This window comes from Saimiri boliviensis, chromosome 12, assembly GCF_048565385.1.
Source record: "Saimiri boliviensis isolate mSaiBol1 chromosome 12, mSaiBol1.pri, whole genome shotgun sequence".
NCBI classification, from domain to species: domain Eukaryota; kingdom Metazoa; phylum Chordata; class Mammalia; order Primates; family Cebidae; genus Saimiri; species Saimiri boliviensis.
In genome coordinates, this window is record NC_133460.1 from 31,156,940 (window position 1) to 31,400,732 (window position 243,793).

The window sequence follows — 243,793 nt, forward strand, 5'->3', positions numbered from 1 at the left end:
TGAATTGGTTTCTGGGTTTCTATTCTGTTCCATTGGGCTACGTGTCTGTTTTTAATCGCAGTGCCATGCTGTTCTGGTTACGACAGGTGTAGAGGGTAATTTGAAATTAGATAATGTAATTCCCCCAGGTTTGTTTTTGCTCAGGTTAGCTTTGGATTTTTCTGAGTCTTTTGTAGTTGCCTATATATTTTAGGATTCATTTTTTAATTTCTATTTCTGTGAAGAATGTCATTGATTTTGGCAAAATTGTGGAGGCTCCACATTCGTGGTCTGAGATCAGACCTGAAGGAATTCTTTAGATTAATGGACAGAGACTCACTTCTTCACTTACTTTCCCACAAATGAAGTCTGTCTCTCTGCGCTAAGCTGCCTGAAGCTGGGAGAGGAGTGATACAAGCACCCCTGTGGCCATGACCCCTGGGACAGCACTAGGTCTGTCCAGATGGCACTAGGAGTTGCAGTCCTTGTGACCTAGACAGCCTTTCAGGTTGATTAAAGACCCCAGACTATTTTATCCCATGGCAGCCAGGCTTTCACCACACAAGTTCCAACCACGGGGATGAATAATTCCCCTATGGTTGGGGCTAGTCTAAATGTTTTTTCTGTGAGTGGGCTTTGGGTGGATTCAGCTTTGTTTTGCTTTCTGCTATGACGAGGCAGCACTGAGTTCAGGCAAAGTCCCACAGCTGCTGTGCTCTCCCTTCCCCAAGCATGTAGCCTCTCTCCTTGCCACAGGTTCACGGTGGTGGCATCAGCAATTCAAGACTGTCTTTTCTATGCTGTTCAGTGCCTCTTTCACTGACACTGATATGACATTAAAACCACATCATATGAACATTTAAATAATTTTCAGTTCTTATGGAGGTGCTTTTTTATTTAGATACTTGCTAAAGGTGTTATTCCTGTGGGGAGCACAACTGGCAGAGACTTCTATTTGTGACTGCCTACATCCTGAATCACAGTCTTATCTGGAGTAACAGGCAAACGTAAAAACAAACAAACAAACAAACAAAACCCTCTTTCCACTGCCTGAGGATCTTCATCTTCATACCCTTCATATGCTTCTATGTCATCAAGAGGTGTTCCTTCAGATTTTCCTAAGTGTCACTCACAAAGCCATTCTCACTGCCTAGTGGATGCTGTCAGAGCCTGTGCTGGAAATGCCTCCCTGGCTCACCCTACCAACCAGCTCCAAGACCCTTCTCTTTACAGCAGTCATAAGGCCAGACTGAAAGAAAGACCCATGAAGCTCCTGTTTCAGTGTCATGTTGCTGTCTATGAGCAACTCCATGATTCAGCAAGATTTCTTGCATTCTCATAGATAACTTGGGGCCCCCCAAGTGCTGCTGTGGTTGCATTAATGCCCCGGGAACCTCCTGAGTGTGGTGAGCATGGGGTGATGCCCCAGCAATGTTTCTCAGACTGCCTGAGGGGAACACTGGAACTTCTGACTCATCAGCCCAGTGATGCAGCACTCCTAATGGGAAGAGGACAGGGGCACAGGGAAGTGTGGCTATTCTGTATCTCAAGGTTTCTATAAAACAGATCTTCAGAGAAAAGCAGGAGAACACCAGCAAACGCAAATACACAACGTATGGCTCAGGGTGAAGCTCTACTTCACAATGCAGAGGCCCCAGACCTGTCAATGGGCAAACAATTATTTCAAAGGCCAGATATGCGCTCCTCACAAAGAGACTACAACTTGCAGACAGCTTGTAAAAGCCGTAAGGAAATTGACTGTACTATTATGTTTCTCGTTGTACACTGGTAAGATATTTGCCAAAAACATCCACCAGAAAAATTCTTTTCCATTTATGAGATTATTACAGTGGCAATTTACCAAGACCTACCAAAGAATAGGGAAAAATATGAACTGTTCTAAAGCTGGGGAGAAAGAGTATGTGGTATTTATTCCCATTCTTATTACCTGCATAATGTAACATTTAAAAGTATTTCTCAAAGTGTTTCTGTTTATGGGAGAAAATAAAGTATTCAAAAATGGTTAGAAAGTTTACAAAAAACATACAAACTCACATATGGTCAACTGTCATTTTCTCATAGAGCCTGCATAAGTGCTTATTGCACACAGCCACATTGCTCCCAAACTTGATGACAAGAAGAATGGCTCCCAAGACAATCCTCCTCCAGTTGGTTGGACAAATGTTGATATCAGCACACTCTACAAGTCTTTTTATGTAAACCTGCAAAACAGAGCACCGGCCTTTGATTTCGCTCAGTTTAAGTGCTGTGATAAGAACTCTTATGAAAAACCAGAATACTTCTGGTTTTGACCAGAAAGTAGATGCCTTTTATTCTTATGTTCTACAGAGACTTTGTTTCATCAGGTTAAGTAAGGAGCCATATCACAATCATAGCACAAATATTTCTGCTACCTACTCTGCCCATCAGGGGTAGATTAACACATGCAAGGACCAATGAACGGAGGGCAGTAGCTCTCAATCACAACATACATGAGAATTGCCTGGGGATACACCCTGGGACTCAGCTTAGACCTACAATGGCATGCATTCCTGCCCATGAACCAGATGGTCTTGTTACTGCTCTTCATTCCAAGCCCTCCACATGCCCTGGATGTTTGCGCACTGCATGTGCATGTGTGCACTGAAGTGTGCGGGGAGAAATCGGAAATCCCTCCTGCTGCCTTTAATAGCAATTGTTCTGTAATGAGAAATGCAAGGCAACATTTAAGCCATAATGATGATTCAACTCAAATGTGTGTATTTGCTTTCATAATTTTCTCTTAAAGTTCTGAGATAATTTCAGAGACCTACTTTCATTTAAAATCAGGAACATACTACCCTGTTTACAAGATCAATTTCTTTCTTTTTTTTTTTTTTTGGAAATAGAGTTCTGCTCTGTTGCCTAGGCTGAAGTACACTGGCTTGATCTCTGGTCACTGCACTCTGCCTCCTGAGTTCAAGTAAAGTAATTCTCCTGCCTCAGTCTCCCAAGTGGCTGGGACTACAGGGACATGCCCCCATGCATGACTGATTTTTTTATTTTTAGTAGAGACAGGGTTTAACCACATTGGCCAGGCCACTCTACAAGACCAATTTCTAAGGATGCTTTATAAATAGAAAATATCTTACCAAACTTACGATTACTAAGTCAGCATTTAGCTTTTTGGCATTGCACAGGGTACGCATAAATTTGAAAATCATTTTGTGTGCAGGATCAAACATAAAATATTCTTCTGGAAGCTCTCCTCGCTGAAAGAAGAAAGGATGCAATGTAATTATCCATTGAAGAGAAAACCTGAAGTGCCCTTAAGACAGCAGTGTTCACATTTGTGCCCTTGTATCATTTACAATCATTTTGATTGGTGAGATGTCTTTCAGTTTTTACAATATAAACAGTGGGATCTTAAAATACCATAATGATTTAATACTCATCAACATTCACTTAAAAATCATATGAGCTAAAGCTCAGAAAATTTTTGTTCTTTTTCACTCTTTGCCCCACATAATTCTATCCAAATGTAAGCTACTCTTAGGCTTTAATGTCTTACTGATGTTATGTCATTCTCTGCAATAAACTTTGAGAAAATACAGTTTCCTGTAACCATGAGGCTCTAAGCCTATGCTGTTAAATACAATAGTCACTAGCCACATGTGGCTGCTATGTACTTGAGGAAGTACATTTTAAAATTTTTATAACATGTAGGTTGATTTAAACTCAAATTATTTTTAACTCTCTTCATAAAACTCACGCTTCTGTGTTAAAAGTATTTACATGTACTCACATTGCTTGATGCTACTAATAACTGTCTTTTAAAAGATACATTTTCTGTTATTTTGATAGTAGATTTACTCATACTAGTTCACTAACTAAACAGACCTGCAGATCAGTTCTTATTCTAATACATTCTTTTCACAACACCTAAGACGACTAAATGCAACGCGAAATGGGGAGGATTTAAAGACGGCTTTGACATCAGCATGAAACAAATACAAGTTTGTGATGAAAATACAACCTCAATAAAAGTGCCACTTACGTTAAGTGGAAATATACGTTCATCAAATATTTCCAGAGTTCTATTTCCATCTCTATAAAATAAGAATGTGCATTACTTCAAAAACTTAATATCTTAGTATCATACCTATTTAGTATAATAATGCCTCCTATGTGCTTTGGTGTTTACTTCACCAAAGCAAACAGTTTTTACAAATTCTTCTCCTGGATCCTGCCCTGCAGAATGTTTCCCGACCTCTTCTTCCTCAGCACATCACGTCCTGTACTGTGAAGTCTTTTTCACAATAACCAGTCAGAACTGCTTATAGGTATTGACCCTCCCTAACAGGCAATGGCAATAAACCAAACATATTTTCTCTCTTCTTAACCACACATTGAAACACAAGAATGTTTTACAAAGCAGTAGTGGTGAGCAATAAGGTCTTTAGGACTTTAGTAAATGTACACGTGATTCCAATTTCCTAGCTTCCTTTCTTTTTAGTCCTCTATAGTATACTTTCATGATGAATTTATTTTCTGTTGTTTGAATTAAAAACTCATCTGCCCTTTTATTTTAAAAGAGGCTAGTCTCTGATTAACTTTAAATTTTGTAAAACTAATGCATTGTGGCTATGTGATAAACCAGTGGTTCTCCAAATGTGCTCTGTGGACCTCTGGAGATCCTGAAGACCCTTTCTGAGAAGGCCTAAGAGGTCAACACTGTTTTGTTTTGTTTTTCTTTGTTTTATTTTGTTTGTTTGTTTTTGTTTTTCTGAGATGGAGTTTCACTCTTATTGCCCAGGCTGGAGTGCAATGGTGGGATCTTGGCTCACTGGAACCTCCGTCTCCCAGGTTCAGGTGATTCTCCTACCTCAGCCTCCCAAGTAGCTGGGATTATGGGGCCATACCACCACGCTAACTTTTGTATGTTTAGTAGAATGGGGTTTCACAATGCTGGCAAGGCTGGTCTTGAACTCCTGACTTCAGGTGATCCATCTGCTTGGCCTCTCAAAGTGTGGGGATTACAGGCCTGAGCCACAATCTCTCCTAGACACTGTTCTAATAATCAAACTAATTCAACCTCAGAAAGTTGATACAAAATTTTTTTAAATTAAGAAAGTAATACAAAGACACTGACTACTTTTTCATAGACACTTGCCATAACTGTATAAAAGCAAAAGTGGATAAAACTGCTGGTTTCTCAGTCTAAATCAAGGCAGTGGTACCAATTACACTGGTAGTAATTCTGTTGTTTATTGTCCCTTACAGTTAAAAAGTAGTCTAAAGTACTTAAGAATGTCTTTGTTGAGGTGGTAAAAATTAATGGTGTTACTAAATCTTGACATGTCTCTTTCATATTCTGAATCAGTAGAAAGCTAAGAAGAAGCGCTTCCGCTGACTGCAGTACGGTTGTGTTTAAAAAAAATTCATGATTTAATTGTGAGTGGAACAATCACTTTTTTCACAGAAAATCGTTTTCATTTAAAAGTACTACTGTGCCAGTGCAATGGTTCACACCTCTAGAATCCAAACCCTTTGGGAGACCAGCAGGCAGATCACTTGAGCTCCTTCAGAAGTTCGAGTAGCCTGGGAAGCATGGTGAAACTCTGTCTCTATCAAAAATACACAAAAATTAGCCAGATGTGGTGCCACATCTCTGTGGGCCCAGCTACACAGGAGTCTGAGGTGAGAGAATTGCTTGAGCTGAGATCATGCCAATGTACTACAGCCAAGTGACAGAGTGAGACTCAGTCTAAAAAAAAAAGGACAACTATCATTCTCAAAAATAAATGAACTGAGGTTGTCACTTCGAGGAAAATAAGCATGTGTTCCCAATCATAAATTAAGCTTTCCTGAGGACTTTGAAAATCCCGCTCCTTCTACTGTAGGCTTGACAGCTTTTCAACACTTAGAGACTTTTAAAATAATATTGGTGGTTAAACATAATTTTTGACACAATAAAACATAAACCAATATATTCCAAATAACTAATGCATGATAGTATAAATGCAAGTATGGGGAGAAAGATTCATTTACCATGCAAGACAGATTAGTTAGTACTGACCAAATAAATTTATTAATATGTATAATACCACTGCAACTAATTTCAAAAAGTAGCACTTGTCAAGTTTTCACTTATTATTAAATATCCACACCTGTCTCAAAGCTTTAAAAATGCACCTTTTACCAACTGCATATTCGCATGAGATTAGGTCATGTCATTGCTTCCCTTTTTTGACCACAGGCATGCACTATCATGCCCAGCTATTTTTTGTATTTTTAGTACAGATGGGTTACACCATGGTGGTCAGGCTGGTCTCAACCTTCTGACCTCAAATGAATCTGCCCGCCTTGGCCTCCCCAAAGTGCTGGGATTGCAGGTGCCTCCCACCACACCTGGCCATCTTATTGCTTCTTAAAGCAAATTTCAAAGAAAGACCTAGACAATCCAGCTGTTTTCTATTAAGTGAGACAATTCGAGGTTTTCAATAATATAAATACATGACACACTTTTTACTCAACTGTTTGTTGTAGAAAATCTATTTTCTCATTTAAAATTTTATGTTAACAATATTGTTCTCAGGGAGTATTTTCTGTTGTCACAACCTGGGTCATGGGTTACCACTGACATCTACTTGGTACAGGCCACCAGTGCTGCTAAACTTTCTGCAATGCACAGGACAGGACAGTCCTCATGACAAAGCATTATCAAGATATCAACAGTAGTAAGGCTGTGAAATCTAAAATAAAAATAGATTTTGAAAAAAAATCTCAATTTTATAGTTCTATGACAGTAAATATCAATATCATCAATATAAATACATGCTCTCTGAGATTCCCAATCATTTAAGAATTAAAAGTGTTAAGGACCAAAGAAAATACAAATAATTTGCTTGGATATTTTAGCAGACCCAATACAGCTCACGATGTCTAGAGCTGTTATCTAAAGAGCTTGATAGCTTGCAAAGTAATTAGCCAGAATAACGACAGTTTTTTAAAAAGCTCACCTTTTCTTGATAATATAATATATCTCCAAGGTCACACTGTAGAAGGAAAAACATTCACAATAATAGATGTTATCATTTGTTAGGTCTGAGGACATTTTTTTAAAAGGGTGTGGTGAAAACTCTCCTAGCGGCTCTGAAATTAAAACCTTCTAGTTCAGAACAGTACCATAAGGGCACTTTCTTGTTTTCATTTCTTGGCTTTTAGCAAAAATATGAGAACAAAAATGCAAGGCAATACAATACACTAGTAGAAAACGTGTTTCTGTAGATGATTATAATACATAAATAATAACATTTTTCTGTTATATGTTCTTCTACCCACAAAACCTTTCATCACATGCAATTTATTTTATGTATTTATTTACTGTGTGACCCAGAGTCTTGCTCTGTAGCCCAGAGCAACCTTTGCTCACAACAACCTCCACCTGCCGAGTTCAAGCAATTCTCATACTTCAGCCTCCCAAGTAGCTGAGACTACAGTTTGGTGCCACTATGCCTGGCTAATTTTTGTACTTTTAGTAGGGATGGGGTTTTGCCATGACGGTCAGGTTGATCTCAAACTCCCGGCCTCAAGTGATCTGCCTGCCTCAGCCTCCCAAAGCGCTGGGATTACAGCTTGAGCCGCCACAGCCTGACTCATGCAATTTATATCTATGCATACATATGTTTAAATTTCAGCCACACAGTAGTGGTTTTTTTTTTTAAGATGTTAGGCCCTGCATTTTAGTTTAGTTCACTGTCTCCTACCCACCCATTTTTAAAATTATTTCCCAAAAAATGCATAACATAATGAAAGTGCTTTATAACAAATAAAATTATTTGAAAATGCTTTTGCATAATTAATAGAAAATATATTAGTAAACATAAGCTCACATGTCATCAATGATAGGTACAGCAATCCTAAAATAATCAGTGCTAACAAGGTAGTGTAGCAGGACACAGGGTAATATCAATGGCAGGTATCTTCAGTTAGTTTAACTGAAATATTTATGAACAGATACAACTCTTGAGATATATGTAACTGCATTCCTAAGTTACCCACTGATGCTGTGTATCAGAAAACAAGAGGTTCTCTTACGTAAGTTACGTGCTTCCATTTGCCCTCAGCATCTACAATGAGGTTCAAAATAACTGAGGAAAGGCAAATCTCAATTTTAGTAACAGCACTTTTTAAAAAGCCTGTAACATTAGCACTTCAGATAGATATGTCTATAGTGCTTCAAGTACTTTTCATCTCTGAAATAATTTTAAAATCACAGAATTTGAAGTTATATGCTGGAAAGTACCAATGATCTTACAAGACATTTAATCCAACACTCATTTTACAGGTCAGGGAAACAAATCTTAAAACTGACTTGCCCAAGGTCCCAACAAACAGGAGCAGTTTCTTGCCCTAAATTCAAATTAGGCAGTGGCTCTAAATTTTGCTGCACATTAAAATCACCTGAGAAGCTTTAATAACTGCCTCATTTTCAATACGTAGCATTGGATATAATTTTGGCCATCAGGGTTGTTGGTAAAAGTTTCCCAGGTGATTTCAATGTGCAGCAAAATTTGAAATGATTGAGTTGGGGTGAAAATCAGAATCTTCTCGGCTGCTTTTCTTTACATAAAGATGCTATGTTTTCCTAAAAGACTTCTGAGCGCCTGGAGATAGAGGGAAAGTGGAGATTGGAGGATACATGTATTTGCAGACATATATTTTGAAGACAAACTTTGCAAAAGTGATCCCAATGAGTTCCACCTATCCCACTGATAACAAAGCACTACTAACTAGTGATGAATATTTTTCAAAATCTTTTCCTGAAGCCAATTTGCCCTATTAATTTGCTCAATAAACCTCTATTTCACCAAGAGTGAATACACCAAATGATCATTTCTCAAACCTGCTGATGGCAAATTAAAACTTACTTTACTTTTGAAAGTAGACTTCTAAAAATTAGAAGAATGAAAAAAAAAAAGCATGAAATTTGTTTGAACAAGACTATCTTCAAACCTACTTTGGAATTCTACGCTAACACATAAAAATCATTTGAATTCAAAAGCAGCCAGGGACTTTAGCCAAAGTAGTTTGTTTTTATGCTCAAAGATTTAAGAGACAGTCAGGTGTGGTGGTTCATGCCTATAATCCCAGCACTTTTGGAGGCAGAGGTGGGCAGATCACCTGAGGTTGAGAGTTCGAGATCAGCCTGACTAACACGGAGAAACCTCAACTTTCCAAAAAAAGAACAAAAACAAAAAACAAAAAAAAACAAAATCCGCTGAATGTAGTGGTGCATGACTGTAATCTTAGCTACTTGGGAGGCTGAGGCAGAATTGCTTGAACCTGGGAGGTGGAGGTTGTGGTGAGTCTAGATGGTGCCACTGCACTCAAGTCTGGGCAATAAGACAAGAGAAAAGCTCCGTCTCAAAAAAAAAAAAAAAAGAAAAAGAAAAAGAAAAAAGATCGAAGAAACTTGGCTGACCACAGACATTTAGTGATTACTCAATAGGTCCCAGAGCTCAGCACCTAAGACATAATTTGATTCTAATTTTTGCTGAAACACAATTTCATCTCAACTATTGTTATAAGGGAAGGAGGAAAGTGATATTATTATGAGTGTAAACCTGCCATTTTTAATTAAAGTAAAAGTTACTGACAATTGAATTAGCTAAAAAGGCTAGCGCATTCAAAACAAAATTGTTTATAAGCCAACTAGTTATATTTCTAGAATGAAAAGTAAACTTAAATATAAGGACATTAATATTCTAAGTTAGCACTTTCCAAACTCTGCTCTAAAAATCAACACTCATAACCAAGGAGATGATAATAATGATCACTGGGCAGCCCCTCTGGTGGTGGTGTTGGTGATTATTCCTTTTAAAAGATAAACTTCATCTCAGAGTGCTCTCCAAGTGCATCTTTGTGGCCCATGAGGTGCTCATGTACAATGGGAGAAATTCAAATGCTGACAGACTGTGGTGCCAGAGGAGAAAAAGCTGTTCCTTCTTCTAAGACCAATGTCCAAAGTAGTACAAATTGACTTACGCCTGCAATGCATTGAGAAGCTAATTTTTCACACACAAAAAAACAACATTAAATACAGGGAACCTATCCTTCTTGCTGCATTCAACATTCTCTTAAGGCATAAAGGCATCAAATAAATAGCAACACTTTTTCTGAAATTGTTTATTTGCTAAGAGGTTTTTCCTTCCACTATGATGTAGATGAAAAGAGAAACCGATACTTAATATTGAGAATCTGGTATCAACATATAATTGAATCCAATTTCTTAAACTGATTGAAGAGAACAAACAAATGGCTGAAATAATTTTAATCTGTCCCTTGGCAGTATAGTCATACTCACGATTTTAGTGTCATTTTAAAATGAGGGCAGCTGGCTGTGCTGTCATCAAGAAAAATTGTTGAGCATGAGCTCCATTTCAACATATAAAGATCTGTATATATCTAAAGAGGAAGGGAAGGATAAGGTAAACTTATCAAAGTGTGTGGTTTTTTTTTTTTCTCAGTTAAAATGTCAAATGACAAAGCACTAAGATATTTCTTACACTCCATGAACTGCCTGAGTGTGATATCATGTGCACTGTATAGAAAAACCAATGGAGGCTCTTAACTTCCAGAGATGAAATTGAGATATGGGTTAGAAAATGCTGCTCTTAATATGCTACCTGTCATCAAACCTATGAAGGATTTTATGAATTCTCTTTATATATAATGACAAAAGTTTAAAATACAATTTCATTGTTTTTTATAGCATGATATAAAGCAGCTGAGAATTTCTATTAATTTATTACAATAAAATATAATGTATTAAATAATACTGGTACAGGAAAAATTTATTGCAATGAATATAAGACTAATGTATTTACAAACTTACTAATCCTACATGTATTATTTCAGACAATATTGTGACAAAACAGGTGTTTCACATTCAGAGGTTCTGTGTGCCAGGGTTGCTAGGCCACCACCAAGTGAGGAAGCCGTAGGTTTCTCTAGTCCTGTTTTCTTATGTGGAGGATAAAAAGATTATCACTTAAATATTCTCTGACACCCTGAAAACAGATAGAACTTTAAAAATTTAACTTTCACTTGATACTTAAATAAGAGAAACTCTCAAGAGAATACTTGCCGTTCATTTCAAAAGTTCATTAATTTCATTCTATAAATCATCTGACCTGCACCTAGGCATTCTCCTGCTATACCCTTGCTCTCTGCCTAGAAGACTGTTTTTCTCTCTCCTTGTTTCAGCAAGCTTGATTCCATCTACGTTCTTGGATCTTTTTGCCAGCAGCCACACACAAAAAAAAGTTTGGTTTTTGTTTTTTTGTACACTAATTAATCAAATTCACCACTGGTTACAAGATACTAATTCTTGCCAAGTATTTCCCTCATGAGAAAGTATGCCTCTCCATAAGAGTAAGGGAGGGCTCTTACTCTTTCTACCTCCAGCTGCTGAGCACAGAATTTTGAGTAAATCAAAAACTTTGACAAGTATTTAATAAATTAGTTATAATTTGGAAAATAAGTCTTACTACATTTAATTACATCAAAAACACTCCTAACGGTTTACTATTTATAGGTATTATTTAAGGAAGTCAACAAAAAAGAAACAAATCATTTAACTGCAGTCAGCATGAATGAAGAGTGAAATTTTATGATCTTTAACAAGAAATTGAAGGGGTTACATAGTAGGTTAATAACAAAAACTAGAAAATAATTATACCTAGTAACTTAGTAAGTCAAAACCAAAGGCTTACCATCAAAGGTCCATTTAGAGGTCTTTCAATTCCTTGGTTAGGTCTATTCCTACATATTTTATTTTATTTTTGCAACTATTATAAAAGGGGCTGAGTTCTCAGTTTGATTCTCAACATTTACAGTTAGGGTACAACGGAGTTACTGATTTGTGTACACTAATTTTGTCTCCTGAAACTTTGCTAAATTCATTTATCAGTTTCTTGGAGCTTTCTGGTGGAGTCCTTGGGGTTTTCTAAGTATAAAATCATGTCATCAGCAAACAGTGACAGTCTGACTTCCTATGTACTGATCTGGATGCCCTTTATTTCTTTCTCTTGTGTGACTGCTCTGGCTAGGTCTTCCAGTACTACGCTGAATACAAGCAGTGAGACTGGGGCATCCTTGCCTTGTTCCAGTTCTCAAGGGGAATGCTTTCAACTTTTCCCTCTTCAGTATTATGTTGGCTGTGAGATTGTCATAGATGGTTTTTATTACATTGAGGTATGACCTCTGTATGCCAATTTTGCTGAGGGTTTTCATCATAAAAGGATGCTGGATTTTGTCAAATGCTTTTTCTGTGTCTATTGAGATGATCATGTGATTTTTGTTTCGAATTCTGTTTATGTGGTATATCTCATTTATTGACCTGTGTATGTTCAACCGTCTCTGGATCCCTGGTATGAAACCCATTTCATCATGGCGGATTATCTTTTTGATATGCTGTTGGGAACCACAAAACATTGCTGAATGAAATGATGGACACTAACAAAAGGAAAGACATCTCCTGCTCATGAATGGGTGGTATGAATAGTGTAAAAATGATCATATTGCCCAGAGCAATCTACAAATTCAATGAAATTTTCATCAAAATACCACATCCTTCTTCACAAAACTAGAAAAAAACAATACTAAAACTGATATGGGACCAAACAAGACTCCATATAGCAAAATCAAAATTAAGCAAAAACAACAAATCTTGAGGCATCAATCACATTCCCTAATTTCAAACTCTACTAGAAAGCCATAGTTACCAAAATGGCATGAAACTGGTATAAACAGAGGCACATACACCAATGGAACAGAAGAAAGAACCCAGAAATAAGCCCGAATATCTATAGCCAAATGATCTTCAACAAAGCCAACTAAAATATAAAGTGAAGAAAGCAAACCCTATTCAACAAATGATGCTAGGAGAATTGGCAAGCCATATGCAGGAGAATGAAACTGGATCCTCAACTATCACCATACACAAAAATCAACTCAAGATGGATCAAGCACATAAATCTATGCCTGAAACCATAAAAATTCTAGATGATAACCTTGGAAAAACCCTTCTAAACACCGGCTTAGGCAAAGACTTCATGACCAAGAATCCAAAAGCAAATGCAACAGAAACAAACAGGTAAGACTTAACTGAAGAGCTTCTGCACAGGGAAAGGAACAATCAGCAGAGTAAACAGACAACCCACAGAGTGGGAGAAAGTCTTCACACTCTATATATCTGACAAAGGGCTATTACCCAGAATCTACAAGGAACTCAAACAAATTACAATTCACAAATTTCAATTACAAAACTACGGAACCAGCCCAAATGCCCATCAGTCAATGAGGGGATAAAAAATTGTGATATATGTGTATATATTTTATATATATTATATATATATGTTGGAATACCACTCAGTTACAATAAGTAATAAATTAATGGCATTCCCAGGAACCTCAATGGAATTGGAGACTATTATTCTAAGTGAAGTAACTCACACATGGAAAACTAAACATTGTGTATTCTCATTCATATAAGCTACGAGGATGCAAAGGCATAAGAATGATACAACGACCTCTGGGGACTCAGGGGAAAGTGTGGGAAAGGGTGAGGGATAAAAGACTACAAATCAGTTTTAGTGGATACTGATCAGATGATGGGCGCACCAAAATCTCACAAATCATCACTAAAGAACTTACTCATGTAACCAAATACCACCGGTTCAAAACCTACGGAAATAAAAAATAGATAAACTACAGCAATCCTCTCAGCAAACATAAACAAAATAGAATAAAAACTAAAGTTTATGTTTTTCTCTCTCCTTTTCAGCAGGACAAATTTCAGGGATGTTTTTAAACTATTAATAACTTTTTTCCTTTTTCTGAGAAAAGGTCTGACTTTGTCGCCCAGGCTGGAGGGCAGTGGTGCAATGATGGTTAACTGCAGCCTCAAACTCCTGAGCTCAAGCAATCCTCTGCCTCAGCTACCTGAGTAGGCAAAACTAAAGGCATATGCCATCATGCCTGGCTAATTTGTTATTTCACCATTTTGTAGAGATGAGGTCTTGCTATTTTGACCAGGCTAAAAGTAAACATATCTTAATTAACTTAAATATTTCTAACACTGTGAACATTCATAAAAACAGCTCCATCTATGTTGTGAAATAATGGGATAATATGACAGTGTATAAGGTTTGAATGAAAATATCAAACAAAGCCTTAGAAGACAACTGTAACATGCTTATTATAGATACATCACAAAAAATTGTCTGGGTTAATATCATTAATGATATTGAAATTAAACTTTGATTTACACTTTAATTTAGGTCCTAAATTTGGATTAAATAGAACAGATTGATCACAAATCTATTTCCTCTCCCTCTAGACATCTCATTAGTCACAAAATAAAGGTGACACACATCACCAGGAGAGAAGGCTGAAAAGAGATAATTTTTAATGAATGATGAGACATAAAAAGTAGATAAGGAGTGGTAAATAACACAGAAGCACAACTATGATGACTAAAGAAAGTGACTGGAGGCTGAGCAAGGAGGTTCACACCTATAATCCTACCACTTGGGAGGCCAAGGAGTTCAAGATCAGCCTGGCCAAGATGGTGAAACCCCATCTCTACTAGAAATACAAAAATCAGCTGGCTGTGATGGCAGGTGCCTGCAATCCCAAGTACTCAGGAGGCTGAGGCAGAGAATTGCCTGTACCCAGGAGGCGGAGGTTGCAGTGAGCTGAGATCTCACCATTGCCCTCCAGCCCAGGTGACAAACCAAGACTCTGTCTCAAATAAAATAAAAATAAAATAAAAGAGAGAAAGTGACTGAAACAGAAGCGAGCAGTTTGTCTTACAGAACTAAAGGTGGGCTGTGACCTTAGAGGCAAATAGCACTTTGAAAAGTAGTGCAAAATGTAAAACAAAGCCACCAAGGTCAGTTGAAAATCTGTGGTTAGAGACTCACATCCATCTGTTCTCCCATCTGATCAGAAACTTAGATGTGTGTTCCCTGGATATACCAAACCTGAGAATTTCTGGCTCCCAACTACATAGATTAAACCTGAGATATAAAGAAAACTATACACCAAAAATAGAACTCCAACTTTCTTCCCGAACTCTGCTTTTGGAAAGCAAGTACCCAGGCAGAAACTTGGGAGAACATTCTCAAGAAACTAAACTGTCTCGAATAAAGATCCCCAGATAATACACTGAGGTCTCCCAAATGAAAAGCTAGTTGCTTCCACAACCTGACACTGAGTGTCATCAGTTAACAGAGTCCTGCTTCCAAATCAACCAAGCCAGCCAGGGACCACCACACATTGGAGAAAAGCCTCCAACAAGAGAGACTGAAACAACACACACAAAATTCATGGGACCGGTCAAAATCAGGAGCAAAACTTTTTTAAAATGTTAAAACACTCTAAAAAATATATAAAATTCAATAGATATAGTAGAGAATAAACTCATAGCATATCCCAGATGTAGAATAAAAAGACAAACTGAAAAAAATTGAAGGGAAAAAATTGGAAACCAAAGCAGGTCTACTGGTCTAAGCAGCCTAGCGCCTGAGTAACATGACTATCAGAAAAAAAGAACAAAGAAAATAAAAAACATTCTCAAAAAGAGAGAGTCTGCAGACTTAGTAGCCTCAGTAAAATGAAAAGATCCCCCACCAAGCTGTTATTATGAAATTTCAGAATCTCAGAGACAGAAAACTCTGAAAAAGCTTCCAAAAATACATAAAACGCAGTTATAAATAACGTGTCACACAATGGCAATAGATTCAAGAACAACCCTGTTAGATTTAACCTAGAAGTTTACTCTGTATCAAGGAAGAAGAATTTTAAGACTGGTCAGATCTCTAAACATCTCTGCCCAGGAAAGTGTGCTTAAGTACAACTAGAGAGGATAACAGGACAGAAGGAAGCACAGAATCTAGGACTCAGGCGATCCCACACAAGGCAGCAGTTATGTGAGATCCCAAAAGACTTTAAAGAGATAGCACAGATAGACTAAGACATCAAGCATATCTAGGGAAAGCCTCTCTATACTGAACTAGGATGACAAAAGGCCAAAAAAAAAAGGCTGCCCACCACTCGAAAAAACAAAGAGGAACAGATACGTTTTAGCAGATGGAAACTATCTTTGAAAGGCATGTGATAAATGCTACAACACTTCGTGGGGGGATCAGCTGTTAGAAAACAGGCAAATGAATATAGTCAGAAAATTCGCTTCATGCTAAAAAATAAAGGATGTGAAATGTAAATTACATGTAAAATATAATTTAACAATAATTATTATTTTTCAATAAAGTGACAGACCATCCAGAGGCTACTTATTGCATTTGGCTGGATAAACCAACATAGGCTAGGGAAAAAAAGATGATCCAGAAGAAGTGCAGAAGTGCTCAGATTTCAGAACTGTTTCAGAGAAAGGATGAAGGAGTATGTAATGAGGAGACACAGTGAAAACATATAGCTCAGCAGTGAATAGTATTTGGATAGTCATAATCATGTCAATATTACTGATTGGATTAAAAAGTGTGCTACAATTGAAAGAAACAGAGGGAGAAAAATAAGGTCATGTTTAGCAAGGAAGATATGTTTTCACCTGCTGTGACAGAGGGTCAATAGACCACACTGACAATTAACTTGGCTCTTCTATTTTTGTTATTTCACTAAAAATAAGATTAAATATTTAAAGCAGATCTTTATACCACAACCAACTATTGAAATTTAACCTGAGTGTCAGCAATCCTTAAAAGGTGGGCACACTAAGCTGAAGAATTTTTTGGATAAATTTGATAGAAAAGTAGAAGAGATTCAGAAAATCCATGAAACGAGGTCCATCCTATCACCACTGGGTCCCCATTATAATGTAAAGGAAACAAGAGAGACATAGTTTTATATCAAACTATCAATTTCTCAACTTTTTGACTATTTACTTACATAGTTTGTACCGCTGTTTTCTCCTATATCCTGTGCTAAGAATGAAAGAAAACAAACGGTCACTTCTGACACAAATAATATAAAATAAAAGTAGTTGTTAACATCTTACTGACTACTCCTATGTACAATCAGAGAAAATTCCATTTAAAAAACTTAATTTCAACAATTTATAATTTAAACTCTCTGGCATGATAAATCTCATAAAGTAAAAATGTAAAAACTTAGATTTCTTTTTTTACCTAGTTTACTTTCTGTTTTTATTACATACAAAGGAAATAATACTCATGTACAAAAGGGCAAAAAAATTAGGCCAGACGAAAAATTTAGCTAATTAAAAAATTTAATCATTGCATATATAAGCCATGATCCATTAGTATTCTCCGATTTTGCATTCACACATAGCTTAATTACCGGACTCTACAAGCTAACAGCTCTAAGAACTACTTCCTGGCCAGGCACCCATCTCCAGATGCACCAGAATCCCTGTAAGCCTCTCCAACCACAATCAGTGGCCATCTACTAATATGTTGCTACAAACAAAACAAACAAAAACAGGGTCTTTACACAACTGAAAAGTAACCTATCTTAAATTTAATCTTTTGTTTGTTTGTTCTTTTTTATTTTTTGATATGGAGGAGTCTCGCTCTGTCACCCAGGCTGGAGTGCAATGATGTGACCTTGGCTTCCTGCAACCTCCACCTTCAGGGTTCAAATAATTCTCCTGCCTCAGCCTCTGAGTAACAGGGATTAGAGGCGCACCCCACCATGCCCAGCTAGTTTTTGTTTTTGTAGAGATGGGGTTTCAGCATTTTGGTCAGGCTGGTCTCGAACTCCTGACTTCATGATCCATCCACTTCCACCTCCCAAAGTGCTGGGATTACAGGCACGAGCCACCACACCCGGCCAAATTTAAAACTTAAATTAAGTAGGGAAACCTATTTTGGACATGGTGTCTGCAGCAAAAAAAAAAAAAAAAAAAAAAAAAAAAAACAAGTCAGAATAATAAAAGCTCCAAGAGGGACTTGGGCCATGCTTTAATGCTGGAAGGGCCTTGTAGGCAAACATCCCTATCACTGAAGTGTGACGGACATGGAATCGCTTTTCTCTTTTCAGCTTTCATGCTCTCCAGGTGAGAGAAGCCCATGTCTCTGGAAGGAACTGGGAAATACACCTCTGATATGGTTTGGATATGTCTCCTTCTCCAAATCTCATGTTAAAATGGGACCCTTAATGCTAAGGACAGGGCCTAGTGAGAAGTGTTTGGGTAATAGTGGAGCATTGCTTATGAATGGCCTGGTGCCATTCCCATGATAAGAAGCAAATTCTCATTTTGGCATTAAACCAATATGAGTTTTTCTTTTTCATTTGCAGAAAAGTGATTTATTTAGAGAGAAAGAGAGATAGAGAGAGAGAAACAGAGAAGAGAAAAAGCTTTCCCAAGAGAGAGTGTGTGGAAGCAGGACTCCAGAGGGGAAATCCAGGAGGGGAAAGAGACCTCCCACTGTGTCAGATAATATGAGTTTTTCTAAATACTTTTTACAATACATCTGATCAAACAAGATTTTTCACTCTTTTTCTTGGCAGAAAAAACAATGTTGTCTCACTATCTGTTTGGGATTTCTTTGCTTCAGAAGGGTTGGACTCTAATGCCATATCTATACAGAGAGAAAAGAAAAAATATGTAATCACTTATAACAATTTATCAACTCATTTATTTGACAAGGAAGCCATTTCACTACCTCTACTTTTATTCTTTTCCATTGGGAAGAGGGACAAAGAATTAAACATAAAGATAAATCGAAGACTCCTCCATTACATAACAAATCGTGTTGATAAAAAGATGGGAAAATGTATAAACAAAAAGTTGACATGTTTTCACTAACATGATAACAACTAAAGGAAAGTATATCACATGTTAAAATGACACAAGTGAATAAGTGAAAATTTTAAAAATTTAAACCAATATGAGTTTTGCTAAACACTTTCTATTATATACCTCATCAATCAAGAGTTTTCACTCTTTTACTTTGTGAAAAAAAACAATGTTGTCTCACCATCTGCTTGAGATTTCTTTGCTTCTGGATGATCAGAAGGGTCGGACTCCAAAGCCCTATCTATACAGAGAAAAGAAAAAAGATGTCATCATTATAACAATTTATCAACTCATTTATTCTACAAGGAGGCCATTTCACTACCTCTACTTTTATTCTTATCCATCGAAATGAATGTATAGACATAAGACAAGGCCAGACTAGGTGGCGCATGCCTGTACTCCCAGCTACTCAGGAGGATGAGATAAGAAAATCCCTGGAACCCAAGTCAGGAATTTAGGCCAGCATGAGTAACATAGTGAGATTCTTTTTTATTTTAAAAAAAAAAAGAAAGAGGTAAATGTTTCCTTTGAATTGTGTAAAATCAACTTTGCATAAAATAAACAAAGATAGCAATACATTTTAAAAGATAGGCCTATTTTACAGACAAAATATAAGATGTATTCTGGAGTTTAAAATTTTTTTAAAAAGTAGCTGGGCACGGTGGTTCACACCTGTAATCCCAGCACTTTGGAAGGCTGAGGTGGGCGGATCACCTGAGGTCAGGGGTTCGAGACCAGCCTGACCAATATGGTGAAACCCCATCTTTAAAAAAAAAATTTAAAAAGTAAATTCAGCATATTTGTTGCTTCCATGTCATTCTGAAGACACAGAAAGTTTTGTTGAGCAGCTGTCTTGGATAGTCATGTGAGATGTCTGTCTTCATTTCTTCATTAGGAATACATACGGAGAACATACACAAGCCTTCTTTGTATTGGAAGGGGTCAAAAGAGACATACATAAACTGTATTGTAATCCTAAAGAATAGCAATAAAGAGCCTTTTTTGTTCTCTAATCCAACACCACCTATCTATTAACTGTTGTGTAAGATCACTCACAGGCTTTCTTTACACCAGCAACCAGAGTATAAGTTTACACAAGTACTTACACATTTTGTGTATAAAGATATAATCAATTCACATATTTGTTTATTCAAAATTCTTAAACATCTTGAAAAATGAGTATAGTATTCCAAGTTACAAAGTCACATTCATCATGAGTTTTAATTATTCTACCTCTGAAAAAAACTAAGAGCCCAAACAATGTTGGTTTGTTTTGTTTTGTTTTACTTTAAGTTCGGAGATACATGTGCAGAACATACAGCTTTGTTACATACGTATACATGTGCCCTGGTGGTTTGCTGCACCTATAAATGCATCATCGAGGTTTTTAAACCCCACATGCGTTAGATATTTGTTTTCCGTCCCCTTACACCCCACCCCACAATGAACCCCCCAGTGTGTGATGTTCCCCTCCCTGTGTCCATGTGTTCTCATTGTTCAACTACCACTTATGACAGAGAACATGTGGGGTTTGATTTTTGTTCCTGTGTTAGTTTGCTGAGAACGATGGCTTCCATCTTCTTACACTTTACTTTCTTATCTTTGAACAAGATGCTATTGTCAGGTGGGGGAAGGACAAAGGGGGAGCCATGGCAGCAAACACTCTCCCCAGTTTTAACCTTCAATCTTTATGTCACAGGTTAAAAGTCTACATTGACATTCCATGTCTTTTGAAAGGTTGACCACGAACCATCCGTAACTTGCTTTTAAAACAAGGAGGTAAATAAAGTCTGTTAAGTCACCAGAATAAATCTAGAGACATTTTGTGTTAAAGTAAGAATTTTAAAGTCATCAGAGCCTCATAGGTAAACTCCTTTGGGGGAAAACAAACACCCATTTTTCTGCAGCCCTGGCCATGACATTTCATACCTTTCACAATTACTTTAAGCACCCTCCCATTTTCTTTCCTTTTGTTTCAAATTACAGAGAGAAAAAAATAAGCACCTATCAAGGTGACTTAAAGCAACCCATTAACAATATCCTATCATCTCTCCCACAGCAACCTTCATTCTGATTTCAAAGAAGAAATCCCCAAATATTTCAGTATGAATTGTCCTGAGATTTAGCTACTTTAACGAAGGAAATAATTAGGCACTTACCTGGTTCCTTCACTTAGGTACCATCTGGATAGGTACAAAAAAAGAATGAGATGGGTACTGGAAAGTTGGGGTATTTGAGTTTTGATTGAAAAAAGGAAGAGAATATTCCAAAAAAGCCTCAACAAAATCCCACAGAATAATAAACAGAGCTACAGACAAGAGACATAAATAAATGGTCCCAGGCCAGCCTGAGAGAATGAGATGAGGGAGCAAGAACTGGGTGTTTGGGAAGGGAGGAGAAAAGAAATTGACTGGACTCCATGGAGAAAGACTAAGCGGTGGAAAAAGGAACGAAAAGCAGAGCCAGGCTTTGTTTCTGACCAGCCCTGGAAAAGCTGGCTACAGGCAAAAAGGAGCCTGAGGTAGGGGATGACACCCAGGGGACCCTGAAGACACCAGCAGCCAGAGGGGTGGTCAGGGCAGATGGCACCGTCACCTCCTTACCTTCAGGTATCTCCCCATCACAGATGTCATGCACAGGACGGTCCTCACCAGCTTCAACAGTCAACTCGGCAGGTTCTATGGCAGCAGCCGTGGGCGCTGGCGCTGTGGTGTCCTCAGCTGCTGTGGTGTCCTCAGCTGCTGTTGTGCCCTCAGCTGCTGTCGGGTCCTCAGCTGCTGCGGTGTCCTCAGCTGCTGCGGTGTCCTCAGCTGCTGCTTCACAGATTTTAGACTCAGGAGGACACCCTGGCCCCTCATCCTGGTCCGACTCTTGGCAGACCTTGGGGCACACACAGCAGCTCAGTATGTTCCCCATGGGGCGCCTCTACTCCTGTCTGCTGCCACCTGTGCCTCGGCTCACAGTGCTGGCCAGGCACTCCTGCTGCCCTAGGCCCAGGCTATGCCGCACTTTCAGAGATGGTCTTGCCGGCGGCTCACCTGGCCACACCACAGCCCGGCCCCAGCCGGGGCTCGGGCCTAGGCCCGCACCCTGCCGCCTCTCCTGAGTTGACTTGTCTGGGAGGGTCAAAAACAGATGGCTAATTTAATAGGTTGGAAACCCAACAAGCGCTGAGAGATAAAACAACTGCCTGAAGAGAGCACAAAAGGAGCTGCTCCTCCTTCTGCAGTCACTACAGACTGAAGCCCACTAGCCCAGGTGGAAGCCCAGGCACGTGACTCACAATGCCCCGCCCCACACCTCACAATGCCCCATCCTGGCTGCCACCCCTCCCCCACTGCCCGGGCTGCCCCACCCTGTGACTTATGATGCCACTGCTCTCCTGACTCCTTCTTCAGTGCCAGTGGAACTAAGGTTTTTATTCATCACCCACCAGTTTCCTGAGCTTTTTAGTCCTAAAAACAGGGCGGTTCATTACTGGAAGCCATCTTCCTCTAGGAGTTCTATACAAAGTGGCAGTTAGCAGAGTGGGTCCCATTAGCAACCAAGCTGAACTTTTATTTGTTGATTCAATGTAGATAAACCTGAAATATTCCTCTCCTGTCTTCCAATGAGTGGTGGTTTTTGTCTACAACTTGACCACAGCAATCCCTGGGGCCCTAGCTCTACTCTCACTGAAGAGTTACGGCTGTGTGTCTTGAATGACACCTTGGAACCCATCCTGCCTCCACCTCCTTCTCCATAAAATAGAAACCTAACTTGTCCCCCCAAGCTCTAAAGGGCTGAAACATACCAACTTCCTTTTCTCCCATTTCTTCCTTTGATGGCAGGGACTTTCAGATTTTCTCTCTTTTACTAACAAAGCACTAAGCATGACTTTGTTATACAAAATCAAGAGCCGTAAAGTGGGTTACCACAGTCCTAACTCAATAAAAATGAATACTGAACACCTAGCAAGCAGTATGTGCCTGATAGTGCTCCAAGTGGGCTATGCTCATTTAGCCCTCAGAAACAGTCTCACCAGTTTTAGAGAAGACATTAAGATGGAGAAGGTAAGTTATCTCCCCAAGGTCACATGACTACCCAGGCTGGGGCCATTATTTGATCTCAGGTACTATGAATTCCCCAATTCCTCAAGCGTGATTATCAGAAAGTGCATTATTCCATATTCACACTGCTATAAAGAAATACCTGAGGTTGGGTAATTTATAAAGGAAAGAAGTTTAATAGACTCACTTTCCACATGGTTGTGGAGGCCTAAGGAAACTTACAATCATAGCAGAAGGGAAAGCAGTTACTTCTAATATGGTGGCAGGCCAAAGAGTGTGAGCATGTGAAGGAGCAACTGTCAAACACATATAAAGCCATCAGATCTCATGAGAACTCACTCACTGTCACAAGAACAGCATGGGGAAAACTGCCCCCATGATCCAATTATCTCCCACTGGGTTCCTCCCACAACATATGAGGATTATGAGAATTACAATTCAAGATGAGATTTGGGTGGCGACATGACCAAACCGTATCAGAAAGAACAGGTAGAAGTCAAGCTTGGAAGGGAAGTGACATTATAGACTGGCATTTTTTTTTATATTTTTTACTTCTTTTTTCTTTTTTTTTTTTTTGAGACGGAGTTTCGCTCTTGTTACCCAGGCTGGAGTGCAATGGCGCGATCTTGGCTCACTGCAACCTCCACCTCCTGGGTTCAGGCAATTCTCCTGCCTCAGCCTCCTGAGTAGCTGGGATTACAGGCACGCGCCACCATGCCCGGCTAATTTTTTGTATTTTTAGTAGAGGCGGGGTTTCACCGTATTGACCAGGATGGTCTCCATCTCTTGACCTCGTGATCTACCCACCTCGGCCTCCCAAAGTACTGGGATTACAGGCTTGAGCCACCGTGCCCGGCCCTATATTTTTTAATGTGAATTTTTAAATGCCTCCTGTTCATTCAGCATTGATGAAGTCCCTTCTACATGCCAGATACTGTATGTGTGAAACAGTCCCAATCTCAATGAGGGTAGGCAGATACACAAAGGCTTAAGAAGTTCAGTTTTGTGAGACCACATTACTGAACAGTGTATGAACCTGAGATACAAACCCACCTCTATTTGGCCCCAAATTTGATGCTGTGGTAGTTTTAATTTTATTCTGAAAATTTGAGTCATTGAACCATACAAAGGTGAGGAGTCTCTGTCAGATGTGTGTGTAGTGGTCTGTATAATAAGGAAGGACTGAAGGAAGCAACAAGACCAATTAAGAGACTATCTAAAGGAAGACTGATGCTAAAGGCAGGGGCAGTGACAAAAGTGGAGGAAAAAATGTGATTATTGGGGAGACAGAACAGGAAGTACTTGGTCATGAGATGTGAAAGCAGGGAAGTAGAGGGAAAAACAGGGCTGCTCGGGCTCTGCTGGGGAAGACTGGGTACAGAGTTGTACCTTTCTCCTGTCAGAGAATGTAGGAAGAGAAATTGCTAAAGAAGAAAAAACAGTTTTTTATGCTAGTGTCACATTAAAATGGAACTCTCTGGTCAAAGTTGAATATAAATCACTGTAGGCTAAGTCCATTTGTGACATCCAAACACATGTTTTCAAAAATAGCACTAATACTAAATCCAACCATTAAGAGTAACTGGGGAAATTTCCTAAAATTTACATGCTAAGAATATCACCATTTTTTATTTATTACTTTCATGAAGTAACTCTGAATCTATGGTTATAGCAAATGAGGAATCTTACATAAAATAAAGCTAAAATTTTAAATTTAAAATTCTATTATCCTCAGAGAATAGAGAATACAACTGAAGCCACAGGTATGGAAGTGATTGCCTTGAGAAGTTGTGTATAGTAAGGAGAATTGGAAAGAAAGAAGACCTGGAGAATAGAGTGATTTACACGGCATTAAGTAAAGCTTGCAAAAGTGAGCACTCAGAGTCAAGAGACCTTCTTAGGAATCAGGAATGACTGCTCCTGTGAGTCATTAGAAAGGAGATGATGTCTGATTTCATTTCTATAACAGCAGCACCTAGCACAGTGCCTGGTCAATAGCTACTCAGTAAGTAATATCCCAATGCACAGAGTCAAATTTTGCTAGGAGGGCATGAAAGCTACAAATCAGCTATGGCAACTTAGTGATTGGGCTTGTGCATGTGTGAGAGTGAGCTACAGGTCAGGCAGTGGGTAAAGCAGTGAACTGGAGGTGAGAAAACAATGACACAAACTAAGGGCTTCTCTTCCCAAGTATTTGGCTGAGAAGAGAGATGTAGCAGTAGTTAAATGGAGATATGTGCTACAGAAAGCCTTTTATTTCAAGATTCAACAAAAGCATGAATATACTTCTATGTTAAAGGGGAAGAGTCAACAGAGAAAACACATTTTTGAGGTTAAACAAGAAGAAAGAATGAATGTGCTAGAGCCCCCAAAAGGCACAGATGCATGCAATCTGGATCAGGAAGAGATTAGCTTTGGAGTTCTACAAAAGCAAGAAGGGAAAAAGGACCATGTAACTCCAGAGATATTTCTGGTAGAGGAAAGGTTTAGGAAGAGATCTTTTGATGACCTTTATATTAACAGACTTTTCAAAAAACAAAAACAAAAACAAAAGAAAGACTTGATACGCTAACAGCTTCCCTAAAAGTGGGTAACTTGAAATGCAATTTGAGCAAAAATCAGAGTTCAATTATAAATAAGGATATCCACAAAGTGAAAGATGAGCTTAATTTTTCCCACAAAGAGTTAAGAGAAATAACAACAACTTTAGGGAAAGAGGAAAAAATAATTAAGAAGAAAATTATATGCAATTGTAAAATGTATGAATATTTACAAACTCTAACATAAGTAATTACAAAAAGAACCAGAAGAATCATTATTATAGGAAGCAAAGGGTCATTTCAAAAACATGGGAGGGATGATTCCTCTTTAATTTAATTCCATTGAAAATATTTCAGTGAAGTTTGAGGACAAAAATAGGCATATGCTGAAATGCAGGAAACCACAGTGGAAGGAAAAAGAATTCAAGAAAGCTCAGTTTCAGTAACCAATGTCAAGTACAATTTTCAGGACCTAGTGGCTACAATCTGCATTAATAGTGTCTGAAAACCTAGAAAGGTCATTAGATCTCATTTTGGATAATTCTTGTAGACTTGAGATGATGTCTATTTAAAGGTACAAAATAGTTCCTGCACTCAACAACAGACACAATCAAAAAGATATCCATGACTTTAAAAATGGAAGAATTTTGAACTTTCTAAACAGGAAATTACTGGAAGCACTGTTATAAAAACAGATTTTAAAACATTTTGATTTAATGCAATACTGAAGTAAATTAAGAAAAACTCCTATCTGCCCATGACATTGGCAAGTTTGAGAGAGCAAAGAGAAACAAATTAGATTAGTGTGATTTGAATTAATAGGGAGTTTGATTCTGTGAAATGAGCTCAGACCTTGTTTACTTACGACTCCAGAGTAAACCAAGTAATTAATACATCTATTCATTCAATACCCATTTAATACCTGAGCCCTTAGCAAACATGCTGCACACTGTGTGTAAGTGCTGGGATATTGCTTGAACTAACCAAAGGTTCTTAGTCTTGTGAAATTTCTCCTCCACTAAGGGAGTTAACAGACTGTGTTGCCCGTCACCCCTGCCTGCATTATGTAGGATGACTATTGACCTCCAGCTATCGGATCTTCACTCCAGACTACTGTAATGAAAATGAGGGAGAAAAGAAGGAGGAAGGTTTTTTAGAAGGTACTCATAGCACACTGCTTACAAATTATTGGCTTAAAATTTAGTGACATGGCCATACCTAACTGCAGGGGAGGTTCAAAAGACAGAATCCTATAGCTAGGGTAATAAATACAGAAGAAACAATTGAATATGGAAAGGAAATAGCATGCTATTTCACAATTGCTAAAGAAAGATTAGAAAAGTTTAAGCTTAAAGCACGAATAATCGTAACGAAATTTTACAACCCTCTGCAAGCATATATGAAAAACACACAAAAAGTTTGCAATGATCTTTTCTTTTTTGTTATTTTTTTTTTTCAGATGGAGATTCACTCTATCGCCCATGCTGAAGTGCAATAGCACTATGTTGGCTCACTGAAACCTCCATCTCCTGGTTTCAAGTGATTCTACTGCCTCAACATCCCCAGTAGCTGGGATTACAAGTATATGCCACCACACCCAGCTAGTTTTAGTATTTTTAGTAGAGACAGGGTTCCACCATGTTGGTCGGACAGGTCTTGAACTCTTGACCTCGAGTGATCCACCTGCCTCAGACTCACAAAATTCTGGGATTACAGGCGTGAGCCACCGCGCGCAGCCTGCAATGATTTTTTCTTAAGCTAAGAGAATGGGAAAAATGAAAAAAATTAAATTATAAAATGAAACTTTGGTTTAGAGGTAAGAAATATTTTATGACAGCCAAGAGATCAGGGTTGTACTGTATATTATGTGAATATGTAGCATAACCTGACATTTTGTAAAAGTTGTTTTTCATGAGAATTTTTTTCAGGTAACTTACAAGGTTCCATCAGAAGTGAATAATAATCTTCCATATTCTTGAGAAATCTTAATGGCATCATCTACAGTCTTCCATTGTTCAGTTTAGGTAAACCTGGAAATCATGTTTGGGTATTGTCTCATCCAACATCTGTTACCCCTTCCCCATCATAAGTCAGGAAGATCTTGGATATTTTTGATCTAGCAATTAGTTCATCATGAATCCTGGAGTTCTTTGCTATTCCGGTCATTGGTCCTCCTTTGCTTCCTGTAAGCATAACGAATTCACCACCATTAACTCCTAAACCATATGTAATTTGTATATCTGATTTTACTTTATGAGCAAAAGTTCTATGTATATCCTGTAATTCTTGCCAAGTATAAAACTTATTTTCAGTAGAGACTGTATTTCTGCACTCATGCATCTATGTAACTTTCACTGTTATTGCTGGTTGGGCTTTCCAGGGGTCATCATAACCTCCTGGGTTCTCTGGAAGAGGTATATATTTTTCAGGATGACACTGTAATATTTTGATAGCTAAAATTCTTTATCTATCTAAATCGATTGATAGTTCCTAACGTCTTGAGTAACAAGGCTGGTACTTTCTATTTTTCTTAATTTTGTGAGTTAATGTGACCAATGCCTGAGGTTGGGTAACCAGGCCAGTGCCAGACTCTGACAGGACATTTTTCCTAATACGTTTTTCTATTGCTTTCTATGGATCACTGGGTGTTAATATGGGTTCTGGAATTGCAATTTTAAAAACTGTTTTGTGAATGACTAGCAACATAGTTGCCAGAACATTTAATACATTTCTCTATTGCTTTCTGTGGGTCACTGGATGTTAACATGGGTTCTGGAATTGCAATTTTAAAAACTGTTTTGTGAATGACTAGCAAATAGCAATTTACTCTAATTTTCAAATATAATTTGCAAGTGAAATATGTAGGACTCCAATAAGGCACAATCACCTAGATCCTAAGTATGATGCCCTTGGAAGAGGCAAATAGTGACTTGAGCAAGTGCACTCATGTCTGCTCACACCAGTCACTTTTGAACTGCTCAATGGCAGGCAGGGGGAATGACCTCTGGTTGGCAGATGTCCACTCAGTCTGACCCTGGATTAGACATATAGTTACCGTCTGTCAGGCCATCCATGTGTTGTTGGACTATTCTTTGGAGATATAGTCATCAGTGACTGTTAAAGTACCTGAGTCATTAGGTGCCTGTAGGCAATGCCTACTGATATAAGTTAGGTACAAGCTGCCTAGTTGTGCTGACACTGACTAAAGCTGTGAGGTTTCACAGTAACATGGCAGCCAATTATATATACTCAGATTTGCCATTTGTCAAGAGGTATTCATTCACACTATCAATTAGGCAATTATCATTCTTTACAAAGGCAGGAATAAAAAGGAAATAAAAAACCACAGTGATGGCTCAAGAGACCAGTGTACCTCCAGAAGAATCCAGTGGGTCCAGAAGGCCTTTGGATGCTGGTCAGATGCTCCTTTGGGGCAGAGATCATAGCAGCAGCCACCAGGTCTGGAGAAGTCCTTACAGTTCTCATGGACAAAGCTTCTGAAGACATCTTAGACAAGATCTTGTCTCTGCTGGTTTTATGATCCTCTGCAGATGGGTCCATTCTATTGTTCTCAGCCACCTTTCACTTCCTATCAGTTCACTTCAGGTCTCTCATGATCTCAGGCAGCAATAATTGTTATCACCTCAACCCATTCATATGTGTTTATCTCTTTGGGGATGAGGGGACAACTTCCCTGTAGACTTAATTCTACTGGAGATGAGTGACTCCATTTTAAGATATGAGGATCACAAATTATTACTACATATCATCAGGGCAGAGAACAGCTACCACCTGGGGCTGAAAGCAGATAACTCCATTTATTCTGGAAACATTCTGTCTTGATTATGGTGCCGGTCACTGTGAGGGACTTCCCTTTCTCCACCTGTTTTTTACAGAGTTTGAGTCTGGACTGCTAACATTCTACTGATTTCCAGGTGAAGGGACTGACTACACCATCCCAGCCTGTCAGAGCACTTGCCCCAGTACTTCCACTTTAAGAGTTTTCCACCTTATCCAGAACTACGGTCCATTAATCCCCCCATTTTCTCTCTCAGGAGAATGAACAACACATCTCACGTAGATACTCACACACCTCTTCCCTCAAATACCAAACATAAAAATCCAATCTGTCTCTTTCCACCTACGCAATTTTAACAGTCACTTTCTAATAATTGCCTTAAGCTCCCTGACTTGCTGCTCGTCCTTTCTCTGGCAAAATCTCATCCTTGGATGAGCCCCACTTTGTGTTGGCTCAGTGACACCACTCAGCTGAACCAGAAAAAATATCAAAAAACGGTCACAGGTATCATCACAAATTCAAATTTCTTACACAACAAATTGGCCCTAAATTTTCCAAAAATCAATAAAAGGTTTGTGTCTCCAACGATATCATTTTTTCTATGTTCTTCTAACTTTTTGACCAATCTTTTCTATGTTCTTCCTTTATTCAACTTCTCTCTTCTGATATCTTGCCAATCAGTTAAGGAGAAAAGATATCCCATTAGGTAATAGCCGATCATCTTCCCATCACCTAAGAAAATAATATGCACAAAATGCACCCACCTCATCTTTCTCTCCCTCATCATGTCAGAAAAATCATCCCTCCTTTTCTCACAAGGAAAATCTGAGATAAAAGATTTAGATGGCCTGTAATTCTGGCAATTGGGGAGGCCAATGCAGGCAGATTATTTGAGCCCAGGACTTGGAAACAAGCCTAAGCAACTGAGGGAAACCCCACTTCTAAAACAAATACAGATAAATAATTAGGTGAGCATGGTGGTGTGGTGGCACATGCCAGCTACTGAGGATGGGGAGCACTGAGGTGGGATGATCACCTGAGCCTGGAAGGTTGAGACTGCAGTGAGCCGTGATCATACCACTGCAGAGGCAGGGCAATGGATATTTTTAAAAGGGTCTTCTCTGTGAAAAAAAAAAAAAAAAATCAGATCAACAGGTGGCCATGATGCTGAAGATGGCTCCAGTGCAGTGCACTCAGTTCCCCCTTAAACAAACCAAAACTTGACTCAGTGTAAATAAAAGGAAACTTAAGCTTAGCCAGTCAGAAACCATCAACTAACATCTACCTATAGACTTTCCACTGTAAGGATCCAAATGAGACCACTGCTGCACCAGATCAAGCATTTTCTTTTTCTTCTACATTCACAATGTAAGTCTTCCCCCACCCTCCCGAACCCTTTCTGTTGGTGCTCTGAGCTGCTTGTAGCCTGGGGCTGCCTGGTTTTAAATTTCTGAATGCTCAAATATACCTCCTAATGTTTCAGAGTGCCTAATTATACCTTTTAACAGCTCTTGTAGTTACATCATTCTTTCTAGATCCTCAAGTTCTATCTATCTCCTTCAGTGGACTGATTCTTCAGTATGTTAACATGTTCTCCTCTACCATCGTAAAGACTCTCCTAATATGGGCAGTTTCTTATAAAACTACACATACTCTTACTATGTGATTCGGCAGTTGCACTCCCTAGGTCTTTATTCAAATGACCAGAAAGCTGATGTCCACACAAAAACCTGAACACAGATGTTTATAGCAGTTTCTAAAATAGCTACCAAAACGTAGGAAGAACTAAGTTGTCCTTCAGTAGCTTAACTGATAAGTAACACTGTGGTATATTTAGAAAATGAAATATTAATCACTTCTAAAAAGAAATGAGCTATTGAGCCATCAGAAGACACTGAGGAACGTTAAATGCACATTACTAACTGAAAGAAGCCAATCTGGAAAGCTATCTGCTCTATGATTCCAAGAACATAACGTTCAGAAAAATGCAAACCTATGGAGACTGAAAAGATTAGTGGTTTGCAGTGGTTAGGAAAAGAGAGGATAAATAAGTAGAGCACAAGGTACTTACCATAGTGAAAATATACTGCAGGATATCGTAACAGCTATGATGATACATTCATTATACAGATACTCGTTACACATTTCTCCAAACCCTCAGAATGTGCATCACCAAGGGTATCACTCTGGGTGGTGATGACATGTCAGTATAAGTTCATGACTATAACAAATATTCTACTCTGGTAGAGGAGGTTGTTAGTGGAGTGACCCAAGAGTGCACAGGAATTGAGGGCACATGGAAACTTTGGGCTCTGTACTCCATTTTGCTGTACATTTGAAACTACTCTTTAAAAAAACGTCTATCACATAGCCCTTTTCAGGTCTCCAACTGGTCTGAGCCAGTTCTATTAAAGCTCAAAAAACACTGGTTAATAAGCTAGATCTGACCCAACTGGCAAGAAAAGGCAGGAAAGACCCAGGCCAAGAGAGTACATTCCACAGGCATATACAAGGAAACTGGAGGAAGCTTGGAGGCCCTTTAGCCTGTTCCTGAGCCCCCAGATGCAGGCACAGATGCCCGGAGCACCAATGTGAATCTGCCAACATCCAAGGCCACATGAACACAAATGTGCAGAATCTCCTCTGCAATCGGTAGCTAAGGATGTTAGGCCATGATAGGACTAGGATGGGAGATGAACTGAGAATAGACTCTGTGGGCTTTTGTTGCCTCTTCCCAGCCCCAAGCATTTCACTCTCTGCTCTTGCCACAGGCAGCAGGGAGGCTTCCTGTGAACATCATCCCCACAGCCTACAGTTGCGTCATTCTCAGCCTCTTACACCCTCCTATGGCAGTGTCGGTCAGGACATCCAACCCTGAAAACTCAAGGGACCACACATGGCCAACATCACGTAGGGGTGAACAGACCCCCTCCTCTGATCTGCAGACAAATGCATCCTACCTTCTGGCCCTCTGCCAGCAACTGGAGGCTCTGGAAATTTCCAGACACACAACAGTCTTCTGAACTGCAGGCTGCTGCCCCATCCTATGGCAGAGTAGACCTTTTCTCCACTAGACTTGGCCTGTTATCCAGTCGAATGAAATGTCTTTTTAACAAAGAAACAGGACACAGAAACTAGTGTTCTTGGGCCCTCACCCCATCACACGGTTTGTAGGTACACACCAGTCCCGAGTAAATACCACCGAACTGAGGCCTCAGGCCCTAGAGTGTGCACATCGGCTCTGCTTTCAGAAAACATCAAGATACTGTTGGAAAGTCTGCAGACTTTATGCAGAAAAACAAAAATGAAAATAAAACAAGTGATGAACACACACACACACACACACACACACACACACACACACCATAGTGACTAACGGGATCTCCCTCCAGAGAGGGGAGCAGAAAACATACCAGGGGTCTTTCACAGCTACTTCCTTGAGACCCTTTTCAGACTGTGCTCTCTAGACCTGTCTCAGCCCAAGCACCACCACCATGATATGCAGGAACTAGATTCTTTACCTGAAATTCAACATCAAGAAACAATCTCTTCTACTTAAAACTCATAGGAATAGCCTGAATCAACGTCCTCACTGGCAGGGGTGAAGCTGGGGAGTTTCTTAAAAACTGAGGCCTCTGCCTACCACCAAGAGAACCTGGAAGTTTCCATCTATGCCATGAAGTTCAAATCACTCGCCACTGCCCCAGTGTATGGCAGCGTATGGCAGATTAGACCATCTCTCCACCTCATGCCATTAAAAGGACACAAGTGGTCTTTATATGCCTCCCAATAAGAAAACACCACCACCTGGGAAGAAGTTTTGCTGAAAAATAAAAGTCAAATTTAAATCCTATTCAACTGCTACATGTTTCATCCATTAGGTAAATACAACCATGTGGCTATTTAAATTCATCTTAATTAAGATTAAATAAAATTTAAAACTTAGTTCTCCTATCTCACTAGCCACATTTAAAGTACCCAGTAGCCACAAGTAGCCACAACCCACACCTCGGATATACATTCCAGTCATCACAGAATTTCTATCAGTAATGCTCCGTACACACTCACAGGAAATACAGGAGGGCCTGAGACACTGCAGAGGGATGCAAAGCAATCCACAAAATCCAGAACATGAGAAACTCTACAGACCAACGACTTGGTTTCTTAAATAAAATGTAATAATAAAAAAAAAAGAAATGGGAAGGAAGATTGTTGACTAAGAATTTTTAAAGACAGACAGAAAACCTGTAATGAAAATCAGGTAAAAGTAAACTACGATGCTTATGGAAGCATGAAAGAGCAAACCAGGAAGAAAAGAAAAGACTCACCACAAGAGGCTGGACCACACCTCCTTCCACAGGGAGGAAGAGGACCCTGGCTGGTGTCACAATCAAGCAGCAAAGCTTGATTTCCCAGCCTGAGTGCTGAGTACAGGGGTATTCACCTTCTGGCAACCCATTAAGTTAAACAATTGTTTTTACGTGGTGGTTTTCTATATCTGTATTAACTTTCACCATTAAAAAATGGTTAAATGAAATCTCATAAAGAGCATTCAGTGTTACCTGGAAAATTACAATAGGCAGGATGAGAGCAATTGGGCCTCTGTGAGAAGTGACACCTAAGCCAAACTGAATTGACAAAAAAGAAGGCAGCCTTTGGAAGATCAGAACATTCCAGAAGAGAATATAGAGAAAACGGGTGAACACAATGGCTCACTCCTGTAATCCCTGAACTCTTGGGTGGGCAAGGCAGGAAGATCACTCTATCCTAAAGTTTGAGACTAGCTCAACATGGTGAAACATTGTCTCTACAAAAAATGCAAAGAGCAGCCAGGCCTGGTGGCTCGTGCCTATAGTCCCAGCTACTCTGATGGCTGAGGTGGGAAGATCCCTTGAGCCCAGGGGGTTGAGGCTGCATTGGGCCGTACACTCGTGCCACTGCACTCTAGCCTGGAATGTAGAGCAAGACCATGTCTCAAAAAAGAGAGAAAGAGAAAAGGCCTAAGAGGAGGGTAAGCTGTGTGGCGTTTGGGTACTGAATGAATTCCAGTGTGACTACAAAGTGGTGAGCTGCATGAAGAACATTTACAGGTATCACACATTTCTGGATTATTACAAATAGCAGAAACTATAAATGTTAACTCAGGGATGCTACGTATATCCTAGTGATAAGACACAAAATACATCAGATGTATAAAAATTTATGTGTGATGCTTCAAAATAAAGATTGGCACTACTGTTCACACTGGAAGCTGAACCTGTCCTCCGTGGGCTGTGCAATGGACTAACTAAACTCAGAATGTGTTATTGCTTAGAATGCATCAAGTGCCCACCACAGTATCTGGGAGGATGACCTGTCAGCCTATAAAAATAAGAAATCAACAACAGGTATGGAATATTGACATCAGATAATTTTATTCTAGAACAACTCTCTAATAAATCAAACCTATTACCCAGCCTTACCTCCTCTAAATCCCAGTCACGGGGCACCTCCACAAGAAATCTGAAGCAGTCCAAAGAGTCAGCCTTGTGCTTACACGCTCTGTCAGGCTGGCTGACATGAAACAAACCTCCAAGCTCTTCTCAGGTATCATAATCTTCTTCATTATCTTCTGTCGCTAAAGAGAACACCGCGGCAGAAAAGTGAGAACAAAACCTACAGCCCTAGAGGACTCATTGTTTTCATCCAGTTAGGCCACGATTCTTCCAACTCAGAAACCAAGGGCCTCTGTCTGTGGTGGGTATGGCAATGGCCACATATGAGTCAGGCACTGAGAGGGCAGGTCAGCTACAGGTAAAGAGAGGCCAGGAAGCTATTGCTCTACATGTGTGGGGGCTCCTGCACTCCTGCATGGCAGCAGCTAAGCAGTTGAGGAGGACTTAGAATATTAGGGGTCAAGGAGGGAAGGGACATTTAAAAGCAGAGCTTTCGATTCTTAAAGAAGAGCTCTAAAGGATGTTAAGCCTCTCATCACTGAGAGTAGCTAGACAAAAGCTGAACGAAAATCAGTACACAACAACCCTCCCAATTCAGTGTGCCGAGCCCAACTGTCTCACCATGTGGCCTTGATCTCATCATGCAGTAACCAGGGAACACAATGCAAAGTTCACCACTCTATGTTTATTTTGGCATTAATTCTACCACAAAGAACATATAGGTATGCTTAACAAAGCGTAAAATCAGAGGACAAGGGCAAAAGGGAGAACCGAATGTGTTATACAGGGTTCTCATTCTCAGAAAGGAACAAATAAATACTTTTATGGGCAGAAATATTTTTCTGGCACTAAATTCTACAAAACGTTTCTCATGAATGACTTTTCAAAAGGGGACATGACATGATGCGATGGACATGATTTGCATCAAGTTTTACAGCAACCCCAGAAGTGTACTTCACAAGACCAATATGTGGTCTTCGTAAGCTGATGATTAAAGACATCTGCCAAATAGGAAATGTGACGGCCAGCAACGATGGATGTCAACAATACCGGCCCAATATTCCAACCAATTCCCTATCTCCTTTTTAGAAAATAATCAGAGAAACTGAAACATTTCCAGCTCTGAACCAGAATTCTTTACTTGTCCCATAAATAAGATTTTGGAGGTTTGGAGCTGCTTGTTGCTGCCTCAGAAAGGCCACAGCACCTTTCTGGAAAGGTCTTCCTTCCACTTGAGGGCACCTGAAATGATGAATGCCAACCTCCAGTTAGACTTGTTTATGTGTCTCCCCTCCCCTGAGATCCATCCACAATGCAGCATTTCAACAGTTACCAAAATCTCAAAATCAACAGACCCCCAAATGTAGACATTCCTTTGGGTACCATTTTGAGAGTCAAGTTCATAGCAGCAACCAACTCAATTTAAGCTTACCTGAGGCTTCTGTGGGATCATTCTTCTCTTCCTTGCAATCTTCTTCTTTGAGTAAATCTTCTACATCACTGGTCTCACCAATTAAGTTTCTTCACCCCAGTTTCTGACCACTGCCCACTTCAGAAGGCTCAGAAACCTTTTTCCTAAGAGGGTCCTCATTTTCCACGTCCTCTTCCTCTGCACTGAGTGCAGAGTTTTCTTCAGATTCATCTTCAGATGCAAATGCCTCGTCAACTGTGCAATGCCCAGAAATGAAGAGGTGAGGGCTGCTTTCTTCATCGACAAAGACTTCTCCAGATTTACAGGGTCACTCCGGGGATTAGCTGGTGACAGCTCTGCTTTACTACCTTCTCCAGCAGTCTTTGATCCTGAAATGCCCTTCTCTCCTGCAGTGCAGTCCTCTTCCTCACTGCTTTCTCCAGTTTTTTTTTTTGTTTTTTTTTTTTTTTTGAGACGGAGTTTCGCTCTTGTTACCCAGGCTGGAGTGCAATGGCACGATCTCGGCTCACCGCAACCTCCGCCTTCCGGGTTCAGGCAATTCTCCTGCCTCAGCCTCCTGAGTAGCTGGGATTACAGGCACGTGCCACCATGCCCAGCTAATTTTTTTGTATTTTTAGTAGAGACGGGGTTTCACCATGTTGACCAGGATGGTCTCGATCTCTCGACCTCGTGATCCACCCGCCTCGGCCTCCCAAAGTGCTGGGATTACAGGCTTGAGCCACCGCGCCCGGCCTTGCTTTCTCCAGTTTATTCCACTTCCCCTTCTGCTGAGCTCCCCTCAAGCTCATCGTCACAGTCAGCAAATGCTGGCAAATCTACTTCACTGCCTTCTTCCAACTCAAGTTTCCCTCATCTGATGCCCTTAGCAGTCATATACTGATCAGTCACCTCAGCATTTTCCTCCTCTTCTGCTTCCTCATCACTAGAGACAGTTTCCAATCTGTCATCTTCAGAAATTTCATCTTCTTCATCATCACTATCTCCAGATCCATCTTCATCTACAAAAGTGGCTTTCTGACGTATTTCATCAGTTTCAAGTCCATTTGTTTTTCTTCCTTTGGCATCAACAGCCTATATTATACCAAGGAAATGTAAAAGAATTCAATTTTCAGGTTCATCCGCAAATATAGAAATGACAATATAGTCAATGAAAATACAAAGAAATAGAAAATGTCGAAGAATTGTTTAGGATGACATAGCAGAGGTAAAACATGATCTGATAAACATTGGAAGAGTAAATAAGTAAACTCAGGCATGGTTCCCTAATACCACACTTCAAAAAAAATACAGAGAAAATAAATGAATAACATTTTAAAAAGATTAATCTAATTTTAGAAAACAGTTGCTCAAAAAGGAAGTTAGTGTTTTGTAGATCTTTTGGAAACCTCATCAGTTTCTAAGCTAAAAACACATGATCCTTAAGAGAAATGGCTAATTCCAGGCCCAAAGTAGAAAGAAGATAAAATGAGCCTGAATCCTCTTGTTCTGTCAGAAAGTAAGACATGCTCAAAGACTAACAGAGACAGTTGAAAGGACATAGGAGACAGGCTGAAGGCTCCTGCAGCCGAATCTGGGACAGCATAGGCATCAGAAAGAATAATGACAGTGATAGAAAATAACCCGGGGAATAAAACAGCAGTGCATTAGTCACCAGTGACACTGAAATAAAGGGGAGAAGTGAAAGTTCTTTGTTAAAAATGCCAGCTAACAAATGTAGGAGGACTGACGGAGGAAGAACTTCCATTTTAAGTCGCCAGTGCCATAACTGATAACAAAGAATCATCAGGAGGCTAAAATCACAGGATGAAACACAACTGCATCAAGCTGTTTAACATAGCACAATACATAAAATTATAAAAACGTAAACTAGGAACAACTAAAAATCATACTATAAGAGATGGGTAAGTTAGAATACAGCAATAATAGGTGAGGCTAAGCCAAGGATTTTGGGAGGCCAACGCAGGAGGATTCCTTGGGCCCAGGAGTTCTAGACCAGCCTGGGCCACGTAGTGATACCTCATCTATAGAAAATCGTTAAAAAAATTTAGCCAGGAGTGATTGAAAGGACACAGGAGACAGGCTGAAAGCTCCCACACTCCTGCAGTCCCAGCTACTTGGGGGGCTGAAGAGAGAGAATCACTTGAGCCTGGGAGTTCAATGCTGCGGTGAGCCAAGATCATGCCACTGCACGCCAGCCTGGGAGACAAAGTGAGACCTTGTCTCAAAAACAAACAAAAAAAATACACCAATAATAACAAAATAATGACGACATAAAGACAGTATAGAAAAAGAAAATGCTCAGAATATAGAAATAAAATTTTGTATTTAAACTGTAACTATATTAGAAGGCAGTATTCTTGTAGACAAGGATGACTAGAAGGATATGCAAAAATGAAAACAAAACAACTCATAACACTCATTATAAAAGGGTGATCTTTCAGTGAACACTTCGTATCTGTCAGGCACTATGCCAGGTAGTTTATGCACACTGTAACAAATTACATAATAGATAATCTCAAAATTTTCAGACACATTTTACTGGGAGTCATAAATCAATACAACAAAACCAATGTTTTGCAAACATCCACTATGTATAAAGGCACACAAATTTCCAAACCAGACTGAAAAAGAATTCATATAAGCCACACATCAGCGGAAACCTACCCACAGGAGATAGTACAACATAATCTAAATAAAACTTTCAGAGTCAAGACATGTGGCTTCTGGACAGCCACAAACTCCCTGGCTCTGCTCTAGTGTTTTGGCCACCAAAAGAAAGCCAAGTGGCCTCAAGTCCCTTAAAAAACAAAAAGCAACCTACGGAAAATGGCATGGTTTCTGAGGAATATTTGAGGTCTGTTGAAAAATGTATCCTGTATTTTACTTCAAGTAAATACTTTCTTGTAATGTCAGGTAAGTGAAGAGCCCTCAGACACATGCTGAGGGCAGGCACCGTGCTTTAACTCTGTTTGGCACTGACCCTTTGGAAATTGTCATTCCATATACTAATGCCCAACAGCAGTGGCTGTGGCAGTTTTCTGACTCTTGGCAAATTGCTTTTGCAGGTTTTTCAGGACAAATTTTGTGTCATTATCCTGCTGATAAACTACTACAATTTTATTCACAGTGCTCTCTTATCTTTCCACAAACCTGCGTTAAATCGCCCTTGCCTTTTGCTTCTTTAGCCTTTACTGATGGTTCCTCTTCTGGGGTTGCAGCCGGATCGGTCAACAAACAGCCATTTTCCTTCCAGACAAAAGAACATTCGGCACAGCGTGTGGAGTTACTGGCAGTCCAGCATGTTTTAGAAAATTGGGATACGCCCTTAAATATCTATTCTGACAGTCAGTATGTGGTTAATTTGATACAAAATTTAGAAACTGCTCCTCTTTCCTTTTCAGACTCCTCTCCAATAATTCATCTCCTCCTTCCCTTGCAGCAAGCGGTGCGAAAACGTTTTCATCCTTTCTTTATAGGACATATCAGGGCTCACTCTACCCTGCCTGCCCCCCTGACTGAGGGTAATTCGTTTGCTGATCAACTTACTCAATATGCTTTCCCTGTTTTATCTCCTATCCAACAGGCCGAGACCTCTCATGCGCTGCATCACCGAAGTGCGTGCAGCCTTCGTTTGCAATTTAAGATAACCAGAGAGCAGGCTCAACAAATTGTTAAAACCTGTACGGCTTGTTTGCCTCACCTGCCTGTTACCCAACATCACGGGGTTAATCCTCGGGGCTTGCAGGTGGGCCATATTTATCAAATGGATGTCACTCATTTTGCACCCTTTGGTAAATTACAATATGTACATGTTACCATTGACACCTATTCTCATTTTGTTGTGGCCTCTGCTCATACAGGTGAAGCTGTGAAGGATGTTATTTCTCACTGTTTACAAGTTTTCTCTATTATAGGACCCCCCCCCCCCAAGATTTTAAAGACTGATAATGGCCCCGCCTATACCAGCAAAGGTTTGGCTAACTTTTGTTCTCAGTTTCAGATTTGTCATCGCACCGGCATTCCCTTTAATCCTCAGGGTAAAGGCATTGTGGAACGCTCCCATGCTTTCCTCAAAACTTTACTACACAAACTCAAACATGGTAGTACCCTTCACCTTATTCGTAAGATGCCCCACAACTGGTTGCGTCATGCCTTATATGTCCTAAATTTCTTAACTTTGGATGCTAATGGATTCTCCACCGCCGACCGTTTCTGGCACCCTCAGGATAAGGCCACAGCAGAGGTCTTGTGGAAAGATCCTTTAGCTAACCAATGGCATGGACCAGATCCAGTCCTCATCTGGGGATGAGGACATGTTTGTGTTTTTCCCAGGTCTGCTGCCTCGCCAATTTGGGTGCCTGAACAACTCGTCAAGCATGGACCAGATGCCTCGCTATCTCTATCTCTGTCTTTATTATTTTTCCAAGCGCACTCCCTCTTCCAGGTATTGAGACCCACTTGCAGGTCGAGAGACCCCCGGCAGACGTGCCTACCCATCCCAGACGGTCCCCAACACGAGGGGAAATGAGAGTCGTTTTCAGTCAGCAGGGACGACACCTGAGACCTTTGCAGTTCTCTTGTCTGCCTCTGAGGGTGAAATGAGGGTGGTCCCTGTCATCATGAGCCATGTCTGAAAGAATTATTCACATTTCCTACGAGAATGGACGTGTGAATTAGCGAAAGGTGTGTCTTCCTTTGGAGCATGGACGGGTTCAAAGCTCACCTGATCCCACTAAGTATTTGGCTGAACACTACCAGTTGTGTGTGAGGCCTGTGTTTGTGTGTTTTTTGTGTCACTGTGTGTGTGTGTCTGTGTTTCTGTATCCATTCATGAGCAGCAAATCTTTCTTCCTCTGGTAGCATGTTACTCAGAAGGATGGATAAAGCCCAGCACTCCTGAAAACGCAATCCATGTATGTTTGAAGAAATTTTTCTTGATGATGAGTGAGCGTGTGGTAATTGAAACCAGCTCATTTCCCATTGACCACTGAGGCCAGATCTCTCAGGTTAGAAGCAAAGTGAGAAATTGAACCAGGCACATTCTCCTTAGAGACAAGGGGCCAAATACTGGGCCGATGGAATCTAATGTCTTTTCATGTTGACATCAATCCAGTCAAGCTCTCGTTAAGCCATTGAAGTGTCACATGGGGCATGGGGGAGGCAGTGCACCTTGTGGAATTAGAGGTCCGAAGATTTGGATTTGATTTCCAGCCCTCTGCCAGTCAGTCTGCCAGGCACTTTCAAGTGACAAGCCTTAGGCGAGTCCCTTTCTGTCTCTGTTTTCCGGTTTCTTCACAGGGATTTATGTGGGCCTTAAGGCCCACTGGGAAAAGATCCCTCTTCCAGCTCAGTGCCTGGTTTCTTAATTTTACTTGTCAATCTGGACTTGGATATACCTATGGTTTAGGATTGACTCTATTACCTCTCCTAGAAATTAACACACAAAATTGACAGTTGATTGACAAGATGAGAAGCAGTTTTCCAGAATTCAAATAGAACTTAATCCTTTCTTACTAAAAGAAGGCTCAACTAAAGGGGACACAGATCACTCCTTTAGACTTCATGAGCTATGGCACTTAGAGACACCTTTTTGAAAATACACAGCTAAAACTGTCCGAGCTTTGAATGGTAGACAAGTTTTTCAGAATACACACCTAAAACGGTCCCCGTGTAAAGCGCTTAAAGCGGGGAACTTTTTGCCTGTGTATTTTGAAAAAGTTGTGTTCTCTTCAAAGAAAAAGCTACTTTTGCTGTGACTTTGGGTCCGAGGGGAAATGGGAGTCCTTTTCAGTCAGCAGGGACGACACCTGAGTCCTTTGCAGTCCTCCTGTCTGCCTCTGAGGGTGAAATGAGAGTGGTCCCTGTCATCATGAGCCATGTCAGAAAGAATTATGCAAATTTCCTATGAGAATGGATGTGTGAATTAGCGAAAGGTGTGTCTTCCTTTGGAGCATGGACAGGTTCAAAGCCCACCTCATACCATTAAGTATTTGGCTGAACACTACCAGTTGTGTGTGAGGCCTGTGTTTTTGTGTTTTTTGTGTCACTGTGTGTGTGTGTGTGTGTGTGTGTGTGTGTGTGGGTGTGTGTCTGCGTTTCTCCCCATTCCTGAGCAGCAAGTCTTTCTTCCTGTGGTAGCATGTTACTCAGAACCGTGGATAAACCCCAGCACTCCTGAAAGCACAATGCATTTTAGTTTAAAGAAATTTTTCTTGAAGATGTGTGAGAGGGTGGTGATTGAAACCAACTCATTTCCCATTGACCACTGAGGCAAGATCTCTCAAGTTAGAAACAAAGTGAGAATTTGAACCAGACACATTCTCCTTAGAGACAAGGGGTCAAAAACTGGGCCAATGGAATCTAATGTCTTTTCATGTTGACTTCAATCCATTCAAGCTGTCGTTAAGCAATTGAAGTGTGACATTGGGCCTGGGGGAAGCAGTGCACCATGTGTAATTAGAGGTCCAACAATTTGGATTTGATTTCCAGCCCTCTGCCAGTCAGTCAGCCACGCACTTTCAAGTGACAAACCTTAGGCGAGTCTGTTTCTGTCTCTAATTCCCGATTTCTTCACAGGGATTTATGTGGGCCTTAAGGCCCACTAGGAAAAAGTCCCTCGTCCCGCTCACTGCCTGGTTAATTGATTTGATTTGTCAATCTGGACTTGAATACACCTATGGTTTTGGATTGACCTCTCCTAGAAATTAACACACAAAATTGACAGTTGATTGAGAGGCTGAGAAGCAGTTTTCCAGGATTCAAATATAACTTAATCCTTTCTTACTAAAAGAATGCTCAACTAACGGGGATTCAGATCACTCATTTTGACTTCATCAGCTTTGGCACTTAGAGACAACTTTGAAAATACACAGCTAAAACTATCCGTGCTTTGAATGCTAGACAAGTTTTTCAGACTACACAGCCAAAACAGTCCCCGCTTTATAGCACTTAAAGCGGGGACCGTTTTAGCTGTGTATTTTGAAAAAGTTGTGTGCTCTTCAAAGAGAAAGCTACTTTTGCTGTGACTTTGGGTTCGAGGGGAAATGGGAGTCCTCTTCAGTCAGCAGGGACGACACCTGAGTCCTTTGCAGTTTAGGGTCGGTGTTGGGGTTTTGGGGTTGGGGTCAAGTGTCAAGGGTCAGGGCTAAAGAGTAGGATGAGGGATTGGGGTAGTGTTAGTGTTTAGGGTTAGAGGTTAAGGCGGGTGAGGGTGAGGATAATAAGCAGATTACTAAAAGGAATTCTGCTTCACTTCAATAACAACCTTCTCCAACTCATTTTGTCTCGACAAACTTATTTTTCCAAGAATTCCAGGCTTCTTAAAGCACCCAGGGACTTTTCACACCTCAAATCTGTGAAATTCTGTCTTCTTCCGCCATATGCATAGCTCAAACATACAAGGAGAGGCAAAGCCAGACGCCTTCCTGAAGGGACCCGAGAAATTTTTCCTTTCTCTCTCTCTGCAACGAAATGAATTCTCTGGATCATCAGTGCTAACCCTCAAAAGCCAAACCCGGGCTCGGCGCGGTGGCTCAAGCCTGTAATCCCAGCCCTTTGGGAGGCCAAGTTGGGTGGATCACGAGGTCAAGAGATCGAGACCATCCTGGTCAACATGGTGAAACCCCGTCTCTACTAAAATTACAAAAGATTAGCTGGGCATGGTGGCGCATGCCTGTAGTCCCAGCTACTAGGGAGGCGGAGGCAGAATTCTTGAACCCAGGAGGCGGAGGTTCCGGTGAGCCGAGATCGCGCCATTGCTCTCCAGCCTGGGTAACAAGATTGAAACTCCATCTCAAAAAAAAAAAAAAAAAGCCAAACCCATTTGTGAGATCTCCTTTAAAACTACTGTAGACCCAAGTGTTTATATTTATATGACATTAATTTAGTATTTATTTTAATATAAGGGAGAGCACTTAAATCTGTCTATGCCACATGTGCCTCTGGCTCATTGCCCAGTTAATTGTCGCTTCAGGCTAAACTTTGGTTTCTGTCTCTAATTTTTGTCCAAAAGAATATAACTGATCTCAAAACATCTGCTATTATTTTAGGGACTTGTGCTGCCACCTCCATTCCTCCCTCTTTTCTTGCAGTCTGTGTGGAAGTTCTTTAATGTGAACATTTTGACCACCTTCACGCTCCCATGTCCACTGTGAGCACATTCAGACTTACCCAGCCAAGGCTGTCATCTTAGGCCAGGGATTTTTTAGGGATCTTTATTTTGCTGTGATACGGTTGGCACTCCTTTGACTCATTGTATTAGCCTAGAGGTCTTTTCATTTTAGGAGCCCAAGAGGGCAGAAAAAAGAAGCAGGTGAGCAATTAAACCTTCTGAGTTGCGAGAGAGTCCCGTTGTGTTAAGCAACATTACAGAACATCGTATGTAGTAATCTAGCAGATGAGCCACGTGGCTGCTGAGCACACATGCCCACTTGCTGCTGTGAGCTCAGACTCCCTCATCATCAGTCTTTTCTATCTCTGGAGGGAATTATAAGGGCCACTTACTAACCTGTAAGTCAGAGAGAGTTAAAGGTGTTTCCCCAAAACACTGAGGACGGAACGAAAGGTGAGGAGTGTTAGCCACAGCTCAGACGTGCAGGAAAGTCTCTCAGTGTGGGTTGTTGGAGAAATGCAGGTCTTTTTTCTTTTGGAAGTCTCTCTAGAATGGGGTCAAGGACTCTGCCCATTCTAGGATGAATAATTGGTATATTAGACACCCTCGGATATTCATCCCAAGCCTTCATTTAGGGATCTTAATGAGTTTGTTCAGCCATCACAATCTCAAATGCTAAGTAGGACATTGGAATCTCTCCACAGTCCAAACTGGCACTGTCTTTTAACGTTGAGTCTCTCATTATTCTCACCTGACATACCTTATGTATCCCACATGCATGCTAATAACACATCGTGCTCACTGTTACCTTTGCAACAAGACTTGAACTTTACTTAGCCTGGAGGAGTGCACTTCACATGTCCAGACCCAGTTCTGACTCATTCTTCAGCCCTGCATCAGTCAGTGGGGGCTGGTTAAACCACGGTGACAAACAACCTCCAAGTTTCAGTGGCTCAAAAATCTTCTTCCTCACTTATTTGAATCTCATCATGGGACAGGTGAGTGGTCGCTCTGTGCTGTGTCGTCCTAACACAGGAATCGAGGCTGAAGGAGGTACCATCAGTAAGATCCCCATTGCTCTAGAAAAGACAAAAAGCATGCTGGATAGAACTGTTTCTTGGAGATTTCTCCTGAAGAAGTCACATATTATGTCTTCTAACCTCCAATGGCAAAAAAAAAAAAAAAAAAAAGTCATGTGGCCATGCAAACATTTAAGTAGGTGGGATGGAACAGTCAGAATGCGTTGATTAAAAAATGAACTGAAAATATGTGGAGAACAGTGCCAATGACTATCGTGAATGCCAGCATGCATTCCTGACAACCCAGTGCTGCTACTCTTCTCACTTCTTCTGTCTTGCAAAGTGTTAGAACTTCTTACCTGAAGCCATACCACTCAGAGGGACTGCAGAATACATAATGACATCTCCTTTAGGATGTCCTTAGAGAATTCAAGGAAAGTAAGTTAAATAATCAAAAAGTGCTTTTGGGTACAGCTGTTTGGCACTAGAAGGTAAAATTAGAGATAGATTGTAGTGATAATAATAGGGTTAGAATTGGGGTCTGGGTCTGGGTCAGGGTCAGGGCTGGAAGAATGGTTAGAGGTGGGGTCATGGTCAGGGTCAAGATAAAAGTCAGGGTCAAAGTTAGGGTCAGAATTATAGACCAGGGTATGGATCAGGGTTTAGGGTCAGGGTCAAAGTCTAGGGATGAGGTTAGGATTAGAAGCAGAGCTTTGTTCTCCTCAGGACCCACCAGAGGGGAGGCCATGTCTTTGGAGCACCTGGTAGCTTGTCCACAGTGAAGACCAAAGTTTTGTTCTCCTCAAGTCTGGCCTGGGGAGATGTGGCTGCAGGCCACGTGAGGAAGGTGAGGCAAAAGCTTCCTGTCTGCTCCCTGTGTGCAGAGAAAGGAACTCTGACACTGGCTTTACTTCCACACATTATATTCTACAAATCTTGTTTTCAGAAGCATCCCTTGCTTGAGGCTTTGGCTGCTCATCATTGTAGCGTGTCCTAACATATTGTAAGATTTGGGTTTGTTTTGGGGGTGAGGTCTTCATATAGAGAAAGGAGAAATGCTTAGAGCCACCATCAGGACAGCTGGGATGAAAGCTGGGGATGGGCAGGTGCCTTTCAAGTCACCCCAATCCTGAGGCTGGAGAAAACATGCCCACCCTCTGTAAACACTTTTATTCATGTTTTAATTACTCATTTTTCTTATAGCATTAAAGTAGTCAAAACAGGCATATTAAATAATAAAATGTAGGCATATGAAAACTTGCAACATTATTTAAATGTCAATATATTATTTGTACCTCAACATTTTTATTTTGTTGAGAAAGTCTAAGGTTAATTGGCAGTATAGTTTTAATATTAGATAGAATAATGTGTGTTTTACAAACATTAACAACCTACATTACATGTATGAACCCCAAAAATCTGAGACAGGTCTCAGATTTCTTAGGGAGTTAATTTTGCCAAGTTTGAGGATCCCCGCCCCTGTGATGTATCCTCATGAGGTCCTGACAACATGTGCCCCAGGTGGTAGGAGCACAGCTTGGTTTTATATATTTCAGGGAGACATGAGACTTCAATTATTATGTGTAAGATGTACATTGGTTCAGTCCAGAAAGGTGAGACAACTTGAAGAGAAGGCCAGACAGGGGCCTTCCAGATCATAGGTAGATAACGATGAATGGTTTCATTCTTTTGAGTTGCTGATTACCCTTTCCAAATGAGGCATTCAGATATGCATTTATGTTGGTGAGCGGATGGGTGACTTTGGATAGAACGGGAGGCAGGTTTGCCCTAAGCAGTCCCCAGCTTGACTTTTCCCTTTAGCGTAGTGATTTTGGTTCCCCAAGATTTATTTTCTTTTCACAAGGTCAAACATGTTTTCCTATGACCATTAATTATTCATTGTGTATTTTATTACACAAATAAGGCAGAGATTTTTTAAAAAGTATCAACTTCATGACTAGCTAAATAGACAGAATTACATAGAAGTTCAACTAAATTTGGAAACATTCCAGAGTTTGAGTTTCCAATAATTCTTTGTGATTATTTTAAATGTAAAGTATTTTTTCCCTATAAAACATAGAAACATCTAAAATCACCCATAAGGTGTCCTGCCAATTTTGTTTCTCTAGTTTCCTCATTTTCTGCAAAGCTCTATTGAGGAAATTGACTTTAAATATCCTTTTAAACTTTTCTGTTTTAGGAAGTGTTGCGGTGAGACATTGAATTATCATGGTCACAAGTTCGGTTCACATTCTTTTTTTCTTTAAATGTTTTTTCCCAGTGGCCAATATTTGATTCTGGTGTATTATGGCTAAAAGGTAGACACTGGAAAAAACAGACAAGAAATATTTGGAAAAGTGATCCAGTCACAATGAGTCAATCAGCCATTGGAACATATTTTTACAAAGTCACTCTTGTTAAAATATCTATGAATCGAAATAGAATCTGTAAGGTTATTATTTTTTTTTCCTGGTCTAAGGTGAACAGCATTTTAGAGGATGAACCCAGGACACATCCACAGCACAAGAAAAAAAATGTGAAAATATATATGTAAAGCCCATATTCAAGGAGTGAGGCGTTAGCTCCACCTTCTTGATGGCTGAGTGTCTACATTAAGTATTTGGAATTATTTTGCAAAGGAGATTTCTATTCAACTCCATTTGCTTATTCACTTATACATACAAATGGAGACACATAGCTAATTACTTGAAGCTTTAGTTAGTATTAAACACTGCAGCAGTATGTTGAACAGTTCATTCCTGTGTTGGCCAGCGGTAGCTCTTTTTATTGGCTCCAATTTTCCTTTGACATATTTCAATTTTTTTTTTAGTACTTACTTTCTGATACTTCAAGATTATCCTGGCTCATATATTTACTGTCCCAGTTCTAGTATCAGACATTTCTTAAATGAGCCTGATTCCTTTCAGAACAGTAGGAAAACTTGTATCTGGCTGCTGAGTGAGCACATTGTGTCTAGTCTCTCATTAGCAATGCTAGGAAGTATGTGTGTGTATGTCACCTACCTATACACACCTAGTTAGGAAGGTTTCGATGTGGAACTGTATGTATCTGTATTAAACTAAACACAAGTTTATGTTGATGTCTTCACCTCTGATCTACTATCACATGAATCTATCCTTCTCCCCTTGCTAATTTATAACCTCCCACTTCAACAGTGAGGGACCTGGTTCCTACCATCTGTGACTTATATAACTCATTGTTTGATTCCAGATACAGATACTGTAGTTTTACAGTTGTTCACCATTACCCTGTTGGAAAGAACTATAAAATGGAATCCAATGATGAAGTATAGTTTATTTTCCTTCAGCCTACAGATTCTGTTCATTGTTAAAGAGACTTAGGTCAGTACCGTTTTCGCTACACCTTCAGAGAGTTGTTTCCCACATTTGCGTCTTAGTCCATTTTTTGCTTCTGTAACACAATACCTGAGGCAGGGTAATTTGTTTTTTGTTTTTTGTTTTTTGTTTTTGAGACGGAGTTTCGCTCTCATTACCCAGGCTGGAGTACAATGGAGTGATCTTGGCTCACTGCAACCTCCGCCTCCTGGGTTCAGGCAATTCTCCTGCCTCAGCCTCCTGAGTAGCTGGGATTACAGGCACGTGCCACCATGCCCAGCTGATTTTTTGTATTTTTAGTAGAGATGGGGTTTCACCATGTTGACCGGGATGGTCTCGATCTCTTGACCTCGTGATCCACCCGCCTCGGCCGCCCAAAGTGCTGGGATTACAGGCTTGAGCCACCGCGCCTGGCCTTCATTTATTTTTTGAGACAGAGTCTCACACTGTCATCCAGGCTGGAGTGTAGTGGTGCAGTCTTGGCTCACTGCAACCTCTGCCTATCAGGTTCCAGTGATTCTCCTGCCTCAGCCTCCAGAGTGGCTGGCATTACAGGCATGAGCACTGGGTAAATTTTGTATTTTAGTAGAGATTGGGTTTCACCATGTTGGCCAGGCTGGTCGCCACCTTTTAACCTCAGGTAATCTGCCTATATCAGTCTCCTAAAGTGCTGGGATTACAGGCATGAGCCACTGTACCTGTCCTATTTATTTTTATTTTTATTTTTTGTGGTGGATTCTGGCTCTGTTGCCCGGGCTGCAGTACAGTGATTCCATCCTGGCTCACTGCCTGCAACCTCTGCCTCCCTGGTTCAAGTGATTCTCCTGCCTTAGCCTACCGGGTAGCTAGGACTACAAGCACCCTACCACACCTAGCTAATTCTTGTATTTTTAGTAGAGACAGGGTTTCACCATGTTGTCCAGGCTGGTCTTGAGCTCCTGAGCTTAGGCAATCTGCCCACCTCAGCCTCCCAAAATGTAGGGATTACATGTGTGAGCCACGCTACTCGTCCCGCAAATGCATGTAATACACCTACCCTACCAAGCGTTGGATGTTAGCCCGGCCGACTTCAGGTTGAGAACAAATCGAACAGTACTAAAAGGAGAACAAAACCCACTCACCCTTCCCCACCTTGGATCATGACTTTGACATTTCAGGGGTCCAGCCTTCGTGAATGTTTGTAGAAATAGATAATAAACTTGGATAAATGTACCACCTGTAAGTGTACAATTCAGTGGCTTTTGGTAGCTTCACAATATTGTGCAACAATCACTACCATCTGTTTCTATACTTTCTCATCATCCCAAACAGAAATGCTGTCCTCGTGAAGCAATAGTTTACCTACTTTTAAATTTTTATTTACTTATTTATTTATTATGAGACCGAGTCTTTCTCTGTCTCCCAGGCTAGAGTACAATGGTGCAATCTCGGCTCACTGCTACTTCCACCTCTCAGGTTCTAAGCAATTCTCCTGCCACAGCCTCCGGAGTTGAGATTACAGGTGCATGCCACCACACCCAGCTAATTTTTGTATTTTTTGTAGAGATCGGGTTTCACCGTGTTGGTCATGCTGGTCTTGAACTCCTGACCTCGTCGCGATCCAGCCACCTCAGCCTCCCAAAGTGCTGGGATTACAGGCATAAGCCAAAATTTTTTATTTTTTAAGAGATGAGGTCCTGCTCTGTTACCCAGGCTGGAGTGCAGTGGCATAACTATAGCTCACTGCAGCCTCAATCTCCTGGGCTCAAGTGATCCCTCCTGCCTCAGCCTCCCAAGTAGATGGGACTACAGGTGCACACAATTTCATGTGGCTAATTTTTATCTTTTCTATAGAGACAGAGTGTCACTATGTTCCCAGGCTGATCTCAAACTCCTGGGTTCCAGCGATCCTCCCACCTCAGGCTTCTGAAGTACTGGGATTAAGGGCATGAGCCACTGCGCCTGGCCCTCATGCAATTTATTGAACACTATGCTAACAGTGAAAGACAGATTGTATCGGTACTGGAAGCACAGTGTCTACTGAATGTGATCATTTTTGTGCCATTGTAAAGTCAAAAAGCTGTGTGACCATCTGCACTTGCAACTACTGGTAGGCTTAACCACTTGGATTTTAGATCCAGAAACATCCAGACACCTCCTGCTGGGTGGGAGAAGGCTGTAGGGGTCAGAACTCTTAGCTGCTAGCGAGAGAAGCCCACTCGGGCTGAGTTTAAAAAGTGAGGTCGGGCACTGTGGTTTATGCCTGTAATCCCAGCACTTTGGGAGGTCGAGGTGGGTGGATCACCTGAGGTCAGGAGTTTGAAACCAGCCTGACCAACATGATGAAACCCTATCTTACTAAAAATACAAAACTTAGCCCGACATGGTGGCACGTGTCTCTAGTCCCAGCTACTTGGGAGGCTGAGGCAGGAAAATTGCTTGAACATGGGAGGTAGAGTTTGCAATGAGCCGAGATCATGCCATTGCACTCCAACCTGGGTGACAGAGCAAAACTCCATCTCTAGAAAAAAAACAAAAGAAAGAAAAGAAAATGAATTTGTGGACAGCTGAGAAAAATCGAGGAGACACAGAGACTAAAGATGACAGGCAGCCAGCTGGACAGCCACAGCCTCCTCAAGCCCAAACATGCAGAGGCTGGCCTAGGGGGGGTGACACAGAAATGGCCGGGCATGGTGGCTTATGCCTGTAATTCCAGCGTTTTAGAAGATCTAGGAGAGCAGATCACTTGAGACCAGGAGTTCAAGACCAGCCTGACCAATATGGTGAAACCGTTTCCACTAAAAACACAAAATTAGCCAGGCATGGTTGCAGGTGCCTGTAACTCCAGCTACTTGGGAGGTTGAGGCAGGAGAACTGCTTGAGCCTGGGAGGTGGAGGTTGCAGTGAGCTGAGATCACACCATTGGACTACAGTCTGATCAACACAGTGGCTCTTTCTCAAAAAAAAAAAAAGAAAGAAAGAAAAAAGAAAGAAAAAGAAAAAAAAAAGACACATAGAGACAATTTCTATTCAGAATTGTGAGTGAGTGTTTCTCCTTTTGGGGGCAATGTCAGGGGATTTCCAGGATCTGGGAGTGGGCACTGAGCATGTGGCTGAGAATCCTGGACAGCTGCAGCATCCAGATGTACTTAGCAGAGGAATCCAGGATGTGCCTGACTGGGGTATCGAAAAAGCTGTCAATTCCAGCTGGCTGTGGATGTTGATGCTATACATCTTGTCTATGAATTCTCCCATCAGAAGCTCTATCTAGTTAGAAAGGCAAAGAAGAAAAAAAATCATGCTCCCATTCCCCAAAGGAAAGGGCAAGGAGGCGGGAAGGTGGAAGGGAACTTCCTGGTGCTGCAGCCTGAATCTCCACTTGTGCTGCTGTCTTCCCCACTAGACTCTGGACTTCCAGAAGGGGCTGGAGATGGGCACAATGCCAGACCCTCCCTTCTCTCCAGAAGTGTTCCGCAACCCTGACATTCACAGTAATTGCTTCTTTCTGTTCATCTTTTTTTTGAGGCAGGTTCTTGCTCAGTCACCCAGGCTGGAGTGCAGTGGTGTGATCATGGCTCACTGCAGCCTTGACCTCTTAGGCACAAGTGATTGTCTCCCCTCAGCCTCCTGAGTAGCCAGGACTATAGGCGTGCACCACCATTCCTGGGTAATTTTTAAAAAACTTTTTTTTTTTTTTCCTGTAGAGACAGGGTCTTACTATGTTGCTAGGCTGGTCCCAAACTCCTGAGCACAAGCGATCCTCCCTTCTCGGCCTCCCAAAGTGTTTGGCGTTACAGGTGTGAGCCACCACACCTGGCGTCTTTGTGTTTCTTTAGAGTAGAGCCGTCCTAGTATGCATCTCTAGCCCATAACTGTTCCCCAGCATTGTTATGTCTTTTAAGCCTCTTTCAATCTCCCAAGCTGGTTGGCTGGGTGAGTCCTCACACCTGTAATCCTGATGTGATAGGATCATTTAAGTTCAGAGGTTTGAAACCAACCTGGACAACACAGGGAGACTTCTGTCTCTACAAAACCTAATTTTCTTCTTTTTTTTTTTAACCCTACCCAGGCTGCAGTGCAGTGGTGTGATCTCACCTCACTGCAACCTTCGCCTCCTGGGTTCAAGTCATTCTTCTGTTTCATCCTCCCAAGTAGCTGAGATTACAGGCACATGGGACCATGCCCAGCTAATTTTTGTACTTTTAATAGAGCTGGGGTTTCACCATGTTGGCTTGGCTGTCCTCAAACTCCTGACCTCAGGTGATCTGCCCACCTCAGTCTCTCAAAGTGCAAAGATTGGGATCACAGGTGTGAACAACCGTGCTTGGCCAAAAACTAAAATTTTAAAAAAGACAAAATTGACAAGTTTCTCCTCTATTCCTTTTCCTTTTTTGTTTTGTTTTTTTTGTTGTTGTTGTTGTTTTGTTTGTTTTTTGAGACAGAGTCTTGCTCTGCCACCCTGGCCAGAGTGCAATGGCACAATCTCAGCTCACTGCAACCTCCGACTCCCAGGTTCAAGTGATTCTCTTGCTTCAGCCTCCTGAATAGCTGGAATTACAGGCATGGTGCTACCACACCTGGCTAATTTTGGTATTTTTGGTAGAGATGGGGTTTCTCCATGTTGTCTGGCTGGTCTCAAACTCCTGACCTTGTGATCTGCCCACCTCGGCCTCCCAATGTGCTGGGATTACAGGCGTGAGCCTCCTTGCCTGGCCTTATCTCTTTTCTTTTCTATGGATTTTGGAAGACTCCACACTGTTGGGCCTGCAGCATTTCTCAAAGTTTCCCTGGTGCAGGTGAACCCATTCTCTGTCTTTTGTATTTGTGGCGTATTTGCGGCTGGATTTATGCTCACCCCATTAGATTAGAGTTTGTTCGTCTTGGCAAGATTCAGTGGGTGATGTGATTGATCTCTTATTGGTGATGAATACTATCCTATTGTCTCTCTTATTTTGTAATTTTTTAAATGAGTTTTTTAGAAATAGGGGTCTCATTTTGTCACCCAGTCTGGAGTGCAGTGACTCTACCATAGCTCCCTGAAGCCTCAAATTTCTGGGCTCAAGTGATCTGCACACTGCAGCCTCCTAAGTAGCTGAGACCACACACCACCACACCCAACTTTTTTTCTTTTTTGAGATGAAGTCTTGCTCTGTCGCCCAGGCTGGAGTACAGTGGCATGATCTCAGCCCATTGCAAACTCCGCCTCCCAGGTTAATGCAATTCTCCTGCCTCAGCACTCTGAGTAGGTGGAATTATAGGCAACCGCCACCACACCCAGCTAATATTCATATTTTTAGTAGAGATGGGCTTTCACCATGTAGGTCAGGCTAGTCTGGAACTCCTGACCTCAAGTGATCTGCCTGCCACAGCCTCCCCAAGTGCTAGGATTACAGATGTGTGCCATCGCACTGTACCTGGCCAATGCCCAGCATTTGCTTTTTTTAGACTGAGTGTTGTTTTGTCACCCAGGCTGGAGTGCAGTGGCGCAATCTCGGCTCACTGTAATCTCCGCCTCCTGGGTTGAAGCGATTCTGTTGCCTCAGCCTCCTGAGTAGCTAGAATTACAAGCACCCACCACGAGACCCAGCTAATTTTTGTGTTTTTAGTAGAGACGGGGTTTTGCCATATTGGCCAGGGTGGTCTTGAACTGATCTAGTGATCCACCCACCTCAACCTCCCAAAGTGCTGGGATTCAAGGCTTGAGCCACCACGCCTGGTACCTAATTCCTATTCACTGGTCATGGATGGGAGCTATGGAACCTTTCCCCAGAATACATGCTGACCCCATCAGAACTTCAGGATTCGGTCTCCTAAGAGATGTTCCTCTGTGTTTGCTACACACCCAAATAATCCATCTCAGTCCACTGTCAGACAACTTCCAGGAATGACAGTGGCTGTAGTCTAGCTGAAGAAACACTGAAGTAGGAGTCAGCAGACCCCAGGACTCTTTTGACTCAGCCGCTAACAACTTAATGTGGCCTTGGGAAAAAAAAAAAAAAAGTTGGAGCAACCACGCCTGTAATACCAGCATCTTGGGAGGTCGATGTGGGAGGATTGCTTGAGCCCAGGAGTTTGAGAGCAGCCTGGGCAACATAGCAAGACCCCATATCTACAAAAAATTTCAAACATTTTTCCAGGTGTCGCAGTGTCCCCCTGTAGTCCCAGCTACTCAGGAGGCTAAAGTGGGAGGGTCACTTGAGTCCCAGAGGTCAAGACTGCAGTGAGCTAAGGTCATGCCACTACACTCAAGCTTGGGCTTCAAAATGAGACACTGTCTCAGGAAAAAAAAGCTGGAGCTTTTGTTTCACATTTGTAAAAGGTAAATGATATTATCTCCTTCATGGAGTTACTGTGAGGATGGAAATACAATTATTTTTCTTTCCTCTCCTTTTAGAAATACAATGAGATAGGCATAGTGGCCAGGTGAGGTGGCTCATGCCTGTAATCCCAGCACTTTGGGAGGCTGAGGTGGGTGGATCACCTGAGGTCAGGAGTTCAAGACCAGTCTGGCCAACATGGTGAAACCCTGACTCCACTAAAACTACAAAAATTAGCCCAGTGTGGTGGCATGTGCCTACAATCTCAGCTACTCGGGAAGCTGAGGCAGGAGAATTGCTTGAACCTGGGAGGTGGAGGTTGTAGTGAGCCGAGATCATCCCACTGCACTCCAGCCTAAGAGACAGAGCAAGACTCCATCTCCAAAAACAAAAACCAAAACCCGGTGTGGTGGCTCATCCCTGTAATCTCAGCACTTTGGGAGGCCGAGTTGAATGGATCACCTGAGGTCAGGAGTTCAAGACCAGCCTGACCAACATGCAGAAACCCCACCTCTACTAAAAATACAAAATTAGACAAGCATGATGGCATGTGTCTGTAATCGCAGCTACTTGGGAGGCTGAGGCAGAAGAATTGCTTCAACTTGGGAAGCAGAGGTTGCAGTGAGCTGAGATTGCACTCCAGCATGGACAACGAGAAGTAAACTCTGTCTCAAAGAAAATAATAATAATTAGATAGGTATAGGCCCTGCGCGTCAGTGGGATTCGAAACCCTGCGCCTCGGGCGGGGGAGACACTTGGAGAGAAAAGCTGAGTCCCAGGCTTCGGGACCTCGGGAGACCGAAACCTGTCCCGCGGGTTATTGGGCCAGGTGGCGGAAGCAGCGCCCGGAGGCCTCCCGCCAGGGTCCCGGAAACAAAGGCCAAGTGTTTGCTCTGTGGCTGAAGGAACAATGGCGTCGCGGATCTGTCCCCGCGGGGGGGTGGGTGGCGGGGGGCGGGGGTGCGCTCCTCCCCAGCGCATTTCCTGGTTCTCTGGCCAAGCCCTCTGAACTCCGAAGTAGACCCTTGTTGGGGGGGGCCAGGGGACAGCACGAGGTCTCCGTGGGGTGTCTGCCAGGCCTGTGTGCCATGTCCCGAGCAGCTGTGCTGTCAGTTACTTAAACCTGTGTGTGTGCACTTTCTGGTTGCCAGGCCCCCAGCAGCATGCAGATAACCGAAACGGTTCCGTAAATGGCCTGTGAGGGAGGGGCAGCCGCGCGGAGTCGCCTGCTGGAGGCCGCACAGCCGGGAGGTGCCGCCGGGGTGGGGTTGGGTGTGGCTGCTGCGTGCCAAGGGTGGCGGCCAGGCCGAGGGCACCTCCATTCTGGAAGCTGCGGCCCGTCACAGTGCAGTCCACAGGTTCCAGACAGGGCTGTGGGGGCAGTGTGAGGGCGGGAAGGCTCCCGGGGGTCAAAGGAAGAGAAGGTGCCTCTTCTGGGGACCCCAGGGTGAGCTTTCCAGGCAGAGGGAAGCCCGGGGCCGGTTGTCATGGGGATATCTGAGTCTCTAGCTGGAGTTACTTGGGGCAGGGAGGTCGGAAACGGAGGCCAACCGGTGTGAGCCTCCGCCTGCTGAGAACCGCGGGGAGAGGCTGCAGTCCTGTGACCCTGACCTTCCACCGCAGGGCAATTGCAGGAGCCTCCTCCCTGGTCTCTGCTGTCACTCACAGCCGCGCCAGCCGCCCCTGCGCCCCAGCAGAAGCCGGGCTCTTACAGCGCATCCCGCTCTGCCCCAGCGCTCGCCTCTCCAGGCACCGTCTAGGCTCTGGGCCCCTGCACTGCCCGTTCTGTTCTGCATTCCCTCCACCTTTTCTGCCCTGTGAGGCAGACCTCTGCTGTCTTCACTGCTTTATTTCCCCAGACTCAGCCAGCATCGAAGGCGTGCCATGTCCTAGGACCCTTGCAGCTGGCATGCAGGGAGGAGTGTGAGGCTCCCTGTCCCTCCTCAGACTCTCAGAATTCAGAAAAGCCACGCTTTTTTGTCCTTGCCCTGCTGGGCCAAAGACGGCCTGCCTTCGTTATTCTCTGGGGTAGACACCCTGCGCTTTTGTTGTGCACCTGCTGAGTGGAACAGGGAGCTGCCCTGGGCCCTGCCCTCTGTAGCTGACTCCGGCTTCCCTGGCCACCCTGAGCCCAGCAGGGCCCCGGGAGCCCTAGTGCTATGTGACACCTTCCGCAAGTGTGGAATTGACAAGAATGTGCTTTTCGTCCCTGAGTTACCGTGTGGCTGGCATGTGCCCTGGCACGAGGGTCAGTGGCGGGCAGGGGCGAGCAGGAAGGCACCTCCGCTGTGCCCCTGCTTTTGCCTTTTCCTGACTTCTCTGGCCAGCTCTTAGGTTGAAATAAGTCCTGCCTGTTTTAACAGATGTTTATTAAACATCTGCGCTGGCCAGGCTCTGAGCAGCCTCCAGGGTCTCTGTCCTAAACACTATAGACTGCTGGTGCTGGCGGGTGGAGGCGGGGAGATTAAGTTCAGTGTCCCACAGGTGACTGCATAATTCCACATGGGGCAATGGGGAGAAAGAGCAGACCTTCCCTTTTATTTTTATTTATTTATTTATTTATTTTCTTTTAATAAATTGAGACAGAGTCTCGCCCTGTTGCCAGGCTGGAGTGTAGTGGCACGATCCCGGCTCACTTCAACTTCCATTTTCCGGTTTCAAGCAATTTTTCTGCCTCAGCCTCCCAAGTAGCTGGATTACAGGCACACACCACCACGCACGGCTAAACAGACCCTTCCTTTTGTGAGAGGGACGCCGGGGGGGTCAGCCGGGAGGAGAGATGAAACTGAGCAGAAGTGAGAGTCACTTTGGTGCCCGGCACGTTGTCTCACACCTGTAATCTCGGCACTTTGGGAGGCTGAGGCTGGGGGGTCACTCTAGCCTGGGAGTTTGTGACTGGCCTGGTCAGCATCAGACCCCTGTCTCTACTTTTAAAAATAAAAATAAGATATTTCGGGCAGAGAGAAGTACCTGTGCAAAGGCCCAGAGGTGAGTGTTTGCCCGGTTTTTTCTTTTTCTTTTTTTTTTTTTTTTTGAGACGGAGTTTTGCTCTTGTTACCCAGGCTGGAGTGCAATGGCAGGGTCTCCGCTCACTGTAACCTCCACCTCCTGGGTTCAGGCAATTCTCCTGCCTCAGCCTGCTGAGTAGCTGGGATTACAGGCACGCACCACTATGCCCAGCTGAGTTTTTTGTATTTTTAGTAGAGACGGGGTTTCACCATGTTGACCAGGATGGTCTCAATCTCTTGACCTCGTGATCCACCCGCCTCAGCCTCCCAAAGTGCTGGGATTACAGGCTTGAGCCACCGTGCCCGGCCTTGCCCGGTTTTTCAAGGAGCAGAGGGAGGGTGTGAGGGGGAGAGGGCCTGGAGAGTTCCCGCTCATCTGAGGGTGATGGGAAAGGAGTGTCACTTGGGCCTCCCACGTGCTGTGAGAAAAGCTCTTCCTTGTTGGTGGGAGGCCTCGAGGCCAAGGCGGGTGTGGGGGCCCCATGGCCCAGCTGGTTGGAGAACCTCACAGCTCCCAGGCCCTTCTCCCCATCCAGCCTCCCTGTCCTTTGCTGTCCTGTCGCTGGTGAACACCCTGTATAACCGAGGATTTGACTGTGGGGATGACTCCATCCGGTACCCCTATCGTCCAGACACCATCACCCTTGGGCTCTGGCTGGGGTCACCACCACGGCCACCGTCATCCTTGTAAGGCAGGAGGGGTTCAGAGGGACAGGTAGGGGGCAGGATGGGGTACAGCCTAACCCTGGGTTCCTGATGGGGGTGGCCTGGAGGTCTATGGGGGTCTGGGGGACACAGCCTTGCCCCGAGTGGTACTTGTGGGTAATAGGAACCCCGTTTTGTGTTTTGAGATGGAGTTTTGCTCTTGTTGCCCAGTCTGGAGTGCAATGGCAGGATCTCCGCTCACTGTAACCTCCGCCTCCTGGGTTCAAGTGATTCCCTTGCCTCAGTCTCCCCAGTAGCTGGGACTACAGGCGTGCTAATTTTTGTATTTTTAGTAGAGACAGGTTTCACCATGTTGGTCAGGTTGGTCTTGAACGCCCGACCTCAGGTGATACTCCCGCCTCAGCCTCCCACAGTGCTGGGCTGGCAGGTGTGAGCCACCGAGCCCAGCTAGGGCACCTTTAGAGTCCCCAGCTCTGCAGCAGCCTTGGGGAGGCCCGTGGGGAGGACTGAGGCCCACTAAGGGCCCATGGGCTGACCAGGACCCCCTCTGGTCACCACGGCTGCCCCCCACACAGGTCTCGGCGGGAGAAGCCTACATGGTGCCCACAGACCGGCTCTATTCCTGCTCTGACTTCAATAATTACATGGCTGTCGTGTACAAGGTGCTGGGGACCTTCCTCTTCGGGGCGGCTGTGAGCCAGTCTCTGACGTACCTGGCCAAGTACATGATCGGCCACCTGCACCCCAACTTCCTGGCCATCTGTGACCCCGAGTGGAGCTGGGTCAACTGCTCGGTCTACGTGCAGCTGGAGAGCGTGTGCAGGGGAAACGCTGCTGGCGTCACTGAGGCCAGGTGAGTGTGGACGAGCAGCCTTCACTCTGGGGACAGTGGGAATTGAAGAAGCCGCAGAAGCCAGATGATTAGGAGCCAGCAGGCAGGGGGTCAGGCAGGAGTGGGGCCTCAGGGCTCCAGGTGCCCCGCAGACAGCAGGAGGCCGCGGGGAGCCTGCTGTCTCCCTTGAGTCTCAGCCCTGCCCTCTTCTGCGCTGTCATCTCCTTCTTCTTTTTTTTTTAAAGATGGGGTTTCACCATGGTGGCCAGGCTGGTCTTGAATTCCTGACCACAGGTGATCCACCCACCTTGGCCTCCCAAAGTGCTAGGATTACAGGCGTAGGCCACCGCGCCCAGCCATGCGCTGTCTTCTTACCATTTCTACTGATAGGTCCTTAAATGTTTCAACTCATCGTTGTCCTTTTTAAAAAAATCAAAATATTGACTGACAAGCCTAGGGTCATGTCAGACCAAAATAAATAAATAAACAAATAAATAAATAAATAAATAAATCAAAATAAAATTTGTATAAGATAAGTCACCATTTCTTCCATTTTAATGTGTACAGTTCATTTTTAGTACATTCACAATGCTGTACAGGCATCTCCTCTACCTAATTCCAGAATCTTTTCATCTCATCAGAAGGAAACCCCGCAGCATAGGTAACATGGCAAAACCCCGTCTCTATGACAAATCAAAAAATTAGGCCGAGCTAGGTGGCTCATGCCTATAATCCCCGCACTTTGGGAGGCTGAGGCGGGCAGATTACCTGAGGTTGGGAGTTCGAGACCAGCCTGGCGAACATGGAGAAATCCTGTCTCTACTAAAAATACAAAATTAGCCAGGCATGGTGGCACACACTTGTAATCCCAGCGAATACCACACCATGAGCAAGAGAACCCTGCAGTGCTCTAGTTGCCATCACGGGAGTGTTGCCAGGACGCTATGGGCAAGAGGGTCTTGCAGTGCCCCAGCGGCCAGCAGGGGGCGTGACCCCACTACACCAAGAGTAAGAGTGCCCAGCAGCACAGGCACCACACTGTGAGCAAGAGGATGTAGCACTGCCCTGTTTGCCAGCAGCGGGCATATTGCCACTACACTGAGCAAGAGGGCCCTGCAGGGCTCCAGCTGCCAGCAGGTGATGCCGGTCACCACACTGTCAGAGGGCCCTGCAGCGGACCTAGCCAGAAGCGGGCGTGGGCACAGCATCGTGAGCAAGAGGGCCCTGCAGTGCAGGCCCCCAGTAGGGGCCCCCACACCCACCTTTCAGATTCTTGAGGCTCCTCCACCGGTGTGCATCCTGTCACACCACCTGCGTGCATTGAGTCACAGCGGTCTGCAGAGTTGCGTTCTCCTCCTTACAGAACTGGGGGGCATTGTGAGGGTGGAACTGCGTCCTCCTCAGCACACACCTTGGGGCGGGGTTCTTACTGCAAGAGGGGCTTGCGGTGGCCCCAGCTGCCATCAGGGGGGTGCAGACACAGGACCATGAGCAAGAGGGCCCCCACCGCCTGGCCACCAGCAAGGGGCGCCCGAGCATGCCTTTTCAGTGGGCATCAGGGCGCCGGCGTGCATCGCGTCAGGGCAATCTGCGGAGCTGCGTTCTCCACGGCACAGACGTAGCGGGCACAGCCTCGGTTTGGGACAACTCTGGGCCGTGTTCACGGTGAGTAAAATCCTCCCTGTTTGCATTCCTGACTGCTGAGGGTCAGAGACTAGTACGAAGAGCTCTGTGTGGGAAACTGGACACGAAAAGCCCCTCTGAACCCTCCGCACCTGGGTTCTCCCGCCCAAGGCCAGGCGGCTGCGGTGTGAGGTGCACCCAGCAGCCTCAGAAGACAAATGGAGCGTTCCCGAGGCAGAGATGGCCTCTGAAATACGGATACAATAACCCCAGTGCTCAGGTAGGAAACACCTAATGCTAATGCAAGGCCTCAGTCCAAACATGTTACTATAAAATCCGCACTAGTCATGCGGCCCTGCCAGTACCGCAGTTTCAATACTCAACACGGACATATCAGTGCAAACGTAGAAACTAACGTATGGTTAGGGTTTAGGGTGAGGATTAGGGCTAGCGGATAGGGTTAGAGTTCGGGGTTACCAGTTAGGGGTTAGGATACAGGGGTTAGAAAAATTTTAGGCCAAATAAATTTAAACAGTTTGAGCACAGGAATGATTCACGAATCATGCCTGAAGCAGGAGAATGGAAAAAAGGGCTTGGGGTTTCGAGCTTTTAGTGGAGGCAGCTGAGTGAGGTTTCTCGTTGGCTCCAGCTGGGCGACCGCCGGTTGTGGGGATGGTTCCCTCAGCGTCCCTAATCATACAGCCAGCTGGCAGCTGGGCTTTTTGTTATTGACTGGTTGGTTGGTTAATGTTTTTAAGTCAGTTTAAATGACTCCAAGTTTGGTTTCCATTTGCTTAGGCAAGACCTCAGGCTAACGGCTTCTTCCTTCTTTGCTTTAATGTATCAGAACCATAATTCATTTTCATTTTACTTTACTGACATTAACAAAAGTAAGTTTTTTGTTGTTGTTGTTGTTGTTATTGAGAAAGTCGGTTTTCTTGGCAACCTACTTCTGTTGGTGCATAAAATAATGTTTGTTAATCATTAGCATCTTAGATTAGATGAAATGTGTTAACTCTATTAAGCTTTGTTATTAAACCATAACAGGAGTTCAGTTGCTTTTTTTTTCCTCCTAGGCTGTAACCATTTAAAACACAGTGATGCATCTCCTAACGATGTGGATACTTTCTGAGAAATGTGTCCTTAGTGATTTCATCTTTGTGCACACACCATCGAGCGTCCTTATAAAACCTGGATGGTGTAAGTGATATAGTATAGCTTCTGGCTTTCAGGCTACATACCATACCTGTATAGCTCATCTCTGTACTGAATGCTGTAGTCAAATGTCACACCATGGTGATTGTGGATTGTGATCCCTAAATATCTGAGTCAGGTCTCAGTCAAGTAGAAAGCTTATTTCGCCAAGGTTATGGACATACCCATGACACAGCCTCAGGAGGTCCTGACAACATGGGCCCAAGGTGGTCAGGGTAGAGCTTGCTTTTATATATTTTAGAGAGACATGAGACACCAATCAATATGTGCAAGATGTAAAGTCATTCGGTTCAGTGAGGTGGAACAACTGGAGGTAGGAAGGCGGGATGGGGGGTGGTTCTAGGTCAGAAGTAGATAAAACAAAAGTTGCATTCTTTTGAATTTTTTGATCAGCCTTCCACTGAATACAATTTAGTCTGGTTCAGTGAATGTGCATTTTTACACATACAGTAGGGCAGAGGAATGGTGTGATCTTGGCCCAGCACACCCACCTCCTCCCTGGTTTAAGCGATTGTCTTGCCGCATCCTCCTCAGTAGCTGGGATTACAGGCATGCACCACCAAGCCTGGGTAATTTTTTTATTTTTAGTAGAGATGGGGTTTCTCCGTGTTTGTCAGGCGGGTCTCGAGCTCCCTACCTCAGATTATCCACCTGCTTTGGCCCCTCACAGTGTTGGGATTATAGGCATGAGCCACCGTGCCTGGTCAGGAAGCTTATTTTGATTCTGATATTGTCAACTGTATTTCAGGTATAACTTATTTTCCTTGGAGCGTTAAATACTGCATTGGTATTGTATTACAGAAATAAAACACAGATCCCTTTTTATCACCTTCATTGCTAGTGATATTGACAACTAAATTTAGATGCATTCCAGAGTCTGGGCTTCCAGTAATTCTTAGCAATCCTCTAAAGGTAAATTACTTTTTCTCACGAGACACAGTGACATCTAAAGTCGCATTGATTGTCCTGCCACTTTTGTTTCTCTAGTTTCATCGATTACTTCAAAGCATCTTTGGGGGGATAACTTTGACTAACCCTTTAAACTTTTCAGTATTAGAAAGCATCATCATGAAACATTGAATAATTGTGGTCACAAATTCCCTTTACAGTCTTTCTTTGAATATTTTGTCCAGTGGCAAATATTTGCTTTTGTTGTATTGTAGCTAAAAGGAATTCTGGGAAACAAAACAAAGAGAAGCATTCATTATAATAAGTGATTCAGTCACAATCAATTGCTATTTTAATTTTTTTTAAAACGTCCTGCTGTAAATTGAAATAGTGTCCAGGCCGGGTGCGGTGGCTCAAGCCTGTAATCCCAGCACTTTGGGAGGCCGAGGCGGGTGGATCACAAGGTCAAGAGATCAAGATCATCCTGGTCAACATGGTAAAACCCCGTCTCTACTAAAAATACAAAAATTAGCTGGGCGTGGTGGCGCGTGCCTGTAATCCCAGCTACTCAGGAGGCTGAGGCAGGAGAATTGCCTGAGCCCAGGAGGCGGAGGTTGCGGTGAGCCGAGATCGTGCCATTGCACTCCAGCCTGGGTAACAAGAGCGAAACTCCATCTCAAAAAAAAAAAAAAAAAAGGAAAAGAAATAGTGTCCAAAATCTGAATTCTTTCCTTGGTTCTAAGGTGACCAGATTTCCTAGAGAGTGAACCACACCACCAGAAAAAAGATATAAATATGTTTACATGGATGTGTTATTTTAACATAAATCTTGTAAAATAGGCATTTCATTGAAATTATATATGTTTGCATAAATTACTTTGCAGCATCATGAATGCCCTTGTTTTGAAAAGTAGGAGTAGTTAGTGTCAATTACTACTTATTATTAGTACAAATAATTAAGGAGATATTTTAAAAAATTACAATTTTTAAATAAAGGCTTTATTTTAAATTAGTTTTAGAATCACACCGAAATTGGGAGGAAAATGCAGATTTCCTGTGTGGACCCGAACTAGTTTCCCCTCGTATAAACATATCAACATGTATGAGATATTTTGTTAACAATATATATATATTTTTTTGAGATGGAGTCTTTCTTGCTCTGTAACCCATGTTGGAGTGCAATGGCACGATACTGGCTCATTGCACCCTCTACCTCCAATGTTTAAGCGATTCTCCTGCTTCAGCCTCCCAAGCAGCTGGGATTACAGGTGCCCACCAGCACGCGTGGCTAATTTTTTGTATTTTTAGTAGAGACGGGTTTCGCCATGTTGGCCAGGCTGGTCTGGAACTCTGACCTCAGAATATTTACCCATGTAAGCCTTCGAAAGATGTGGGATGACAGGCATGAGCCACCATGTCCAGCCTACTATCAGTATATTTGCTTCGGTTAGGTATCTGTTCAGATATTTACCCAGTTTTAAAATCACATATGTGTTTTGTAATTATCTTCTCGCATCTCTCTTTTCTTTTTGTTCTCTGCATACAGTTTTGCACAGTAGAATACTTAGTTTTATGAAGTCCGTTATCAATATTTTCATGAATTGGCATTTGATGTTTTGTGTTACAAGTCAACACCAAACTCAACGTCATATAGATTTTCTTTTAGATTTTTTTATAGTTTTGCATTTAAAATTACAGTCTCTGGACTATTTTGAGTAGGTTTTTGTTTTTCTTAATTTGTGTATATATTCTTTTGATTCTACATGGCTTCCAAAGTCTTCCATCACCGTCTTTGGGAAGGAATGGCTACAGTGGGCTTCATTTTGGTTTGAATTTCTAAAATTATTACATTGAGTAAACTCAATATTGAATTTTATAGGTATTTCAGGACAGCCAGGCGGGGGTGCACGTCTGCTGAGAAACTGAGCAAGAGTATCTGTGCTGAGCTCTGGTGCCACCAGAGGGCGCACGAACCCACCCCTGACCAACTTCCCTCTGAGGTGCCCGAAGACTTCCTCGGGGCAGCACGACGGTGGTGTCAACTAAGTCTTGTTCATTGGTGAGTAAAAGGCTTCCTTTCCACGGCCCTGAGTGCAGAGAAGAGAGTCTTTAGAGTACTCAGCAAAGGAAGAAATTCATCTAGAAAAATGAAATCCCCAAATCCCATCATTACGACTACATCCTGATATCATTGTCAATATCCAGACACAGTGGCTGCTAAGATCTGTTCTCACAGTGGCCTCTAATATAATAATCACACCGTGCCCTAACATTACTATGATATCCAGACCGTACCCTAACACCAACATAATATCCACACCAATATAATATTCTAACGTTAATCTGATATCCACACTGTTGCTTCTAATGCTAATGTAATACTATCCATATGGTTCCCTGATGTTAATGTAATATCTGCACTGTTCTCCAACACCAATATAATATGTACACCATGCCCTAACACTAATATCCACACTGTGCAGTAAAACTAATGTGTCCACACAGCAGCCTCTAATACTAATAAGTATAATAATATCTACTAAGTGGAGTTGGTTGACATTGAGGCTTTTATAAGGGTTCACAGCTTTGGATGAAGAGTAGCCTCTATAGTGGATTTTGGTGACGTCTCTGCTTTTCTGGCATAGTATTGATATGGTTGTTTTAAAAAGTAATTTACTTTTTAATAATGTCATACTTCTAGGAAACTTCCAGTAGCAGTGCAAAATATAACCTGTTTCTTTTCTTAGAGTCCCCACCAGTTATTGCTGTACCAGATTTGCAACATCCCACAAAATACTCCGGTACATTTTATCCAAAGTGTGGAAACTCTCCTAGGTTACCACCACATAACCCCTAGATCAAGAAATCAGCATGGTTCCTACATGATAATTCAGTTCACAAACTCATTTAACTTTTACCTCTTGCCCCGCTTGGGAGTATAATATGTTTTTTCATTCTGATCCAGTTTTCCTGACACTGTTTCCAAGACTTTCCTGCATATTTATGATCTTGACACATTTAAAGAGCATACAAGTTTTTGTTTGAACACCTGTTTTCAGGTCTTTGAGGCATATAGCTAGGAATGGAATCACTGAGTCATACGGTAAATCTACTTGCAACCGTTTGAAGAAACTTCAAATTAGTTCCCAGGGCTCATCCCTCACTTCTATCACATTCACGGAGAAGGCTTCCCTGATTACCTTATCCGCCACCACCACCGCACCACTGCTCATGCTAGTGCGCCTTACACCCACATCTGATTTTGCTTTCCTTTCCTTTCCTTTCATTTCTTTCTTCTTTCCTTTCCTTTCCTTTCTCTGGTGTTTTATTTTATAAGAACACCTTATTTTATAAGGACACTAATCTCATCGGGCCAGGGCCCAACCCTATGACTTCATTTAACTTGACTGACTTCCTTAGAGACCCCATCTCTAAATACAGACACACTGTGGGGTTAGGACTTGGACATATGAATTTGTGGGAGATACCAACATTCTATCTGTAGCACATGAAAACTTTTCAGAAATGTTAAATCTTGGGATTTACCATGAAACTACTGTGTCAGAAACCCTAGGATTTGGTCTCAAATATCTCTTTCAATCAGGCTTTTCGGTGTGTCTGAGTTTGAGACCCAATAAGAGTCAATACAGGAAGTGGATGGAGGGGAGATGAAAGAAGTAGATTGTCAGCAGAACGTGGAGAACTTTGAGGCTCAAGAATGCAAAGGCTGCTCTTAGTCAGTGGGACACCTAGAAGGAGAGGAGCTAAATCATTTCTTTTGCCGTCTGTTTGTGGAAGGAAGGGGAGGAAAGAAAGGAGGAGAGAAGGAAAAAAGGATGGAATTAAGAGAAAGGGAAGAAAGGAGAAAGGGAGGGAGGGAATAAGAAAGGGACAGAAGAAGGCCTTTTGGAAAACAGTTTCCCATTTCCGGTGTTTACATTCTAAATACAGTAACGGAGAAATGGATAAATATGATATATATTATGAAAATCTATAGCTCATTCCAGGGTCAAGCCAGCAAAGGAGAAAGGGGAATCAGGGTAACTTGTAGATCTGTGCAACCTCCCACTGACAAAAATGTGGACGCTCAGATAGGAAGCTGATGTGAGGCACACATTCAGTTTTATTTATTTGTGCTGATGTTAACAGGAGGCCATCTAAGTGACTGTGTTTACTAAGATAGAGATATAGTTAAGGGAGCAGTCAGTTCTGAAACTACCTTCAGAAGGTGATTACTGAATCTTGTGGATTCTCTGCGAGTTTGAGGAAGGGCACACAGTGAGAGAGGATAAATAAGGTCACAGAGAAAGCGACTGTTTCAAGGAAAGCAAAGACCCAGAATGAGGGTGAAGATGAGGGCAGGGTAAATCGCAAGGACATTGAAAATTTTTTGCCAGTTAGCACCTCAAAAGGCATCCCGGTCTGAGCTCTGCAGAAGGGACGTGTTTGCAACTCATTGTGAGTCCTCTGGGTGAATCACTGACTGTGCCTATGAACAGGACCAACTGGCCAAAACTGTGAATTGTGATGACCACCACTATTGTTAGGCTGAACCCTTGTTAAACAGGATAGTGGTTTTCAGTACCAGCTAAAAGAATTTTAAAATGTTGACCATTTATATTATTTAAGTAATGTGCTACCATTTATAGTCATTTATATGACCCTAAAGGGGTTTCTGTAACATTAAATTGATCGCTCTCTAGTGCAGTCCAGAATCACCTGTAGGGCTTGTTGGGCCACAGATTGCTGGTTTCCACTCAGAGTTTCTTATTCAGTAGGTCTGGGTGGGTTCTGAGAATTTGCATTTCTAATAAGTTCTCAGACACAACTGATGCTGCTGGTTCGGGAACCACAATATGAGAACTATGGTTAAGCCTCACGCCACAGCATTCCTATAGCAAGAGCCACCTTTGCTAATTCAGGGTAACTTGTTGGCTGCAAACTGTAACCATAGGCAACTTCTTTAGCAATATAAACCTCTAGATAAAAGAAACACTCGACAATCATAGTAGAAACATATATGGTCAATGAAATATCTTTTTTCCAAATGGGAACATGTGTCTTACAGCCTCAAAAGAATATTTTCACCTAGACTGCACTAAAGTAACAAGATAAATCTGAAACTAAAACTTGAAACGGCCTTTATGAACAGAAACACTTTGACACCTCAGGTAAAGGGCTACATATTTCCCTCTATATTTTCATATCTTAGCTTTAAGATGAAATGACATTGTCATTTTATTTATAATAGGAGAACCTACGAATAGGAGAACTTAAATAACATTGTCATTTGACTTAAAATAGGACAACCTAGAGACTTGATTCCCGCTTATTAGTGCAAACCAAAGGGGTTATTTCCAAATATTTTCAGTTTAGTTTTTGTTCATGTGTAATATAAATTATTTAAAAGCCAGGTTTCGGGGAAAGCTGCCATAAATGTGTTTAATAGTTGCTGCCTCAGCATCCATTTTCAGACCTGACCTAAGTTGTCTGAAGCCCAGTCTCACTGTATCCCCTCCGATCTGGGTAACCCTCCCCCTCCCTGAGTGGTCGTGATGTGGCCCATTTGTTCTTCATCCCGCTGAGTCAGAACCCACCCATCACACAGCTGCTGGTCATGATAAAACCTAATGGTCGACACCAGAGCCCTGTAAATAAGCCCAGCTCCACGTGTTCTCTTAAATCAGCAAAGCCACACCCTCACGGGAAAGCCCGAGAAGAAAGCTTCAGGCCCTCCCTCTGCTCTCTGGTTCCTCACGGCCTTCAGACTGCCCCTCGGGCTCCAGACGCTCCCCGACCTTCTCCAGGATGTGTAAGTTAGAGATTTCTTCTGTTCCTGTGTTTTGGTGTTGCCTCCTCCTTGTGCCTTACCTGACTGACACCCCAGAGCCTGCCTTTCCTCCTGGCCAGGGCTCTCCTGGAGATGGGCTGGCTTCTGGCCTCCTTTAAAGAGAGACCTCAACCAAATTAGAGAGAAACCTAAATAAATAAATCACAACAGAAAGCTTGGTTTTTTACTTAAAATCCTTACTTATTTATTTATTTATTTATTTATTTTTTTGAGACGGAGTTTCGCTCTTGTTACCCAGGCTGGAGTGCAATGGCGCGATCTCAGCTCACCGCAACCTCTGCCTCCTGGGCTCAGGCAATTCTCCTGCCTCAGCCTCCTGAGTAGCTGGGATTACAGGCATGCACCACCACGCCCAGCTAGTTTTTTTGTATTTTTAGTAGAGACGGGGTTTCACCATGTTGACCAGGATGGTCTTGATCTTTCGACCTCGTGATCCACCCGCCTCGGCCTCCCAAAGTACTGGGATTACAGGCTTGAGCCACCGTGCCCGGCAAAATCCGTATTTATAACCTAAAATGTGTTTATGCTAGATTTAGAACACACTAGGCCTGTTCTAGCTCTAAATTGCACTGCTATCTTGTAGTATGCAGTTATTCCTCATTTTATTTTCCACTTGAAGTCATTGTATTTCCTCAGTTTATAAACACCTTGAATTCTTTAGCTGAAAAGACAGGGTAACTTGATAGGGCATCCCCCTTAGGAACCATAACCCCCAATGCAGAACAAATTAAATGTGCAAAACTGTGAGCACCATGTCCTATGTTATTAAAGATAGAATATAATGCTGAAAGGCAAGAAAGTCTTTATGAAGAAGTTTAAAGGAGTAGAAGAATGGACAGATGAACTGGAAATGGAAAGATCAGTTTTCCTTTCCTTTAGGAGTAAGCCCCTTTGGAAACTAGCTGGTAAATGTCACAGTCCCTTTAGATGGCAAGGTTGGTGAATACTAAGAAAACACTAGGGTACAAGTGTTCATCACGCAAAGCACACCTGTAATATTTCATCTGGTCTCTCAGTGACCCTAGAAGAAACAAGAGATGTTTTCAGATGAGATTGGTCTTCAGGGTGAAATTAGGAGACTGGTAAGACTCACAGAGAGAGTCAGTGGTGGAACGGAGTTCAGATCCACATTCTTCCAACTGCAAGCACAGGGCATTTTCCACTAATCAGTGCACTAACCCAAGAAATCTAATTTTTCCAAACATTTAAAATGATGCTATGGCCATCTGAGTAAAACCACTTTTGGCCTATACTTCTGATTCCTCATTACCAGCCTACCATTGTTTATCTGATATGGGCAGCAGAATTAAGATGTAATAAAGTCTAACAGAACCCCTCATTATCTATGTAGATACAGTAGTAACAGAGATGGTGATATCGTTTGAATGTTTGGGCCCTTCAAGTCTCATGTTGAATTGTGATCCCCAGTGTTGGAGGTAGGGCCTGCTGGGAGGGAGGTGTTGGCTCATCGGGCAGATCCTTCATGAATGGCTTGGTGCCCTCCTCACAGTAATGGCTGAATTCCTGCTCTCTTCACTCACTGAGATCTGGTTGTTAAAGTGTGATACTGCCCCTGTCTCTCTCTTGCTTCCTCTCTCACTATGTTAGGTGCCAGCTCCCCTTTGCCTTCTGCCATGGTTGTAAGCTCCCTGAGGTCTCACAAGAAGCAGATGCTGGTGCCATGCTTCTTGGACAGTCTGCGCAACCATAAGTCTAATCACCCTCATTTCCCTATAAATTACCCAGCCTCAGGTATCCCTTTATTACAGCAATGCAAATTGGACTAATACAGATGAAGAGATAAAGTATTAATTTAGAAGATGTTTATATACATATATACATAAATATATAGATATATACATATACATATGCATATATATGTATATATGTATATATGTGTAACATTCTCACTGAGACTGGGAGGTGTTAGAGACACATAATTGAAAACGAAATCTCCCCCCAACCAAGAAAACTTCTCCACGAAGGTAGAAGAGAAAGAAATACTATTATTACACTTTAATTTCCGGGGTACATGTGCAGAACGTGCATTTTTGTTACATAGGTATCCACACGTCTTGGTGCTTTGCTGCATCTGATCCTCCCATCAGCTACACTAGGTATTTCTCGTGTTATCCCTTCCCAATCCCCCCACCCCTGCCTGTTCCTCCCCACCCCTCCCCCACCACCCACAAGCCCCAGTGTGGGATGTTCCCCTCCCTGTGTCCATGTGGTCTCATTGTTCACCATCCACTTATATTTTAGAAAAAAATATTATGTTTTAAGTTCTGCAATACATGTGGAGATCATGTAGGCTTGTTCAATAGGTATACACATGCCATGGTGGTTGTTACTTCATCCATTGCCCCGTCATCTACATTAGGTATTTCTCCTAATGCTATCCCTCCCCAATTCGCCCACACCCTGCTATTCCTCCCCTAGCCCCTCAGCCCCTGGGCCCCAGTGTGTGATGTTCCCCCACCTGTGTCTGTGTGTTCTCATTATTCAACACCCACTTATGAGTGAGAACATGCAATGTCGGGTTTTCTGTTCTTGTGTCAGTTTGCTGAGAATGATGGTTTTCAGCTTCATCCATGTTCCAGCAAAGGACATGAAGTTATGTTTTATGGCTGCACAGTATTCCATGGTGTATATGTGACATATTTTCCTTGTCCAGTCTATCTATGATTGGCATTTGGGTTAGTTCAAAGTCTTTGCTATGGTAAACAGTGCCACAATAAACATACGTGTACACGTGTCTTTATAATTGAAAGTGTTATAATCCTTTGGGTACATATCTAATAATGGGATTCCTGGGTCCAACAATATTTCTATTTCTAGATCCTGAAGGAATCACCACACTGTCTTCCACAATGGTTGAACAATTTACACTCTCAACAGCAGTGTAAAAGCATTCCTGTTTCTCCACATAGTCTCCAGCATCTGTTGTCTCCAGATTTTTTAATGATTGCCATTCTAATTGGCATGAGATGGTACCTCAAAGTGGTTTTGATATGCATTTCTCTAGTTATCAATGATGATGAGCTTTTTTTTCATGTTTGTTGGCTGCATGAATGTCTTCTTTTGAAAAGTGTCTCTTCATCTCTGTCACAAAATTTTTTGCCCATTCTTTCGGTTACCAGTTCACTCTAATGCTGATTTCTTTTGCTGTGCAGAAGTTCTTAAGTTTAGATCTCATTTGTCTGTTTTGGCTTCTGTTGCCATTGCTTTTGCTGTTTTAGTCATGAAGTCCTTGCCTATGCTTATGTCCAGAACGGTACTGCCTATGTTTTTTACGGTGTTAGGTCTTATATTTAAATCTTGAATCCATCCGGAGTTGATTTTTATATAAGGTGGAAGGAAGGGATCCAGTTTCAGCTTTCTGCATGTGGCTAGCCAGTTTTCCGACACCATTTGTTACCTAGGGTATCCTTTCCCCATGGCTTGTTTTTGTCAGGTTTGTCAAAGATCAGACAGTTGTAGCTGTGTGGTGTTACTTTCAAGGCCTCTGTTCTGTCCCGTTGGTCTACATATCTGTTTTGGTACCAGTACCACGGTGTTTTTATTACTGTGGCCTTGTAGTACAGTTTGAAGTCAGGTAGTATGATGTCTCCATAATTGTGTGCTTAGGATTGTCTTGGCTATGTAGGTTCTCTTTTGGTTCCATATAAAGCTTAAGGTGTTTATTTCCCAATTCTGTGAAGAAAGTCATTGGTAGCTTATGGGGATAGCATTGAATATGTAAATTATTTTGGGCAGTATGGTCATTTTCACAATATCGATTCCTCCTGACCATGAGCATGAAATGTTTTTATATCTGTTTCTGTCCTCTCTTATTTTCTTAAGCAGTGGTTTGTCCTTCTTTTTGAAGAGGTCCTTCACATGTTTTGTTAGTCGTATTTCTAGGTATTTTATTCTCTTTGTAGCAACTGTGAATGGGAGGTAACTCATGATTTGGCTCTCTGTGTGTCTGTTGCTGATGTACAGGAATGCTCATAATTTTTGCACATTGATTTTGTATCCTGAGACTTTGCTGAAGTTGCTTATCAACTTAAGGAGATTTGGGCTGAGACAATGGGGTCTTTTAAATATACAATCATGTCATCTGCAAATAGAGACAATTTGACTTCCTCTTTTTCTAATTGAATAACCTTTATTTCTTTTAGCATGAAACCAGTGTGAGATGCACTTCTCAGGAAATCAGCTCAGCAGTTGCAAAGACAGAAAAAAAAACAACAACAACAACTCTCACCTTTTTATATAAAAAGCAGATACAACCTTTAACATACAAATTCTCAAGGTAAGCAATAACTTGTCCTCACGGGGACTTTACAGTCCCATTTGTCACACACCTTTCATTTTAAACATTCTTAGCAATTGGGGTAACCGTCTCTGTTAGACAATTGGCTTTTCCAAAGAAAAAATAAACTTCTTATGTCTTTATAAAAGGAGGTTGTCTTGCAACTTGGAGTAAGATACCTGCGGAACTTACCCTTCCAGCCTCCTACTGAACCTGAGAAATGGAGGTGTTATCTTCCTTGATAATTTTCAAAGTGATGATTCCCAGGCTTTCAGAACAGCATCCTTGGGTCTTAAAACTAATGAGACTAAGTTATCTTTTAAGAATATTTACATACATTTCAAAATGACAAAGATGTACAAGCTTTCTAAAATAAATGCCCTAAGCAAAAGGTGCTTCTTTTCTTATTTTTAACATGGAGAATATATGAGTCAGTTAGTAATTATAGGCTTCCTAACAAAATACTACAGATTGGGTAAGTTAAACAACAGATATTTATTTCCTCACTGTTCTTGAGGTTGAAAGTCTAAGACGAAGGTGCCAGTGGGGTTGGCTTTTGGTGAGACTGCTCTTCCTATCTTGGAGACAGTTACCTTTTCACTCCCTCCCATGTGGCCTTTTCCCCATGCACAGGGAGAGAGATCTCTTGTGTCTCTTTCTCCTCTTAGAAGAACACCAGTCTTATCATACTGAAGCCCAATCCTTGTCATCTCATCTAATCTTAATTAACTCTTTTTTTTTTTTTTTTTTGAGACGGAGTTTCACTCTTGTTACCCAGGCTGGAGTGCAATGGCGCGATCTCGGCTCACCGCAACCTCCGCCTCCTGGGTTCAGGCAATTCTCCTGCCTCAGCCTCCTGAGTAGCTGGGACTACAGGCACGCGCCACCATGCCCAGCTAATTTTTTTTTTGTATTTTTAGTAGAGATGGGGTTTCACCACATTGACCAGGATGGTCTCGATCTCTCGACCTCGTGATCCACCTGCCTCGGCCTCCCAAAGTGCTGGGATTACAGGCTTGAGCCACCGCGCCCGGCCTAATTAACTCTTTAAAGGCCCTCTCTTCCAATAAAGTCACACTGGAGGGTAGGACTTCCACATGCAAATTTAGTGTGAGGCACAATTCAGTCCTTTACATAGAGTCGAGCTTCTTATTTTTAGTTGGCCTTTGTCCTTATGGGAATAACAAGCCAGACTGAGTCCTTCTCATCATGGGGCATGTATTGGAAGAAGAGATGATGAAAAGCAAGTACATTTATCACTTGCAAGTAATAATCAAGGAAAGAAACAGTGATGAGTGAAGGCCCTTGGCTCAAGGATGAGAAGATACCTGTGAGCTCCTGGTTAGCCAGGTAGTAAATCAAGCATTCCTGATGATTTGAAAAGAATGGAGCTAGAAAAACCAATTCATGGAAGCAGAATCATCTAGACAGTCAGTGATATAACTAAGTCGTATGTACTATTTAGGCCATCGATCGATAATTTATCAACATTCCACTTACATATTAGCTCATTTGTTTATGCACTCAACATTTAATCACCCCTAGATTCATTGTACACATCAGTATGGCTGAAAACTACCCAGATAATTTTTTCCTTCCTGCAATCACTTACTACCACTGTAGATTTTATGAAACTATTAATCAGGTTTGAACTTAGATTTCAATTTCAAGCTGTTGTCATTTTGATTTTACACAAAGAATTATGAGGTGACATGTCAGAATTCTCTTCCTACCAGTACAGTTCACAAAACCCATGAAACATTTATATGGCTTGAAGCATCATATGTGCTCAGTTTATGGTGAGAAAACAGTTTTCTGCATTTCTTCCCAGTTTTAAAAAAACAACCATCAACTAATTGAAAAAGCATAACTCACTCAAAATAACTGAAAGATGGTCTAAATAAATTTACAAGATTATGTAGTCTGATAACATCCACAGATAGATAGTAAACTTACATCGAAGGAGTTTGGGATGAGTCTTCACTCATGAAGTACTGAGTTTCAGAACTCAGTACTTCCCTCTTCTCAATGTATGGCCATTCTATTGGTAGGGTGGATTTTCATCACTGGAAGCAGATGTTACACTGCTCCTCCCCTCAGGCAATCTGGCTTAGAGGAAGGCAAGCGAAGGCCAGATGAGACTGAGCCTGCACCCAGCTCCCCATGCCCATCCAACCCTCTGATTCTCTACCCTGTGCATCTTGAAGTCAAGTTAGGTATGTTTTAATGACTGCGTCATAGTTTAAAGAGATGAAAGCGATGATGATTCATTGTGCATTTGTTAAACCAAGTTTCAGACATGATTAACGTGGGCCCTGGACACCAAGCATGGGTGAATTATTTTAGTCTCAGGAAGACAGGTTTTGTAATGTATTTTGTATTAGGCAGAATGAGAAAGTAGAGAGATTGGAGAGTCCTAGATAAGCTGATAGAGAATGGGCAGGACCCCACTGGCACCTTCTCACCCTTCTCCTGACCAGCAGACTGCTAGTTAATCCCGGCTTTGGTCTCACCTAGCTTCCTACATGGTTCATCAGTAGCAGTGGGGCACAATTCATTATCTGCTGAAACACAAAGAAAATGCTGATGCATTTCACATTTATTTCCTCAAGTCAATTGAACTTTCCCCTAAAATAAGGTAACATTATTAATTACTTTAAATCTTGTCTTTGCCACATATTATGTGTAACATTGAGTAAGCAATTTAACTTTTCTACATCTCATTCCCTCATCTGTAAAATGAGGTTGACAATAGTGTCCCCTGAGGGTGGTTGGTGAGAATATTAAATAAATCAATATATGTAAACCTCTTAGAACCATGCCTAGTGCATAACAAATACTTCATAGAAAGATTCTTTGTTATTTTATTTTATTTTCCACAAGTTATTGGGGTGCAGGTGGTATTTGGTTACATGAGTAAATTCTTTAGTAATGTGTGAGATCCTAGTGCACCCATCGCCTGAGCAGTATACACAGCATTGTATTTGTTGCTTTTGTCCCTTGTGCCTCCCCCCTCCACCAAGTCATCGAAGTCCACTGTGTCATTCTTAAGCCTTTGTGTACTCATAGCTTAGTTCCCGCATATCAGTGAGAACATACAATATTTGATTTTCCATTCTCGAGTCGCTTCACTTAGAATAAGTCACCAATCTCGTCTAGGTTATGGCAAATGCTGCTAATTTATTCCTTTTTTGGCTGAGTAGTATTCCATCATGTATATGTATGCCAGTTTCTTTATCCACTCATTTATTGATGGGTATTTGGGTTGGTCCCATGATTTTGCAGTTGTGAATTGTGTTGCTATAAACATGCATGTGCAAGTATCTTTTCTCAAATAATGACTTTTTTTCTGAGTAGATATCCAGTAGTGGTATTGCTTGATCAAATGGTAATTCTACTTTTAGTACTTTAAGGAACTCCGCCCTGTTTTCTGTAGTGGCCGTACTAGTTTATACTTCTTCCAGCAGTGTAGAAGTGTTCCCTAATTGCCACAACCATGCCAACATCTACTGTTGTTGTTGTTGTTGTTTTTACATTCTTTGATTATGGCCATTCTTGCAGGAGTAAGGTGGTATTGCATTGTTGTTTTGATTTACATTTCCCACATCATTAGTGATGTTGAGCATTTATTAAATTGTTTGCTAGCCATTTGTATGTCTTCTTTGGAGAATTGTCTATTCATGTCTTAGCCCACTTTTGGATGGGGTTGATTGATTTTTTCTTACTGATTTGTTTGAGTTTGTTGTAGATTCTGGATATGAGTCCTTTGTCAGAAGAATATATTGTGAACATTTTCTCTCACTCTGTGAGTTAACTGTTTATTCTGCTGACTGTTATTTTTGCCATGCAAAAGCTCTTTAGTTATCTCTCAGTTATTTATCTTTGTTTATATTGCAATTGCTTTTGGGTTTTTAGTCATAAAATCTTTGCCTAAGCCAATGCCTAAAAGGGTTCTTCCAGTGTTATCTTCTGGAATTTTTATAGTTTCAGGTTTTAGGTTTAAGTCTTTAATCTGTCCTGAGTTGATTTTTGTATAAGGTGAGAGATGAGGATTCAGCTTTATTCTACATGTGGCTGGCCAGTTATCTCAGCACCATTTGTTGAAAAGGGTGTCCTTTCTCCACTTGATGTTTTTGCTTGCTTTACTGAAGATCAGTTGGCTGTAAGTATTTGGGTTTATTTCTGGATTTTCTATTCTGTTCCCATTGATCTATGTGCCTGTTTTTATACCAGTACCATGCTGTTTTGGTGACCATGGCCTTATAGTTTGAAATCAGGAAGTGTGATGCCTCCAGATTTGTTCCTTTTACTTAGTCGTGCTTTGGCTATGTTGGCTCTTGTTTGTTTCCATATGAATTTTAGAACTGCTTTTCTTGAACTCCCGACCTCAGGTGATCCACCCGCCTGGGCCTCCAAAATGCTCGGATTACAGGCATGAGCCACCACGCCCGGCCTTAGAACTATTTTTCTAACTCTGTGAAGAATGATGGTAAAATTTTGATGGGAATTGCATCGTGTTTATACATTGCATGTATTTGTACATTGCAGTATGCTCATTTTTACAATATTGATTCTACCCATCCAGGGCCATGTGATGTGTTTTCATTTCTTTGTGTCATCTATGTTTTCTTTCATCAGTGTTATGTAGTTTTCCTACTAGAGGTCTGTCCACCCTTTTGTTAGATATATTCCTAAGTATTTTTTTTTTCTTTTTTTTCTTTTTTGGCGGCAATGGTGAAAGGGTTTGAGTTCTTGATTTGGTTCTCCATTTTGTCACTGTTGGTGTATAGAAGAGCTGATTTGTGTACATTAATCTCGTATTGGGAAATCTGCTAAATTATTTTATCAGTTCTATGAGCTTTCTGGGGGAGTCCTTTGGGTTTTCAAGGTAGATGATCATATTGTTAGCAAACAGAGACAGTTTGACTTCCTCTTTACCTGTTTGGATGCCCTTTATTTCTTTCACTTGTCTGATTGCCCTGGCTAGGATTTCCAGTACTATATGGAAGAGGAATGATGAGAGTGGCCATCCGTGTCTTGTTTCCATTCTCAGGAGGAATGCTTTCAACTTTTCCCCATTCAGTATTATGTTGGCTGTGGGTATGGCATAGATGGCCTTTATTAAATTAAGGTATGTCCCTTGTGTACCGATTTTGCTGAAGATTTTAATCAGAAAATGATGGTGGATTTTGTTAAATGCTTTTTCTGCATCTATTGAGATGATCATGTAATATTTGTCTTTAATTCTGTTAATGTGGTACAGCACATTTATTGACTTGCTTATGTTACCCCATCCCTGCATCCCTGGTATGAGTCACTTGATCATGGTAGATTATCTGTTTGATATGTTGTTTGATTTGCTTAGCAAGTATTTTATTAAGAATTTTAGCATGTATCTTTATCAAGGACATTGCTCTGTAGTTTTCTTTTTAGTTGTGTCCTTTCTTGGCTTTGGTAATAGGGTGATGCTGGCTTCATAGAATGGATTAAGGAGGGTTCCTTCTTTCTCTGTCTTGTGGAATAGTGTCAAAAGGATTGCTGCCAATTCTTCTTTGACTATCTGGTAGGATTCTGTGGTGATTCCATCTGCTTCTGAACTTTTTATTGTTGGTAATTTTTAAATTACCATTTCAGTCTTGCTACTTGTTATTAGTTTGTTTGAGGCATCTAATTCTTTCTGATTGAAGCTAAGAGGGCTGTATTTTTCCAGGAATTCATCCATCTCTTCTAGCTTTTCTAGTTTATTTCTGTCAAGGTGTTCGTAATAGCCTTGAGTGATCTTTAGTATTTCAGTGGTGTGAGTTGTGATATCTTCCGTTGTGCTTCTCAGTGAGGTTATTGGGATGTTTCTCTCTTCTCTTGAGTAATTCTGCTAATGGTCTACCAGCTTTATTTATCTTTTCAAAGAACCAGCTTTTTGTTTCATTTATCTTTTGTATTTTTGTTCGTTTGTTTCTATTACATTTAGTCTGGTGTTGGCTATTTCCTTTCTTCTGGGTTTGGGTTTGGGTTTGGTTTATGTTTTTCCTCTCATTCCTTGAGGCACGACCTTAGATTGTCTGTTTGTGCTCTTTCAGACTTTTTGACGTAGGTGTTAAGGGCTATGAAGTTTTCTCTTAGCACCTCCTTAGTTGTAGCTCAGAGGTTTTGATAGGTTGTGTAATTTAAATATGTCATTGAGTTTAACAAATTTTTACATTTCTATCTCAATTTGCTTTTGGACCCAGTGCTCTTTCAGGAGCAGGTTATTTAATTTCCATGTATTTGTGTGGTGTTGAAGGTTCCTCTTGGAGTTTATTTCCAGTTTTATTCCACTGTTGGTATGATAGAGTGCTTGATATAATTTCAGTTGTCTGAAACTTCCTGAGGGTCATTTTATGGCCTATCATATGGTCTATACTGGAGAAAGTTCCATGTATTGTTGAACAGAATGTGTATTCTGTGGTTGTTGGATGAAGCGTTCTGTATATATCTGTTAAGTCTATTTATTCCAAGGTATAGTTTAAATCCATTGTATCTTTCTTGACTTGCTGTCTTGATGACCTGTCTAGTGCTGTCAGTGGAGTATTGAAGTCCCCCACTATTATGGTGTTGCTGTCTACCTCATTTCTTAGGTCCGTTCGTAATTGTTTTATAAATTTGGGAACTCCAGTGTTAGCTGCATATATGTTTAGGATCGTGGTATTTTCCTGTTGGACAAGGCCTTTTACCATTATGTACTATCTCTCTTTGTCTGTTTTAACTGCTGTTGCTTTAAAGTTTGTTTTGTCTGATCTAAGAACAATTATCCCTGCTCAGTTTGGTGTCCTTTTGTATGAAATGCCTTTTTCCAGCCTTTTACTTTAAGTTTCTGTGAGTCCTTATGTGTTAGGCAAGACTCCTGAAGGCAGCAGATGGTTGGTTGGTGAGTTCTTACCCATTTTGCAGTTCCGTATCTTTTAAGTGGAGCATTTGGGCCATTTACATTCGATGTTAGTATTGAAATGTGAGGTATCATTGCAGTCATCATGCTCTTTGTTGCCTGCATAGTCTGTGTTGTTTTGTTTTTGCTTTTTACCTTGTATTTTTGTTTTATTGGTTTTGTGTGATTTATGCGTTAAAGAGATTCTGTTTGCGTGTGATTCCAGTATTTTGTTTGAAGATTTAGAGCTCCTTTTATAGCGGTTCTTGTAGTGGTGGTTTGGTAATGGTCAATTCTGTCAGTGTGTGTTTGTCTGAAAATGACTGTATGTTTCCTTCTTAAATAATGCTTAGTTTCACTGGATGCAAAATTCTTGGCTGCTAACTGTTTTGTTTGAGGAGGCTGGAGATAGGGCACCAATCCCTTCTAGCTTGTAGGGTTTATGCAGGTAAATCTGCTTTTAATCGGGTGACTTTGGTTTTACAGGTTACCTGGTGCTTCTGTCTCACAGCTCTTAAGAGTCTTTATTTCCTCTTAACTTTGGATAATTTGATGGCAATATGCCTAGGCAAAGACCTTTTTGTGATGAATTTCCCAGGTCTTCTTCATGCTTCTTGTATTTGCATGCCTAGGTCTCTATCTGGGCCAGGGAAGTTTTCCTCAGTTATTTCCCTAAATATGTTTTCCAAACTTCTAGAATTTTCTTCTTCCTCAGGAATACCAATTATTCTTAGGTTTAGTCATTTAACATAATCCCATAATTTGTGGAGGCTTTGTTCATAATTTCTTATTGTTTTTTCTTTGTCTTTGTTGGGTTGGGTTAATTCAAAGTCCTTATCTTTGAGCTCTGAATTTCTCTCTTCCACTTGTTCAATTCTATGGCTGAGACTTTCCAGAGCATTTTACATTTCTAAAAGTATGAACAAAGTTTCCTGAATTTTGGATTTTTTTTTTTCTTGAAACTGTCTGTTTCCTTTAATATTTCTCCATTCACTTCTAGTATCATTTTTTGGATTTTTTTTTCCCACCCCCACAGGGCTTTGCCTTTCTCTGGACCATCCCTGAGTAGCTTAACTAACCTCCTGAATTCTTTTTCAGGGGAATCAGGGATGTCTTCTTGGGTTGAATCCTGCTGGTGAACTAGTGTGATTTTTGTGGGGTGTTGACACGCCTTGTTTTGCCATATTACCAGGGTTGGTTTTCTGGTTCTTTCTCATTGGGCTAGGCTGTGTTAGAGGCAAGGTCTAGGGCTGAAGGCTGTTCTGATTTTTTTTGTCCCATGGGGTGTTCCCGTGGTGTAGTGTTCTCCCCGTTCTCCTGTGGATGTGGCTTCCTGTGAGCTGACTGCAGTGATTGTTGTCTCTTCTGGATCCAGCCACCCGGTGAGTCTACCTTGTTCTGGGCTGGTACTGGGGATCGTTTGCACAGAGTCCTGTGATGTGAACCATCTATGGATCTCTCAGTTGTGGATACCAGTGCCTGTTCCGGAGGAGGTGGTGTAGGGTGCAGCGAACCCATGAGGGTTCTTAACTTTGTGGATTTAGAGGTCTACGTTTGTGCTGATTGGCCTCCTGCCAGGAGGTGGCACATCCCAGAAAGCACCAGCTGCAGTAGTGTGGAGAGAAACCATTGGTGGGTGGGGCCTTAGAACTCCCAAGATTATATGCCCTTTGTCTTTCCCTACCAGGGTAGGTAGGGAAGGACCATCATGTAGGGCAGGGCCAGGTGTGTGTGAGCTCAGACTCTCCTTGGGCAGGTCTTGCTGTGGTTGCTGTGGTGGGTGGGGATGAGACTCCCAGGTTACTGGCATTGTGTACCTAAGATTATGGCTGCCTCTGCTGGATCTTGCAGGTTGTCAGGGAAGTGGGAGAAAGCTGGAAGTCACAGGCCTCACCCAGCTCCCAGGAAACCTGAAGGGCCAGTCTCACTCCCACGATGCCCCCTGCAGCATCCCTGAGTCTGTTTCCAGGTGAATGACGAATCGGGCTCGGAAACTTGCCGGAGGGTTTCCTTCTTTCAGCTTCAGCTTCTCCACTGGGGACGTTTTCCACTTCCACAGCTGGGTCGCTCATAGTATTTGGGGTGTCTCTGGGGTCCTGAGGAAAGAGTCTGTTTCCTTCAGAGGGTCTGTCAGTCATCTCAGTATTGCTGGTTTGTTCTTGGAGTCAATCTGGAGCAAAAATTCACAGTGGAAACCTCCACATGCTGCTCTGACTGGAGCTGCCACCTACTCCTGCCTCTCGTCTGCCTTGATCCATAAGTAGATTCCTAATTATGGAATTTGTGATTATTTTAAGTTATTTAAGGCAATTGTGTTCAGATCTTATTTTGCCACTAAAACTGCCTTGGAAATACGTTCTCTACCACTCATGCTAACAGTGGTTATAGTGACACAATGGCATAACAGTTTCTCCAGAAATAATTCAGAATTCTCGGACAGTTTTTATTTGTGTCATTCTTTGGTTTATTTGGACAGATTCCGTTTTCCCGTGAATTACATTTGACCTTGTACAGAAATGTAACCAAATAATTGAAAAGTAATTTTCTATTCATTATACTAGTTATTTAATCTCTTAAATGATTATATAAAATAAATTTCTCCAGAGCATAAGAAATAGTGCATATAAAAATGCCTTTAAGAACTTGAAAAAAAAATGTTTTCAAGAGGAGTTTTGGTTGTCTGCTTTAGCTTGGTTTGTTTTTACTAAGCTCATTGGTAATTTCTGTCCAACACTCAGCATGACGGAGTCTAGTTGAGTTGGACAGGGTTTGTGTACTGAGTCTGAAGGTTAAAATCAAAAATACATGTTGAATTCCATCTCAGAGGAGGTTATATGTACCACAAAGTTGTATGTTTTTCATGGCGTATAATATGCTTGTCTCAAGTGTGGGTATTCTTTCTACCAAAAGCACTACATTAAAAAGGATCATTTCTATATCCCATGCCAAACATGCCTCCCTGTGAATTTTAGATGACTCATTTCCCACAAGGGAGGTGGCTATGGAGGCCAGCTTTGTTGTTTTTAGTTTCATGGGATTTTCTTCCAGGAACTGGAATGTAAAGAGTATGGCCATGATGCGAACTTAAATGACGATAAGTCCCAGGCTTGCTTTGAGGAGTTACCACTGATATGCATATGCACACACCCACGTGCAACAAAAACTTCAGAGGCCGAATGACAGCATGAGCAGCTTTATGTATGACCCTGATTGGAGGCACTGCACAGGTGTGAGAACTGGGGATATTGTTTGGATGTTTTGTCTTTTCTGACTCTCATGATGACACGTGATTCACCCAGTGTTGGAGGTGGGGTCTAGCGGGAGGTGTTTGTGTTATGGGAGCAGATCTCTCATGAATGGCTTGATGCCCTCCCCAGGGAAATGAGTGATTTATTGCTCTATTAGTTTAGCTGGTTAAGAGTCTGGGACCTCCCTCTTCTCTTGCAATGTGAAACACCGGCTTCCCCTTTGCCTTCCACCACGAGTAAAAGCTCCCAGAGGTCTGACCACTAGTTGAGCAGGTGGTGGTGCCATGCTTGTATTGCCCGCAGAACTGTGAGCCAAAGAAACCTCTTTTCTGAATAAGTTACCCAGTCTCAGATATTCCTTTACAGCAATACAAAATGGACTAACACAACTGGGAAGTCCCGTCCTTGGGAAGAGCTGTCCCTAATCTTTTTGACAACAGAGACTGGTTTCCGTCTTGGGCAGCTTTATCCCAAAACCAGTTGGGATGGTTTTTGGATGAAACTGTTCCACCTCAGATCATCAGGCAATAGTTAGATTCTCATAAGGAGTGCACAAGCTAGATCCCTCACATGTGCAGTTGACGACAGAGTTTACGCTCCTGTCAGAATCTAATGCTGGCTGATGTAACAGGAGGCAGGTCTCAGGTGGTAATGCTCACTTGCCTGCCACTGACCTCCTGCTGTACAGCCCAGTTCCTAGCAGGCCGCAGACCAGTCTGTCGATGGCCTGGGGAGTTAGGAATCCCTGCTCAGGAAGGTAAGAGCCAAAGACAATTGTAGTGCCAGCAAAGAATTCTACCAGGTGCATCAGGAGATGGCTTAACACCTTTGGAATCCAGGGTCCTCTGGTAGAAGGACATTCTACCGAACCTGCAGACCAACGTTTCTGTGCATGTAAGGGGCTTATTTTAGGTAGCCCAGGGGTTGTGGTCCTCCACTTATGAACCCCAAATATGTCTGGGGTAACACATGGAAGGAGAGGGAAGATTGTTGGGCATGGAGAATTGCCTCTGAGATGCTACAGAAGAGGCAAGAGAGTCACCCCTGTGTAACACATAAGAATTACGATAAAGAATTGAATTTTGATCTTTTTCATGGACTGGTAATCTACACGACACATACTAAGAATGTAAAATATTTGAGTAAATTAATTAGTAAATACTGTATTAACATAATGTAAGAGATGAGGAGACTACTAACATTAATGATAATTTCAGGCATTAAAAAGCAAGTATGTACGTATTTTATTCTGAGGGTCTAAAAATACATTATGTCCAGCTAATAATGTAAAAAATTTTCCAGTTCTACCTAATTTTGATGGAGGACAATAATGACTTTTTTTTTTCCAAAATTGAGACATTAAATGTGTTCCAGGAATACGGACTTTGTCTTAATATTTTACCAATGAAATAATCGTTTGGGCTACCTAATGAAAGACTATGATGCCTTTTTTTTTTTTAGATGTTTACATAATAGAAGGGAGTCTAGCTTTAAGACAGGTCAGAATTGTCCATGAATATTTTATAAGACTCCTAGAATGAGTGGAAGATTTTAACCTCTAAGGTCCTTTTGTAATTCTAAAATTCTATGATATTGAAGTGGGATTTAAAAATTGAGTGAAAAGCTGTTCGTGTACAGGGAGAGTTCGATGCTCTCCAGAGGCACATCCAGGCACAGCACATATGATTTGGGTGGATTAAAGTTCTGTTGAATCAACCTGAAGGAAGCAACACTAGTAAGTGTTGAAGTTTTCTCAAAAGAATTCAATCGATATTGATTTAGTTCAAGCACCGTAAAGTTTAAGTTGTAAAAACTGAGTCAATTTCTATTAATTTGATGTCATAACTTTTACTGAGCATTCTAAATTTTCTATCTTTTTAAAAGAAAACCTGGGCTCTTTCCATGTCAGAAAATAGTTTAAGCAAAGAGATTAAGCTCTGAGTGTTTATATGAAAATATTCATGCACTTGTTGTCTAGCCGGCACTCAGGAAATGTTAGCTGTATTGTACTGAGGCACAAACATGTATTTGACAAGAGTTTGCTTTCCTTCAATCACTGCAGGAGTATTTGTTTTGTTTATTTCTCTACCCTGGAAACCTGGTGCTCAACAAGTATTAAACAGAAAATCGGCAATTGTGCTGTGGTAAAATAATAATAATAGAGTAAAATGCTATTCTAATCATATTCTACTTTCCCCACCAAATTTCCCATAATAATCATACATTTCAGTAATAGTTCACTTTACTTTAGCAAATATGTTCATATTCATGACAGCATCTGGTCGCACCTATATAGGTAGATAAGTATTCTCATTCTCATCTTATCAATGGCGGAAAAACAGAGGTTCAGGGAGATTAAATAATCCCATTAGTGACTAGGATACACATCCCTACTTCAAGATTCCCTGTTGAGGACATTTCTAATAAACATGAGGGTTTATGCCAGCTTCAGAGTACAGATCAAGAAAAGAGAAAGGCTGAACAATTTCTTCTCCATTTGATGACGTTTTGCTTGCTTTTGCTTTGACTTTGTGTCTTCTATAAACCTGCAGTGTAATCTCTATTTCTTCAGTACCTACTTGCAATCATTGTTACATTTTTATGTTATTTGTGGATAAAAATGGTAAGAACTATTTCTTTCACTCCAGTAAGACTATCCAACTTTCTAAATGTAAGATTTTTCCAAAGACACTTGTTCATGATGGATCTAGGGCAGGGGGAGGAGAGTCAAGAAAGCGATTGTTCCTATAGTAGTAAAATGTTCCAACGAATGGAAACACATCGTTGTCTACATGGTTTTTGAAATTTCCTTTAAGAAGCTTGCTTCAGTGGTTAGCTGTGCAGTGAAAAATTCTTCCCCACGTATAAACAAATTTTCTCTGGGTTTGTGTGAAGCCTATTACATCACATATTTCTGGTCTGTATGGAAATGAAGGACATCTGCTTCTTTGCTTCTTGAGTAGTACTTAGAACATTAAAAAATTGCATTCTCCTCACTCGTCTTTCCTCCGACCTCTTCCGAAGAATTGCACTTAAACTTGAAGAGAATAGTAATTACCTAGGCCACTGAAATTAAAGACATTAGGAAGATTAACCTCTTCTCTTGCTTTTGTAGTAATTGTTTTAAGTACTTTGTTTTTTTTAGGAAGAATTTTTTTAGGTCTAAAATAGCAAGTATATGACCATTTATTAACCTCTTATTCAACCAGGTGATTTGGAACAAAGAGAACAATGGACACCATTCTTCCTCCAGAATAGTTTATGATCTAATTTGGCAGGGCACAATAAACAAGTGTGGTACAGTGAGAGAGTCATTTCATGGTAACACATATTTATGTGAGAACGTGGCAGGTCCGGGACTGTTTCTTGATCTTATCTAAGTGAGACCTCTCTCAATTCTGCAAGAATAGTATTGTTATCTAGGGAACACTGTGAGGAAAAGGTGTATCTAGGGAGGGATTTTAACGGAGGCATATGATTTAGGAATTAGAGGATTTTTCCATGAACATCAAAAGGTGTCACCAAAGGCAAAGATGTATGAATGAGCAAGCTGTATTCAGAGTATAGGGAAGTGGGCCACATAAGCTGGAGTCGAAGGTCCAATTTGAGAACAAGATGAACTAAGCTAGCTTATGTTAGATTATAGGGGGCCTTTGAGATTCCGTTGCCCCTGTGGTACTGTCCTATTGCTAAATGCACAATAATTTTCAGATTTTAATGTTCCCTGTAACTCACTTTTTTGTACCTTATTTTTCAGATATTTATCGATCAATAACATGTCTGAATTATGTGCCAAATCAGTGTTTGGTTTCTATCTTTTCTATAAAAAATGTGTTTTACCTTTGAAAACAAGTCTTTTTTGCTCTGCATTGATCCCTATTTTATTTATTTATTTATTTTATTGTACTTTAAGTTCTGGGATACACGTACAGATCTTGCAGGATTGTTGTAAAGGTGCACACGTGACATGGTGGTTTGCTGCCCCCATCCCCCCATCACCCACATCAGGCATTTCTACCAATGTTATACCTACCCAGCCTCCCCACTCCCTGCTGTCCCTCCCCTAACTCTGCACCCCCCAACAGAACCCAGTGTGTGATGTTCCCCTCCTGTGCCCATGTGTGCTTATTGTTCATCACCCACCTGTGAGCGAGAACATGGGGTGTTTGGTTTTCTGTTCTTGTGTCAGTTTGCTGAGAATGATGGTTTCCAGATTCATCCATGAACATATGTGTGCATGGGTATTTATAATAGAATGATTTATAATCCTTTGGGCATATACTCAATAATGGGATTGCTGGGTCAAAATGAATTTCGATTTCTAGATCCTTTAGGAATCGCCATACTGTTTTCCACAATGGTTGAACGAATTTACACTCCCACCAACAGTGTAAAAGTGTTCCTATTTCTCCACATCCTCTCCAGGATCTGTTGTCTCCAGATTTTTTAATAATCACCATTCTAACTGGCCTGAAATGGTATCTCAGTGTAGTTTTGATTTGCATTTCTCTAATGACCAGAGATGATGAGCATTTTTTCAGGTATTCATTAGTCTCATCTATGTCTTCTTTTGAAAGGTGTCTGTTTATATCCTTTGTCCACTTTTGAATAGGTTCGTTTTTTCTTGTAAGCCTGTTTTAGTTCTTTGTAGATTCTGGATAGCAGTCCTTTGTCAGACGGGTAGGTTGCAAAATTCCTTTCCCATTCTGTTGGTTGCCAGTTCACCCTAGTGATTGTTTCTTTTGCTATGCAGAAACTCTTCAGTTTAATTAGATCCCATTTATCTATTTTGGCTTTTGTTGCCAGTACTTCTGGTGTCTTAGTCATGAAGTCCTTGCCTGTGCCTATGTCCTGAATGGCTTTGCTTAGGCTTTCTTCTAGGGTTTTTATGGTGTTAGGTCTTATGTTTAAATCTTTAATCTAACTGGAGTTAATTTTTGTATTAGGTGTAAGGAAGGGGTCCAGTTTCAGTTTTCTGCACATGGCTAGCCAGTTTTCCCAACACCATTCATTAAACATGGAATCCTTTCCCCATTGCTTGTTTTTGTCAAGTTTGTCAAAGATTAGATGGTTGTAGATGTGTGGCGTTACTTCTGAGCTCTTGGTTCTGTTCCATTGCTCTATATCTCATTTTTGGTACCAGTACCATGCTGTTTTGATTACTGTAGCTTTGAGAATGGTTTGAAGTCAGGTAGCGTGATGCTTCCAGCTTTGTTTATTTTGCTTATGATTGTCGTTTTATGGGCTCTTTTTTTTTTTTTTTGGTTATATATGAAGTTTAAAGTGTTTTTTTTTTTTCTCTAGTTCTGTGAAGAAGGTCAGTGGTAGATTGATGGGGATAGCACTGAATCTATAAATTACTTTGGAAAGTAGGGCCATTTTAACCATACCGATTTTTCCTGACCATAAGCATGGAATGTTTTTCCATCTGTTTGTGTCCTCCCTTATTTCCTTGAGTAGTGGTTTGTAATCCTCCTTGAAGAGGTCCTTCACAGCCTTTGCTAGTTGTATTCCTAGGCATTTTATTTTCTTTGTGGCAATCGTAAATGGGAATTTACTCATTATTTGGCTCTCTGTCTTTTACTGGTGTATAGGAATGCTTGTGATTTTTGCACATCGATTTTGTATTGTGAGACTTTGCTGAAGTTGCTTAGCAGCTTAAGGAGATTTTGGGCCGAGACAATGGGATCTTCTAAATATACAATCATGTCATCTGCAAATAGAGACAATTTAACTTCTTTTTTTCCTAATCGAATACCCTTTATGTCGTTTTCTTGCCTGATTGCTCTAGCTAGAACTTCCAATACTATGTTGAATAGAAAGGGTGAGATAGAGCACCTTTGTCTAGTGCCAGTTTTCAAAGGGAATGCTTCCATTGCTCATTAAGTTAGATGTTGGCTGTGGGTTTGTCATAAATAGCTTTTTTTATTTTGAAATGTGTTCCATTGATACCTAGTTTATTGAGAGTTTTTTTTTTTTTTTTTTTTTTTTTTTTTAGCATAAAGGGCTGTAGAAGTTTGTTGAAGACCTTCTCTGCATCCTTTGAGATGATGTGTTTTTTTTCTTTGTTTATGTGATGGATTACATTTATAGATTTACGTATGCTGAACCAGGCTTGCATCCCCACGGTGAAGCCTACTTGATTGTGATGGATAAGCTTCTTGATGTGCTGTTGGATTCAGTTTGCCAGTATTTTATTGAAGATTTTTGCATCAATGTTCATCATGGATATTGGCCTGAATTTTTTTCTTTTAGTTGTATGTCTGCCAGGTTTTGTCTGAGGATGATGATGGTCTCGTAAAATATGTTAGGGAGTATTCCTTCTTTTTGTATTGTTTCGAAGCGTTTTAGAAGGAGTGATATGAACTCCTCTTTGTACATCTGGTAGAATTCTGCTGTAAATCCATCTGGGCCTGGACTTTCTTGGTTGGTAGGCTATTAATTACTGCCTCAACTTCAGTCCTTGTTGTTGGTCTATTAAGGGATTAACTCCTTCTTGATTTAGTCTTGGGAGGGTGTAAGTGTCCAGGAGTTTATCCATTTCTTCCAGATTTACTGGTTTATATTCATAGAGTTGTTTGTAGTAATCTCTGATGGTAGTTTGTATTTCTTTGGAATTGGTGGTGATACCCTTTTTATCATTTTGTATTGCATCCATTTGAGTCTTCTCTCTTTTCTACGTCATTAGTATGGCTATCTTGTCTATTTTGTTGATCTTTTCAAAAAACCAGCTGCTTGATTTACCGATTTCTTGAAGAGTTTTTCTTTGTCTCTATCTCCACTTCTGCTCTCATCTTAGTTACTTCTTGTCTTCTGCTAGGTTTTGAATTTTTTTGATCTTGCTCCTCTAGCTCTTTCCATTTTGATGATAGGGTGACGATTTTAGATCTTTCCTCACTTCCAATGTGGGCATTTATTGCTATAATTTTTCTTGTAGTCACTGCTTTAAATGTGTCTCAGAAATTTTGGCATGTCGTGTCTTCGTTCTCATTGGTTTCGAAGAACATCTTTATTTCTGCCTTCATTTCATTGTTTATCCTGTTGCTGTTCTGGAGCAAATTGTTCCGGTTCCATGTACTTGTGTGGTTTTGAGTGACTTTCTTAATCCTGAGTTCTAATTTGATTTCACAGTGTTCTGAGAGATTGTTAGGATTTTCGTTCTTTTGCATTTGCTGAGGAGCGACTTACTTCCAATTATGTGGTCAGTTTTAGACTAGGTATCATGCAGTGCTGAGAGGAATATATATTCTGTGGATTTGGGGTGGAGATTTCTGTAGATGTCTGTTAGGTCCACTTGGTCCAGATCTGCGTTCAAGTCCCAGATATCCTTGTTGATTTTCTGTCTTGTTGATCTGTCAAATAGTGACAGTGGAATGTTAGTCTCCCACTATTATTGTTTGAGAGTCTAAGTCTCTTTGTGGGTCGTTAAAAACACCGCATGTTCTCACGCATAGGCGGGTGTTGAACAGTGAGAACACATGGACACAGGGAGGGGAGCACTACGCACTGGGGTCTGTCGGGGAGAAACAGGGGAGGGACAGCAGGGGGTGGGTAGTTGGGGAGAGATAGCATGGGGAGAAATGCCAGATACAGGTGAAGAGGAGGAAGGCAGCGAATCACACCGCCATGTTGTAGGTATGCAACAATCTTGCATGTTCTTCACATGTACCCCAAAACCTAAAATGCAATTTAAAAAAAGGGAGTATTCCTTTTGTATCTTCCCACCTCCCACGTCCCCACCCCCCGTCCCTCCCCAGTTTCCCCCCAACGGACCCCAGTGTGTAGTGCTCCCCTCCCTGTGTCCGTGTGTTCTCATTGTTCAACACCCGCCTATGAGTGAGAATATATGGTGTTTGATTTTCTGCTCTTGTATCAGTTTGCTGAGAATGATGGTTTCCTGGTTCATCCATGTCCCTACAAAGGACGTGAACTCATCGTTTTTGATGGCTGCGTAATATTCCATGGTGTATATGTACCACATTTTCCCTATCCAGTCTAACATCATTGGGCATTTGGGTTGGTTCCAGGTCTTTGCTATTGTAAACAGTGCTGCAATGAACATTCGTGTTCACGTGTCCTTGTAGTAGAATGATTTATAATCCTTTGGATATATACCCAGTAATGGGATTGCTGGGTCAAATGGGATTTCTATTTTTAGGTCCTTGAGGAATCGCCACACTGTCTTCCACAATGGTTGAATTAATTTACATTCCCACCAACAGTGTAAAAGTGTTCCTATTTCTCCACATCCTCTCCAGCATCTGTTGTTTCCAGATTTTTTAATGATCGCCATTCTAACTGGTGTGAGATGGTATCTCAATGTGGTTTTGATTTGCGTTTCTCTGATGACCAGTGATGATGAACATTTTTTCTTATGTTTGTTGGCCTCCTGTATGTCTTCTTTTGTAAAGTATATGTTCATATCCTTCGCCCATTTTTGAATGGGCTTGTTTGTTTTTTTTCTTGTAGATCTGCTTTAGTTCTTTGTAAATTCTGGATATCAGCCCCTTGTCAGAGGGGTAGACTGCAAAAATTTTTTCCCATTCTGTTGGTTGCCGATTCACTCTACTGACTGTTTCTTCTGCTGTGCAGAAGCTGTGGAGTTTGATTAGGTCCCATTTGTCTATTTTGGCTTTTGTTGCCCTTGCTTTTGGCGTTTTGGTCATGAAGTCCTTGCCTACACCTATGTCCTGAATGGTTTTGCCTAGATTTTCTTCTAGGGTTTTTACGGTGTTAGGTCTGATGTTTAAGTCTTTAATCCATCTTGGAGTTAATTTTGGTGTAAGGTGTCAGGAAGGGGTCCTGTTTCTGCTTTCTGCACATGGCTAGCCAGTTTTCCCAACACCATTTATTAAACAGGGAGTCCTTTCCCCATTGCTTGTTTTTGTCAGGTTTGTCGAAGATCAGATGGTTGTGGGTATGTTGTATTTCCTCTGAGGCCTCTGTTCTGTTCCATTGGTCTATATCTCTGTTTTGGTACCAGTACCATGCTGTTTTGATTACTGTAGCCTTGTAGTATAGTTTGAAGTCCGGTAGTGTGATGCCTCCTGCTTTGTTCTTTTTGCTTAGAATTGACTTGGCTATGTGGGCTCTCTTTTGGTTCCATATGAAGTTTAAGGTGTTTTTTTCCAGTTCTGTGAAGAAGGTCATTGGTAGTTTGATGGGAATAGCGTTGAATCTGTAAATTACTTTGGGCAGTATGGCCATTTTCACAATGTTGATTCTTCCTAACCATGAACATGGAATGTTTCTCCATCTGTTTGTATCCTCTCTTATTTCGTTGAGCAATGGCTTGTAGTTCTCCTTGAAGAGGTCCTTTACGTTCCTCGTTAGTTGTATTCCTAGGTATTTTATTCTCTTTGTAGCAATTGTGAATGGCAGTTCGTTCTTGATTTGGCTCTCTTGAAGTCTGTTACTGGTGTATAGGAATGCTTGTGATTTTTGCACATTGATTTTGTATCCTGAGACTTTGCTGAAGTTGTTTATCAGTTTCAGGAGATTTGGGGCCGAGATGATGGGGTCTTCCAGATATACAATCATGTCATCTGCAAATAGAGACAATTTGATTTCCTCCTTTCCAATTTGGATACCTTTTATTTCTTTTTCTTGCCTGATTGCTCTGGCTAGAACTTCCAGTACTATATTGAATAGGAGTGGTGAGAGAGGGCATCCTTGTCTAGTGCCAGATTTCAAAGGGAATGCTTCCAGTTTTTTCCCATTCAGTATGATATTGGCTGTTGGTTTGTCGTAAATAGCTTTTATTGTTTTGAGATACGTTCTGTCAATACCTAGTTTATTGAGGGTTTTTAGCATAAAGGGTTGTTGAATTTTGTCAAAAGCCTTCTCTGCATCAATCGAGATAATCATGTGGTTTTTGTCTTTTGTTCTGTTTATGTGGTGAATTACGTTTATGGACTTGCGTATGTTGAACCAGCCTTGCATCCCCGGGATGAATCCTACTTGATCATGGTGGATGAGCTTTTTTGATATGCTGTTGCAATCGGTTTGCCAGTATTTTATTGAAGATTTTTGCATCTATGTTCATCATGGCTATTGGCCTGAAATTTTCTTTTCTTGTTGAGTCTCTGCCGAGTTTTGGTATCAGGATGATGTTGGTCTCGTAAAATGATTTGGGAAGGATTCCCTCTTTTTGGATTGTCTGGAATAGTTTCAGAAGGAATGGTATCAGCTCCTCTTTGTATGTCTGGTAGAATTCAGCTGTGAACCTATCTGGACCTGGGCTTTTTTGGGGTGGTAGTCTCTTTATTGCTGCCTCGACTTCAGACCATGTTATTGGTCTATTCAGGGTTTTGGCTTCTTCCAGGTTTAGGCTTGGGAGGATGCAGGTGTCCAGGAATTTATCCATTTCTTCCAGGTTTACTAGTTTATGTGCATAGAGTTGTTTGTAATAATCTCTGATGATGGTTTGGATTTCTGTGGAATCTGTGGTGATATCCCCTTTATCGTTTTTTATTGCATCAATTTGGTTATTCTCTCTTTTCTTTTTTATTAATCTGGCTAGTGGTCTATTTTGTTGATCTTTTCAAAAAACCAGCTCCTGGATTTATTGATTTTTTGAAGAGTTTTTTGTGTCTCTATTTCCTTCAGTTCTGCTCTGAGCTTAGTTATTTCCTGTCTTCTGCTAGGTTTTGAGTTTTTTTGATCTTGCTGCTCTAGCTCTTTCAATTTTGATGATAGGGTGTCAATATTAGATCTCTCCTTTCTTCTCATGTGGGCACTCATTGCTATATATTTTCCTCTAGAGACTGCTTTAAATGTGTCCCAGAGATTCTGGTATGTTGTGTCTTCCTTCTCATTGGTTTCAAAGAACATCTTTATTTCTGCCTTCATTTCATTGTTTATCCAGTCAATTATTCAAGAGCAAGTTGTTCAGTTTCTGTGAAGCTGTGCGGTTCTGAGTTAGTTTCTGCATTCTGAGTTCTAACTCGATTGCACTGTGGTCTGAGAGACTGTTTGTTATGATTTCTGTTCTTTTGCATTTGCTGAGGAGTGATTTATTGCTAATTATGTGGTCAATTTTAGAGTAGCTGTGATGTGGTGCTGAGAAGAATGTATATTCTGTGGATTTGGGGTGGAGAGTTCTGTAAATGTCTAACAAGGTTTGCTCGTTCCAGGACTGAGTTCAGGTCCTGGATATCCTTGTTGATTTTCTGTCTGGTTGATCTGTCTAATATTGACAATGGGGTATTAAAGTCTCCCACTATTATCATGTGGGAGTCTAAGTCTCTTTGTAAGTCATTAAGAACTTGCCTTATGTATCTGGGTGCTCCTGTATTGGGTGCGTATATATTTAGGATCGTTAGCTCTTCTTGTTGCAGTGATCCTTTTACCATTATGTAATGTCCTTCTTTGTCTCTTTTGATCTTTGTTGCTTTAAAGTCTATTTTATCAGAGATGAGAATTGCAACCAGGAGAGCATTCCTTAAGAAGAAAGGGCTGACAGATAAAGAGATTCATATGGCCTTCCAGCAGTCAGGCACTGCTGCACATGAGCCTTCATCCTTGGGCCCAGCCACACAGGTAGTTCGTAACCAGCCCTGTCACCTCGTATCTCAGCCATACAGCCCCACAGGCTCCCAATGGCAAGATCATGAAGCCCAGGCCATCATCACAGTAGTCATCGCATTTGGCTTCCACCTACTCTATAAGAAATACCTGGCCGGGCGCGGTGGCTCAAGCCTGTAATCCCAGCACTTTGGGAGGCCGAGGCGGGTGGATCACGAGGTCGAGAGATCGAGACCATCCTGGTCAACATGGTGAAACCCCGTCTCTACTAAAAATACAAAAAATGAGCTGGGCATGGTGGCGTGTGCCTGTAATCCCAGCTACTCAGGAGGCTGAGGCAGGAGAATTGCCTGAACCCAGGAGGCGGAGGTTGCGGTGAGCCGAGATCGTGCCATTGCACTCCAGCCTGGGTAACAAGAGCGGAACTCCGTCTCAAAAAAAAAAAAAAAAAAAAAAAAAAAAAGAAAAAGAAATACCTGCTCCCCCTCAACCTGGGCGGACGAGACGACAGGAAGCAGCTGGAGAGGATGGAGGCCGTTCTCTCTGAACTGAGTGGCAGCATGGCCCAGACAGTGACTCAGTTCCAGACGTCCCTCACCTCCGTCCAGCAGCTGCTGATTCTGCAGCAGCAGACCATCCAGGAGCTCGCCCATGAGCTGGCCACTGCCAAGCCCACCACATTCACCAGTTGGATTCTAGAGCCCCAGAATATCATGGAACTCAAGTCTGAAATTAACTCCTTGAAAGCACTTCTTTTAAATCAGAGGCAGTTCCCTTCATCCCAGTCAGCCCTGAAGATCTCCTCCTGGCAGATCCCGGTCAAGCCACCATCCTCTGTCAAGACCCCTGAAACAGTTGTCCCCATAGCCTCTGAGCTCCAGGCCTCCTCGTCCACAGACCAGCCTGTCACCCCTGAGCCCACATCTCAGGCCGCTAGGGGAAGAAAAAATAGGTCCTCTGTCAAAACCCCTGAAACAGTTGTCCCCATAGCCTCTGAGCTCCAGGCCTCCTCGTCCACAGACCAGCCTGTCACCCCTGAGACCACATCTCAGGCCGCTAGGGGAAGAAAAAATAGGTCCTCTGTCAAAACCCCTGAAACAGTTGTCCCCATAGCCTCTGAGCTCCAGGCTTCTGCCTCCACAGATCAGCCTGTCACCCCTGAGCCTGCATCTCAGACCACTAGGGGCAGGACAAATAGGTCCTCTGTCAAGACCCCTGAATCAGCTGTCCCTATAGCCCCTGAGCTCCAGCCTTTCACCTCCAGAAACCAGCTTGTCACCCCTGAGCCCACATCTAGGGCCACTAGGAGCAGGACAAATGGGTCTTCTGTCAGGACCCCTGAACCAGTTGTCCCCACAGCCCCTGAGCCCCTTCCTACAACCTCTATAGACCAGCCTGTCACCCCTAAGCCCAAATCTAGAGCCACTAGAGGAAGGGTAAATAGGTCCTCTGTCAAGACTCCCAAACCAGTTGAACCAGTAGCCTCTAATCTTGAGCCTCTTATCCCCACAGACCAGCCTGTCACCCCTGAGGCCGTAGCTCAGGGTGGTCAGAGTAAAACACTGAGGTCTTCCATATTAAGTGCTGTGTCAGTTCCTACCACCCCTGAATTCCAGTCCCCTGTTACCACAGACCAGCCTATTTCCCCTGAGCCTATTCCTCAAGCCAGTTGCAGCAAGAGGCAGAGAGTCATTGGTAATCCTGGCTCCCTCAAAGCTCCCATTGACCATAAGCCTTGCTCTGCACCCCTGGAACCTAAATCCTGGGCCTCAAGGAACCAAAGATGGGGAGCAGTTAGAGAAACTGAATCCCTTACAGCCATTACTGAGCCTGCCTCTCCCCAGCTTCTTGAGACACTAACTCATGTCTCCCAGATCCAAAAGGTGGAAGCAGGAGGTAGATCTAGGTTTACCCCAGAGCCCCAGCCTAAGGCCTCTCAAAGCCGCAAGAGGCCTTTTGCTACCATGGATTCACAGCCACTTCAAAAACAGCCCCAAAGAGAAGAAGTCTCCCAGAAGACAGTGTTTCTCAAGGAAGAGTTAAAAGATACTACAAAGTGGCCAGGGAAAGAAGAGGATGTCATGACTCCAAAACCAGGCAAGAGAAAGAGAGACCAGGCAGAGGAGGAGCCCAACAGAATACAGAGCTGCAGCCTCCGACAGACCAAACTTACCCAGGAATCAACAGCCCCCAAAGTGCTCTTCACAGGCGTGGTGGATGCCCAGGGAGAGCTGGCCGTGCTGGCACTGGGGGGAAGTCTGGCTGGTTCAGCGGCAGAGGCTTCCCACCTGGTCACTGATCGTATCCGCTGGACAGTCAAGTTCCTGTGTGCCCTGGGGCGAGGAATCCCCATTATCTCCCTGGACTGGCTGCATCAGTCCCGCAAGGCTGGTTGCTTCTTACCCCCGGATGAATATGTGGTGACCGACCCTGAGCAAGAGAAGAACTTTGGCTTTAGCCTTCAAGATGCCCTGAGCCGGGCGCGGGAGCAAAGGCTGCTGGAGGGCTATGAGATCCATGTGACCCCTGGAGTCCAGCCACCACCACCTCAGATGGGAGAGATCATCAGCTGCTGTGGAGGCACTGTCCTACCCAGAATGCCTCGGTCCTATAAGCCTCAGAGAGTTGTGATCACATGCCCCAAGGACTTCCCTCGATGCTCTGTTCCACGACGGGTTGGGCTGCCCCTCCTCTCCCCTGAGTTCCTGCTGACTGGAGTGCTGAAGCAGGAAGCCAAGCCAGAGGCCTTTGTCCTTTCCCCTTTGGAGATGTCATCCACCTGAGACCTCCATTACACTTTTCCCTCCACTAAATAAAATATTAGAAGATTAAAATTTTTTTAAAAAGTTGTGTGCTCTTCAAAGAGAAAGCTACTTTTGCTGTGACTTTGGGTTCGAGGGGAAATGGGAGTCCTCTTCAGTCAGCAGGGACAACACCTGAGTCCTTTGCAGTCCTCTTGTCTGCCTCTGAGGGTGAAATGAGAGTGGTCCCTGTCATCATGAGCCTTGTCTGAAAGAATTATTCACATTTCCTACGAGAATAGATGGGTGAAATAGCGAAAAGTGTGTATTCCTTTGGAGCATGGACGGGTTCAAAGCCCACCTAATACCACTAAGTATTTGGCTGAACACTACCAGTATTGTGTGAGGCCTGTGTTTGTGTGTTTTTGTGTCACTGTGTGTGTGTGTGTGTGTGTCTGTGTTTCTGTCTCCATTCCAGAGCAGCAAATCTTTCTTCCTCTGGTAGCATGTTAATCAGAACCGTGGATAAAGCCCAGCACTCCTGAAAACACAATCCATGTATGTTTGAAGAAATTTTTCTTGATGATGAGTGAGAGGGTGGTGATTGAAATCAGCTCATTTCCCATTGACCACTGAGGCCAGATCTCTCAGGTTAGAAGCAAAGTGAGAATTTGAACCAGGCACATTCTCCTTAGAGACAAGGGGTCAAAGACAGGTCCGATGGAATCTAATGTCTTTTCATGTTGACATCAATCCAGTCAAGCTCTCGTTAAGCCATTGAAGTGTCACATTGGGCCTGGGGGAGGCGGTGCACCCTGTGGAATTCAGGTCCGAAGATTTGGATATGATTTCCAGCCCTCTGCCAGTCAGTCTGCCAGGCACTTTGAAGTGACAAGACTTAGGCGAGTCCCTTTCTGTCTCTGTTTCCCGATTTCTTCACAGGGATTTATGTGGGCCTTAAGGCCCACTGGGAAAAGATCCCTCTTCGAGCTCAGTGCCTGCTTTCTTGATTTGACTTGTCAATCTGGACTTGAATACACCTATGGTTTTGGATTGACTCTATTACCTCTCCTGGAAGCTAACACACAAAATTGACAGTTGATTGACAAGATGAGAAGCAGTTTTCCAGAATTCAAATAGAACTTAATCCTTTCTTACTAAAAGAATGCTCAACTCAAGGGGACACAGATCACTCGTTTTGACTTCATGAGCTATGGCACGTAGAGACAACTTTTTGAAAATACACAGCTAAAACTGTCCGTGCTTTGAATGCTAGACAACTTTTTCAAAATACACAGCTAAAACTGTAGCAGTCCCCTAGGCCACCCTGGCTGCTAGGGACTCCTTGGCTAGGAGGCTGTGCCCACACACAGCCCCTGGCCCACCCTGGCTACTAGGGACCCCCTGGCTAGGAGGCTGTGCCCACACCACTCGCCAGAGGGCCCATCGCAGCCCCCAGCCCACCCTGGCTGCTAGGGACTCCCCGGCTATGGGGCTGTGCCGACAGACCCCAGTAGAGGGCCCGTAGCAGCCCCCCAGCCCACCCTGGCTCCTAGGGACCATCTGTTTTGAAAATGTTGTGTAATATGATACTCAGAACCATATCATAGGGAGATCATAATGTTATTCTGGTTTTTTTTTTTTTATGTTAAGCACAATAACAGTAGTTTTAGTTACATCTCTTTGGTATTGACAAAAATGTCATCCTTACCTTCCTTGACATTAGGATTGAAAGCACAGGGGGTTTTCACCCCTTGCAATGTTTAATTCAATATAATTGTGTTTTTGTGTAGACATTAGTGACCATATTAGAGCTTGATGTACACCTCTTGCCATACTGAGAGTATTTCCCTATGGGCAGTAACATCATCCTCTCCTTCCCTGGATATTAGGAACAACAACACAGGACGGGTGTACAACCCCAGTCACATTGTGAGTATTATTATCTGTAATCCCTTAGTTATTAGGAACAATATCACTGGGGGTTTGTGTGCTTCCTGAGATACTTGGAGTAATATTCTCTCCATTTTTGGATGCGTTAGAAACAATATTACAGTGGTGGTGTACGTTTCCTGTGATATTCAGGGTACTCTCCCTAGGATATTAGTAACTACATCACAGAAGCGTTGTACACTGCCTATGATAATGGAACAGTCACAGAGTGTACACTTGCTTTCACAATGAGAGTAATACCTACTTAGGATATGATGGATAATATCACAAGATATACACACATGGGTGTATACCCACCCTGATATTAGGAATAATTTTTATCTAATATACTAAAAATAATATCCCAGAATATACTCATAATGTGTACATTTATTGGGATATTACAATAAATGTATATAATATGTATTATATGTACCTTTACTGTGATGTACATATGTGTACACAATACATATGTACAATAAATGTACATAATCTGTACAATATGTACATTTATATGCACATGTGTATGATATATACATTATTGTAATATCACAATGATATATGTAATTACAATAATATATATACAATATGGCCGGGCGCGGTGGCTCACACCTGTAATCCCAGCACTTTGGGAGGCCGAGGCGGGTGGATCACGAGGTCAAGAGATCGAGACCATCCTGGTCAACATGGTGAAACCCCGTCTCTACTAAAAATACAAAAAATAGCTGGGCATGGTGGCGCGTGCCTGTAATCCCAGCTACTCAGGAGGCAGAGGCAGGAGAATTGCCTGAACCCGGGAGGCGGAGGTTGCGGTGAGCCGAGATCGCGCCATTGCACTCCAGCCTGGGTAACAAGAGCAAAACTCCATCTCAAAAAAAAAAAAAAAAAAAAAAAAAAAAAATATATATATATATATATATATATATATATATATACAATATGTAATATGGTAAATATACTGATTGTACACATTATGTACTTTTAATTTATTTTGTATATAATGTACATATGTACTATATGTACATGTGTACATATGTGTGCACATTATGTACATTATGTACAGCTGTACAATATATACATGTTTACATAATGTGCACATTATGTACGGATGTACAATATGTAAACATATACATAATGTACACATGTTCACGTATACATAATGTACACGTTATGTACATATGTACTATATATCCACGTGTACATAATGTGCACATTAGGTAGAGATGTACAGTATGTGCACATTTACATGTTTACATTATGTACAGATGTACAGTATGTATGCATGTACATATAGGCGAACATTGTGTACATATGCACAGCCCCCTATCTCAGTGAGCCAGAGGATGCTGCATTGCCCTAGTTGCCAGCAGGGAGCATGTTGCCACAGCAGTGTGAGCAAGAGGGCCCTGCATTGGTCCGCCGCCAGGAGAGGGCGCCCAAGCCCGCCTTTTCAGATTCCTGAGGCTCCGCCCCCCGAGGTGCATCATCGCAGCCCACGTGGTCTGCAGAGTTGCATTCTCCTCAGTGTTGACCTGGGGGCACTTGGAGGTGGAGCTCCGTCCTCCTCAGCACAGACCCCGGGGCTCGGGTCTCACTGTAGTAGGGCCCTGCTGTGGCCCTCGTCGCCGGAAGAGGGCGCGGGCACATCACCGGGAGCGAGAGGGCCCCTGCACTGCCAGGGGCCTTTGCTCCGAGGTTCTCCCAAGCCAAGGCCCACGTGGCGGCAGTGCGAGGTGCACACCGCAGCCTTGGAACGCAATGGCGCGTTCCTAAGGCAGCTGTGACATCCGGAATGTGAATACAACACCCACAGTGCTCGTGTAGAAAACAGCTGTGATGCTAATGCAAGGCCTCCGTCCGCGGCCTTACTCTAAAGTCCCCACTGCTCCTGTGGCCGCCATACAGCAGTTTGAATCATCAACAGTGACATATCAGTGCAAACGCAGAAACCAATGTATGCTTAGGGCTTTGGGTGAGGATTAGGGCTACGGGTTAGGGTTAGAGTTTGGGGTTACCGGTTAGTTGTTAGGATTTAGGGGTTAGAGAATTTTAGGCAAAATAAATTTAGTTTATTTAAGCAAAGGAATGATTCGTGAATCACACCTGAAGCTCCAGAATGTAAAACAGGGCTTGGGACTTCGGGCAGCTAAGTGAGGTTTCTCCTTGGCTCCAGCTAGGCAACTGCCTGTTGTGGGGATGGTTCCCTCAGCATCAGTAGTCATAAAGCCAACTAGCAGCTGGGTTTATTGGCATTGACTGGTTGGTTTGCTAATGTTTTAAAGTCAGTTTTAAAGCCTCCAATTCGGTTTCCATTTGCTTTGCAAGACCTCAGGCTAACGGCTTCCTCCTGTTTTGCTTTAACATGTCAAAACCGTAATTCATTTTCATTTTACTTTACTGGCATGAATAGCAGTAAATTCACATTTTTGTTGTTTTTCAGAAAGTCAGTTTAATTGGCAACCTATTTGTGATGGTGCATAAAATAATGTTTGTTAATTATTAGCATCTTGGATTAGATGAAATATGTTAACTCTATTAAGCTTGGTTATTAAACCAAAACAGGGGAGTTGAGTTTTTCTTTTCTTCTAGGCTTTAACCATTTAAAATACACTCAAGCATCTTCTATTGATGTGAATTCTTTCTGAGAAATTTGTCCTTGGTGATTTCATCCTTGTCTGAACACCATAGAGTGTCTTTTTTTTTTTTTTGAGACGGAGTTCTGCTCTTGTTACCCAGGCTGGAGTGCAATGGCGCGATCTTGGCTCACCGCAACCTCCGCCTCCTGGGTTCAGGCAATTCTCCTGCCTCAGCCTCCTGAGTAGCTGGGATTACAGGCACGTGCCACCATGCCCAGCTAATTTTTTGTATTTTTAGTAGAGATGGGGTTTCACCATGTTGACCAGGATGGTCTCGATCTCTCGACCTCGTGATCCACCCGCCTCGGCCTCCCAGAGTGCTGGGATTACAGGCTTGAGCCACCGCGCCCGGCCCTAGAGTGTCTTTTTAAATCCTAGATGGTATAGCCCACTGCACACATAAGTTATATGGTATAGCCTATTTCTCCCATGCTACAAACCTGTATAGCACGTCTCTGTACTGAATGCTGTAGTCAAATGTCACACCATGGTGACTGTGGATTGTGATCCCAAAATATCTGAGTCAGGTCTCAGTCAAGTAGAAAGCTTATTTCGCCAAGGTTAAGGACATGCCCATGACACAGCCTCAGGAGGTCCTGACAACATGGGCCCAAGGTGGTCAGGGTAGAGCTTGCTCTTATACATTTTAGAGAGACAGGAGACACCAATCAATATGTGCAAGATGTAAAGTCATTCGGTTCAGTGAGGTGGAACAACTGGAAGTAGGAAGGCGGGGTGGGGGGTGGTTCTAGGTCAGAAGTAGATAAAACAAAAGGTTGCATTCTTTTGAATCTTTGATCAGCCTTCCAGTGAATACAATTTAGTCTGGTTCAGTGAATCTGCATTTTTACATATACAGTAGGGCAGAGGAATGGTGTGATCTTAGCCCACCACAACCTCCGCCTCCCAGGTTCAAGCGATTGTCTTGCCTCAGCCTCCAGAGCAGCTAGGATTACAGGCATGCACCACCATGCCTGGGTAATTTTTGTATTTTTAGTAGAGATGGGCATCCACCATGCCCAGCCTACTATCGGTATATTTGCTGTGGTTGGATATCTGTTCAGATATTTAACCAGTTTTAAAGTCACCTATGTATTGTGTAAATATCTTCTCACATCTGTCTTGTCTATTTATTCTCTGAATACAGTTTTCCACAGTAGAATATTTAGCTTTATAAAGTCTGTTATCAATATTTTCATGAATTGGCATTTGATGTTGTGTGTTAAAACTCAACACCAAACCCAATGTCATCTAGATTTTCTTTCAGATTTTTTATAGTTTTGCATTTCATATTACCGCCTCTGGACTATTTTGAGTAGGTTTTTGTTTTTTTTATTTTGTGTATATATTCAGTTCATTCTACATGGCTTCCAAAGTCTTCCATCACTGTTTTTGGGAAGGATATGGCTACAGTGGGCTTCATTTTGGCTTGAGTTTCCAAAATTATTACATTGAATAAACTGAATATTGAATTTTATAGGTATTTCAGGACAGCCAGGCGGGGGTGAACATCTGCTGAGAAACTGAGTAAGAGTGTCTGTGCTGAGCTCTGGCACCACCAGAGGGTGCGTGAACCCACCCCTGACCAACTTCCCTGTGAGGTGCCAGGGCAGCACAAGGGTGGTGTCAACTTAGTCTTGTTCATTGTTGAGTAAAAAGCTTCCTTTCCATGGCCCTGAGTGCAGAGAAGAGGGCTTTAGAGTACTCAGCAAAGGAAGAAATTCATCTAGAAAAACGAAATCCCTAAATCTCATCATTACGACTAAACCCTGATATCATTGTCAATATCCAGACGTAGTGACTGCTAATATATGTTCTCACAGTGACCTCTAATATAATAATCACAGCATGCTCTAACATTACTATGATATCCATACCGTGCCCTAACACCAATATATTCACACCATATTCTAACGCTAATCTGATATCCACACCATTGCTTCTAATACTAATGTAATACTATCCACATGGTTCCCTGATGTTACTGTAATATCTGCACTGTTCTCCAACACCAATATAATATGTACACCATGTCCTAACACTAATATCCACACTGTGCCGTAACACTAATGTTTCCACACAGCAGCCTCTAATACTAATAAGTATAATAATACCTACTAAGTGGAGTCTGTTGACATTGAGGCTTTTATAAGGGTTCACAGCTTTGGATGAAGCGTAGCCTCTATAGTGGATTTTGGTGATGTCTCTGCTTTTCTGGCATAGTATTGATATGGTTGTTTTAAAAAGTAATTTACTTTTTTTTTTTTGAGATGGAGTTTCGCTCTTGTTACCCAGGCTGGAGTGCAATGGCGCGATCTCGGCTCACCGCAACCTCCGCCTCCTGGGTTCAGGCAATTCTCCTGCCTCAGCCTCCTGAGTAGCTGGGATTACAGGCACACGCCACCATGCCCAGCTAATTTTTTGTATTTTTAGTAGAGATGGGGTTTCACCATGTTGACCAGGTTGGTCTCGATCTCTCGATCTCGTGATCCACCCACCTCGGCCTCCCAAAGTGCTGGGATTACAGGCTTGAGCCACCACACCCGGCAGTAATTTACTTTTTAATAATGTCATACTTCTAGGAAACTTCCAGTAGCAGTGCAAAATATAACCTGTTTCTTTTCTTAGAGTCCCCAGCAGTTATTGCTGTACCAGATTTGCAGCGTCCCACAAAATACTCCGGTATACTTTATCCAAAGCATGGAAACTCTCCTAGGTTACCACCACATAACCCCTAGATCAGGAAATCAGCATGGTTCCTACGTGATAATTCAGTTCACAAACTCATTTCACTTTTACCTCCTGCCCTGCTTGGGAGTATAATGTGTTTTTTCATTTTGATCCAGTTTTCCTGTCAGTGTTCCCAAGACTTTCCTGCATATTTATGATCTTGACACATTTAAAGAGCATAGGAGTTTTTGTTTGAAGACCTGTTTTCAGGTCTTTGGGGTATATAACTAGGAATGGAATCACTGAGTCATATGGTAAATCTACTTGCAACTGTTTGAAGAAACTCCAAATTATTTGACACATATGCTGCACCATTTCATATTGTCACAAGCAGTGTTAAATAGTTCACGTTTCTGCACATTTTGGTCAACACTTTTTTTTTTTTTTTTTTTAGTATGACTATTTTAGTGTGAGTTAAGGGGTATCTCTTTCTGGTTTGAATGAGGACTAATGATGTTAAGCATCTCTCAAGTGCTTGCTGGTGAAGTGTGTATTAAAGTTCTTCATTAGTTTTTAGATTGGATTGTTTTTGTTGTTGAATTGTAAAAGTTATTTATACATTCCGGATAACAGACGCTTATGAAGAATCTACTGTGCAGATTTTTTCTTCCATTCTGTGGGTTACTGGAACATAATAAGAGTTTGTGTGTGGTCTCTGCCCCAGTGTCCTGAGTGTAATGTATGAAATGATGTGTCTTTTGTATGCTAATGAGATGACTGATGGCTGGGGGCACCTGGACAGCCTCAGTGGGGCTGGTTGCCAAAGAAACCAACCTTGCCATTAGAAGATTTGAAATTTCAGCCTCCCTCCCATCTCTGTGAATGTTAGAGGTGCTGATGGTTGAGTAGAATACCTAAGGCACTGTTGGGAACATGCTAACACAGTGGTCTGCAAGCTTTTTGGCACCAAGGACTGGTTTTCTGGAAGACAGATTTTCTATGGCCCAGGGTGGGGTGCATGGATTTGGGATGATTCAAACACATTATGTTTATTGTACATTTATTACACTGTAACATGTAATGAAATAATGATTTCAGATTGTCTTCTTGCAACTGGACGGTCCCATCTGGGGGTGATGGAAGACAGTGACAGATCATCAGACATGAGATTCTCATAAGGAGCATGCAGTCCAGATATCCCACATGTGCAGTTCACAATAGGGTTCATGCTTCTATGAGAATCTAATGCCACTGCTGATCTGTCAGGAGGCGGCGATCAAGTGGGGACGCATGTGATGTGGAATGGATATGAACACAGGTAACACAATGCTCGCCTTTCCTCCTCTCACCTCCTGCTGTATGGTCCAGTTCCTGAGGCTGCAGACTGGTACCAGTCTGTGAGCTGGGGGTTGGGGGGACTCCTCCTCGAACAGACCAGGTCTTGTCCTCATGCAGAAAGTCCAAGATGATAAGCATGGCAACATTTTGGTCAAGCTAGAAAAAAGTATCACTGCAAGCTCAGCATGGTGACTCATGCTTGTCATCCCAGCACTTTGGGAGGCTGAGGTGGCTGGATCATGAGGTCAGGAGTTTTGAGACCAGCCTGGCCAAACAAAAATACAAGTATTAGCCAGGTGTGATAGCGTGCACTATAATCCCAGCTACTCAGGAGGCTGAGGCAGAATAATCACTTGAAGCTGGGAGGCGCAGGTTGCAGTAATCCAAGACCATGCCACTGCACTCCAGCCTGTGCTACAGAGTGAGATTCCATCTCAGAAAAAAAAAAAAAAAGAAAGAAAGGAGAAAAGAAAATAGCATCATCAAGCATTATTGCATGATGAGACTCTCCAAACTCAAGTTACTTGGGCTTGCCCCTCCAGCCCATCCTTTTGTCACCCCACAGACCAAGCCACCCTCCCCCTTGTTGTACTGAAGAACCTGGGCAAACTGTGTACCTGAAAAACACTCACCTAGGGGTAAAAACCTAGCCGATGGCATTGGACTGCCCAGGTCCAAATCCCAGCCCCAGCACTGACTAGCTGGTTGATCCTGACAAGTAGATCATCTCTCTCAGCCTCTGTGTTTCCATCTGCAAAATGGGCATATTGATCATCACAGCAGCTGGTTGTGAGAATGGATTTAATGGATCTGGGCTGAGCCATGAGAGCTTTGATTTTTAGAAAATCTTTCAGGAGATTCTATTTGTTAAGGATCAAGAACCACTAATCTAATTACACGTGTCACAGTGAAATATTTATTACCGATTATAATGGTTATGATAATTATTGTAGTTATGTAATTAAAAATAAATATATAATATATATTCTAATAAGTATTTGCTATTATTTGAGATGGAGTCTCGCTCTGTCTTCCAGGCTGGAGTGCGGTGAATGGTTCAATCTTGGCTCACTGCAACCTCCTGGGTTCAAGCAATTCTCCTGCCTTAGCTTATTGAGTAGCTGTGATTACAGGCACCCACCACCACACCTGGCTACTTTTCATACTTTTTGATAGAGATGGGGTTTTGCCAAGTTGGCCAGGCTGGTCTGAAACTCCTGGCCTCAAGTGATCCACTCACCTCAGCTTCCCAAAGTGCTGAGATTAAAGGCGTGAGACACGCGCCCTACCCCTGCAGGGTCACACAGGAGCCAGTGAGCAGCAGGATGGTTTGTTCAGTAGGAGAGATTTCCTGTTGCCACTTCTGCCTCTGGCCTCCCCGATGCAGAGGGTGGCCAGGTCAGGGGGCTCTTGTAACTGGCCTCTTGTGCCCCGCAGCTGCCAGGAAGGATTGCATCATGATACATGGTGCCACCTCTGCCTGGTTCCAGGAAAGCCCTCCCTGCCTCCACAGGTACAGAATGACACCCATGGAAACCAGCATCATGTTTTCAGGGAGAAGCTGTGTAGGGCTCCAGCTGACTTCCACCTGAGGGGTGGTGCAGGTTTCCAGCCTGGGATGGGAGGGTAGGTTAGGTTGGGCTGGGCCTCTGCCAGGAAGGTTCCCAGGATGCTCCTGTACCTCCTGCAGGTGGGGACCTGGAGAGCATAGACCTGCACTTCCTGCAGATGGGGACAATGGCATTTGCTTAATCGGCTTTGCTCAATTCTGTGCCACATATATCAGTCCCAGATCATTATCATCTACAGCCCCCAATTCCATGGCTTGGTCTTTGTGGCCAAAAAAATCTCAGCCAGGCCTGAAACTCCATAAGAAGGGAGAGAATATGTCCTGGGCAGTATTTGCATTGGCTGTCACTCAGTCACTTCATTGATGGAGCACCAGCTCTGGGCCATGCTCTGTTCTAGGTACTGGGGATTGGGTGAAAGAAACAGACAAGGGCCGTGCTCTCTTGGGGTGATGTGCTGGTAGAGGTGAGGCCCAAACAGGAATCCAGGGCAAGGGGACAGAGCACGATGGCATGCCTAGTGAGGGAAGGCTTGGCATTCAAGCTGAGATCATAAGGAAAGACAGTGAGCCGTGCAGGTGTCTGGGAGAACAGTTTTGGGTTTTTTTTGGAAACAGTCTTGCTCTGTCATCCAGGCTGGGGTGCAATGGCATGATCTTGGCTCACTGCAACTTCCACCTTTGGGGTTTAAGCAATTCTCTTGCTTCAGCCTCCCGAGTAGCTGGGATTACAGGTGTGCCCCACCACACCCAGCTCATTTTTGTATTTTTAGTAGAATGGGGTTTCACTATGTTGGCTGTGCTGGTCTCCAACTCCCAACTTCACATGATCCACCTGCCTCATCTCCCATAGTGCTGGGATTACAGGCATAAGCCACCATGGCTGGCATGGGAGAAGAGCCTTCTAGGCAGTGGGAATGGCATATGCAAAGGCCCTGGGTCAGGACTATGCCTGGACTTGGGTTTTCCAACCTCAGCATGGTTGATATTTTGGGCTGAAACTTAATTGTTGGGTTCTGTCCTGTGCATTATGGGATGTTTAGCAGACTCCCAGTCTCTACCCACTAGATGCCAGCAGCACCCCCTACCAGTTGTGACATCCAAAAATATCTAGATCATGCCAAATGACTCTTGGGGGATGCAGTCATCCGCAGTTGAGAACCACTGACCTATTGTGTTCAAGAAACAGCAAGGAGGTCAGCATGGTCAAGAAAGAGCAGCTGAGGCACCGAGTGGACGGAGACGGGATGTCGTTCATGATCATCAGGACTTTAGCTTTGACCCTGAGTGAAATGGGAGTGCTGACGGGTTTAGCTGGGAAGTGTTAAGAGCTGACTTGGGTTTTTTGTTTGTTTGTTTGTTTTTTGAGATGGAGTCTCTGTTGCCAGGCTGGAGTGAAGTGGTGTGATCTCAGCTCACTGCAACCTCCGCCTCCGGGTTCAAGCAATTCTCCTGCCTCAGCCTCCCAAGTAGCTGGGACTACAGGCATCCACCACCACACCCAGCTAATTTTTGTATTTTTAGTAGAGATGAAATTTCTCCATATTGGTCAGGTTGATCTCAGACTCCCAATCTCAGGTGATCCACTCACCACAGCCTCCCAAAGTGCTGGGATTACAGGCATGAGCCACTGCCGACTTGGGTTTTAACAGATCCCTCTGGTCATGGGGTGGAGGATGGGCTGTGGGACATGGACAGGAGTGGGGCAGGACCAAGAGCAGGGGCAGGGAGGGGAGGAAAGAGCCTATTTATTGCAGGAGCCAAGGCAGGAGGCCAGGCTGGTGAAACCCTCAGGCTACTGCCAACTCTGTGCACGTGGGTGGACATGCATGCATGTGTGTGCATGGTGTGAGTCTGTGCACACATGTATGCGTGTGAGCATGGATTGCTTGGGTATGTGCATGTGCTTGTGTGCGTAGATGTGTGCCTACATTGTTTGTGTTGCTGTGCATACTAACATGCTTGTATGAGTGTGCAAATGAGTGTACATGCATGTGTATACACTTTGTATGTGTGTATGCATGTGCACATGCACAGATGTGCACAGGATGGTTGCTCAAATAGCCAGACAAGGACTGGGAAAGGAACAGCCCCACAGGTGCTCTTACAGTCCTGGAGCAGGAAAGCTCGTCTCCATCTGAGGCTCGCCGTTCCTCAAAGATGAGGGCTGGGCCCTAACCAGTGTCATGTCTCCTTTCTTGCACTCAAAGAATAAACCTCACCATGCTCCAGGGCTGTTTCCTGGCTTTAGTCAGTTCAGTCCAGTGGGGACAGGGAAGTCCTCCCTGCTGTCCATCCTCTTTGGGGCACTGTCAAAGGTGGAGGGGTTTGTGAGCATCAAAGTAAGGCCACCCCCTCCCTGTGTGCTAGGATGTCCCCATCATCCTGAAAGTCCCCATTCCTCACTGCCTTTCCACCCCTCCCCATCTCAGCCAAGCTCACTTTCATTCTCTCAACCACCCACCCACCGAGAGCCCAGCTCCCACTGCTCCTCAAAACCTGTCATACGTCTTTCCCCATCATCCTTCTGTGACCAAAGTAAGTCGTGTTTTAGTGTTCAGTGACCTACATGCTCCAGGAGACCTGGGTGCAGAACACCTCTGTGGTGGAGAAAGTGTGCCTCAGGCAGCAGCTGGACGCACCCTGGCTGGGGAGAGTCCTAGAGGCCTGTGCCCTGTGGGCCAGATGTGGATAGCTTTCCTGGGGGAGTCCACACTTCAATTAGGGAGAAGGTGAGAGACTCAGGGTCTTTTGGGTCAGGGAGGAATTGCAGTTAGGGGTCATTTGGGTCTCTGACTCATCATGGGCACTATGATGGAAAAATGCAGGGAGTGGTCAGGGAAGTGGGGAAGAAGAAGGGCTGAGCTCATGGTCAAGCACATACTAGGTGCTCAATGAATAATCACTAATCAATAAATAGAAATGGACACAAAGAGAGACTCAAGGAGTTGTGGTAGGGATTGGCTGTGAGGGTCTGTTTGACAACTGAGAGTGAGATGACTAGAGTCCTATCTTACTCTGCCCTGCCTTGCTGGGTGATGTTGATCTAATTGCTTCCCCTCTCTGGGCCTCACCAAAGGGTCTGGACAGAGATGTCCAAGATACAGAATATATGCATCTGGAGCTATGGCTTGGGCAGGAGCTGGCAAACCGTGACCTCCAGGCCAAATCCAGTCCTCCACTTTTGTGTGTGTGTGTGTGTGTGTGTGTGTGTGTGTGTGTGTGTGTGTGTTTGAGATGGAGTCTCACTCTGTTGCACACGCTGGGGTGGTGCAATCTTGGCTCACTGCAACATCCCCCTCCCACATGCAAGAAATTCTCCTGCCTCAGCTTCCTGAGTAGCTGGGATTATAGGCGTATGCCACCACACTTGGCTAATTTTTACATTTTTAGTAGAGACAGTGTTTCACCATGTTGGCCAGGCTCATCTCGAACTCCTGACCTCAGGTCATCTTCCCATTTTCCTCAGAGTCAAAGCCCAAGCCATGATGATCCCTGGCAAGGTCACTGTCACCTTGCTCTGGTATCTGTCATCCCCATCTTCCTTCATCATCTCCTGGCTTCACTCCAGCCTCCAGAGTCTGTGATGTTCCCTGATCCCCTGCAGCACAATCTGTCCCCAGGGCCTTTACAACTGCTGTTCCCACTGTGGAAAATCTCTCCCCAGGAGTCCCCAGGACTCATCCCTCACTTCTGTCACATTCGCAGAGAAGGCTTCCCAGATTACCTTATCCACCTCCACCACTGCAACCCTGCTCATGCTAGTGCGCCTTACACCCACATCTGCTTTTCCTTTCCTGTTCTTTCCTTTCCTTTTTCCTTTCCTTTCCTTTCCTTTTCCCTTCCCTCCCCTCCCCTCCCCTCCCCTTTTATAAATTTTATAAAATTTATATTTAAATTTTATAAAAATATAAATTTTTTTTTATATATATATATATAAAGAATTTTTTGGCTGGGCATGGTGGCTCACACCTGTAATCCCAGCACTGTGGGAGGCTGAGTCAGATGGATCATTTGAGAGCAGAAGCTCTAGACCAGCCTGGGCAACGTGGTGAAACCCCGTCTCTACTAAAAATAGAAAAATTAGTTGGGCATGGTGGCTTATGCCCATAGTCTCATCTACCTGGGAGGCTGAGGTGCAAGAATCGTTTGAACCTGGGAGGTGGAGGCTGCAGTAAGCCCATATCTCGCTACTGCACTCCAGCCTCAGCAACAGAGGGAGACTCCATCTCGGGGGAAAAAAAAAAAAATCTTTTACCCAGTAGTAAATAACCAACCAATGCTCTGTTAATATTTAAATCAACTTGGTTGAAGTACATTTTACATAATATAATTTAATAAAATTCATCCATATTACATGTACAGTTCAACAGGTTTTGACCAATGCATATACCTGTGTAACCACCACCGTGATTAAAATACAGAGCTCTTCTGTCACCTTCAAAAATTCCCCAGCGCCCCTTGGCAGTCAATTCCCCCTCCACCCCAGTCCCAGGCTTTCTGTCATTATAGTTTGCATTTTCTAGAATTCCATATAAATTAAACTATAGAGCATATCTACAGTCTACATACAATATATGTATTCACTTGTATCTAGCTTTTTAAAAAATTTCCTTGGAGACAGGGTCTTGCTCTGTCACCCAGGCTGGAGTGCAGGAGTGCAATCACAGCTCACTGCAGCCTCAACCTCCCAGGCTTGAGCAGTCCTCCACTGCCAGCTAATTTCTTTTGGTAGAGACTGGGTCTCTCTACATTGCCTAGACTGGCCTCAAATTTCCAGGCTCAAGTGAACCTCCCATCTCGGCCTCCCAAAGTGTTAAGATTACAGGATCTGGGCCATGTATCTGGCTTTTTTCACTCAGCATAATGTTTTTAAGATTCATCTATGACAGGGATCAGCAAACTAGGGCCTGTGGGCCAAATGTGGCCCAGTACCTGATTATGCAAAGGCCCAAGAACTCAGCATAACTTTATATTTTTAAGTGATTGAAAAAAAGTCAAAGAAGAGTACTATGTGACACAGGTAAATTAAATGTAACCCAGAATCCAGTGTCTGTAATTAAAGCTTTATTGGAACACAGCAACTCTCATTTGTTTACATACTGTTTATGGCTATTTTCATGCTACAGAATCAAATAGTTGGGACCGAGATTGCAAGAACCTAAGCTATGGCTTGCAAAGTCTGAAATATTTACAACCGGGCCCTTCACAGGAAAAGTCTGCCAATTCCTAATCTGTGGTGTCCCCTGGATCAGTAATTGAATCTTTTTTATTGCACTATCATATTCCATTCCATCATAGGGATAGGCCACAGTTTATCTGTCTGTTGATGGACATTTCAGTTACTGCCTAATTATCCTTAATCCATGTGATGTGCTCTGATGTTTTGCATTCTATTTCCATTTTTTCTTTTAATTGCTGCTCATGACCCAATGGTTGATTTCACAGCCCATTGATGAAGTACTCTCAGTTTGATATAGGTGTTAACTGAAATAATGGAGGATCAAAGTGTGTAGAAGAAATCAAAAGGGCTTTCCAGGCCGGGCATGGTGGCTCACGCCTGTAATCCCAGCACTTTGGGAGGCCGAGGCAGGTGGATCACCTAAGGTCAGGAGTTCAAGACCAACCTGGCCAATTTGGTCAAACCCCATCTCTTCTAAAAATACAAAAATTAGCTAGGTAGGGTGGCGTGTGCCTGTAATCCCAGCTACTCAGGAGTCTGAGGCAGGGGAATCCCCTGAACCTAGGAGGCACAGGTTGCAGGGAGGCAAGGAGATCATGCCATTGCATTCCAGCCTGGGCAACAGAACAAGAGTCTGTCTCAAAAAAATAAAAAAAGTCTTGCTAGCTGAGTGCTGAGGAAATCCAACAATTAAACATTGGGTGGAGGACGAAGAAACTGCAAAAGACATTGAACAGGCGGAAAGGGAAGGTGACAATCTGAAGGATTTGATATTGTGGGAAGCATGGAAAGTCAGTTTCAAAAGGAAAGTGATCATCTGGTTCTAGGGCTGCTGAGAGCAGGTGTGATGGACTGTGAAGGATGGACCGAGATGGTTTCACTGAGACTCGTTTGGGTGGATGGAACAAAGCTGAAGGTGGCCTCTTATTCTTTTACATACTATTGCCAGCACAGCTGTCCAAGATGGTAGTCAATAAATGTTTAGATAAATACAATAAATAATCCAGTTATTTCCACTTTTTCATGTTGGGTTTTCAAAGTCTACTTTTCAAACAGTAAAGTTAACTTTTCTCTCTCTAGTATTTGTTTTGTGGAATCTATTATACTTTGTAATGCAATCCAGAGAAACTTGGAGGTCACTTTACAATTTACTACTGTATCAATGGATGGATATATGGATGCATATATGATAGAGCAAATGTAGGGAAAATTAATTATAGAATATAGGCAGTGGGTACACAGTTGTTCACTGTACAATTGTTCCAACTTTTCTACGTGTTTGAAAAACTTTGTAACACGTTGGAAAAGTGACTTGTTTTACTCAAGCAGTGGCACATTCAATCTTCAGTTTTAGATATAAATCTATCATTCCTTCTGTTTGCAGAGCGCTTTAGAGAGTCAGAATAATTCCCACAGTACACTTTAAATCACCACACAAGGCTTTGATAGGAAATAATTTTATTAACACAACCAGGCAATTGACTGACTACAATTTAGATAGATAACTCAAAACATGGAGTTACTGCGCTGAAAATGTGACCCTGTTACACAGATTTCGGGAGGAAGAGTATAAAACAGGAGAGAAAAGGAGTCAGATTTGTGGTTGTAGCGTCACTGTAGAGGTGAAGTGTTCCATTGATTGTAACCATGGTAGTCTTACTTGTTTCCTTCATTAAGGTTTGAGGAATCTACTAAGCGAATGTATGCCCTCCCCATTCATTAGAAACACAATGCAGTAAAATAGCAGGAGTGGCCAGGCGGGCTAGCTCACCCCTGTAATCCCAGCACTTTGGGAGGCTGAGACCGGAGGATCGCCTGAGGCCAGGAGTTTGAAGCCAGCCTGGGCAACATAGTGAGACACACACCCCTTCTCTATTAAAATGAAATTGTTATTTTTTTTCCTTTCTGCTCATCAGTAACAAGATAAAAAAATTAAAAATTAACTTTTAAAAAAATTTAAAGTAAAGTAGGAGTGGGAGCAGTATGTGGAATCATGGGGCTTGGGTCTGAATCCTATGTAGATCGGCACCGTGAAATGGGGATAATAATGATCTCGTAGCGCTGTTGAAATAGGAAAATGGAAGAGCAGCAGCTGATGTATTAATATTATCACCATTATTATTACCCATTACCTGACAAGTCATAATTGTGATATAAAGAGGAGGCTGGACCAGTTGTCTCAACAATCTTTTGCGTCTAGAATTCGGCGGCAAGGTCTGAGACAAACGCTTCAGCTCAGATCAGCACTTTCTCTGAACAGCGGTCACCGAGGAGCCCCCAAACCCCAAACCCCCAAGACCCTGGGCACCAAGAATGTTGTGGGTCCTGCGCATGCGCAAGGGTGCTGATTAGCTCGCCCCCGACTTAGCGAATAGCCTGTTCCATTCCCGAGGGTTGCTGACATGGGGGGAGGCGGGAGACTTGGAAGCCTGGGTCTGGAAGTGCAGGTGCGTCACTAGTTTTTCCAGCCTTTCCCTTCATGAATAGTAATTTGCGATTATTATACTTATACCCTGATGATTGCGACAGGCTGCTGAAAAGTGTGAGTTTGGTGAACAATTTACCGTGTATCCAACCCCTTCACCTGCGCACGTTAGGGAGGGCCGGCGTGACGGCCAGGTACGGAAGCCCAGAGGGTTCCGCCCACCGCCACGGGGCCCCGCCCCTCCGTCTCTCTACCCGCAGGTTGCCCAGCCCGCGGCGCCGCCGGGCTCCTCCTCCTCGTTTCAGCCCCGCCGGCCGCGGGCGCGGGGGACGTCGGCGCTGCCAACGTGGAAACAGCGGCGGGGCGCGGGAGGAGGAAGTAACGCCCCGGACCGCCGGGCCACCACCGGCCGCCTTAGCCATGGACGCGACCCTGGAGAAGGTCGGTACCGAGAGGGGGCGATGGGGACGGCACTGCGGCCCCCGGGCCCCCGCCTCTGAGGCGACTGTTTCCCAGTCTCGAGCTGCCATTGTGACCTGGGCAGGGGGACGCGGGCTAACGGGCCCCGCCTGAGGAGGCCTGGCTGGGAGGGCGACTGGGTCTCGGGCGCGTCGCGGGGCCAGGTGTTTGTCGAGTCCCCGTGGGCCGAAAAGCCTGGCCGGGTTCCCTGGGGGCCGCGAGGGGCCGGGAGCCCAGGACTGGGATCGTGGGGCCGACCTTGGGCCCTGCCAAGGTTCCGCGAGGGGCCGGCCTGAGCGCGGCTGGCCCTTTCGGAGGACGTGGCGCGGCCCCAGGTGCTCCCGGAAAGAAGCCGCAGTTTTTTCGGAGCCAACTGCAAACCTGTAGGTTTTACATGGTCTCCGAGTTAGGAATGAAAATTGCTAAATTAGTGCTTTTCCAACTTCAGCCTGCGTGAGAATCACTTGGGGCCTTTTGTAAAATGCAGATGTTCAGTCCCGGGGTCAGAACCTCTGGGGTGGGGACCGGGATCTGCGTGTTTAACCGCTACTGCCCCCACCGCTCTGCCCCACGCAGGTGATTCCGATGCTGAGCGTGCGAACACCTGGCGAGAACCTCTGAGGTCCGGAAAGGGGTGGGTATTGCGTAGATTGCAAATGGAGTTTCGGGGATCGCAGCTGCTCCACAACTTCTTGGCTCCCCTTTTTCCAGTGGCGAGGAGGGGTCCCCATGTTAACCTGAAATCCACTGGTAACAGCGCCTTCCTCTGGTTTCTCCGTGGAGAAACAGCAGTGTGATATACCTGTGTGACTGCTCTACCATGAGAAACGGCTTCTGCTTGTCCCGGCTGTAGGGCTTGTAAATGGGAATTGGTGCGTGGGTTTCTTCACGGATTGTTGCTTTCAGTACCCGACGTTCTGCCCTCCCTCAAAGCCCTTCTTTCTCTTCCACCTGGGAGTTTGCTTGTCCAGTCCAATGCAAACTCGGTTTTTCATGCATGTGACATTCAGGAGCAATGCTAGTGTTTTAAGATTGCGACATTTAAATTTTGAGCTGGTAGGACTAATACATTTTGTCTTTTTTTAAGGCAACAGCTGCTGTAGATTTGTTCACTTGTCCCTAGAGAGTTGAAGGCAATAATTGTAAAAGTTGGGCCAGATGTCTTCATGTTCTCATTGGTATAGCCTACTACTCCGTTGCTTAGCGTAAACTGGGGTGGAAGACAAGAAAAATAGGGATTTCTTCTGCCATTTCTGGGGTGAATGTTTTGTGTTTTCCTGGCTGGAAATAAAGTCTTGTCCAGATGAGTGGTTCTTAAAGCAGGGGGCAGTTTATTTCCCCAGGGGACATTTGGCTATCGTTGGACATATTTTTGATTGTCACAATGGGGGCAGGAAGGTGCTGCTGGTAACCTAGTAGGTAGAGGCCAGGGAAGCCTCTAAACACCTTACATTGCACAGGACACCTCCCCATGCTGGAGAATTCTCTGTCCCAAAACGTCAGCAGTGTTGAGGCTGAGAAATCCTGGTGTAGATCATGTTTACAACATCAGCAGTTGAATACAAAATAATGCAAAGTGTTTTCAATTTCATACGAAGATGGATGGGCTTCATGTGGTTGTGATTGGAATCCTAACGCATTTAAGGTGATCTTTCCTCCAGGAATAGTTAGCTTTTATAGGAAAATCTGCAGACTGGGTCAGAATCCTGCTTTAAATATGGCTTTTCAGGCCGGGCGCCGTGGCTCAAGCCTGTAATCCCAGCACTTTGGGTGGCCGAGGCGGGTGGATCACGAGGTCAAGAGATCGAGACCATCCTGGCCAACATGATGAAACCCTGTCTCTAATAAAAATAAAAAAATTAGCTGGGCATGGTGGCTCAGGCCTGTAGTCTCAGCTACTCGGGAGTCTGAGGCAGGAGAATTGCTTGAACCCAGGAGGCGGAGGTTGCGGTCAGCCGAGATCGCGCCATTGCACTCCAGCCTGGGTAACTAGAGCAAAACTCCGTCTTAAAAAAAAAAAAAAAAAAAAAGACTTTTCTGGCATTTGATCAGTAGATTAAAGTGGTTGCTGTAAGAATTAATTGATGATAAAAGATCTTAAACTCTGTCAGTGAAGATCTCAAGAGGGACTGAAATTCCAGTGTGTCTAATACTGGCGCCTTCACAAAAATTGCAATGATCTTTTAGGAATTCAGAACATGTGGGCTGGAAGTTTCTGCCTTAGGTCAGTGTGAAAATTCTGAATGTAAGTTTTTCAGAACTATGACTGGCACTTAAACGTTTATATTCCGTGAAGTAATAGAGGGCCTTAGATGAAATGAACAATTTCTGTTGGTGCTAAGTGGGCAGGAAGGAAAAAGCATTTGCTATGAGTGTTGATGACTTTGTGTGCTGAAAAATAGTTTGAATCAAAGTGAAACATTTAGTTGTGTTCATTATTCCTGTTTCTTTGAGGAATAGACTATGCTGTGTTAAATTCTACATTGTTAATATCAATTCGGGAGCTATTTGAGCAGTTCAGAATGATCCCATTTAAACTGATCCTTGAATAATTTATACTGATTACAGAAACCACATTGTTAAAATTTGATACTCCCTAAAATTTCAAATAACAGTATCTCTCACTTTAAAATGCAGTTATGTGAAAAAAACACAAAAATTAAACAAAATGAAGTATGCCATCATCATTTAATAGAATCTCTTAGTACCTTTCCTTTGGTCCAAATGTAATTCTGTCCCTTGCTTTTTCTGTAGGTGACGGGTAAATGTGCAGACCTGTGATCACAGAGCCATTTTCTTGTCATGATTTGCTTTTCTTTCACAACAGTATCAGTTTCTTACATCTGAGATTACTGATGTCCCAATAAATCAGATAGGTTAATTGAGGAGGCAGGGAATTGAAACTGGGAGAGGAGTAGGGGCTTTGCTGGAGCCCCACACTGTATGTCGAAGGCATAAGGAACAAGGCCTTGTAGCAGAGTCTTACAGGGTTTACTTATGTTAATATTCGAGGAAGGAAAATGCCACAGGAAGTAATCACTATAATGCTGAAGATCTTAATAAGTTATTAAACACACCTCTCAGTAAAAACCTGTTAAATTACTATTTTTGAGACAGGATCTCAATCTGTCATCCAGGCTGGAGAGCAGTGGTGCTATCTCTGCTCACTGCAACCTCCATCTGCAGGGCTCAGGTGATTCTAGAGTCTGAGCCTCCTGAGTGCTGGGACTACAGGCACTCACCCCGACACCCAGCTAATTAAATTTTTTTTTTTTTTTTTTTTTTTTGTAGAGACAAGGTCTCACTGTATTGCCCAGGCTGGTCTCAAACTCCTGGATTCAAGCCATCCTCTTGCATTAGCTCCAAAAGTGCTGGGATTACAAGCGTGAGCCACCATGCCAGGCCAAAACCTGCTACTTGAAACATGTAGAATAACCCAGACATTTTTCTGTTGGTTAAAAAATCTCATTTTTCCTGAGTATTATGTTTAGAAAAGGTGGACTGCGTTTGCTTTGCATTTACTTTAATTCCATCCTTGTGCAAACTTGGAGCAGTTTCTCAGCATCAGCACTACTGATATTTTGGGTGAGATAATTCTCTGTTGTGAGGGCCGACCTGTGTATGGCAGCATGCTTTGCAGTGTCCCTGACCTCCACTCAGTAGATGATAGTCGCACCACTTACCCCGAGTTGTGACAATAAGAAATGTCTCCAGATGGAGGCAGTTGTCCCCCGAAGGGTGGGGGGAATTGCCTCTGTTTGAAAGTCCCTGACTTAGGGAATCTAGAACTACAGTGTTCAGTTTGGTAGTTACTAGCTATATTTGGCAGTTTACATTTGGATTAAAATTAAACACAATTTAAAATTCCTTTCCTCAGTCATGCTAGCTACATTGCAAGTGCTCAACAGCCACATGTGGCTGATGTTTGCTACACTGGGCAGCACAGACATAGAACATTTCCGTAGCCAAAGAAGTTTCCACCGGACAGTGCTAAAAGCTGGCAGCAGTTTTTTTTGGGAGGAGGGGTTGGGGGAGATGGAGTCTTGTTCTATTGCCCAGGCTGGAGCTCCAGGGTTCAAGTGATTATCCTGCCTCCCAAGTAGCTGGGATTACAGGTGTCTACCACCATGCCTGGCTAACTTTTATATTTTTAGTAGAGATGGGATTTCACCATTTTGGCCCGGCTGGTCTCCAACTCCTGACCTCAAGTGATCTACCCGCCTTGGCCTCCCAAAGTGCTGGGATTACTGTATGAGCCACCATGCCCAGCCAATTACTTGTTATATCTAATCCTCATCTCTGAAAGAGACAACTTTGACCCTATTTCTGACCTAAATCACAACTCAGCCTATTTTTGGTTCTTCTACTCATCCTGAGCTAAGTGCTCCTTTCCTGCTCTTTGGGCCTGATTTTAGAAAATTATTTGTCACCTTATTGTTATGCTAGAGGTTTATAGTACCATCAATGGAACATTCCTGATCCTTACTTACTGATAAGGACTCCCAGAATTTCAAGTTCTGCTCCTTCGTTTAAAAGCATGAGAAAAGAACCCCTGTTAGGCAAGGTCGAATGACCAGTTTTGGTTTATGGCTTTGTAGATCTTTGTAGATTTATATAGAAAGGAGGAAATGATAGGCTGTAATTGTAGCTTTCATATAAAGCCAATTCCAACATTATCATAATGTGAGGGTTTTGCATACAAGTGCATGGCAGCTGTGGCTGTAAATGATTATCTAATACTGGGTGTCAGGGAAAACTGATGGGACTCAGCCATAGTACAAAGTTTCTGATCCTAGAAATTTATGGCTTTGGTCATACTTGATTTATTCAAGGTTGCAGGGATAGTCAATGGCAGAGCTATTGATGGTTCCTGTTTCTGTCTTTGCTCCACTATATCTAGGATTATGAGTTATAAGAAGTTGCTTGAGCTTAATGTCATCTGTTTTCACCTAAAGCAGAACCCGATTTATAATTTTTTTTTTTTTTTTTTTTTGAGATGGAATCTTGCTCTGTTGCTCAGGCTGGAATGCTGTGGTGTGATCTCAGCTCACTGCAGCCTCTGGCTCCTGGGTTCAAGCAGTTCTCCTGCCTTAGCCTCTTGAGCAGCTGGGATTATTTTTGTACCATTCCCAGGCAATTTTTGTATTTTTAATAGAAATGGGGTCTCACTATGTTACTATGTTTGCCAGGTTGGTCTCAAACTCCTGATCTCAAGTGATCTGCCTGCATCGGCTTCCCAAAGTGCTGAGATTACAGGTGTGAGCCACCACACCCAACGTTGATTTATAATTTTTATGAATTGAAGGTCAGCTTCAATTCATAAAAGGTCATCTGTGGCCAAAGCCCAGTGTTGAGTGCTGAGAGAGACACAAGGTGAATAAGATGTGAGCCCTGAAGGAGGCTATGTAAGGGGCATACTTTTTTTGGACAAATCCTTTTATAGTAAGGAGGGATAAAAAGCATAGGAATTAAGAAACAAGTTGTGAGTGCATGGAGAAGTGACCAGAAAAGATTGTGTGGAAGACATTCTTTAGGCAGAATATATAGCTCAGAATGATGCTTTTCGAGAGTTTAATTGTAAATGTAATGCAGTTCTTTATGAGTGTGCCTTTCATTGCTGGTAGATAAAAATGAAGAGACAGGAAAGCCATTTCCTCTTTACCTTTCTGATCAGATCGCTAACAAGCCCTAGGAAACACTGCCTATTAAAAAGCCTAACTTAAGAAACTGTTATAACACTATCGAGTGACTATGGCATGCTTCTCTTGAGCAGTTTTCTTTTTGTTCCAGAATAAGGGTGTGATTCCAGATAAACAGCAAAGTGTTTAGAAATAGAGCTTTCTGTTGTATGGTTTTTGTCCATCGGTGTAGTTATCTGGAAGCATTTGCTCATGTCATAAGATCTGTATGAATCGACTCTGCAATAATCGTCTTTGGGAACACATTTTTTTTGGAACACGGACTGGATTTCTAGCATCTCCAATGTGTGTCTGAGTCAAGTGATTGGAGGCCCTTTCCCTCCTTCAGGTACTGCTCTCTGTGACTGAGATGTGATCTGTACTGTTAACTTTACTGCCTCCTTTCCACTGTTGGGTATTTTTGCCCTTTTCTTATTCTTATTATTTTTTTTTTTTTTTTGGAAATGGAGTTTTGCTTTTGTTGCCCAGGCTGGAGTGCAGTGGCATGATTTCGGCTCACTATAACCTCTGCCTCCTGGGTTCAAGTGATTCTCCTGCTTCAGCCTTCTGCATAGCTGGGATTACAGGTACCCACCATTACACGCAGCTAATTTTTTGTATTTTTAGTAGAGACAGGGTTTCAGCATGTTGGCCAGGCTGGTCTTGAACTCCTGACCTCAGGTGATCCACCTGCCTTGGCCTTCCCATAGTGCAAGGATTATAGACGTGAGCTACTGCCCCCTCTCCTGTTTTTGCCCTTTTCATTCCTATTTTTCTCCTCTCTTCTTGAGCAATTTATAGGGTTAAATACTCATACCTTAAATAGTACTTGGCTAACCCTTTGCAACTAGGAAGATTATGTTGCTTAATGAGCCAGTAATTACAGTATGTCTTCATGTTCTTACAGACAGACTCAAGCCTAGAGACCATGATGTTTAAAAATAAGACTTTCAAAGAGTATCCATTTCTTAGAATATGAGAGGAGACAGCTGGGCGTGGTGGCTCACACCTGTACTCCCAGAACTTTGGGAGGCCGAGGTGGGTGGATCACCTGAGGTCAGGAGTTGGGGACTAGCTAACATGGTGAAACCCTGTCTTGACTAAAAATACAAAAATTAGACAGGTGTGGTGGCGCATGCCTGTAGTCTCAGCTACTCAGGAGATCACACCACTGCACTCCAGTGTGGGCAGCAGAGTGAGACTCCATCTCAAAAAAAAAAAAAAAAAGATGGGAGGAAACAAAAGTTCTAGTTCTTAATTACTGTACTGTTAAATCAGGCAAAGATACCTATAAATGTGAAAAACTGAGACTCCAACAAGATAAACCAGGTTTACAAGTCACTGTATCAACTTGAAGGATTCCTGTCCTCTTCTCTCATCCTTGCCATAAGGAACATTGTGTTTCTGTTCTGGCTTCTCAGAGGTATGCATTACAGTAGACGTGTGGTGTTTGGGGAACTTGTTTAGTGCTAGATAGCATACACTGTTTGCTTTTCTACTGGGAGGAAAAGAAATGATTTTTGCAGAGATGAAGGTTGAATGATTATCCCTCTTCCGGATTTGCCTTGTTTAGAAAGCTATAGGAGGCAAGAGTAGTTGGTAAGTTAGGAACAGCTGTTTGGAGCTTTACCTCTTGCTTTTTATCTTAGCCGAAGAAAGGTAGTGATTTTTATGTCAAATGCATATGGTGTACACTAGCATTTGATAACACCAAGGTCTTCTAATATGAGCAGCTGTTTTCTCTTTAGTTAGCCCTAAGAGCTCCCCAAATAAGCCCTAAGAGTCCCCCAAATAAGAACATTCCTCTCCTGAAAAAACCCTTGTTGAAACTAAAGTATTACATATTTCTATTACTGATTAATGTTATTCTTAATGTACTTTTAAAAATACATTTTAGACTTTGTTTTTCTTCTCTCTTTTTTTTTTAATAGAGGCGGCTTCTCTTAAAAGCCTTCTCTTTAAAGGCTTAGCTCTGTATCTTCCAAAAGCCGTTATTCATGTACCATTTGTGAATTTGGCCATATTGATGTACCACCTATGCTATTATTTGCTTAATATTGTCTTTTAAATCTACTTTAAATTGATTCACTTCCCTTTATTGAGGGACAGTTTACATACAACAAAAATACCCATTTTAATTACACAGTTTGTGTTTTGTAAGTTGTATATAGTCATATTATCACATGATCAAGATAAAAAGCACTGACCTGGAGCAGTGGCTCACACCTGTAATTCCAACACTTGAGGCCAAGACAGAAGGATCACTTGAGCCTAGGAGTTTGAGGGCAACCAGGGCAACATAGTGAGACCCTCATCTCTATAAAAAATAAAAACATGGGCCGGGCGCGGTGGCTCAAGCCTGTAATCCCAGCACTTTGGGAGGCCGAGGCGGGTGGATCACGAGGTTGAGAGATCGAGACCAACCTGGTCAACATGGTGAAACCCCGTCTCTACTAAAAATACAAAAATTAGCTGGGCATGGTGGCACACGCCTGTAGTCCCAGCTACTAGGGAGGCTGAGGCAGGAGAATTGCTTGAACCCAGGAGGCGGAGGTTGCAGTGAGCCGAGATCGTGCCATTGCACTCCAGCCTGGGTAACGAGAGCGAAACCCCGTCTCTAAAAAAATAAATAAATAAAATAAAAACATAACTAGGCTTGTGGGCATGCACCTGTAGTCCCAACTACTTGAGAGGCTGAGGTGAGAGTATTGCTTGAGCCCAGGAGGGTGAGGCTGCAGTGAGCCACGATAGTGTTGCTGCACTCGGCCGAGGGTACAGAGTGAGACCCTGTCTTAAAAAACAAATCCCCTACCCACACACCCAAAAAGGTACAGAGCATTTCCATCTCCCTGAAAATGTCCCTGTGTCCCTTTACTGTAAATCCCTGCTGTCATTCTAGCCCTTACCACCCTCCCATCCCATCCCTGCCGCCGCCCCCCCCCCACCCCTGCTTTTAACTTAGATTTGTACTCAGCTGTAATGTCTGTAAATTCTGGGATTTGAGGTATTTTTTTTTTCCCAATCATGTAACAATAAATATATATATATAAGTGTCAAATAGCATGATCTTGGCTCACTGCAACCTCCGCCTCTTGAGTTCAAGCGATTCTCCTGCCTCAGCCTCCTCAGCAGCTGGGATTACAGGTGCACACTACCACACACAGCTAATTTTTTGTATCTTTAGTAGGGATGGGGTTTCACCGTGTTGGCCAGCTGGTCTCAAACCCCTGACGTTGTGATCTGGCTGCTTCAGCCTCCCAAAGTGCTGGATTACAGCCATGACCCACCATGCCCAGCCAAATGTATAATTTTTTAAATTTACACTTTGGTGAACTGGTTTAATAGAGGAAAGTATTGATTAGTGTGCTTTCAAAACCTGAGAAAAAATTTAAAGTAGCTAGTGTGTTAATTCCCAAATCTTAGGCTCGAAAAACTCCTTTTATATCTACTGTAGTTTCCATTTTTGGAAGATCTGATAAACAGCATCTTAGTAAATAAACTTTATTAATGAAAGATTGTTGCCCAGGCATAGTGGTTCACACCTGTAATCCCAGCACTTTGGGAGGCTGAGGCAGGTGAATCATTTGTGGCCAGCAGTTTGAAGCCAACGTGGCAAAACCCTGTGTCTACCTCAAATACAAAAATTAGCCAGGCATGGTGGTGCGCACCTGTAATCCTTGCTACTCAGGAGGCTGAGGCAGGAGAATCGCTTGAATCTGGGAGGTGGAGGTTGAAGTGAGCCCATAGAGCGCCACTGCACTCCAGCCTGGGCAACAGAGCAAGACTCTTGTCTCAAAAAAAAAAAAAAATCCATTAAATGGTGATTTTTTTCAAACTCCAGGATACATCCTATATATGGAATGTCGGATCAGTTTAGCAGCAGTTTTTAAAAACCAAAAAAGATGACTTATACCCCAGAAATATGTACAATTACTATGTATTGATTAACAAAAAGAACAAAATAGAAAATAGAATATATTCCAGATGAGAGGCAGTAATTGTACCTCATACTAGGTTGATATAATTCTAGCCAAAAGCAAAAGTGTTTTTTTTTTCATTAATCTATGCAGCCTTATTCCACATAAATTTATAATATTCTATTAGCTTTTTAAAAAAACTGAGAATTGCTCCCTGACCTCCTGTGTTATTTTACCTTGCATTTGATTCTTGACTTTTCCCCTAATATTTAAATTTTCAGAACTTTGAAGCAATTTTAACATTACATGTGTAATATTTCTTCTGATAGTGGCAGAGTATTTTAATATCCCATACTGTCCGAAAGAGATAAAAATCACCTAGCATAAAAATGATTCTTGAGGCCGGGCGTGGTGGCTCAAGCCTGTAATCCCAGCACTTTGGGAGGCCGAGGCAGGTGGATCACGAGGTCAAGAGATCGAGACCATCCTGGTCAACATGGTGAAACCCTGTTTCTACTAAAAATACAAAAAATTAGCAGGGCGTGGTGGCGCGTGCCTGTAATCCCAGCTACTCAGGAGGCTGAGGCAGGAGAATTGTTTGAACCTGCAATGGAGCTGAGATCGCGCCATTGCACTCCAGCCTGGGTAACAAGAGTGAAACTCCGTCTCAAAAAAAAAAAAAAAAAAAAAAAAAAAAAAAAAAAGATTCTTGACTAGGCAATGTGGCCCACATTTCTAATCTTAGCACTTTAGGGGGCCAAGGATTGCTTATAAGGCCAGTAGTTTGAGATCATCCTGGGAAACATAGCAAGACCTTGTCTCTTCAAAAATTTTTTTAAAATTAACTAAGCATGGTTGCATGTGCCTGTAGCCCTGCTCAGGTAGCTGAGGGTAGAGGATCTCTTGAGCCCAGGAATTCAAGGCTCCAGCCAGCTATGATCACGCTACTGTACTATAGCCTGGGCGAGATTGTATCTCCAAAAAAAAAAAAAAAAAAGATCTCATGAATCAATAGTAGGACTTGTTTTGTAAAATGAGCTACCTTTTCAGCCGGGCACAGTGGCTCAAGCCTGTAATCCCAGCACTTTGGGAGGCCGAGGTGGGTGGATCACGAGGTCGAGAGTTCGAGACCATCCTGGTCGACATGGTGAAACCCCGTCTCTATTAAAAATACAAAAAATCAGCTGGGCATGGTGGCGTGTGCCTGTAATCCCAGCGACTCAGGAGGCTGAGGCAGGAGAATTGCCTGAACCCAGGAGGCGGAGGTTGCGGTGAGCCGAGATCGCGCCATTGCACTCCAGCCTGGGTAACAAAAGCGAAACTCTGTCTCAAAAAAAAAAAAAAAAAAAAAAAGAGCTACCTTTTAATCTCTCAGTTCTGGCTGGGCACAGTGGCTAACACCTGTAATCCCAGCACTTTGGGAGGCAGAGGAGAGCAGATCACCTGAGGTTGGGAGTTCAAGACCAGCCTGGCCAACATGATGAGAACCTGTCTCTACTAAAAATACAAACAATTAGCTGGATGCGATGGCAGGTGCCTGTAATTCCAGCTACTTGGGAGGCTGAGGAGGGAGAACCACTTGAGCCCAAGAGGTGGAGGTTGCAGAGATCCTGCTAGTGCTACTGTGCTCCAGCCTGAGAGACAGTGAAACTTTTTTTTTTTTTAACTTTTTTAAAAACTTTTTTTTAACTTTTTTTAAGTGTTGAGTTGCTTCATTTACTTATAAAATTGAGAAGGAGTATTTTCCAGTGGTTAAGAGCACTGGTTCTAGAATTATACCTAGTTTTAAATTCTGGCTGTAAAGCATACTATGATTTAGGGCTTGTGAGGAAGTAATGTGTGTAGAGGGGTTAATTATGAGCACAATGCCTGGAATATAGTAAGCAGGCCAGTTAGTAATTATAAAGGATCATAGTCTGATTGAATACTTATTCTGTGTCTGAACCTGCAAAAGGGTTACAGAAATCATTTAACTTTTTTTCCCAGGAACCTGACACACAATACAGTTTTTTGTTTGCTTGTTTTTTGTTTTTGTTTTGGATGGAATCTCGCTGTCACTGAGGCTGGAGTACAGTGGCACCATCTCAGCTCACTGCAGCCCCTGCCTCCCAGGTTCAAGCGTTTCTCCTGCCTCAGCCTCCTGAGTAGCCAGGATTACAGGTGCCTGTCACCATGCCTGACAAGAGTTTTCCCATGTTGACCAGGCTGGTCTCAAGGACCTGACCTCAAGTGATCAGCCTGTTTCAGCCTCCCAAAGTGCTAGGATTACCGGCATGAGCCACTGCACCTGGCCTGCTGGGTTTTTAAAATTTTTTTTTCTGTCAACATTATCAAACAGTCTCCTTCTATGTACTGAATAATAGACATCTTTATAGAATTGAATTCTTCATTTAGGTTTGTGTCTGGCTGTTGCCCTGGTGATGTTTATAAATACTGATCATACAACTCCTTTGGCATTGCCCACAGCTATTGAAGATAAGAAATGTGATGAAGAAAGTGTTAGCTGCCCTCAGTAGAAGCTTATAAATACATTGTTTTTAGTTTCAAGGGATCAGTTAATCTACACCTTTTCATAGAGCATTTCTTGGTTTAGACCTAATATCTTGAAACTGGATAATACTTTGTATTTTTGATTATCCAATTAATGTAACAAACATGGTTCTACAGCATTGGAGACATAGCATGTTCACATTTACTCACCCAAAGTTAACTATCCGTGCTGATTTTCCTACCCACCCTCTCCTACTGGGCTTACCCCTGAAGAACAATAACTATTTATTTTTTAATTTTAATTTTATTTTTGAGACAGTCTTGCTCTGGCACCCAGGCTGGAGTGCAGTGGTGCAATCTCAGCTCACTGTAACCTCCTCCTCCTGGGTTCAAGAGTTTCTCCTGCTTCAGCCTTCCGAATACCTGGGACTACAGGTGCCCACCACCACACCTGGCTAATTTTTAAATTTTTAGTAGAGAAGGGATTTTGCCATCTTGCTCAGGCTGGTCTCAAACTCATTGGCCCTAGGTGGTCCGCCCACCTTGGCCTCCCAGAGTGCTTGGGATTATAGGTGTGAGCCACTGCACGCAACCAGCAAGAACAATTTAAATGTAAGCCAGTCCATGCAGTGCATGTATACTCCAGAGTCGGAGATTCACATGGGAATTATGAATCCGCATTTCCCTCCTGCCTTTCACAGTTTAAGCATCTTGTTATTACCTGGGATTTTAGTGTTTATAAATGAGTATTCATACAATATGGCTTCTGAACCAACCATTTTGTGTGTGTGTATGTGTTTGTGTGTGTGTGTGTATGTATTTGTTGTTGTTGTCGAGACAGGTTCTCACTCTCGTCCAGGCTGGAGTGCAGTAGTGTGATTACGGCTCACCAAAGCCTCAACCTCCCAGGCTTACATGATCCTCCCACTTAAACCTCCCAAGTAGCTGGGTACTATATGCACACATCACTGTGCCAGGCTGGTTTTTGTAGTTTTTGCAGACATGGGGTTTTGCCATATTGCCTAGGCTTTATTTTGTCTATTCTTTTTTTTTTTTTTTTTTTTAATCGAGACAGGTTCTTGCTCTGTCACCCAGGCTGGAGTGCAGTGGTGCGATCTTAGCTCACTGCTGCCTTGACCTCCTGGGCTCAAACAGTCCTCCCGCCTCAGCCTCCTGAGCAGCTGAGACCTCAGGCATGCACCGCCATGCTCTACTAACTCTTTTTTTTGTATTTTTTGTAGAGATGGGGTTTTGCCATGTTGCCCGGGCTGGTCTCGAACCCCTGGACTCAAGTGATCCTCCTGCCTTGACTTTCCAAAGTGCTGGGATTACAGGCATGAGCCACCATGCCTGGTGTATTGTATCTATTCTTAACTAAAATATTCATTATAGTTCTATAGAAAGAAATAGCTGTGTTGTACTTACAGAGGGAACAGTATGCTTATATCCAGTCTGGCATGCCTTCCTAAGGGATTTGCAGGGTAATACGACAATCAGAGAATTGAGCCAACTTTAGACTCTTGGTCTAAAGAGAAGTCAAAATTTGTAGGAATCTGAATCCCTTCCTTCAGGAAGCTTATAATCTAATTGGAGAGCACATTTATACTGGAAAGCACATCTGTAAAACAGTTCACAGTGAAGAATGTAAGGAATCATGAGGCTAAATGGTAGTTGCACGTCAAAACGGCCTCAGCTGCAGGCATTCTGTCCCGTTGTCCCCACAAATACAGCCAATGTTGTCAGGCAGCAAGTCTAGATTTTTGGTTTAGGAAAAAAGGCATCAGTATCATTAGAGGGTATGTGAAAGAGCAAAGATGGCTTTATCCCTAAAGGTTTCCTGGAATTATTTACTTGTAATTGAATAGGTGGCAAGAGATAAAAAACACAAGGGTGTTTCAGACAGACGGTTTTTGGGAGCATGAAGGTGTAAATGATCAAGCCAAACTGTTTATCTTTTCATCTGGCCGGATGGTAGGGGACATATGGGAGTGTCACAGAAGTGAGGATCATCAGGAGCATCACCAGCTGACTCAGGGATGATGATAAATTCTCTTGACCATCATGTATTCCTCATTCTCTTCACTGTCAGCCCTGAGGCCTTTTTCTGGTGTTTTCTGACCCTTCTCATGGTTAAAATGGTGAATTTTATTGAAAATACCTGTTTTAAAATTTGTCTTATAATCCCATGTCTACTAAAAGTTGGAGTGGTTGTGGCTAAATGATTACCTTGTAAGCCCTTGTGGGAGCCAGGGACCCCAGGTTCTGGCACCTCACTGTTATTTGTTAGCTCCATGACTGTTGGCAAGTCGCTTAACCTCTCTGCATTACCTCCAAAATGTTAGACCTGAATCAGACGTTTTTATGCTATACATTTTTTTTTTCTTGTTTGTTTTTTTGAGATAGGGTTTTACTCTGTTCCATGCTGAAATGCAGTGGTGTGATCATAGCTTACTGCAGCCTCAAATTCCCAGGCTCAAGTGATCCTCCTGCCTCTGCCTTCTAAGTAGCTAGGACTATAGGCATACTCTACCACACCCAGCTCTTTTTTTTTTTTTTTTTTTTTTTTGTAAAATGGGGTCTCACTGTGTTGCCCAGGCTGATCTGGAATTCCTGGCCTCAAGTGATTCTTCTGCGCCTCCCAAAGCATTTTTTTTCAATGAAACTTTTTACAAATGAAACTTTACTCAAAACCTTGTTATGGGCCGGAGGCAGTGGGTCACGCCTGTAATCCCAGCACTTCGGGAGGCCGAGGTGGGCAGATCAGGTGGTCAATAGATTGAGACCATCCTGGCCAACATGGCAAAATCCCACGTCTACTAAAAATACAAAACTTAAGTGGGCATAGTGGCACATACCTGTACTTCGAGCTACTCAAGAGGCTGAGGTAGGAGAATTGCTTGAATCCGGGAGGCGGAGGTTGTAGTGAGCTAAGATTGTGCTGTTGCACTCCAGCCTGGGCAACAGAGTGATACTCCATCTAAAAAAACAAAACAAAGCAGACAAACCAAAAAAAAACCCTGTTATATAAAACAGAGCTGATCCGCCCAGTGGAGGGTAGGGAGCTAGAAGCCCCAGCTGTTTACCTAATTACTTCCTTTTCAGTTCTCCCAGGGGACTTAGGCTCAGGAGAACACAGTGGGGAAAATCCCTGGACTAGATCCCTTAGGTCCCGTCTAGAATTTAACATTTTCTGAGTCTTGTATTGATAAGCAGAGTGGAATTTCTTAAAAACAATTTTGAGGAGGCAGTGCAGTTCTAAATACATACATATTGTATGCTACACTGTAAGATCTGCTAGATACAGTAAGGAACAGGAAAAGATAACACAGCTCTTGCTTTAAGCAGCATTCTTGGAAGAAGAGTAAGAGGGGAAAAAAAGACCTATAACTTTCATAACAATTCATATTACACAGAGATTGAAGTCAACAAGAATTTGCTCCCTAAAAATAATTACAGAGATTATGAAGAGAGAAAGGGAAACGAATGCGTGTTTTAATTCTGTGAAAAGGCCGATGCAGTGATTTATGCCTGTAATTCCAGCACTTTGGAAGGGCCAGACAGAAGGATAACTTGAGCTCAAGACCAGCCTGGGCAGCATAATGAGACCTTGTATCTACAAAAAAGATTTTTAAATTAGCCAGGCATGGTGGTAAGCGCATGTACTCCCAGGTACTCAGGAGGCTGAGGTCAGGGGATCACTTGATCCCTGGAGGTCAAGGCTGCAGTGAGCCACAATCACACCACTGTACCACTAGCCTATGTAACAGAGCAACTGTCTCAAAAGTAGTATTTATCAGAATAGCATGTCTTTGTATAACTGCCACATTGTTTGTGTGAGGTGAAGCTGACTCACTTTAATTATCAGAAGTGTGATCTCATCAAAGACCAAGCTGTCCAGCTGCCTTGGACTGTAGGTCATGTGTTGCCAGTACCTTGGGGCTGTGTACAAAAGCCAGGCTGAGGGGATCTTGTGGTTACCCTCATGGGACTAGTAACTTGTCCAGGGGGAAGGTGACCCCAAGTGGAGAAGGGTAGGGTCCTTGGTTTTGGCCTCACCTGGTTCTCCCCAGAATGAAGGGCAAAAAAATAATAATTCTGGGAAAAACTTTAAATTCTTAATTTTGTTTATTTTTTGGATGGGAGATAGGTGTATGCTGGGTAAAATTCAAAAAGAACAAAAGGAGCCTGGGTGCATGTGGCTCACACTTGCAATCCCAACACTTTAGGAGGCCAAGGTGGCCGGATCACTTGAGGTAAGGAGTTCGAGACCAGCCTGGCCAACATGGTGAAACCCTGTCTCTACTAAAAATGCAAAAATTAGCCAGGCATGGTTGCATGTGCCTGTAATTCCTGCTACTCGGGAGGCTCAGGCAAGAGAATTGCTTGAACCTGGGAGGCAGACGTTGCAGTGAGCTGAGATTGCGCCACTGCACCCAGCCTGAGTGACAGAGTGAGACTCCATCTCAAAAAAACAAAAAAATTTAAAAAAAAGTGGCGGCAAGTGTGGCTGAAGGACTTTTACTTTTTCTGTTACACTTTAGTACTGATGGCAGTTTTAAGATCATGCATGTATTTTACAGTAAATCCACAAGAAATTATGCACTTAATTTTTCTGGGTGAATTGTGTTGTAGAGGCAATAGAGAATTATTTACATTTCTCCTTTTTCTTTGTTTACCAGATAGCAGACCCCACGCTGGCTGAAATGGGAAAAAACTTGAAGGAGGCAATGAAGATGTTGGAGGACAGTCAGAGGTGAGCACTACGGAAACGACCTGTTCCGCGAGTTCAGCCTGCTATGAAGCTGGTGGCTCTTGTGTTAAAGATACTTCTTGGTGTCTTTCCTTGTGCTAAAGATACCTCTTGGCTTCACAGTGTCACACGTAGCTTCTACTGACTTGAAAATTGGTATTTGTCTTGAGTAAAAGGTGCCTTGTAATTAAAGGATTTTGAAATGGAGAGGAAGGACTTAAAATTTTTAAATCTGTCTGTTAAGAATTCCATTTACTTAATATATTGATTTGACTCTCTAATTACTTGTTATATATTCAGGTCATGTAAAGCACCAAGTAAATAAGAAGTGGGTGGAACTTTTTGTTGCGTGTTCTTGTCTTTTCCAGAAACTCAAACTATACCTAAAACTAGAGGCAGGGAGATCTGATAAGTATGTTTCAAATCCTGCCTCAATCACTAAGAGATTGTAGGCAACATAGTCATGTTTGCGTGTTTAGGAGTTAGAAATCTGATATGATGAAACAAATGAATAGCTTTTTCTTTTCTTTAAATTAGAAGAACAGAAGAGGAAAATGGAAAGAAGCTCGTGTCGGGGGATATTCCAGGGCCACTCCAGGGCAGGTAGGTGACAGTGAGGATCCATACCTTTAGTTAAGGTGTACATTTTTGTTTGTTTGTTTTTGAGATGGAGTCTTGCTCTGTTGTCCAGGCTGGAGTACAGGGGCACGATGTGGGCTCACTCCAAACTCTGCCTCCTTGGTTCAAGCGGTTCTCATGCCTCAGCCTCTTGAGTACCTGGGATTACAGGCGTGTGCTACCACACCTGGCTAATTTTTGTATTCTCAGTAGAGACGGGGTTTCGCCATGTTGACCAGGCTGGTTTCTTAACTCCTGACCTTGACCTCAGGTGATCTACCCGCCTCAGTCTCCCAAATTGCTGGCATTAACAGGTGTGAGCCACCATGCCTGGCCTACTTTTCTTAAACCAGTATCTTACCATCATTGATTTACGGTTTCAGTTTTAATGAACATGTAACAAATTTAAATAGACTTCTGTGCAGTATAACATTAGAAAACTGAAATACCACAGGTGATACTGCTGCACCTGCTGGCTTCTCTCCCTCTCCCATTTGGAATTCAGTACAGGCTGGGTACAGTGGGTAATACCTGTAATCCCAGCACTTTGGGAGGCCAAGGAAGGAGGATCACTTGAACCCAGGAGTTCAATGTTGCAGTGATCTGTCATTGTGCTCCTGCACTCCAGACTGAGTGATAGAGACTCTAAAAAAAGAATTTTTTTTTAAAACCAACAATTTCATGTAACCTCATGACTCAGAAATGATATATGGAGCCAAGCACAGTGGTGCACACCTTTTTTTTTTTTTTTTTTTGCTATGAAGACATTTTATTAGGTCAAGCTACTTGCTATGAAAATGCTTTAAAACGCAGGTGGAGATGTAAAGACTCAAGTGTGTAGTGACAACGGCTATCAAAACACACTAAAAAAAAATCCACACTGCTTCCCCCTTTACCTAGAAAAGGAAGCTTCTAGGCTACCTCCTCCTCCTCCTCCGCACACTCCTCAAACTCCTCCTCCTCAGCTGTGGCGTCTTGGTATTGCTGGTATTCTGACACCAGATCATTCAGGTTGCTCTCGGCCTCGGTGAACTCCATCTCATCCATGCCCTCGCCCGTGTACCAGTGCAGGAAGGCCTTGCGCCTGAACATAGCTGTAAACTGCTCAGAGATGCGTTTGAAGAGCTCGTGGATCGCTGTGTTATTACCAGTGAAGGTGGCCGACATTTTTAGCCCCCGGGGTGGGATGTCACAGACAGCTGTTTTCACGTTGTGAGGGAGCCATTCAGCAAAGTAGCTGCTGTTCTTATTTTGAATGTTGAACATTTGCTCATCCACCTCCCTCATGGACAGCTGCTTGGGAGGCTGAAGCAGGAGGATTGTTTGAGTCGAATTCAAGGTTACCCTGACAACATCATGAGACCCTATCTCTGAAATAAAATAAAAGCGATATAAAAATTCTTCATGATGACTGGTATATCATACTTAGTTCATTCTTGAAACCTGTAATCTATTTGGTAGACTGAGTTTTATTGTAAGAGCTATTTTAATTTGATAAGATTTAGCGTTTTTGTAATACAGTAAGGAAAAGGAAAATGTCAAATTTAATCATTTATTGTTTGGCAACTGAAGCAAATCTGTCACGTCTTCCTCATTTGAGCTAGCAGGACAAATAGCAAAAAAGTAAGTAGCTCACTAAAATGTTCACAAGATATTAGCAGTTAATCTGGGATTGATGACCCAGCCTACCTTCCCTGATACAACTTATTTTTTTTTTTTTCCTTTTATAACCAGGAAACTGGGCATAAGTAAACAGTACAACTCCCTTAAATATCCTTTGACCTGAGTATAAATTGAACCAGGTTGCAAAAGAAAAGTATGGAGGAAGGATCACAGTGTGCCAATAAATGTCACATCTAACACACTGAGATACTAATACTTTAAAACAGTCATTCTTATTCATAGCATGAATAATGCCATGCGAAGTGCTTTCTCAGGTCGAAACGGGAAGCAGGGCCTATAAAATCTCCATCCAGGCCTACGGATGGAAACAAAAGACTTCAAGGTTTTAGTCTCCTGATTCCACTGAACGTTTCCCCAGGAGAGATACTCCCAAGAGCATCTGTAATTCTCAAAATGACAGCACGTTAAGCCACTGACTAGGAGGAATCACACTTAGGAATGCATTCAAGACTGGTAACCTGCCGGGCACAACTGAGTAGCATACTTTCACTGTCTGAAGCCTCTCAAGTCCATAACGTCCAGCTTGACAAGTTGGAATAGCATGTTCAGGGTCATATGGCAGGTAGCCAAGGGCCTGTGCCTGCTCTAATCTCTACAGTGTCCAGGGCCCAGAGCCCCTCTCACTTGAAGGGCAGCACCTTGGGGACAGTTGGTTTGTGGACATGGTTTTGATGGTGCTTCCTTTGTTGAAAGAGGACGCTTTTTATTAGTCTGTTCACATTAATGGAGGGATAGCTTTATGTTATTCCTGTTGCAAGTTGCCTTGCCATTGGTTGCTACTTCAGCCATTCGAATTCTTTTCATAACTTTCCACCTCCTCATGTAATGAACATTTCATAGCAACATATCTTGGATAGAAGTAAAATGTTTTTACACTTTAATTAGATCTCAAGTTTCCCAGCTTGGGGAAGAGCTGGTAATAAATGAAGCTTACATTTTTAAAAGCTGTTAGTCCAAACAGACAAGATTCATAAGTGGAGGAAATTAGATATGCCAGTGGCATTGGAATAGTCTGTGAATGTCTGGCATTATAATATAATAAGGAATATACTCATTATATATTATGGGTACATATTATAAGGACTTTTGGGTCTTCTTACATGCTTATTTAATACTCTCTGTCTTATACTCCAAGATTCAAATGAAATGTGTAGAAATGTAGCTAGACCAAGACTGGTGGCTGGGCAAAGTGGCGTATGCCTATAATCTGAGTACTTTGGGAGGCTGAGGCAGGAGGATCGCTTGAGCTCGGTGGTTTGAGACCAGCTTGAGCAAGATGGTCTACCAAAAATACAAAAAGGCCTAGCATGGTGGCTTATACCTGTAATCCCAGCACTTTGGGAGGCCGAGGTGGGTGGATCACTTGAGGCCAGGAGTTCAAGACCAGCCTGGGCAACATGGTGAAACCCCATCTCTACTAAAAATATAAAAATTAGCCAGGCACTGTGGCACATGTGTGTAATCCCAGCTACTCAGGAGGCTGAGGCAGGAGAATCTCTTGAACCCAGGAGGCGGAGGTTGCAGTGAGCCAAGATCGTGTCACTGCACTCAAGCCTGGGTGACAGAGTGAGAACCTATCTCAAAAAAATAAATAAATAAAAAGACTGGTTACATTGATTAAAATGAAACTCACATTTAGGTAGAAGACTTATTTAGCCACAAGTAAGTTTATATCAGAATTTAGTTTATAATTTGAGCTTTGTTTTTAAAAAGCATAAAATGTGTACCACATTCTTTGTCTTATAGTTATTTAATTAAGGAAAAAAAGTTTTAGCAAGGCTAGTTAGATGAGAGCAGTAACAGGAGAATGGTGGAGTATGTGTGTTCCCACCAGCCTATCAACTCCTTTTATTCTGCAGTGGACAAGATATGGTGAGCATCCTCCAGCTGGTTCAGAATCTGATGCATGGAGATGAAGACGAGGAGCCCCAGAGCCCCAGGTAATGAACCTGGCAGCTTTTCTTTTCGAGTGTATGTGTTCTTGATGTCAGTAGTGATTGCACTCTGACAAGTGGCTCAAATAAGAAGCTATATTTCATTGAGTTTCATATGATACTAAAATATTTTTTTCATAAAGACATTTATATATAAGATAGATTTTGTGAATTGAAGGCATTTACTGAAATTAGAACCTGTAGTTTTTGTGGTCTCGTGTCTTAGAGAGGGGCTGGCAGAAGGACTGAAGAGTAAGCACCGTTCTGCTGCTGTGCTTCTGCCTCCGAGGAATTGCTGCACCTGTATCGATTAGTTTTCTCTTTAATTATTTTAATTTTAATGTTTTGAAATAAGTAAAATGTTCTCTCGGTTCAAAATTCTGACAATGAAAAACAATATACAAAGGGAAATTTCCTTTCTACCTGTTTCTCCCTACCTGGTTTTCTTCTCTAGAGATAAACATTACCAGTTTCTTGTGTGTTCTTCCCGGGAGATTTTTGTATGTATTATACACAAGGAAAATGTCCATTCCCACCCTCTCTAAGACATAATTACTATGCACATGTTCTGCACCTTGCATTTTTTCACTTAAGTCTTGGAGCTCGGCTGGGCGTCATGGCTCACACCTGTGATACCAGCACTTTGGGAGGCCGAGGCAGGCGGATCACGAGGTCAGGAGATCGAGACCATGGTGAAACCCCTTCTCTACTAAAAAATACAAAAATTAGCTGGGCGTGGTGGTGCGCGCCTGTGGTCCCAGCTACTCGGGAGGCTGAGACAGGAGAATTGCTTGAACCCAGGAGGCGGAGGTTGCACTGAGCCGAGATTGTGCCACTGTACTCCAGCCTGACGCCTGGCAACAGAGCAAGACTCTGTCTAAAAAAAAAAAAAATTCTTGAAGCTCATTGTATATTCGTGCACAGGAGCTTTCTCCTTTGTCAAAGCTGTGTGTTTTACTTGGAACTGATGATCCATATTTTATTTTATTGGTCCCGTCATGTTTCACTGTCACTTTTGACATGTGTTCCTTCTCATAGAAGCAAATGTGTCTCGAGGACAAAGTCCTGAAAGCGGGATTGCTGTCTCAGACAGTGTGTACTTCTGTAATTTAGATCGATCCTGCCAATTTCCCTCCGTGGAGTTGCGGCATTCAGCAGTCCCACCGGCAATGTATGAGAGGACTTTATTCCCACACCTTTGCCTGCAAAGGCATTGTCAGACTAAATGATCTTTGATAAGTGATATTCTCACGAGAAATCTGATTTTTTTTTCTTTTTCTTTTTTTTTTTTTTTTTTTTTTTTGAGACAGAGTTTCGCTCTTGTTACCCAGGCTGGAGTGCAATGGCGCGATCTCGGCTCACCGCAACCTCCACCTCCTGGGTTCAAGCAGTTCTCCTGCCTCAGCCTCCTGAGTAGCTGTGATTACAGGCACATGCCACCATGCCCAGCTAATTTTTGTATTTTTCAGTAGAGACGGGGTTTCACCGTGTTGACCAGGATGGTCTCGATCTCTCGACCTCGTGATCCACCCGCCTCGGCCTCCCAAAGTGCTGGGATTACAGGCTTGAGCCACTGCGCCCGGCCAGAAATCTGATAAGTTTTTATTATGAACCAAGTGAAGTGTCTTTTTTATATGTTTTAAGACCCATTTATATTTCTTTTTCTAGGAACTGGCTGTTGCCCGTGGTCCTGTTACTCTATTTGTCTTTTTCTTATTACGTACAGTTAACAGTTGTAAACCTTTTCCTCCTTACAGTTTTTCTTTATAAGGGAAATTAGTTTCAATTATTTACAAAATATTTTATAAAATCAATTTTAATTATATATGAAACAATACCTAGTCCCCCTTGAATTTGTTGTATTATTGCAATAAACAATTAATTTTTATTTAATGCAGGGACCTGGGATTTAATGCTTTTTTTTTTTTTTTTTTTTTGAGATGGAGTTTTGCTCTTGATACCCAGGCTGGAGTGCAATGGTGCAATCTCGGCTCACTGCAACCTCCGCCTCTTGGGTTCAGGCAATTCTGCTGCCTCAGCCTCCTGAGAACTGGGATTACAGGCACGCCCCACCGTGCCCAGCTAATTTTTTTGTATTTTTAGTAGAGACGGGGTTTCACCATGTTGACCAGAATGGTCTCGATCTCTTGACCTTGTGATCCGCCCGCCTCAGCCTCCCAAAGTGCTGGGATTACAGGCTTAAGCCACCGCGCCCGGCCTGGGATTTAATTCTTTAAAAAATGTTTTTGGCTCATTTTACCTTAGCATACCCTCCATAATTCTTAAGGCTGGTATTTAATCTTAAAAATACGTTAACAGGGCTAGGTGCTGTGGCTCATGGCTGTAATCCCAGCACTTTGGAAGGCCAAGGTGGGCGGATCACAAGGTCAGGAGTTCAAGACTAGACTGGCCAACATGGTGAAACCCTGTCCTACTAAAAATTACAAAAATCGACTGGGCATGGTGGGTTGTGCCTGCAATCACAACTAGTTGGGACGCTGAGGTAGAATTGCTTGAACTGGGACCAGGGAGGTGGAGGTTGCAGTGAGCTGAAATCCCGCCATTGTACTCTGGCCTCAGCTACAGAGCAAAACTCCATCTCGAAAAAAAAAATTTTTTTTTTTTTTTTTTTGAGAGAGAGTCTCACTCTGTTGCCAGGTTCCAGGCTGGAGTGCCGTGACGCAATCTCGGCTCACTGTAATCTCTGCCACCTGGGTTCAAGCAATTCTCCTGCCTCAGCCTCCTGAGTAGCTGGGACTGCAGGTGTGTGCCACCTTGCCCAGCTAATTTTTGTATTTTTTAGTAGAGACAGGATTTCACCATGTTGATCAGGATGGTCTCGATCTCTTGACCTCGTGATCCGCCTGCCTTGGCGTCCCAAAGTGCTGGGATTACAGGTGTGAGCCACCATGCCCGGCCTAAAAAAAAAATTTTTAATAGGAAATTATTTTAAAACAGTTTGTAGGTACTCAATTTAAAAAGGGATATTTACCTCCTGGAACCTAAATTATGAAAATACTTTTCTGGCCGGGCGCAGTGGCTCATGCCTATGATCCCAGCATTTTGGGAGGCTGAGGTGGGTGGGTCACCTGAGGTGAGGAGTTGGAGAGCAGCCTAACCAACATGGTGAAACCCCGTCTCTACTAAAAGTACAAAAAATTGGCTGGGTGTGATGGTAGGCGCCTGTAATCGCAGCTACTTGGGGGGCTAAGGCAGGAGAATCACTTGAACCCAGGACGTGGAGGTTGCAGTCAGCCAAGATCACATCATTGCATTCCAGCCTGGGCAAGAGTGAGGCTCCATCTTAAAAAAAAAAAAAAAAAAAAAAAAAAAAAAATATATATATATATATATATATATATATATATATATATATAATCTCCATCTCAAAATTTTCACCAAACTATCTATACCATATATGCTTTGAATTTTGTAAATTTATCTGAATTTCTGCCTTCTGGGCCATTAAGTAGATTTTAAGTCTGACAGAAATTTCGGTGGAATACTGTCTCTATGTTCTGTGTCCTTTTTTATGGTTTGACTCTAATTCTTTCTTTAAACTAATTTTGCTTAACAGAATCCAAAATATTGGAGAACAAGGTCATATGGCTTTGTTGGGACATAGTCTGGGAGCTTATATTTCAACTCTGGACAAGGAGAAGCTGAGAAAACTTACAACTAGGATACTTTCAGATACCACCTTATGGCTATGCAGAATTTTCAGGTAAAGACATGAAGAGTTTTTAGTTACCAGTGAAGACTTTTATGAGTCGGGTGTAGGCTGAAAGATCTTTTTTCTGGAGCTGTACTACTTGGGTTCAGATATCATCCTCCTTGGAAGAGGTGTTTAACCTCTCCATGCCTGTTTCATTGTCTGTTAGATGGGGATAGTATTAATTTCAATTTCTTTCTTTCTTTTTTTTTTTTTTTAATGCTTTAAGTTCTGGAGTACATGTGCAGAACACGCAGGTTTGTTACATAGGTATACACATGCCGTGGTGGTTTGCTGCGTCCATCACTCCGTCATCTATATTAGGTATTGCTCCTAATGCTATCCCTCCCCTGTCCCCCGACCTGCTGACAGGCCCTGGTGTGTGATGTTCGCCTCCCTGTGTTCATGTGTTCTCATTGTTCAACACCCACTTACAAGTGAGAACATGTGGTGTTTGGTTTTCTGTTCTTGTGTCAGCTTGCTGAGAATGATGATTTCCAGCTTTATCCATGTACCTGCAAAGGACACGAACTCATTCTTTTTTATGGCTGCATAGTATTCCATGGTATATATGTGTCACATTTTCTTTATCCAGTCTGTCATTGATGGGCATTTGGGTTGGTTCCAAGTCTTTGCTATTGTGAACAGTGCTGCAATAAACATACGTGTGCATGTGTCTTTATAATAGAATGACATATTCCTTTGGGTATATACCCAGTAATAGGATTGCTGGGTCAAATGGAATTTCTGTTTCTAGATCCTTGAGGAATTGCCAAGTGTCTTCCACAGTGGTTGAACTAATTTATACTCCCACCAACAGTGTAAAAGCGTTTCTATTTCTCTACATCCTCTCCAGCATCTGTTGTCTCCTGATTTTTTAAATGATTTTTTTTAGAATGATTCTCATTCTAACTGTAGTGAGATGGTATCTCAATGTGGTTTTGATTTGCATTTCTCTTAATGATGAGTAATGATGAGCTTTTTTTCATATGTTTATTGCCTGCATAGATGCCTTCTTTTGAGAAGTGTTTGTTCATATTCTTCATCTACTTTTTGATGGGGCTGTTTTTTCCTTGTAAATTTATTTAAGTTCTTTATAGATTCTGGATATTAGCTCTTTGTCAGATAGGTGGATTGCAAAAAAATTTTTCCCATTCTGTTGGTTGCTGGTTCACTCTAAGGATAGTTTCTTTCACTGTGCAGAAGCTCTTTAGTTTAATTAGATCCCATTTGTCAATTTTGGCTTTCATTGGCGTGCTTTTGGTGTTTTAGTCATGAAGTCCTTGCCCATGCCTATGTCCTGAATGGTATTGCCTTGGTTTCCTTCTGGGGTTTTTATGGTATTAGGTCTTATGTTTAAATCTTTAATCCATTTGGAGTTAGGAAGGGATCCAGTTTGAACTTTCTGCATATGGCTAGCCAGTTTTCCCAACACCATTTATTGGGAAATCCTTTCCCCATTGCTTGCTTTTGTCAGATTTGTCAAAGATTAGATGGTTGTAGATGTGTGGTGTTATTTCTGAGGCCTTTGTTCTATTCAATTGGTCTGTATCTCTGTTTTGGTACCAGTACCATGCTGTTTTGATTACTGTAGCCTTGTAGTATAGTTTGAATTCAGTAGCATGATGCCTCCAGCTTTGGTTTTTTTGCTTAGGTTTGTCTTGACTGTGTGACCCCTTTTTGGTTCCATATGAAGTTTAAGGTGTTTTTTTTCCAATTCTGTTAAAGTCAATAGTAGCTTGATGGGGATAGCATTGAATCTATACATTACTTTGGGCAGTATGGCCATTTTCATGATATTGATTCTTCCTAAACATAAGCATGGAATGTTTTTCCATCTGTTTGTGTCCTCTCTTATTTCATTGATCAGTGGTTTGTAATTCTTGAAGAGGTCCTTCACATCCCTTGTTAGTTGTATTTTTTTTTTTTTTTTTTTTTTTGAGATGGAGTTTCGCTCTTGTTACCCAGGCTGGAGTGCAATGGCGCGATCTCGGCTCACCTCAACCTCCGCCTCCTGGGTTCAGGCAATTCTCCTGCCTCAGCCTCCGGAGTAGCTGGGATTACAGGCATGTGCCACCACGCCCAGCTAATTGTTTGTATTTTTAGTAGAGACGGGGTTTCACCATGTTGACCAGGATGGTCTCGATCTCTTGACCTCGTGATCCACCTGCCTTGGCCTCCCAAAGTGCTGGGATTACAGGCTTGAGCCACCGCGCCCGGCCTGTTAGTTGTATTCTTAGATATTTTATTCTCTTTGTAGCAATTGTGAATAGGAGTTCACTCATGATTTGACTCTCTGTCTTGTTACTGGTGTATAGGAATGCTTGTGATTTTTGCACACTAATTTTGTATTCTGAGACTTTGCTGAAGTTGCTTATCAGCTTAAGGAGATTTTAGGCTGAGATGATGGGGTCTTCTAAAATACAGTCATGTCATCTGCAAATAGAGACAACTTGACTTTCTCTTTTCCTAATTAAATATCCTTTATTTCTTCTTCTTGCCTGATTGCCCTGGCCAGAACTTCCAATACCTTGTTGAATAGGAGTGCTTATTGAGGGCATCCTTGTCTTGTGCCAGTTTTCAAAGGGAATGCTTCCAGTTTTTGCCTGTTCAGTATGATATTGGCTGTGGGTTTGTCGTAAATAGCTCTTATTATTTTGAGATATGTTCCATTGATACCTAGTTTATTGAGAGTTTTTAGCATAAAGGGCTGTTTAATTTTGTCGAAGGCCTTCTCTAGCTATTGAGATAATCGTGGTTTTTGTCTTGGGTTCTGTTTATGTGATGGGTTACGTTTATAGATTTGCATATGTTGAACTAACTTTGCATCTGAGGGGTGAAGCCAACTTGGTCATGATGGATAAGCTTTTTGATGTGCTGTTGGATTCGGTTTGCCGGTATTTTATTGAGGATTTTCACATCAATGTTCATCATGGATATTGGCCTGTAGTTTTCTTTTTTAGTTGTGTCTCTGCCAGGTTTTGTTATCAGGATGACGTTGGCCTCATAAAATGAGTTACGGAGGATTCCCTTTTTGTATTGTTTGAAATAGTTTCAGAAAGAGTGATAGTACCTCTTCTTTATACCTCTGGTAGAATTTGGCTGTGAACCTGTCTGGTCCTGGACTTTTTTTTGGTTGATAGGCTGTTAACTCCTGCCTCAATTTCAGACCTTGTTATTGGTCTATTCAGGAATTCACCTTCTTTCTGGTTTAGTCTTGGGAGGGTGTTTAAAAGTGTCCAGGAATTTATCAGTTTCCTCTAGATTTACTGGTTTGTTTTCTTAGAGGTGTTTGTAGTATTCTCTGATGGTAGTTTGTATTTCTGTGGGATCAATAGTGATAACCCCTTTATCATTTTTTATTGCATCTATTCGATTCATCTGTCATTTCGTCTCTTATTAGTCTGGCTAGCAGTCTGTCTATTTTGTTGATGTTTTGAAAACAAGCTCCTGGATTCATCGATTTTTTTTTTTTTTTTTTTTTTTTTTGAAGTGTTTTTCTGTGTGTCTATCTCCTTCAGTTCTGCTCTGGTCTTAGTTATTTCTTCTGCTACCTTTTGAATTTGTTTGATCTTGCTCCTCTAGTTCTTTTAATCATGATGTTAGGGTGTTGATTTTAGATAATTCCTCATTTCTCTTTTGGGCATTTAGTGCTATAAATTTCCCTCTAGACATTGCTTTAAATGTGTCCCAGAGATTCTGGTATGTTGTGTCTTCATTCTTACTGGTTTCAAAGAACGTGTTTATTTCTGCCTTCATTTTATTATTTATCCAGTACTCATTCAGGAGCAGGTTGTTCAGTTTCCATGTAGTTGTGTGGTTTTGAGTGAGTTTCTTAATCCTGAGTTCTAATTTGATTGCACTGTGGTCTGAGAGACCGTTAAGATTTCCGTTCTTTAACATTTGCTGAGGTGTGTTTTACTTCCAGTTATATGGTCAGTTTTAGAATAAGTAGGATGTGGTGCTGAGAAGAATGCATGTTCTGGGGATTTGGGGTGGGGAGTTCTGTAGATGTCTATTAGGTCTGCTTGGTCCAGGTCTGACTTCAAGTTCTAGATATCCTTATTAATTTTCTGTCTTGCTGATCTGTCTAATATTGACAATGGGGTGTTAAAGTCTCCCACTATTACTGTGTGGGAGTCTGAGTCTCTTTGTAGGTCATTAAGAGCTTGCTTTATATACTGGGTGCTGCTATATTGGCTGCATGTATATTTAGGGTAGTTAGCTCTTCTTGTTACGTTGATCCCTTTACCATTATGTAATGCCCTTCTTTATCTCTTTTGATCTTTGTTGGTTTAAAGTCTGTTTTATCAGGACTGGGATTGCAACCCCTGCTTTTTTTGCTCTCCATTTGCATGGTAAATCTTACTCCATCCCTTTATTTTGAGCTTATATGTGTCTTTGTACGTGAGGTGGGTCTCCTGAATACAACACACTGATGGATCTTGACTCTTTATCCAATTTGCCAGTCTGTGTCTTTTGATTGGGGCATTAAGCCTATTTATATTTATGGTAATATGTGTGAATTTGATCCTGCTATTTTGATGCTAACTGGTTGTTTTGCCTATTAGTTAATGCAGTTTCTTCATAGTGTCGATGGTCTTTATAGTTTGATATGTTTTTGCAGAGGCTGGTGCTGGTTGTTCCTTTCCATGTTTAGTGCTTCCCTCAGGAGCTTTTGTAAGGCAGTCCTGATGGTGATAAAAATCTCTCAGCATTTGTTTGTTGGTAAAGGATTTTATTTCTCCTTCGCTTATAAAGCTTAGTTTGGCTGGATATGAAATTCTGGGTTGAAAATTCTTTTCTTTAAGGATGTTGAATATTGGTCCACACACTCTTCTGGCTTGTAGACTTTCTGCCAAGAGATCTGCTGTGAGTCTGATGGGCTTCCCTTTGTGGGTAATCCGACCTTTCTCTCTGGCTGCCCTTAGCATTTTTTCCTTCATTTCAACCCTAGTGAATCTGACTATTATGTGTCTTGAGGTTGCTTTTCTCGAGGAATATCTTTGTGGTGGTTTCTGTATTTCTTGAATTTGAATGTTGGCCTGCCTTGCTAGGTTGGGGAAGTTCTCCTGGATAATATCCTGAAGAGTGTTTTCCAACCTGGTTTCATTCTCCGTCACTTTCAGGTGCACTGATCAAACAAAGATTAGGTTTTTTCACATAATCCCATATTTCTTGGAGGCTTTGTTCATTTCTTTTCACTATTTTTTCTCTAATCTTGCCTTCTTGAGTGGATCTTCAATCTCTGATATCCTTTCTTCTGCTTAATCAATTCAACTGTTGAAGCTTGGTATGCTTCACGAAGTTCTTGTGCTGTGTTATTCAGCTCCATCAAGTTGTTTGTCTCTGTGCTGGTTATTCTAGTTAGCATTTCATCTAACCTTTTTTCACAGTTCTTAGCGTCCTTGCATTGGGTTAGAACATGCTCCTTTAGTTCAGAGAAATTTGTTATTACCTACCTTCTGAAGCCTGCTTCTGTTAATTTGTCAAACTCATTCTCCATCCAGTTTTGTTCCCTTGCTGGTGAGCAGTTGTGATCCCTTGGAGGAGGAGAGGCGTTCTGGTTTTTGCAGATACCAGCCTTTTTGCACTGGCTTCTTCCCATCTTTATGGATTTATCTACTTTTGGTTTTTGAAATTGGTAACTTTGGATTGGGTCTCTGAGTGGACGTCCTTTCTATTGATGTTGAAACCATTTCTTTCTGTTATTTTTATTTCCAACAGTTAGGCCCCTCTGCTGCAGGTCTGCTGGAGTTTGCTGGACTTCTACTCCAGACCCTGCTTGCCTGGGAATCACCAGCCAGGGCTGCAGAATAGCAAAGATGCTGCCTGTTCCTTCCTCTGGTAGCTTCGTTTCAGAGGGGTACCCACCACATGCCACCCAGAGCTCTCCTGTATGAGGTGTCCGTCAACCCCTACTGGGAGTTATCTCTCAGTCCGGATACACAGGGGTCAGGGAGCCCCTTGAGGAGGCAGTGTGTCCCTTATCACAGCTCAAGAGATGTGCCAGGAGATTGTGGCTCCCTTCAGAGCTGCTGGGCCGGGAGGTTTAAGTCTGCTGAAGCTGAACCTGTAACTGTTACTCCTTTCCCAGGTGCTCTGTCCTGGGAAGGTGGGGCCTCTATATTTAAGTCTCTGATGGGCTGATGCCTTTTTTCAGAGATGCCCTGCCCAGCAAGAAGGGAGTCCAGTGACACAGTCTACCTTCAGAGGCCTCGCTGAGCTGCTGTCGACTCTGCCCAGTTGCTGTGTAAACTTCCCAGTGACTTTGTTTACACAGGCGAGGTTAAAACCGCCTACCCAAGCCTGAGCAATGGCATATGCCCCTCCCTGCCCCGAGCTTGAACATTCCAGGTGGAGCTGAGACTGCTGTGTGTGCTGGCTGCGAGAATTTTAAGCCAGTGGATCTTAGCTTGCTGGTCTTCCTGGGGGTGGAATCCCACGAGCCAGATCACTTGGGTCCTTGGCTTCAGCCCCTTTTTTTCAGGGGAATGAACAGTTCTGTCTGTCTGGCATTCCAGGAGCCACTGGGGTGTGAGGGGGGGAAAAAAACTGCTGTGGCTAAAATGGCTGCCCAGTTTTTTTTGTTTTTTTGTTTTTTTTTTAAACGGGGTTTCACCATGTTGATTAGCTGGTCTTGAACTCCTGACCTCAGGTGATCCTCCTGCCTTGGCCTCCAAAGTGCTTGAATTACAGGCATGAACCACCACACCCGGCCGGCTGCCCAGTTTTGTGCTGGAAACCTGGGATGCTGGTGTTGTAGGCATTGGAGGGAATCTCCCGGTCTTTGGGTTGTGTAGACCATGGGAAAAGTGAGCCAGAGTGTCAGGAAAAGTCCCTACTGTCTTCCTTGGCTAGGAGAGGGAGTTCTTTGGCCCCTTGCACTTCCTGGGTCAAGCAACACCCCACACTACTTTGGCTCATCCTCCTTCGGCTACACCCACTGTGTAACCAGTCCCAGTGAAATGAACCAGGTACTTCAGCTGGAAATGTGGAGATCACCCGCCTTCTGCGTCACTCTCACTGGGAGCTGTTCCTATTCGGCGGAAACCCTAATATTTCATAGAAATGTCCTGAGGATTAAATGAGTTAATGGACTAGTACATGTTAAAGATGGAGAAAATAAGCACATACATGTTTGATAGTGTCAGCAGCTATTTATTTTGGGGCTATCTAATTGGTACATGTCAGTAGAAGATAGAGCAATGATCTGGATTCAAGTACAGTTGTCCCTTATACTTGGGTGTCCTTGGGGGATTGGTTATGGACCTCCCACCCTCACCCCATGGTTAAAAAAAATCATGGTTGCTTAAATCCCCTATATAAAATGGCACAGTATTTGCATATAACTTAGGCACATCTTCCCATATACTTGAAATTTTCTGATTATATGTAATACATAATACAATATAAATGCTGTGTAAATAGTTGTTACATTTTATTGTTTAGGGAATAATGACAAGGAAAAAAATCTGTAGATATTCAGCACAGATGCAGCCATCTTTTTAAATTTCTGAAGATTTTTTACTCACAGTTTGTTGAATCCACAGATGCAGAACCCACAGGTTTGGAGGGCCAGCTGTGCTTCGAAAACAATAGCTTGTGGCTGGGCCTAGTGGCTTACGCCTGTAATCCCAGCACTTTGAGAGGCCGAGGCAGGAGGATCACGAGGTCAGGAATTTGAGACCAGCCTGGCCAACATGGTGAAACCCTTCTCTACTAAACATACAAAAAATGAGCCGGGCATGGTGGCACGTGCCTGTAATCCCAGCTACTCGGGAGGGTGAGACGAGAGAATCTCTTGAACACAGGAGGTGGAGGTTGCAGTGAGCCAAGATTGCACCATTGCACTCCAGTGACAGGGTGAGACTCAATCTCAAAAAACAAAAAGAGAGAAAGAAAGAAAATAATAGCTTGTGTTTTATTAGAAAGGCCACTCTGTCATAAGGAAGATAATGAATATATGTTATGAAATTGGAATCTGTTTTATTCTGTGATAATCCTGGCAATATTAAGAAATTAGAGCAGATTATGGATTCAGTAGGAAACACAGGACCAGTGGTATTGGGTTTATGCTGTGACTTTATGGAGAAGGATTCTTTGCCTAACTTGAATCATTTGAGAGACCTTCACTTTCAGTGTTGGGAAAGAACTTGGACAAGCAGGAGTATGTTTGCCTAAGTTTATTAAAGGAGCAGTGTTCTGTTGTTTTGGTAAAAATCTAACGCTTGTGATTGAAATTGTCCCTCCTCTTCTGGAAGATTGAGGCTCAGCAGATTATAGTAAAAGCAAAAAGTTAGCCTGACTAGCTTTTTTTTTTTTGGTGACAGAGTCTTGGTCTGTCACCCAGGCTGGAGTACATTGGCATGATCTTGGCTCACTGCAACCTCTGCCTCCCGGGTTCAAGTGAGTCTCCTGCCTCAGTTTCCTGAGCTGGGAATACAGGTGCCTGCCATCACAACCGGCTAATTTTTATGTTTTTACAAAATTACAAAAAGAGACAGGGTTTCACCATGTTGGCCAGGCTGGTCTCGAACTCCTGACCTCAAGTGATCAGCTGGCATTGGCCTCCCAAAGCTGAGGTTATGGGCGTGAGCCACCACACCTGGCCTCTAACTAGCATTTTTGACAGTTTTATTTACTTTGGATGTTTTAGGGCTGAAACTCTGCTACGAACCGTGTCTGTGTTATCCATTGCTGGCCTTAGTTCATAATAAGCCAGAACCATGATCTTCAGGCTTTTTGTATGCGGGAACTCCTGGTCTCTGCTTGTTTTCCTAGTTTCTGCCCTTTATGGAATTGGATATGGGTGGAGAGTTATTGTCTCGCTGCTTGGTAACTCCAGGTGTAATGAGTTGTCAGCCATCTATGATGAGGATGTCTCACATTCCTGTCCTCTTTGCCTGATCTAGGTGACAGTTCCTAGCTTGAGAAAAGAATTGTTTCCTTGATTATAGGATTGACTTATACAATCCTTAACTAGAAATAAGAGCGTACTAATACGTGTGTCTCTCTTAACAGATATGAAAATGGCTGTGCTTATTTCCACGAAGAGGAAAGAGAAGGACTTGCAAAGATATGCAGGCTTGCCATTCATTCTCGATATGAAGACTTCGTAGTGGATGGCTTCAATGTGTTATATAACAAAAAGCCTGTCATATATCTTAGTGCTGCTGCTAGACCTGGCCTGGGCCAATACCTTTGTAATCAGGTAATGTGGCATAAGGTGGCTGTTTTAAAGAAATAATGTCTTGTTTTATCCTGAAAATTTTAAAGTTGACCTGTTTCTCTAGTTGCTGTTCCTTTGAGTGAAAGATGGTCTTATATGCTTTTGTCATATTTTAAAAAGTTACTGAATTTAGAAATAAAGAATATGTGATAGATTACCCAAGGGCAACCACAGCCAACATTTTCTTTCTTTTTTCCCAGACTTTAATCAAAGCGTTTGTGTTGATATGGTTGTGTTCAGCTCTTTTCACTTACACTAAAACAGGAATATATCATATTTTAATAATAAATATTCAGAGTATAGTTTATTTTTAATGCTTTCATGGTATTTCTTCAAGTGAATCTATAGTAATTTAACTGTTTCCCTTTTGGATGATTAAGAGTGTTTGCATTCTTTTGCTTTCTGTGACCATTTTTAGGTTATGCTCTTTGTATAGTGCTGTTACGGACTTCCCTGTGCATAAAGCTGTTTCCATATTTTATTTAGAGTTATGGTCCTCAGATGGATTTTCAGAGTCAATCTAGAACTGCTGGATCAAAGAGCATGACCATTCTTAAAGTTCATGGTGCTTCTAGACCAAGTGCGGGGACTACATTGAGATAAGACATTGTTAACCCTCTTTACCAAGAACATTCAAAAGCAAAACCCATAGGGTTGGAGAGTTCCTCTTTTGTAAGCTGTAGGAGTGCCAGTGGGGTGTATGGGAGACACTTACTGACTTTTAAGTTGATTCCAAGCTGTGATCGCTGGTGGCCAGAAATTATGTCTTCTTCTTGAGAGTGTACAAAATGGGGAGTTTAATAATCCGGTGAAACATGAAATAACAGTGTCTGCTGCGAGCCAGACTCTCGCTGACCCAAGGCTGTTTGGGGAGAACAGTCTAACCTTCAAAAGATGTGTGAGAGTGTTGTGTTGAGAAAGGCAGCCGGCAGAGCAACATATGTAAGATGGTTATGTTCATGTTTCTTAAAGTGTGTGTACCCTTTATACCTATATTTTTGTACCTATAAAAATATATACATTTATACCTAGAGAGGTTGTATATTAAAGTGTTAACAGGAGTGGATTGGTGGCTTACAGGGTAGGAGGCTATGCTTTTTCACTTTTAACACCTGTATTTTTTTTTGATAATTTGTTTTACTTTGATGTCACGTTCATAATTTAAAAAAAAATTCTTTAAGGAGCAAAATGTGCTTGTTAAATTTTTGGTCTTTGAATGATACCAAGTCTTAGTCACACTACACAATATGCTGCAACTGTTTACGATTTCTAAATTTAGAAGCTCCTCAAGGACTTGGAAGCTAAAAATGAAGAATATGAAATTAAGTTGACTGTCATTGTCTCTGTGCATAACACTGACTTCACTTTTCTTGAGAAATGTACATCTGCTAATCCATATTTATTACTTTTAAGGGGTGGGTGGACCCACAAATAAGATACTGTTCTTTGAATGCCTTTAGCTGGTGTTATTTACCAGTAATGCTTGTAGAAAGACTCCAAAACTACCTCCGCTGAAATACGAGTCAGTTGTTTCTCTGTTTGCAAAAGTGTTTCTGTTATATTCTAGAATATACCAAAGATAGTTACTTGACTCATTTAGAAAATTTTACGTTATATCCTCTTATGAGGCACTTGGAAATTCGCCCTTTCTTTTTTGGCTTGGCTTTCTAAATGTACTTTAACATCTATTTATAATATTAAGAGTTCCTAAGGAGAGAGATTTTTGAGAAGAATAATCATGGCTGTCTTAGAGCCACAGCTTTTTGCAATCCGAAGTGAATGGTGCAGAGAACTTTCTTGTCAGGTCGCATGTTTCTTCTTGCAGCTCGGCCTGCCCTTCCCCTGCCTGTGCCGTGTACCCTGTAACACTATGTTTGGATCCCAGCATCAGATGGTGAGTTCTGCTTTTGGTTTGTAAAATAATGTGGGATTGTGTTTTGAAACTACCTTCCTTTTAAATGAAGTTCTGTTTGCTGGCCTCCAGATAATTAGTAGCTTATTCATTTATAGCTTGGATCTTTCCATTGTGTAATATATGCTTCTGTTAATATGTGAATGTCCATGAAGGTTGGCTGGTATATAGGTTAGGAGCACCTGGCTTTTAAGTAGACTGTAATTACTGTATCACCTGCTTTAAGTAGAAACATGGCAACTCAGAAATTTCTTCTAAACCTCCTACTTTTAATGAGTTAGCACTGTTGCCTGGATTGATGAATGGGCAGATTTTGAAAATGAGGTTGTTCATTGTAATCATGAGATTGACTTCTGCTTATATTTAGACATGTAGGTGATAAATATCTCCTTAGTAATTCTAGAAGGAAAAGGAAGGGATGGATTTTAGAGTTTTGTATTTCTTTTGTCGAGGTAGTTTTATTTTCTAGTTCATGTACATCAGTGAGTAATAGTAAGGATACATTCTTGGCTGTTTTAGGGGAGTTGAGAGAACATTTCATTTAAATGTTTAAAACCAAAGAAATGTTCCTGCATATGTGCAGTTTTTACGTTTAATCTTGTTTAACTGATTTTTCTAGTCTTCAATGAAAATTGATTTTCACATCTATGATGACAGAAAACAGAAAAATTGTCAAGAATAAGAATTGATTTGACTGATTACTTTTGAGAGTTATCTGCTTCTTTTATAAGTCATAGTTTTTCATTTTAGAGCTTTTATATTGGGCACCTCATTTTTTAATGGTTTGTTTTGGTTCCAGGATGTTGCCTTCCTGGAGAAACTGATTAAAGATGATGTAGAACGAGGAAGACTGCCCCTGTTGCTTGTTGCAAATGCCGGTAGGTAGCATGATGCTGAATCTACCATTTTGAATATATAGGAGTGAATATATATATATTATATATATTTAAATGTATATATTATATATATTCAAAATATATATTTACATAATATATTTTTTTATATATTACTGGCACATAACACCAACTAAAGTGAGACTAAGTGCTTAGCCTATAAAAGATAAAGTCTTAGCCAGGCAGGGGTGGCTCACACCTGTAATCCCAGTACTTTGGGAGGCTAAAGCAGGAAGATCACGAGGTTAGGAGATCAAGACCATCCTGGCCAACATGGTGAAACCCTGTCTCTACTAAAAGAAAAAAGAATAAAAAATTAGCCAGGCATGGTGGTTTTTACCTGTAATCCCAGCTACTTGGAAGGCAGAGGCAGGGGAATCCCTTGAACCCGGGTGGTGGAGGTTGCATTGAGCTGAGATTGTGCCACTGCATTTCAGCTTGGCAATAGAACAAGACTTCTTCTCAACCAGAAAAAAAAAGTCTTAAGGAATGTTTGTGTGCCACATGTTTAAGATAGTCTGTATCCACATAGTAGTAAAAATTGTAATAGTAAAGTTGGCTCATTAGATTTTCTTTAATCATTGGTTTGTTTTGAAAGTTATTTTATGTGTATGTATACTTTTTCACTTAGATTGTAAATGCTTCTCTATCTTCTCCTTCATGTACTTCCTTTCTCTGTTCTAAACTGAATTTTATTTTATTTTTGTGAGCCATTGTCTCACTCTGTTGCCCAGGCTGGAGTGCAGTGGTGCAATCTCAGCTCATTGCAGTCTCTGCCTCCCAGGTTCAAGTGATTTTCCTGCCCCAGCCTCCTGAGTAGCTGAGATTGCAGGTGCGTGCCACCATGCCCAGCTAATTTCTTGTATTTTTAGTACAGATAGGGTTTTACCATGTTGGCCAGTCTGGTCTCCTGACCTCAGGTGATCTGCCCACCTCAGCCTCCCAAAATGCTGGGATTATAGGCGTGAGCCACTGCGCCCAGTCTGAATTTAAAATGACACTTTAAGCCAGGTGTGGTGGCACATGCCTATAGTCCCCCTACTCAGGAGATAAGCAGGATGTTGGCTTAAGCCCAGAAGTTGAATACCAGCCTGGGTAACATAGCAAGACCCCATCTCAATAAATAAATAAAAATAATTATACTGGCATTGTAAGATTGTTGTAAAAATTAAATGAGAAAATTCATAAAGTCTCTCTCACTTAAATATCTACCTTACAGGTGGCAGGGCAACTACCACTTTCTGCTGCATTTATTGTATTCAGCATCATACTTGAAATTAAGTGAAATAGGCAAGAAAAATAAATGACATACAGATTAGAAAGGAAGAAGTAAAACTGTGTTTGCAGGCATGATTGTATAGATGGAAGGTCCTAAGAAAACTAAAGAAAAGCTCCTGGAACTAATATTAGAAAATCTATCCTGCTTTCTGGATTTTTATATACTAACAAAGAACAATTGAAAATTTTATTTAAAATGTCATTTATAATGGCATCAAAAAACATGAAAAATTTGTGGATAAATTTAACAAAATACATGCAAGATCTGAACATTAAAAACTAAGAATGTTACTGAGAGAAATTCAAGAAGACTCAAGAATGCTATGCCATACATGTGTTCGAAGACTAAGTATTAAGTCAGTTCTTCGCAAACTCACCTGTAGAGTCAACTCAATCCCTATTAAAATCTCAACAGGTGGCCAGGTGCAGTGGCTCAGGCCTGTAATCCCAGCACTTTTGGAGGCTGAGGTGGGTGGATCACCTGAGGTCAAGAGTTTGAGACCAGCCTGACCAGTATGATGAAACCCTGTCTTTACTGAGCATAGTGGCATGTGTTTGTAATCCCAACTACTAGGTAGGCTGAGACAGAATTGCTTGAACCTGGGGAGTGGCGGTTGCAATGAGCTGAGATGGAACCATTGTACTCCAGCCTGGGCAGCAGGAGCAAAACTTTGTCTTAAAAAAAAAAAAAGAACGTCAACAGCCTACAAGTTATTGTAGAAATTGATGAGCTAATTCTAAAGTTTTATAGAAATACAAGGGATCTAGGAATAGCCCAAAGAATTTTGAAAAAGAACAAAATTGGAAGACTTATCCTGTCATACTTCAAGACTTTTTATAAAGCTACAGGTAAGACTGTGAGTAATCAAAGAGAATAGAGAATTCAGAAATAGGCTCATACAACATATATGGTCACTTAAGTTTTTTATAGATACCTATGTAATTCAAGGGAGAAAAGACAGTCTTTTTCCATCAGTGGTCTTACAGCAATTTGATATTCATATGGGAAAAAGCTGAATCTTAACCTTTATCTCATTCTTTGTATATATAAAAATTAAGTATAATGGTTCATCAACCTAAGCATAGACTGAAGACAATAAAATGTCTCAAAGAAAATACAGGAGATGTTTGTGACCTTAGGTTACATTTCTTAGGACACAAAACCTGTGAACCATAAATTGCACTTTATCGGAAATTAAAAGGATTTGCTGTTTTTTTTTTTTTTTTCTTTTTTTTTTTTTTTGAGACGGAGTTTTGCTCTTGTTACCCAGGCTGGAGTGCAATGGCGCGATCTCGGCTCATCGCAACCTCCGCCTCCTGGGCTCAGGCAATTCTCCTGCCTCAGCCTCCTGAGTAGCTGGGATTACAGGCACGCGCCACCACGCCCAGCTAGTTTTTTTGTATTTTTAGTAGAGACGGGGTTTCACATGTTGACCAGGATGGTCTCGATCTCTCGACCTCGTGATCCACCCACCTCGGCCTCCCAAAGTGCTGGGATTACAGGCTTGAGCCACCGCGCCCGGCAAGCATTTGCTGTTTGAAAGCCCCTGTTAAGAAAATGAAAGACAAGTTAAAGACTGGGAGAAATATTTGCAAAACATTTTTTTCTTTTTAAATTTTTATTTTTAATTTTTTTTTGAGATTGAGTCTTGTTCTTCCACCCAGGCTGGAGCGCAGTGGGGTAACCTTAACTCACCATAACCTCCACCTCCCAGAATTAAGCAATTCACCTGCCTTACCCTCCTGAGTAGCTGGGATTAGAGGCCACGCCTGGCTATTATTCATATTTTTGGTAGAGATGGGGTTTCACCATGTTGGTCAGGCTGGTCTCGAACTTTTGACCTCAGGTGATTCACCTGCCTTGACCTCCCAAAATGATGGGATTACAGGTGTGAGCCACCACACCACACACCCGGCCAGCCACTGTGCCAGGCCTGTCTGTTTTTTTTTTTTTTTTTTGAGACAGAGTTTCGCTCTTGTTACCCAGGCTGGAGTGCAATGGCACGATCTTGGTTCACCACAACCTCCGCCTCCTGGTTTCAAGCAATTCTCCTGTCTCAGCCTCCCGAGTAGCTGGGACTACAGGCGTGTACCACCATGCCTAGCTAATTTTTGTATTTTTAGTAGAGACAGGGTTTCACCATGTTGACCACGATGGTCTCCCATCTCTTGACCTCGTGATCCACCCGTCTCAGCCTCCCAAAGTGCTGAGATTATAGGCATGAGCCCGACCTTGCCTGTCTGTTTTAAATTTCATTTTCAGTCTTTTCCTGAGAAGCTACAAGACATTTTTTGACAACTTGTATCTAAAATACATAAAGAACTGTTATAACTCAATAAGGAGACTAGCAATACAATTTTTTTTTTTTTAGATCGAGTCTCATTCTGTTGCCCAGACTGGAATGCAGTAGTACAGTTTCGGCTCACTGCAACTCGTGAGTTCACGCGATTCTTCTGCATTAGCCTCCCAAGTAACTGGGATTACAGGCATGCACCACCACACCTAGCTAATTTTTTTTGTATTTTTGGTAGAGATGGGATTTTACCATGTTGGCCAGGCTGGTCTCGTACTTGTGATCTCAGGTATCCATCCACCTCGGCCTCCCAAAATGCCAGGATTACAGGCATGAGCCACTGTGCCTGGCCCACAATACAATTTTTTAAATGAACAAAAGATTTGAGCAGATGCTTCACTAAAGAAAATGAAAATGTGTAAGCACTTAAAAAGATGCTTAACATCGTTAGCCATTAGAGAAATGCAAATTAAGATCGAAATGAGGTACTACTACATGCCTGTTAGAATGGAGAAATTAAAAGTGACTCATGCCTGTAATCGCAATACTTTGGGAGATTGAGACGGCAGGATCACTTGCCTTCAGGTGTTCAAGACCAGCCTGGGCAATGTGGCAAAACCCTTAGGAAATCTCTACAAAAAAATACCAAACATTAGCCAGGTAGTAAATAGAACTACTGATACACATATTAGCACGGATGAATTTTAAAAGCATATACAAAAAGACAGATAAAAAGTTACCTAATATATTATTCCAGTGATAAGAAATTCTAGAAAAGGCAAAACTACAGTGACAAGCACATCAGGATTTTCTGGGGCCAGTGAGGAGTCGGGAAAAGGGTAATTGGAGTGGGGATGAGGGATTTGGGGGTTGATGGAAGTATTTGAGGGGTGATGGAAATATTCTGAATCTTGATTATGTTGGTGGTTACATGCTCTATATATTTGTCAAAACTCATTGGACTGTATACTTATGTGAGTTTTATTGCCTGTAAACATACTACAATAAAACTGCTTATTTAGGCTGGCCGTGGTGGCTCATGCCTGTAATCCCAGCAGTTTGAGAGGCCAAGGCGGAAGGATCACCTGAGATCAGGAGTTTGAGACAAGCCTGGCCAAAATGGTGAAACCCTGTCTCTACTAAAAATACAAAAAATTAGCTGGGCATGGTGGTGCATGCCTGTAATCCCAGCTACTCAGGAGGCTGCGGCAGGAGAATTGCCTGAACCCAGGAGGCGGAGGTTGCGGTGAGCTGAGATGGCACCATTGCACTCCAGCCTGGGTAACAAGAGCGAAACTCCATCTCAAAAAAAAAAAAAAAAAAATTAGTCCAGGCATGGTGGCTCACACCTGTAATTCCAGCACTTTGGGAGGCCTAGATGGGCAGATCACAAGGTCAAGAGATCAAGACCATCCTGGCCAACATGATGAAACCTTGTCTCTACTAAAAAATACAAAAATTAGCTGGGCGTGGTAGCCTGCGCCTGTAGTCCCAGCTACTGAGGAGGCTGAGGCAGGAGAATTGCTCGAACCCAGGAGGCAGAGGTTGCAGTGAGCTGAGAGCGCGCCACTGCTCCCCAGCCTGGTGACAGAGCGAGACCCCATCTCAAAAAAAAAAGCGTGTGTGTGTGTGTGTGTGTGTGTGTGTGTGTGTGTGTATTTAGCCAGTGTGGTGGCAGGTGCCTATAATATCAGCTCCTTAGGAGGCTGAGGCAGGAAAATAGATTGAACCCAGGAGGTGGAGATTGTAGTGAGCTGAAATCATGCCACTGCATTCCAGCCTGGGCAATAGATCGAGACTCCGTCTCCAAAAAAAAAAAAAAAAAAAAGCCACGTAAATATTCACTTTATTGCCAGCAGGAAAACCATCACTTCCTGCCTGACTTACTACTGTTTAAAAACACAAATTCACTTATATTCAGTCAACGTGATAAACTAGAGGGCTGCAGTTGGCATGTGACCAAGTGACTTGCCAGTGTGATTATGCTGCAGGTGCCAGAAGACACATCTCAAGGGTTAGTCAGCAGATGTTGCCCAGAAATACGAAAAGAGAATCTGAATGCGGTCCAGGCACTAACGCACAGCAGTATATACGCTTTTATTTTGCTGGAAGGGCCTTTTGGCACAACCCATGCATTGGTGTTTGATCATGTTTCACCTAAACCAAATGTGTCTGTTAAGTTTTTTTTTGTTTTTTTTTTTAATTTGAGGTAGATTTAGGTGTGAAGGGGAAAAAGGTTTTAGCCCTTTTCCTGTCATAGACCTTACAAAAGAACCAGTTTCTTTACCTGTGTTTGTTGAGGTTGTTGGTGAGCGTTTGAAATCTTTATTAGTTGGCTTGCTGCTAACTGAAAATCGAGGACAGTTGGGGGAGTGCATGACTCCACGTTTCACCTAAGCTTTCTCTGTAAAGGGGTCTCCCTAGCAAGATCTTCAGTGCAGTCAGTCACCAAGGGAGTGGCTTAAAGTGCTTAATATGCATAAGCTGGCTTCAGGACAAATGCATGTTCTATATTACAAAAATCCTGGGTGGAAAAAAAAACAAATTTACCTATATGTTTTTGTAAAGGGCATATCTAAATCAAAATAATCTGGAAAATGACAATAAAATAGAATGGTGGAAAAGTTTATCTTGAACAAATGCTGACAAAATGAAAGTACCATAGCAATATTAGTGTGGGATAAAATAGACTTCATATTGATGAAAGATGTAATCTCCTAAAAGAAATAACAGGAATGCTGGTGAACATAACTTTGAAATATATAAAGGAAAGCTAAAGGAAAAGTCTAATGGAATACAAGTATAGATTGACAAACTCACAGTCTCAGTGGAAGATTGGAATAGATTTCTCATGGGTCAGCAGATCAAGTAGATAGAAAAGAAGTATATAAAAGATTACAATAACACAATTAGATGCATGTAATAGAGTTTACATACTCTTCAAAACTTGTAATAAATCAGCTTGCAAACATTTAAGTCCTTCCACAAAGAAAATCACAGTAAAATAGGGATATAATTCACTTCCCTCCTAGGGAGGTAATGTGTATAAAAGTGCTTAAGGTATAAAGCCTTAGAAAATGTTCGTTCCTTTTATTTGTTTTATCCTAGGAACTGCAGCAGTAGGACACACAGACAAGATCGGGCGATTGAAGGAACTCTGTGAGCAGTATGGCATATGGCTTCACGTAGAGGGGTAAGCCGGCGGTGAGGCTGGTGGCTCCCATTGGGCCTGCACAGAGTCCTCGTGAGGACTGGACAGCCAGGTTCTCACTTTGTGGTGATGTTTGTCACAAAGGGCTCTTGGGCCACAGGTTACAAAATAACCCAAATTGGCTTAAGCACAAAGAGATTTTATTGGCTCACATAACTACAAAGACTAGTGTTAAGACTGGCCTCAGGCATGACGTCAGCCAGGATTCAGTGTCTTCCTCCCACCTCTGCTCCCCCAGTCACAGGCACTGTTTCCTCTGTCTGTGGACAGACCTTCTTGTTACAGTGCAAAGTAGCTGCAGAAACTTCAGTCTTCTTTCCAGCCTCGTGGTCAGCTGGAAGTCCCAACTGAAGGCTCATACTGAACTGGCCACTGTGGCTAGCGAGAAAGAATCCTCTGATAATTCAGGTTCTTTGCTCTCCTCTGGAGCAGGTAGTGCTGTCTCCTTCCCGCAAAGCGCATGTTCTGCTAGAGGAAATGGGAGTGGCGCCCCAGAAAGCTGTTGGAGGGCCGTTAAGAGAAGCAGGGGGAATGGAAGTGAGGCGGCCAGAGTAGGCCATATCCACCACATCATACAGGGAGGTTTGTTTTTTATCCCTAAGTAAAGAATGATGACTGGAAAATGGGATCTGTGAAAGAGAATAATAGTCCTCTTGTACTAAATGAGCAGGGGTAATTCCTGAAACATGTTTCCATTAAAGTGCATTTTCAATATTTTCCTGAATTTGTATAAACCACATCTTCTGTTGCTGTTATAAAAGCTAATAACACATTAAAAAGATACTTAAATGTCACCTTGCAACAGCTCAGCCTTTATTTTTTTAAGTACGTAGTGAATAAGCAACAGTAAATAATTAGTTCTTAGACTGGTGTTTTTTCTTCCAGCGTGAATCTGGCAACATTGGCTCTAGGTTACGTCTCCTCGTCAGTGCTGGTATGTTGTTGATTTACTGAATATTGGTATTTGTAAGAAGGAATTTAAAAATCACTCAATCCCTGGTGGCTCTTCACAGTTTTTATGAATGGAGGAGGGTGATGGGTTTATGTGTTCTGATCATCTAACCAAGAGTTGTTCTTGTTTTGGTAGGCTGCAACCAAATGTGATAGCATGACGATGACTCCAGGTCCGTGGCTGGGTTTGCCAGCTGTTCCTGCAGTGACACTGTATAAGCACGACGACCCTGCATTGGTATGCTTCCCTTCACTGGGGACGGAGCACACATTATTTGGCTGTGGGGTCCAAATACAGAAAAATACGGGAAAAAGTGAAAAACATCCTTAGTTTCACTTCTGTTTCATTTTTTAAAAAGAAATTTGTAGCATGAAACTTTTTAGTGACATTTTATGATTGTATAGTATTCTGTCACAATTTAACTATTCTCCATTTATGAACTTTTAGGATGTTTTCAGATTTTTGTTATTGAAATAATGAGGCCGTGAACATCTTTCTGTGTTTCTGATATTTCCTTAGAATAGGTTCCCAGTTGTGGAATTACTGAGTGGGGGAATTTTAAGCCTCCTGATCCACATTGTCCAACAGGTGTTTTTTTGGATATGGAGTCTCGCTCTGTCGGCCAGGCTGCAGTGCAGTGGTGAGATGATCTTGGTTCACCGCAGCGTCTACCTTCTGGGTTCAGGCAATTCTTCTGCCTTAGTCCTCCAAGCAACTGGGATTACAGGCATGTGCCACCACATCTGGCTTATTTTGTATTTTTAGTAGAGGCAAAGTTTCACCATGTTGGTTTAGTTGGTCTCAAACTCCCGACCTCCTGATCTGCCTGCCTTGTCCTCCCAAAGTGTTGGGATTACAGGCTTGAGCCACTGCGCCTGGCCACATGTTTTCTTTTTTAAATCATAGTTGTGGGCTGGATGTGGTGGCCCATGCCTGTAATCCCAGCACTTTGCAGGGATGAGGTGGGCAGATCGCTTGAGCCCAAGAGATTGATACCAGCCTGGGCAACATGGTGAAACCCCATCCCTACAAAAAAATACAATAGAATTAGCCAGGCATGGTGATGTGAGCATGTAGTCCCAGCTGCTCAGGAGGCTAAAGTGGGAGGACTGATTGAGCCATGGAGAGCAAGGCTATAGTGAGCTGTGATTGCACCACTGCACTCCAGCCTGGGTGACAGAACGAAAATGAAACCCTGTCACCAAAAAAATAATAATAATAATAATAATAGCATGGTTCTTGATAACAGGCCACTGTGAAAATAAGGTTTAAGTGTTTTCTGCTAAAACACTGTCTGCCATGTTGCTCAGCTAATAATGGCCAGCTGTTTGAGGATATGCAGAGCTACCATCAAAGTGGGGAGTCTTTTGAATGGCTGGGCTCTGGGATGTGACCCACTGGGATTTTTACCCTGGCTTTGCCACTGTCTTACTGTGAATCCTCAGACAAACCAAGGGCTCTGAGTGAAGTTACATAGACTATTTAACTCAGAGTTATTGGAAGATCAAATGGATAATGCAAGCCAAGTCACTAGTATGGGATCTAGCTCATACTAGGTGGGTAGCAAATGGTAGCTGGCTGGTTATATTTTGAGATTGCAATGGCTTTGATTAATAAACCTCTTTTGGCTTTTTTAGACTTTAGTTGCTGGTCTTACATCAAATAAGCCCGCAGACAAACTCCGTGCTCTGCCTCTGTGGTTATCTTTACAATACTTGGGACTTGATGGGATTGTGGAAAGAATCAAGCATGCCTGTCAACTGGTGAGTAGCCTGACATTTAAAAGAGTCAGAGAAAGACTCCTTGGCCAAAGCAGAGACAGAAAAACATCTCATTTCTGTACCTTCCATCCAGAGCCTCACTGTCTGGTGAGGCAGTGACTAATCACCCTGCATGTATATGTTTCTTTTTCAAAGTTCTGGGAGAAACTGCTGGGTTGTCCCAGCATTTGTATGCAGATGAACTAAGATGAAAAGGCATTGTCAGCATGGGATCAGAAGAGAAGTGTCAGATGATTTCAAGGGAGTGGAGAAGGATTCGAAAGGTGGAGGGTGGGGAATGAACGTTGCCCTTGATGGACCGAGTCTCTGCGGTGAGGGAATAGGAAGGTTAGAAGGTAGTTAGGGAAGACATGGATGTTTTGAAAACCAGCTGGCTCGGGTTCCCAATTTGCAGGGCTCTTGGAAACAATTCTAATTCTCTCTCCATTTTAGGAGAGAGAGAGAATTGTGAAAAATCCATAATTATGCTGTAGTTCAGTGTCTTAGACCATTCGGGCTTCCGTAACAAAATACCTTAGACTGGGTAATTTATAAACAACAGAAATTTATTGCTTACAGTTCTGGAGGCAAGAAGTCTCAGATGAAGGTGCCAGGAGATTCCGTGTCTGGTGAGGGCCGGTTCCTCATAGACACCACCTTCCATGTGGCCTTATGTGGCAGAGGGGATAAATGCACTCTCTTGAGCCTCTTTTAGAAGGTCACTAATCCTATTCATGAGGGCTCCATCCTCATGCCCTAATCACCTCCCAGTCGCCACAACTCATTTGGGAATGGGATTAGGTATCAGTGCAGGAATTTTGTAGGGACATAAACATTCAGACTTTTCTAAATAACATTTAGAAAACAAAAGAACAAGGTCATGTGTACTCAGGGTTAGAGCTGAGCCTTGCCTAAGCTCAGAAGTGTGTCACCTCCATTTTCTTACCTGTGAAATAGAAATCATATGACACAGGATTGCTAGGAGGGCTCAAAGAGCAAATACAGGTGGAGCTTTTGCGGTAGCGTGTGTTCATATAGTAAGTTATGCATAAGGCTTGAAAATCTTTGTTTTAAATATATTCTTTGGGAGTTGGCACTTCCTCGAGTATTATTTCTTTATTTAAGAAAAATAGGCCAGGTACGGTGGCTCATGCCTATAATCCCAGCACTTTGGGAGGCTGAGGTCAGGAGTTCGAGACCAGCCTGTCTGACATGGTGAGACCTCTGTCTCTGTTAAATTAGCTGGGCATGGTGGTGGGTACCTGTAGTTCCAGCTACTCAGGAGGCTGAGATAGGGAGAATTGCTCGAACCCAGGAGGCAGAGGTTGCAGTGGGCCAAGATCATGCCACTGCACTCCAGCCTGGGCGACAGAGCGAGACTCCATCCCAAAAAGGAAACCCACAAGAATAAGTAATTTCATACTGCTCTAGCTGTGGTCCCTTGGTTCATGATAAGTTAGGATAGTTTAACAGTTTTAAGATTTGTGCACTGGTCTAGGCAGGATGTCTCATGCCTGTAATCCCAGCATTTTGGGAGGTCAAGGCAGGTGGATCACTTAAGCACGGGAGTTCAAGACCAGCCTGGGCAATGTGGTGAAACCCTATCTCTACAAAAAATACAAAATTTAGCCAGGCATAGTGGCGCATACCTGTGATCCCAGCTACTGAGGAGGCTGAGGTGGGAAGATCACTTGAGCCCAGGAGGTCAAGATTGCAGTGAGTCCAAATAGCACTGCTGCACTATTCCATTCCAACCTGGGCGACAGAGTAAGACCCTGTCTCAAAAGAAAATAAAGATTGATGCTCACATTTACAAAAGCACTGCATTTTTTGCAAACTGTCTCACTGTGCTAATTAGCTCATGTCTTAAGATGTGGCTCTTAGGAAAGATAAGCCTTTATTGCCATAGTACTTTAGTTTAGAGATGGTTTAGGTGCTCAGGGGAGATTTTTTCAATTCCCCTTGGCTGTGGAGTGCAGGAGAATAATGCCATTAACTACCAAACCCTTGAGGTCACCACAGTTCTGGCATCTTCCTTTAGGCAGAACTGTATACTCCCGAGGATTTGAATGCTGCCCTGCTGCTGACTCACAGGCTAAATGCATGTTAAAGTGCATGGACATTTACCAGACATGGTGATCTGTATATATCTATGCCTTAGTGTCCACAGTGGAGCATACATTCTCTGAGAGCGGAAATCAGCATTCTCCCCTCATCCTCCTCCTTCCTGTTCTTCTCCCTCTCTCTCCTCTTTTCTCTTCTGTAGTAGTTTGAACATTCACCTCAGTGTCAGGCACCAGGAAGTACTTCCAGCATCTCATTTGATCCCTGCAAATACACCAGAAGGTAATGTCCACTGATGACAGTATATTCAGAATTAGTTTTCTTTGTTGTTTTTTTTTTTTTTTTTTTTGAGACGGAGTCTTGCTCTGTTGCCCAGGCTGGAGTACAGTGGCACGATCTTGGCTCACTGCAGCCTCTGCCTCCCAGGTTAAAGTGATTCTCCTGTCTCAGCCTCCTGAGTAGCTGGGACTACAGGCACCTGCCACCACATCCAGCTAATTTTTGTATTTTTAGTAGAGATGGGGTTTCACCATGTTGATCAGGCTGGTCTTAAACTCCTGACCTTGTGATCCACCCACCTCGGCCTCCCAAAGTGCTGGGATTACATACAGACATGAGCCACAGCGCCTGACCAGAATTAGTTTTCTTTTTTTTTTTTGAGATGAAGTGTCGCTCTTGTTACCCAGGCTGGAGTGCAATGGCGCGATCTCGGCTCACCGCAACCTCCGCCTCCTGGGTTCAGGCAATTCTCCTGCCTCAGCCTCCTGAGTAGCTGGGATTACAGGCACGTGCCACCATGCCTAGCTAATTTTTTGTATTTTTAGTAGAGACGGGGTTTCACCATGTTGACCAGGATGGTCTCAATCTCTTGACCTCGTGATCCACCCGCCTCGGCCTCCCAAAGTGCTGGGATTACAGGCTTGAGCCACCGCGCCCGGCCATTGCCAGCTCCTGAGCGTGCCGTGGCCTCTCATTTGTCATTGGTCTCCCCCAGTGTTCAGTACTGTGCCTTGCACATGTTTATACTCAGTAGCTTTTGAATGAAAGACAGACTTACACTGCAAATACAACAGATTCCTGTGTCTTACTAGAAGCTGCTTTTCTTGAATTACTACAAGTAACTTTCAAATGAAAAATTGGGGAATATTTGCAGATGTTGAAATACAAAAACGGGTGGCTGAACTTAGAAACCACCAAGTCGCATTTGACTTCTTGTCTGAGATCCGCGTTTGCAGACCTCCACAGCCCCTTCTAAAAACATTGCTTCTTTGTGTGCTGTGTTCATCTAAGGAAATTACATGCGCTATTTTTTGTCATTTGCAGAGTCAACGGTTGCAGGAAAGTTTGAAGAAAGTGAACTACATCAAGATCTTGGTATACTATGATCATTTCATCTGTTTTCAAAACAAATAACTTTTTTTAAACTTCAACTTAGAATGATTTTCTCCACATTTGATACATTTCAGTGGATTTGTGGTAGCTCCAGTAAAAAAAACAAAAATTGTGCATATATTTATGACCTAATTATACAGTGAGCCTGAAGTCAAGAAATTTGTACCACATAATGTTTAATTCCTACGGTCATTTTCATATACTTCATTTATTGTGTTAAAGTTTAGAATTGCACAGAGGTAAATACCATTGACTTCAGATGCTCAAGGCTTTTGGCACACCCATCTTCCCGAAATGAAAACTCACTTTGTGTCTCACAGTGCTTTGGGCTTCCCTTTCTGAAACCTTCTGCTGTCAGAGTTTTCCTTTGCAAGAAGCAAGAGAAAGAGAAAAGCACATGGTCCTGCCCTTGTCTTCTGCTGTATCTTCCCGAAGTGAATCCAGCAGCGATTGCTCCCTAGGCATAACTAGACAAGGAAATAAGGATTTAGGAGAGGTAACCGCCAGAGTGAGGATCAGTTCAGGTTTAATGTTTCCGTGTTTTGCTTCATTGTATTTTAGAACTTCAGGAAATAATGTCAAATTCTGATTTAGATAGGTTCACTCAGTGTTTCTTTGACAATTCTACAAGGTATGGTTAAGATTACAACTAGTATGAGTGTATTCTGGGTTCAAGTTAGTAGAGTTTATTTTTCTTTTAGAACATGGTTTGGTTTAAATACAAAAAGTAGCTGGGCGTGGTGGCACACACCTGTGGTCTCAGCTACTGGGGAGGCTGAGGTGAAAGAATCGCTTGAACCCAGGAGGTGGAGGTTGCGGCGAGCCGAGATTGTGCCACTGCACTCCAGCTTGGGTGACAGAGACCCTGTCTCAAGGAAGAAGAATTTTAAAACTGGTTTGGTGTAAGGTGGTGGCTGCTCTGCATTGCCTTCTGAGTTAGAGTGTTGAGCCAGTTGACCCGAGTTGTAGCTGGGGTTGGGGTTCTAGCCTTAGATGAGGAAGTGGACTGCTGGATAATCAAGGAATGAATGTAGGAGGCTTAGGCTCTGCTTCTAGCAGTGCCACAGGTTGGCCCTATGACATTGAGTCATTTTCTTTCGGGGCCTACGAGTTCCACTGTCAGAGATGTTGGTTGAACTCCTCTGATTGCAAACAGAAACACAAATGATGGCCTAGATTGAGCAAGCTGTGAGGAATACAGGCAGTGCCGGGCCTGTCTGCTTTCCCGCCCCTGCTGTGCCGAGCCCACTCAGCTCTTCCCCGTCCACGCTGCCCCCTCGTTCTCACGTCGGGCGAGCCAGTGGTGCCGGTTAATCACCAGCTGTTTCGGTGCATCTCTGTAGACCACACGGGCCCAGGCAGAAGGCCTGCTCTGTCCCTGCTTCCAGTGGCTGTTTTCTCAGTACAGTGTGCAGTAATCGGCAGACATCATGAAGCACTGTGGCTTGTCATCAGCAGCAGCAGCATCACCACCATCCCAGCTGCTGCTTGTGAAATGTGTGCGTGGTGCGACATGCGTATTTCATTCAACCCTCCCAACAGTCTCCTTTCTACATGGGGTACACCAATTCTTCGAATGACTGCTTTCTTATCTTTCAGATCCTGATTCAAATCTCACCTCTTTAGAAAGGCCTTTCCTGACCCCCTAAGATAACTTACTGTCAGACATCACTCCATCCCCTGGGTCTTCTTCATCCACTTTTTACTATCTGAAGTGAAATCTGTTTGTTTTTTCCTATAGAAGCTTTGTCAAGGCCTTACCCAAGACCCTTGCCCAGAAAGCCCAGTGCCAAGCCCAGACATGCTCCCCACCCCTTGCTGTTCAGCTTACAGTCATCTTTCTGTTTCTTCTTTGTGGATTCACCTTTTTGTGTGTGAGCCCAGCAGTACTTTAGCCTCTTTTGGGTTCTTGGTTATATTTAATCCAATATTTTGGATATTCGGAATTGATAATTTCAGTATTGGCTCAGTCTACTGTATTGCTAGAACCGGAAGTGCCTCTGGCCCTGTGAAATATTTCTTACACATGTTGACATTTGAGACTACTGAGTTCAAAGAAAGAAAAGATGATCATAATACTCATCAAAGTCTTGGCACTCAATTCATTCTGCCTTCTCCTAAGGATGGGAGAATGGGTGGATTATTTTGGTGCCTTTTTGTTCCTGCTTGCTTATTGGTCTTGCTCCCCTATTTAAATATTAAGCCCCGGCCCATTCTTTTTAAAGTATCACGTTTTACTTGTCTCTGTGAAAGTTAAAGATGATAGATGTGAAGTCGCTTAGCACAGGAACTGGCTCTGTAAATAACTGACACATTAGAATTCACATCCTGCTTGATCTGAATCCTGTACACACAGTCCTTTGAAAAGTTAGGAGAAAAGATCTTAGGCCACCACTTTCTGTCTTTCCAAGTTAGCGTTTCCTGTTGTGGCCCTGCCAGTGAGTTATCACACTCAGAGCCTTGGAACAGAAGCTTTATGACTAGAGTTATAGGACTGGGATTGTTGGATGCTTAAAGATCTCCCCCAGGGTGCCTACACGCCCCTGTAGCACCACAGAGCCTGCCAAGGACATGGCTGCTCACGGTACCCTGACCCCATGGGCTTGACCAGGTCAGGGTATACTGCTTGATGCAGAACAGGAACTTGGTGCCGGGTTATCATAATGTAGTGAAGGTTTTCATCTGTTAGGAAACTCACTAATGAAGTTAGCCATCTGTGGCTTGTCTTAATAATAAGCACATATATTAGAAAATACATAGATCCAGTTCTCAGCTGTGCTTGTCTACATTGCCAGCAGGATTTGCATCTTGTTCTGAAAGTTTTACAAAGGGGAACAAAGTACTTGTTTTCCCCCTTTTTTTCTATAAATATAAAAAATTCGGCCGGGCACGGTGGCTCAAGCCTGTAATCCCAGCACTTTAGGAGGCCTAGGCGAGTGGATCACGAGGTCAAGAGATCAAGACCATCCTGGTCAACATGGTGAAACCCCATCTCTACTAAAAATACAAAAAATTAGCTGGGCATGGTGGTGCGTGCCTGTAATCCCAGCTACTCAGGAGGCCGAGGCAGGAGATTTGCTTGAACCCAGGAGGTGGAGGTTGCAGTGATCCGAGATGCGCCATTGCACTCCAGCCTGGGTAACAAGAGTGAAACTCCGTCTCAAAAAAAAAAAAAAAAAAAAAAAAATTCTAGTTGGTCAGGCGTGGTGTCTCATGCCTGTAATCGCAATACTTGGAAGGCCAAAGTAGGAGGATTAATTGAGGCCAAGAGTTCAAGACAAGCCTGGACAACATAGCAAGACCCCATCTCTTAAAAAAAAAAAATTAAGTTTCAATAAATCCTGCATAATTTCTGGGATTCTTGAAAGCATGGGCTCTCTCAGCACTGAGTCTCATGTCACTGCTTCTTACTAGTTTTAATCTTTAATGTTAGACCTGTGTTTGTCCCTTGTTAAAATTTCTTCCTGCTTTAATTTCAATGTACCAGTATCACATAGCTTATAATTCACAGTAGACTCTCAGGGCTGGTTCAGAGTTATTTTTAAAAATTTGATTTTTGTTTCTCTAGCAGCTGAAATATTTGAACTTTTTAATGTGTTTATTTACAAATAGAGCATCTCTAACCTATTTTTCGAACTCAGCATTTTGTTTTGAAGGTGTCTGGAGTTTAATATGAGACTTCCATTCTTCCAGGTAGAAGATGAGCTCAGCTCCCCAGTGGTGGTATTCAGATTTTTCCGGGAATTGCCAGGCTCAGGTAGGTGATTTTTAAAAGAGGGTTATTTTCTTTCTTTCTTTTTTTTTTGAGATAGAGTCTCGCACTATCACCAGGCTGGAGTACAGTGGCATGATCTCAGCTCACTGCAACCTCTGCCTCCTGGGTTCCGGTAATTCTTGTGCCTCAGCCTCCTGAGTAGCTGGGATTACAGGTACGTTGCCACCACACCCGACTAATTTTTGTATTTTTAGTAGAGACAGGGTTTCACCACGTTGGCTAGGATGGTCTTGATCTCCTGACCTCATGAGCCTCCCACCTCGGCCTCCCAAGGTGCTGGGATTACAAGCATGAGCCACTGCACTCAGCCAAGAGGGCTATTTTCATATCTGTGTTAAAGGCTTTGAATTTGATACTATTTCAGCTTAAACAGATAGCTGAAAATATTTTTATTCCTAAAATCTTCAGTCATTTCAGAAAAAATGTAACAATTTTTATGAAAACTTCAGCTCGAAATGCCTTAGCATTTTGCTGATAGTTGGCGGTGATTAAACAATCAGCAAATAGTTTGGGTTCCCAAATTCCCTGGACAGTCCTGGAATGGCTGAGAAAGAGTTGTTTCAACATAAAGCTTTTGGGGTCTTAGCTAGGCACGGTAGCTCATGTCTGTAATCCCAGCACTTTGGGAGGCTGAGGCAGGCTGATCGCCTGAGGTCAGGAGTTTGAGACCAGCCTGGCCAATATGATGAAACCCAGTCTCTACTAAAAATACAAAAATTAGCCAGGTGTCATAGTGCACGTCTGTAATCCCATCTACTCGGGAGGCAAAGGCAGAATTGCTTGAATTGGGAGGTGGAGGTTGCAGTGAGGCAAGATCACACCACTGCACTCCAGCCATCTCAAAAAAAAAAAAAAAAAAAGTTCCAGGTGCCACCAACGTAGTCCAGGGCACCATTCTTTTTTTACCTGGATGGCCATTGTCCCCTCTCAACAGATCTCAGACTTTCCTACATTCTGCACAGCCCATTCCAGACCATCTTCCAGCTGACAGAGTGAGGGTTGTAGGCAGAAGTCACATGGTATTGAAGCAGGACATGTTCCCTTGTCCCCCTCACAGGGCATGCGATGGGGGTGTGGCTTCTTCACTGCCCCGCTGCTGCTCAGACCTCTAGGAGAGCATAGGAACAGGCGGGCTGTGGGGCTCTGACCCCACGGTAGCATCTGGGGTCGAATGTTTACAGCTCCTGAGGCCCCCGTGGGCATGTTACAGGGTGCTCTTTAGGTGGCTCGTTTTAGTTGCCTCATTTAGACCCCCTTCCTTATCACAAGGACAGAGGGATTCGTGTATCGCCGGTTCTTGCCTTGGTGTACCAGAAGAAGCGCATCACACCTGGGCTTGTAGAATGAGTGCCCGGTTTTTTTTGAGTGGAAGTGGCTCTCTGCTGATGAGGAGGTCAGAGGGAGATGGTTTTTCCCTGGAGTTGGGGGGCTTGGTGGCCCTGGCTAAATAAACTCTACCTTGTTTCGCTGGTTGATGGCTTGGCCTGCCGGTGTCTGTTGGGATGCTCTTCTGCTGGCCTGCTCTCCATGACCAGCCCCTTGTGTCGTCTTCTACCAGTGTGTTCCTCTTACCGTCCAGCCGCTTCTGTCTGGCCGCTAGGGTCTCAGGTTTTTATAGGCTCAGGATGGGGGTGTGGCAGGCCAGCGTGGTCTTGGGAAATGCAACATTTGGGGGAAAGCATGAGTGCCTGTCGTCATCTAGGTCTGTGGGGGTAGAGCCCTAGCCAGGGACCCACCTTTCTCTCCCCAGCACTTCCCCACTTTTTTTTTTTTTTTTTTTTTTTGAGACGGAGTTTCGCTCTTGTTGCCCAGGCTGGAGTGCAATGGCGCGATCTCGGCTCACCGCAACCTCCGCCTCCTGGGTTCAGGCAATTCTCCTGCCTCAGCCTCCTGAGTAGCTGGGATTACAGGCACGCACCACCATGCCCAGCTAACTTTTTGTATTTTTAGTAGAGACGGGGTTTCACCATGTTGACCAGGATGGTCTCGATCTCTTGACCTTGTGATCCGCCCGCCTCGGCCTCCCAAAGTGCTGGGATTACAGGCTTGAGCCACCGCGCCCGGCACTTCCCCTTTTGTGTCATTTAAAGGGACCACGCTTTTCCCTTCCCAGCACTACCATATCAGTGTCACTTCCCTGGTGAGAGAGCCCATGGGTATCTTACCGTTTCAGCTGAACAAAGGCTAGGCTCTTCACCACGCCCCATGAGGCCTGGCACCCTGCCCCGACTTCCCCTCTCCTCTACCACTCTCCCTCTTGTTCATGTGCCTCATTCAGAGCAGTCTTCTCTGTGCTCCAGGAACACTCTGCCCTTTCCTTCCGCGAGGTCTTCACACTTGGGGTTCCCTTTGCCTCACACACATTTCTCTCTTCTGGTGTCGGCTCTTCCTCACCATTTCAGTCTCCACTAAGTGTCTGCTTCCTCAGAGCCTTCCCTGCCTGTCCTGCCTGAGGGGGCTGCATCATACTGTATCAGAGCCCCCAGCGTCTCTCGTGGCACTAACAACCACATGGAGTGGTTTTCTTTATGATATGTTTCCTCAACTAAAATGTAAGCTCCACGATGACAGAAACCTTACCTGCCTTCCGTTCCATGTGGCTGGCATGGGTGGCACCCACCGCAAAGCCAAGCTGATGATCGTGGCGCTCTCACAGACCTCACACAGTGCTCAGTAGACTAGTTAGTAACTTACAGCAAAAATGGCTGTTTTCTTTTGCAATCCCTTGAAAGCAAACCTTTTTAAAAATGAACTTAATATTCTGTTTTATGTGAATGTATTCAATGTTACATAGATCACGAGAAAAAAAAAGGAAATGTAACCCTTCTGTCAGATACTACATTTGAATTGAGTAACACGAGTCTGTTCCCTCGGGTTAATATTGGGATGGAAATGATGTGGGGGTGGGATGGTGTTTGTTTCGGTCAGCCGTGTTTCTGGGAGTGACTCCCTTTCTATGTTTTGGTGTCAGATCCAGTGTTTAAAGCTGTCCCAGCGCCCAACATGACACCTTCAGCAGTCGGCCGGGAGAGGCACTCGTGTGACGCACTGAATCGCTGGGTGAGAAGTGCAGCTGCCTGCCTTCCCTTTCAGGTCCCCGGGCATCCCTGTCCGACCTGCTGGTGAGGGTGACACATGCTCGTGTATGGGAGCTGAGGCCTACAGGAGGAGCCGCCCTGCGGTGCTGGGCCTGCTCTGGGGTTCTGTTCCCGGTTCCGTCACCGCCTCGTGAGCTGGGTCATCTCTGGCCAGTCCTTCCAGCATCATTCCCTCAGTTTCCTTGCTGCCGCATAAGGCTGTGAGACAGCATGCCAAACGTGGGCCGCAGGGCAGCTGCCATGGGTCTGGTGAGCCGGGCAGCACAGCCAGGACCCCCAGGCGGAGTCTGCTAGCATCTGCGGCTGGCGGTGTGGAGTCAGGCCCTGTGCTTTGGCAGCTTTCTGGGCCCTGAATAGCAGCTGTAGGATTTGAGTCTGAAGGGTGCTGTGAAGTGAGGGGTGGCGGCAGCAGCAGTGGTCCTAGCCAACGCTGGACACACCCTGCCTAATGGGGTTGGCAGATAAGTCATGGCACATCCATGCTGGGGCTGAGCACAGCCGTGAGAGACCACAGAGCTGAATGTCCCATGCAGAAGGGAACTGGTCACCATAAAAGACGTGAAACCATGCAGGTTACTAAGCAGTGTCAAGTAGCGTGTTTTATGACAACAAAAAATACAGCTCCCTCCCCGACACTTGCACAGAGAAAAGACACTGGGGGTAGACCACATGGCAACAGTGGGTGTCGCTTAGCAATGTATTGTGGGCCATTGTTATTTTCTCCTTTTGGTTTACCTGTATTTCCTAGGTTTTTCTACAATGAACTTGTATTTATTAATCAGAAAAAAAAGTAAAATTTACTGTTTTTAAAAAGCTGCTCTAAGTATTCAGAGACAGTCAAAAGATGAGAAGGAGCCAGCTCTCTGGGAGCCTCTTTGGTCTGGGCTGACTGGATGAGGGTGGGTCCTGAAGAACTCTGAGTCCGTTACAGGAGGTGTTGATTCTGTCTTCCTCCCCACAGCTAGGAGAACAGCTGAAGCAGCTGGTGCCTGCGAGTGGCCTCACAGTCATGGATCTGGAAGCTGACGGCACATGTGTACGGTTCAGCCCTTTGATGACAGCAGCAGGTAGGCAGGCTCAGTGGATGCCCTTTGCTTTTGTTGTGCGGCTGCTTGCCCTTAGGATATTCCATTCTCCTAGAGTTATCAGCATCTGTTTTTGGAGGGGCTTTTTCTCTTTTGGGCTAAATTTAGGTAGATTAGCATTCCCATGTAACTTCTCAGAATCAAAATAAGACTTCAGAAGTCACCTGAATTGGCCAGGTGCGGTGGCTCATGCCTATAATCCCAACACTTTGAGAGGCCGAAGCAGGCGGATCATCTGAGGTAAGGAGTTCGAGACCAGCCTGGCCAACATGGCGAAACCCTGTCTCTACAAAAAATACAAAATTAGCCAGGCGTGGTGGTGCATGCCAGTAGTCCCAGCTACTTGGGAGGCTGAGGCAGGAGAATCACTTGAACCCGGGAGGCATAGGCTGCAGTGAGCCGAGATTGCTGCACTGCACTTTAGCCTAGGTAACAGAGGAGACTCCGTCTCAAAGGAAAAAAAAAAAAAAATGTAACCACCTGAATTCCCTTTTTTGTGTTGAGACAGGATCTTGTTGCCCAGGCTGGAGTGCAGAGGCGGGGTCACGGCCCACTGCAGCCTGGACCTCCTGCACTCAAGGGATCTTCCCACCTCAGCCCCTGAGTAGTTGGGACCACAGGCATGAGCCACCACACCCACCTAACTTTTGCATTTTTTGTAGAAATTGGGTTTTGCCATGTTGCCCAAGCGAAATTCCTGTACTTTGATGTCTTGTGACCCTTGGTTTTCCACTGCAAGGGTTCCTTCTCCTAGCAGTACATCACAGTTACCTGGGGAGCTTTAGACACAACCAATGGCTGCCCACCTCCAGAGATTCTAGAATGGAGCCTGGGTATCTGTGTTTTGGTTATTATTACTATTTTTTTTTAGAAACAGGGTCTCACGGCCAGGCGCAGTGGCTCATGCCTGTAATCCCAGCACTTTGGGAGGCCGAGGCTGGTGGATCACGAGGTCAAGAGATCGAGACCATCCCGGTCAACATGGTGAAACCCCGTCTCTACTAAAAATACAAAAAGTTAGCTGGGCATGGTGGTGCGTGCCTGTAATCCCAGCTACTCAGGAGGCTGAGGCAGGAGAATTGCCTGAACCCAGGAGGCGGAGGTTGTGGTGAGCCGAGATCGCGCCATTGCACTCCAGCCTGGGTAACAAGAGTGAAACTCCGTCTCAAAAAAAAAAAAAAGAAAAGAAACAAGGTCTCACTTGTCACCCAGGCTGGAATTCAGTGTCTTGACCATAGCTCATTGCAACCTCAACCTTGGGGGCCCAAACAATCCTGCCTCAGCCTCCCAAGGAGCTGGGACTACAGGCAAGTGCCACCACATTTGGCTAATGTTTTCATTTTTTATTTTATTTATTTTGGGGGGTACTGAGTCTTGTTCTGTCACTCAGGCTGGAGTGCAGTGGCGTAATCTCAGCTCACTGCAACCTCTGCCTCCTGGGTTGAAGTGATTATTCTGCCTCAGCCTCCTGAATAGCTGGGATTGCAGGCGCGCACTACCACGCCTGCTTAATTTTTTTTTTTTTTTTTTTTTTTGAGATGGAGTGTTGCTCTGTCGCTCAGGCTAGGGTGCAGTGGTGCAGTCTCGGCCCACTGCAACCTCTGCCTCCCAGGTTCAAGCAGTTCTGTGCCTCAGCCTCCCAAGTGGCTGGGATTATAGGCACCTGCCACCATGTTTGGCTAATTTTTAAATTTTTAGTAGAGACAGGGTTTTGCCATGTTGATCAGGCTGGTCTTGAACTCCTGACCTCATGATCTGCTCCACTCAGCCTCCCAAAGTGCTAGCATTACAGGTGTGAGCCACCGCACCTCGACTAATTTTTTTGTTTTTCCATAGAGATGGGTTCTCTATGTCATCCAGGCTGCTCTTCCTGGCCTTAAGTGATCCTCCTGCCTTAGCTTCCCAAAGCACTGGCCACAGCTCTAGAGGCTTAGTCTCTCACTGCAAAAGCAAGCCAGTGAGCCCCTGAGGCCCAGTGCTGTCACCATCTCCCTGCACTTCCTGTGTGGGAACAGCAACCCATCACAGTACTTCCCTGCTCTCAGTCACAGTAGTGTATATAGAGAACCTGTGGTATGATGTTTGCAGCCTCCCAGAAGTGGGCTTTCTGCAGGAAGAGTGATTTCTAACACGGGAGTGTGTCATTGTGGGCCACATCTGTGAAAGAAACAGTCCACACCTGGTACAGCCAGCTGTGTCAGTTTCTAACCTAATTCTTCCATGTTGGGGTTGAATGGCTTTTTAAAAAATCTCCACGGCTCTGGGTAACTGGAGTACCTCGAGCTTTTGACCTTCCCAGTAGTGGAAGAGAGAGCTCTGCCCTCTTGTCATCTACCATCTCCAGCGTTTGTCTGATACTTTGTGAACGTCTTCAGTTTTAGGAACTCGGGGAGAGGATGTGGATCAGCTTGTAGCCTGCATACAAAGCAAGCTGCCAGTGCTGAGCTGCACGCTCCAGTTGCGCGAAGAGTTCAAGCAGGAGGTGGAAGGAACGGCAGGTCTCCTATACGTTGATGACCCTAACTGGCCTGGAATAGGGGTTGTCAGGTAAAGTTTTGGCCTACCACTTGATGTTAGAGACTTTACGGTATAAAGAACATGGGTGGGTCATTTTCTGAACCAGCTTAGAAATCCAAGATGAATGTGTAGTCACAATATGCTTGTTTAATGAAAATGCAGCTTGATTTTCTGGGCATTTACAAAAGCACAGTGCAAGCAGGCGATCCAGCCCACCGTGGCACTCAGGGAGGGGGAGTTGCTGAATGTTCTGTCTGTAAGCGCCGACTCTCAGCTACCTAGGAGAAGGTGCGGACGGGTATGTATCACTGACTGGTTACTCACCTGGGCTTAATGAGAATTGCAAATCAGTAAGAAAAAGTACCAGCTCTTGGGGAGACACAACTCCCCTGTCCTTTCTTATTCTGTGGGTACAGTCCTGTGGCTGCTTTCTGTCACCTTCAGAGGCGAGGCAGGTATCTTTTTGTATTGCACGTGAGACTTCCAGACCTTGTCTTCCCTATCTACATGGACATAAAGACCTTGGCTTTCAGCTGGGCATGGTGGCTCACACTTGTAATGCCAGCAGTTTGGGAGGCTGACAGGAGGATTGCATTATTTGAGTCCAGGAGCTTGAGACCAGCCTGGACAATATGGCAAAACCGCATCTCTACAAAAATATAAAAATTAGCCAGGGGTGGTGGTACATACTTGTAGCCCCAGCTACTCGGGAGGCTTAGATGGGAGGATCAGCTGAGCCCAGGAGGTGTAGGTTGTAGTGAGGCAAGATCATGCCACCGCACTCCAGCCTGGGCCACAGAGTGAGACCCTGCCTCAAAAAAAAAAAAAAAAAAAGTTAGGCTTTCCTGTGACTCTTCCTTTACTCCTGGCAAGCTGTAAACCTGTGGCATTCTTGAAAGGTTGTGGTCTGGAGACACTCACAGTAGCTCTCTGCCCATTGGTTCTGCTCTACTGTCTTGCTAATTACTATCTAGAGGTTTCTACACCACCTCTAATCCTGTGTCTGAAGAGACATTTGATCTTTTAGGCTGAAATGCTGTCATTTGATGATGTTTTAGGTATGAACATGCTAATGATGATAAGAGCACTTTGAAATCAGATCCTGAAGGGGAAAAAATCCATGCTGGACTCCTGAAAAAGTTAAATGAACTGGAATCTGACCTAACATTTAAAATAGGTAATTACTTACTTTTATAAGTCAACTGTGACCTTTGGAAGGACATTTGCTAAGTGACTTTAAGGAATATGGCTCATCTTTTAGAGGGTTAGAGTCTCTCCGGCTCTGAGACCTCCCTCCCCTTCTGCAGCCCGCTGCGCCTGTCCCTCTGTCATGAGAATCTCCATGGAGGAGACCCCTTTGTGCGTGGTCAGGCCACTGAACAGGAGAGCAGGCCCGCGTCTCACCCACGACAGAGGACGGGAACCAAGTCTGTCTCATTTCCTCTGCAGGCCCTGAGTATAAGAGCATGAAGAGCTGCCTGTACGTGGGCATGGCGAGTGACGACATTGATGTTGTGGAGCTCGTGGAGACCATTGCGGCCACAGCCCGGGAGATAGAGGAGAACTCGAGGGTCTGTGGCTCCTCTCAGTGTTCATTCCTTTTCCAGGTTTTGCCCCAGCAAACAGCGGGGGTCTCGAGGAAAGGAGCTACTCTCAGGATGTCTGCTCGTTCTCTGTCTGTCAGTGTTTACTGTAAGCTGGGCCTTGTGCCAGGCATCAGTGATGCCAAGTGGGTTTGACCCGGCCCCTGCCCCAGTGAACACACAAGCTCAGGGGAAAGATCCACATAGCCACGCTGGGTAGTAACTGTGCCTCGGAGAAGAGGGCAGGTGGCTACACACACAGGCAAACACATTCACCCCCGCCTGCCAAGGTGAGGAAGGACTTCTGCTCTGGAGCTGGGTCCTGAGGGTGAATGAAAGAGGTGCTTCTGTGTGTGGTTTCCCCACACCCCTCCCCCACAGCACTTCCCACCCAGGACAGCCCTGCTTCTGTGGGTCCCTTAGGGTGGAGGACCAGGCAACAAGGCTGACAGGGTGTCCTCCAAACAAACGATTACTTCCCTAAAAAAATCACTCAAAAGGAGGTAGGAAGGGACCAAGGTAAGACTGCTCTAACAGGAGACGCACGCCATTGGAAATGCGGCTGAGAGCCAGCTCTGTTCATTCTTGGGTGGACTCAAGGTTTCTTCCCAGCCTGACTCTGACTTCTATGTTTGGAAAAATATTGAACAGTGCTTGTTTTCTGTTTTTTAACCCGATATGCCATTTGGGTGATAAATAGTTACTTCTCCTCTGTTCCCAGCCAATGAGTCTGGTCACCAAGGTGTGTGTCTGCCTGGGCCTCTATGAGCATTTCATCCCCTTGTCTTTGTCTATTTTCTTTTTACGCTGGCGTTTCAGTGCAGGATTTCATTGACCTGCTTTTGAAAATGCCCCCAGTGCCTCATTACTAGCTCTTCTGGGCCCCAGGCAAGAAGCTTAAAGTAATGCCTTTCTTGGTCTTACCACAGCTTCTGGAAAACATGACAGAAGTGGTTCGGAAAGGAATTCAGGAAGCTCAGGTCGAGCTGCAGAAGGCAAATGAAGAACGGCTTCTGGAAGAGGTGAGGCTGCCGATGGCAGCAGGCTGGGAGTGCCGCCGCAAGGCCAGGTAGCCCAGAGCCCCGGTCATGTCTTGCAGGGGGTGTTGCGGCAGATCCCCGTCGTGGGCTCCGTCCTGAATTGGTTTTCTCCAGTCCAGCCTCTACAGAAGGGAAGAACTTTTAACTTGACAGCAGGTAGGACAGAGTAGCCTCCATCCAGGTCTCGATGACCTTGGGAGGTTTCACCGAATGCCCTTGGGTTCCAACACTCGCCCTGCTGAGAAGCCCGGCCTGGTTCCCGTTCTTCATCACTGGGTACGGGCTGGGCATCTGAGGAGACACAGTCTGGCTGGCCCTGTGCCCTGTCCTCCCCACACATCTTGGTGGCTGAAACAGTAGGGAAGCAGCTACCCATTCCCCACAGCTGCTGCCACACGAGGCCATGAGGACACGCTCACTCAGCTGTGCAGATTCTGAGGGTGCTGTCCTGGGCATTTTGGTTCAGGGCTCATACTTGTCGTCCTGATGTATGTTTTGCCCCAGCAGGCCTGCTTTTGTTTTGTTGTTGTTGTTGTTGTTGTTGTTGTTGTTGTTGTTTTTTGAGACAGAGTTTCGCTCTTGTTACCCAGGCTGGAGTGCAATGGCGCGATCTCGGCTCACTGCAACCTCCGCCTCCTGGGTTCAGGCAATTCTCCTGCCTCAGCCTCCTGAGTAGCTGGAATTACAGGCACACACCACCGTGCCCAGCTAATTTTTTGTATTTTTAGTAGAGACGGGGTTTCACCATGTTGACCAGGATGGTCTCGATCTCTTGACCTCGTGATCCACCCGCCTCAGCCTCCCAAAGTGCTGGGATTACAGGCTTGAGCCACCGCGCCCGGCAGGCCTGCTTTTGAAAGCAGCAGTGCAGAGACTGAAGCGTGGAGCACTGGCATGGTTTATTCTGACCTGGGCAGCCAGCAAGCGTTGCTGCCGCTGGAGTGGGGAGGATGTTATAGTCCAGGTCTTCTCCTTTCCTCTTCTACCACGGAAATAATTTCCTCCACCCGAGGCCCACCCTTTGTTCTTCCCCAGGAAACGATGACTACATTGTCATGAAAGCAACAGATAATCTGATTTCTCATCTGCCAAGCCTTAGCTTTCAGCAAAGAGGCACCCACTTCTTGTGGCTTCAGTGCATTTCTGTTGGGCCCGGCTCCCCTGGTGCGCTTTTGCTGCACTGCTGGCCAGCGTTGGCAGGACTGGCCCTGGGATCCAGCCTTCTCTTGGCACATTCGTAGGTGCCCGCGTCTACACCAGTCTGTGGCAGGCTCAGTGGCTGAATGGTTACTGGGGAGCAAGGCTGTGTGAGGGCAGGTGGCGTCTTCCAAGGCAGCCTGTGCCTGCAGCTTCCACTCCAGCTCTCTCCTCTCCTGCAGGCTCTCTGGAGTCCACAGAACCCATATATGTCTACAAAGCACAAGGTGCAGGAGTCACCCCGCCTCCGACGCCCTCGGGCACTCGTACCAAGCAGAGGCTTCCAGGTACGTGACACCTCCACGCAGAGTTCAGGTAACAGGTCTCCCCTGTTGGCTGTTACTTGCATTCCTTTGTTTTCTGAGTTCTTTAACTTCAGAGGTCTGTGTATCTTCACTTAAGACCAACTACTACCATCTTTTTAACCATTTCAGTAGCCAAGGAGTTCAGCCTTGGAGAAATCCCTTGGTAGCACCCCAAGGGGGAAGTTGGGGTCTTGACATTGTCACTGTGGTATTTCCCTCCCAGGCATTTCCTAGTGAAGATGGCCGCGGAGATGCCCGGCTTTGGGCACGTGTTGGTGTCATGCTAGCAGCTCCCGATTTCTCTTCCAACACTTCAGAGCCTGTAGTACAGGATTTCTGCTGAAGCCGTGTTGTAAAATAAGGCCATTATCTGTTGCACAGACAGCCTGTGTGGCAGAAGCACACTCACCGAGCTTTCAGTGCCATCCGTCTACCCTTTCTCTAGGCCAGAAGCCTTTTAAAAGGTCCCTTCGAGGTTCAGATGCTTTGAGTGAGACCAGCTCAGTCAGTCACATTGAAGACTTAGAAAAGGTGGAGCACCTGTCTGGCGGGCCGGAGCAGATGACCCTCGAGGCCAGCAGCACGGAGGGACACCCAGGGGCGCCCAGTCCTCGGCATGCTGACCAAACCGAGGCCCTCAAGAAGGGGGCCCTGCGCCCAGAAGTTGACTACCCACAGGTAGAAGGACTAGAGAGCTTAAGATAAAATTCAGTGTGTGGTTTGAGACTGTACCGAGTATTGTTTCAGGGAAGAGAAGTGATAACTGGAAATGTGAACTGTGCCACATACTAATACAATAGAAATTACTGTTATTTGTGCTTCACTGGGATTTTTGCACAAATACGTGCCTGAAAAGTAGGCTTTCTAGGAGGGCAGTCAACTTGTCTAACTTCTTGTGTGTGTAGAATCACCAGGAACCGTATGCTGTCCTACTCAGCTGTAGTAATACCACTTTTTCCTAAGTTACCGTAAACACTTTTTATTCACAAAAAAACACTTGAAATTCTAAGTGTCTGCCACTTGAACCTTTGCTCTTTCTAAACATAAGCAGAAGTTATGAGGTTGCACATGGCAACTTTTTGGTAAACAGCTTTTCGTTAGCACTCTCCAGGTTCTCTGTGACACTTCAGAGAGGCGAGACTGGCTGCGTTGTCTGTGTTAGTCAGTCTCTATTACAAGTTAATCACACTAGAGACTGACTAATACACAACTAGACTGCCAGGCTTAAAAGAGCATGGGTGCTCTGGGGAGTGTACATCAGAGCATCAGAAGCCCTCTCCCACCATCCCCCGCTGCTGCTCTTCCTGGAGACTTAGTAAGGACTGTGTCCACTTGAGCTGTGGCAGGGCTTCTGTCGGGGACTGTGCCCTGCCACAAACCCACTTCTCCCTTTGTATACTGTTTGTAAACAAATTTAAGGACTGATCTATTCAGAGAAACTGTAAAGTCTCCTGACCATATATGTATATTTTTAAATACTGGTAAAGCTTTTAAATTGGCACACAAATACAGACTGTGCTCATTTTTATGTTTATTATCTAAAAACCTGATAGATGCTACCCTTAGAGCCTGCTATTCCAGGTGCTGTGAAGCACCCCCCTGGGTTAAAATCTGAAAGCAAGTATCCCTTTGACCTTCCCCTACGGAAGCTTCTGTAGCTTCTACTGCCCTGGCAGCTCACCTGGGCCCAACTCAGTCACAAGCCAGCAGAGCACTCTCTCATGCTGATCCAGCCAGGCTCCTTGCTTAAGTCAGTAGAAGCTCACTGTTACTGCCCGTTACTACTTTTCCGAAGTACTGGCCCCTGTGCCTTCTTAGTCCAGCAGAGTCAAGCTTTTGAGAGACCTGAAAATGGGGAATTCACACTGGGTTTGTGGACTGTAGTACTGGAAGCCTTAGTTATACCACATTCAGCCTATAATTACACTCTGATTTGATGGGTTTTTTTTTTTTTTTTTTTTTTTTTTTGGTGCAAATGATTAAACAAAGTCTTCCCTGTTTATTTGGTGCAATGAAGTATAGCAGATAAAATAGGGGTGGGGTAAATTATCACCTTTAACAAGATTCAATGTTTTTATATATATTTGGAATTGTTAAATTGGTTTTGCTGAGACATTTCACCCTTGAGATACTACTTGAATGTTGGTTTCAATAAAGGTTCTTGAAATTGTTACCAGTCAATCAGTTAATAAACCTTATTATAAAAGACTTACCCAAGTATCTGAAATAGCTGCTTATCTACCAGTGGGAGATAGGTTCTTTGCTGACCAAAAAAAGCTAGCTAGAAATGAACTTGTTAGTAAAGCAGAGTCTCAACAAATGCCTTTGCCAAAATAACGTTTTATTTTGCAAGTCATTTGAAAGACACTGAGAAAGGGAGACCTAAGACCCAATGGATGTAGGTTCTAAATTCAGATTCTTGCCAGCTCCATGGTCTCTGTCAGGCCAAGAAGGTGCTTTCTTTGGTAATTCCTATTTTTTAGTTTCCTGAAGAGATCTTTTCCCACAAGCCATCTTCATTTTTTTTGTAGAGTAGGGCTTTATTTCCAGGAAACAGTGTATTAGTTGGAGATGGGTATTTTTTTAAAAACATCAAGGTAGATCTAATGTGTTCAACAAAGTGGGGTGGCTCGGCCAGAGGCGAAGTGGAAAGATTCTGAAAACACAAGACAGTGGGCATAAGTCACCTTGCTCGGCCCTGCTTTGATAAAGATGTCAATGTATCTTTGTTCTTGGACACATAAATATATATAGTAAAATATGTAAGAAATGGAGTGGCATCGATTAGTAAGTAAAAAGTTGCTTACTGCTTTACCCACACATACTTCCATCTAGGACTCGATATATGCCCAACTGATATACAAGTTAAATGGGGTCTGTCAGTGGCATCCAAAAAGTAACTACTACACGCCGAAAGGAAAGCAGCTATGACAGGTGGGAAAATCAGGATCCAGAGATTTAAAACTTAGCTTGTAAATTCTCACCTCTAGTATTTGCTTGTCATCTTGCTGTAACCAGAAATCCACATGTGGAAATGGTGTCCAGGAGTACGGTCCTATACGAATTTGTTCTGTCTCTGCATCGTAAATGCTAATCATCTAGAAAAGAACGTGTCAAAGATAAAATTTCAAGAATGTCACCCACTTTTCAAACCCTCCCAGCAACGCAAGCTCCAGTGTAGTCTAGCACTTTCAGGCATTTATCTGCCTGAGAAGCTTCTTAAAAACTGTCTCTAATACCAAAAGCTGCCACCTACTAAACACATCTAGTGTATCTGCTACTGCAGGCTGCAGGTCACATACATGGCTGTTTAGCGCTGACAACAGTCCTGCAAGACAAGGGTGCTTTTTTCCCATTTGGGGTGAAAACTTGGGACTCAAGAAATGGGGCCCATTTCCCAGGTTGCCTGTCTGGTAAGCCTCAGAGCTGGACCTCAAAGCCAGGTGCATCTGACTAATGTCTGTGTTCCTCATTGCCACAGAAAACGCTGCCTCATTATACCCCAAGCAACTGATCGCTTTGCAATTTAAAAGCATACAGTGCCTGGTGCCCCATCAAAAGAAAGAAGCTAATTTGCCAAATAATCCATTCCCTGAATTCCCAATTTTGCCAGTGGTAGTCTTACCTTACCCAGCAATATTCAGCTTTGGTAAGACAAATAGGTTCGGTTCTGAATATCAACTAAACTAGGGCCATTATGCTCCTTGAGAAATCCTAAAAATGTTAGAAGGGTTGGCAAAACAAATTGCTCTGAATCCCAACACATTTTCCAGTGAAAATGTCAGCATTTCATAAATGAGCAGATTTCTTTGGGGTGGCCTGAATGAGATTTCTGTTTTTTCACACTTTGAACATTTTTAAAGAGTTCTTTCACCCATTCCTCAAATGCCTTATAAGTCTTGGGTTTTCAAACTTTTAAAATTACAGTATAATTTAATTAATTTGATCATTCAGTTGGGTTAATTAAATTGTTCCAGCAAATTGCTCTTGAGTGACCTAATCCAAAAAAAACCTCTCTCCTTCTTCCCTGGTCTCCTCTATTTGCAGGAACTTTATAGGAAAGCTCTTACTAAGTAACAGAAGTTTGTTCTTTTTGAATTCGGACGCTTGGATTCACACATACCTTCTGCACCTTTTAGGCAGAGAACTGGAGTCTGGAGCTCATGACCTAAAGATACTCATTGAGAGAGAGAGTGTGGGTGTATGTGTGTGTTGGTCCTCAGTAATTTAGAGCTATAAAGAAGCTGACATACAACATTGACTTTTCTAAGATTGATAAAACTTAAGGCTTTGGCATTTGATACCTTTTTTAAATCCCTTAACACAAAGATGATTTCAAACTCACTGGTCCTCCTGCTAAAGCTCGAGCAGCACGCAGCTGTTCCTCTGGACCTCGATCTTGAAAGGAGGCTCTGTAAATCTCTGCAGTCTTAATGTTGACAGCTGTGAGGGACAACAGGATGACTTTGAATTGACAAAAGACCAAAGTGGAAAGCCTGCACAGTCTTACATTTCTCCCCCACTCCTAAGAGAAAGATAGGAAAGTGAACAGAATGGCTCCTAAGTGTCTGGAGCTGCTCCTCCCTTTAGAGGGAAAATGCTACCCTTATCGTACGCATTTCAGTGAGGCCTGAGCTGAACTCGGTGAGATTTTGTTCTAAACCAAGAGCTGCTTTCCACATGGGAAGCAGCCATTCCTGCAGTTGGACAAGTAGCAAAACCTCTCTGGTCAGCCCTACTGGTGTACGGCCAGGGGTAGGTGGGTGAACTGTTACTGTTCTGTTGGAATCATCACAATTTCGTATTTTATACATGAAGTTAAAGAGAGTAAGACAGTGAACACCTGCTAAATAAATTAAATATCACCGATACAGCAGAAGGCCTCTGAAATATAGCCAATCTCATGCCTTTTCCACAGGAGTCAAGCAGGGAGGATGGTTCTAGGTTTTCTTCAGCCTGATAGTTTCACACTTTGGACAACTTCTGTTCTCGAGCAAAACTTTCCTCGGTTCCGGAGATATAAAAAATTCCAGTACCTGCCTCCCTCCCCCAGAGCACTGACAGAAGACAAGCACACCTGCCTGAACTGCTGGGGAGAGAAGGAAACAAGAGGCCTGGGGCTCCCCAGCTCCTGTGAAGGATGGGCCTGGCCTATGCTATTTGCTACCACGCTGCTTCTTCAAAGTCTTAAGACATGAACATTATCTCCGTTTTGTAGGTAAAGCTTACAGAAGTTAAGCTACTTGCCCAAGGTCTCACAGCAGATGTTCAGAGGAGCTGAGATGTGAACCCAAGGCTGTCCCATCCTGACAGCAGTGGTTTGCTGAATTAGCTTTAACCGCACATGTGACCAAGCCTCCAACCCACAAAGATGCACACTACTTACCAATGCCATATATTATTGGAAAGTGGTTTTCATTTTCTTCCCGGTCATTTAATTCTACAAAATAAAAATGTTTTAAGATACTTTTTAAACAAATACCAAACAATTATTTTTATTTTATATGAGAAAGGCCAAGGAGGAACCCCTCACTGCAAAAAGGGAGGAAAATCCCAGAAAATTAAAGGGACTGTGACCGTTGCCCTGCCCTGCCCCATGGCGGGTGGGTTTATACTGAACAAACTGGCATATGCAGAAAAGGTCCCTAATCCCACCCCAACTTCTCCGTGCACCCCATCACAGGTGGCAGCTGTGAGATCCAGTGCCCTCCTTCCTGGGAGACAAGGCACACTTGAGGGGGCCGCATTGGAACTGATGACCGTGGTGACGGCCATCCCACCACAGCAAGAGCTGGAACAAACGCCGGCCAAGCAGTGACAGCAGTGTGTGCTGGTGCTTGGTCCCACTGCAAGGCTGGGGGGAAAATGGTCCTGAAACGCACAGCTTCGCTTTGGGACAAATAGCAGAACTTACCTGTCACACATAATGTCACTAAGTGAATGTCATCTTCTTGCCTGTCAAATTCACCTACGATGAGAATTTTAAGACTGGATATCAGAAAAGTTCCTCTAGTTACAAGAACAAACTGCTGAGCAAGCCAAGGACAGGGAGGGACAGCAGCCAGCTGAGTGTGCTCTGCCCCACACCCGCTTGCCCACGCCCAAGCAGCCATAGCCCAGCCTCTGGGGCCAGACCCAAGGGAGCTGACGCTGCAGAATCCTGACCGCCACAAGACGGCCACATTCAGCCTCAGGCCCCAAGGAGCCAGGGCTGAGCCTTCCTATTTTTCTCTTCATTCTGAGAGTTTTGCAGGGACCCATGGATTCATAAGATTTTTACTTTTCTCCTAAGTAACCTGTTTTCCTGATTATCGGAGTTGTAAAAACGAAAATCTGGCCTCCGTGACAGATTTGAAAAGTACAGGAGAGCATAAGTAGTTTTCAACATCCATAATCCTCACACTGTTAATACTTAATTTTCTTTCATATTTTTCTGTGCTCAGCAGAGCTGACCACAGAGACAATGTTATATCCTTTTTAAAAAAAAAAACAAACAAAAAAAAAAAAACAAAAAAAAAAACATGGATTCTTGCTCTTTTGCCCACGCTGGAGTGCAGTGGCGCCATCTCGGCTCACCGCAATCTCCGCCTCGGGTTCAAGCAATTCTCTTGCCTCAGCCTTCCAAGTAATTGGGATTACAGGCGTGTGCCACCATGCCTGGCTAACTTTTCTATTTTTAGTAGACATGGGTTTCACCATGTTGGCCAGGCTGGTCTCAAACTTGTGGCCTCCAGTGATCCACCCAACTTGGCCTCCCAAAGTGCTGGGATTACAGGCATGAGCCACCAAGCACAGCTGACAATTTTACATCCTAATTTCTTGTGCATAGGTATTTTCCCATGTAATTTACAGCTTCATGTATCTTATTTTTTAGTGACTACATAAGTACTGTTCTAGTAATAGCAGATTTCCTGTTGTAAATAACGTTCTGCTCATCTTCAGGCATAAATCTCTATGCACGTTTCAGATTATTAGCATATATTTCCACAAGGGGAACTACTGGGTCAAAGTATATGAACTTTTTGTGTTTTTTTTTTTTTTAAGATGGAATCTCGCCTCTGTCATCCAGGCTGGAGTGCAATGGCACCATCTCGACTCACTGCAACCTCCGCTTCCTGGGTTCAAGCAATTCTCCTGCCTCAGCCTCTGGAGTAGCTGGGATTATAGGCACCCACCACCACACCCAGCTAATTTTTGTATTTTCAGTAGAGATAGGGTTTCACTATGTTGGCCAGGCTGGTCTTGAACTCCTGACCTTAGGTGATCCACCTGCCTTGGCCTCCCAAAGTGCTGGGATTATGACCACTGCACACAGCCAGGTATAAACCTTTTTTAAGAGTTAAGTCAGCCGGTTGTGGTTGCTCATACCTGTAATCCCAGCACTTTGGGAGGCCAAGGCAGGTGGATCACCTAAGGTCAGGAGTTCAAAACCAGCCTGGCCAACATAGTGAAACCCCATCTCTACTGAAAATAAAAAAAATTAGTCAGGTATGGTGGCCTGTGCTTGTAATCCCAGCCACTCAGGAGGCTGAGGCAGAAGAAGTGCTTTAACCCGGGAGGTGGAGGTTACAGTGAACTGAGAGAGAGAGTTAAGTCATGATGCCAAATTACTTTCTGGACAGGCTGTACCATTGTATGAGTAAGCCTACCTCGTGGCCTCGTGGTTAGTCAACACAGAACAATGTCATCTTTATTTTTTGAAAATATTTGCTAATTTAGGCAGGGTGCAGTGACTCACGCCTGTAATCCCAGTACTTTGGGACTTGAGGCAGGAGGATCACCTGAGGTCAGGAGTTCAAGGCCAGCCTGGCCAATATGGTGAAACCCCGTCTCTACTAAAAATACAAAAATAGGCCAGGCACCGTGGCACACGCCTGTATTCCCAGCACTTTGGGAGGCTGAGGCAGGTGGATCACAAAGTCAGGAGATCGAGAGCATCCTGGCTAACACAGTGAAACCCTGTCTTCTCTACTAAAAGTACAAAAAAATTAGCCAGGCGTAGTGGCACGTGCCTGTAGTCCCAGCTACTCGGGAGGCTGAGGCAGGAAAGTCGCTTGAACCCAAGAGGTGGAGGTTGCAGTGAGCTGAGATCGTGCCACTGCACTCCAGCCTGGGCAACAGAACGAGACTCTGTCTCAAAAAAAGGAAAAAAAAATTCAAAAATTAGCCAGGTATGGTGGTGAGCGCTGGTAATCCCACCTACTCGGGAGGCTGAGGCAGGAGAACTGCTTGAACTTGGGAGGTGGAGGTTGCAGTGAGCTGAGATTATGCCACTGCACTCTAGTGTAGGCAACAGATAAAGACTCCGTCTCAAAAAAAAAATTGCTAATAGGGAAAAATGGTATCAATATTTTAATTTTCTGCAGATGAAAATGGACATTTTTGCTAGAAGGGAGGGTGGTTCTGTTCTCACACAGTTCAGAGCACTTACAATTCTGGAATGTGTCCACTACTATTTTAGTAGAAAATCTTGTCCCTACCCCTACTACCCTTATCCCCTACAAATGAGCCCCATGCTATTCCGTCTGTGAAATTCCAAGCTGGGCCAGTCTGTTTCTCTGCGGTGCTCCAAGTGGGTGTGTCCTCTAAGGTTTAGAACCAGTTGGGATTTTTAACCCAAGCAAAAACAGGTACAAATTTGTGTCCAATATGGGGGGGAAAAGACCAGTGAACTTACTAAGAAGTTGATGAGTGAGTTTTTGTGACAACTGCCTGTCGTCATTGAAGCCTCCCACGAGGTGCACTTCCAGCCTGGCAAGAGATGGGACAGGGGTCAGAGGCCAGAACGAGACACCAGCGCATGGGCTGGTCTCGCTTTGAACTTTCACTCTCAGCTTCCTTGAGCCCTTGTTCTACAGCAGGGCTTCCAGGTCGTCTGCGTGCCACCGCAAAAGAAGGTATCTGCAGCATGCTACCAAGGCCAATAGGAAGTTTCCGGGCACACTGCCCGAGGGCCCCCATGACTGAAGGGATCCGTATCTAAACACAAACATGAGGCCGCCTCCATGCAGCAGTGAGGAGTTCCGCTCTAGAAGAGTATGAGCACAGGATGGGTGTGGTGGCTCACACCTTTAATTTAGCACTTTGGAAGGCTGAGGTGGGTGGATCACGTGGGGTAAAGAGTTCGAAACTAGCCTGGCCAATGTGGTGAAACCCTGACTCTACTAAAAATACAAAAAAACTCAGGCCTGGTGGCATGTGCCTGTAATTTCAGCTACTGGGGAGACTGAGGCAGAAGAATCACTTGGACCTGGGAGGTAGAGGTTGCAGTGAGCTGAGATCTCACCACTGTACTCAACACTGCCTGGGTGACACAGGCTCTGTCTCAAAAAAGAAAGAAGAGGCTGACCACGTCACTCACCTGCCCAAAGCAGGACACTGCCAAAACCCACCCCTCAGTGTCCTGCCCAGGAGCAAGTACGGTAAGACAATAGGAGGGGCCTGCTGTTAAGTAGACATTTCACAGGTGCCGTCTCCTCTGATGTCCACCATTATCTTGGTGAGGGGGATTATCAGCTCCATTGTACAGAGATACACGCTTATGAACCACTATACCTGATTTTCCTAAATTGTGTTTCCCACTAGCCTCATGAGATAGGGAAACAGTGTTCATGAAGTTAAAACAAAAGTTTGGGGCCAGGTATGGTGGCTCATGCCTATAATCCTAGCATTTTAGGAGGCCGAGGCAGGCGGATCACTTAAGGTCAGGAGTTCGAGACCAGCCAGGCCAACATGGTGAAACCTTATCCCTACTAAAACTACAAAAATTAGGCTAGGCGAAGTAGCTCACACCTGTAACCTCAGCATTTTGGGAGGCTGACACAGGTGGATCACAAGGTCATGAGTTTGACACCACCCTGGCAAACATGGTGAAACCCCATCTCTACTAAAAATAGAAAAATTAGCCAGACATGGTGGCGCACACCTGAAATCCTAGCTACTCGAGTGGCTGAGGCAGGAGAATTAATTGAACCAGGGAGGTGGGAGGTTGCAGTAGGCCAATATTGTGCCATTGTACTTCAGCTCTGGGCCACAGAGCAAGACTCCTTCTGGGGGAGGAGGAATTAGCTGGGTATGGTGACGGGTACCTGTAATCCCAGCTACTTGGGAAGCTAAGGCAGAAGAATCACTTGAACCCAGGAGGCAGAGGTTGCAGTGAGTCAAGAATGCATCACTGCACTCCAGCCTGGGCAACAGAGCAACACTCTGTCTCCCCCCCAAAAAAAAAAAAAGGTTTGGGGTGGTTCTGAGAAAAAAATTTGGAAAAAAAAAAGACAGGGCCATCTTGCCTGTTGGAAGGCCTCCTTAGAAGAGTCCCCCAGCCTGGGGGCGGTGGCTCACGCCTATAATCCCAGCACTTTGGGAGGCTGAGGCGGGTGGATCACGAGGTCAAGAGATCGAGACCATCCTGGTCAACATGGTGAAACCCTGTCTCTACTAAAAGTGCAAAAAATTAGCTGGACATGGTGGCACGTGCCTGTAATCCCAGCTACTCAGGAGGCTGAGGCAGGAGAATTACCTGAACCCAGGAGGCAGAGGTTGCGGTGAGCCGAGATCGTGCCATTACACTCCAGCCTGGGTAACAAGAGTGAAACTCCGTCTCAAAAAAAAAAAAGAAGAGTCCCACTGCCATTAGCACAGTGAAGCTCTGACAGGTCCTCATTAGCACAGTGAAGCTCTGACAGGTCCTGTGATTGAAAACACTCCAACGATGTCTGTGGAGCCCAGTGTTTCCCACACTCATCTACTAACCCCTTTTCCACAGCCCCTGTCAACCGGGGTAATTCATGCTTGGCAAAGTGCTGCCAGACTTCACAGCACAAAGTGCTGTGCCCCAATATAGGGCACAGCCTCATGTGGCCTCATGATCAACTCCCAAGTAGTCAAGGGAGCTGTGATTATCATGGCTCTGCTGGCAAAAGGGCCACCAGGTTTGCCTCTGACTCCTGAAGCATGGCTGTTCTACAGCAGACAAAGAAAAGGTGACAAGCATGTTCTTAGAACCAAGGAGCAGAGCGTGTGGCAACATAATGGCATTGATTATGTCCCCCTGTGGGGGCCAAGATTATACGAAAATGAAAAGGCCATTTTAGGCCTGCATGGGTCACATGGCCATGAAGCCAGCCCAGCTATAGCATGGACTGCAGAAGTGGCATTTAAGAACTGATCAGTATTGCACTAGCAAAACTCTCCCAGAGAACTCTTTCTTTTTCCTCTTTTGACTTGGGATTCTAAGCCCTTGTATGTGATGGGCATAGGTCACTCAATGGCTGCCTTAGACCTCAAAATAAGAGCAACGCCTGCCACATCTACACAATGACAGAGAAAGCAGAGGGGACACGTGTGTGAACACGAGTCTGGACAGCAGGCCTGTGTCCTCGGCCTCCACTTAGCTAGCTGTGTGTTCCAGCATGCTGAGCTTTGGCGCCGGCCTCTGTCAAATGGAGGCAGTGGATACTTTACTGTGAGAAGAGAGGATGTGAAGTGCTGTGGGACAGCCATGCTGGCGGCTGCTTCTTATCCAGCAATCCATGGGGAAACTACCAACCTGCTGGAATTAACGCTGCCGCCCTCAGCTGGGAGGATCACTTGAGCCCAAGAGTTTGAGACCAGACTGGGCAAAATGGCAAAACCCTGTCTCTATACAAAATACAAAACACTAGCTGGGCATGGTGGCGCACACCTGTGGTCTCAGCTAGTTGGGAGGCTGAGGTGGGACAATCACTGGAGCCTGGGAAGTCAAGGCAGCAGTGAGCTGAGATCGCACAACTGCGTTCCAGCCAGGGTGACAGAGTGAGACCCTATCTCAACAACCAAAAAAGAGAAAAACGAAACACATGCCTTACCCACTAGCGGTCCCCACATCTCCCTGGCCTTGTTTTCTCCACAGCCTGCTTCACCCCTGAACACCCTGTCTTGTGTACTGTCTCTCAGCTTCGGAATCTGAACACCTTGGGGCAGGCTTTCCGTCTACTCTGTTCACGGCTATGTCCCTGGAAACTACAAGGTGTAGGTGAGAGGAAGCAATTCACAAGTAAATACTGGAGGAATGACTGCATCAAGAGCTACCACACCCGCGGTAAAAACCTCAAACTCAACGTTCCCAAAAGGACGTCAAGTTCAAAGTCAGGCCTTCCATCTCAAATCCAGCACGGACTCCTTGCCTGTGCCCAGCATCCACTCATCCACTCAACCACTGCTGACACAGCGCCCATGCCATGCTAAGTTCTGCTCCGGGGGAAAGAGACAGACACGGCGGTGACAGCATCCTGTGCTGCTGTACCACCTTCCGTGGCTACGTCCTCTACGCAAGGGTTCAAATATCCCAGTTCACCTATTAGAGTAGCATGGATCTCACCTTCCACATTGAGCGTGGTCGGAAAAGGATTTTATGGAGTTCATGATCAAGGGGACCTCAGCTTTGGTGTCGGTTCCATCACAATGTGTCAAGCAGGTGGCCCCATTACCTGAAGAACAAGGGTGAAAGGACTCAAGTTATTCCCGATGCGAGCGCAGTAGCAGGCTGAGACTCTGCTCCTGTCCCTTCGGACCGCCTCGTCTCTGAACATCCTGTAGGGAAAAACAGAAAGGGCTGTGCTGCCCAGCCAACCCATTCTGACCAGGACACCAGGGAGACACCATGCAGACCAGAAAAAACGTAAGCAGAGTCCGTTTCCAACAAGACACCAGGAAACTCAACTCGAGAAATTCAGTGGTCCCAAAGGTTGGGCCACTTTCAGTAACGGTTTCCTTCACCTCTCTCACCATACCTGTGTGCCTCAGGACCACAATGTGACAAGTAGTGGCATCATCAGAACCCAGAATGGAGATGGAGCCTGTTTAAAAAAGAAATAAAATAAAATATCCAATTGCCTTTTGGGATAACGCCCAATTCACTGCTTCCTAACCTACCATCCTTTGGGGAGGTCACTGCAAGCTCTCTTTGCTGAACATACAGAAGGCCCTGGGGTCCCACTTGTTGAACAGACTGACCTCTGAGAAGTCTGGCTCTTTCCTGTTTAATTAAAAAAAAAATAAAATAGTGACGTAAATTAGTGAGGATGGAAAAACTGAAGATGTGGAGAGAGCCAAAGCGGGCTCTGCGTGGGCGGCACACTAGTGTGTTGGGAGTGTGTTAGCAGACAGAGAGGCTCAAAGAAAAACGCAGCAGCCACAGTCATTGGGAACAATGCAGAGAAAATGATGAGGTTCTGGGCAGTGGTCTTTTAACCTATGAAATCAGATGTTATAGTAACCGATTAAATGAGATGCAAAAATCCTTTATTCCTTTTTTTTTTTTTTTTTTTTTTTGAAGAGACAGGGACTCACTATGTTGCCCAGGCTGGTCTTGAACTAATGGGCTCAAGCAATCTTCCTGCCTTGGCCTCACCAAGTGTTGGAATTACAGGCATGAGCCACCACACGGGCTATCACAGTTCTTTAGTAAAGAGTGTGAGACAATTTTACAGTTGGCCAGGCATGGTGGCTCATGCCTGTAATCCCAGCACTTTGGGAGGCTGAGGTGGTGGATGGATAGCGAGGTCAAGAGATTGACACCATCCTGGCCAACATGGTGAAATCCCATCTCTACTAAAAATACAAAAATTAGCCAGGCGTGGTGGCACGAGCCTGTGGTCCCAGCTACTCAGGAGGCTGAGGCAGAAGAATCGCTTGAACCCAGGAGGTGGAGGTTGGATTGAGCTGGGATTACACTACGTCACTCCAGCCTGGCAACAGAGCAAGACTCCATCTCAAAAAACAAACAAAAAACAATTTTACAGTTGTAAAGAGAATGAGATTACCTAGGAATAGAGGGTGGGTCACTCTGAAACCACATCCTCTCTATTTTTTGAGACAGTCTCTCTGTCATCCAAGCTGGAGTGTAGTGATGCAACTTCAACTCACTGCAGCCTCCACCTCCCAGGCTCAAGCAATCCTCCCACCTCAGCCTCCCAAGTAGCTGGGACCACAGGCATGCACCACCACACCTGGCTGATTTTTATACCTTTTATTAGTGACAGGGTCTCCCTGTGCCACTCCGGATGATCTAAAACTCCTGGGCTCAAACGATCCACCTGCCCCAGCCTCCGAAAGTGCTAGAAATACAGGCTCACAACACCCCATGCAGCTGATTTTTATACTTTTTGTAGAGATGGGACCTCCCTATGCTGCCCAGGCTGATCTCAAACTCCTGGACTCAAATGATCCACCTGTCTCGGCCTCCCACAGTGCCGGGATTACAGGCGTGAGACACCGTGACCAGCCTCCTCTTTACCTTCTTTAAAGACCAAGAGGAGTTAAAAACGTCCTTAGTCCCTAACCTAGTTATTTCACTTCTGGAAATTTGTCCTAAGGCAATAATTCAAAATGTGTTCATCCCTGTGTAATTTGTTTTATTTTTTGAGACAGAGTCTCGCTCTGTCACCCAGGCTGGAGTGCAGTGGCGTGATCTTAGCTCACTATAGCCTTCACCTCCCAGGTTCAAGTGATTCTCATGCCTTAGCCTTCCCAGTAGCTGGGATTACAGGCATGCACCACCATGCCCAGCTTTTTAAAGTCAAAACTGGGTTTCACCATGTTGGCCAGGCTGGTCTCACACTCCCGGCCTCGAATGATCCGTCTGCCTTGGCCTCCCAAGGTGCTAGGACTGTGGCATGAGCCATGGTGCTCGGCCCCCTGTGTCCTTTGTAATAGCAAAAAGCTGGGAGCAGGAATGGAAAAGATTAAGTAGATTATGCACAGAACCAAGTCACAGCCTCTAACTGCAGAGTCATGAGAAATGAAAACAACAGAAAAAATAGTTTTGAAATGCTAACTGAAAAGCAAGATACAAAAGTATAAAAAATGTTTTAAATAGCTATAAATGTGCTGTTAATACAACAATGATTAAATTCATTGCTTCACTGGAAGCAAATTTCACCAATACAACCAGGGCTGTGCCAAAGTGAACACGAGTTAAGATTTACTGGCGCTGTTGTCTTTTCTCTCTTCTCTAAATGTTCTATCCTATAGTTATGATCAGAATACAAAAACAAAATGGGTAAGGCAAATTTATGAAAGATGTGTGAAACTCTTACTAAGCCTGTAAAAAATATTTTACAAGACCTCAGGTGGTTTTTGAATGAAAACAAACTTTGAGTCGGGCGCAGTGGCTCAAGCCTGTAATCCCAGCACTTTGGGAGGCTGAGGCGGGCAGATCACGAGGTCAAGAGATCGAGACCATCCTGGTCAACATGGTGAAACCCCGTCTCTACTAAAAATACAAAAAATCAGCTGGGCATGGTGGCGCGTGCCTGTAATGCCAGCTACTCAGGAGGCTGAGGCAGGAGAATTGCCTGAACCCAGGAGGTGGAGGTTGCGGTGAACCAAGATCGCGCCATTGCACTCCAGCCTGGGTAACAAGTGCGAAACTCCATCTCAAAAAAAAAAAAAAAAAAAAAGCATTACATTGATAAAACACTACAATGTATCTTAATTTCCTTCTTACTTGCAACAAATAAACTCCTTGATGAACAAATTCTTGCTCAAATGTCTAGAGAACGTTTGCATGATGTATCACCTACAATGGAGAACGGTTTTGCATCTTAGTCTATCGGCTTCCTGCCATTGCATATGACTGGAGCTAATTTAGGTTAGTGCTCACTTAATAAAACATAAGAGCAGCTGGGCGTGATGGAGCTCAACGGTAATCCCAACACTTGGGGAGGCTACGAAAGGAGGACTGCTTGAGCCTATGAGTTCTAAACCAGACTGGTCAAAAAGAGAGACTCCGTCTCTACAAAAACAGAAACTAGCTGGGTGTGGTGCTGCTTGCCTGTAGTCTCAGCTACTCTGGAGGCTCAGGTGGGAGAAGCACTTGCAGCTGGGAGGTGGAGGCTGCAGTGAGCCGTGATTATAGCACTGCAACCCTACCTGGGTGACAGACCAAGATCCTGCCTCAAATATATATATATAATTTAGCTAAGAGATGTTATAAATATAATAACGACCAGCTTGATAGTACTGACACGGCATTTTCTTCTGCTGATAAACTTCCATTAACTGGAAGCAAGATGTCAATGAGAATGAGACAAGCCCCTAAATTTAAGAAACAAACTAAAGATGAAATGAACTGCAATGTAAAATTAGATTGGCAAGACAGCCTTGCTTGCTCCAGAAGTCAGTAAGAAATAGGTGTTACTGCCTGTTCTAAAACTCACACCCCTCTATCGGTGAAAGCTTCTCATTTTCATTCCACTTCTCACCTCACCTTAATTCAGAATTACATAGGGGAGAATTTAGAATTCCCTCATTACTCCTGAAATACTTACCTTCTGCTTTGTTCTTTGAGGGAAGGGAAGGGAGGGCACAAAGGTGAATTTTTAACACTCATTTTCACAATTGGGTCACCACTCAAAAGCAAAGCTATTTGTGAGAAATGAATTACTGCTTTCACAAAGACCAAAACTCATGTCTCTCTTCAACACAGCTCCTACAATTTCCCAAAGAAATAAAAGCAAAAATTATCAGAAATAATGCCAGAAAACTAAAACAGTATGCTGCTTCACTCTTTTATTTTTTAATTTCTTTTTTGAGACAGAGTCTCACTCTGTCTCCCAGGCTGAAGATCACAGCTCACTGTAGCCTCTGGCCTCAAGGAGTCCTCCCACCTCAGCCTTCCACGGACCTGGGACTCTGGGCACACCTGGCACGTGCTCTCTCTCTCTCTTGCGTGCGTGCGCGCGCTCTCTCTCTCTCTCTCTCTCCCTCCCTCCCTCTCTCTCTCTCTCTCTCTCTATATATATATATATATATATATATTTTTTTTTTTTTTTTTGGTAGAGATGGGGTCTCCCTGTGTTGCCCAGGCTGGTCTTGAACTTCCTGGCCTCAGGTGATCCTCCTGCTTCAGCCTCCCAAAGTGCTAGGATTAGAGGCATGAGCCACTGTGCCCAGCCTCTACTTTATTTTTTGTATTTTAGAGACAAGGTTTCACTCTGTTGCCCAGGCTGAAGTGCTGTGACCAGATCTTAGCTCACTGCAACCTCAAACTGCTGGGCTCAAGCAATCCTCCCACCTCAGCCTCCTTCGACGTAGCTGAGACCACAGGTGCATGCCACCAGACTTGGCTAATTTTTGCTTTTACTTTTAAGTTATGAAAAGAGTTTAGCCAAACTTCTGTTCATTGGGAAAACACACAGTCCTACTTTATAAATTCATAAACTTTCAGAAATAAAAGCAGCTCCAGTTTTCTAATATTCTCTAGACACTAATATTTGCTTGAAAAACAAAGAAAAAAAAAAAAACAACTTTTCCCTCACTCCCTCATCCTTATTTCCCAATTCCTATTCAATGGCGGTATTCTCTTAACCCAGGGGTCAGCAGATTTTCTGAAAAATACCAGACAGTAAATATTTGGGGTTCTGCAAGGCTGCAGTCTCTGTTGCAATTGCCCAACTCTGCTGTGATGGAGAGCAGCCACAGACAATATAAATGTGGGTGCATTCCAAAAAACACTTTATAGGTGACACTGAAGTGTTAATTTCAATACATTTTCATGTTACACAATATTATTCTTTTGTTTTCAACCTTCGAGAAATATAAAGACCAATCTTGGCCTACAGAGTATACCCAAACAAGGTCTGGCCCATGACCTGTGGCTTGCTGACCTGTGTCTTAGCCAGTCACCTACCTGTGGCCTAGGGGATGATCATGTGACCCTCACCCCTGCTGTCCTGTCAGTTCTTCCTTTATAAATAGGAGAGTGGCATGAAAGTGATTTGTGAACTGTAAAGCACAATAGTGTACAAGAAATTATGAGGCCCTGCTGGGCATGGTGGTAGTGGCTCACATCTGTAATACCATCATTTTGAGAGGCCAGGGCAGGCGGCTCACCTGAGGTCACCTGAGCTGAGATCCTGCCATTGCACTCCAGCCTGGGCAACAAGAGTGAAACTCCGTCTCAAAAAAAGAAATTATGAGGCCCAATGCAGTGGCTCACACCTGTAATCCCAGCACTTTGGGAGATAGAGGCAGGAGGAGAGCTTAAATCCAGGAGCTCAAAACCAGATTGGGGAATATAGCCAGACTCCATCTCTACAAAAAATTTACAAATTACTCAGGAGGCTGAAGCAAAAGAATCACTTGAGCCTAGCAGTTGGAGGCTGCAGTGAGCTATGACTGCACCCACCACTACACTCTAGCCTGGTTGATAGATGCTGTCTCAAAAACAAAAAAATTACGAATAGGTATAGCTCTCAAAATTAAGCCTTCTTTCCCAAACAATAAAAAAAAATCCACTCCCATACCATAGTTCAGTCCTTCTTGACTTACATCTAAATTACTGCAATATGGCCAGGAGCAGTGGCTCATGCCTATAATCCCAGCACTTTGGGAGGCCAAGGATCATGGATCATGAGGTTAGGACCAGCCTGACCAACACGGTGAAACGCAGTGTCTACTAAAAATACAAAAATGGGATGGGTGTGGTGAGGGATGCCTATAATCCCAGCTACTCGCAAGAGTGAGGGAGAGAAATGCTTGAACCTGGGAGGTGGAGGCTGCAGTGAGCTGAGATCACGCCACTGCACTCCAGCCTGGACAACAGAGCGAGACTATGTCTCAAAAAAAAAAAAAAAAAAAAAAAAAAAACAAAAAAAAACACCTGAGTAGCAATTTCACTTGTATGAATAATTACGGGGGGTTATAAAGAGCCCTTAGAATGTGCATATCAGGCTGGGTGTAGTGGCTCATACCTGTCATGCCAACACCTTAGGAGGGTGAGGTGAGCAAGCTGCTTGAGGCCAGGAGTTCAAGACCAGTCTGGGCAACAAAGACAGAACCTATCTCTACAAAAAATAATTTAAAAATCAGCCAGGTGCAGTGGCTTGTGCCTGTACTCCCAGCTACTCCAGAGACTGAGGGGGGCAACTGCTTGAGTCCAGGAGTCTGAGGCTGCAGTGAGCTATGACTGCGCCACTGCACTCCAGCTTGGAGCACAGACTGAGACCCTAACATTAAAAAAAGGGGATCGGGGTAAAGAATGTGCATACTGGTGAAACAGCATAAATATCTTTCATGTTTAAGCAGTAACTGGCTGGGTGCGGGGGCTCACACCTGTAATCCTAACAGTTTCGCAGGCAGAGGCAGGAGGATCACCTGAGGTCAGCAGTTCGAAACCAGCCTGGCTAACATACAGTGAAACCCCATCTCTACTAAAAAATACAAAAACAGCTGGTCATAGCGGTGCACGCCTATAGTCCCAGCTACTTGGGAAGCTGAGGCAGGAGAATGGCTTGAACCTGGGGGCAGAGGTTGCAGTGAGCCAAGATCACACCACTGCACTCAGCCTGGGCCACAAGGCAAGACTCAATCAATCAATCAATCAGTCAATGTAGGGCCAGGTGCAATGGCTCAAGCTGTAATTCCAGCACTTTGGGAGGCTGAGGTCAGGATCACCTGAGGTCAGGAATTCAAGACCAGCCTGACCAACATGGTGAAACACTGTCTCTACTTAAAATACAAAAATTAGCCAGGTGTGGTGGTGCACATCTGTAATCCCAAATTCTCAGGAGGCTGAGGCAGGAGAATCTCTTGAACCCAGGAGGTGGATGTTACAGTGAGCCATGATCAAGCCACTGTACTCCAGCCTTGGCAACAGAGCAAGACTGTCTCTAAATAAACAAATAAATAAAGAGTAAGCTATGTTACGAACATCTTGTAGACTCTAAGGAACTATGTTACCCAAAACGTTGCAAGACTGGTTACTGAGTGCCCAGTGACTGGTTAAGAGTGACTGGTTAAGGGAAGGCTCTAAACAGCTCTGCCCAAAGGAACTTGATGCAGGGATGGCCCCGACTATATTCACTGTCCCATTAGGAGCCACAGTGTCTCCTCAGCACTTGAAATGTGGCTAGTGCAACCAAGCAACTGAGTTATTTTACCTAATTTTATTTAATTTTAATTAAAATGAAAGTAACGGCCGGGCGCGGTGGCTCAAGCTTGTAATCCCAGCACTTTGGGAGGCCGAGGCGGGTGGATCACGAGGTCGAGAGATCGAGACCATCCTGGTCAACATGATGAAACCCCGTCTCTACTAAAAATACAAAAAATTAGCTGGGCATGGTGGCACGTGCCTGTCATCCCAGCTACTCAGGAGGCTGAGGCAGGAGAATCGCCTGAACCCAGGAGGCGGAGGTTGCGGTGAGCCGAGATCACGCCATTGCACTCCAGCCTGGGTAACAAGAGCGAAACTCCATCTCAAAAAAAAAAAAAAAAGAAAGTAACCACAAGGCTGCTGGCTACTGTACAAAGAGCGCAGCTCCAGAGTCAAGGGCAGACTGCCAGGGCTCCCACCCTGGCTTCGCCACTCCCAGGATGTGGAACCTGGGGCCAGTGTCCCAGCCTCTCTGTGCCTGACAGTCCTAATCTGTAAAATGGGAACAGCAATAACTTGCTATGGTGCCTGACAGCTTCCACTGTATTACTGTTATTGTTGTTATTTGCTAGTCATAGCTACACATAGGCTTCTAACTGTTGGTACTCCATACTTACAACACATCATTACATGAAAAAGACACATTATAAAACAATGTGTAAGCTATCATTTAAAAAGTAAATCACATACAAAGAAAAACCTCCATTAGGACTTTCAACAAATTTAAGAATGGTTGTGGTCATACATTATTTTTCTTCTCTGTAACATTTATATTTTGCTTTCCTGCAAAGAGGACACCCTGCTTTATTATATAAAAATAATCCAGGCCAAAGTGCTGGGATTACAGGTGTGAGCCACTGCACCCCACCTGGATTATTTGTGAGGCCAAGACCGGCAGATAACTTGAGGTCAGGAGTTTGAGACCAGCCTAGCCAACATGGTGAAACTTGTCTCTACTAAAAATAAAAAACTTAGTCGGGCTTGGTGGTGTGCACCTATAATCTCCCAGCTACTCGAGAGGCTGGGGCAGAACTGCCTGAACCTGGGAGGCGGAGGTTCCAGTTAGCTGAGATCACACCACCGCACTCCAGCCTGGGCCATAGAGTGAAATTCAGTCTCTAAAATAAAAATTTTAAAAAAAATAAATAATCCAACCTTTAATTTCTCCCTGTTGCTAAGTAGGTGAAAGGTCCATCTAGGCCCTTTGGTCATCTGGGTACAACCCACCTCTGTAGGTTTACTTTTCATGCTTCCCCTCCTCACCCTGGCTGCTCCCGGGAAACTGGCCAGGCCACCCGCCCACTGGGGCCTTCCCCTCCTGCCTGCCGCGCCCCGGCGCCTGCCTGCCCAGCTGCGATGCCTCACCCTTCTCCTTTTCAAATCTCTCTCGTGCCTGCATCCTTCTTCACTTACACTGCCGCAAATCAAAGTGATCACCCCACTTCCAATGTTGCTCTAACACAAATTGGTCCCCAACACACAGCCTTTCTAGGACATGTCCTCTTAAATAGGCCAAAACCTTACTTCGAGAGGAGCCGCCCCAGTACGTCACCACATTTGCTCCCTCCACGCTTCGTCTGCGGCCCAGGACACTCATCTCGGTTTCTATAACGGACATTCTCAAGCAGACGTAAAGGCGCAGCGTCCCCGAAATTCTTCAGGCGGCTGACATTTGTTTTCCTTGGTGAGTCCTATGCCTGACTTCGCTAGTTAACAGTAGGACAGTGACACAGTGCAAGAATAAAGTCACACGGCACCACGCCTGGCTCAGTGCATGTTGGCCAACAGGACGTTGGTCGTCCTGAAACGCAAGCCGAGAATCATATGGATCTGTCTGCCTTCTCCCTGTCAGTAAGTCCTCGTCATCCTTCAGATCACGTCCAGGGGTCATTTTGTGCCCTCATTTACGCAACACAACTTTACTGAGCGCCAATTCTATGCCAGGCACCATCCTAAGCTCTGAGGATACAACAGTGAAGACACTTATCCGTCTTCAGGAAGCTTACATTCTGAGGACAGATCAAATGCAGAACAAAACAGGCAAACAGAACAAACACAAACGGCCCAGCTGCGACAGATAAAACCTCTAAACGCCTTCCTCACCCCACACACTTGGTCAGGTTCCTGTGTTTCGCGTCTTAGAGTGAAGGGGACGCTTTTTCTTGATGGCACTTTACCCTTTATAGAATCTGAGCTTTTTTCCATCAAAAACCATTCTCCCTTCTAGACTGCAAACGCTCTGAAGGCAAGGACAGGGATCCGTACGGGACCCAATAGATACTAGGGACTGTGAGATCAACAAACTGATTCCTCTTTAACAGGATCTATGGCAAGTAGGACGTTTGCCCCCAGCCTTTTTTAAACCCTAAGAACTTCCTTGCCAACAGTCCCTGCAGAAGCCGCGGACAAGAGTTCGGAGATCTATTTGAGCACAAAAGCAGAAAAAACAAAACCCGTGCATCAGGGCGTGGTCCCAAGGCCCAGCTGGGGAAACCAGGGCTCTCTCTTCCGGCTAAAAATAACCGGGCGCCCTACGCCCCGGGGGTAGGGTAGAGAGAGGAGGAAGGACTGGGGGTCCTCGCCAAGATCCCCCGGCCCAAACGTTCTCCGAAGCCTACCCTGGAATAACCTTCTGCCTCATGGGGACCCAAGGACGAGGCAATGTTCACTGGAGGCTGCGGGTCCCCGAAGGCGAGCGCCCGGATTTGCCTAAACGGACCGAGCCTGGGTTGGCGGCTGTAGCCGTCCAGTCTGTGAATGGAGTGGGGGGGTCCCCGCGTGTCCCCGAGCCGCGGTGCTGTGAGACCTTGGGCAAGTCACCTAACCTCTCTGGGCCCCGGTCCCCTCCCCTGTCAGAGACGGGCCTCCGCGGCAGCCCGCTGAAGTCTAAAGAAGGCAAAAGCTCCCGGACCCCTCAAGGAGAAGACTCGAGCCGACTCCCGGGGTGCGCCGACAGCGCCAAGTTTCAAGTCTGTGTCGCGTGAGGCGGGCAACGGCGGGGTGAGGACTGCGCTCGCCCGCCCGGCAGCTTCCCCTCGGCCCGCCCCGAAGCCCCGGGCAGCGTCCCGCTCACCTCCAGAGGCGGGTGGGCTCGGACGAGGTCCCCGGCGGACTGTGGCAGCCGCACTCGCCGCCCCTCGACTAGCAGCGGCATAGCGGAGGCGGCCGCCCCGGCAGGCCCAGGGAGGCGACGCCCCCCCCAGCCCCCGGCCACCCACCGCCCCCGCCTCTCGGGCCGCGCGTACCGCCCCGTCCCGCCTCGACGCGGGCGCTGCCGGGAAGTGGAGTCCACGCGGAGGCTGCGCTCGCCGAAGAGACTGTAGAAACCCAGGACGGGGGCGGCAATGCCTCGTGGGAAGTGTAGTCCAAAACCAGGAAGCAGCCCCGGAAGCAGCCCGCGGCCCCCCCTCCTCTGCAAGGGGCGCTGGGAAGTGTAGTCCCAAAAGCGTGGGAGAGAGGGAAGGAGAGAGGTTGGGGAAAGGGGAGAGGACAGGGAGCAGCTGCGCGAGCAAGAGAGCCTCGGGGCCAGTTCCCCGGACAGACGCGGTCTGGCTCAGGCTTCTGCGCTTTAGGTTATTATTCCATCACGCTTCCCAGGTGTGTGAACTTCCGCAAGCTTGAGTTTGGGACCCAGCTGTGCTGCTCCGTAGGATTGTATTTAATGAGTAATAAACCTCATCAGGAGGACACGCTGGCTCACGCCTATAATCCCAGCACCTTGGGAGGCCGAGGCGGGAGGATCGCTTGAGGCCAAAAGTTCAAGACCAGCCTGGCCAACACAGCAAAACCAACCCTCCTCCATACTCTCGTCTCTGCAAAAAATTTAAAAACTGAGCATGGTGGCATGCTCCTGTAATCCCAGCCACTCTGGAGGCTGAGGCAGGAGGATCCCTTGACCCCAGGAGTCGGAGGCTGCATTGAGCTATGTTTGCACACTGCAGAGGGTGACCTTGCCTCTAAAAATAATAAAAGAAAACGTCCACAGTCTTTTTTTTTTTTTTTAAGAGACGGGGTTTCACCATGTTGGCCAGGCTGGTCTCAAACTCCTGACCTCAGGTGATCTGCCCACCTCGGCCTCCCAAAGTGCTGGGATAACAGGCGTGAGCCACCATGACCGGCCTAATGTCAACAGTCTTAAATTGGGAAACTATATCCTGAACTGCACTAGCCTCACGTATTAAGAGATCATCGATAAGACTTCGTGATTGGAATCCAAGAGGCCACTCACATATGGGCTGGGAACCATGGGGGAAGGATTTGCAGATACTGACTGCACCCCGGCTACTCTGAAGACAGGTCCCCAAGGTAAGAGGCGTCTCACCGTGGAGCTCTCTTCTAAAAGTTGAGAGACATTGCTGAAATACATCCGACTCTGCAGCACATTAACAAAAGGTAATTTTACAAAAGATATAGTGGTGAGTTTAAGAAGAGGAGCCACATGATAGAGCAAAAACTTTATTATAATTTTATCATCTGTATTCGTCTTCTTTCATAAATCTCTCCCTCAGCTTACACATCCCATTCAACAAAAATACCAGGAAATTTACTACAGTAAAGAATTGACTGTAGAAGATGGTGTCCCCATCGCCAGCTTACCCAACTTCTCACCCAAAATAGCTCTATTTCTAGCTACCAAGAAATTATTTCTCTGTATTATTACACCTACATTTCTCACTTGCTCCTCACAAATGTAGGAGCCAGTACCAACACCTCCGTTATCACAGAGTAACTTGCTCAAAGTGGTAGAAATACACAGTAGAACAAAGACTGAGCCCAGCTTTGTGTGATTCCAAAGGCAGCGCTCTCCATCACTATAAGATGCTCCTAGACTGTAAACAACTCATTGCAATGCAGGTGAAATTAAGTCCCAATTAGGAAGCAGGTGGCTAAAAACAGGGCTTGAATCTAGGGTGATCAATGACCAACAGGCTGGCTTGAAGCAAGTTACTTAACTTCCCTGAACTGGTTTTCTCACGTGTAGAAGAATGGTCATAACCTCAGTTTGTTTCGTCTGGTAGGTACTAAATCCTCTAAAGATAGCTATTATTGGAATTGCAGAGCCAAGAATAGTCAATAAAAGTGAGGCATTTGGGAAGTGCAAAGGTGAACAAGGGTCTGTGGGTTCTGCCTGGGGCTACTGCAGTTTGCCTTAAACTGGTTTTTCACTTTTGGGTGATCTTTTTTCAAGTAATCTCAGATTATCAATCTCCTAGGCTGAATCCTGTGTCAAAGGACTAAGTGAGCCAGAAAACAAGCAGAAAGCCCCTCCCCTACCTCTCTTCCCATCTCAGCCCCACAAATTTTGGTCTACACCCAATAAGGAAGCAAGAGCAGGTGTGTGGCCAGCACTGTGGCTCATGCCTGAAACCCTAGCAGTTTGAAAGGCTGAGGGAGGACTCACTTGAACCCAGAAGTTTGAGACCAGCCTGGACAACACAGGGAACCCCGCCTTCCCAACAAATAAAAATTAGCTGAAAATGGTAGCAGGTCTCTAGTCCCAGCTACTCAGGAGGATCATCAATAGGGCACTCTTGCCTGGGTGACAGATTCTGTCTTAAAAAAAATTTGTTTTTCAAATATTTTAATGTAGAGATGGGTGTCTCACTATGTTGCCCTGGCTGATCTCAAACTCCTGGCCTCAGGAGATCTTCCTGCTGGTCTCCCCTAGTGCTCATTTTACAGGCATGAGCTATCATCTGTATTTTATCATCTGCATTCATCTGCTTTCATAAATTTCCCCCTCAGCTGTCTCCAACTCCTGACCTCGTGATCCGCCCACCTCAGCCTCCCAAAGGGCTGGGAGACCCAGGCCCCATATTATTATATACATTATAAATGCTACTCAACGATCCCCAAGTCAGAATGAAATACACAAAAGGAAAGCATTTAATGGAAGAAAGCATGGTGGAGCTCTGGATGTTCAATTGGTTGACAATTTTAAAAAGTATGCAGTTGCAAACCAATGAACAGTTCTTAATGCAGCCTGCACCTGTGAATCACCAGGGGGCTTTAAAAAACATCAATGTAGCCGAGCCCAGTGGCTCACACCTGTAATCCCAGCACTTTGGGAGGTTGAGGTGGGCGGATCACAAGGTTAGGAGTTTGAGACCAGCCTGGCCAACATGGTGAAACCCTGTCTCTACTAAAAATACAAAAATTAGCCACACAAGGTGGCAAGCGCCTGTAATCCCAGCTACTTGGGAGGCTGAGGCCGGAGAATCTCTTGAAACTGGAAGGCGGAGGTTGCAGTGAGCCGAGATCGTGCCACTGCACTCCAGCCTAGGTAAAAGAAACTGTGTCTCAAAAAAAAAAAAAAGAAAAGAAAAAAAGCCCATCAATGTCCAAACTCCTCCTCTGGAGACTGGTTCAATCAGAGGATGAATTAGTGTGTGATGTGAGCGTGGACATCTTTAGCTTCTCAGCGCCCCCCGAGGGATTGGATTCTAGGGCATAGCCAGGTTAAGAACCACCATCATAAGCACTGCCCAGCAGTGGAAACACACTGGTCCCTCCTCTCCAGTTCAGATCTTAGTTGGTACCACAGAGTGAGGTATTATGGAAGAAATGAAGTTATCTTTAAGTGAAAAGTGCTTCCCATGAAAGTGCTTCCTTTCTCACAGGAAAACAAATGGTCCATTAACTTTTACATGCATCAAATCCTTAATGCCTTACACTAGCATCTTATTATTCCCATTCATTTTAGTTTTAATTCTCGCTCAGAGAGGTTATGTAACTTGCTCAAGGTCAAACAGCTGGTTAGGAAAGGAAGCCCGTGGCACTCTGTAGTTGCTAGTCCTTTCACATTTGTTTAAATTCAGCCATTTCTCATCAAGGAAGATCCAACTAGAGCAGGCGTCCCCAAACTTTTTACACAAGGGGCCAGTTGACTGTCCCTCAGACCATTGGAGGGCCGCCACATACTGTGCTCCTCTCACTGACCACCAATGAAAGAGGTGCCCCTTCCTGAAGTGCGGCGGGGGGGGGGGGGGGGGGGTGGATAAATGGCCTCAGGGGGCCGCATGCGGCCCTCAGGCCGTAGTCTGGGGACACCTGAACTAGAGCACACAGACAAAAGGACGGACCCTGAAGACTCCTAAAACTGACAGCTTGCTTTTTAGTGAAAGAGAAAATTCCCATTGTTGGCTAGTAATTTACAAGGAGACTTCACAATATTTTTCCCCACAGATCTCCTTCAAAGCATTTAAGTTTTTGAAAGAAGTGTCTGCTTCCCTGGGAACTGTTCAAGCCTCACTCACTCTCAGCTGGGTGTGATTAGGGAGTCGTGGATACTTCACACAGAGCACATGGACACCATCCTCACCCTGGTATGCCATGAATTTCATCAAGCTCCCCACCATACCAGCAATATTCCTTCCTCAACAGCGATGCCTCAGGAGTTTTCCATTGCAAAATGCTTTAATACATTAAATTAAAAACTAACAAACAGAAATCAAAAGAACGTGTATCAAAGTACCTCCTTTTATTAGTATAAGAATGAAAGTTCCAGAAAATTAACCATGTCATTGTTTTATTTTCACCATGGATCTTTTTTTCACAAACTCCTTTGAAGTTAAACAGACTTATTTTTAAGTATCTTTCTACATTAAAACTACTTCCCAACCCACAAAGACCCCACTTACTATTAACTTCTGGGGAATTTCATTTACTCATTTTATCTAATATACAAAAATCCACATTGTGCCAGCAGTTAAAAAAGAGAAACTTAAGGTTCTCAAATGACTTTCCACCAAGCCACCAAAAGAAAACCACTGATACCCAAAACTTTAAAGCAATAAAAATTTCTAGTTTCCAAAAAAGTATTTACAGATTGAAATTCACAAACTATGCATTGCCATCAATATAATTATACAAGAACATATAAAGCCCTGGGAAAGAGGAAGTATTTCATTACAAAGCATTTGTGATCTCTAAACAAGCTCAACAATGAGATTGGACAAAAAAGAAAAAAAAACCTCAAAATATTTGTGATCAAGAAAATATTGCTTGCCTTTAAATAAATAGAAGTGGCAGAAAAATAAATAAGCTTAAATATGGCCATTTTCAGGGGCGGAGGGTAAATAAAAAAAAAAAGATAGCCATTTTCACAAGTAAACCAAAAAAGAAACAAAGCAAAAATGCTCGAGCTTCAGAAGGACTCTAGCAGTGTTTGCACAAATTTGTTATTAAAGTGAAGTCTTCTGAAGACCTCTTTTTAGTTATAAAAATACAAAAAGAGGCTTTGGAGAAGGATTTCACCAAGCAGAATCTATGATATGCACAGCCACAGACGAAGACTGCACTAGGAACTTCCACCTATTGTTGTGAGCAAAACCATTCCACCAAACAATCTAAAAAAATGTTTCCTGTTGGAACAAATAAATTCTCAATAACCTACTGATGCAGATCAAAACTGACACGATCCAACTGCTACCAAAGAACAGTTCTAGATCTAACTGGATGCTTGAGAGCCCAGGGGTAAAATACAATCTCATGTGTTTTACACAAGCCCAAGCTCCCTTTCAGTCTGTGTGAATTACAGCTACCTGGACCTCCATTTTTCTTTGCCTTTTAAGTTCATTTTTACACTGTGCCAAGTATGTTACACATCTGATTCTGTTTTCCTAAATCTTTTGTTTTGTGTGTGTGAGATGGAGTCTTGCTCTGTCGCCAGGCTGGAGTGCAGTGGCGCAATCTCGGCTCACTGCAACCTCCACCTCCTGGGTTCAAGTGATTCTTCCGCCTCAGCCTCCAGAGTAGCTGGGACCACAGGCGTGCACCACCACGCCCGGCTAATTTTTGTATTTTTAGTAGAGACGGGGTTTCACCATGTTAGCCAGGATGGTCTCAATCTCTTGACCTCGTGATCCGCCTACCTCAGCCTCCCAAAGTGCTGGGATTACAGGTGTGAGCCACCATGCCCGGCCAATCCTCTCTCATTTTTATTGGTTTCTGAAGTCCCTGGAGATCTCCTTCAGTGCCAGCTCCAACTCTGTGTGGCAGACCATGTCAGGCCAGCTCTCTGCTCTCCTTCTATCTTCTCTACACTCCCTTGAAATCCCAACACACAAATATCAATACAACTGAAGGTAAACAACATAGCCAAAATAAACTTTCTAGTTAAAGTCTTTAACCTTTTTTTTTTTTTTTTAAGCGAGTGTTTGTCTACCCTTTCTTGGCTCTAAATTTAAAAAGAAAAAAGAGAGAGACAGGGTTTTACCATGTTGCCCAGACTGGTCTCGAGCTCCTGAGCTCAGACAATCCGCCCGCCTCAGCCTCCCAAAGTGCTAGGATTATAAGTATGAGCCACCACGCCCATCCAAAGTCTTTAAATAGAAGTTTTATCCGAGAGGGTTCTTCACTGAAAGCTGATCAGCAAAGTCCTGTGACCATGGATCTGACAAAAACCCATGTTTAACGAGCCATCATGAAAACAGTCTGTGCCTATATTAGAAATTACCCAGTAATTATGTCAAAAAGCTGTTTAAAAATGTACATATTAAACAAGCAGAGCCTTCCAAATTTATCAACTCCACTGTAAAATACTGCACATGATATTCAGTCTTTTCATTTTGTCTGTAAGGGGAAGAAAAAAGAAAAATCAGCTTTCAGATCAGGCGTCCCCACACTACGGCCCTCAGGCCGCATGCGGCCCCCTGAGGCCATTTATCCGGCCCCCCTCTGCACTTCAGGAAGGGGCACCTCTTTCATTGGTGGTCAGTGAGAGGAGCACAGTATGTGGCGGCCCTCCAATGGTGTGAGGGACAGTCAACTGGCCCCCTGTGTAAAAAGTTTGGGGACGCCTGCTTCAGATGCTTGATTGAGTCTAACCTGGAGTGCCACAGCGGAGGCAGGTGCTCACTCTAGCTCAATGCAGTCAATATTCAATGGCACCAGCTGGGTGCTGAGGGGGTGACAAGTGATGGGGAATCCCAAATGTCACATCTCGGTCACAACTCTTCGAGGTCAGAGAGGACTGGGTTGCATGTACAACAAGGGTGGGGAGCCCATGCTACTTGAGGGACTTCGGAAATGTGCGTCAAAGGAGCTCGGTGTGATCCCAATCACAGTATCACTCTGGGGCACTTCACCTTTCAGAAAATCATCATCTTCATCTTCCATTATCTCCTGTATAAACATCAGAAATCATCAGTAAGATCACCAGTGCTGACTGAAATGTTTTCCAGAATTCTTTCCAAAGAAAGGTGCTACGTCTGTAAAGATGGTGAAGACAGTATCTTAATTTCAAAAGAAAGCCAATGTAGTGACACACATGTGTAGTCCCAGCTACTCGGGAGGCTGAGGTGAGAGGATTGCCTGGGTTCAAGAGCTCCGAATCCAGCCTAGACAACATAGTAAGACCATGTCTTTTGTTTTTTGCATCATCCAGCCCCAAAATGTCAGCAAGACCATGTCTCTTAAAAAAAAAAAAAAAAAAAAAAAAAAAAAAAAAAAATGCCGGATGCAGTGGCTCACGTCTGTAATCCCAGCACTTTGGGAGGCCGAGGTGGGTGGATCATGAGGTCAAGAGATCGAGACCATCCTGGTCAACATGGTGAAACCCCGTCTCTACTAAAAATACAAAAATTAGCTGGGCATGGTGGTGCGTGCCTGTAATCCCAGCTACTCAGGAGGCTGAGGCAGGAGAATTGCCTAAACCCAGGAGGTGGAGGTTGCAGTGAGCTGAGATCATGCCATTGCACTCCAGCCTGGGTAACAAGAGTGAAACTCCGTCTCAAAAAAAAAAAAAAAGACCACAACAGAAAAGCTCCTTCTGATAAGCACTTCCTTCCTACCAACACAACCACATAACTGCTTGCTCATCACACCTGGTAATTTTTTAAAGTCTGACTTGCAAACAGATTTGAAGCTCAATGGGGACAGTAAACATGAAGAGCCATTCTTGCCGTGTTACAGCTCTTGTACCTGACACAATGTGAATGAATTACACGCCCTTCAACAAATGCAAAACATAAAAAGATAAAATGAGCTTTCCAATGGATACTTATTAACAACAAAAAAAGATATCTGGAAGCTGTTTTTAATGTGAAAAAATGTGCAAGAGCAGCAAAATTCTTTTTTTTTTTTTTTTTGGAGACACAGTCTCGCTCTGTCACCCAGGCAGGTTCGATGTTGGCTCCCTGCAACCTCTGCTTCACAGGTTCACGCAATTCTCTGCCTGAGGCTCCCAAGTAGCTGGGACTACTGGTGCCTGCCACCATACCCGGGTAATTTTTCTATTTCTGGTAGATAGAGATGGGGTTTCACCATCTTAGCCAGGCTGGTCTTGAACCCCTGACCTTGTAATCTACCAGCTTCAGCCTCTGAAAATGCGGGGATTAAAGGCGTGAGCCACCACGCCAGAACAGCAAAATTCTTTATTACTGGACTCTAACTTTTCTCTCCAGCAGTAACTGTCTTAACTTCACCTCATGTGACCTGGAGGGTATGGTACCTACCTGCGTCTTCACCACCGATTCAGGGAGATCTATAAAACTAATATAAATTGCTGGGGCAATTTCAACATGAGTCAACTGGAGATTGTTACTTGGTGAGAATGCTCAAGTGGCAAAGATCATTTGTTCAGCTAATTTGTAATTAACCTTCACTTCTCACATGTTAGTATGTTAAGTGTGTGGTTTAAGCAATTTATCAAAAAAAAGCTACAGACTCTTTAAATAACAAAACTTGGGCTTGGAATTTTATAAAGGCAGAAGGAATAAGACATACTTTTGGTGTGCTCTTTTTTTTTTCTCTTTTTGAGACACAGTCTCGCTCTGTCACCCCAGCTGTAGTACAGTAGCGCAGTCTCAGCTCACTGCAACCTCCACCTCCCGGGTTCAAGCAGTTCTCCTGCCTCAGACTCCCAAGTAGCTGGGATTATGCACCCACCACCACGCCCAGCTAATTTTTTATATTTTTCGTAGAGACAGGGTTTCACTACGTTGGCCAGGCTGTTCTCAAATGTCTGACCTCAGGCGATCCACCCATCTCAGCCTCCCAAAGTGCTGGGATTACAGGCGTGAGCCACAGCGCCCAGCCTTGGTGTGCTTTTTGAAAGAAGACAGGATCTTGCTCTGTTGTCCAGGTTGGAGTGCTGTGCTGCATTATAGCTCACTGCAGCCATGACCTCCCACCTCAGCCTCCAGAGAAGCTGGAACTACAGGTGTGCACCACTATACCCAGCTAATTTAAAAATTTTTTGTTTTAAAATGAGTCTATGTTGCCTAGGCTGGTCTCAAATTCCTGGGCTCAAGCAATCCTCTGCCCTTGACTCTCTAAAGTGCAGGGACTACATGCATGAGCAAGTTACCGCTTACTATTTGATTGTGACCCGCAACCAGAGCGGGGATTCCAGGAAAGTGTGCTGAATCACGAACTTACCATTTTTTTTTGAGACGGAGTTTCGCTCTTGTTACCCAGGCTGGAGTGCAATGGCGCGATCTTGGCTCACCACAACCTCCACCTCCTGGGTTCAGGCAATTCTCCTGCCTCAGCCTCCTGAGTAGCTGGGATTACAGGCACGCGCCACCATGCCCAGCTAATTTTTTGTATTTTTAGTAGAGATGGGGTTTCACCATGTTGACCAGGATGGTCTCGATCTCTTGACCTCGTGATCCACCCGCCTCGGCCTCCCAAAGTGCTAGGATTACAGGCTTGAGCCACCGAGCCCAGCGAACTTACCTTTTTAATGGGTTTCTTGAACTCCTGCAGCTCTTCAGCACTCATGTCTTCCCATATCTGATAAATAGGATCAATGAATTTCTTTGACCTGTCAACAAAGATCACATGTCAAAGTCGAGTTAAACACTTTAGCACAAGTCAAAACTGGTTTGGATCTTTTCTCACAAGACCTATTACCCAAAACCTAGAAGTGAAAACTATAGCTCAAATAATCACATCAAAAAACCCTCTACGTAGTCCAGGTGCAGTGGCTCACACCTGTAATCCCAGCACTTTGGGATGCCATGGTGGAAGGGATCACCTGAGGGTGGGAGTTCAAGACCAGCCTGACCAACATGGGGAAACCCCATCTCTACTAAAAATACAAAATTAGCTGGGCATGGTGGTACATGCTTGTAATCCTAGCTACTCAGGAGGCTGAGGCAGGAGAATTGCTCGAACCCGGGAAGTGGATGTTGCGGTGAGCCGAGATCGCACCATTGCACTCCAGACTGGGCAACAACAGCGAAAAACTCCGTCTCAAAAACAAACACAAAAAACTCTCTATATAAATTTACACTGTGTATTAAGCGGCCCTTTCTATGTAAGAGTTCCTTCACTCACGTGGATGGAGTATTGCACCTACCGTTTTCCATCTTTCCATTTTCAAGTAACATTGTTTCTACACTTGACAAAGACTGACAAGTCAGTTATATATAGTATATCCAAACTATAATATTCTGGAACTCTCTTTTTTATATTTCTATAGTAATTTGCTGAAAAGTAAGTCTAGGAAAAATAACTAATCTGGTTTCAGTCAACCAAGACTTCAGGGACCAGACAATCCCAGATGGTCATGCAGTTATTATAGAAACCATAATAAGCAAAAATCCTGCTTCCTTATACAAGTTACAAGTTAAGGCTGGTTCAGTGGTTTTCTAGAATAACTCATCTAGATAAATCTTGTTTTTGAGACAGAGTCTCACTCTGTTGCCCAGGTTGGAATGCAGTGGTGCAATCTTGGTTCACTGCAACCGCCGCCTCCTGGGTTCAAGTGATTCTCCCACCTCAGCCTCCTGAGTAGCTGTGATTACAGGTGCCCACCACCAAGCCTGGCTTTTATTTTTTTTGGGGGGGCGGGTAGGGAGGAGGGTGGAGTTTCGCTCTTGCTGCCCAGAATGGAGTACAATGGCACGATCTTGGCTCACCGCAACCTCTGCCTCCCAGATTCAAGTGATTCTTCTACCTCAGCCTCCTGAGTAGCTAGGATTACAAGCATGCACCACCACACCCAGTTATTTTTTGTATTTTTGGTAGAGATGGGGTTTTTCCATGTTGGTCCGGCTAGTCTAGAACTCCCGACCTCTGATGATCCACCTGCCTTGGGCTCCCAAAGTGCTGGGATTACAAGCATGAGGCACCATGCCCGGCCTAATTTTTTGTATTTTTAATAGAGACAGGGTTTCACTATCTTGACTAGGCTGGTCTCAAACTCCTTACCTCAATGGATCCACCCACCTTGGCCTCCCAAAATGTTGGGATTACAGGCCACGCGCCACTGCGCCCAGCCAATTGTTTGTTTTTTGTTTATCCTGTGCAACAGAATGGGATGTGGTCTCCAGAGGAAGGAACAAGACACCTGGCAGAAAATTATGAAGCAAGCAAAGACAGCACCCTCTTCTATCCTGGCACTGTTATCCCCATAACCTTATATATTTAAACAACAGTTTAAAGAAAAACAAAAAGTAGAACAAAAACCCTTGGTGTCAAACTGGCTCCTACGGAGGCAAAGATCTACCCACTCTGGGGTGCCTGCACCACTCAGCAGGTCCTGCTAGGCATCCTCTACTTTGCCTGTGAAATATACGCAGGGAGACCACGAGAAGCTCATGAACAGCAAGGAGGGGCCCCTTCCAGCAAAGAGCCCTAAATCCCAATCTTGGGAAAAGCAAACATGTATCACGTTTCAACCCACCTCTTGTCAAGGTTTAAAAGTACCTACCTCTTAAGCACACAGGGATCAAAGGGGAAGAAGGTGTCCAGCGGGTTTGTGCAGGTCTGCACTGAGTCTCCTCCCGCGGTACTTCTAATGACTGGCAGCATCTGGCGATTGTTCCTCTCAATGATGGTATAGCAGAAGACGAGCTGATACTTACTGTGGAACAAAAAAACAACACAGACAGAGGCATTAACACGCTGAAATGACTCCATGCAGATGTGACCTGTGGGTGATAACTGTACCTATGACAGAGAAATTGCTGAACATAACAAGTGCTAATAAAAATTACAACATAAAGCAGAAAATAACACGTTTAGGGTACCATTCTCTGGATCGTCTATTCACAAGTTTGCTAAAGAGAAAGAAAATGTGACTATCACTCAGAATGTGAAACTAGGCTTAGGTTTCAATGAGTAATAGATATTATTCATTAAAAATAAATGCTTGCAAAGCAAAACTCTTAGTTTACATAACTATAGGTGTTTTTATTTTTACTGATTACAAAATAATTAGAGGGTTGGTAGAAAAGGGATTCAGGAGGGATTAAGTTACTCAGGAGAAAATAGTGGTTGGTGAAGAGACTTGCTGAAGAAGAAATTAGGCCTTTACTGAAGGAGGGACATGGGGTTGACTAAGTCATGACCTCAAAAACAGGCAGAGAAAGGACTAGGCATGGTGAGTGAGAACAGTTAAATGCACAGAAGAAACCACAAAATTAAAAAAAGGGAATTATGTTGTTACTTTTTCTGATAGTTGTCTCTAAATGATTAAGCAACTTGAAAAATCATTTATTAAACAGCTTCTCCAAGACAAGGATTTAGATCTCACTTCTGTCACTCTCCACCTCAGGTTCTCAGGTCACTATGGCAACTTCAAGCCACATACTTGGATTTCTGCCCCATTACTGAGGCTCGCAACACTTAACCCCTCCCCACTCCTCCTGAGGATGCATCAGCAGAACGACACCGGAGGGCAGTCTGCACTAACGGGTAAAGCTGAAGATCTGCATCTCCTACAGCCACACAGCCGACGACGCTTCCGGGGATGTGACAAGGAAGCATGTGCCCACACACCAGGACACTCAAACAAGATGTTCCTGAGTACTAAAACACTTAACACAGCCAGCTGAGCGAGGTGGCTCATGCCTGTAATCCCAGCACTTTGGGAGGCTGGGGCAGGCAGTTCACTTGAGCTCAGGAGTTTGAGACCAGCCTGGCCAATGTGGTGAAACCCTATCTCTACTAAAAATAAAAAATTAGCTGGGCGTGCTGGTGGGCACCTGTATTCCCAGCTACTAGGAGGGCTGAGAAAGGAAAATCACTTGAACCCAAGAGGTGGAGGTTGCAGTGAGCCAAGATCGCACCACTGCAATCCAGCCTGGGCGACAGAGCAAGACTTTGTCTCAAACACAAAACAAAACCAAAACAAAAACTAACAGCTAAAATCCCAACAAAGACTCAACAAGAAAGATTTGCAGAACATTACACAGCAGTTATAATCAAATTTGAGCTTTGTGTCAGTATGGTTGAATCTCAAAACCATCAAGCAGGCAAAATCAACAGCTACAGAATGGTATACACTTTTATTTGCCATATCCGTACAGAGGCACAGACCTTTATTTCAAGCCCCCACTCTTAGTCTCGTATCGCAGTGTGCCTCCAATACGCATGCCAACCTCAAATCGAGAGCTCCCGGACCAGTTGGTTCACAAATGCAGCCCTCTGTCCCCACCCTGAGAATATACTAGGGGCAGCTGCCTTTGCTTCTTCCGACCTCACTCTTAGAGCTGCTCACCATCTTAACCGATGTGCTGAAGCCTCCACCCACTCAGCGCCATTGCTTGCCGGTCTCTTTAAGCCTTTTCCTAATCCTTTACTATCACTGTTGAGATCTCACAAGACAGGATACCTTGACCCAGATGCCTAGCAAAGGAGAACTAAAGAGGGTGAAGGAGCTCAGCAACCCCCAGCTCTGACTTGTTGAAGATTGTAAGCTACAACACGCCTGAATATCCTCATTAAATACTCAATTCTCCACTTCACTTTTTCCATAAAGCAGATTAACTCAGTGAAAGCTTACAAAGGAGTCAGACTCCATTTGAATCTGCTGCCAGTCCGGCTTTATGACTTTAGGCAAGTGATTTTACCTCTTTGTACATCCACCTCACCATGGATAAGCAGGGTTTCATTCTAGAGGGCTGTTCGAGGATCCAATGAGCTCTACGTAAAGCGCTTAGAACCGTTTCGCACAGAGGAAAGGCTATGTATTAGCCATGGCTACCAGACCTGAGAGAACAGTACTCTCGGAACCACTCTCCTACTGGTCAGCATCTACCTCACTTCCAGCTGATTTCTATTCCTATTACAGGAGTCACTCCAATAAGCATCTATGGCTTTCCCCTTCCCAGCTAACTGGTTGCCGTACTTATTTCAAAGTGCCTAGGCTTCTGCCGAATTATGCCCTTGGATAAGAAGTAGCAATTTCTCCATCCTAGCCAACATGGTGAAATGCCATCTCTACTAAAAATACAAAAAAATAGCTGGGTGTGGTGATGGGTGCCTGTAGTCGCAGCTACTCCGGAGGCTGGAGAATCGCTTGAACCTGGTGGGCGGAGGTCATAGTGAGCCAAGATGGCGCCACTGCACTCCAGCCTGGTGACAGAGTGAGACTCTGTCTCAAAAACTAAACAATAGCTGTATTACAGTATTTCCTGCAGGGGCTTGGCTGTTTTTGTTTGTTTAAGAAACAGGGTCTCGTTCTGGAGCCGACACTGGAGTGCAGTGGCACATTCAGGGCTCACAGCCTCCTTGACCTCCTGGGCTCAAGTGATCCTCCCACCTCAGCCTCCTGATTAGCTGGGACTACAGGCACATGACACCACCCCCAGCTAATTTTTAAATTTTGTAGAGACAGGGTCTCATGATGTTGCTCAGGCTGGTATTGAACTCCTGGCCTCAAGCAATCCTCCCACCTCAGCCTCCCAACATGTTGAGATTACAGGCAACAGCCACCACACCTGGCCTTTTTTAATGTTACTAATTTCCAAGAAATTTAATGTAACCTTACAATACCAGATAAACATATATATATATATACATTTTTTTTTTTTTTTTTTTTTTTTTTTTTTTGAGAGAGCTTTGCTCTTGTTACCCAGGCTGGAGTGCAATGGCATGATCTCAGCTCACCGCAACCTCCGCCTCCTGGGTTCAGGCAATTCTCCTGCCTCAGCTTCCTGAGTAGCTGGGACTACAGGCATGCACCACCATGCCCAGCTAATTTTTTGTATTTTTAGTAGAGACGGGGTTTCACCATGTTGACCAGGATGGTCTCGATCTCTTGACCTCGTAATCCACCTGCCTCAGCCTCCCAAAGTGCTGGGATTACAGGCTTGAGCCACGGCGCCCGGCTAGACATAAATATTTAAATAATTCCCATCAAGAAAGCGTTAAATAACTTACTTTGTGATTGCAGCAAAAAAGTTAACCACCGATGGCAGGCAAATCTTCAGGGGGTTTAGCTGGCTCATCACTATTCGCTCAAAATTCAGACTCTGAAGATACTGCAAACCTTTAATTTAAAAAAAAAAATTTTTTTTTAGGTACAAATATAAGAGAAAAGTGTAAGATATCTTTAAAACCATAAATTCACACACATTAAAAAAAAAAAAAAAAACTTAAAAAAATTATTTGCAGAAATGCTTTAAATAAAGGTCCATGCAGACAGACAGTCACACAGTGTATGGCCCAGAAGAATGTGACCAGTCTAGCCACATTCATTGATCACCAAGGCGGCTTCACTAAAGAACACTCAGGAAGTAGCAGGCTGTAACACTATGTGACAAGGTGAAGTTCATACGTTTGTTAAGCTCAGTGTATGCTGAGTTTATACAGAGGGGGAAAAAGACCTTGTGACTTGATTTCAGCTAACAATCGACAGGCAATAAAACAGAACAGCAATTTGATTCTAGCTTGTGTTTTCAGGTGCACAGTAGTTATTTGTAGTTTTTCTTTTTCTAAACAAGAAACTCTAAATTTGCCTCTACCTCTGTGGAAGGCAAATTTAGACAGAAACCTCTTTCTCAGAATTAATGAATACAATTCTCTCCTACATGACTAAAAGAAAGATACTTCATTTATTTTAAGAGGCAAGCTGACCAACTTGTACTTAAGAATATGTTCTTAGGAGTTTCTCTGATGCATATTTTGATAAAAATTACATAAATGGGATGTCACAGCTTAAAAAAACAATAGGTTTACTTCAGATTCCTGGCATTAATTTATACAAAGACCAGCAGAGATACTTACCTTGCGATAAGACCTTGTCTTACTGGTCTATACAGTACCTTTTTAGGAGCATGTAGGATATAGGTAAATGTATATAATGCAACACATGCAACTTTCAGTTCAGAGCTCTGGCTGTTAACCCAAGGGGACTGTGACCCCCGCAGAGGACATGTGGCAGTGTCTGAGGAGAGTTTTAGTTGTCACGACTGGGGGTGGTCAAGACTGAAGTTAGCAGCTAATAGGTGGAGGCTGTTCAACATCCTACAGGGCAGACAAAAGCCCCCAGTGATGAAGGACAATGCAGCCCAAACGTCAATTGTGCGAGGTTGAGCGCTGCTTTAGAGACAGTGGCCCATGAAACCACGTGAATTATTCATAAACATCAACAAAATAATGTACAATGACTTCTAAACTACGTTCTTGAAGACTCTCTTCAACTAAAATATACTAATCTAGTAAGTTTCAACTGATAGATATGAATTATAAATAACTCTTGGAAATTAGCAAAAAATACTGCCCAATGAAATCTCAAGGCTTCAGGCAAAGTTAAATCTGAATAAACCCAAACTTTCCAGTCAGCCGAACCTGGCTTCAGTTTCTCATCTTGCCAGTAACTATGTGATCTTGGGAAAATGACTGCCCTCTGCTTTGCTGTCTGTGAAAGGAAAATATGTGCCATTTACTGGCACACCCCAGGGCTCAGCCTCGCCTCTGGAGAGGTCTTCACATTTCAAGCCCTCAAAAGCAGAAACCTCTTTCTCAACCTCAAATTTATCTTGAGGGGTTTGTAGGGTTCTCAAGCTCAAATCCATCTTAAGGGGTTTGTAGGGGAGTATGAGATGCTTGAAATTATTGTTAAAAGTTTGAATGTGCATGTAGTTTTCTGAATCCATAGTTTTTATTGAAGTCTCCAAAAGAGTAAAGAATCGCCATTCTAAAGAGTGACAAGAACAAGGAAAATCCAGTCCAGCACTCCCACAACACTGACCTTCTTTCAGGTTTCCACTCAAAAGCTGCTTGTGTCTAAAAACAAAGGTGTAGAACACAGCTTGGCAGGCTGAGTAAAATGGTCCATGGAGAGCAACGTCACAGAATGCCTTTGTTCCTGAATCCTGGTTATGAAGGTATATGTGCAGCCAGTTAACCAAAAGATCTAGGCATGATTTTACAGTACTAGAGAAAAGAAAAATTCAGATCAACTTTACACTTCATAAAAAAAAAAAAAAAAAAAAAAAAAGAAACCAGAGTAACATAATACACAACTGCCTTTCATTACAAACTACACTAAGTAAGTTCATAGGATTATTTAAATAATACCCATGGACACAAAGGAAAAGCAAACAAAGGAAGAATAAGGATGGGTTCGAAGGAAGGCAACCTTCCAGTTACAAGGTAGAGTAGCTCTGACCTTCTAGGAACAGGTTAGCCCCTAAGAACGTCCCAAGGGATGGAGAGCAGGTTCTCCTAACCATCTCAAAAGCAGCCCTCTTAGGGTGATTGGCCAAACAGGACAGGTTCACCAACATCTCCTAAGAGAAAGACAGTCTGGTGGACTTTTGTATTCCCTGATGGAGCCTAGTGAAGTCCTATGGTCAATGATTTTGTGATTGGGGAAGGATTTCAACAGCATTCTTATCCAAAGATACCTTCATGGACCACTGGAAGAAAACGGCCCCTTAGATAGGTCTATTACCTTTAAAAGGTTTTTTCTTCAGCTTTATCAGATACAATAGATTTGGAATGTAAATGAAAAAATGACAAACCTACAAAAAGAATCAAAACAGAATACACAAAAACAAATGGATCTTCAAATGCAACCACACAGAACAGATGACAAAAGCCTTACATATGGGATTTCATATATATAAAGAGACACTTTATTCTAAAATCACTGTTTAGAAATATAAACATCTTGCATGGAGTGGGGATTTTATTCACTTAAAAAATCATACCAACAAAATAAGGCAGATATTTTTGACTTGAGACAATGCTACACTCTTTTTAAAGCATGATATTAAAAAGTACTTGAAAAATTAGGCTACTTACATAAGAGGAATAAATTTAGCTCTTGCCAAAAAGCTTCCGATATAATTTCCAGCAGCCTGCCTGATGATGGCAGGATTACTTGGATCCTGTAATTTTTTCCAGAGATGTTCCAGAAATGCCTCTGCAAATCCCTATAAAAAGAGAATGTGTCGGTGTAATCTTTTTTTAATGCCTAAGATAATATGGCTATCAAAATCCTAAGATTTTTACTTCACCAACGCGGGGAAAAGTTCCAGTATCTCACAAGTACTTCATGGTCTTCATTTTTTAAACACTTTGACAGAATACTATTAAAAACAAAAGGCATCTCAGGTGTTAAATAATCAAATGGATCACAAACAAATCAACCCGTGGCCGGTGCGGCGGCTCACACCTGAGGTTAGGAGTTTGAGACCAGCCTGGCCAACATGGTGAAATCCCATTTCTACTACAAATACAAAAATTAGCCAGGCGGGGTGGCAGGTGCCTGTAATCCCAGCCACTTGGGTGGCGGAGGCAGGAGAATCACTAGAACCCTGGAGGCAGGGACTGCAGTGAGCCAAGATCACAGCACTGCACTCTAGGCTGGGCAACAGAGCGAGACACCACCTAAAAAAAGAAAAGCCAGGAAGGTACAAATTCAGTAGGTTTGTGACTGGGCTTTGAAATCTGCAGATTCACGTGATTCCAATGTCAGCCAGAACTTGTGACCAACAATAACTCACACCCCACGGAGCTCCACATGGGCACTCCCGTGAGCATGAAGCACCCTTCCCGTCTCTGCACACCCTGAAATCAACCATCAACAGAAATATGGTCTAAAGTACAGCTGGTATTTGAGTAATTATGCCAATCATGGAAAAAAACAGACACAGCTTCTTAGTAAAGGGTGCAACTTCCCTTCTCCCAAATAGCACTTTTCTGAAGCTAGGCACAGACACGTGGGCAGACTAAGTTCAACCTTGTTTCCCATGACAAGCACTCTCCTTTTACGAAGCCACAAAATCGTTGCAGAGAAGGAAGAGACTTCCCCAACAATAACAAAAAAAGCCAAAGCCTAAAGTTTTAAAACTCTAGTTTAAAAAGTTGGTTTTGGGTAGTTACAACTCAACCCTTGGAAAGAACAAAGGAAATACAGTTAATTACCCTATATGAGATTTTAAGAAAAAGGCTTAAGGGAAGAGCTCCACCTAGTGACCAAAAGGCAGGATGACATTTTCACAGCACCTAGCTAGGCGGGCAGACAGCAATTCTATTTTCTCTCCAAGTGTACTGAGCAGGGAACGTGGCCAGGCACAGTGGTTCATGCCTGTAATCCCAGCACTTTAGGGGGCAGGAGGCGGGCAGATCACCTGAAGTCCGGAGCTCGAGACCAGCCTGGCCAAATGGTGAAATCCCAACTCTATTAAAAATACAAAAATTAGCCAGGTGTGGTAACCTGTGGTCCCAGGTACTCGGGAGGCTGAGGCCTGAGAATTGTTTTGAGCCTAGGAGGTGGAGGCTGCAGCAGTGGGCAGCAGAGCGAGACTGTCTCAAAAAAGAAAAGAAAAAAACAAAGAAAAGAGAATGTGATTTTATTAAGGGGAAAAGCAAGTAAGCTCAAGGAAAATAATTACTTACCTCATGGTCTCCATCCACCCCGGTTTTTAGGGAAAAATTGCAGGCAAGAACAAAATAAGCTAAGAGAATGTTAATGGCATTCTTACTTACCAATTTGAAGCTACAGAGGTAAAACATTAAAAACTGTACATGGCAGGAGGCATGGGTGGGCAACAGGAGTTTGTCAAAGATGTTTATCAGGTTGCGATACAGATCCTTCGTTTTGCTGTTATCAACCTTACCTATGGAGAAAACAACATGTTTTAGTTTTTATAAAGACATATTTTCAAGTTTCATCTGCTGGATTCTTTTTTTTTTTTTTAAATAAAGAACACACACCATTAAAAAAACAACATTATCAAGCCAGGCGTGGCGATTCACGCCTGTAATCCCAACACTTTGGAAGGCCGAGGCAGGTGGATCACCTAAGATCGGGAGTTCAAGACCAGCCTGACCAACATGGAGAAACCCCGCCTCTACTAAAAACACAAAATTAGCTGGGCATGGTGGCACATGCCTGTAATCCCAACTACTCGGGAAGCTGAGGCAGGAGAATCGCTTGAACCCGGGAGAGGTTGCAGTAAGCCGACATCACGCCATTGCACTCCAGCCTAAGCAACAAGAGTGAAACCACCAGCTCAAAAAAAAAAACACAAAAACAAAACCATTATCCAGCCATGCACAGTGGCTCCTGCCTGCAATCCCAGCACTATGGGAGGGAGCCCACGAGTTCAAGGACGGCCTGGGCAACACAGTGAGGCTCTGTCTCTACAAATAAAAATCAAAAAATTGGCCAGGTATGGTGGCACACCTGTGATCCCAGGTACATGGAGGGCTGAGGCAGATGAACAGCTTGAGCCCAGGAGGTCAAGGCTGCAGTAAGCCATGTTCATGCCACTGCATTCCAGCCTGAGTTACGGAGTAAGACCATGTCTACTTACAAAACAAACAACAAAAAAAAAACAAGACTTTGGGAGGCCAAGGCACGTGGATCACAAGGTCAGGTGTTTGAGACCAGCCTGACCAACATGGTGAAACCCTCTCTCTACTAAAAATACAAAAATTAGCTGCGCGTGATAGCGGGCGCCTGTAATCCCAGCTACTCAGGAGGCTGAGGCAGGAGAATCGCTTGAACCCGGGAGGAGGAGGTTGCAATGAGCCAAGACCATGCCACTGCACTCTAACCTGGGCAACACAACAAAACAACAACAAAGACACTCATTAAAATACAGTGGTTTACCATCTACATAGCAGACATCCTTCATGTAGGACAAAAGCAAAGACATCAGGATGTCTAGGCGCTCGGCTACAGGATGCACCATTTGGTCAAGCCGTTCGGGATTAGCCCTTGCTTCGTGTTCAGTTTCTTCATCTTCATCCTTGAAAGAAAAAAGTAAATGCTAACATTAAAAAATTCAATGTCAAAGTGGTTTAGTAGAAAAACCATCCTAAGTGATTATTTCCCCTAAAAGATAAAACAAAGAGGCTGGGCGCAGTGGCTCACACCTATAATCCCAGCACTTTGGGAGGCTGAGGCGGGAGGATCAATTGAGGTCGGGAGTTCAAGACCAGCCTGACCAGCACGGTAAAATCCCGTCTCTACTAAAAATACAAAAATTAGCCAGGCATGGTGGTACACACCTGTAATTCCAGTTACTTGGGAAGCAGAGGCAAGAAAATAGTTTGAACCTGGAAGGTGGAGAAGGCTGCAGTGAACCTGGTTCATGCCCTGGACTCCAGCCTGAGTGACAGAGTAACACTCGGCAGTGGCTCACGTCTATAATTACCAACACTTTGAAAGGAGGGAGGATCACTTGAGCTCAGGAGCCTGAGACCAGCCTGAGCAACATAGTGAGACCCATCTCTAAAAAAATATTTTAAAAGTAGCCAGGTGTGGTGGCACTGTAGTCCCAGCTACTTGAGAGGCTGAGGTAGGCAGATCACTTGAGCCCAGGAGGTCGAAGCTGCAGTGAGCCAAGATTACATCACTGCATTCCAGCCTGGGCAACAGAGCAACACCGTGTCTCAAATTAAAAAGAAAGAAAGAAAGAAAGAAATGCAGACATTGTTCCAGGGTCTCATTCAGGGATGTCAATCAGAACCACCTGCGAAATTTAAAATAAAATTTAAATATTAAAATTTAAAATAAGGCCGGGCGCGGTGGCTCAAGCCTGTAATCCCAGCACTTTGGGAGGCCGAGGCGGGTGGATCACGAGGTCAAGAGATCGAGACCATCCTGGTCAACATGGTGAAACCCCGTCTCTACTAAAAATACAAAAAATTAGCTGGGCATGGTGGTGCGTGCCTGTAATCCCAGCTACTCAGGAGGCTGAGGCAGGAGAATTGCCTGAACCCAGAAGGCAGAGGTTGCGGTGAGCCGAGATCGCGCCATTGCACTCCAGCCTGGGTAACAAGAGCGAAACTCCGTCTCAAAAAAAAAAAAAAAAAAAAAAAAATTTAAAATAAAAGCCGAGACTCAGAGTACAAGCTTCTGATTCTCATTTAGCAGACCCAATGAGAGCTAGCCATGCAAACGTTACAGGTGCCCCCCACCTCTGCTCCTGGTGGGCGCTGTTGGAGCCAGGCCCCCTTTTCCAGGTCAGGATATCCATCTCCCTGCAGCTGCGAGTACTGACAGCCAACAGCTCCCAGCTGCCTACCTTCCCCAGAGAGCTGCCCTGAGCAGAAAGCAGCCAGGACCATCCTTGCCTCTCCCGCTAGAACCAATGACTGATTTGGAAGGGTGTCAGAAAGGGTATCTCCTTGGTCTCAAACTGACACCAAACTCTGTAGAGCAATCCATGCCCCAGAGTGCCTGGTGGGATAAGGCTGTAGTGACCTCCCAAGTGAGACCCAGACCTAGCTTAGTTCCCCTGCCCTTTTCTGCTCCCTGACATCCTCTGTCCCAAGGGCACCTGAATCTCACAGACACCACCCAAAGTAGTACTGCTATAAAGTGGAGAAGTGGTAAAATGTAGAAATTAAACAGGTATGCTTTTCTATATACGACAGCTTCCCAAACAGCATCTGGCTTGCAAAAACAAACACTGAAAGTTATAAGCACGAAAGTGAAATGTTGTTCACCAAATCCAAATTCAAAGCTCTGGAAATAAAACAATATACCAAGTGCTAAATGACATGGCTGAAAATGACTCATATAAGGAATTGTTTTCAAGTTTGCTAAACTATTTTAATTATTTCAATCTAAAGCTGTAACAAAGATGAGCAGTGCTAGAGATTTCTACCCTTTGAAATGATAAACTGTGTGTTTGCTTTCACCGAAAAAATGCTAACCATATTAAACAATCCTTCTGTGGAATCTGTCCCATCACAAGTTTGTGCTTCTGTTTCCTCAGCATCTTCAATATCCTGCCGGGATGCACTCACCTATAACAGAGGGGGGAAAAAAATAAAAGGATTTTAAAAATACAACTATGTTATTTTGGGACTGGAAATTCATCTGATATACACACATTCAAGGTGTCCAGATGAGTACCTTATAACACACTCCAATACAATACACAATTATGGTGGAAGCCTGTAAACTGACCTAGGTCATGAAGGAATTTAAATTATATAAACCAAGCCCCTTTTACTACATACTTACATAAAATCAACAACTATCACATGATGCTCTATGCCAGGCAGCCTCAACAAATTCAACATTTATTCTATCTCTGATATGGTCTGGCTCTGTGTCCCCACCCAAATCTCATCTTGAATTGTACTCCTGTAATTCCTGTGTGTTGTGGGAGGGACTCAGTGGGACATAATTTGAATCATGGGGTTGGTTTCTCCTGTACTGTTCTTGTGGTAGTGAATAAGTCTCATGAGATCTGATGATTTTATCAGGGGTTTCTGCTTTTACATCTTCCTCATTTTCTCTTGCCACCACCATGTAAGAAGTGCCTTTCATCTCTCGCCATGATTGAGACCTCCCCAGCCATGTGAAGCTGTAAGTCCAATTAAACCTCTTTTTCTTCCCAGGCTCAGTTATGTCTTTATAAGCAGCATGAAAATGAGCTAATAGGCCAGGCGCGGTGGCTCAAGCCTGTAATCCCAGCACTTTGGGAGGCCGATGCGGGTGGATCACGAGGTCAAGAGATTGAGACCATTCTGGTCAACATGGTGAAACCCCATCTCTACTAAAAATACAAAAAATTAGCTGGGCATGGTGGCGCGTGCCTGTAATCCCAGCTACTCAGGAGGCTGAGGCAGGAGACTTGCCTGAACCCAGGAGGCGGAGGTTGCAGTGAGCCGAGATCGTGCCACTGCACTCCAGCCTGGGTAACAAGAGCGAAACTCCGTCTCAAAAAAAAAAAAAAAAGAAAGAAAAGAAAAGAAAATGGGCTAATAAAATATGCACAAGACGGTCACAGACATATTGTGTAAAATAAACATATCATGCATCAACTGAGCAGAAAAATGATGAACTGCAACCCGAATGTGAATTATTTTTATTTTGGTATATCACCCTTTAAATATCTTAATACCACTCAAACCACGCCTTTTTAAATTACCGGTACTTGACCTTCTTTGTAAACATTCTAAAATGTTGTTTAAATATATACCAGAGAAAAACTATAAAGAAAAGACACACAGTTGGCCAGAGAGGTGCAAATCCAAGTGAGCAATGCACCAGTAGGCCCAAGCTCCAGCTCCTCTAAGACCTCATTCCACCTTCCTGCTTCCCTACAGCATCAATGCTTCCCTCCATCAAAGCTCCTCTCCACTCAGTCCACAAACCTGCTGTCTCCTGACTCCTGAACCACGCAGGCCCCCAGCCCCAGTCTGCCTCTCCTTCCACCATAACCCTGCACCAAGGTCTCTAACAGTCCCACTTCTGCTTACCCACCACCCACATCCTCTCCTGAAATGCAGCTTCTGCCTCTTCACTGACATGCTCCTCCAGAAAGGAACAAAGACTGCCTTCTAACCACTAAATCCAAGGACTGTTGATCTTTTCATCCTTCTAAAAAATGACAGCGGTATCTCATGCTGCTGACCAAACTCCTCCTTCCTGCAGATCCCTCCTGAGCATCCAGACTCTTGGTTTTCCTCACACCTCTGATCACACTTCTCCTCCCCTGTCCTAAACTGTATCTTTCCACAGGTTTATGCTCAGGTCCCCACCTCCAGCCACGACTGCCTGTGTGTACTCTCTGGTAGGCCGCCCACCAGCAACTCAACCTGCCAAGACGGAACTCCTCTCCCAACAGCCTCCTATTGAGATTTCTAACTGCCATTAATGGCAGCACCAAGATTCTATTCCACAGGGAGCCATCTTTGAAGGATTCCTTTCCCTTGCTGTCTGCCTCTCCTCCTCCAAACCAGTCTCAAAGACCAGGTCACTTTTCCTCACAATGTTACTAGAACCACTTCCTTTCATTCCTACTGCATCTTAGTGTGGGCCTCCTTAAACAAAGTTTTAGCTGTTTACAATTAAAGCCTGTACTTGTTAAAAAAGGCCAAGCACGAAAAATCACTTCCTTTGGAATGCCTTCCTGACCCCACTGCGATTCTCTTTAGTTGTTTAACTCAAAATGCATGTTGCATTCACAGCATTCTTCACAACTGTACTTTGACATCTCGGTGACTTCTTAATGCCTTGTTCCCCAATCACGAGAAAGAACTGTTTATAACTCCCAGCACATACACAGATGGAGCTCAAGACACAGTCAAAGAAAGGAAGGAAAGAATGGTGCAAGTGGATTCTTTTCTACCACTGACTATTGTTTCCACATACTGTGATTATACCAAATTCAAGTCAGTAAATGAAAATAAAAGTAGATTACTCAGTACTTACATCCAACTTGAGTAACTTTTCAATAATAAGCTCCAGAATTTCATGCCTCAAGGTTGGAAAATAAACACTAATCCTTAGTAAGTTATGAACATAACATTCCTAAAGCAGAAAACATAAAACATTTCAACAGAGAATAAATATTTTTCATAATTATGTAAGCAAAACATCAATTACAGGACCTTTAGTTTCAAATATTTAAATAGAAAAAACAGACTACCCAGTAATATAAAAACTGTACTGTTTCTACATATGTATTATGTTCGGTACAATCATTTCAATCATCCCCAGTAAATGAAATTTTAAATTTGCATAACTACAGTTTTTTTAAATAGCTGTATTAACAAAACTCATATATCTGGTTTTTGTAATTTTCAGTAAAAAAAGAAAAAACCAACTCGTATCATACAATTACCAACTTAAAGTATACAATTTGCCAGGCACAGTGGCTCAAGCCTGTAATACCAGCACTTTGGAAGGCCGAGGCGGGTGGATCACGAGGTCGAGAGATCGAGACCATCCTGGTCAACAAGGTGAAACCCCGTCTCTACTAAAAATACAAAAAATTAGCTGGGCATGGTGGTGTGTGCCTGTAATCCCAGCTACTCAGGAGGCTGAGGTAGGAGAATTGCTTGAACCCAGGAGGCGGAGGTTGTGGTGAGCCGAGATCGTGCCATTGCACTCCAGCCTGGGTAACAAGAGCGAAACTCCGTCTCCAAAAAAAAAAAAAAAAAAAAATACAATTTAAGTTTTTAATATATTCAGTTATGTGACCATCAACATAATTTCAGAACATCTATTTTTCTTTAAGAGACAGGGTCTTGGGATGGGTGCAGTGGCTCATGCCTGTAGTCCCAGTACTTTGGGAGGCCAAGGCAGACGGATCCCAAAGTCAGGAGATCAAGACCATCCTAGCTAACATGTTTTGTCATCTTTTCACCAGTTGACAGATATTTGAGTTGCTTCTAAATGAGGCTACTATGAATGGAGCTGCTATGAACATCCATGTACACACAAGTTTTTCTGTGGAAATGTATTTTCTTTTTTTTTTTTTTTGAGATGGAGTTTCACTCTTGTTGCCCAGGCTGGAGTGCAATGGCATGATCTCGGCTCACCACAACCTCTGCCTCCTGGGTTCAAGCAATTCTCCTGCCTCAGCCTCCTCAGTAGCTGGGACTACAGGTATGTGCCACCATGCCCAGCTAATTTTTTGTATTTTTAGTAGAGATGGGGTTTCAATATGTTGACCAAGATGGTCTCAATGTCTTGACCTCATGATCCACGTGCCTCGGCCTCCCAAACTGCTGGGATTATAGGCGTGAGCCACCGCGCCCGGCCATGGAAATGTATGTTCATTTCTCTTGTAAAAATGCAGCAGTTTGCTGATGCTTAGGACCAAACAAACAAACAAAAAACCAAAAAAAACAAAACCCAGCAGTGGAACTGCTGAGCCACATGGTAATTCTACATTGAAGAAATGCCAGGCTATTTTTCAAAACGGCTGCGCCACTTTACATTCTCACCAGCAATGTATGACAGTTCCCATGTTCCCATTTCTCCACATCCTTATCAACCCTTGTTACTGTCTTGTCTTTATTACAGTCATCCTTGTGGGCATGAGTGAAACCATTTCCCTAATGACTAATGATGTTGAGCTTCTTTTCATGTGCTTTTATGGCAGAAATGACTTTTCAGATCCTTTGCCCATTTATTATTGAATTATAAAAGTTCTTTACATGTACAAGTCCATTACCAGACATAGAATTTAGAAATATTTTCTCCCGTTATTTGGGGACTGTTTTCCTCTTGTTGAAGGCATCCTACAAAGCATGACAGTATTTAACTTTGAAGTACAACTGAGGTAGTTTTTCTTTGGTCGCTTGAGCTCCAGCCGTCAAATCTGGAAATGATTGCCTAATCCAACACCATGAAAATGCACCATTTTCTTCTAAGAGTTTTATAGGTTTTACTCTTCATGTAGGGCTTTCATTGATTTGGAGTTCATTTTTGTATATGGATATCCATATACCTCATTATTTTGCATGTGCATAACCATTTGTGCCACCAGCATTTGTTGAAAAGACTATTCTTGTCCCTTATTCAATTGTCTTGGACAGCTGGTGTATGCTGGTCTTCTGTCCCGTAACCATGCTGAATTCATTTATTATCCTAAAATTTATTTGTGGGCTCCTTAAGATGACAAATAAAATAATCTTACGAAAGAGAGTTTATGCCTTCCTTTCCAACTGGACGTCTTTAATTCTTTTTCTTGCCTAACTGCCTTGGCTAGACAAGCTGCAAGAGCAGACATCCTTGTTTTGTTCTTTATCTTATCATTGAATATGATGTTATCTGTGGGTTTTTCAGATGCCCTTTATCGGGTTGAGAAAATTTCCTTTTGTTTTTGTCACAAAAGGGTATAGTTGTTTGTTAAACACTTCTGCATCTACTGAGATAATCATGTGGTTGTTATCCTTTGTTCTATTACTACAAAATATTATATTAATTAATTTTCAGGTATTAAATCTATCTTGGCTGGTCATGGTGGTTTGAAATTATAATCCCAACACTTTCCAAGGTTGAGGCCAGTGGATCACTTGAGGTCAGGAGTTCAAGACCAGCCTGGCCAATGTGGCAAAACCCCATCTCTACCAAAAATAAAAAAATTAGCTGGGTGTTGTGCCCCATGCCTATAGTCCCACCTGCTCGGGAGGCTGAAGTGGAAGTTGCTTGAACCCTGGAGGCAGAGGTTGCAGTGAGCTGAGATGGCACCACTGCACTCACTCCAGCCTGACAGAGAAAGACTGTCTCGAACCCCCCCTCACCCCAGCCCCCCAAAAAAAGTCTTGCATTCCTAGCATAAATCGCACTTGGTCTTGGCATGTAATTCTTTTCATATGCTGCGAGACTGAGTTTTCTAGTAAGGCAACCAACCACCATTACTAAAAACTACCCAGATGATCTAAACATTGTACAAAAACTAAGCAGAATTCATCTATAGAAGGCTTTCCTTTCAGGTTAAAATAAAGCATGTTTACAATTAGTAATACGTGAATTATTACTATCTAGTAATTCTTATCTATATGAGCATGAAGCCTCTACAGATATTTCTGAAATGGTCTCAGAACCTAACTTGCACATAGTAATAAGAGAAAAAGGCACTGGGAAGCCCCAAGAGCTGCCTAGTAAGCAAGGAATCTGAGTCAAATTCTTAGACATCAGTTTAAGGTCTAGAAGACAAAACAACCTTTCAGAAAAAGACCTAACATCATCTAAAATGAAATCACACAAACAACTTTCCCATGATTTTCTCAATGAAAAGATTTCTTACCAGTGTTCTCTCTGATTTTCGAACAAATGGAAATTTTTCCACCAGGATCGGCATAAGAAACCACGGTGTCCTATTTAAAAAAATTAAATCAAGCCATGTTAACTTTACTTTCTAGAAAAGTAATACTACCATTCTAAAAGCAAACAGGAATAGACATAGGAGGCAAATAGGAACCCCTACCTCAAAGAACTGGAACTTTTTTTTTTTTTTGAGACAAAGTTTTGCTCCTTTTGCCCAGGCTAGAACGCAGTGGCATGATCTTGGCTCAGTGAAACCTCTGCCTCCTGGGTTCAAGCAATTCTCCTGCCTCAGCCTTCTGAGTAGCTGGGATTACAGGCATGGGCCACCACGCCAGGCCAATTTTTGTATTTATAGGAGAGGCAAGGTTTTGCCATGTTGGTCAGGCGGGTCTCAAACTCCTGACCTCAGGTGATCTACCTGCCTCAGCCTCCCCAAGTGCTGGGATTATAGGCGTGAGCCACCATGCCTGGCCAGAACTGGAACTTAAAATGTATAGCTTCTTGGCTGGGCATGGTGGCTCACACCTGTAATCCCAGCACTCTGGGAGGCCGAGCAGGGATGATAATGAGGTCACGAGATCAAGACCATTCTGGCTAACATGGTGAAACCCTGTCATTTAAAAAAAAAATGTATAGCTTCTGAGAAAATCTATAATAACTTAGAGAAAATAAGCTCCTGTTAACTCTGACATCAACAGTAAATCAAAAGGAGAGCTTCTCTCCTACAGAAGCATAATAGCAATTCAGCTGACATTTCCCACTACACATATATATTATTTTTAAAAGAAAAAATTATCAAGTTGGAGTTTTTTTAAGATAACAAATAATCAACGGGCAGTGGGAACTAAGTCCACCCCTCTAAAAGAAATCTACAAACCTGAAAAGTATTTCTTAGAAGTGCAATTTTTATTCATATGGCATGACACAAACACACACAGGGGTTTCTCACTGAAAATTTTGGAGAGCATATCTGTTGAAGATAAAAGCAAAATTCCAACCACCATACAAAATTGGGGAAGAATCTGCATGCAAACTTTGAAAAATAATTAAAGACAATGAATAGAAAATGGAAATGCCACTTTTCGTAGAATGTAATGTTTCTTCAACCGGATACCAAAAAAATCATGTGATGTAAGACTTAAGTTTTAATGCTATTAACATTTTATAATTTTATTGACTACAATTTTATTGGGAATTAAGCATTCAAAATAAGTAAAAGTATACTCACGATGGTACATATCTTGCTATTATTTGCAAGGCTCTGTGACATGTGTCAAAATTTGCAGGAAGATCTGCAGGGAGAAAAGTTGAGAGTATGAAGATCAAAATAAAACAGAAAGGTAACACACGTGAAGCTAAAAATACATGCTGGCCAGGCACAGTGGCTCATGCCTGTATTTCCAACCATGTGGGAGGCTGAGGTGGGGGGATCACCTGAGGTCAGGAGTTCAAGACTAGCCTGACCAACATGGTGAAACCTCGTCTCTACTAAAAAAAAAAAAAAAAAAAAAAGTACAAAAATTAGCCAGGCATGGTGGCACATGCCTGTAGTCCCATCTACTCCGGAGGCTGAAGCAGGAAAATCACTTGAACCTGGGAGGTGGAGGCTGCATTGAGCCAAGATCATGCCACTGTACTCCAGCCTGGGCAACAGAGTAAGACTCTGTCTCAAAAAAACAAAACAAAACAAAACAAAAAAAAGTGACGTATTTGAAAGTAAAGACACATGCTAACTAAAATAGAACAATTTATCAGAGAAATAATAATTTCAAGATTTTTCTCCACAACCATCAATGAAAACTGAACGGACTAATTATATAAATAATGCATTCAGGACAAATAACTGTACATCAATGCTAAATATAACAAAAAGATTATATCAAAGGTTTTGTCATTTGTTGTAGTCTACTTATTAGAATAGGTGCCAGTATATTTTCTCATTCATCATGCATTCTCTAAGACACAGGAGGTATTCTGTGCTTTACTTCGAGAGACAGGGTCTTGCCATGTTGCCAAGGCAGGACTTGAACTCCTAGGCTCAAGCAATAAACCCACCTAAGCCTCCTAGGTAGCTGTGACTACAGACACATGCCACCCTGCCTAGTTCTACTTTAAGCCTCTTTTAAAAGAATATTTGAAAAATTTTGTGTGTGTGTAGAGACAAGGTCTTACTACATTGCCTTGAGGCGGGTCTCAAACTCTTGGCCTCAAGTGATCCTCCCGTCTTAGCCTCCCAAGGTGCTGGGATTGTGGGTGAAAGCCACTGTGCCCAGGCTTTAAATCTTTTTATACTTACTATCATCTTCATCATCAGAATCTGAAACATCTACGTCGCCTTCCTTAATGATCACTCGGGCTTTTGAGGAAAAAAGAAAATATGTTACTCTGTCATTGACCTAGACAATGAATAGCTATACAAAAAAGCTATTTTTCTATAATTCAAAGTCAGCACAATGACTAATTAAATGTACCATCTGAAAAAATGTTTTTAAACAGCTAAAAATTCCTAGACGAGGTCTAAGACTTCATCAGAAGTTCAAAAAAGCAGATTGCAATTCATAAAAATCACAGCAACAAATGAATCTAGACACCTCCCCAGGGGTTATTATGGGAAACATACGTCTACCAAACCTGGTGCCAATATGCAGCTGGAATCTTTTTTTTTTTTTTTTTTTTTGAGACAAAGCCTCGCTCTGTTACCCAGACTAGAGTGCAGTGGCACAATCTTGGCTCACTGAAACCTCTGCCTCCCAAGTTCAAGTGATTCTCCTGCCTCGGCCTCCCGAGTAGCTGGGATTACAGGTGCCTGCCACCATGCCCGTCTAATTTTTTGTATTTTTAGTAGAGACAGCATTTCAGCATGTTGGCCAGGCTGCTCTCGAACTCCTGACCTTATGATCCACCTGTCTCGGCCTCCCAAAGTGCTGGGATTACAGGTGTGAGCCACTGTGCCGGCCACATCTGGAATCTTCCATGGTGGCAGTATCTCTCATGTATAAGGGGAAGGTAGTATTTTAATAAAGAAGTATTTAAAAAAAGAGAGAGAAGATTCCAAGCAAAGAGTGGTGACTTACGAGGCACAAAATGGGAAGCAATCATGCTGAGACATGGTCTGAGGAAAACAGTCTGTGCTGACACAAGATTACCAAGAAAAGCCAAATACTCTTCCACTACTGTTTGACTTCTGTTCAACCAAGGCAATCTCTAGAGTTGGGGAAGAAAGATAAAAGCAGCATTTTATTAATATAATATACACTATTTCCAAAGTACTCAATTACATACTAGTCAGCGAAATAAATGGTGAACTTACCAATATAATACTGATAAGCTGCTCAAAGTCTTTTGTCAAGTACATGATAGAAGAACGAAATTCTAGCAGCCAGTTGATGATCTGGTCATCCTTAAGTTAAACAAAGAGTACTTTCAAAACCACAAATCCTCTAAGATAACAGAAACTTACAGCTATCTTATATCGATCGTTTATCAAGAGTATTTAGATTGGGGGGGAAAGGGTCACAAACCTGAAAGGAAATCAAAACTGGGTACCAAAACAGAAAAAGATATTATAATAAACTTACCTGTTTTTAAAAAGTAATCTAGTAACTCTAATATACAGGAAAAAGACTTAAGTGCAATACTTCAGCGTTATCACTTTTGGAAATCACCTCAAATGTTGACACTTGGGACTTTTAAAAACTACAGAGCTCTAGCAGACTCAAATATGAAAAGATCACAAAGGATCAATAGTTACCTCTATTTCCTCTTATTCATACTGACCAGAAAGCATGCTGATAAAACTCAGTTTAGGCTGATCAACTGCGGTCATGAATAAACATAACTTTTTTGAAACCAAAACAGTAGATGAGTTAAAATATATGATGTGTTTTGTATAAATAATGGCTCCATTCCTCCATTAAATATTTTTCAGACTGGCCGGGCGTGGTGATTCAAGCCCGTAATCCAAGTACTTTGGAGGTCAAGGCGGGAGGATCACCTGAGGTAGGGAGTTGAAGACCAGCCTATCCAACATGGTGAAACCCCGTCTTTAAAAAAATAAAAATAAAAATAAATATTTTTCAGACAATCAAGTTACTGTTCATAATAGTGACATGAGAACTGCTAAATCTGAAAAGCAATGTACAAAATACAATGTCAATTATGTAAAATACTAATATATTAATTATATTCATGCATATATACTACACAAGAAAAAAAACCATTAAGAAAAAGCCCCCAATTTGTTAAAGAGTTGGACATATAAATAAAAGCAACACAAGGCCACACCTACAGGGATATTCATAGGGAGTTATCATTTAGTGAGAACACACCACATGCTAGGCACAGTGTCTGACACTACATATGTATCTTTATCTAATCCGAAAAACTCTGCAAGATGTTCAGTTACTCCCATTTTGCTGTTCAGGAAGCTGAGACTAAGAGAGATTAATAAGCAATCTGACCAACCAAGAAGCCAGTAAAGAAGCAGGTCCAAACCTGTCTGTCTCAGTCAAGGCCATCCTCTGTCCATTCTCCCACACACCTCCCTCCATGCACAGAAGGAGCTGTCACCTTTTCCCCACTTTAATTCAGCTACTGAGTGCTTACTATACCATAGCTATGTGACAAACTCCCACAGATCAACCATTTTCTGATGAAATCCCAAGTAGCCTGGCAGTAAAATAAACCATAACCCATTTGTACTATGGTAATTTCATAATGTTCACAGCTGTTAAGGAATTCACGGGAGCTCACTAAGGCCAAAGGCACAAAGAAAACAAGCGAAGTTAGTGCTCAAATAAAAATGATCTGTCCTATCTCTTTTCCACTAAAAAGACTGCAACAAAACTACAAGGATGACATTTAAACTGTTCCATTTTTAAAATTAATCAGTCCCAGACTCTGGTGCTTTAGTACTGAACTATTATTATTTCTACTAGCAGCCAGGAGCAGTGGCTCATGCCTGTAATCCCCACTCTTTTGTGAGGCTAAGCCAGGAGGAGACTGCTTGAGTCCAGAAATTTGAGATGAGCATGGGCAACGTAAGGAGACCCTGTCTCTAGAAAAATTAGCCAGGCATGGTAGCACATGCCTGTGATCCCAGGTGCTGGGTAGCCTGAGGTGGGAGGATTGCTTGAGCCTGGGATGTTGAGGCTGCAGTGAGCCATGATTAGGCCCATTATACTCCAGCCTGGGTGACAAAGCAAGACCTTGCCTCAAGAAGAAAAAAGGTCTACGTGCAACACTCCTCTGAACTAACAGACATACAAGTAGTGCACTTCTTGATATGTCAAAATACCAAGAATGTGGCCGGGCGTGGTGGCTCAAGCCTGTAATCCCAGCACTTTGGGAGGCCGAGGCGGGTGGATCACGAGGTCAAGAGATCGAGACCATCCTGGTCAACATGGTGAAACCCCGTCTCTACTAAAAATACAAAAATTAGCTGGGCATGGTGGCACATGCCTGTAGTCCCAGCTACTAGGGAGGCTGAGGCAGGAGAATTGCTTGAACACAGGAGGCGGAGGCTGCGGTGAGCCGAGATCGTGCCATTGCACTCCAGCCTGGGTAACAAGAGCGAAACCCCATCTCAAAAAAAAAAAATACCAAGAATGAGAACTGCTGATATAAAATATAGTGGAACACAAAGAAAATGGCCCTTTGTATCTGGGAAAAAAGGCAGGGATCAGAAAAAGCTTTAAAGAGAAAGCGATGCTTCAGCTGTCTTTAAACAGTAAGAGAGTTGAATCTTTTCTGGAAGTTCTTCTTACAGAGGGAAAAGTCTGTTTTCAGAAAACTGAAAGTTGTTTAGTATGGCTGGCGTGTATAGTAAGCAAATCAACAGAGAATAAATCTGGGGAACAAAGCAGCGGCAAATAGACCACGGAGGGCCTTGTAAACCAGATTTATAATTAGAGAGATCTGGAAGTTTGAGAAACGGACTGAATGAAGGAACAGCCATCTGCTGAGAGAGAACCAGGGCAAGCTCCATTAAAGATGACTTTTCAGCTCAGTTCAAAGAATGAGCAAGAGTTTTTAAAAATGTAGTATGAATGGTCTAGGTAAAGGTCACCCCCACAAAAAAAAGAAGAAAAAAACTGTAGTAATAATGGTAATAATAATAACAGTGAACACTAATATAGCACTTACTGTATGCTAGAAACTGTTCTACGATTTTAACATTTAGCAACTTATGAAGACTTTAACATTTAGTAACTCATGTCATCCTTACTCCACGAGGTGGGTCCTTCTGCCGATTGCCACTTTACAGATGAGTACACTAAAACAGAAATGAGCAACTTGTCCCTGGTCACACAGCTAGTAAGAAGGGAGGCAACGTAGCTACAGCCCATGCTAATACAGGTAGCAAATAAAATACATACAGGGGACCTCCTTCAGCCAGAAAAAGGCACATACAAAGGCATAAAGATGAAAAGTGGCAAATTCCAGGAATAAAGTATCTAGAGAGTAAACATAAAACAAGGTTGCAGGCCACGCTGATCTTCATTTTCCATAGGCATGAAGTTTTTCAGTAGGGGAATGACATACCTAGACATGTGCATTCTGGAGATAATTTAGGTTACACTGTTGAGGATAAATGGGGGTTGAGGGGGCCACAGAGGTATGAGATAGAGGAGGACTGGGAACATAGAGACTGCTAAAGAGGTTACTGGAAGAATCCAGACGAGAGAACCAACAAAACAGGAAGGCTTCAGAGATTTTTTTTCCCAAAGGACTTGATCCAGTGAATGGATCTGAGGGGTAATAAAATTCAAGACCCCAAGGTGCCTAACTTAATAATGTGGTAAGCAGTGAACAGTTAAGCACACAAGTCTGCAGAAAGGGTGGGTGTGAGAGAAAGATTAAGAGTTTATTTTAAGACATGCTAAGTTTGGAGTACACATAATGAGTCTGAGTAAATGCACCTAACAGACAGTTAAACAAGTCTAGGCTGGGTGCAGTGGCTCACACCTGTAATCCCAGCACTTTGGGAGGCTGAGGTGGGCAGATCACTTGAGGTGAGGAGTTCGAGACCAGCCTGGCCAAAATGGTAAAACTCCAAATCTACTAAAAATGCAAAAAATTAGCTGGGTGAGGTGGCACAGATACTCGGGAGGCCGAGGCAGGAGGATGGTTTGAACCTGGGAGGCAGAGTTTGCAGCGAGCCCAGATCACGCCACTATACTCCAGTATACGTAGGTGACAAGAGCAAAGCTCTATCTCAAAAAAATTAAAGTCCACCGAAATCAGTGTGTAAAAAAAACCACACACAAACACAAACAGGTAAACTGTCAGGGTAATTACTATAGTGATAAGAAGAATGGGCTTAAATGTGAGTGAGAAACGATAAGGTGCAGTCAGTCAGCAGGAACAAAAACAGCAGCTAACAATCACTGCCCTTACTTTGAGTCAGAGACTGTCCTAAGTGCTTCTTGTATATAAGCTCATAGAATCTCTGTTAAATATTTCCATGTTTAAAGCTAGGCACAGTGGCATGCAACTACAGTCTCAGCCACTTAGGAGGCTGAGGAGAAAGGATCATTTGAGGCCAGGAGTTTAGGGCTATACTGCACTATGATCCCCCCTGTGAGAAGCTGGGGCAACACAGCAAGACCCCATCTCTTAAAAACAAAACAAAACACTCCGTATTTTTAAAATCGCTATTGTTTTCTTGGTTTTACACAGTGGAAAATAGAGGCAGAGAGGTTAAAACAATTTGCTCAAGATCACATGCTGGATAACAATAAAACTGAAATTTTATCCCAGGCAATCTAACTATCATTGCCATGGTAATCAACTATTCTTTTCAAAATTGGGGAGTAAAGGAAGAACAGTGAAACAAAATGTACTGAGTTTTTACTCCATGACAGGTAAATCTTGAACTTGAAACAGTAGCTTTTTGTTTTGTTTTAGCTTTGAAGAGACAAGAGAGTTGCATGCAGCACGCAGGAAAGAGGTGGTAGTCTAATAGAAAGGAAGCACTAGAGCAGGGTTTCCCAGCTGCCACACGGGTGTCATCTGGGGCTGGATCAGTCTGGGTTATGGGAGTCTGTCCTGTGCACTGTGAGATGTTCAGCAGCATCTCCATCATTCATCTGCTAGATGCCAGTAGAACCCCTTCCTCCCAATTGTGACAAACAAAAACATCTGCAGCCATCACCAAATTCCTACGGGGTAAAACTGTCCCTGGTTGAGAACCACCAGATGAAAGCAGGAGAGGATCTCGGAAAGAGCAAGTTCTGGAGGACAGAACGGGACCCAAAGAGCAAACTAATGTCCGTATCAAGTGGCAATAATTTTGTTAATGATCAAACACAAAATTAATTACCTTTATGTCTGGATCTAACAGCTGGTTCTTCAGCAACTCAAAGTCATTTGTTTCACCCTTAACAAGAAGGGGAAAGAATTAAGTTATGTTTGTTTTTGTTTCCTGTTTAGTATCAACAGGACTTTTAACCACAGTTTAACATCAGATGAAATTATAAAAGGAACACTAACTTTCATACATCAGCCATAATGATCTAATTCAGGAAGATCTAAGAAAGTATTCACTCAAATGTGGATACAAATGAATATTACATATACACATCCAGTCGTTTCCCTCTACTGCTGAGATTTAGTAGAAATGCTTCTAACTTACCACAAAAACAAAAATCTCTATTCAGAGAACTGGCTTACTGTCCCAAAGTTGTGTTTAGGTAAGTTCCTCAAAAAATAAACTGCTGGAATTGTTTCTAACTCTAGCACTTGCTGAAGTTAAAAGATGCTATGTAAGTAAAGCATGTGAAAAGGCGAAACCTCAGCAAACACATTATTACTCTCACCTATGAAATGGGCCATGGTGGAGGGGAAAAAAAGGACTTTATTACTTTAATTTTGAACTGCCAGCATCAAACTATTATAAAATATTTGATTTCAACCGGTATCTAAATTCATCTTACATTTCTACTGGTCTTTAGTATAACAGCAATAGTTGTATTCTGACCTGACCAAAAGCAAACTTCACACATTATCTCCTCTTACCTTTTTGTACTTCAGCAAGACTTCTGTCACGGTTCCACCAAACCGAACAGTTTTTCTTGGGGGAGAATTGAAAAAATCGTTTTCTAATGCAAGCATATTTGAAATCCTGTGGAGCCAAGATTAACAAGCTATTAAGTTCATGAAAATAATAAAAATTATAATAGCCAACATTTATTGAGCCAACATCATTCAGCGGGGCTGTTGTTAAGGCCTCTTTACTGCTCTCCCTGCTTCCACTTTTCTCCAACAATCCCTCCTTTGCTCAGCAACCAAAAATTGTCTTCCCACTGCACTTCTACTAAAAATCCAAATTTCTTAGTGTGGTCTTTAAGGTCCTACATTAATCTGGCCCCTGCCTCCCTTTCTGACCTCATCTCCCAAGAACTTGTTTTACTACAGCCATAACGTCTTTCGTGCTCTTCACATATGTCAAGCTGGTTCTCATTTCACTTACTGTTCACTCTATTGAAAACAACTCTTTTCCCAAAGCTGTATGGTTGGATTTTTGTTTGTTTTTTGCTTTTGAGACGGAGTCTTGCTCTGTTGCCCAGGCTGGAGTGCGGTGCCGTGATCTCTGCTTACTGCAACTTCCGTCTCCTGGGTTCAAGCATTTCTCCTGCTTCGGCCTCCCACAAAGCTGGGATTACAGGCATCCGCCACCATGCCCGACTGATTTTTGTATTTTTAGTAGAGATGGAGTTTTGCCATGTTGGCCAGGCTGGTCTTGAACTCTTGACCTCAGATGATCTGCCTGCGCCTTGGTCTCCCAAAGTGGCGGGATTATAGGAGTGAGCCACCACACCCGGCCTAGATTTTTGCCTTCATTCAAACTGAAGCTCAAATGTCAGATGTTTTCCCCACGAGAAATCTCAAGTATTTATTTTCTCCCTTCTCCATCCCCTATTACCCTGTTGTATAACTGAAATCATCGTGTTCATTTATTTATTGGCCTCTGTACTGCCGTTCCTCCCTAGGCTGTAAGCTCTGTAGAAAGCAGGGACATTCACGTCTTTGGATAAACTACTTGTCCCCAGTATTTAATACAGTAAGCAGGAGCTCAAGAAATATGAATCAGGCCGGGCGCGGTGGCTCACGCCTATAATCCCAGCACTTTGGGAGGCCGAGGTGGGTGGATCACGAGGTCAAGAGATCGAGACCATCCTGGTCAACATGATGAAACTCCATCTCTACTAAAAATACAAAAACTAGCTGAGCACGGTGGCGCACGCCTGTAATCCCAGCTACTAGGGAGGCTGAGGCAGAAGAATTGCTTGAACCCAGGAGGCGGAGGTTGCGGTGAGCCGAGATCGAGCCACAGCCTGGGTAACAAGAGCGAAACTGTCTCAAAAAAAAAAGAAAGAAAGAAAGAAAGAAAGAAGGAAAGTAATATTATGAATCATATTATGCTAAATGTTTTACAAGGTCTGCTTCACTTGCACAGAGTAAATTAATGAAAAAACATGGCATCCTAATGACTGAAAGTTAAACGCCAACTGTGCTATGAGGGTTAGGGATTTTAAAACGCCAACCGTGCTATGAGGGTTAGGGATTTTAAAAGTGGAACAAAATAAAGACTGCTAAACAAATATGCGTGTCGAAACAAATTTCAGAACAAAAAAATTGTAATATTTTATCAGCCATGATTGACAGCATTGAGCGGAAAAACCAAATAGCCCAGAGATTCCCTTCCAAGAAGCGGGAAGGAAGAGGAGTCAAGGCGCAGAAGGCAGTACCCAGGCCTGGGAAACCACCAAGAAACATAGTCGGGAAAGGGGGCCTCCAGAACAGAGAATATAGTTACTTTCCCAGCCCAATCCCGCTCACTCCTGCGAATGTGAGATGGCCCTCGACCCCTGGCTCCGACCTAGCCATTAGCTTTGTCCCAGACCCTTTCAATCCGCTCCCCAACGCCGTGTCCTGACGTTTGGTCCGGACGCGCAGAAGGAAGCGGCCTGGATCTTACCCGGTCCTCGACGTGCCCAGCGTGTTGACGGTAGAGGCCGAAGCAGCCGTATCTCCCGGCAACCGCGTGTGAAGCAGCGGCGCCGCCATTGGGCCGAACCAACGCGACTTCTGCACTCCCCGCCGGATGCGCGGTGCCTTCCAGCCACAGCCCTCTGTCCCGGAAGTCGCGCGAGCCAGCGCAACCTTCAGCCAATCAGAACCCCCGCTTGGGGAGAGCGTAAGCTCTCGACGGGCTAGAGCGCCGCCAAAGTCATTCCCTTCCTTCTACTTGGAGGACTTTTACCGCCCAGCCAGAAAGCGCGAGGGTAGACTTGAACGGCCGGCTCCATCCAGCCTTGAGGATACCAAGGAAAGGGCGAAAGCACCCTGGAGGTATTAAGCTGTGGCCGAGTACACGCGAATGTTAATGTTCTGGAGACAAAGCCTCCGTCAGTCAAATCGAAGAAACTGAAGCCCTGTAATTAACCCAGATCCTCACGGAGGAAAGGGGATTCAACCCCGCTGACCCAGGAGCCTGGGCTCTATACTAAATGCAGCATCCTCAGACACTCAAGATGACGTTATCTTCACGGAAACGAGGTCGACGAAGTGACCTACCCCAAAGCCTCAAGGCTGTGATGATGCTGGAATGAGAAATAACAGGAGTTTCCAAATGTCACCCCTTGACCTTTCTTCTTTTTCCCCCGAGATCGAGTCTTGCTCTGTTGCCCAGACTGGAGTGCAGTGGCGTGATCCGGCTCACTACAGCCTCCGCCCTCCTGGTTCAAACAATTGGGTTCAAGCAATTCTCGTGCCTCAGTCTCCCGGGTAGCTGGCATTACAGGTGCATGCCACCACACCCAGCTAATTTTTGTATTTTTAGTAGAGACCGGGTTTCACTATGTTGTTCAGGTTGGTCTGGAATTCTTGACCTCAGGTGATCCACCTGCCTCGGCCTCCCAAACTGCTGGGATTAC

At 43.3% G+C, this 243,793-nt stretch overlaps 5 protein-coding genes, 1 long non-coding RNA gene and 1 pseudogene across 9 annotated transcripts; 3 read left to right on the top strand and 4 right to left on the bottom strand.

Moving 5' to 3' along the window:
* Positions 1–55,754: 55,754 nt before the first annotated feature.
* On the top strand, positions 55,755–62,105 carry LOC141580505 (phospholipid phosphatase 2-like; annotated as a pseudogene).
* Positions 62,106–94,836: 32,731 nt separating this feature from the next.
* On the top strand, positions 94,837–97,712 carry LOC141580711 (uncharacterized). Its single transcript, XM_074383183.1, has 2 exons — positions 94,837–95,052; positions 95,370–97,712. Exons 1-2 carry the CDS (start codon positions 94,852–94,854, stop codon positions 97,680–97,682), a joined length of 2,514 nt encoding a protein of 837 aa, XP_074239284.1. The 5' UTR covers positions 94,837–94,851; the 3' UTR covers positions 97,683–97,712.
* Positions 97,713–115,635: 17,923 nt separating this feature from the next.
* On the top strand, positions 115,636–182,431 carry PDXDC1 (pyridoxal dependent decarboxylase domain containing 1). 2 transcript variants are annotated; one of them, XM_003928756.4, is made up of 23 exons: positions 115,636–115,831; positions 132,614–132,687; positions 133,222–133,287; positions 136,845–136,925; positions 140,497–140,643; positions 149,656–149,845; positions 151,689–151,757; positions 152,575–152,653; positions 159,349–159,433; positions 160,337–160,385; positions 160,539–160,640; positions 162,041–162,166; positions 165,551–165,601; positions 169,313–169,376; positions 172,366–172,454; positions 173,454–173,559; positions 175,953–176,124; positions 177,153–177,271; positions 177,544–177,665; positions 178,607–178,699; positions 178,777–178,873; positions 180,097–180,201; positions 180,665–182,431. In XM_003928756.4, exons 1-23 carry the CDS (start codon positions 115,811–115,813, stop codon positions 180,922–180,924), a joined length of 2,367 nt encoding a protein of 788 aa, XP_003928805.1. In that variant the 5' UTR covers positions 115,636–115,810; the 3' UTR covers positions 180,925–182,431. The 2 variants fall into 2 exon arrangements, with proteins under 2 accessions (XP_003928805.1, XP_074238302.1); XM_074382201.1 differs by lacking the exon at positions 115,636–115,831 and adding an exon at positions 116,269–116,483.
* LOC141580684 (tubulin beta chain-like) lies at positions 134,215–135,649 on the bottom strand. The gene is made up of 2 exons (XM_074383169.1): positions 135,610–135,649; positions 134,215–134,672 (listed from the first exon to the last, which is right to left on the bottom strand). Exons 1-2 carry the CDS (start codon positions 135,647–135,649, stop codon positions 134,215–134,217), a joined length of 498 nt encoding a protein of 165 aa, XP_074239270.1.
* On the bottom strand, positions 163,538–169,315 carry LOC141580567 (uncharacterized). The gene is made up of 2 exons (XR_012512808.1): positions 165,926–169,315; positions 163,538–164,491 (listed from the first exon to the last, which is right to left on the bottom strand). It is a non-coding gene; the product is annotated as an uncharacterized LOC141580567 (long non-coding RNA).
* Positions 182,432–182,539: 108 nt separating the features above from the next.
* Positions 182,540–203,384, bottom strand: NTAN1 (N-terminal asparagine amidase). Of its 3 annotated transcripts, XM_039478180.1 has the most exons (10): positions 203,208–203,383; positions 193,132–193,234; positions 192,990–193,055; positions 192,578–192,686; positions 188,897–188,970; positions 186,134–186,187; positions 185,606–185,659; positions 184,565–184,662; positions 183,204–183,317; positions 182,540–182,875 (listed from the first exon to the last, which is right to left on the bottom strand). In XM_039478180.1, the coding sequence occupies exons 1-10, from the start codon at positions 203,286–203,288 to the stop codon at positions 182,699–182,701; spliced, it is 930 nt and encodes a 309-aa protein (XP_039334114.1). In that variant the 5' UTR covers positions 203,289–203,383; the 3' UTR covers positions 182,540–182,698. The 3 variants fall into 3 exon arrangements, with proteins under 3 accessions (XP_039334114.1, XP_039334115.1, XP_039334116.1); XM_039478181.2 differs by lacking the exon at positions 193,132–193,234 and having other exon boundaries at positions 203,208–203,384; XM_039478182.2 differs by lacking the exons at positions 192,990–193,055; positions 193,132–193,234.
* Positions 203,385–204,575: 1,191 nt separating this feature from the next.
* Positions 204,576–243,121, bottom strand: RRN3 (RRN3 homolog, RNA polymerase I transcription factor). Its single transcript, XM_039478184.2, has 18 exons — positions 242,836–243,121; positions 240,873–240,978; positions 240,178–240,234; positions 235,165–235,254; positions 234,929–235,058; positions 234,151–234,210; positions 233,083–233,146; positions 231,835–231,904; positions 228,507–228,605; positions 225,995–226,087; positions 223,941–224,079; positions 222,812–222,942; positions 221,123–221,253; positions 220,065–220,249; positions 218,252–218,360; positions 214,797–214,949; positions 212,816–212,903; positions 204,576–210,259 (listed from the first exon to the last, which is right to left on the bottom strand). Exons 1-18 carry the CDS (start codon positions 242,922–242,924, stop codon positions 210,098–210,100), a joined length of 1,956 nt encoding a protein of 651 aa, XP_039334118.1. The 5' UTR covers positions 242,925–243,121; the 3' UTR covers positions 204,576–210,097.
* Positions 243,122–243,793: the final 672 nt, after the last annotated feature.

Bases quoted from the DNA above. Each gene is read 5' to 3' on its own strand.
- LOC141580711 (XM_074383183.1), top strand. From the start codon at position 94,852: ATGGCCTTCCAGCAGTCAGGCACTGCTGCACATGAGCCTTCATCCTTG. The intron at 95,053-95,369 runs GCCGGGCGCGGT...AAAAAGAAAAAG, and splicing joins TACTCTATAAGAAATACCTG to AAATACCTGCTCCCCCTCAA.
- PDXDC1 (XM_003928756.4), top strand. From the start codon at position 115,811: ATGGACGCGACCCTGGAGAAG. The intron at 149,846-151,688 runs GTAATGTGGCAT...TTCTTCTTGCAG, and splicing joins GCCAATACCTTTGTAATCAG to CTCGGCCTGCCCTTCCCCTG. The intron at 177,272-177,543 runs GTAATTACTTAC...TTTCCTCTGCAG, and splicing joins TGACCTAACATTTAAAATAG to GCCCTGAGTATAAGAGCATG.
- LOC141580684 (XM_074383169.1), bottom strand. From the start codon at position 135,649: ATGTCCACAAACCAACTGTCCCCAAGGTGCTGCCCTTCAA. The intron at 134,673-135,609 runs GTGAGAGGGGCT...ATTTTATTTCAG, and splicing joins CCCAAGGTGCTGCCCTTCAA to AGATAGGGTCTCATGATGTT.
- NTAN1 (XM_039478180.1), bottom strand. From the start codon at position 203,288: ATGCCGCTGCTAGTCGAGGGGCGGCGAGTGCGGCTGCCACAGTCCGCC. The intron at 193,235-203,207 runs GTGAGCGGGACG...TTAATTAAACAG, and splicing joins GAGCCCACCCGCCTCTGGAG to GAAAGAGCCAGACTTCTCAG. The intron at 182,876-183,203 runs GTGAGAATTTAC...TTGTGTTTTCAG, and splicing joins ATGACAAGCAAATACTAGAG to AATCTTTCCACTTCGCCTCT.
- RRN3 (XM_039478184.2), bottom strand. From the start codon at position 242,924: ATGGCGGCGCCGCTGCTTCACACGCGGTTGCCGGGAGATACGGCTGCT. The intron at 234,211-234,928 runs GTAAGTCACCAC...TTTCCTCAAAAG, and splicing joins TGCTTCCCATTTTGTGCCTC to CCCGAGTGATCATTAAGGAA. The intron at 226,088-228,506 runs GTAAGTACTGAG...CCTCTGTTATAG, and splicing joins AAAAGTTACTCAAGTTGGAT to GTGAGTGCATCCCGGCAGGA.